Source organism: Alligator mississippiensis, chromosome 10 (assembly GCF_030867095.1).
Source record: "Alligator mississippiensis isolate rAllMis1 chromosome 10, rAllMis1, whole genome shotgun sequence".
NCBI lineage: Eukaryota > Metazoa > Chordata > Crocodylia > Alligatoridae > Alligator > Alligator mississippiensis.
Window position 1 is genome coordinate 65,832,450 of NC_081833.1, and position 288,358 is coordinate 66,120,807.

At 40.4% G+C, this 288,358-nt stretch overlaps 1 protein-coding gene across 4 annotated transcripts; it reads left to right on the top strand.

Annotated features, from left to right (window-relative positions):
* The first annotated feature begins 17,317 nt into the window (after positions 1 to 17,317).
* CDH8 (cadherin 8) lies at positions 17,318 to 239,433 on the top strand. 4 transcript variants are annotated; one of them, XM_019488191.2, is made up of 13 exons: positions 17,319 to 17,848; positions 18,484 to 18,549; positions 33,502 to 33,952; positions 103,875 to 104,169; positions 128,390 to 128,509; positions 146,349 to 146,516; positions 150,794 to 150,981; positions 154,460 to 154,713; positions 163,713 to 163,849; positions 190,574 to 190,695; positions 197,172 to 197,289; positions 235,964 to 236,215; positions 237,335 to 239,433. In XM_019488191.2, the coding sequence occupies exons 3-13, from the start codon at positions 33,677 to 33,679 to the stop codon at positions 237,826 to 237,828; spliced, it is 2,424 nt and encodes an 807-aa protein (XP_019343736.1). In that variant the 5' UTR covers positions 17,319 to 17,848; positions 18,484 to 18,549; positions 33,502 to 33,676; the 3' UTR covers positions 237,829 to 239,433. The 4 variants fall into 4 exon arrangements, with proteins under 4 accessions (XP_019343737.1, XP_019343736.1, XP_006270650.1 ...); XM_006270588.4 differs by lacking the exon at positions 18,484 to 18,549; XM_019488192.2 differs by lacking the exons at positions 18,484 to 18,549; positions 235,964 to 236,215 and having other exon boundaries at positions 17,318 to 17,848.
* The last annotated feature ends 48,925 nt before the right edge of the window (positions 239,434 to 288,358 follow it).

Genomic DNA, 288,358 nt, shown 5'->3' on the forward strand with positions numbered 1-288,358 from the left:
GGAAATAAAGCATTACGCTGTCAGTCTTCAATAATAGGTATTGTTAATGTTAGCTTTATTTTTTGCATTAAACTTTTAAATTATATATGAGACAACTCAGGGTGAGGGTGTGCAGCAATCTGTGGTTTGGAGACTAAAAGTCTGTCTGAGGGCACTTTCACAGAGAGTTTTGTGTGAAAACCATGCACTGAGCCAAATACATGTACTATAAAGGAAACAATATGGATAGCTCATATTTTACTCTTATTGACTTCAGTCTTTTGGAAACGATCCTGCAAAGTGTTAGATATCCTTAACCTTCTAATGCTGCCCACAATATGTATGTGTGGGTGGGTCTGTGTTTGTGCAGCTATTTATCGGTTAGTGGCCCAATTCCTGAAATGACTTCACAGGTTGCTGAGAAATCTTTTTACAGATTAAAGTGAAGAGGGAACTCAGTTCTTCATAGCTGGTATCCTTAGACTGAGTGGCCCTATACATCCCTGGATGATAGCTCCATGTAGTGAGGTGCTTTTGTGTGAGGTTTCTTTCTCTCACTTTCTTCAGCCAGTCTACCTTGAGAGTGGGTGGACATTTCATTCTCCGTCATCCTGACTGCCATAGGTGATAGGAGGTGGGAGAGGGTCACTAAACCATGCCTGGAAGTGGGTTTCAGTGGTAAGGTGTTACATAGTCACCTTGGGTGCAGACAGGGAGATTTCAAGATCCATTGCTTGCAAACACAGCGAAGAGGACCTGAATGTACTGTTTCACATATGCACATTACTGATCAGGACTTGGCTTTTAAATATATTTTATTCTCTGAATACCTTAAAAATAAGCATTTTAGTGATAAACTCTGGGGTCACTGCCATTTTCCTGAGTCTCTCCCATTGGAAATAAAAATTGTAATGTGTCTGCGCTGTGGCTTGAAAGAAAATATTTCTTAACACAAAATGCAAGTGAAAGTCGCTTGGTATTTCTGCTGTTGGTTGAGTCGTAGATCAATGACGTGACAGCATTTGTCATTACTGGGAAATTTAATTGGACTAGTTACAGAAAAATAACATGATAAATAAAGTCTTGAAAAAGGGGTAGAGAAAGGTAATGAAGTTAAAGCTTGATACTTTATTTCTGCCTTTGAAGTGGTAGGTTTTACTTGTACACTGAAAGGGAAAAAAGACATTTTCCAGTGTGATTGCCAGCTATAGGTAATGGAATATGTCTTTATAGCTTTCTGTCCCTTTTATATTTGCAGTATCATACATGTTAATTAGAAGATTTTTACATCACCAATGCACTTTCTGGCTTCCAGGTGAAAATGAATGTTACTTTGTTGCAGATGACAGTTGTCTGCTATGTAAACAAGCAAACCGATCTTAACTAAAAAAGAATATTCTTCGGAGTTATCAAAAGCATGCAAGATTGGACTAAGGGAGTTGATTTGCATGATTCCTTAATATTCTGCACAGTACCTGCAGTGCATAATGATGGTACTTCAGCAAGCAGCCCTTTTCATTTGTGTACCAGAAAATAAAGTTTTTCTGTGATCACAATGAAAAGATGAAAGGGTGAAAGAATATAATAGCAAAAAAGATCAGTCTACAGAAGAAAGGTCAGCTAGAGAAAAATGAGGAGAAGGATATTAAAAGATGTTTGAGAAACAAAGGAAGTAGAATAATCAAAAAGTAAAGCACACTAAGAAGATGGTAAATCTAAAAGAACTGGTCAAATGAAAGCACAGAATCTAGAGACAGGACCTTCTCCTTTGTATGGATGTTCAGTCAGAGAATTTGCAGTGGAGGAATATGTAGTGGCATTTCTGTGTGATAAGTCCATACTGCCGAGAGAGTTATGCTTTGTCTGTCAATTTCTATTGTTGATTTTAATCATTATGTATGTTCTTCAGAGAAATATATGGTAGATAGCCTTTCCAAAGAAAGCTGTAACATATGTGTGTGTGTATATATCTATATCTATATAAGTCTATATATCTATGTCTATATCTATGTATCTATATAGATATATCTATATATCAGACAGATAGATAGACAGATAGGGGATTTGTTGAGATAAGATCACCCAAGGACAACTTTTGATGCGCTGACAATTAGTGTTCTTCCCACTGGCCGCAACTTCCATTCTGATACAAACAGCCCCTTCCTTCACTGCAAGATATTTTCTTTATTGACCATTTCTTGACATTTTCTACTTGTTGGTTCTAGTTCCAGTCTTCTTCACCAGTGCTACAAGAAAAACAAAGAACCACTTATAGATTGCATGCTAGTTTGAGGTTTAAATGGTATTTAAGCATCATTGATAAAGTTGAATGATGTTGTGCTAATAATATTCCGAATGGCTGTGGTTACCTTACTTATGCTCAGGTTGTTCCTGTCTGTGGAACAGAGCTGGAACTCATGAAAGAAAGGAGAATTTCAGAAGAACTTCAGTGTAGACGAAGGTGCTCTTGGTTAGCTTATTCAGGCAGCACTCAGCCTGACAGAGGTGTATAATGCACTTTCTTGTAGATTAACCTAGATCTGAGGATGATGCAATAGCTCTCTATTTGCCAGTTATCTGTAACAGCAACATTTTTTTGGTAGCTGTGCAGAGGTCTGTTGTTCTTTGCTCATGTCTTTTAGAACATTGCTAAGGCAGTACATAAGGAAGAAATAGGTTATATAAAAGCATGTGTTAGAGGATGCAATTTTAAAAATTATATAATTATGCCTTATTAATGTAATTGCCTTTATTTCTCGGCTTAAAAATTTACAGGGTTCATTTCCTTTTCATCTTTATTTTGCAATGTTTGTCATAATGTGTGATATAGTCTTATAAATATTTAATGCATATTAATTTTAAAATGATATGAGACTTATTCACTATGGTTTTAAGCCAGAGTTAAAGTGGAACACCACAATGTTGACTTAGGCCCTATACATTATCTTTTGGTTATGAAGCAAGTTCAGATCTGATTCTTGTGAAATTTTTAGAAGCTTTGCCACAGACTTCCATGGAAATAGAATTGGGCCTGTTATGAAGATAACAAGTTCTTTATAATGTGGGCTAGACAGTCATTATTATATTTTTAATATTTAAGATCAGGGCACAGACTGGCTGTCCCAACTTATAAAGGATTCCCATTTATTTCACATTAATATGTGCATGATTGAATCCATCATTCTCTGTGTTAGACGTTATCTAAATAAAGTAAAAGAAAATCACTTTTCACATGCAATCTCCTAGGCTAAGTACAGACAGTCAAAAAGCCTGAGGCTGAATTGATTCAATCTTCACAGGTTAGTCTAAACTACATAGATTGAAACAATAAGCAAGTGAATAGGTATTCACTTTTGATTCTAGAAATGCAGCCACATGCCTGCAGTGGCCCAGACCAGAAGCCAGGGGGTGCTAGAGCACACCTCCCTGCTCGACTGGAGTAGACAGTTTGGGCCAAGGCTAGCCTGCCCAACCTTTGTGGGGGAGGTAGGGTGGGGGAGGTGCAAAGCATCCTGGGATGTGGGGGGATTGTGAGTTAACTTGAATCTGGAGGGGATCTAGGACGGAAGTTTGGTAAACCTGGATGGAAGTAGTATCAGATTTAACTGATTTATGTTAAATTGATTTATTGAGCTTCTGTTGTGTTACAGATTTGAATCGGTTTCTGATAATTTATACTTGATTTGTATGTAATCTCTGTCCCTAGCCCCAATGATTCAGTGAGTTCCCCAGCTGCCTAGGGTTTCTGCTGCCATTGTGACTGATAGTATCTCATTGTTACTTGCTGTACTACCATTGTATTCACTTCTGAACTCTTGTCCTATAAACACATCATTGAAAGCTCTTTGGGACAAGGACCAACAACATAGTAACACTGGACCATCTTATTTTCCCATTAATAAACATGTGAGCACAAGTACAGTACCACAGCATCTAAAAATATAGATATGTTACTTATTGCAGGACCAATCTTTTTTAAAATTTCAAACAATATGCAATCTACCAAAGCTCTGAAATTACCACATAACTCCCATTTCATATGAGATGTATGGCAATTTAAATCAGTTCTCTGCACCACTGGCATTTAAACTTGCTTTTTATAGTCACAGAATTGTTTTCTTAAATTGTACAAGGTTATCCATTTATTGTAAAAGGGGGAAAAAAAGTATTAGAGAAATGGTACTTCAACATACAAGTCCTGAGGATTTATACAACTGATATTCTCTGTCATCAATGCTATTTATCATACAGGTGCTAAAAATGAATTTTTAGGGAAAGCTGCTTTTTTTTTTTTTAATCACAATATCATCTCTTAATCCTTACAGAATGAGTTTGAGAACTACTGTGTTGGCAATACAAAAAGAAAATAACTTTCTGGGCAATATATTGCCTTTTATTTTATTTTTTTCAATGCTTTTTTTTTTTCAATTCAATCCACCCCTCCTCCCCCCAATAACAACAAAACAAAACAAAAAAAGCGGGGGCGGGGGTACTTACACTAGGAATGTATTCTTATTTAGTGATATGACATCCTTCAGAAAGATAAACTGAATATATAAATGTGTGGCTAAATTTGAGTTAGTCTATGTTTGTTATATGGTTTTCTTAAAATCTGTAATTCCCTTCCTCCTTATGGGAGGTTTTCCTGGTAAGAATATAGGACCTCCCTCTTCCGTTATTAAGGGATGTCTTCTATTATTAAGACCAGTCCCCTGCTGCCTCAAGCCACCTTTCCATAGAGAGGTTATAGGGGATTGTTAAATTCCCTTTTAAAAACAGTTGGTTTTTTGCCCCTGCTATTCCCACTGGAAGACTGTTCCAGAACCTGACTGCTGTAGTGGTTAGGAACTTTCTTCTAGCTTCCAGCCTAAATTTATTAATGGCTAGTTTATACTCACTTGTTCCTAGACTAACAATGTCTTTTAGGTTAAAGAGCTCTCACCCTTCCTAGTGCTCTCACCCTTCTCACTCCCTTGAGATGGGTCCAGGCAAGCGCACACGTGTAGTATGCGGCACTGCAGACCTGTCTGTGGCACTGTACATCACATGCGCTGCACATGCAGGTGCTCCCCGGGCTGCCCACTTGCAGTGGGGGCTAGGGGGTTGATACTGAGAGATCCTGGTATCAAAAAAAAAAATGCCTAAAAAAAGCAGGGCGGTGGACTTGGCAACAGTGTGCACCACCTGAAACCCTGAGAGCCATGTTTCAGCTGCTAGCTAGGCTCCCTGCTGCCAGATCAGTGCTGCTGCAGCCCCTGGAAGCCTCCAAGGCTCCAGTTAAGGTTGCTGGGGCCAGTCTAAATGCTGGCCCCAGCCTCCCCTATCCCACCTGTGGCAACATGCTGTGTGTCAGAGCACATGGGCATTCCCCAGGGACAACTAGCAGCGGCATATATTGTGACACTGCTGTTTGTCCCTGGGGAAATGCATGTTCATGTTTGTGGGGATATGCCCTCGATGTATTTATAGACAGCAATCAAATTCCCTCTCAGTCTTCACTCTGCTAGACTAAACAGCTAAGCTCTTCTAGTCTAGTCTCATAAGATAGGCCCTCCAGTCCTCTAATTTTCCTAGTAGTCTTTCTGTGAACTTGTTCCAGTTCTAAATCTTCTTGAAAGTGGGTGACCAGAATTGCATGCAGCTTTCCCAAGAGGGTCTTAGCAGGGCCTTTGTACAGTGGCATTGATACGTCCCTCTTTCTTGTAAAAATATGACTCCTGATGCATCCCAGGACCACATTTGCCTCTAACAACTACATCATCTTGGCAGCTATTAGTATTTAGCTAGTCACCTAGGTCCCTCTCTACCACAGAGTATATTCATAGCACATGTAAGCTAGGATTTCAGAGCGGCTGTAGCCAAGTGCTGACCGGTAAGTACAGGTTAGCCTTCATTTTCCCTTCCCTTCTCTCTGCTGTTCAGGCAGCAGGCAGTTTACTTAACTGCCTTTCTCGTAGTGCTTGGAATATTCCTCCTCTGCTAGGAACAAGTATAACTGCTAAGTTGTTAAAATATCCAGTTAGGTCCTTTGCTTAATGGATGGTTGCATAAACTTATAGAGATTTCCCCAAGCAGAATTAAGAGAACACAAAACACTTTCAAGAACTAAGAGAAGACTTTCCAACTTTCAGTGAGCAGGAACACATCATTCTTCTTGGACACACTCCTCTAGCTGTCTCCTAGACTTCCTGCCAAGTCTCTATGAAAAAGATAATCTCTGAATCTGAGCCAAAAGAAACATTTCATTGAGGCTATTTCTGCACTATGGCCAGGCAGCGCGGGTAAGCGTGCCTACTACTCTAGTTGGCTTCAGTATTGGCTTGTCACTCAGGTAAGTACTCAGGACTATCAGTATGTCCATGCTATTGTGTATGGACTATAATTTCCAGCTTTACACCTACCATTGAGACCTAAATCAAGAGGAAGAACCCCTCCGCTCCCCACAAAAAAAGATTTAGGTGATGAAAAATGGACTACAGCTAACTTTTCAATTCTGGAGTTTTGAATCCAAACTTGGCTTAGGTACCTGGGCTCTCAGTTAGACTTCTCAAAATGGGATCCAAAACAGCCAGCATACTGCTAGGTACACAGCTGCCTTGACATATATGGTAGGTAATGCTCAGGTCACAGCTTTCTCAGATGTTTCTGTCTACTTCACATTCACGGCTCAGAAGGTGGAGACAGGTGCAGAGGCATGCTTTTTATAAACTAGCCACATCTCTTGCCTCCCAACACATGAGGCAATAGGCTAGTTTCAGTGGAAGCACTTTTCCTTCTCTTTCTACCTATTTGAAGCTGTGAACTGCAGGGAAGAGGTTGCAAAATTGACTGGGCTTGAAAGGCCTCACGTGGGACCTTGGCTCTGTAGCTTAATGGACATGGCAAATTTGAAGGTGATCTCACCTGGCTGCTCCCAGGACTTGTTTTATATTTTGTCCAAAGGCTAGTTGCTTTTATTAAACTACAACATTTTGCTCTTACCACTTTTTGTTGTACTCCCTGGCTTTCATGGGGCTGGTTGCACCTGTAACAGAGAGCTGCTCTCGAAGCACAAACCCATAAAAAGGTAGATTTATTTAGAAGATGGAGTCTAGATATACTTCCTCTCCCCTGGCATTCCACCGTACAGAATAACTGTAGTGAGAAATTGGCACTTCAGTCAATTCATAGTGAAATGGGGGGTGGGAAGTCAGGAGACAAAGATTAATTTGATCGAGGCTTGAACCTGAATTTAATTTGTGACTGAGAATGCAGTGACTACCCCTTTGAGACCTGAAAAAAAATACCCGTCTTTGAAATGTTGTCATTGCAAAAGAAAAATGAATGCTTTGTCTCATTTGACAGTTTTGTCCTCGTGCAGATTAAATAACTCCCCCCACCCTTTTTCCCCACTGTTGTACCCTACTCACTCTTCATCTTCCCTCTCCCTGTTGCGTCCCAGTTCTCTCTTTCTCTGTCTCTTCCTTCCCCCTCTCCTCCAAACCCTCCGTTTCTTCTCCATCTCTTTTCAGGAGTCTCTCTCTTTTCTAACCTACTGATGTGGCAGCTAAACAGCTAAAGCAGGTTGGCTGTGTGCATTGCCTCCTGCAGAGAAGCAGCACCAGCAGCATTGTGTCTGTCTGCAGTACGGTACGTCCTGTCACTGACTGACACAACACAACTTGTCCGGTCCGATAACTTCAGCATTCGAACCAGCACACCCGCGGAAGGGACAGGCTGATCACTACTACACTGAGGAAGGCTGATGCTTCATGCTAGTGTTTCCTTACTGCCTATACACATCAGTGATTCTTTGGTTCTCCTATTTGTTTATATTGGTGTAACACGGAAACACACACATGGTCTACAACAATAACCTCAAACACTTTATTTATGTCACAATAGTGTTTAAACACTTCAGGAGGAAGTAGAGTTTGACAGTTGTATGCATATTGCACCAAAGAGCATTTCCTTTTTTTTACCTATCCCTTTACAAGCTTTTGTATAAAAAAAAAAAAAAAGTCATTTTTGTCTGCAATTGCTCAACAAACTTAAAACAAAAACTTCAAAAATAAAACCATCAATAAGAGCTCAAGATGCTTAAAGTGAACAGACTTAAATACCTCTCTTTTGATTCCTATTTTGGAAAAGATCATATTTTTAATTATATACTCTGCTGAGCATATTTTTTAGTGTCAGTAGAGAAATAAGGGTTTTGGTCGTCCTGGCTAACAAGAAAATGCTCCTCAATCGACAAGCCACTTTTCATATTTGGTTTAGAAGATTATTGAATTCTATTTGACTCGGACGTATGTCACAGTAAACACTTGCTAGAAACTGAGAATCAGTCACTTTTTATATGGAAGAGATGATTCATTTACGCATACACAAACAAGGAAGCCAGCAAACGCTCAGGTTCTTTGCTCTCGGTGAGAACAGAAAGCAGTGTTACAAATTACTTGGGGATTTAGCACAGTGACTGTTAGGAAAAAAAAATCCTGCTTAGTAACTGCACGCTAGAGGGCACTTTAGGTAGAGCAAAAAATTATTTCCATAGCTACAAAAACTGAACCAGGTACTTGTATAAGGAAGTTACACTGAAAGTTAAAAAGGATTAAGCTTCTCAAGTAGCAGCTAAAGCATTAATGCACAAAAAAAAATGATAGTCGATTGTTCCACTTGATATCATTTTCTTTTGTCTTGGTATCTTAGTGTTTCATATACAAAACAACGGCTGTTTTCCTAATAATCACCCTGACAGCAAGTAATCAAAATTGCAAAAGCTATGCTAGGAATAATAAAAATTGGTAATGCATTGTTATTTTTATGAACTCTGTAATACAGTTGGCACACATGGGAAACTTCTGGTGTGCAAATTAATAGTTGTGGCTTTTTCCCCCACCTACATTTAAAATCCTCAGACAGTGAAGAGCCAGTTATGTGTAAAATAACTAAATGGAGGAAATGAGGAAAAGGGAAAAGAACGTACTGAGAACACAGAGGACCCAATCCTGGAATTGGATCTAGCCTTTGCACTGGTTTGACTTTCTGTGGGTTATAAAGAGTTGCATGTGGATGTAAGAAACTGACTGTAGGATCAGGCCCAAGTAACTTAGTGTAAATTACTGAGCTTCTCACTTTCTCATATATTTAATAACAAAGGGATCCAATTTCTGTTTGATCAGATGCCTTTGATAGAAGACAAGAGGACCAATAAAAGATTTTAAGTGATTGACTTCCTTTTTTTTTTCGGTACGGATAACCATTTTTTTTGAGGCCGCTTCTCAGCCTTTTGGCAGTGTTGATTGAAGTTTAGCACTTTTCTGATACCCTATGAAGACAAAAGACACCTGACTGTTTTGAAAGCGTACTTCTGTGAAAACTTCCTGCATTTGGTACGTTTTTTGCGGAGGAGATATATAGGTTTTACTTGCTTGATTAAACTAACCCAGTAGGCTAGCAATTGTGGTTAATGACTAAAGGCATATACCCAGGCTCAAGGACCATTTACATGTTTCATCTTAGTCCCTTGAGTCGCTTGTAATAAGAGCTGATTTAATTTTAAAAGTATCAGTAACTTGTGGCAATTTTTCAAAGACAAGTGAATACTATTTCTCAAGGTATATACCACATAAAATATTTGTAAGCATATTTTAAATGTTGCAAGGAAGTGTGCAAGATTTGCAGCAATAGATATGTAATAGCAGTGAGAACCACTTAACGTGCCATTTCATTTAGAAGCATATTTAGAAACCTTGGAAATAAATCAAAGGAGGGCTTGATGCTGGGCATATTTGGGTGCGGGGGGGATATATATACACAATTTGATCCTTGAGTGGAGAAGAAGTGAGTGTTTACCCAAGACAACAAAATCATGGTGGAATTTACATTTAGTTATATAATAACCTTAATTTTAATACTTTTAATATACTTTGCTCATTTTTAGGTAGCATTGCTTGCGGTAGTTCCCGCCAGAATACTTTATTTCAATAAAGTAACTAATAGATGTATCTACTCTCAGTGCATGCAGTAGTCAGAATTAACTAATTAGGACCTGTTCAAATGCTTGCTTAAATTAAGAGAGAAATATTCCATTAACTTTAGTCAATTTTTGGATTGGGGCTATCGAGCATATCCATATCTAAATTTGGCTACCGATATTTTAAATGCGCCAATGGAAGTAATGTTTCATTGAGAGTATGTTTCACTCAAGGGTTAAACTCAGAATTTAATTTTAGCACAGTGGGTTTTCCACCTTATTTCAGGTTCTTGACTTTTGCATTTTTACATGCTGATGCTAGGGATTATATCGTCAGCTAGGCCTTGTAAGGGTCTATTGTTTGTTGAATCGGCCCCCAAGAGCTCATTTCAAGCCATTCTTATTGAATTTTTTTAAAGCAGTAAGGTCTGAGCTCTCTGCTGTCTTCACTATAGAAAACAGATTTATTGCCTGTTTTTCAGCATTGCAAGAAGTGCAAATATATGATAGATAATCAACAACTGCTTTTTTCAAAAGCTGACAAGGAAGAAAAGCTACTTGTACTCTATTATGTTCCACACAGTTTTAGAAAGAAGCCAGATATTTTCTGCCTCCATATGAATGAGAAGTTCCATTAGGTTTACCATCCTTCCTATTCATACCAGCAAAATACTACAGATAAAAAGAATCGGGTTCTTTTACCAAAAAAAGGTCATTCATTTCCTAGAGGTTTCAGTCAGTTCTTACAGTTCTGTGGGAAATTTTCTGGCATGGAGATCTAGTATTCAAACATTAAGCTGCAGTACACTATTTGCATCCAGGACACACCTACATTTCTAAACAGATTCTTTAATTATTCACCTATATTTTGCATCTGATGCTCTCCTGTTTTCTCCCTTGATTGCAGTTATTAATCTAAAAAGCACATTCCTTTTCCAGTTGCAGCCTGCACTTTTCTTTGCTTACCAAATATAACCATGCCATTTAGAAGATTTCTTTAAAAAGGAAATATATTTTAGTGAACATGCTCAGCAGCACTGCATGATATTAAACAAAATGATTTCATTTGGGTGGGATGATTAAAGTAATAATCATTCTTCCTTCCCACACCCCATAAAGTGGAGGTTTTTTGTTGGTTGTTCTTGTTTTTTTTTGTTTTTGTTTTGTTTTTATAAAAGAAATGGGGGTCCTGATCTTCTGGCATGGGAAAGCTTATCTTTTCCTCTGAAGCATCTTTGTACAAGAAGGCAATCCCCAGAAGCCACCAGCTGACTCTGACAAAGCATAGGGCCCATGCCCCAGTGATCAAAAATTGCCCTTTGGGACAAGGCCCAGAACCTCAAACGGAGGTGTGCCTAATTTATGGAAAATCGTAACCTCCTTTAAGTTGTAGAGATACCAAAAAAGCATCTGTTGGCCCCAGCACTGGTGGAACATGGAATAATTTTCAAGCCAATCTTGGCTCTCCTTCCACATACATCTGCACCAACTGCATGTAGCACAAACCTAAATATGGTCTCTCTTCGCTTAAAAGCATCACTTCTTAACTATTACCCTCTTGCCCCTTGCCTGCAGTAGACGATAAAATCTCCTTTTTAAAATATAAATAACAAATATGCCAAGATTTAGGTGCATAAGGCCTTTCACCTACGCTTCAAAACATTTTAAGAAGCTGTCATTAACTCCCAGGAGTAAGGATATAAAGACTAAACATCCTCATCCCTCACCATGACATTATCTATATTCTCATGTGGTCGTTTGGTTGGTGGAAATAAAGGAAAAAACCCCACCTTTTCTTCAATGCAGATCCAGATAAAGAAAAGCCACATTTCTGATGTTATCTATTGCACTGTAAAGTGCTTCATATTTCCCTCAAGGCTCCCTGCCTCTGCCACCAAGTAAATATCAAGTATTTTATACCCCTCTTTTCCAAGGCAATAGGAGTTAGAATCACAGTTACGTTACAAAAAATTTAGAGATTGTCAGACATATTTTAAACAAAAATGGAGTCCAGATATCCCTTCATCCCATCATGGAAAAGTTCAAAATGCCAGGTCCCTGTTCCTACATTTTAGATGATGTTAAGGCTTTTTATTTTTATTTTTTAATTTTATTTTTTTTGGCACAAAAAACAAAAGCACCTGTTATCTTGAATAATTTGCCAGGGAATACTGCATTCTGTTAAAATAACATACCATGCCACATATCAAAGTCACAGAGCCCCAAATGCAGGTGTGCATTTTCCATCACACACATGAGCATTTAAATAGTCAGCATCAGCATATAAAATATTAACCAGACTAACCAACAATAAAAGAAACCCAGCTATTTTACTTCTCTGTGTTGGAATACCAGGCTCCACTGTCCTCCTCCCATCCACAGTCACGCCTTGAAAGGCACAGACACATCTCCTGGGAGTGCCTTGAGCTTTACTGAGACTCTCATCCAAGGCCCCAGAGGAGTGCTGTCATTAAAAAACAAAAAAAGCAATAAAAGAGGAAAAAAAAGCATTAAGCCCTTCAAGCCCTGCTTGCAACAAGCCAGAATCAGCAGTGTGAAAATGCATGTAACACATCTTCCAAATTAAAAGTTGCCTTGCCAAAACAAGTTCTTCCCAGTGGGCCCATCACAAATCATTACCACTTCTCCAAGCTAAAGAACAAGTGGATCTGGAACTGAATAAGACCCTGCCAGAGGTTGCATATATTGTGCAATTAACTGGTTAAGTGCACAATGCATTTAGACTGGCCACACATAAAAAAGTAATTATCATGCCACAAAAATGTCTATCCAGCTATGAGAAGAACCAACCAACTACAAAGTTAGTGCTTGAAAATGTGTAACACCTATATAACTGGTTTGTATCCAGCTTTCATTTGAACAGTACAGCAGGACCCCAAGTCTCTATTTGAAATAGTTGCCACTGGCATTTAGAACCAGGATATCAACAGTAATTTAAAGCCATGAAACTTCTACTATTCCATAAACTGCTAAACTTAACTAGCCATACTGATGATGAAGCACTTAGTTACTAGACTTACATATACACACAAACTTCCAAGGCACTCCTTCCTTCCAGGGTGAAAACAAAAGAGACTCAGTTATTAACTGAGTTTAGACCTAGCAGGGACCATTATCACAGTTTTGCCTGACTGCTTGCATAGGACAGGCCCTTAAATTCTTTGGATCACTGGGCAGAAATGAGCTGGTGCTGAAGGCTTTCAAGACTTTCCTCTCCCATGAGCATCCATATCAAGTGAAGGTACTCAGCGGGTGCATCTACACATGCATTAAGGCATATTAATGCATGTAATGCATGTTAAATTTAGTGCCTCCGATGTGAGGTACTAAACAAATGCACGATAGGCTGCCTTAATGTACAGTAACGAATGCTCGTGGTTTTTAAGTGACAATGTGCCATAGCCTGTTTTACTGCCATAAGATGGGTTTTTACGTGTTGCATTAATGTGCAGTAAAATAGGCCACTGTGCATTAAAGCACATGTGTAGATGTGCCAAGTATCACTAAGATGAGATCTGTTGCGAGATGGGACTTCTGGGGGCAGGTAGCTGTTGCAAACCCAAGGGAGCTGCTTGCAGCAAGGCTGTCCCTCCGTGTAGTCATGCCTTTGGGCTGATCTAGTTCGTATAGGACGGGACCTAACTATGCTTCAGTCTCATGTTAGAGCTGGCTCCAATGGTAGGAACCTGAATCTGTTCATCCAATGTGTGGGGTCAGGTGTACACAAAGGGCGCTGATGCCCATTTGAATAAAAGCTGGATTGAAACCAGCTATTGCGTTCTTATGCATTTTCAAGCACCAACTTTAGACTTGATTGGCTTTTTTCATAGCTGAAGAGACATTTTTCTCCTGTGCTACTTAGGACCATTCTACACATTCAAATGAAAGCTGGATAGAAACTAGCCATCAAGTTGTTACCCATTGTCAAGCACTCATTTTAGAGCTGGCTAGCTATTTTGTAGCTGATAGATATTTTTATCGCATGGTAACTACTTTGTGCCTGTGGTTGGTCCAAGTTTATTGTGTGACTCACCACCAAATCTACATTCATAATGATGATTTTGCGGCTTGACTTTGCACGGGCAAATTGCATCATATTAGTAACATGGTGCCGGGGCTTGACTTCGCATGTGCAGCTAGTCTAAGCATACTGCAAGAGTCACCAGTTAATTGTGTGACAATGACTCTGTGCGTGTGGCTGGTCCAAGCTCATTGCACAATATATGGTGTTGCACGTGGAACATGGAGCAGCCACTTTGCTTTGCATGGGCAGCTCCCCTAACTGTATTGCACATCACCCATTCGTTGTGTGTCCATGACTTCACATGAGGCAGTTCATCGTGCCCGACATGGCATTGTGGGTGTAACGCATCGCAGCAGCTTCACTTTGCACGGGCAGTTCCCCTAACTGTATTGTGCGTCACTGGTTCATTCTGATACCATGACTTCATGCGAGAGGCAGGTCTAAGTTTATTGCGCCATACATGGAGCCATTGGTATAACACATCACAGTAGCTTGACTTTGCATGGGCAACTGCTCTACAAGTCTGGTGCGAGTCACCAGTTCGTAGTGTGATGGTGCCTTCATCCCTGTGGCCAGTTTTACTGCAGTGGACATCCACGGTGCAATAAATGTAACATGCACCAGGTCCCCAGGCACTCATTTGTAAGTGTTGCCACTTGTGGCCAGTCTTACTGTGATGGACACCCATGGCACAATAAATGTAATGTGTGCCAGGGCCATAGGCACTCATTGCTACCAAACTCTATTGTGCGTCACCAGTTCAGTCTGTGACCATGACTTCACACATGAAGCAGGTCTAAGTTTATTGCACCCATCATGGCACCATGGGCGTAACACATCACAGCGGCTTGACTTTGCACGGGCAACTGCTCCAAACGTCTGGTGCGAGTCACCAGTTCGTAGTGTGATGGTGCCTTCACCCCTGTGGCCAGTTTTACTGTGGTGGACATCCACGGTGCAATAAATGTAACATGCACCAGGGCCCCAGGTACTCATTTGTAAGTGTTGCCACTTGTGGATAGTCTTACTGCGGTGGACATGCACAGCACAATAAATGTAATGTGTGCCAGGGCCGCAGGCACTCATTGCTACCAATATCTATTGTGCATCACCGGTTCATTCTATGACCATGACTTCACACGTGAGGCAAGGCTAAGTTTATTGCACCCTACATGGCACCATGGGCGTAACACATCACAGCAGCTTGACTTTGCATGGGTAACTGCTTTAAAAGTTTGGTGCGAGTCACCAGTTCATCCACGGTGCAATAAATGCAATGTGTGCCAAGGCCCCAGGCACTCATTTGTAAGTGTTGCCTGTGGCCAGTCTTACTGTGGTGAACATGCATGATGCAATAAATGTAACACGTGCTAAGGCCCCCAGCACTCACCAGTACTGAAGGGGAAAGTGTTGCTGCCTCTGGCTGGTCTTACTGTGATGGACACCCACAGCACAACTAATGTAACGCTTGCCAGGGCCACAGCCACTCATTAGTACCAAACTGTATTGTGCGTCACTGCTTCATTCTGTGACCATAACTTCAAGCATGAGGCAGGTCTAAGTTTATTGCACTCTACATGGCACCATGGGCATAACGCATGGCAGCGGCTTGACTTTGCACAGGCAACTGTTCCAAAAGTCTGGCGTGAATCACCGGTTCATCCGGGGTGCAATAAATGTAATGCGTGCCAGGGCCCCAGGCACTCATTTGTAAGAGTTGCCAATTGTGGCCTGTCTTACTGCAGCGGACATGCATGATGCAATAAATGTAACATGTGCCACGTCCCCAGGCACTATGTGCATAAGTGTTGTCTGTGGCCAGTCTTACTGCAATGGATACGCACAGTGCAATAAATACAATGTGTGCCAGGTCTCCCAGCACTCATTTGTAAGTGTTGCCTGTGGCCACGTAGGGTGCAATAAATGTAACGTGTGGCAGGGCCGCCGACAATCATTTGTAAGTGTTGCCTGTGGCCACATGAGGTGTGATAAATGTAACGCGTGGCAAGGCCCCCAGCGCTCATTTGTAAGTGTTGCCTGTGGCCACGCAGTGTACGATAAATGTAATGTGTGCCATGGCCACTGACACTCATTTGTAAACGTTGCCTGTGGCCACACCGGGTAGGGTAAATATAACACGTGGCAGGACCACTGACACTCATTTGTAAGTGTTGCCTGTGGCCACATGGGGTGCGATAAATGTAACGCGTGGCAGGGCCCCCAGCGCTCATTTGTAAGTGTTGCCTTAGGCCACGCAGTGTACGATAAATGTAATGCGTGCCATGGCCATCGACACTCATTTGTAAACGTTGCCTGTGGCCACGCCGGGTAGGGTAAATATAACACGTGGCAGGGCCACTGACACTCATTTGTAAGTGTTGCCTGTGGCCACATGGGGTGCGATAAATGTAACGCGTGGCAGGGCCCCCAGCGCTCATTTGTAAGTGTTGCCTGTGGCCACGCAGTGTACGATAAATGTAATGCGTGCCATGGCCACCGACACTCATTTGTAAACGTTGCCTGTGGCCATGCTGGGTAGGGTAAATATAACACGTGGCAGGGCCACTGACACTCATTTGTAAGTGTTGCCTGTGGCCACATGGGGTGCGATAAATGTAACGCGTGGCAGGGCCCCCAGCGCTCATTTGTAAGTGTTGCCTGTGGCCACGTAGGGTGCAATAAATGTAACATGTGGCAGGGCCGCCGACACTCATTTGTAAGTGTTGCCTGTGGCCACATGAGGTGTGATAAATGTAACGCGTGGCAGGGCCCCCAGCGCTCATTTGTAAGTGTTGCCTGTGGCCACATGAGGTGTGATAAATGTAACGCGTGGCAGGGCCCCCAGCGCTCATTTGTAAATGTTGCTTGTGGCCACGCAGGGTGCGATAAAAGTAATGTGTGGCAGGGCCACCGACACTCATTTGTAAGTGTTGCCTGTGGCCACACAGGGTGCAATAAACATAACTCGTGCCAGGTCTCCCAGCACTCATTTGTAAGTGTTGCCCGCGGCCACGCAGGATGCAATAAATGTAACGCATGGCAGGGCCGGCGACACTTGTTTGTAGGTGTTGCCTGTGGCCACACGGGGTGCAATAAAGTAACGTGTGCCAGGTCCCCCAGCACTCGTTTGTACGTGCTGCCTGTGGCCACGCAGGGTGCGATAAATGTAACGCGTGGCCGGGCCGCCGGCACTCGCGGGTCGGTCCCGAAGGGGAGCGCGTTGCCGCCTCCCTCTAGCGGCCACGGCGGGGCCGGCCCGCGCGCTGCCCTGGCCCCGCGCCCCGCGCCCGGCGCGGCCCCACCTCCGCTGCTCGGGCGGGTGGCGGCTCCCGGCGGCGAGGGCGGGCTCGGCGTGGCGGGCACGGGGAGCCGAGCGGCTCCGCGCCGTGTAGAAAAGTTGTGCGCTCGCTGGAGCCCCCCAGAAGCCCGCTGCCACGAATTTCCAAGCGCTTGGACCTGCCTCCGAGATCAGCCCAATAAGAGCTGTCAGGGGAGGCTCCCCGCTCACTTTTCCACATCACTTCACAGTTACATTTGGCAGGCAGGCACGCTGGAGCGCTCAGCCCCTGAATGAGTGGATTTATGTGGAATATCCCCGCTTTCCCGGAGATGTGCTGCTGCTCCTGCTGCTGCTGATTTGTGCACAGGGAGAAATGACTAACTGCCCTTTACCATGCAGGCGCAGAAACCTGAGCGTCTAAGTGCCCAGCTTCTTCTCCAGCATCAGCAGCCTCGGAAAGCATGAAAAAAACCAGAAAGCCCGGAGGATCCTGTCCATTCCCAGGGACCGGCTAATATTTTCCTCGTCCTTCTCATCCGTTAGTGAAAGGGGGTGTCAGCAAGACGGCTCCTGGCTCCTGGCAAGAGTGAGTATCTATTTTATTGGTGTTTGCTTATTTATTTCTCACTGTCACTGGGGTTTCTCTCTCTAGATTTGTCTCTGACTTAGTGCACCCTCAACACCCAGCCACCAGCTATAGGAGTGATTTCTTATTAATGGATGTGTTAGGAGACTGAACCGGAGTAGCTCATTACTGCAGCTTCTTTGAAATTCCCTGCTAATGAAAATATCATGGGAAGCCAGTTATAATTTGGGGAGGTTTTTCTTCCCCCCCCCCAACCCCATCTCATACCCCCATCTTTTCCCCCCCCTTTTCTTTTTCTCTGTTGGAGGATCAGAAGGAGTTTTGTATCGCAGTGGGTTGCCCACTAGGCTAAGGAGAGTGTTTCTTCTCCTTGTTTTCTTATTTAGTACAATAAATCTCAGGGCTATTTCACTGTGTTGAATAGATGCAGGGCTGCATTCATGCATTGAAATAGATTGCAGTTTTCGTGCTGAGAATAAAAATCACCTACCAGCCAGATATGTAAATGATGGAGGAGGAGGCTGAAAGAAACATAAAGGGAGAGGGGGAATTCCCCCCCCCCCCAATTTATCACCCCAGCCCCCATATCAATAAATATATAGACATAGTGCTATCTGCTCCTTTCTCACTTTCAGAGAAGGAAAGTATCCCAGGAATGCTGTTGCCTTTCTCTAAGCTGAGGTGGCAAGGAAGCTTTAGGGGTAAGTAGCCAGGAGTCATCCCCATCCCAGAAATTGCGTTTTTTCCCTGGCCTTGTTGACTAAACGCAGAAGGCACCCAACTCAAAGTTGCAAGAGGGAGAAAGCCCCTTTGCTCCAGCTGCTTGTTAGATGCATCATTACCAATGCTCCTAGAGAAGAAATGCAGGACTCTGTCGACCCCTAAAGCCGGCTGTTCACTAAACGCTTCATCCTCTGTTTGAGGAAAGCTAGAGGAATAACATGTTCTTACAGACTGCTTGGATATAACATCTGCTTGGCAGTAACATCCCAATCGGGAGACCCGAGCTATCAAAAAGCACCCCCCGCTAGATCTACAAGTCTTGTGCTTAGCTGGGGGACGTAAGAGGCACCGGAGCAGGCTACAGTGCTGCAAAGCTTCCACACAAAAACCCCACAGCAATTTCTCTGTGGATCATATAGAAGAGATTAACTCAAATCCTTATTTAGCCACTGCCTGCTCCCATGAAGGTGACACCACTTAACATAAACAGGGATTGCTTTGTGGTTATAGCCATACTGTCATATCTAAAATCTCTTGCAATTTAAACAGATCACATTTAGTCCCAGACTAAACAGAATGGAGTCAATCCGAACTGGCACATCCAGTGCAATTTGGCTTTGGTTGCCAACAGGTAGCACACTCTCCATCCTTCTCTCCCTCCTCCTGGTGCCAGTGTGTGTACACACATACAACCCCCCTCCCCACACACACACACACAAACGCTCTGCATCTTCCTTTCCTCTGACTGTAATAACTACATATTTAACTTTCATAAAGGTTGACACCTTTAAACAGTCAACTTGATGAGCTCATAAATGACTAACCATTTGTCTCCCCCGGTTTCATTGCCAGATGTTTTCTTGGGTTGCTGAATGTAAGAAATCAAATAACATTAACTGTTTATTGTTTCAAAACTACAACATTAGTGCTTAATAGAAAGGAAGCTAACAGCTGCTCACTTCAGTTTCAATTAAAGAATATAGCTGATAACTACCAAAGCTATAGATAAAGAATCCTCTTAACTTTACTCATCCTCTTTTGTAAATTCCTGAAGAGTTTCTTTGCAGTGAGGATGAAGAGAAATATGCGATACCTCCATATGATTGCAATCTGAAGATATTCCCCTACAGCCAACTGACTGTTCTGAACAGGAGGATATTTCACAATTGGCTTCTCAGTAAATCTAGATTCACTAAAAATAATAAGCATGTAAATATAAGCCAGAATTACAAATGATCTGTAATGGTCCCTTTCAGCTCTCTCACTCAAATATAAATGATCCAAAAGGGGTACCTGCAATGATGTTACTTTGCACACACACAATAGCTTTATTGGTCAGGTGCACAAATACTCAATGTGATAACATCAAAAGCTAAAAGCTCTCTACAGTGTCACCTCCTGGCTTCATTGTATGAGCACTTCAACTGAAAAACTCCTATGTAGGAAACTGATATTTATGTAATAGCCTAGTGTAGGGTTTTGCTTCATTCAACCTCTCTGCTATACCTCGGCAAATGTAAAATGAGCCACAACTTTCACCTCTTAATACTGCTGATTCCCCCACATTACTGCTCTTTATTAAAGCACTCTCCACGTTTTCAGCAGGACTTATTTTATATGATAGAATTTAAAGGACTTCAATCTCGGTGGCTTTTTTGCAAGTTGAGGGCCTCCTAGAGCAGAGACCTTGAAGCTGTGTTTTGTGAAAGCAAGTATGTTAGGGTCTACAGGTGAATAATTTGTTAAAATAAAATGCTGGTCATGCGAATAACTTGGGAGAATTTTCACCTTTATGAAAAGTCAGTGACCGAGCACTGTTACGTTTGATTGCTTGACAAACGTTGCTTCTTTTAGTGGAGTTGGAGCATATACAGGGACTCATTTCCCATTGATATTTAGCCATCTCTCATTAAAAAAAAATCTTGATGATGCTGTTCAAGGGAAGCCTCCTTGGACAGTGTTCCTGGTGCTTTTACAGAACACGTTGGTCACGCCAGCCCATACCAAACTCTGCCTTCCAAAAAGTCTATAAAAGAGTTACCAAGGTGCTGGTGCTCCCAGACCAGGTTTAAATGCCCTTCTCTCTTCTTTTATATCCCCATAAAATATCCCAATGGTATTACTTCACTACAGAATTAATACATGGATGGATTATTCTGCATTTTACTTGCAACACTAAAAGAAGGTGCATTTAAACTACATTTTAAAAATGTGTGGTTCTGTATCGGTATGCATGTAGAAATACATGGACTACATGCAAAATGATATAGATGTAGGTGTATTACCATTGGAGGTGCTTTCTTGTTTGAGCTTTCTCTGTTTTGAACAGATCCATCTTAGATAGGTTGACTTCTGAAGATCTGAATGCCCTACATACTTTGCCTACGACCTTTCACCAAGGGTTGGAATTAGGGGCCTGGGTGTCACCCACTTGACCCTTACTATATACCAGAAATTAAAGGCATTGAGCTATGACCCAGCTAGCAGCAAAACACTTCTACTTCCCAGCATGGAAATAGACTTGGGGGTGATGGGGCGACTGAAGAAATTACTGATCTAGATATTCTTGTGCACAAGAAAGGATCTTTGACAAGAGACAGAGTCCACATAAAGTACATTTTGAAAGCTTGTGGTGCTGCAAATCTCCAGGTGTTGGAACAGGACGGACTACATCTATAAACAAGGCTTGTAAGGAAGCAAGTGCTAATGCTACATAATATAAACACCTTCATGGCTAGGACAGCATTTTGTTAAATCAGCCACCATTTCACTGTATATACAAGCTACATATTTATTATATTTTTTTCCACCTGCAAGCTGCTGCAGTATAAGACCATATAAGGTTGACCTTTTCGATAGACTATTAATAACAATTGTGGGCTGAAAGTATGCACCTTGGTTATATCTGCACTACTGAAAATTGCAGAACACTTTGTGAACCAGGAACTTAAAATAATAGAAACCAAATTTTATCAGTGAGGAAGGAATGCTCTTAAAGGTTTGTGTTGAAATGTTTTAAGCATCATTGCTACCAAAAGACTGCATCAATAGAATTAGATTAGATGATGGAAACTCAACGTTTTTCTTAGTGTTGTTGCCATAGAAAATGTGGCACACTTCACAGCTTTCTAAACATAACCATTTGAGCAAATTTACCCTCTAGAAATAGAACAGAAGAAAGTGCCACTCATTTTACATTTTCAAATATTTCCCTCTAGTCCTTGAACATATTCAGTACATTTCTGAGTTTGATCAACAAATAAATAGCATCAGTACAGTGGCATTTCAACTATTAATACAGTTTAAGTTTAAAACATTTCTCTCTCAATTTTACTAGGGGCTGATGACATCTGAAGTGGGAAGAGAAAGCTGACTTAGAAACCAGTGTGCTAATAGTTCAAAGTACTTATGGCATTTGATTACTAGCAGGGGGGTAATTCTTGGGAGCTTTACTCATCTGAGTACTATCCTTAGCTATCAGTAGCTCATTGGAGCTTCTACTGTTGGAGTAATAATTGATCCAGCAAGGTGCTGAATGAACACCAGCTACTCCCCTCCTGTCTAGTTAGAGTTGCAGGTAGATTGGGCTCTGAATTACTAAAGCAAACAGGATTTTGGCCCAAGGTATGCAAGCCTATTACAGTCTTTACTGAGGAGCCTCCACTCCATTCCCAGGGAATCTGTAAACCAATGTTTTCTGGCTAAATATTCAACATGCTACGACATAACTTGCTTGTCAATACACTGTGTGTGTTCAGGCTTCCATTCCCCAGCTGGAATAGTTTTGAATTTTAGGAAAGCAGAATATCTCAGCAATATTTAGTTCATAGGCTCTCTCAGATGTTTCAGACTTTTCAACTTAGTGGCATGTATTAAATCCAAGCAGCTTAATTCTAGGAACCACTGCACAACCTAATTTGAAGAACTCTGCTGTTAATTTAACTCCATTTTTAATCACCTTCTCTCTGCTATCACCAATGATATTAATCACATAAGCATACCTATATAAGACAAAGCTCAGTAAATTGTTTATTTTTAGCAGAGGAGTGCTAGTCATTAATTTAGCTTTGCAAGGAAATAAACATCTTTTACAGTCTTTCGTGGAGTGATTGCATCGGTTCCTTATTTCCTTTCAATTAACCAAAACTGAACCTTAATTTCTGTCCTGAGTGAAGTCTGAGACAGGCAGTACAGTGCTTGTGAGCCTGTGGTCTTTGACCTAAGGGAATGTGCCTTGAATCTAACCCAGAGGAGAAAATTAGTTCAGCCTTGCAACCATAGAAATAGTAAATTCAAAGCATGTCACTTAAAGACTTATTCTGCTCTCATTAAAGTCAGTGACAAAACTCCCATTGACTTCAGTGCTGCAAGATCAGTCCCCTAATTTCTAATTTCATATGGTGCTGCTAGAGGATTGTAAGAAAACCACTAGGGCAGCAAAGTCCAGCAGTGCTTGCTTTTCTTTTTTATGTAGACTTTAATCCTCAGGTTTTATCCGCATGTCATGAGAAACTTTGTATATATGCAGTCTTTATAATGTGAAAGACTGAGCATCATTTTATTTGATTTTGGTGAGGTGACATGTAGAAACAAGAGGAATTTACTTGATATTACCTTTCTTAATTATGCACATAGCATTCTCTAAAGAAACTCAAGGAAAATATCAGGATGATTTATCTCATATGTTAACAAATTCCTGTAAAAGAGCAAGAAAACATGATCTTTATGTCCTCCATTAATATTTAAATACATTTCAATAAGTATAGGATAAGTACATCTTTAGCTGCTGGAACTCTGATACTACACAATGCCCTAGACAGAGGATAGTTAACACCTAATTCTCAGTCACAAGCCAATCTGCCTGGCTTTTATGAGCTCTATCCATGTTATGCTCAACTTGCATTTTTCCCTTTCTCCTTTAAAAGTGATATAGGTCTTTGGAATTACTGTGTAATGTGCCTTCATAAAAATGAGCAGTGGTCTGAGAGATGAGATTGGCACCAACCAAAACTATTAAATGTATGTGTAACGTAGCATTGTATTTTAGTTTAAAAGAAAAGCATTTTAAGCCATGGACTGAAGGAAAAAAAAAATAAGAGTTCAGTTTGCTCTGCTTCTTTCTGTGCAAACTGACTAAATGCAGAGCTGACTGTATTTATCTCTCATGTATAATCTTCTAGACCACCTTAGTTGTTCAAATGGAATTTGCCGTTCTTCGTCTACCCATTCTGAGCTAGAAAAACAAGCTTCTCAGAAAAACTGTGCTGAAGTGAACTGACCCTCTGACACAGATCAGTGGGAAATCTGACTCACACGCACCAGAAGACAAATCTTTTAATTTTATTTTTTTTGGTAAATATGACACTCCAAGAGAGAAAAGCATATAACACCTTCTGAAGTAGTTATGCTTATTTGAATGCATATTTTCTTTCATAGTCATAATTTTTCAAGCAGTTAGACTTATATAAATAACCAGTCATTTTGCTAGAGACAAAATGCAATAAAACAAGTTGCATTAGTTTAGCTTTTAGACTCTTTGAAGAAGTGACTGTCTCTTTGTTCTGTATTGGTACATTGTCTGGCATGGTAGGATCTGTGCCTGGGGTCCCTAACCATCCCAGTTGGTAAAAGGGTAAACGGGAACATATGGTCAAAACACAAATAATTTTGAGGTGCTTAGAACAGCATCAAATCAATTGGTTTTTGGTGATGCATTTGGGCTCCAGTTTTAGGAGGTGGGGAACACCTTGTATACCAGTAGGGGCTTAATCTGTGGTGCCTGCATGTGTAAAGTTCACTTTTAATGACTTAATGCCTAATGCTTTAATGGCAAAAACCACAAAAATTAACTGAATTGGATCCTGGTTTGTCAGTTAGAGATGGAAAGGAACTTCTAGGTCTTATCCCCCTTTGATAGATGTGATATAGTTCCCTCCAGAAGGAGTTTTATGAATGTAAACATTAGGAAGCATATGTAAAGCAGATTTAAATAATAATCAGTATAAACTAGGCTTTGTTGGTATCGTAGGACATCACATCCTGCAGTTCAGTGAATAATAGCAGACAATTTGTGCGGTAGTTGGTGGAGGCAGGTAAGTTTTGAATGTAGCTTGTACACCTTCTCCTTTAATCCCCAAATATTATCAGGATGTAAATGACCTACTTCTATTAGCAGCCTCAACTCCCTACGTAGGTAGTTATCAACAAAGTTTCTCATTAAGGGAAACTGAGGCAGAGAAATAGCGAAACTGTTAAACCTCCCAGACTTTTTAAAAGTCCATATGCCACACTGAAAAATCTGCTGGTGTCTGTATATATCTATGTATGGCTTTGTACAGATATTGTACTATGTTTGGGGGGTTAGATTGGGTTAAAAATGGCCCCCAATCTAAATCAGTGATTAGACAGAGCCTGATCTAAGGTATGTCAGAGGTGGGGACGGGTGAGCAGGACCAGAGGTTCCAGTGGGGTTTGCAGGGAGGGGATGGAGGGATTAGGGGGCTAGTGAGATCCATAGGGAGTTTGGGGGGGATCGGAGGGAGTTGGCAGGACCCCTCAGCTGTGCCCCTGTTGAAGCCACCAAACTACTCTTAGTGCCTGGAGCCCAACTGAAGTAAGTCGGGGTTGGGGAGGGATAGGCAGATCAGCGAGGACTAGAGGCTCTGCATGGGGGATGGGGGGTTGATAGGAGTGGGGTGCTCTTTCTCCCTACCGGACTAGTGTCTGTTCTTAGCCTGTCAGCCCCCTGCCCAACCCCCAAATGAACAGCTCCCTGAGAAACAACCCTCCCCCCCCAATCCTGCTTGTCCCTCTCCCCACTGATTTATTTCTATCTGTTCCCAGCACTACTGAACTGTGGAAAACCAGCACTGGGAGTGCCTTGTGAGATCAGGGGGTTTGGCAGGCTCAGGGAGATGGCTGGCCCATGGGGGAAAGGGTGGGTTGTTTGAGGTGGGGAGAGGGACCAGGACTTAAAAACAGCCTGGTGAGGGGGAGAAAGATTGCAGCCTTGGGGCTGGTGCTAGCAAGTGGGGCTGCACTTGAAGTGTGTACAGAAGTTCATTTAGATTGGTCTAATCCTGTCCCGTCTAATTTAGTGCACTGCTGAGGTACAGTTAAATTAGACTGGGTCAGCCAATTTTGACCCATCTAACCTCCCTGGAACTTCTGTACAGTTCACACTTATATCATCCTAGTTAAGGATCTAAGTATAAGCTCTGCACGTGAGCAAGGTAACTTAGATTGGGTGACAATTTTTAATACAATCTAACCTCCCCAAATGTCTGTACCCACCCTACGTATCCATGTCTGTGTTGTATCCATGTATGATCGTATATTTTAACCATGTATTAGAAGACAGATTTGAAGAATGCTTTTTTTTCTTTAAAAGTTCCTATGTGTAAGAACTGTGAGAATTGTTCAGGTGATCCCAAGTTATAAAAAACTGCAATGCATGACTAAGCTTAAAAAGTTAAGGCAGCATATCTTTACACTGTAACATAAAGTGTTAAGAGTGTGTGTCCAGGACAGAGAAGCTGAGAAGACAGATGTAAAGACATGTCTGTTGATCCCTATGTCAAATTAGGTAAACCTTTATTTATTTATTTTTAAGTTGCTTTTCTTTGATTCGGGAAGCCAGGCTGAAAAGCAGCAAACATTCAGTCCCAATATAGAAAAGCAAACTTAGACCCATGATTTGCAATCTTTTTGGACCAGATTCTCTTCTGAATTGCAGTTTGGCACTGCTTTGCCTTCACAAAGCACACCTCAAGCTGATGTAGCTTGAAAATGACGGTTGTAGAAGGGGATCTTCTGAATAACTTCCCCTTCCTGTGGCCAAACGAAAGGAAGCCTTATTTTTCTGTGCCAAGCTGCTTCCTATTGACATAATGAGAGGATCACTGGTAGCTAATGACATGCAGAGCAGCTATATGACTGGTATAATGTGGGTTTGGGGACTGATTGGGTATACAGGTGACCGAGAATAAGAGGAATTACTCTTGAACCCCCTTCTTCCTGAGCTGCACTGTGTGATCTCAGCTGTAATCAAGCGCCAGGGCCGTAAGATCTTCCCTTAGTGATGAGGAAGTTGGTTCACAGTGTGGAAAAGAGCAGGACATAAACGCTGCTCTCCTGGGACCTAAACTTGCAAATTCTCCTCAAATGTGCAGCATTTACACAGATAAATAATTTCACTAAGGACAGTATAGCTAGTATTTATCATTATGATTTGTTTCTCTCTTAGGCAATAGTTAAAGGCACGCTTGAGCCTTTTACAGCATAAATGCAAGCAATTTAGAATCAAAGTTCAGATCAATTCAGTGGGTTGTGGACACCATTTAGCACAAAGGATATGGGATGAGTTTGTGCCTGATTTCTGGGACAAACTTGATATAATTATTCAGGTGACATTCTGAAACCACAAGTGCCTTGATAGTTCTGTGGCTTGTTTGATTTTTAATTGGCAGATTCTCCTGCAGGCCTGTTCTTGTGAGCAAAGATTATCCACACAAACAAGGACTGGAGTATCAGGCTTTTTTTACTGTTGGAAACTTCAAAGTTTACTCTGCCACCAAAAGAGGATCAATGAAGGAGAGATAATTGTACTTCCCACAGTGGGAAGGGTTTGCATCATGTTGCTACTATTGATGGAGAAGGACCGTGCCTGACTCCTGAAGAAATGGGACTAGGAAACGTAAGTGGTAGTTTTGCCAGTGCAACCAAAACCTGCAGCGACTAAAGAAAAAATTTAAAAGGATTGCACTTAAAAAGGCTGAAGAAAACAGGAGTGATAGTGTAGCTACTGTGGAAAGCAAAAGGAAGGAGAAGTGGTCAGGTGAAAAAATCAGAGCAACAGTGAGAAAGGATAAGCTCACTGATACTAACAGAAGAGGCTCTGAAAGGTATGAGGGTACCTATATCCTCCAAGAAAGGGTTGTAGATTTGCTCTGTAGACAGATCTTTAGCCAAAGGGTAGTAAGAAGAGTCATTCATTACTACTAATGAAAGCCAATCAAAAGATAATAGCTATTGTTAATCACATGGCTTTTACTCCCCCATCCCATATTCTCCTAACCCAAGTGAAATCTGTCACCTACAGCTCTACCTGTTCTGCAGGGCAGATCTTTAATTTATTCTTAGCAGTAACTCAGTGGAATTCAGGGGCAGGATATTTTACAGCCAGGTGATTCCAGGAGTATATCCCATACCAAAACCATTGTAGATCCAGTAGTAACCAGAGATCTTTAGGTGACCTGGTGAATGGACACCTCCCATAATTTTTTTCTGTGCTTTTTGTATTTTAAAGCACACTGGCACATAGAGAAGTTGAGTGCCTTGCAGAGCATGTGAATAATCATATCTAAAATAGCTGGGGCTCCTTGTGTCCCATTTACCTCATCGCATTGTTGCTATTTTACATCCTAGCTAGTCTTCCAAGTGGCTGAGTAAAGGATAATGTGTTTTCTAAACTCTGTGAATGGCCTTAGAGGTATCCGGAAAAACTTGCTTTAGACAAACATGTCAAACAAAATGTTAATTGTCTGGTGTTTCTAGTGCAATTTATTTAAATGCGGTAACATTTTTTAAAACAGAATAAGCAATGATCATCTAAGAATGGATGAGTCCCACCGTTAATGAAGGGGGGAGGTCAGAAGGCTTATCTGTAGCTTCTAATCACTGTGATCAACAAAGCAGTACTGAATGCAGGCTGAAATTAAAAGTAGAGGATGCAGCAGTTCTTAAGAGGACCCTCAACGTATTCTTATGTGAAGACACGCTAGAGTGGCTGTAAATTCTCCTCAACTGGAGATCATGGTATAAATCAATGCACTAGCATTATAATAAAGTGGATTACTTGGCCAGACAGACATTTTGTGGTTTGAAAAAATCTAAAAATAAATTGATTTTTTTTCAAGCTTTTATGGCCTGCCTTATTTCTTTCTCTGTGAGCAGTTTATGTTAAACTATTTTTACTAACTTTATTAATCTTTATTACAAATCTATCACCTTCCACAATACCTTTAGTCCATTTTTAAAGCTACAATATAATTGCAAAGTAGTCATAACAAAATTACTGCTAGTTGTTACATGTATGTAGGCTGCCAAATCATGCACAAGTGTGTTACACTGCAGGTGAATTCACTATTGTTTCTTAGTGTACTTAATATAATTTGTTATTTTCATGCTTACACAAAGTCAGTGACCCTACTTACGCGAGGAAACTGATAGTATTTGGTTCTTATACTGTATCTGTTTCTCATGGCGATAGGTCTGGGAGCGATATTACAGTGTCAGGTAATTACTATGTATGACTATAATGTAATGCCAACAAGGAAGTTAATAGAATGAATGCAAACTTTGTTTGACTAAGCTTTTGAAGATGAGACTATCTCTTTGTGACTTTCTGTAGCGCAATGATGCTTGATTCTTGATGCTACCGCTGCATAAATGGTAGAAGGTTGGTACTGCCTGTCCCAAACCATCTTGGCACATAAAGGGCTGAGCAGTTACTATAGCAGGTAACAAGCTGCTTAGCTCTACTTATGATTCTCTATAGGTGCTGGGAAAAACCAGCCATCCAACAGGAACGGTTAAACCTTATCTGAAACACAGTTATTCAAAATTCTTTTATCTCAAATAGGGTCATATTTCCCTACGTCTACTTGTTAGAGTGAAAAATCCCTTAATTAGTAAAAAAAATATATATATATTTTTAAACCATGCAACACATTTTCAATCTTGCCTGTGCATCCAGAAGCATTCAGGAAAGCAAGACTGCATTGCATGTGTGTCCATTTGTGTGTGTACAGTTTCTTAGATTAGAATCATAAACAAGTCATAGAAAATTAGGGTTGGAAGGTACCTCAGCAGGTCATCTAGTCCAACCCCTGATGAGAGTTGTAAGAAATGCCTTCAATATACTAAAGGGAGCTGTGAGATCTTACAAGATCATTGTAAATTTCTTTTTAAACATGCACTAATGTTAGGAAACCTAATTTCAGAGGATGTTCAAAATTAAGCGTATTTATTCACAAATTAGCCAAATCCTTATGAATGTGGAAGTGTATAGTGTGAGGAACACATTCTGGTCCTTCTTGTAGCTGCATGCGGCAGACAATAACAAGGCAGCCTGTGGATCTGGTGTCACGGAGGAATCTTCTGATGGCATCCAGCCATCATCCCAGCCCTACGCCACTTGCTTATAGGCTGGCGAAGTGTGAGATCCCAGGAGAAAGGGAATATGTCCTCATTTGTGAGTGATTGTCCCTGCTGAATGGCTCCTTACTTCAAACCAAATCAAAGTGGTCTGACTTGAGAACCAGCTCAGTCTTTGGCAGGTACTAGGTCAGCCTTCTTTCCTGACTGGGTGCAGCTAGCTTCCTTGTAGAGTAACCAGTAACAGTTGCAGGGGAGGAATGGTACTGTAGCTGATCCTTAAGATCCCTTCACATGCACATGCCTTCATCTCTTCCCACACATGGTCAGTTCTCTTGGGATGAACCATTCCTTGCATGTTTGTTAAAGCCTCTCCATAAAACAGGCCTGCACCCATAAGTGCCATCTAGTTTGCTTTACTAACTGGTTAAATTAGAACAGCAGAGTTCAAATGAGGCCTGAGAGCAAAAGGCTCCAACAGTTTCAGTCTTGACTGTGAAGATATTATTGAAAGCTGCATGTATTTGCATGCAATACAGCACTAGCAATAAAAACCCACTCAGTTGAGATGCACATTTATTCTTTTGCCTGAAATGCCAAAAACATGCGGAAACTTTACTTTCCCACTGCTTCTAAAGAGCATATTGCACGTGTACGTGCCTGGTGTTCAAGTTAACCGTACTTTTTGCTAGCCTGCTTCACTCAGCTAGGTTTATTGAAATGTGGGTTGTATGTGAATTTTCCTTTTTGGTTGCTGCTTTTGTTTGCTTGAAAGTATTGCTGAAGCTTCTCCCATGGAGCTACTCTAAGACTAAATTCTATCACAGTTAATAAATCTTGATGCATTAGCAATGGTTACATAGGAACTTAATTTGACTGTACTGTGTGAAGAGTAATGGCTTTAAGCTTCTTGTATAGTGCAGGATTGTTTTTATGTTTAAGTGAATTTAGTGCTTGCAAACAGGTCAGATTGGCAGCTCAGGAAACGAATGTGCTGTTCTCCCTAGTCACCCTCATTCAAACAGGGACAGCACGTACAGCGGCAGCATGAGGATTTTTCTCTTCCATTGAACTGCTTCATCCTTGCTCAGGATGAAGCAGTTCAGTGGAAGGAAAATCTTTAGGGGTGAGAGGGGACAGCAGTGCTGTCTTAATTAGATTAATTAGCTGATGTTTTTAAAAAGCCTTTTGAATATGGAAAGTGCTTTATTTTATAACTGTTCAGTACAGGGAATGACAAAAATGGTGCAAATTAGAACCGGATGAAAGTCAGCAGTGGCCTCAGCTTGTGTTCATCTGAACAATTTGTTGCACTCAGGTGCACCTCGTAGGCCATGGTGTGTGAAAAGGCCCTTTCTGTGGCCAATTTTAAGTGCAAGGGAGTGTCACTAATCCAAGCGCTAGAAACACAGGCCTCCAGCTCTAAAGTGTTAGGCCCCTAATCTGGCCCCTTATATTGGGCAAAGAGGGTGGCCATTGCACTAGTTTACAGGGCTTCATAACTTCCTGAACTTCATTTTGCTTTTGGTTCAAAGAAGGAGAAAAATTGCTTTCTGGCAGCCCTCCACCAACAATCCCCAAGGTACCATTTTACCCACTATTTCTTTTTAAGCTTGGATTTTTCTTTTCCCTTTTACTTACCACATTGTCACCCCAACACATTCTGAGCTAATTTCCCTTTTAATATCTGCCAAGAAGTGGCATCAGTAGCTGCAGACCCTTTATCTTCAATATCTTCTGAAGATAGCTCGTTTGCCTCCGTCCCAACCCAGGCTGTTTTGAGTAGCTGGCTTTTCCACTCTTGTTCATATTATTCCCAATGGGTAATCATGATGTTGTATAGGAAATGGTTTGCCTTGGCCCCAGCGGTTCATACAAACTCTCTTTGGAGAAGCAGGCTACATTATTTGCCTTCTTTCTCCCTCATTCTTCAGCACTGAGACCAAACAATGTTTCCAGGCCCCCCGAGCTATTGCTGTAATGGGCACTTAACCTCATTCCTGATGCATTGTTGATGGACCGCAATATTAGGTTATCAGTGTTCTGAGGTACTTTGCTTGGGTTTTAGGCTGATAGCAGCTCTTCTTCTTTTCTTAACAAGGCAAAGAAGAGATGTCTCCTAGTTTCCAATTTTCATACAAAAACTCCCCAGCTGTGTCAACAATTATTAATATTAAAAAAAACTAATACATCTCTGATCTTTCACTTTGTATGTTGTGTGGGTATTTTTATTTTTTAAGTCTCTAGTTTTCATGCTTTTAAGTTGTTGTGTTTTTTTTTTCCCCTCAGCCACGAAAGCTAAAATTTTTATTTAAAAAAACTGGGAAACTAGGATTCCTATATTGTCACATGACTCCGGGAACTTACCTGCTTCCTCCACCTGTAAAATACACAACACAACGGTGATCATGGGCACCTCTGCACCTAATCCCCTGTACTGTAGTTCCCTATAATATTATGTTTGGATCTAAATTAGTCAGTGGTGAAAAATCAGGACTCTTTTAACAAAACTGTAGCCATTTACTGTAGCTGTAATGAAGCCCTACTCTTTGAGTTGTGTTTAGTGTTTCTTTTTAAGTAATCTACTGTTGCATTTCAAGTTTTCCAATCCTTATGGATAGACTGTAGGAATCCCTAAGGTATTAAACATGTTTCTGCTTCATAGGGTATGCCTACAATGAGATAAGACATATAAAGACCTGATGTCTAATAAAATGGGAGGAAAGAAGTGATGGGTACAAGAAGGATGAGCTTTACAATTGCCCTCATACAAACATACTTGAAATAAAATCTGAATATTTCCCCCCCCCCTCTGGAAGTGGGAAAGGTTCATTGAAGTCTTTATTGTGGTCTCTGGTGTGACTGCACCCTTGAGGCATTCTGGAGTTCACCTAGGAAGGCATTTTCAAGCTAGTTTCTGAACTGCCTACTTTGGGTACCAGTAGGAAACTAAAAGTGGCATCCCAGAGCTAAGTACAGGCTGTAAAACATGCCAGGCAATCAGGTTAAATTAGCCCAAACTGAAAGGTGTTTTGCTAAGGAGGTGCATGCCAAGGAACATCTGCCTTTTCCTATGCACCCCCTTCATTCACCTCACTATATTAGAAAGCTACATCAAGGTTTTAGCTATCTGAATGTTAAGAATTCTTTTTTTTTAATCAAATGAGGCTTTTTACTTTATTTTGATGGTTCGATTAAGCTGCATCATGCTGCTAGTAGAAGAAAGTTAAGGTACATTACTCTTTAAAATATATACATAACTATTTTATATATTTACTAAAATAAACTTTGGTGGAGAACAGCCTTGGGCATTTGCAAATAAAATAATCATCTTGATCTAGTGCTATGGATTTTTGAAACACAGGATTTAATCCTGCAGTGGTCTAAGTGTCCTCAAATGATTCAAAGAGAGTGAGTGGAGGCCATTTAGAGTAAGAAGAAGAAACAGTGGATTTGTTGCTCTGGTTGAAAGTGAACGTTTATGCAGGTCCAGGTTTTAATGTTTAATTTTCACTCTGGCAAGTCCCTTACTTGATCATGAAGAAAATAGTATTTCAAAAAAAGTATTATCCAGGATAAAAAAGTAGGAGATTCCATCCCTTAGTTGTTGTTTTAAAAACCATTTAATAGATGTCTATATTACTTGCGACAACTCTAAAACTAGATTGTTGGCTTGTTTCTAGGATGAAAAAATCTAATCTATCTCTAAGATTTTACAAAATGCCTTCCCAAGTTCTGTACAACTAACTTGCCATTCTTTTTTCTTTTTCCAGAAATCTTTAATGACAAGAAAACCCAATGGATCATGTTTTTATAATCTAAGCAGTTTTTATTTATGTTTACTGTGCTGTAAACACATGGAGGAGCTGTAAGTAAATATTCTGTACTGCATGATGAATTGGATGGCTACAGTCTGGAGGAAAGCAAAGTAATTGTTTCATTTCTGTGATGATTTGCTTAGCTTGTGGTACAATGCCAGAAAGACTAACGGAAATGCTTATGGATACATGGACTCCATTAATAATATTATGGATTACTGTCCTTCCTTCCATTTATATGGCTCCAATGAATCAATCTCAAGTATTGCCAAGTGGATCCAGTATGGAACTAAATGGCCTCAGTGAAGAACAGAGAGTTTTGAATCGTTCAAAGAGGGGCTGGGTATGGAATCAAATGTTTGTATTGGAAGAGTTTTCTGGACCCGAACCAATATTAGTCGGCCGGGTAAGTCACCTTTTAAAAATAAGAACATAAGAAAAAGTATAGTTTTAGATGGTGTTCAATGCTTTGACTCAACTAGCAAACTCAGACATTCCCTAATGCCTGTAAATCTGTGTTTAATAGAAAGCGTCTTCTCTTAGGTACAACTAGTTTGGAATATAATCCCTCTATAGATGACAGTTTGGGCTTGGGTTTTTTGTTTTTTGTTTGTTTGTTTTTTTATACAGGATTTAGTGATTTCAGGAAACAGTCTGTTCAGACTTAATTTCTACTTTGAAAATACATCTCTTCTATTTTTTGATGATAAAGAAATGGGAACAGATGCAGGGTTCCTTTAATGCAATTAGGCAGAATACTTAGTTTCGCTGAACCGAAGACTTTTCCCCAAATCTGCTATTTGTAACATGTTTCTATTTTACATTCAGTATTCAAAAGGGTCGATACACTTTAAGATGACTTCTCACCTGGTGTCTGGCTACACAAAGCTCTGAGATTTCACATAGGTTTGAGCAAAACAAAACACAAAGGGATGAAGAAAGTGTACTACATACAACAGGCAATACACGGCTACATTACTCTCAATCAGTTATTTGGAATTGCACTTGCTTTAGGAGAGATCATGCCATCTGCATTCATCATGAAGCTTGCTTAGAAAATAAATATCTGCTTCTCAGTGAATGTTTGACCTATTTTGGAATAGTCATAAATACTGTAACATATCATTAACCTTCAGTTTCCTCTGAATAGCCAGAGACATTATTATAGCTTTGCCTTGGATGCTAAAACATGCATAAAAATGTAAGCAGACAAAGAGTTAAGATGCACCATCATTTTGTTTCATCCAAATGTGACAAAAATTGTTGCCAAATGTTTTCTTTAAACGGATTCCGTGAAGTGACCAGCTTGTGCCCTAAATCTTGGGCCAGATAACGTAATGAGACATAGCTCTATTGACGTCAATCAAAGCTATATCAGTTTACATCAACTGTATTAAAAAACCTTATAAGGATAGGGATATTCTGTTAGCTATAGGTCAGTAGCAAGTTTATTGGCACTTATCTCTAATGTTGAAAGATTTTTCCACATTAAACGCATCTAGTTGCATTTGAAACAAAGATGAGACCCTGTACGTGCAAAATGCTTACACAGACGAACAAGAATAGTTTGAGTTAAGACAGCCACTCTCATCTTCAGTTAGTTCTCCTTAAGGAACTCAGACTAAGAGCTAAGACTGCCTGAATTTTGTGGGGGTTTTGCTTTTTGGTGTAAATCAGAGCTTAGTGTTTTATAATGCACTGTGTTCTGGATTTAATTTCCCACATTGTTCAAATGCATTAGTGAATAGAAACGGGGGGGGGGGGGGAATGTAAGGTAAAACTAATAAAGACATTATACCCTCTTCTTCTGGGATTTTGAATAGAATGTATTACTCTACAATGCTGCAATAATCCATTTGCGGTGACTGTTGTGTAATTAGAAGATTGCGTGATCCCAGATGGAAGAATGTGAAAAGTGGAAGTTACTGCTAAGGCCAGGATTCTCAGGTTTAATCTAAACCAAAGTAATTGCCTCCTAGTAATCCTTGTCTGTTTGTATCACGATAGCCAGAAAATTACCCTTATTTTTATTTTCTTCGATCTCCTGCTGGATGTGAGCACCCACAGGATCCATCCAAATCAGTAAGATTTGTAGATACACTGCATCTGGGACAGGTTTTTAAGTCTTTGCCAACTTAAAATGGTATTTTAAACATTTGTTTTCTCTCTCATCCTCACTAGTTTCCTTTCCATCTCAGATTCTAATTTTAAAAAGCCACCTCCCAATAGATCTAGTCTACCTCCTACCTACAATCCCCCTAGTCCCTTTTTCACTTGTCCCATTTCTCTCTGTTTCCCAGTCTGACCATACCACAGAGTTGTGCACAGCTGGGGGTTACTCCTTCATTTATGTGGTTTCCTCCGTCAAGAGCCTTACTACCTTATCATTCACCTGAAAGTACTTTGTGATGCTTTATTTGAATGACCCTATTGAGCACCCTACAGTGAGCAAATGTAAGCCATGTCCAAATGAGCATGGCTATGTGGTAGATGGCGCCACAGACACATTTGCTGTGCCCCATACCATACATTCAGCTGTTCTCTGCACTGCAGGGTAGCAGTGTGGGGAGGTTTTTTGATCCCTGGAGATCCCAGTGTCAAGAAAACCCATGCAAAAATAATAATAATAATAATAATAAAAAGCATGTGGGGGCAGTGTGTGCCATGCAAAACTGGAGCCTGGCCAGCTGGAGCAACATTCTGGCTTCCAGCCAGGCTCTAAGCAGCAGGATCCCCATGGCTGCATCCCTGGCAGACCCCCAGACGCCAGGTAAGGCTGCTGGGGCCAGTCCAGTGCTGGCCCCATACTCCCATACCCCACCCGGGGTAACCTGCCATGCACCAGAGCACACGTGGCACAAGCGTTCCCTGGGGACAAGTAGCAACGGCACAAGGTGTGCCGCTGCTTCTTGTCCCTGGGGAAACAAACGCCCACGCTCATGTGGACGTGGCCATGAAGTCTTGACATTTGTAGTAAGAAAATGAAACATTGGCATGCTGTCCCATTTGCTGGGTTTACTATACATGTTATTTATTTTCACCTTCTTTACATATTATGAGTACCATTTATATTCCTAACGTGCCTGTGTTTTACCGAATAATCAGAAGGTGTGTGATGCTATCAGAAGGTTTAAAACCAGTCACCTCAGAGGAAAAATTCTAAAGGTGATCTTAATTATAGTTCAAATGTTATACAAAGCTTTTGTCTGTGCAGTTGCTATATAAGAATAAACCAAGAGACTGACATATGTAAAGTTCGGGTAGCTTTGTGCTCTGATCAATAAATACAAATATGAAGATTTGCCAACATATAAATTATATGAAGATAAGCAATTTCTAATGCCAATTTCAAGTCCTTTAAAAATTTAGTCCCAAGGAGCCATCACTTTTCAAGATAAGGGTTGTTCGCTTCAGTAAGTTTTAAGGAACTGATCACCTTGCAGGATGTATTTTAGGTTGCACTAATGGGACCGAAGCTTGTGTATAAAGCAAATGAAATACAATATTGAAACCAGTTTCAAAAATCAATGAAAAGATTCAAATTACTTTTAAAAATAGAATTCAATTGAAATAAAAACTGTCATGCAGGGTATATAAATTAAGATATGCAAGTTATAGATCTCTTAAATCAGGCTTCTAAAATGCTGACAGAACTACAGTTGTTGCAGCGCAGCTGCACATAAATCAAGCACTGTTGTGCATTGCCATTCTGGACCAATGTCCATAAATAACTGCACTTTTCCAATGCATTCTTCCTAGCACATGACAATGATTTTAGGGAGAAAGTAAAAGAAGGCTTTAATGCCTTTTTTCCAAATGAAATAGGCTATAGTAAAACAAGTTGCTTTTACTGAAAGATCATAGTAAAGGATGGGGGGAGAGCAAGTCTTGGTTCTAATCTTATTTCTTACTTATTTTACTGAAGCAAGGGTGCACTGCTGAAGTTAGTGAGAATGCTGACATCAGCTTTATATGGGCAAGGTCAGAAAGTTAAACAAGTCCTGCCTGCCTCAGTTTCCCCATCTGTGACAAGGGATGTGTATGCCTAGCCCTGAGGAGGGTATCGTGAGGATGAATCACTTAATGCTCATAAAATGCTGTACACATTCTCATTATTCACTGTTTTGCTGTTGCATTTAATAACAGATATTCTCACCTCAGTTCTGTGCACATGTGAATACAATTTAAAGCATTTGTAGCCACGTTCCAAAGTCCCATAAACCGTGAGCTAAATGGAGTTGCTCTTCTACACAAATTGAGCTTGTTGAAAACAATACAAATACGTCAGACCGGCACACTGTTGTTGTTCTTGTTGTTTTCCATTGGTTTTCCATCTGTTCCTTTTGATTCACATACATTGGCAGAGGTGTGATAGGGTGAGCACGGGTCCAAAGGTACTGCCTTTAGCTTTAGACGACCAGGATACAGTGCACCACTGACAGCAGTAGCAGACCTTCCAGTGGCTGACAACTTCATTCAGCTGTGGAGGGATATGTCTTGTGACACTGCATGCTATCCCCACAGACTTGATTAGTTAGAAAGAACTTTTACTTGATATACACAGCTGCATGCTCTTAGCCTCCTCTGCATGCATTTCCAATTCCATGGCAGATGTGCTACGAAATCTGTGGTGTATCAAATGTCACTGTTCTTTCATTGGAGACAATAGGCGAATTCACAATGAAGTGCACAATAAAGTTAAGAAATGTTAGGCAACTGCACACTGTAATAAAATGTGTGGGCACGTACTCCTAGCTCCTGCGTGCCAGAATAGTGTAGCCCAAGATAAACCTATAACGTCTAATTTGTGATGTGTTAAATGGGATTGGGCCCAGTTTAATAAAGAGGCATTTTCAGGCAAACTCTAGGATACTGAGTTTATGGGTTATGGTTGTGGTTTATGGATACAGTGCAGGGGATAAAAACATAAGATGTGCATAGAAGGGGGTTGAAAGTGACAAAAGCCTTTTATTTTTTATTCCTTGAGTCAATACTGAATAATTCAATAATAAACCTCAGACTCAAAGGAGCTACACTGACAAACAGTCAGATTAATGCTCTTTCTGTAGGTAGCTCCTCCTGTCTCCATGGATCCTCCCTATGCCTCTCAAATCTCTGAGAATCCTTCCCTGAATTCCTCCACTTCCTTTTCTCTCTAAAGCCATATGTTCTCATGATCCTCTCTATGATAAAAAAGGTCTTTACCTTAAGGGCCTAATCCACAACTGAAGTAAAGGGGAATTTCCCCTTGATTTCAGTGGGCATAGAGACAAAATTTAAATTTACCTGTTCGAGGGGAACAGCAGAGAGAGAGAAATGATGTCTTGGGGCTTTTCCTACAGGCGTTTGAAAAGTCAGTATTCGGAGTCTCAGACATTTTACATGAGGAAATACAGATCACAAGTAAAGTGCTATATTGGGCTGCTTTGTATGCTCTGTGAGACCACTGCATACATACAGTTTCTTTTTAACTACAGATAAAAGGTAAAAATCATGCTTGTTTTATGCATACAGTAGTTCTATTGAAGTCCATGGGATGCTTGTATGACAAAACAAATAATATTTGGTCTCAACTGTTCAATCTATCACTATAAATATTTCCATTTAAGTTTCAATCTATTTTCTCACTTCTATTTAGTTAATTTGCTTCTGTTATTTTAGTACCGCTTGATCATACTGTTATAATTAAAGTTACAAAATATATCTGCATGCAGATATAATGATCCTGATGGGCTTTAGGGTCTGAATTGTATACACTTCCATGAATTGAAGGAAATCAGTGTGAAAGTGCACAGGTTCGCAGTCCTTTGGCATAGGCTTTGCACTGAGGGATTCATTACTATGTTAATGCACTGTTAAAAGTTTTCAGCCAAAATTATTGAAAGTCGGATCTGGGCATATTACATACATGACATATTTTTATTGCTGTTTTTCTTCTTGTTCTGTTTTTATTCATACTATTATATTCTACTCTTTTTTTTTTTTTCATCCGTGTCATGAAACGCAGAAGCCTTGAAATGCTGCCAAACTAACATTGCTCCTGGAACCTTAGGTTTGGGATTTTGTCTGCAACCTTAATGATACGCTAATATAGGGTTTTTTCCTAGTTATTTTTAATAAGCTCCCAGAAGCCAAAACTACAATTTATTTTCCTACCTGATTTTATGGCAGACATTAATTCCCCCATGCTTTTTGCTTGTTTCTAATGGTGCATAGTGCATAGTGTAAATCATAGAGTGTTCCTGTTTTGGCTGTTTTCTTGTTTATGTGTCTTCTATCAGCATTATCAGCAGGAATGAACATAGCTCTGAGGACAACTTCTCTTAGTTAAATATTGTTGCAAAGCCAACAAACAAAGCACACCATATTTTATATGGATCTGTTAAAATGATGGTTTCAAAGGAATCCTCTGATATAACCTCAGGGAGCGTTTATTTATTGTTAGGCCAATATTCAAATAGATACAATCTAAAGGAGATGCCTTATTATAATATAACAGTTGTAAATAAGGGCAAGGCATTTGATTCTCTTTAGCATGGAGAGAGCGTAAAAAATCATTTTACTGATGTCTGATGGCATTTCCTAAAAGAGGACACAGGTGCAAAATGTCAAAGTTTCTTGTTTCTATATAACATTGCAAAGAATACAACTTTCCTCAGTTAAGTGACTTTTAGTTACTTTCATGCTCCTTTGTCCTCAATCCTGGGTCTGGCTAAATAAGTGGTGTTCAGGCTTTCATCCAGTTTAGAGAGCCTCAGTTGGTGCTAAAAAATGATCCAACAAGCCATTTCACCAGCTGTGGATACCCTGAGTCTAGCAGTAGTCTGCCATGCCCTTCTAGCATCCCTCCCAACACCCCCTTGCTTCCACGTCTGTTTGTGCAGCTGGAGTGGTGCAAAGCAGGGTAGAGCAGGAAGGCTGGGATATGATCCATTACATTCCTCAATACATAATGTACTTAACAGGAGGCAGAATAAGGCCCTGGGTTCCAACCATGCTTACATCAAAAGGGTGCACTTCTGCCAGGGGCTGCGCACCTTCTAAAACATGCTGTATGCCCTTTACTGATGTTACTGGTGCAGAATACGCTTCTTTGGTGTGGATAGCACCTTGCAGGGTTGCGCTATATAGTATAGTCTTAACAGATGTAGGTTTTGCTCTTGAGAAGAGCAAAGAGAAGAGTAAAGGAGGGCAAAAATGATGAAGGATTAGAGCCTGTTTTTGTTTTTGCATTCAAATGTCTGGACATCTCCTTTATAATTATTATGTAGCAATTGTTCTTGCCACATTTTTCCAGAGTCTCGCTAATTTTTTTTTAAAAGATTGGAAGATATAATTAAGCTTATTCTTTGAGGAAACATTATACGTATGTATATTTCTAGCCCATATGTTGATCCAAAAATGTCATTTTGCTTTTGATGAACTGTTTTTTGGTTTTTGTTTTTGTTTTTTTTTTTAAGTTTTCATGAAAAGGGCTAGTGTGACAGTATGAAAAATTAAGTGGAAACTTCCATGTGACTATATAACAGATATATTACAAGGGCACTAGCTTCCCAACACTGCTCGATAAATGAGTTTCAGTTCTTATCTGTAGAGACCACCTTTAGTGCTGCCAGAATGGTCCATCTTCCCTTGTCAATATGGCTAGCTCTTAGTGCCAATGATGACCTATCCAAATTGTGATTGCGTAGATTTTTGTGAAAATTGTAAAATCAGGTGAGTTCTGTGAAATCTGTGGAGAAAAAAAAAGAAAACTTACTAAAAATAAAATGCTGGTTCCCCTGTGGAAACCAGCAGTTCTTCCAGCTGTGCAGCCTGGTACGAAAGGGGCTGCCAGTGCGAACCAGAGCGGGCAAGATGTCTGCTGCCCCGGCCTCTCACCATTGATTGGCTGAGAGGGTTGCCTGTCCTGTGGCCCTTCCCCTCAACACCAGTCAGCAGCAGAAAGTGGAACTATATGATGGACAGCCCTCTTCACCAAGCAGTGATGGGAGATGGGGCTACTGTTGGCTGGAAACAACAATTAAACAGCAGATAACGAGGGGCAATAACACTCTGAGCATATATGCCTCACCGGCCAAGTAAAAGGTAGGGAGTGAAGGCTAGCAAGCACAATCCAGCCCTCCAGCATCGATACCCAGATTGCTCTGTGAGGACACTAAATCAAAATTAATGAACAACTTAATAACTCCTCACAGATGAATTATAACTGAAACGAACTATAATGGTTTATTAAACACTATAATGGCAAACAACAATAACAACTGGAAAACTACAAAATCTATTACACTATCTTTAAAACATCTTACTGTACTAAATATACACTAGATCCTATTATTTGTATTATTACAGGCAGGGGAACACACAAGACTTACAGACCTATAACAACAAAAGGAACGAAGGGTGATAATTACCTTGTGACTACAAGCAAGTACAACTGGGGGCAAGATAGGGAAACCCAGGACTATGAATGGTGCCATCCTAGGAGGTGATAGTGTAGTACCAACTGAACTCTGTCCATGTTGGATAACTCCAATCACAAAACTACCTTTCAGGCATATGCATGAGTTCAAGCACTCAGAAACACACACCAGCACACCTCAAGCCATTGACAACATGTAGGGGGTGCATGCAGGTTGATCTGGTGCCCGCCCCCCAGACTCGGGAGGCACCAGTCACCCGTGCCTCAAGCTCTCTTCCCTCAGCTGTCTCTCAAACACCAGACCCTTCCCAAGAGCTAGACAGACACACCAAGATCTCAAGTTGTGCTCAGTTCTCAAGCACACACCACACAAACTGACACACACTTTGACCCTCTCTCCAGCAGACCTTTTACATCACAACTGCACACAGCACACTGTAACTTCACACGACCCTCAGCAGCTGCTGCACACTATTGTGCACACGGCACCCTAGGTTTTCAGCATGGCACCTCAGTTAAGGACACAGCGAGATCAGTCTAAGTCATAAGTCTACACCACTAAGGCCCTTCAGCCAAAAAGAGGCATGGTGGGAGGCCCTGCCACAATAAGCCCTCAAAAATAGCAGTCGCCCTGTGATCTACCTGTGAAATCAACTGGCTGCTGCCTTGAGTTGAGAAGACCCCTAATTACGAGGGTAGCTTTTGTGATACAGGCACCTGTCTACATGAGTTGGATTAGCAACTGACATGTTTCCCGTAGGCCACAGAAGGCAACAACTTTCCAAATCTCACAATGCAGGTCACAGGAGAACCGTTAGGGTGAAAGGATGCATGCATCATGATCAAGTCTTGAAATTGTATCTCTTCCAAGGCCCAATGATAAAATGCAATATTTAATGTCAAGGCTCACCTAAGCTTAGTCTCCCACAGGGAGCATGGTGAAGGCATAACATTTTCATAGCCAATAGCACACACAGAAGTGATATGAGTAGTATCATTCTGGCTCCCCTTAACTCTCCAGCCCAGATCACTACCTACCCACTTCAGTTGGGTCAACTGGAGGCAGCCTTTGATTTCAGTCCAAAGCAGCGCATGAGTTCATGTCTGAGGAGCCATTGTCAGATGCCCTAACCATTCTGTGACTGTGCTTCACAATGATGATGAATGCCAAAATGTGAGCTATGGTAATATTAATTCTGTTAGTGTAATAAGTTACTAGGCTTACAGTTTGAGGTTTCCTTTTCTCTATGGTTAAAAGCAATCAACAGTAAAAGATGGGACAAAAGGTAATGGTTGGACCAAAAAGAGTGATAGTTCGTGAAATGAGGAACATTTGAGGGGCATGCTTGAGACACCCAGTTTTCCACTGTTAGGATGCAGCGTATGTGTATAATAAATATGAGTGGGAACTGTCATGGGAAAAAAAATAGTCTTGGTGGGAAAATAACCAGAAAGGGTATGCTCAGTTTTATTTCTTGAAGATTCTTATTTCTAAAAAATGTTATGTTCTCTCCAGCTTGGTAATACTGTATGTGCTTCATGGCAATGTTCACAGATTCTGAGACTGCTGGTTTTTGCTTTTCTGTTAATGGGCAGAAAGAGGCTGTGCAGTTTCATCTTTAGATGTGACATACTCTGCTTATCTGCAGAAATAAGCCATTTAAAGCAAGACTAGCTCTGTTAAATGCAATAATTGTGTCAGCCATTGAGGTATATTGCAAGTGAAAAATTAAGTAAAATATTTTAGTAAATTCCACATGTAGACTTTGATTCATCAAAGTACTTAAGCATGTTTCTAAGCCCCAGCGAAATACCTTGTTGAATCAAGGGCACTAATAACAAATTTAGAGCTATAGCTTTCCTCTTTCCTGGGAGAAATACTAAGCAACTCTCATGGCCTGAAGGATTTCCCTTCCATAACTTCCAACAAGGGTTTTATTTCAGAGCATCATGCCAGCAGCTAAAAAGCTGTTTCCCCTGGAGACTGTCAGTGCCATTCCTGAATTAGCCAGAGGAATCATTAAGAGCCACATAAAAAATCTCTTTCCTTGTTCCAGTTCCTCAGTTCACTAGTTCTGTAAGACACCCAGACTCTTGTGGATAGAAGTGAAGCCCTGAGCTAGCATTTCAAACTTGGTGTGCGTTGTGTTCCTGCTAGATTGCCTTAAGTGATCCTCTCTGAGTCCGTCTTTTATTTCATCATAGTCTACCTAATCGAGACAAAGAGCCCAGTTGCAGGTAAAACCAAAAAAACCCCAAACCTTTATTTGAAAAGATATTTCTTAGATGGAGAGTGTTCTCTAGTTATCCTTTGGTTTTAGTCTAGCAATTGTTTGATTTCCTTTGCCCTTACTGAGAGCTGCTTCTACAGAACAACCATGGTAGCACCAAAAAAGGAGAGGGGGACTTTTAATGTATGCCAACCTGGTTCTGAAGTCTAGAGCATGACATGTCCAGAGAGCAGCGGTGTACAGCGTTGACTTTGAGAGGCACTTTCAAAAATCAGTTTTCAGTGGACAGCTACCACTAATGGGATCTACTCTGGTTGGAAGTAAGGGCTCAGCAGGTGTGTAAGTGGGAAGTGGAACTACACAGGCAGGCATCTGCGCAGAAGCATGAAGACGCAGGATCCACAGTTTTTTGTCTTTCAAATCCTTTTTTGTTTAACAAAGTGGTTTAAAAAGTGGTTGATGATTGGGACCACGAGATTGCATTGTAGGCTGTGGGTTTTGCACCCCGGTCTTGCAGACTGGATTAAAAAAAAAGTTTTGTTGAAAAAATCAGCCCCAAACGAACTTGCTTGGCAGAATAAATATAAGCTATTTTATAAGGTCATCCTGTCATGAGCTAATATGTTATAGGCTCAACAAGAGAAATAAGAGTAGTAATGCCCATGGAAGATAAAACCCACAATTTTAGATTAACCTGGGATAATCTGAAATATAGACACTTCAGCTAATATGCTTTATGTGTTAAATTGAATTCACACAGCAGACACACACTACCCAAAGCTAATTTAAGTGGTGGGAATCCCCTTGACTTCAGTGTGCTATGGATTATGTTAGCAGCTTTTATTTTTACTTTACATCATTTCCATTATAAAAGATTATTTCAACTTCTTCTTTTCTCACAGGATTCTGTTCTTCTCTTAAAATTGCTATTTTCCTTCTCTGGCCTTTGGAAAATTATGACTTCTTGCCAAAATAATAACTACTGTATTTACTCAAATACCACGTATAACTTTTCTCAAAAAATCAGCCCTCCAAAACTGCGATGCATGTCTTAAGCAGGGGAAGCTGTTTTTCCTTTTCTGGAAGAGAAGCCTGGAAGAATAAGAGTAGGGAAATGTTGCTGCAAAATGCCTGACGTGGTCTTCCCTCGGGCAGCTTCAGGGAGGGAGAAGCAGAGTTCATGCTATAGACCAGAGCTCCAGTAAACAGTCTCACAGCCATAATAGTCAGGATCCCCGACATTCAGGATTCAGCCATAATTGGAAACATTATTATTTCTTCAGTCTACTTTCTCAAAACAAGGTGCCTGGCTTATGGAGGTGTGTTGTGGGGGTGGTGGTATGAGAAGAAATATGGTAATCATGAATATTCTGAAGTCAGGTTCTTTATTACTAAAGCACCAGCAATGGCATGCTTGGTGATAAAAACATCTGGGAGCTTCTAGTGAAGCTATAGGGATATTCTAGAGTGCAGGTAATCAGACTGGTTGCACCCTTGAATTTGCTTATGGCCCCAGTGGACTGTTCACGTTTCTGATGCATAACTGGCAGTGCAATCCCCAACCCCCCCTACACTCCCCACCCCACCCAGATCCACCATCATCACTGCCCTTTCAGTCTCCTGGTGAAGGGAAGAAAAAGAGAGAACTTTCTCTCTGTAATTGTACCTTCCAGTATAGATGGACTGGTGATTCTCCTACTCCCATAGTGGGATAAAGAATGGATCAGGGTCTCCCAAGTAGCTCTTGAAAATAAGCACATGGATCCAGTGATCCCTCTTTGGCATTGTGCTTTTCTAACTATAGCAAGTGTATTAATTCTATCACTTGGGTAGTTGCAATTTGTGCAAGTGTTGAGGTTCAGCATTTATACCCAACTGATGTTGCAAAATATATAGGCTGCCACAGATGGATATAATAGAAATTATTTTTTCTTTTTGCTTTAACAAAATCTAGGAAATTACATACATAATATGTAAATGAGCATTATTTAGATTGCACAGTTGAGCACTTGAGAGTTCGGAAATGCCAGATTTTCAATTGCCAGAGCAACCTTAATTTGGCCCCCTTTTATGTATGATTTATAATACAGTCTTTAATCACATACAATTTTTCCACAAGAGTCCTGCATGGAATGGATTCACGAGGGGGTTGGATTCAGGTTGCAGAGACAATCATAAATAAAGATTTTTTGTAACTTTCAAGACCTTGACTTTGCAAGCTAATATATTAACATAGTATTTTTAATGTAATTATTAGTATATTTGCTATTTCCTTCCTGCTCTCTCTTTTTTTTTAAACATCTGTCTTGTAGGCAACCTGCTCTCTAATTATTATGCAGTGTGAGGCATTTAATGTTAACCATTGGCATGTTTTGCAATTCCCATTGCTACTATGTCATACAGACAAGAAAAGACATTGTCCACAGGCAAAGTATTTGTGTTTCTTCCTTCATCCAAAATCATCTGAAACAAGACACAGTGCCAGTACAATATTTGTAACATTTGCAAGCTTATTTTTGTGAATTAATGGTTCTTGATGATTTTATTCAAGACGCTACATATTTGCTAGAATAACAGATGAACTGAGGGCAGGTGCTGATCTAAATATACATGGACTTAAACTTACATTTTATTGTTTTCATATGAGTAAACAGATGCTACATAAATCATTTAAAGCAGACACCAGGGTTTTACTTGGCAGGGAAGGATGCTTAGATAGATGAGGTTGAGCTTTAAGCAGTGGGGGGTTTTGGAGATGATTCTCTTAGTGGACACTGCTGCTAGTGTGTGCCATTTTACTCTGCATGCTCCCAGACCACTAGTCTTAGAAACTGGGTGCATTTGTAAAGTAAAATACAAGAAATCGCATCTGTTGTCAAATTAGAGCCAGTACATTTAGCACCAAGAGACAGTAATAGTATTGTTTGTATTACTGTAGTTCCAGCTAAGACCAAGGCCCCATTTTAGTCTCTGTTCAGCAAAGGGAAAGTCTTAGGCCCCCAAAAGTTTGCCATTTTAATAGGCTGGAGAAACAGGCAGTTGGAATTGGATATATTGGTTGGGACTATTAGTGGAATCAGAAGCGTTTGTTTTTTGGGGTGTTTATAGGAAATAAGCTTATATAAGCTATTAACAAAGTATTTAAACTTCCTATAATAAGACATATAGCTTTATAAGTAATTATAACTAAGGCTTGCTACAGCTAGGATGGCTGCGGGGAAGGGGCTGGGGTCTAGGTCCCTGCACCAGGGTTCACTGTCCCTGACAGAGCAGCTCACTCTCACTGAAGAGCAGCAGAAGTTGGGGGGGGGGGGGAACAACAAACAAGCTGTTCCCCTGTGCTATGCAGCTAATCAGGGATGGCATGCAAATCTGGTCATGCTCGGGATTCTCCGGCAGTCATGGGGCATGCTGGGAGGCATGTGACAGCACTCCCAAGCTGCTATACTTGGCCAATGCAGGCAGGCTCCAACCCCCCCTCTACCCCCCCCCCCCAACAGCGCACATGTGTTCTGTTCTGTTCAGTCCCACTCTAATTTATAGCACTTTAAGTAAAGCATGATAGATGCTCCAGACAGTGTCTCCTTCATCTTCAGCACCTGTTGGGGCCCTAAAATGCTCGCACAGAGTAAGAACAGAGGATTCTTTTTCCGGGAGGGCTGTCAGCAGTAGAAGGTACAGATGCTTTAGCTATAATTGCTTTTATGGAGGTTCCAGCCCAGCCACTGGGTTCTTCCAGTCCAGGAGTGCAAAAGTAGCAGGAACCTAACGTAAGCCTTCTCTGCCACCCTCCTATATTCATAGATTCATAGAATGTAGGCTGGAAGGGACCTTGGAAGATCATCAGGTCCAGTCCCCCTTCACCAAGCAGGAAAGACAACTGGGGTCAGATGACCCGAGCAAGGTGACCATCCAGTCTCCTCTTAAAGATTTCCAGGGTAGGTGATAGCACCGCCTCTGGAGGGAGCTTATTCCACAGTCTGGACATCCTGGTTATGAAGAAGTTTTCCCTAATGTCGGGTCTGAAATGATCTTCCAGGGGTTTGTGACCATTGCTCCTGGTTTTCCCAAAGGGTACCCTGGTGGATAGTTGTTCACTGAGTCCTTGCTGTACATCCCTGATGTAGTGGTAACCTGCTACCAAGTCCCCTCTCAGCCTTCTCTTTTTCAGGCTGAAGAGTCCCAGGTCCCTCAGCCTTACCTCACATGGCTTGCCATGCAAGTCTCTGATCATACAGGTGGTCCTTCTCTGGATTCTCTTGAGCTTTTCCACGTCCTTGTTCAAGTGCGGCGCCCAGAACTGAATGCAGTACTCCATCTGTGGTCTCACCAAAGCCGAGTAGGGCAGAAGAATCACTTCCTTGGTTTTGCTGGAGATGCATTGACTGATGCACACCAGAGTATTATTTGCCCTGCTGGCTACAGCATCGCACTGCTGGCTCATGTTCATACTGCCGTCAATTATTATCCCCAGGTTGCTTTCATTCGCAGTGCTGGTCAGATCCGAATTGCCAAGCTTGTAGGTGTGCAGGGGATTGTTTGTCCCCAGGTGCAGCACTTTACATTTCACAGATTTTATAGATTTCATAGACAATAGGGCTGAAAGGGACCTCGTAAGATCATCGGGTCCAGCCCTCTGCCCGAGGGGCAGGAAGTCAGCTATGGTCAAAGGATCCCAGCAAGATAATCACCCAAATGTTTCTTAAAAGATCCCAGAGCAGGTGCTTGTACCACTTCTGGAGGGAGTCTATTCCAGGCCTTGGGGGCTCAGACGGTAAAGAAGTTTTTCCTAATGTCCTGCCTAAAAGGGTCTTGCAGGAGTTTGAAACCGTTGGACCTCATTATTCCTTGGGGTGCTGTGGTGACCAGGTGTTCTCCCAGATAGTGATGCACACCCTGTATGTACTTATAGGCTGCCACCAAGTCACCATCTGTGATTTCTTGATGTTAAACCTCATCTGGTTCCAATCCGCCCAACTTGCCAGCCTGTCTAGGTCTGCCTGTATCTGCAGCCTATCTTCAAGTGTGATCACACTTCCCGATAACTTGATTTCATCCATGAATGTGGCCAGTGAGCTCTTTGCCCCCACATCATTGATGAAGATGTTAAAAAGCACTGTACCAAGCGCTGACCCCTGAGGGACACCACTGGCCACTTCTTGGCAAGATGACACAGATCAGTTCAGTAGAACTCTCTGGGCCCTACCCTGTAGCCAGCTTCCTACCCACCTCACTGTCTCATAGTTAAGCCCACAATCTTCCAATTTTCTCATGAAAACATCATGGGATACCAGATCAAAAACTCCTTGGAAGTCAGTGTATACAATGCCAACATCCTCTCTCTCATCCAGGTGGCGAGTTACCTGATCATTAAAGGAGATGAGGTTGGTAAGACAAGACCTGTCCGCAACAAAGCCATCCTGGCTGTAGTTCAAAATCCTACCTTCTGCAAGTCTATTGCATATAAACTCCTTGATGAATTGTTCCAGGATTTTCCCTGGGACAGAAGTTAGACTAACTGGCTAAGTTAAGCTGATCCTCCCTCCTCCCCTTCTTGAAGATAGGCACAACATTGGCCCTCTTCCAGTTCTCAGAGACCTTTCCGGAGCACCACAAGTTTTGGAAGAGATTCGACCTCAAGTCTTGTGCATCGTTTTCCCAAATGACCATGTATCTCCCCTGCCAACAATAAGCTGTGTTTCTGCCCAGCTGTCAGGCCTTCCAGCCCTATCTTCCTACATTGCTTGTTATCCAGCCTTTTCCCTGAAGACTGCTTCTAAGCTACTGTCTCTGACTTGTTGCCCCTGATCATATACAGCCTCTTTCTCCCTGCTATGCCAGCCACCAGGGTCCTCTGATTCTCCTTGCTTTTCCTGTACTCTGTACTCTAGTAGATCAGTAATTTTCTGTCAGTGATGTTTCGAAGGTAAAATTTAAATTTTGATGAAAAATTTGGGTTTTCCAATGGGGACGCAACCAAAAACAAGTTTGTTTTGCTTGGGTTTTAATGGAATTGTAATATTTTATTTTTTGTTGAATAGATAGAAAACATTTCATTTGGACTCAGGTTGGCATTAAACAACATTCCCATATAAAAAAAAAACATAGTAATTGGATGGGTTGGTTTAGACAGGCATGACTGTGCCTTGAACAGGGAATTGAACAAGATGATGACTTCTGAATTCCCTTCAAACTGTATTTTCTATGACTACAGGAACTGTAGTACAGGCCTCATCCTAGTGCCAGTTTTTGTCTCCTGGCTTTTGGTCAAGATCAATTCTAGTCCTGATCCTTAACCCTTGGGCTGAATTGCCCATGGTCTAGTTCATTATATTTGGTTTGCAAATGAAAATTTCAATAATAAAATGTCCTGAATGGAGTTCTCTTCTGCGTGGAGGTTAAAATATCACTAAACATAATGGCTAGTACTCCCATATTTTCCAAAAGGGAGGCTGAAACAGACACATGCATGCACACACACACTATCTGAATAGATAAGAACATTCCAAACTTTTAGTCTATATATATTCTAAACGCAGAATCTGAGAAGACAGCTAATTATGTTCCATTTGCAAATATTATAAAAATGTGAAAATACAAGAATTACCTCTCCCACTCTAAAATAGTCAAACTGGAGATGTATCACTGTAATCGTAGGGCATTTATACATGTGCTCTGGGAGTGGGGGGGAGGGGCACTTTAATTAATGCAGCTCTGAGAGCCACTCTAATTAAAACACCCAGAGTGTCTCATGTATCAGGATCCCTGTGCTAAAAAATGGTGTCAGGGATGCTTTAACTAAAGCTCATTGAATGAACTTTATTTAAAGCACCCCAGCTGCCATTTTTCAGTGTACGGACACTGATACAGGAGATGCTGGAGTCTGCTGGAGCATGGTAATTACCGTGCGTGCTCCGGCATACTCAGTTAATTGAGTCTGCTTTGCCACGCTGTAATTGCAGTGCATCGGAGTAGCCTCGCTGCACGTGCATAAGCACCCCTAAGGCTCTAAGTTTATTTGTGAATGCAAAGATCTAATCCCATCTCAACTAAGTAGGTTTGTATTCTCAAAGAAGATTTATTAAAGAAGATAAATGTTGATTCCCTTGAACTTTGATTTCACTCGTAGAAACTTTCAGAATTTCAGTAATCCACCAGTATCCAAGCTGGTACATGCCAATGTATCTGTAGAAGGATTCTGCCGTCTTGGCAACCTTCCTGCAGGACACAGTCTGTAGATAGTTCACGTGACTCTGTGTCCCCATGAGTCACTTATTGGAGAAATCGCTCAGGGTCATTTGTATCAGAATCCTCAGGGACACCAATAATCCTGTAGCATTTAATCCTTGATTTATTCGTCTCTCAGACACCCAACTAATGAGTCTCTTGTCCTTATAAAGCCCTCCTAATATCTTTGAACCTCAATTTCTCTTTTATAAAACTTCATGCTGTAGAATATATCTCCTCTCCAAAAATCTTTGGAATACATTTTAAAATATATTTATTTATATATAGCAGTTCAGAAGCAATCCTTGCTGCAAGGCCGCTTTGCTTTTTCCTCCCTCAGCTCAAATTAATGGAAAAGTCCAAGATTTGTCTATATTTAGTGTACGACATTCTTTAGTACTGCCTGCCCCAAACTACTTTTCCGTACTTGCTGGTGTATGAGGGAGGATGAGGAGATAAAAGACAGAATGAAAGAACAAATGAATGAGCAAGTGAATGAACAAAGACAATGAATGAAATGATAAAAGTTGCTGGGGGGGTAATGTGTTTTATGGAAGAGATTATTTGTCCCCTGGTCCCTCCTGCTTTACAACTGATTGAGAGGCCATTCGGTTTCATTGGCGAGGCCATACTTACTATGGCAAGGAATTGTATGTAAGAGCACAACCAATTGATATCACCCTTACCAGCAGTGTCACCTGTCCAAAATGAATCTGAATGTCCTGTGGCATTTTTGTTGAGAAATATTAATTAACCTCTTTTGTACCTAGTGCTTTTTTTTTTGTAACCTGTGTGTCAGTGGTATGTGCTGGATCCCCAAAGAAATCACCAGTTTTGAGATAATATTGCATCACATCCAAGTTCGGTCATACAGCAGAAAAGTAGTTAAGACACCACTCAGGTCCCCAAGGGGACATCGTTTAATAGCTTCTCTATTGCTTGCACGTGCACTTAAGCCCCTGACACAATTCCTAAAAAAAATATCCTATGAGAGATGATAAGAAATTAGTCATCTAAATGTTTCAAATAGTTACAAAGTGTTGCTTTTATTTAAATGTATTTAAATAACCTAATTAAACCTATTAATTTATCTCATGCTGACTTTTTCCCCATATTACTACATTTTTTTTAAAAAGGACTCTGAAGTGAATGTTATATTACATTTTTGAAACTTTAGCATAGTACCTGCCAGCTTTGTCCCGGCATTAATATGATACCTTCCATTTGATGATTTCAAAGCACTTTATAAAAGTTAGTGGATAAGTGACATGAAGGTAGATGCCACCATATTGGAAATGGCAATATAGAAGCACAGAGAGAGAAAATTAATTTTACAATGGTATACACTAAAAGCCCAATCCTGTAATTGGATCCATGGAAAATAATGTCACAGCCACCAAAACCTTTTTGACTATATTGAGGAATTAGCCAGTTATATTTCCCATATAAAATCCTGTGGAAGGAGCTGAGCTCTACACCTGAAGAAGTTAAATGTCCATTCTTATTCCTTTGCTTTACCAAGAAAGCCATTCTTCCTCCCACACAGAGTAGGTTATATAACATTTTAAGGGCATCACCACACTAACTTCCTAATAACTATTGGGAAGAATGGCATATTAACTTTTCGGCAATTTATATTGTTGTTTTATTCCATATGGTTTCAGTATCAACCAGTTGAATAAAGGTATTTTCTTTGTGTCTTTGTAATTTTAATTTCAATGTTTAAGATAAGATATAGATAACCATGCTAGTTGGAAGTCAGGCAGAAAGCAGAGCAGGGTGGCACCTTAGAGCTGAACAAGTCTGGCTGTTTAGGATAATAATTATGCAATGTTTGCATAACTGGGTTATATACTTGACAGAAGTACTGCAGTAGGTTAATGAGACATGCTTTATTTCCTGGGATCAAAATCTACCATGATTCTCTGCTCACCTTATTTTAACATGGATTCCTTTGGCCAGGCAGCTTTGCTTGGCAGAAATGCATTGCATTTACTGAGGTTACAGAAGAGAAATGAAAGAATTATAAGGAGGGAACATTTAGCCTATATATTTCTAACTCTATTCCTTCCAATTGACTCTTAATAGGAAACATCACCTATTAAGCTTGTTTGGAGAGACATAAAGTACACCGGCTGTCAAATAAAAGCTGATATAGTTTCATTTATCTGAATTAGTGATGGGCCGTGCAAGTGATAAAGGTATCATTGTATATAATGCATTACACAAAAATTGCATCTCACTTTGTCCTTGGTACTATTCTGGCCTTTTGTTACAATGAGCAGGAGCAACAGTCAATAATCACTTGATTAGGTTTTTCTCTCTCCTTTATTGTAGCTTCAGATACATTAGGCTCTCAGTAATTGTCTCATTCATAATCCTCTATCACAAGTAATATTTTCTGCATCTTATGAAGTATAACAGGAAAATATTTTCTATTTGTGTTCAGTATATTTCCTCTTTAATGTAAATTTATCCAGGAGTGTCTTGCCTTGGAACAGTGAGTGAGTATAATTTTATACAGGTAATCAAATCTCGCAATCATTGGCATATTGTGCTTAATCTCAGTAGATCTAAAAGTTAACCTTCAAATAGATCCAGGCCTTAAAAGAGACACTTTCAGGACACAATTAGAACTTCAATAAGCTTGTAGGAGAAAACTTGAACAAATGTTGTTATTTTTATAACTAGTACTTTATTTCCCCTTTCTTTACAGGCCACCCTGTTTGATTAATCCAGAACTGCAGGGGAATATATATGTATATTTGTCTAAAGTATGTATTGTTTAAACAATGGCTCAAAGCACAGGCTTGCAGCCTTTTTTTGTAATTCTTCATTTTTTGTATTTTTTTTGTTAACTTGACAGTGAAAAACTTGAAAACACATTTCATGTTTCAGGTTCTTTTTCTTACCTGGGTGAGCAAGAGGAACACAAAGGGAAGGAAAGAAACAGGCGAGTGTTTAGCATTTCCTGGGTTGCAATGCAATACAGAGCAGTTAATTTATTTCATGCCTTCAGACATAAATCATAGGGATTGAAGGGAGAGAGGACGAAAGCCACTGCTGAATTGCAGATGAAAAGCTAAAGGAATAGTTTTAGGCAAACCAGATCTGATAAAGGAGACTTTCAGGGCTATTTTGGTAAAAATGAAGCCTTTTATTTCTATTTTGGTTTTGGGGGTTGACTATTTACATCTCCATTTTCCAGTGATCTGCTTGCTTTCATATTCCTCATAACTTCCAACAGCAAGTATACTTGTGACAATAGAGCAGAAAGCATGGAAACAAATCCAACCCCTTCTGGGTTTGCTGGTGGTAAGTCAACCAGCAGAGTAACTGTCATTTTAACAGTGCTGTTAGCTCAGAGGTCGGCAATGTTTTTGGGCAGAGTGCCAAAAACACTTGCAACCTCGATTTGTAAGATGATGGTGTGCCAGGGGTGCGTGGTGGAGCAGCCGCAAGTTGCTTGATCCTTTGTTGTGCCAGCGCAGCCCTTGTCTCCTCCCTGCTCTCTGCCCCTAGGTGTGCATGCCAAGCAAACTGTCTTCATGTGCCATTCTCTGGCACGTGCGCTGGGGGTTGCCTAGCCCTGCTGTAGCTCTAGTTATAAATCTGTTAGATTTATCAGAGTAAGGAAGAATGTTACTCTATGATAGATTAAGATTTTGATTTACTGTTTTTTGCATCTTTATGTCATTCTTTAATGCAGGTCATTTGGGTATTTTAAGTAGTGGTTACTAATTGCCAAAACTCATTATTTATAAATCCTATTCTCAGTTGGTCAGCTTTGTTTTATGAAACTACAGGGCTTCTCTGGTATTCTTCAGGATTGACTGGAATTAACTAAGGGCACAATTTGGCTATATATTTGCTCGGGTCTCAAGGTCTAGTTTTGCAAGTCCCATCTCACCTAATTCCAAGTTTATCTGATTATTTAGGTATTTATCTGTGAATGTTCTCTTTGATTTGTTGTGAAAACACTGAAAAAATCATCGTTCAGCAAACCGCCTTTTCAGATTTACTGGAGAAAAAGGATGTATTATTAAGATAAATTATAGTTCAACTATGAAGCAACGTTGGGCTTTGTCACACCGTACACTGTAAGGTGAACAAATGCTAATCAGCTTAGTGTTGTTCAGCTTAGTGGAGCAGTCGCACCTTATGGTGAAAAACCATTTCTGATTATCCTTCACCTGCACAACTGAACTGTCAGTAGAGGCTTGGTGAGCATGGGCAGGACTAGGAGCAGAACTGGCTTGCTGCTCCTGCTGGGCAGAGTAAGCATCACAGCCCTGGAGCACCCAGCAGCCACAGTATTTCCAACCCTGCCTGGACCAGCTTGCTGCTTGAGGTTCATGGGTTCCAGGCATGTTCCTGGACTGGGACTAGGAACTAGGGGCAGGACTGGCTCAGTGCTCCCTCCAGCCAGAGCCAGTGCTGCAGCCCTGGAGTTTGCTTGCTCTACTTGGGCCCAGCGGTGCGGGAACGCTTCTTGGGGTTGGGGTACAAGGAGGGAACTTTCTTTCTCCACTGGGCTTGGGAGGTGGCTGTGAGTGGCACAGCCTCCCCTCCTGCTTTGCGCAGCCCCAGCCCAAATGGGCAGCACCAAGTCCTGCGCTCCATGCCCAGAGATGCCCAGCTGCTATGGAGGGTTCAGAGGCTTCAGGCGCCTGCCAGCCACAGCCATTGCTGGGCAAGCCAGGCAGGGGGAGGCAGCATCTGGACCCTGCAAAGCCTGGCATAGCACAGGGTCAGCGGGAACCATCCTTGGGTTGCCGTGCTGCAGCCACCAAGCTCCACCCTGGTCCAGCCATCAGGCCATGCCAGGGCATTTGTCCAGGTCCTGGGGGCACAGGTACTGAGCTGGGCTCAGGTTCAGTCATGGGTCAGGAGGAGGGCGAGCATCAACCTACTGCTCCCTGCATGGCTCAAGCCCAGCCCAGGCATTTGGATTAGCAAACTGGACTGGAAACCGGGCACTCCAGGGCTGTAGTGCTGGCTCAATTTTGGTGGTATAGTTGTGGAGAATGCATGGAACAGGAGCAAAATTAGGCAATTAGAGATACACCTACCTGGGGTGTCATAAACTTAAAGTGAATAATGAGTGCTTTTCACCACTTAAAAAGGTGTTAATGTGCAACTAATGCAGGGGTTAAGAGCTCCAGGAGCAGCCTAAAATTACCTTGTAACAAGTCCCTTTGGTTATTAAATCAGATAAGCAGGTGGAGTTCAGTATCTGGATTCTTGAATTCTATCACACCTATCTCTGTTGCCTATTGGTATAAACTATTCAGGAAGAACAGGCAGGGGAGAAGAGGAAGAGGAGTTGCGCTTTATGTAAAAGAGCCATATGATGAGCTCCAGTATGAAACTGGAGACAGGCCTGTTGAAAGTCTCTGGGTTAGGGTCCGAGGGGAGAGCAGCAAGGGTGATGTTGTGGTGGGGGCCTGCTATAGACCATGAGACCAGGAGGAAGTGGTGGATGAGGCTTTCTTCAAATGGCTAGCAGAAGTTTCCTGATCACAGGCCCCGGTTTTCACAGGGGACTTCAATCACCCTGACATCTTCTGGGAAGGCAATACAGCAGTGCACAGACAAGGCAAGAAGTTTTTGCAGAGTTCTGGGGACAACTTCCTGGTGTGAGTGCTGGAGCCGCCAATGAGAAGCCATGCTGTCCTGACCTGCTTCTCACAAACATGGAAAGATTGGTGGGGAATGTAGTAGATGGCAACTTGGGCAGCAGTGACCAGGAGATGATTGAGTTCAGGATCCTGAGGAAAGGAAGGAAGGAGAGCAGCAGAGTAAGGACCCTGGACTTCAGAAATCAGACTTGGACTCCCTCAGGGAACTCATGAGCAGGATCCCCTGGGGAGCCAGACTGAAGGGAGAGGAGTCCAGGAGAGCTGGCTGTACTTTAAAGAAGCCTTACTGAGAGTCCAGGAACAAACCATCCTGATGTGCAAGAAGACTAGCAAGTATGACAGAAGACCAGCTTGGCTTAGCAGGAAACTCTTCAATAAACTAAATCACAAAAAGGAAGCTTATAAGAAGTGGCAATTTGGACATACAACTAGGGAGGAGAATATAAGAATACAGGTTTCCCTTACTTTATGCAGGTTGTGTATGTGCTAATTCACTCTTATGTGATGACCCTTTTTATACAAAAATTTAGTTTTATGTGAGGTAAATTCACTCTTGTGCAATCAGTGTGGTGGAAGCCCACAATCAGCTGCTTTGTGCAGTGCATTGTGGGAGTGACACACACCAAAATATCATCTCCTGTGTGGATCTGTGCTTCTCACTCATTGTCTGTGACATGTATTTCTGTAGTTGCCATCCCCATTATGATAGTGCCCTGTGCTTGTGTGTACTGTCTGATGTTGGTAAATACCAAATTTGTCTTGTAAAAGTGGTAGAAATGGGTCTACAGGTCAGTACAGTTGAGGTCTTGGAACATATCCCTATTTGTAACATGGTAAAATGGGATCCCTTTACGTGAATTTGAGTTCGGTGCCAATTTCTAGGAAAGCAAGTGCAGCATAAAGTGAGGGAAACCTGTATTCCTTGGGCATGCAGGCGTGAAGTCAGGAAGGCTAAAGCATAATTGGAGTTACAACTAGCAAGGGATGTAAAGGGTAACAAGAAGAGTTTCTTGAAGCATTTCAGTAACAAGAGGAGGATCAGGGAAAGTGCAGGTCCCTTACTGAATGGGGGAGCAACCTAGTGACAGAGGATGCAGAAAAGACTGAGGTGCTCAATGCCTTCTTCGCCTCTGTCTTCACAGGCAAGGTCAGTTCCCAGACTAATGCACCTGGCAGTACATTTTCAGGAGGAGGTGAGCAGCCAACTGTGGTGAAAGAGCAGGTTAGGGAATACTTAGAAAATCTAGATGTGTACAAGTCCATGGGTCAGACAGGATGTACTTGAGGGTGTTGAGGGAGTTTGCTAATGTCATTGCAGAGCCGTTGGCCATAGTCCTTGAAAACTCATGGTGATCAGGCGAGGTCTCCTATGATTGGAAAAGAGCAAACATAGTGCCCATCTTTAAGAAAGTGAAAAAGGAGGATCCAGGGAACCACAGACCAGTCTGCCTCACCTCATTGCCTGGAAAAATCACGGAGCGGATCCTTAAGGAATCCATTCTAAGCACCTTGAGGAGAAAAGGGTGATTAGGAACAGTCAGCATGGATTCACCAAGGGCAAGTCATGCCTGAGCAACCTGATTGCCTTCTATAATGAGATGACTGCTCTGTGGATTTAGGGAGACGAGTGGATGTGGCATACCTTGATTTTAGCAAGGTTTTTGATGTGGTCTCCCACAACATTCTAACAGGCAAGCTAAGGAAGTACAGGTTGGATGAATGGACTGTGAGGTGGATAGAAAACTGGCTGGATCACCAGACTCAGCGGGTTGTAGTCAATGGCTCGATGTCTAGATGGCAGCTGGTACCAAGTGGAGAGCCCCAGGGTTCAATATCTTCAGTAATGACCAGGAATATGACATACAGTTCACTCTCAGCAAGTTTGCAGATGACACAGAGCTGGGGGCGAATAGTAGATAAAATGGATGGTAGAGCTAGGATTCAGAGTGACTGAGACAAATTGAAGGATTGGGCCAAAAGGAATCTCATGGGGTTCAAGAAGGACAAGGGCCAAAAGGAATCTCATGGGGTTCAAGAAGGACAAGTGCAAAGTCCTGCACTTAGGACGGAATAACCTCATGCACTGGTACGGGCTGGGGGTGACTGGCTGGGCAGCAGCTCTGTAGGAAAGGACCTGGGGATTACAGTGGACAGTAAGGTGAATCTGAGCCAGCAGTGTGCCCTTGTTGCCAAGAAGGCTAATGGCATGCTGGTCTACATAGTAGGAGTGTTGCCAGCAGATCAAAGGAAGTGATTATTCCCCTTTATTCAGCACTGGTGAGGCCACACCTGGAGTACTGTGTCCAGTTCTGGGCCCCACACTACAGAAAGGATGTGAACAAATTGGAGAGTCCAGCAGAGAGCAAGGAAAATGGGGTGGGGGCTGGGGGACATGGCTTCTGAGAAAAGGCTGAGGAAAATGGGTTTATTTAGTCTAGAGAAGAGAAGACCAAGAGGAGATTTAATAGCAGCTTTCAACTACCTGAAGAGTGGTTCAAAAGAGGCTGGAGCTGGACTGTTCTCAGTGGTGGCAGATGACAGAACATGGAGCAATGGTTTCAAATTACAGCAAGGGACGTTTAGGTTGGATATTACGAAAAAGTCACTACGAGGGAAGTAAAGCACTGGAACGGGTTACCTGTAGAGGTTGTGGAATCTCCATTCTTGGGGGTTTTTAATACCAAACTAGACAAAACCTTGGCTGGGATGATGTAGTTGGTGATGGTCCTGCTTTGAGCAGGGGGTTGGATTACATGACTTCCTCAGGTCCCTTCTAATCTTATTTTTCTCTGATTCTGTGGTTCACAGCCAAGAAAGAGTGCATTGCATCCATCTTGTACAAACACATAAGTAGCATGATCCCTGCGCTGGAATTTTACACTTCGGGCACCTGTACATGTGCTCCAATATGTTCTGATTAGAACAGACTTGATTAATTAGTAATCATTCTAATCAGAATGCTCTAGTGTCCTGCAGTGTCTCCTGTACTCAGCATCCTGCATTTCAAAATGGCAGTGGGGATGATTGATCCACAGCTCATTTGACAATTTTAGTTAAAGTGTCCCCACCACCATTTTGAAATATGGGATGCTGAGTACATGAGAGATTGCAGGCATTTTAATTAGAGTGTCTCCCAAGAGCCGATCTAGTTAAAACATCCCCCTCCCCAACCTGGAGCATGTGTAAAAATGTCCCTTTACAGCAGTGTGATTGACATCTACATCAATATTGAAAAGAGCTTCCTTCAAAATACACACCTACCAATGATTTACTTGAATCTGGTACAGATGTGACCCCAGAAAAATGGTGCAGAATTTTTTACTGTGTACGTTGAGTGTTGTTTTTCTGCAGCTTATCTCCAGCTAGTCATTTTCTCAAGGGAAGGAAGCAACTATTTGCTCCTCTGCTTCCTCAGGGGCAGAGGCACAACAAGCTCGTTGAGTGCCAAGGTGGTGAGAGGGAACCATGAGACTGCTCTCACTGGGGGAGAGGGTAAAGAGTCCTGGGGGGCAATTCTGGTGACCCAGCATAGTCTGTGTCCAAGGCTGGTGCTCCAGTCTGCCTTTTTTATGCTAGAGAGGGCACGACTACACGTGTGCCCCACTGCTCAGTTGGTACTGTACAGTCATTTAATATTTGTTTTAGCAAGTACTAAATGACTATACAGTACCTGCCAGTACTGTGCGGTCTCAGAAGTGCACAGGTCATTTCCAACCCTACTGCGCAGTAGTGGTGGCATCACAGTTAGTGCCTGCTGATGCTACATCACTGTACCTCGTCTTGTGGAGACGCACCCAGGGAGCATCAGATTGTAATAACAGCCTACAGCACTAAGCTACCCCAAGAGAGCTGCATGTTTTTCTGTTCTGTAGCTCAGTGCAATCTACATTGGTATAAATTATGGTGTCATTTAACCATCATAAATACAAGTATAAACATGTCATCTTTCCAGCCTTATGCCAGATCAGTCTTTTCTCTCTCTCTCTCTCTTTCTCTCTCTCTCTGACTCTCTTCAATAGGAGAGAATGTTTTAAACTTTGGGTTATTGGATGTTCTGGTGCGGGTCTCCTCTATCCTGCTGACGTTGTTTCACTTTGCAATGATCATTAAATATCTGAGCAACAGAAAGAGAGAGAGGGGAGAGACATGTGATGTCCCTGTGTTTATGGCACTGTCTTGAGAAGTGGGAGACCTGTGTTCAAGTCCCTGTTCCTAATTAGGCAGAGGAGGGAACTGATTCCCCCATTCCAGGTGAATGCCCTAACAAGTAAGCTCTTGGCTAGAAGCAGTGAGGGCACTACCATCTCTGTACCTTAATCATGCACTGAGTATTTCTATTCTACCAGGCTGTACAGGCAGGAGAAGTAGGGAAACACCTAATTTGTAAATCTCCTGGGGATTAGCGGCTGTAATATGAGCAGCAAATAGCTTGGGGCTCTCAAAATATAGAATGTTCTTCACATCCAAATGAATGCTAGGCAAAGAAAACCAAAATCCTTTTAAAGAAATATGATGTTCTTCTGAAATGTTCTAATCCTCCAGTGTAGCTTTTGACTGTGGTTAGAAAAGAGGACAATTGTTACAATGCTCTTGCTCTCTCCCATATGCCTTAAGCCATATTCTTTCTCTTAACTTTCTATATATTCCCTTTCAACAATTCATAATTCTTTCACTCTCTCTACAAAACCTCCCATTACTAAATGCCACTGTAGCATTAAAGTCAGAGGTCTGTAAAGTTCTCACTTACATGTGTGACAGCATATGCCACATCATCTTTCAAAGAAAAAAGCATTCTGCACAAGCCCATACAGACACAAGTAACATTGACTCTTCCCCTTGATGATCTAAATAAAGAAAATGTTATGTATTGTAAATCTTTTCCAGGTTATTCCCTTGCTACACTCCCAGTAAAATGAACTTCTTTGTACTTGACTTAAATATACTTGACATCTTTTATTGTGCTCTGGTCATGCATGTCTGTCTTCCTATGAGAGGAGTAGCCTTATGAACATTGTACATGTGCTCCAATATGTTCTGATTAGAACAGACTTGATTAATTAGTAATCATTCTAATCAGAATGCTCTAGTGTCCTGCAGTGTCCTGCAGTGTCTCCTGTACTCAGCATCCTGCATTTCAAAATGGCAGTGGGGATGGTTGATCCACAGCTCATTTGACAATTTTAGTTAAAGTGTCCCCACCGCCATTTTGAAATATGGGATGCTGAGTACATGAGAGATTGCAGGCATTTTAATTAGAGTGGCTCCCAAGAGCCGATCTAGTTAAAACATCCCCCTCCCCAACCTGGAGCATGTGTAAAAATGTCCCTTTACAGCAGTGTGATTGACATCTACATCAATATTGAAAAGAGCTTCCTTCAAAATACACACCTACCAATGATTTACTTGAATCTGGTATAGATGTGACCCCAGAAAAATGGTGCAGAATTTTTTACTGTGTACGTTGAGTGTTGTTTTTCTGCAGCTTATCTCCAGCTAGTAATTTTCTCAAGGGAAGGAAGCAACTATTTGCTCCTCTGCTTCCTCAGGGCCAGAGGCACAACAAGCTCGTTGAGTGCCAAGGTGGTGAGAGGGAACCATGAGACTGCTCTCACTGGGGGAGAGGGTAAAGATCCTGGGGGGCAATTCTGGTGACCCAGCATAGTCTGTGTCCAAGGCTGGTGCTCCAGTCTGCCTTTTTTATGCTAGAGAGGGCACGACTACACGTGTGCCCCACTGCTCAGTTGGTACTGTACAGTCATTTAATACTTGTGTTTTTTTCTGATTTGAATGGAAGAACATTCAAGCGAGGCGACTACTCTCTGCTCTTCTGTTTGGTCTTCTTTCCAAGAAGGTGGTCAGTTGCTTGCAAGAGCATTTTCACAAGAAAATTTACATCATATATAATGAAGCAGTTGCGTTAAAACAGAGATTTTAAAAATACCACTCACTAGGAATGTACCTCCCATATGCACAGTCAACTACATCTGTGGGAGAGTTTGACGTTTCTTCACTTCTGTTATTATTCATCTCAATTCATTATGTTGAACCCATCTAGCATAAAAATATGATACGCTTAGCTGAAAAATTGGGACTATACACTCCGAAATTCACATTTGTGTGTACTTTGTTTGAGATGAGAGTCACTCTCAGTATCTGCATTGGCTTCTCAAGCAGCACTAAAGGAAATTCTCTAATGATAACGGAACGCTTGTGATGGGCAAACTCCCTCCTGCTGTTCAGAACTGGAATGTGAACGAACACCATGGGAGGTTGGCCCATCTCTGATGAAAACAGTTTAACAGCATGAATTTATGAATCTACTCAGTGCAAATGAGAGTTTATTATGCTGAGAGTCTAAAAACGATGCTTCATTTATTAAATTAAACCACAGAAATAGTATTCAGATAATGTTGGAAGTTTGTTTAGACCTTCAGGAGAGGAATTTTGCTCAACCCATTGACTTCAGCCCTGGCAGGCAGTTCTTACAGGAGAAGACTAAGTTTTCCCCTTCCCACCTATGCGATTGATTTTCCAGAAGACATTGGATTTAGTATCCAGACTACTGCTTCCCAGTCCCTAAACTGGAGATAATATATACCCATCTTTGAGATCATGAGTATGAGAACATTTTTAATTATAAGTAATGTTTCTGATTATATCACATTATTAGACTCTTTAAGAATGTATGCTCTTACACAGCAGGAGTCAATTACATCCATGTAAAGCAGGAGTAATTCCATTAACGTAAGTAGAACTGTTTAGATTTACACTTGTAAAACAGAGTAAAATTTGCCTGAAAATGTGTCGCAGTGCATAGGCACAAATAGTTCTAAGGCTTATTGCCAGATTTTGATATCTAGTCTGCCAGCTGTACCGTACACTGCCCAACTCATTCAAACCATATGTCTTGAGCAAACAATCAACAAAGTGTGTTAAAAGCTTTGAAAAGTACCACATTAACAGTAAGTCAACCAGCTGTATGAATTGCAGCATTAATTTGGACTAAAGCTTACCCCTCTGAGACTTTGAATTTTGGAATCATTGTTTAGAACTGTTTGTGCCTTTGCATTGCAAAATACCTAGTATACAGTCTGTGTAAGAAAACTGGTGCTTATACCAAGAATGTCATACAGTCCAAAAATATGTTTGAAATTCTGTCCATTCATTGATTCATTTTTTAGAACTGGAAAAGTCTCTTTCCCACATTTTTTACCTACAAAGAAAGGAAATGGTAAATTCAGAATAAACTTCGAACTCCATTGAAGCACATATCCTAAATATTCTTGAGTGATTCAAAGTTAAAACTGCTTCTGTGTGCAGTGTTCAACAGAACAAAATGAAAAATATAAATAAATAGTTTGGTCAGGGAGGAAGAGATAGGAAAATACAACTCCAGGGCTGGGGAGAGCAACTGGATCTTTCCAGCCTCAATGCTGTACTCTGAACATGTAAAGACGTTTTGTTAGATTGGGTTTACCCAGTCTTGATCTAATTTAGTTCACTTCCTTAAATGAACTAATATCAAGCCAGTCATTTTTTGCCCATTCTAACTTCCCTGAATGTCTACAGATTGCCACTTAGGTCAACCTAACCCTAACTAGGTTGATCTAAGTGTAATACTTGTATGTACACTTAGTTTACATCTTTTGACTGTTTGAAATGGCCAGGTCAGAAATTCAGTGGCAATAATATAGGTCTAAGCTTGAGGATGTCATTTCCTGCATAGCAATTCTGAATTTTATGAAGTGCTGGCTTGTGGACATGTGTATATCTGCTTGGGGTAGGTCCATCATATCCACGTTCATTCTTAATGAAATAGAACTTCAGAGGTTATGACATTTATATACATGCAGCCATGGATCATTAAAGTCTGCAGATTAAAAATGCAAAGTGAATGTAAAATTAAGGAGATGGCTGGTTTATAAAAAAAAGCATCTTTTAAACTGTATTAATAGTCCAAAATCTGGATTTTTATATACTCTTGGCAGTTTGAAATGAAAGAGCAATGTATAGTGATAGCGTTACTTTATTTTGTACCTCTATATTAGAATTATCTGTTTTTACTCTGTGAAGTCCTAGCTGAATAGCAGAGCTGGCCTTAGAGGTGGGCAGCATGGGTGACTGCCATACTCAGGGGCGTGCCACGTGTACGTACACACACACACACACACACACACACACACACACACGGGCATTGTGAGCAGCAGGTAGCAACGCAGGCCTGAGGTGTTGCTTGGGGTCTTTGCAATGCTGGGGAGGGGGAAAGGGATGTCGGTAGTATGGGGTGGGGCAGGGCAGCCTGCCCGAGATGCTTTGTGCAGGGGTGGCAGTAGCAATGGCATCTGCTTCTGCCTAGGTGGGGCAGGGCAGAGCAGGGTTGTGCATGCAGGGAGCCCCAGGATGGGGCTTGTGGCCTGAAGAGGGGATCAGGGGAGGGCTCTGGCCAAGTCTCACCTGCATGTGGCGGGTTGCATGTCAGGCACTGGAGGAGCCCTCTAGCAGCCACCAGGTCACCTGGGCCCCCATGTCGGCACTCACCAGCCAGTCATTGCAGGCTGTTGCTCCCTCCAGTTCGGCTCCACGGGACGGCAGCTGGCAGTCCCTGCCACAGGAATTCACCCTGCTCAGCTCCCCAGCCCATCAAAAAGAGCCCCTGTGCAGCAGGCAGTGGTGCCAATGACTTGGGGAGGGTGGGGCGCAGTAGTAGATGGGGGCATCAGGGGTTGGGGGAGGTGACAAAATACAAGTTCATCCAGGGAACCATTTTCCCTAAGGCCAGCTCTGCTGAATAGTTAAAGGTTGCCTTGTATATTGTTGGTGAGGCTGTTCCAGTTCAGCTTCCTTTTTCCAGAAGACTCTTAATGTACATCTTTTGAAATATTGGAGAACAAACTATAATAAATGTCAGAACTACAAACTGAAAATGACTAGTGCTCCTCATTTGGACAGCTGTACATACTCTAAACTCTTTAGCACTAACACAGTCCGAGGCAGGTTTAGGCACGTAAAGCCAATCTACTTTCATATTAATAAAACTATATTCTCGTGATCATCTTGAAACCACTGTTAAAGCAGATTTTGGAGGACAGAAATCCTGACAGAACAGGCTCGACCTCCTCAGCAGCAGTGGTAGTCTGTACGGAGCCACTCTTGGCCTCCCAGCCTTGGTCTACCCGCTCCATTGTTGTGAGTAGTCACTGTGCAAATAAATTAACAAAGCATTCCTTCTCTGAAGAGCTTAGTCTAAATAACACTCATAATATATCAGTTGCTTCTTTGTGGCAGGGGAGACTAAAGGGCATCTCTTTAAATAGCTAAGATTCAATTCCAGTTCCTTAGATAACCTGCTCATCCTTGAACTTCCATGCATGAGCCATGGTGGGATCTGACAAAACTTCAGGGGGTAATTTAGATGCTAGTACAGACCTTGTGCTTTACAGTTCCACCTGCTGTGCAGGGACAGAGTAACCTCTATCAGAGTCTCAGTGGAATTTGGTGAAATGTTTTTGCAGGGCAGGAAGCCCCCTAGGGCGAGATGGTATGTTAGATCCTCAGATTTGTACTTACAAACTAGCTAGGATAAAAAGTTTGGGTCTGTTTTTTTCTATGGTTTGGAGACAGTGCATGAGGAAAGGACACTTCAGATATTTTAAGCTGGCACTATGCTGGATCAGAGCCAACAGGCTCTTGTCTCATTTTTCTAAAGGTTGAATCTGGAAAGCTTTTTCAGAGCATACATCTGTATTTCTAATTTGCACCTTGAAGGATGAAATTGACTGGAGAGATGGTGAGAATGAATAAATTGATTCACAGTGGGTTGACAACTCCCTGTGTCTCACTTTCTGTGAAACATCTGTGGGTGATGCCACCACAAAATTTGACTGCTGGCTTGCAAGCTGGTATGCTAGCAGTACACGATTAAAAACCTGTTACTCAGATATGCACAACTGTATTCCTGATGCTGTTTATCCTTTGCAGGATAGTTTGTGTGACATTGGATAGGTGAGAAGGGGATTGAGGATGGGAGAGCGAGAAAAGGCCTGATTCTCCAGTAAACTGCCGCACTTTTACCCTGGAAATCCCACTGACAATGCAGTCCTACAGAAATAGAACTGGTAGACTGCAGCAGAGAATTTAGTGCAACATCCTGTAGTAAATAGAAAATATTTGTCTCTTAAGGGGTATAGGTTGTAGCCATGTTGATCTAAGTACATAGGCAGACAAAGTTATTTGAGTAAATCTGATATCTTTTATTAGACCAATGCAAGTAGTTGGAAAAATTCTTCTTTGCAAGCTTTTGAGTTCCCAAAAGCTTGCAGAGAAGATTTTTTCCAACTGTTTGAGTTCGTCTAATAAAAGATATTGGATTTACCCAAAGAACCTTATCTGCCTTTGTCTCTTAAGAAAATCCTTTAAGCTTATTGTATAAAGTATTTATGTTTTTCTTTCCTTTAATGTTATAGAAAAAAGGATAAGACAAAACATTAGCAGCTAGTATGGTAGAAAAATTGCAGTTGCCCAACCTCACATCCACTTATTTATAATATCAAAGGGAGGGGTAACAACTAGCTCAGAGCTTGATTCTGCCTTTCTCATGCATGGTGATTACACTCATACATGTTAATTATTCAAGTCATCACATGCACAGGTACGGGACTTGAGTTGCTCTGGAAAGTGGTCCATGATATTTAAAGATTTGCTTGGGTGTAACCAGTTAACAGGGATAAACTCAATTAGTTGAAGACCTTAATTTCTGAAATGTCGTTTGTTTGCCATGCAGACATCTATGATCTGAATAGACTTGCGAATAAAATGTTCTTGAACACAATATGTCATCTCAAGATTTTCCAAATGTATTTCCACTGAGCACCTTCATGCTGCTTTCTTGTACACTGAGGATACACGATGTACTCATCTGAAACACTTCCTTACGTTAAGAACACTTAATAAGTAGAATGTGCTCTCCCCTTCTTTTCATCCAAAGAATTGTCTTATTTCATGCAAAGATTAAATGAGACAAGAGACTTGATGTCCTAGAGATCTGCATTTCTGCGTGAAAACTAAATAATTAAGTATATCAAGTTGGTAAGAACCAACTTTTCGGAAAAGAAAACATAACATTATAGAATATATAGACTTTTTTTTTTTACCCAGAAATGTTTTTATTGTTAGCAGAATCTCTCCTTCTGTTTTTTAACACACATTATCTATCTGGCTTTATTGTAAGAAACAATTGGCTGTATCACAGCTGGCCTTCAATTAGACATTGTAGGCTTAATTCCATAGTTGGCCTTCAATTAGGCATTGTAGGCTTCATTCTTAGAGAAATATTATCAGGATGTGTACTTGCCCACTAAAACAACGAGAGGCATTCTGTGTGTTTGCACATGTTTGTGTGAGAGTGCATATGGTATATTTGTATTTCAGGGTGAAGGGAAAGGGCTATTAACCACAAACTCTCGAGTCTCTGATTTTGTAATTAGAAATCAATTGGGCAAAGCCTAGTTTTGCATATATGACCTCTTCCCATAAATGCATCCCATAACGGCTTGCTGCTGAAATGATTCACTTAGCAATTTTACATTAACAGCTTATCTGTTTTCAAAATCAGTGTGAAATACCAAATTACCTATGTGCTCCCAGTTGCAATATAGGAAAAAAAATTAAATGACATGAAAATTCAATGACATGAAATTACCTTATATCTTATTTGTGATCTACAGTTTACATCCCTCTGTCTGTCTGTCTCTCTCACTCAGTTAAAACTTTGTATGTCCCACTGATGTCGCTAGGACTAAGCACAGACATTGATAAAGCCTGAGGTGGAATGGATCAATCTTATATGGGTTTCTGTAAGTGGCATAGGTTAGTTTGGGTGTGAACAGAACACATGTTCACTCTTTGGTGGGCGGGAAATGCAGGCTGCCTGCAGTGACCAAGACCAGCAGCTTGGGGGTGCTCCTGCATACCTCCCAGCAAGCACCCCAGGCTGCTGGAGACTGCCAGGCACAGGTGAGTGGCTGGGCCACCCCTGATGGGCTGCTGGGTATGAGGGAGCACACCTGTCATCCAGCCATAGACATCTTTTGTGGACACGGGAGTCCCTGGGTGAGCTCCCACACACCCACCCAGAGACTACCCCCCCATTCCTTCCACAAGTGGGCACAAACCCAGGGAGCCCAACTGAGCTGCAGGGCACAGCTCAGCACCCTTTCCTTCCCCTCTTCCCCCTTCATGGTCAGCCACTGTGCTGACAGCTCAGAGAGCCTGGGGGCCTCCCTGCAAGTGGGAGCTAGCAGGGGGTTGCAAAGGCACTTAGGATGCAGGTGGACAGCAACCTAACATGAACTGATAGGGAATCTGCAACAGAAGTTTGATTCCCCAGTGTAACATAAATCATTCAAGTTTGAGTGCACATTCATCCAGGTCTATTTTAGACTGTGTTTCATCATTTTTAAACTAGTCTGTACACTGAACTTCTGTACTGTTACAGGTTTAGACTAGTTTCTGAGCAATTGTACTAGTAAAAGTGTAATGTTTGTACCTGGCCTGGGAGGTTTGCAGCCATTACGATGGGTATATGTGGGACCAGTTGTGTGTGGAATTTATTTCATTCATGTGAACAAGGAGGGCAAAAAAGCTGGTTATTTTAGGGTCAGTATGTCTAGTTAGCTGAATATTTTATGTTAAGGAGATTGTTAAAGACTTTTACTGAATTGTTAATCTGTATGTCTGTATATGGTAGATAAATCAAATCCCATTCTACTTTGTTTGATCCACTCTGGTGACACAAAGCAAACACAGAGCCAATGGATTTATTTCTCAGTCCTCTATTTAGAAGTACTCAGGTAACATGGAGAGCTGTAGCATTTTGTATGCCACTTGTTTCTTGGTGTCATGCTCAAAAGGCAGTTCCAAAAGTGACACGTGACCAGTGACCCAAAAGAACCTCAACTTCTGGAGTGGGACCTCAAGCCTATGAGAAACAGGATGTAATTTAGAGCAGCCCAGATGTCTTATCACTATCTGGTTCCATGTATAGGGAGGAATTAATGGTGCATTAAAGCTGTTTCTGTCCATCCAGTGTTGCCTATATCTCAGCTTAGCCTAGCTAAGGGATTTGGGCCAAATAAGTATAACAGTGGATTGAGAAATGTATAAAATAACTTGTGGTGCTCTATTTCGTTTTCTCCATTTCAGCTTCCTTTATTTAGTTTAATATTGGAAATAGGAGGCCTCTTTCCTGGGAGAGGGAGAAAATTGTAATAACTCAGTAAATTGTTCAGGGTTTTCTAGCTTCGTAAAATAGCTATGTTGCTAATTTTATCCAGATGGAAACTGAGTTGTGTGTCTGTGTGTGTGTGTATTTTATATATATATATATATAAAATTTTGTTAAAAATAAATAATTCTTTTCTTAAAAAGTGGAAATGGAATTATCCATGCACAGAGAATTTTATTTACATGCTCTCCTCCCTGTTCCCCAATAGAAACATTATTTTAAAATGTGCAATAGCATTGAGCTTTGAGTGTCATAGAGATGTATTGAATTAAATCTAAGCAACTGCAGACGTTGCTGGTTTCATCTTTATCAGCTTATCTAAGCTTTTGCACTTAAAGGCTTCTACCAGTTCAAAGCACAGGCATTGCTTGGTTGAACAGAGTCAAACTATGGTTACACTTTCTTGGCCTTTCAAGAAATAATGCTGGCTTAATTCAAGCTCAGGTGTTTTAGAACTAGCAGGGGTCTAGATATACATTGAGACCATTTTTATAAGACGAGGAAATGCCAAAAGTAAGCAAGGCACATTGAAGCTCTACACCTATAACTTTGTTTTGTGAAAAATATGTTTTCTTTTTGTATGAATAAATATATTTAATTTTCTCCTCAAGAGAAAAAAGAAATAAATAAGAAATTTGCTAAAAGTTCACTGAATTATAGCCTATTTCTGCACAATTCTTTCACTTTACATTGCTCAGATTGATAACTGAAACTCAGTTCAAGGTAAAAATGTATGTTTTTTATCCAGTATGTGCACCAATAAGGAATTCTTTGCCCTTCATTCTAATGAGGTATCTGAGGGAATTTCATACATCACACATCTGAAATTATGGTACGGCCTAGTAATGTTGGACACCTCGACTTTGAAGAGAATTTAAAATAGGGCTGGCAAAATATTGTAACTGCACTTTTGGGGGTGAAAAATACAGGATGAGCAACACTGCGTCACAGATTCCCATTAATCTAATTTCAGCAAAATACTCAAAATAGTCATTTGTTTCCATATTTTTTTTCTTTTGTCTTCTTTTTTAAAGCAAGTGAAAATATTGTTTAAAATATAAATGAAATATTTATTTTCAGGTTGAATCTGGTTCACATTTCTTTTAGTAAAGTTCAGACAAAACATTTCAACTCTAGTAAAACAGAGGATTTTATCGGAGCCTAAGCACATTTGCTTATTTATTTTCCAACAAAAGATGGTTTTGGTATGTTCCCCCACATTTTTCCTCCACTTTTCAGTGTTGTTAGGGAAAAGAAATCCATGATTTGCCCAAGCATACTTCAAAGGAAAATGTGTTATAATATTGATCTTACCTTTCTATGGTATCTCATAATGATCCCTCTCCTTATTTTACTTTTCAGCAGCCTTCACTGTGCAAATTAACCTTTTGAAATCACATTAGGATACAACTTTTATTTCATCGGCAGCCATTGATGCTGGACACTAACCATGTTTCTGTCACTTCTGTACTCTGGTCTTTCTCTTAGTCCTTTGCCCTGTTCATCTCCTTGTTTTTCCTAGGGAGATGCTGGAAGGATTCTGTTACTATAATAGGACTATGCTAATGAGAAGATTTAGTATTAGTATGGAAGTGACTTGCTGTTGCCTGAAGCTTGTTGGCATTGCTAATATGGATTGGATGTTTTTAAAAGCCTGAGCAGACTCACCCTGAATCAAGTGTTAGTGTAGTAAATTAAAGCACTTTCCTCACCATCCTGACACTGAGCGCTTACTAAATATTTCAGATGGGTACTGGACAGAGGAGAGTAAATTCTCTCCCCCCTTTGTGGTATCCAGTGTATGAAGAAGAAAACCATATTTTTCCAGCAAGAGAGGGCCGCATAATATATATATTTTTTTAATATAGTTTAATGTATATATATTTCTTTCTGATGCAGTGCTCATCTATAAGCACTCAATATTATTTTCAGAACCTAGAAGATAAGACTTCTCTGCATTGTAAAGTTAGGTTAATTTGTTTTTTAAATTATTGGGAGAGCTGGGAGAGGCATTGGTTGGCAGGGAATAACAGGAAAACCTTTTTAAGTGAACAGAATATGTAGAGATTTATGATCCTCTGATATTGTTCAATATCTTCTATTACTAACTACCATAAAAAGCAAATAATTTAAAGGGCCTTTATATATTCTACACATGCTTTTGGGGGGTGGGGGGGTGTTATAAATGTAGTTTTGACTCCAATCTTAACTTATACTACACTGATTGCTTATTCATTCAGCTTCTGAGTTGTAGATGTGATAACCTTTATCACTGAAGCACAATACTTATTTTTCATGGAGGATCTGTACTAATCAGAGATAAATTAAACAATTCTGAAATGGAGTCTGAGATCAGATTTTATAGATATAAATATATGCTAGATGAATGCCAAGAAAAGCCTCTCAGCTTCTTAATTTCAAGTCTTTAAAAGATTCAATAAAGTGGGTGTTTTGCTGTATACCTATGAGTGGAATGTCAATTCTTATTTATATCATTACAAACTTAGGAGCAAAGCCCAATAATCATCTCCAGCAGACAAGTCAAATGAAAAAAATCCATCTGCATTGTTTCTTAACAGCAATTATATGAACAATATTATGTGAATTTCTACCTAAAAACAACATGCATCTCAATATGTTGTTGCTAAAATATAAGGCTAGAAAACATGGTTAGAAGTAGATTTGCGATTACAGTGAATTTCAAGGTACAACTAAAAGCTGTCTTGCCATCTACAGAATGAGTCAGAGCATAACATTAAAGAATTCAAATAAGCCTGATTCTAATAAGTGAAATTCTGAAGCTACATTTTATTCGCACTGCAGTAAACAAAGGGAAATAAATTACTTTAGTTTTGTTGGAAGCAGTAGCTTAGCTGAAGGAATTGTTTAGGTAGCAGGAATGGCCTTGCTGTTAAGGTATTTGAATGAGAATGAGAAGATCTGGATTCTCATAAAGTTTAAGGGCCCATTGGATTATCTAGTCAGGTCATGGCTCTTTTGCAGACTTTGTGTCACTGGCACTGGGCAGAAACCAATTTTTTGGTTCACTGGTAATTCTTTATAAAAAAACCAAAAAATCCTATAAGGTCATTCAGAAAAATAAAACATGTAAAATTAGGGCTGTGCGAAGCTTTGGTTCCTGATTTGATTTGGTGGAGATTTGGCCTGATTCAGTGGCTGAATCTTCAAATCCAGATTGAACCAGAGGACCCTTTAATCTCTCCGAACTGAATTGGAACCCTCCAAATCAATTCGGAGAGATTTGGAAAAATTCGGTGATTTGTACATGGACACTGCTTAAAATGTTTTTTCTACATACCTCTAGGTAGCAGGGGCTCGTGAGTGCTGCAATGCTGGGGTGCATGGAGTGTCCCACAGGAGTGCAGGGGGTGGGGTCCCCACCAGACCCAGAAGTGGACCAGAAGCACTTCTGGTTCACTTCTGGGTCCATTGGAGAGTGCACCCCCTCCCAGCGTACTCCCCCAGCTCAGCTCCCCAGCAGACCCAGAAGTGGACTGGAAGTATTTCCGGTTCACTTCCAGGTTCACCACCGAGCACACAGGGGGGCCCCCTATGCTCCCGTGGGATGCTCCATCTGCCCCAGCATTGCAGCACGCAGAGGCCACACAGGTACCTTGAGGTATGTAGAAAAAACATTTAAAGCTGTGTCTATGTCCAAATCGCTGATTCTCCGAATCAGCATCGAATCTTCAGATTCGGATTCAGCCGAATTGAATTGAGGACAGTGATCCAAATCAACAAATTGAATCACTGTCCCCAATTCTGGCCAAATCCGAATTGAATAGGACCTGTTTCACACATCCATATGTAAAATGTTTGAGAAATCAAAAAGTAACACAAACAAATTTGTAGGAGTTGGAGAAAATGTCTCATTCTCTGCAAAATGAAAAGTTTGTTTCAATTATGTCTAAAAGAAATATCTCATCTGACCTGAAATTACATATTTCTTCTGTTGAGCAATTGTCAATGTTTTATATTTATCATAAAGAGAAAGGCTATTTTGAATCACAGTCGGACTGCTAAAGAAAAATGGAAGTTTTGTTTAGAAAATGTTGAAATGAAATGCTTTAAATGTTGGAAAGCCTCAAATGTGTTTCCCCCTTAATGTGGAGTTCTTTCTCTGAAGAACCAAACAGCTTGGTGAAATCTAAATGTAGTTGTGTAATGTCTCAGTCTCATCAAACCTATATTTTTGAAAAAGTCAAAAGATTTTGTTGTGCAGTTCTGTGTATGACCATGGGGAAGTAAAGCATGGCTTGCACGCTCAAATTTGGAGAAGTGCTGTGTTGTTGCCACACTTAATAAGGTCAGTGGCATCTGTGGATGTTCTGAATCTCTGGAAATCAGACCTCATGCCTTTCCGTGCCTCAGTTTCCCCATCTGAAAGCTGGCAGTAGAGCTATTTTTTTTAACCTTGCAAGGCTGGTGTGGAGCTACATGAACCCAGATTTGTGTGGTCCATAGATATTACAGCAGTGCACACCACATACATTTGTTAATATAGCAAGGATTGTAGTAAGAATCCCTCACTTGTGGAAAGACAAATAAAGGGTTAGCAGGGTTTGCTCTGAGGTTCCAAGTAAATGCCTGTATTTGGGCATGTGCAACCACTTTCAGCATTTCAGCCTGAGGCTGAGTGACATGGCCAGTTTGATGATGACTGTCTCTTCCTGGGCTATCAATATGAAGTGTCAGTTCTGGAAAAAGAATCTGGCCAGAAGGAAACTGTAGCCATGGGGAGTGAGAAGCACTGAGCTTGGCAGTGAGATACCAGGCACAATAAATATGGCTTGGGAGTATTTCTAGCAAAGAAATGCAGTCGCTATGGATGTCATGAAATCCAAGTCGTGCATTACTTGTTAGACTAAATAAAGTTGCAGGCTCCCTTCCAGCTAGCATGGTTCCCTTTCCTACCCCACATCCATTTATTTAGCTTATGTTTGCAGCCAGAGAGGTATCTGAGATGTTGTCTGTAAGCAACTTGTTGCCCACCTTTCAGTGACATATTTCCTTTGATTCTGTCCAGCTTCTAGCTTCTAATTTTTGCTCATGCGACTTGCTAGGAAGAGCTGTTTCCCTTCAAGCTACTCCGTCATCCTTTTGATTGTGTCCACACACTGCTTCCCTACAGTTGACTTAAGCAGTGCAGTTCCTGTCAAATCAAGTCTATTCTGTTTTGTCCTTTCTTTTTAACCAAAAAAAGCCTTAAGCAAATGTAAAGGTCCCTGGGTAACCCTCAAGGTTAACACTATCTCAGGCTTACGTGGCCTGTTTCTTTCTTTCTTTAGCTATTTGGTGTGGGTCTGTGGGCATGTGCAGACATTATGCTTAGATTGACCTAACTAGGGTTATCTAAGTGCTAATCTGTACAGGCATTCAGAGAGGTTAGATTGGGCAAAAAATAGCCAGTCTGAACTAACTTAGTTCACCTGAAGAGTTGAACAAGGTTAGATTGGGAATGGGTTGCTCAATCTAATGAATCTGTACACACTTGGCACACAGCCCTGGGATGGGAAAGCCCAGCTGCTTGTCATAGCCCTGGAGCTGCAGTCTTCCTAGTCCCACAACCCTGGCTGGACTGTTTTTAACCCCTGATCTCCTCACCCCCAAACAGATGATTCCTTCCCCCACCCCCCACAAACCTACCAATGCTTTTCCCCCACAGAGCTGCTAGATCCCCCAGCTCCCCCAATCCTGTCATCTCTTCCCACAACCCTGACTTACTTAGATTGGGTTCCTGGCATGGCTCCCATAACTGGCGAATGTCTGCATCTGCAGAAGCCATGTGATTGTAGTTGGTTTCCTTGAAAACGTGCACTTACCTAGAGTGTTTTTTTCAGATAACTAGCTGACTTCTTGTAATCAGTAAACTGGCATCTAGATGTTATATAGTTCTTAGCTTTAATTTTTGTGCAAGATTTAAAATTGCCCACCGTCTTGGGCACTTTCTTCTGTTTGGCTTTTTCCCTTCCTGTTGTTTCCATGCCGCTGTTCAGTTCCTTGCCATAATTTGACTGCACTTGCTGCTCTGTCTTGTTTCATTTTAGTCTCTAGATTTTTTTTTTTTTTGGTTTATTTGTTCATTTTTTTTCCCCCTCAGTGTTTCCATTGCACTTGGAGTCAGATTGAAGACTCTTGGTTACTGGTGACAATACTCTATCTTTTTTCGACTGATACTTTTATCTAGGCTTTTACTATTTCTCTTCCTATTATCTACCACTTAGTCTGCACAACCTCACTCCCTTCTCCTGGAAAAGGGCAGCAATAGGACCCCTTTTATATTGCAGTTCTCTTTTTATTTACACGCCAGCCTATGATTCAGTTTCCTCTACTCTGTTCAACTCTGCCTGATGAATAAGTACAGCCCTAGTCCAGAGGGGGTGAGAAGTAATTTGGTATTCATGTTAGCAGCTAGGTTTTGACTGAGCAGAAACGGACCATATTGTCAGACTGTGTGCAGAGATTTTGAGGTGCAGGTTGAGCTGAGACGATCAAACCTGAATCATGGACTCTGCTGTGAAAGGGCAGAGTTAGTCACCTACTCCTGGGAGGTGAGGGGAAAGGATTACCTGTTTTCTAAGACTGACTAGATGATAGAAATACATCTGTACAAATTGATTTCTGTTCGTATTTGTGCACAGTCCTGCCATCATGGTCATAATCACGATAAATTTTATTGCTCTTCTTTAAAGGACCATTTCTGAGCTATTGATGAGTAACATGAGGGTGTTCAGTCTTTCTAGGATAGCCATATGAAAATGTCATAATAAACCTGAAACTGTTGGTTAAGCCAGTATATCAATGATGTGTGAAACAAAAGAAGAATCTATAGCTCTCACAGGGACTCTGCATTTTAGCAGATTTCTATCTAATTATATGAAATAGTGTTGCATTCCCAGGAACTTGCTGAAAATTTTCCTTTTGTGGTGTCAAGATCCATTGGGTTTTTTGCTTGTTAAAGCAAGAGATTGTTATAGTCTTTCTAATTATTTTTCTCTTGAAATATTACTTAAGCCTGGGTCTCCCAGTGTCATCCTGTCTCACAGCACACTGAAAAGGAAGGAGAAAAGGGAGAACCCAGGGGGTTTCCCTGTTGAGCCTTCTTGCTAACATGTTGCTCTATAATCAGCAGCAGTTATGCACTACAGCGAAGATTATGGCTTCCAGCATTTTCTTTCTATGAGCTTCTGTGTTTCTGAGAGAGAAGCTACCCAGTACCTAAACTGACAGAGCCAAGGCAAAGTACTATGGTACAGCTGATGAACACATACAAAAGCAGAAACCAATTGTGGTCAATAATGAGATATTTAATATGGCAATAAATTTTGAATATGGGGGAAAAAGAAGAGATTTGGTTTAATCAGACTGTGATTTATATTTCAATTGCCTCTCTGGTTGCAATTTGAATCAGGAGAGACTAGCTTGTTTTTATAAACCAAGACATGTTTGTTGTCTAAATGCAGTTTTTGCTTTTGTCAGAACATCTGTAAAATAACTGAGAAATTGTGCTTTAAAATTAGAATATTTTTCTAGGGAGCTTCATAATGCAGATTATCTTTCCATTTAACTTTGCCATCAATGTCCATTTACATACTGATGATCATGTACTAATCTCCCTAGCTAGGCAAAATGGTCTATATTTTATACACTAAGTAAATGTTGAAAGGAAGCTTTTCTGATTTGATAAATCATCTCAAATATTTCACTTTACTTCAATTTGTTGCTATATTCAAGATTTTAATCTCTCATAGCCAGATAACTGTTAATTTGGTTTAGTTATTGTGTTTATATGAAAGTCAATTACACAGTATTTATTAGTTATTAGAAAGGTATACATAATAAACTTGTAGGGTAGCAGTAAATTATTATTTTAATTGGACTTCCAATAAACTATGAAGTCATAGTAAGAATGCATAATTAGGTACCAGAAATAACATGCCATTATAAAACTCATCTGCTGAACATAAAGCAATTTTTTTTTTTTAAGAGCCGATGAGAAAAATACTTATAAAATATCAGTTCACCACGATTTGGTAGGTTTGCAGTATCCGGACGTTCTCTGGCATGCCCTCATTTTGACTAAGTTCTGGCAGAAGCGTTTCTGCTAGTCCAGTGTCAGAAACCTGCCAGCTCATCAGATCAGCTTCTCAGCAGCATGCCTTAGGCAGGTATAGGCATCCAGAGTCTGATGTACTGGCACAGCCAGCCAGCCAGATTGTCCCAAGCTGTAAGGCTTCCCATGTCTGTGATTTCAGGGCAGGTCACTAAACAAACTTCCCTTTCTTAGAGAATTTAGGTATTCTTTGCAGGGTGACTAAGACTAGGACTTGCTTGGAAAGTCTAAAGCAATGAGATCAGAACTTGCTAGACTAGATGACTGGGATTGGATGAGAAACCTGCAGTGTAGAAACCAGGATTACCTAAGGAGAACAGAACTGGGACTAGAAGCCAGGGTTGGCCAAAAGGCTTGGGTGGAGATGTAACAGAAGAGATCACACTAGATAGGAGTGAACAGAATAGTCTGTGTTCCTGGAGCACACTCATCTGCAGGGCCTTCAATGGAAATCAGTATAGCTGAGCTTCATTCATCCTTTATCAGCAAATAGCTATGAAACCCATTGTCAAAGTGTCCGATCTAGCTTCATGCTGGTCCCCAGACAATCTACGAACTACTCAGATCACCTAAGCTGAAATTTTCACAGGTGGTTATTAACTATGCACTCCTCATTTTCTGGTTCACGGTGTAAAAACCTAGCAACACACAGAAGTGCTGAAGGATCACAGCAATAACTGAAGTCAGTGGGAATTGTCCTTGGAGCATATGAAGTTATACAATGGTATATTCTCTGAAAAAACCCCCAGTTCCTAAATGCCTGATATTAATAAATAATAATTTAATATTAGTTTTAAAGGGAATTTAATGTTAATGCAATACTACCATCACTCTGTGACTGTGTTCCCTGTATATAAATGAGGATATTGTGTACAGATCAACCTATCAATATTTTTGAAGCTCTTAGATACTGTGGTGGTAAGTGCCAGAGAAGCCTCCAAGAAATTTAGTAGTTCTATCTTGAAACAAGATTTGACTCATATGCAGCAAAGACATAGAGCATTGAACAATGAGGGACAAATACATATTGAATAGTCGCTCATTAAGCAAGTGTTATCAGTTCTGCATGTAATCATGTAGGTGAGCCAGTATCATAATACACATGCACAAGGTGGCCAAATTAAGGTTGCACAGCAACATTGCAATTTTTGAGTGCTTTAATTTGCAGTCATAATTTTTTTAAATTTCCTGAAATGTACCCTTATAGATCCTTTTCTGTCTATAATAAATAAAGAGTTTGGGCCTAGTCCAGTATCCCTGATATCTGAGAGAGACTGTACTGAATAATTAGTTTTCGGATCTTGTCCAATCCTCTGCTCAAAGCAGAACCATCCTCAACTACATCATTTCAGTCACACCTTTGTCTAGGTGGGTTTTAAATCCCTCCAAGGATGGAGATTCCACCACCTCTCTGAGTAACCTGCTCCAGTGTTTTATTACCCTCCTTGTGAGAGAGTCTTTCCTAATATCTAAACTTCCCTTGCTGCAACTTGAGACCACTGCTCCTTGTTCTGTCATCTGCTACCACTGAGACCAGTCCACCTCCATCCTCTTTGGAACCACCCTTCAGGTAGTTGAAAGTTGCTGTTAAACACCCCCTCAGTCTTCTCTTCTCCAGACTAAATAAGCCCAGTTCCCTCAGCCTCTGTTCATAAGGCATGTGTCATAGATTCCATAGATGTCATAGATATTAGGGCTGGAAGGGACCTCAGGAGATCATTGAGTCCAGCTCCCTGCCCCAAGGCCAGGAAGCCAGCTGTGGTCAAAGGATCCCAGCAAGATAAGCGTCCAAATGCTTCTTAAAGGAGTCCAGAGTAGGTGCTTGCACCACCTCTGGAGGGAGCCTATTCCAGGCCTTGGGGGCTAGAACAGTAAAGAAGTTTTTCCTTATGTCCAACCTAAAATGGTCTTGGAGGAGTTTGTGACGGTTGGTACTTGCTATCCGTAGGGGTGCTCTGGTGAACAGACGTTCTCCCAGATCCTGATGCACACCCCTGATGTACTTATAGGCAGCCACCAGGTCTCCACTGAGCCTGTGCTTTTCCAGGCTGAAGAATCCCATGGCTCTCAGCCTCTCTCCATAAGGCCTGTTCTCCTGCCCTCTGATCATGTGCATGGCTCTTCTCTGGACTCTCTCAAGCTTCTCCACATCCTCCTGAATTATGGAGCCCAGAATTGGATGCAGTACTCCAGCTCCGGCCTCACCAAGGCCAAGTACAGCGGGAGGATGACATCCTGAGATTTACTTGAGAAGCATCTATGGATGCAAGCCAGAGTTTGGTTTGCTTTACTAGCTGTGACATTGTATTGGTGACTCATGTTCATCTTGTCATCGATCATGACCCTCAACTCCCTTTCATCTTTGGTGCTAGTGCGCGTAGCACTGCCGAGCCTATAAGCATGCTCTGGGGTTTTTTTCCCCAAGGTGGAGTACCTTACATTTGTTGGTATTGAAAGTCATCAGGGGTGTATCTGCCCACTTTTTCAGCCTATTCAAGTTAGCCTAGATCACCAGCCTATCCTCCAGTGTGGATGCTCTACCTCAAAGTTTAGTGTCATTGGCAAACTTGGCCAGTCCACTTCTGACACCTGTATCCATGTCATTGATAAAGATGTTGAAGAGAACAAGTCCAAGGACAGAGCATTGGGAGACACCACTGGTCATGGAGTTCCATGATGATTCACTTCCATTGACCATCACTCTCCGAGTCTGGCCTCAGAGCCAATTCTCCAGCCATCGGACTCTGATGTAGCCAAGACCACAGTGTCCCAGCCTCCTAAATGTTTCTGTTGTCCTCCATTGGATTCTCTCCAATTTGTCTACATCCTTTCTGTAGTGGGGAGCCCACAACCGGACACAGTACTCCAGATGTGGCCTCACCAGTGCTGAATAGAGCAATAAGCACTTCCCTCGATCTGCAGGTAATGCTCCAAATAATGCAGCTCAGTACGCCATTAGCCTTTGCAACAAGGGCATGCTGTTGGCTTATTTTCAGCTTATTGTCCACTGTAACCACCAGGTCCTTTTCTGCAGAGGTGCTGGTTAGCCAATTGGGATGCTTGTACACAAGCACGGAGGCTGTTCTGACATGCTGTAATTGCAGCACATCGGAGCAGGTTCGATTAATTGAGTCTGCTGGAGTGTGGTAATTACCGCACTCCAGCCAGCCTCTGTGTCTTATGTATCACTGTCTCTATGCTTCAAAATGGTGACAGGGACACTTGAACTAAAGCTCGTCAAATGAGCTTTAGTTCAAGTGCCCTCACCGCCATTTTGAAGCATGAGGATGCTGATACATAAGACACTGCAGTGCTTTAATTAGAGGGGCTCTCAGAGCCCCTCTAATTAAAGCATTGCCCTCTCTACCTTTGGAGCATGTGTAAAAGTGCCCTTGGCACCCAGCCTGCAACAGTGCTTGGGATTGTTCCATCCTAAGTGCAGGACTTTAAGACTTTGCACTTCTCCATACTAAAGCTCCTTATAGAACCATTCAAATGCAAAGGAGATACCTTTTACTAATATAAATTTATTTCAGAAAAAAACTATTGTCTATGAGTTTAAGCCACACTAACTCTGGAGGGGGGAGAGGGTGCATGTGTGTGCATGTGTATAAACATAGATATATAGATATTTATAGATATAGCTATCTATCTATCTATCTATGCACACACACATACACATGCATACACACACACATTTATATTTAGAAACTAACCATTTTATGAGAAGGTGGTAGTAAAACTGTCTTTCCAAATTTACTCTTCTTGGGTATATTCCATATTTATAAAAAACAGTTTAAGGCAATGAAAAATTTGGCTTCACTCTAAGTAGAAACTCACCGGAACAGTGACTGTTTTTACATGACTATACAGCACCCAGCTCTGATGTCAGCTGTGATCTCTCTGTGCTATTGTAATACAAATAATTAATAACTATACATGATAGGTGACCAGTGAGCTTTTAGTCCAAACCGTTTGGATATTGTCCTAATTTTTGTAGTGCTTTTTCAAGTGAATATTAGGAATGCAGAAATATATGTATGCATATGTATATTATCATATAAATTGAGAAATACTCAGTGTGGCCGGGTGGGGGTGAATAATGAAATCTCTCTCCCTGGGGCTCGCCTCCCACGCTTTGGAATGATGGAAGAATAAGAAGTTCATTCCCCAATGAGAGGGGGTGTAGTAAATCACCCCAGAAGCAGGATAAAAGAAAATTGGTTTATTAGTAACTTTCCCTCTGGCTGCTCTCACAGCTCACAGTGTTCCTTTTGCCGTTCACCACTATGCAGCCCACTCCCCCAAGCCAGTCAGCTCCACTCCAGTCCCACTCTGTTTTCTATTTCCTGCTGGTACCAGCAGATCCTTTTTCTATGGGACCTTCTCTCAGCCAGTAAGTTTCTCCTCTCTTCCTCACCTCCTTGCTTTGCCGGTCGATGTGGTTACCTACACCCAGTTGACCGGTCTTATCAGCAAGCTGCTCCAGCGCTTGGTCTGCTGCTCCTGGCATCCCCACTGAATCTCTCCATGCTGTGTCCCAGGGGCAAAGGAAAACCCTTTACTGTGGACTTAAGTAGCTGCTGGCTTCAAATCAGTTAACATTCACCCCGGGTGCAATCTCCTTCCCAACTGTGTTTACTAAGTAATGAACTTTGCCCTGTCCCTGACCTGACTCTCTCCCCTACTTGCAGCTTTGTAACATCAAAGGAACAGGGCTGTCTATGCACTGGTACACTCAGGTTGGGTATTCTGTCATCTGGATTATATCATACATATATTCCTTCTCCTCTTCCTAAGATTATTCCGTCTATGCTCCCTTCTGACCTCTTCTTCTGGACAAGCCTTTGATATCTTCTGGAAGAAGGGACTGCAACTCTCTCATTTCTTTTGTGTAGCTGTTTCTTTACTTCCACTACTCCTTTTGTGCACAATCAGAAGCATTACAAGATTCACTAGCAGGTGTGGCCAAATAAAGCATGGCCAAGGGGCCCTTGTTTTAACCAGCTCTGAGAAACCAAATTCATTCAAAATAATTTGGACAAGAGGCTCCTCATACTTCATAATTCTGCCAAGTACCGTCCTGACTCCTCTGTGATTCTCTCAGGCATTCTGCAGACCATGAGGATATCTAGTCACTTTTTCTTTCTTAAGTAAATACACTCCTATGTAAGCTTGAAAGGGAACTATGTCAGGGAGAAGCCCATATAGCACAGTAGTTATTACAGTTCTGAGGTGAGGTGTATTTTTAACCTCTCACATCTCTCCAGGGTCCCCTCTTTCACATGAGTGTGATGCTCTGCTCAGGCCTGCACTTTTATCAGGGGAAATCTCATAAATCTGCCCTAGATCACGAACTGGATTTAGCAACTATATTGTAGCAGCAGGCCCAGCTGGATTTACACTATGCTATATAGAGTTCTCTGTAGAAACTTGTGACCATTATGAAATCCCAGAGTCTTAAGGCAGTTTATTAAAAGCCAAGCCCTATTTATTGATCCACAGGAATCCAACCAACAGTGAGAATGGGGTTAAAATAACAAGTCTGTCTCTGTATATAAAAACTTTACACCTTAGTTGGCAGTTTATAAAGGTCCCTCTGTCTCCAGGCATGCCTCAGTTTTGAAGCCAGGCAATATAATCTGTACCTTTAGATATGCTGCCCCTCTCTCAAGTTAATAACCAACTAAGTTCACATGATTGGCTGATTCCCCTTTATGTATGAACAGCTCCATCAGAAATTAACTTTAAGGAGAGGTCTTCAGTACCTCTTAAATGTGATGTGATGCCTCCAGTGCCTCCCACTTCCTGGAGACAGCTCATTGCCGTGCTCACTACCACGGTCAGTAAGCACTTGCTCCACCTCTGATGGTAAGGTAGCCATGCTTAGAGTGGTTCTGGGTACATACCACATGCTCCCTCTCTCAGGTGTAGAGTATGCCCAAAACTACTTTAAGATGTATACAGAAAACTTACTGTTGCTGCTGGTGACACCCTCAACCACTCTGTGTTGCTCTGGGTAGGTGGCTTCCAAAACTGGAAGCAGTAGAGTTGCTTTCATGCAGTGCTGAGTAATGATGCACCCAGGGTGGCTGCAATTACACTGCTTTCAGTTTAGCAGGTGATTGACCTGGAGCTCCACCTCATGCTGAGGTTGCCAGCCCCAGCCACAATAGCTAGAGACAGACATTCAAAAAACTTGAGCCTAAATTGATTCAATCCTTGCAGGTTAATTTAAGCTGCCTAGGTTGAATTGATTTACAAGTGCATAGACAGTCCCTCTGGACTGAGGAAATGCAGGCATATGCCTGCAGTGGTTCAGGCTAGAAGCTGGGGGCACTAGAGCAGCCCTCTCTTTCCTTCCATAGTGCTGAACTGAGGGGGAGGGTGGATAGGCACCAGCAGGATGCTCTGATTAGGGAGGGGTTTAAACCCCTACCTTACCTGCATGGTCCCAGGCTTTTCCCTGCCTGCTGCTCAAGGGGCAGGAGTGTTGCCAGACCCCATCTGCTGTCTAGGAAAAGGGCTGGGGGTGTGGAGTGCATGCATCTGTTGATGATCCTGAGCTTTTCAATCTCCCTCTCCCTGCTTCTTCATACTGTCTGCAGCAAACCTGACAGGCGAGGGAGCCAGAAGGGAGCTGATAACACAGCATTTATCAAGAAACCAAAAGCCTCTCTCATTAGTTCAACCTCTTCTTAAACAGCTTTTTCCAAGGAAGGAATGGAGAGACATTACCAGCTGACCTGTTAGATTAAAAAAGCCCTAAGCAGACACTGTCCTGTCTGCCTTTGTGCTGTCCCAGTGAAATTGGAGACACACACACACACACACTCACACACACAGATGCCTCTCAGTATTAGCTAGGATATCACATGCCTAGTGTCCCTGTGACTGGGGTCCATGCTGTGGGAGATGGGAGGGGGGATTCTGGCTTGAGCAGCAAGCGGGGGCGGGAGGGGGGTTGAGCAGGGGGAAGCCAGGCAAGCCCTGCTATGCCTGCAGTCCCTGCCACAGCTCTGGATAGGGAGCAGAGGGGCAGGGCCAGCCCTTGTTCTCTAGAGCAGACGGCACAGCCCAGCTCAGGGCTGCAAAGCATCTAGGATGCTGGGGGACTCTGACTTTACTTAAACCAGGAAGGGGTCTGGGACAGACATTGCATAAGCCAGTTTGACCCAAATCAGTTAAGTCTAATACTACATTCAACCAGGTTTATCTTAAACCAGTTTCAGCCATTTTGAAACTGGTTTATGTGCACTTAACTTAGGTACTGTTACAGGCTTAAACCAGTTTCTGATCACTTAAATCAGTTTATGTGTAATGTCTGTCCCTAGCCAGTAAGTTTTCTCCATGTCAACATAGCTTAAGAGCAGCTACAGAACATTATTTTGAGGTTGGATTATCTACAGAGTGCTGTATCTCAGTGTAATGCTGGCTGGCATGGTCCAGTGATCATACAGACCTGTCTTTAGTATCCCATAGTGAGTGACACACTGATTTTAAATCCCCATCTATACTGGAGACTAGAAATAACAGCCATTAGATTAACATAGTTATCTCCCACGTTCTTTACAGTATTAATCTGCATGGGTTCAGACAGTTGAATAAGCATCCAGACTACGTTTTACCAGGTAATCCACATTTCTAGAGCCAGGTAGAACCTGTCTCTTTTAAGACTGATTTGTATTGTGGTTTTATGAGCTGGCTAATATGATACTAGTTTGTAACTTATCATTATATATCATTTGTATTCATGCTGGGGTTTTATTGGGGTTTTCTCAGCATTATTTCCCTTCTCATCATTGGCCCTGGGTCTAATTTACATGACATTCCTTTATGCTGCCAAAGTACATGAGTGTAAATGAGAATTAGGTCCATAGGGTGTCCATCTTCAAAATCAGCAATACTTTGGGTACACCACTCAGAAACAGACTGGTTTATCTGCTGTCAGGAATGATAATAATAACAATTCTGTTTTCAGCCTGCAGGATCCTATACTAGTTGCCCTGGAACCAAAGTATGTACATTCGCGAACTCTTCAATCCCTGCCTGACCTGGTGGGCTCATGTATGTCTATTAATATTTGTGAATGTGCATTTATGTTATAAATATGTGTGTGGATGTTTGCTTATTTCTATTCTACCCTGTTAACTCTTCCAAGTCAATGTTGTCCAAGGAAGCAGCTGTGATATTATGAAATGCATGCTTAGAATCATGCCATTATGATACATTAGATATCACAAGTAAATCTGGAAGACATTTTCTGAAACCTGTGAGTCTGTGGAAATTCATGGAAAAATAAACTTTTGAGCTTTGGGCACAAATTAGCCAACATTTTCATGTGAAATTGCACAAAATCATATTAATTGATTTCAGCAAACTCTTTTCCTCATAAGAAAGAGTTATAGCTATTTATCCTGGAATATTTCTAAATGTAAGAGAATTCAAGTTATCCTCATCTGTTTCTCTTTAATTCTGAAATGTAATGGTCTTGTTAGTATATAATTATATAAAAAGTGAAGTATTGAACTATAGCAGCATTTCTACTGCTTTGTTACCTACTAAGGAGTTTACTGTATACCATTTCTGTGTTTGGCCTTATATGTTTCTCTTTGTAATCCAAATAACTTGAAAAGTCAATACTTCATTTTTTTTTGAAAATTTCCCTTTTCTTTATCCAGGCATGCAGGTCACAGATTAAAATAAGTCTGCTAAAAAACCACTTGTACTCATGTATGCCAGTATAGTTATGTTATAATCAATATCTAAATCCTTCTCACAATGTATATTTCAGTTCTCTGCCTCTCACTGATACAGCAGTTACCTTCCCAATGGTTTTTATGTTTAGCTCAAAAGCTGCCTGCATAGCTGATGTTTATAGTTGTTACATTCAAGATGTGTTTGACAGCCAGTTGCTGGAAGAGAGCTTTCTATTTAGAATGCCAGCTTTGCATGTATGTGGTCTTCAGTGCACTCACTTCACATGCATTCAGACACTCAAACATGTATAGTGGTGATCTCGACTCCAAAAGTATTTACCTTTACAAAGTTGCATTTTTTTTTTCCTTTTGGGTTAAATTTTTAATATTGTGAAGTATAAGAACACACTTTATGTGTATTGAAATTCTAGCATTAAGAAGGAAGACATGCTAAATATATTCTCTCCGGCAGCCTACCAGTCATTATGTACATGGCATATTCAGAAACTAATGTTATGAAAGCAGCTAAAAGCCTAACGTTTTGGTAATATTCTCAGCAGGGTAATGCAGAATTGTAAAATGATGACAACTTAAATATGCTTAAGTAAATAGAAACATTATTTCACCTTTGACCCAACTGGCCTATTGTGATTTTCTGTCTTTGTTAATCTCGGCTACAACTTGTCTTGCTTGACAGATTTAGTAAGCAGCCTTCAAATTAATGCTGTGGGTACATAGCTATTAACTTTTTATTCCTATTCTGCTATCCTAGGAGTGTGTATTATTAGATACTGCTATGACATTTACTTGAGAAAATCATTTGAAAAAATACAAAAAGGTCTTGGTGTTCAGTTGTAACGTACTCTGCCTGAGTATGTCTGCTAGTAAGTTACAATAAGCTTTTAGAAGAGGAAAGTGGAAATGCAGCCCAAACTACGTGGAAGAAAAGATCAGGACGGTGTGAATAAACAAAAGGATAAGGGAAGCCCTGTACACAGGGATCTTTTCTCCGCCTGAATGGAGAGGATTAGCTGTTTCTCCAATACTCCCCAATCCTAGTCTCTAGTCCCCAATGGGGGGGAGTCTGGGGCTTAAGTTTGGATCCATGCTGGGGAAAAAGAAACACCGATCACATCAGAATGGGAATAGGTAAGCCAGTATTTGACTATACATGCTTCCAGCCTCAAACTTGTACAATGTAGGCTTGTGAAATAACTAAATACAACCAATTTGATCTGGTTTATCTGGATTTTCTTTTCTGCCGTGCTTGGGTTTTGGGAACAGCTGTTGCACCTGTAAGTTTTGCTGAAATGGAGATTGTAATGAGCTGCCTGAAACCTGGAGGGAGGGTACAAGCACAGGTCATAGAAGAGAGGATTTGGGAGGAAGACCTAAGACAGATTGTTGTATTGTGGGTTCAGTTCATTGAATCAAGAGCCACTTTAACAAAATGGTTTCTTTATTAATACCAACAGCATTCAGACAGCCATGAAACTCTTCTCTCTCAGCTCTGTTCAGCTCTGCCTAATTCTGAAAGACATGCAGTCTTCACATCTCCCCCCTTCAAGTAGAAGCACAAACCATTTTAATCAATAATTGTGCATATAAATATATAGTTGACTTGTGTGTGTCTATTATATATATATATATAATCACATACATAGAAGTCAACTCTTTAATAAACTAACAATTTTCAATCAGTCTTTGTGGTACCCTTCATGGTCTTGCAGATCTGCAAGGCATCACATTAGTCCCTGCATTATCTTTGTAAGGACTCTGCACTGCAGCCAAGTAACTAGGTCAGCAGCACTCAACCCCCTAAGCAGGGCCAGCTGAGCCTTAGCCTGCTGATTGGTTCTAGGGCAGCTTTTAAGGAGATCCTGAATCACCTGGCTCCTGCCACACAATAAACTGGCTTCAGTCTGCAAGTAGCTTTCCCTGGTGCCTGATCCATTTTCCCTGCTTGCGTACTCAGTCCCTGGACTTCGGAAGCCCAGTTTGACCACAGCTTGCTTCCTGACATCTGCTTCTGGTAACCCCCTCTTGCTCAAACCCAGAATTGGAAGAGGTAATAGGTACTTATAACACAGAACTGAAAATTCAGAGCTCCACATCCAAGTTTGGAGACATAGAAGATTCACTTTTGAGAGACAGACTCATTGTGGTAGGCATGATTTCAGCCAAGAAGAGCGTTTGTTGAGAGAAATAGATCTAAACCTAGAAAAATGCCTCCAAATAGAACAGAGCTGGATTGTCCAAAAAAAAGATCAAGGTAATGATTTCTGCTAGTGCAGAACAAGTACACAGACAAAAGAAAAAAAGAACTTAGAAAGCAGGACAAGAAAAGATCAACCAACAATGGAGACATCTTGCTACAGCTGAAAGAAAAATGCAAGGAAGAAAGAAAAATGCCCAGCTTCTGGGAATGGGGGTGAAGGACACATAAGCATTTAAGCTATTCATGAAAAAACAAGAATAGTACTACATGCAGTGATTGTGGGTGGAAGGACTTCCAGTGAAGAGCAATTCTGGGGACTTTAACAGATACAAAGACCCTAAGTCCTTGCACTGGGGAAGATTATTAGCCGATCTGTGATGCTTGCAGCTGTGCTCTTTGACCAATGATTAATACAATGCCAGATGAACTGTAGAGCCAGAGGCAATAGAACAGCATTTCTCAAACTTTTGAGGGACCACTTTTGTGAACCATTTAAAAAATGAATTAAGTATTTTAGTGCTTGCATCCTTGCAGAGGGGCTAGACAGAAACAATCTTGAGACTGCGCTTATCTGTTCACACAAGATTATCTCTTCACACAAGCACCCTTCAAAAGATCTTGCAGCACCCCAGGATGCTCTGGCACCCTGATTGTAATTGGTGCAATAGAATCCCAGCAAATACTGGTAAGTAGCCATAACATACTGGAGATGTGTGACCTAGTGCTTGTCATCTACAGTAAAACCGTTTGGAGGCCAGTGGAAAAATACAATCTGTCGATATGAAATCCATGAAGTGGATGTTATGAATTGGAGTTTCTAGAAGTTGACAGACATCGATGCAAAAGAGTGCCACCCACTGTGGGCACCAGGGCACATTCACAGTGGGCCCTGTATTGCATTCTAACAGAAGAGAAGAATACATTTCAAGCAGATGGATCGCTAGAGGGCAGGTTGAATTTAAATAGCCCTCTCCCTCTCTCTGCTGCACACAGCCTTTGTAGAGCCACTGCAGAAGGAACTGATGAGCCTCTGAAGATGAGGTAAAACTATTGTCACAAAAGCAACAGAGAGTGGATCAGCAACTTGGTGGCAGTGGCAAAATTCACTGGTAAATTGGTTTAAAAAACAAGTGAACAGAGCTGTAGCACACCTTGGCCCCAGATGTGGCCAGGTGAGACTTTGAGGTATCTCACACATTCAGACCACTGAGAACCAGCTGAGGTATGCCAAGAGCCAACTCCTTGGTTATCACGTCAGCCTAACCAGTCTCACCTAGGTCTTTTCAGTTCTTAGCAGAGGGGATTTTGCCAGCTAAAAGAATCATGCCTTTGCCCAGTCATGCAATCAGAAATGATAATTCTTCCTTCCAGGGAAGAGGGCCTGCCTGGCTGGTTAAATGCTTTGAGATCACAGTTATCACTGACAATAAGTATATTATAAAAGATAACAAAAAGATTTATTATAAAAACAAGTCAGTCATAAGAAATCAGTAACCATATATTGAGATACAAGCAGAGTTACAAGAGTAAGCAAGCAAAAGGAAATATCAGAACAATAATCTTCATCTGAAACCCAAGGCTATTGCTTCTACCCAGCTCCATGAGTTTGAGAGAAGCTCCTGCCTCCCTCTGCACTTTCTGTTAGAGCAGCCTACCCCTTCTCCTGTTGGCCAGAATATTCAACCCCTGGCTGAGGAACTCTAGGGTTTCCCTATGTCCAGGAAAACTAAAGACAAACCCTTGATATCCTGGCAAGATTTAAATACTTGTCATTATCTGGCCAATTCCATTCTTCTATAGAATTCTTGGAGATCAAATATGTGTATAACCTCCTGCCTCTCTAATGTACGTCCATTTGATCAATCAGACATCTTTACTGACCCGTGCATGACTGGGGAAACATTTACATCTTTTCAGACATAAAGATGACCAGTCCAGTCTTCTCTTCGAATCAAATACTATTTGGGTAGAAGATTATTTCCCTTAAAAAGCAATTCCGCTGTCTGCTTCAGGTCTTGACACCTAATATTGGCACCCAATGTGCATAACTGTGCAAGTCAGTCTTTACTTCTCCTAACTATTTTGGCTCTTGGTGTGAATAGGCTTTGTCCCCAGTCTTGTCTGTCCTCTTTGATGGGCTGTCATACAAAGGTAATGAATTACATTGATGAATACCTTAAAATATAGCAGGTTCATGACAAAAGCATTAACATAAAGTCAATATCTGTTACCAACAACTGAGGACATACCACCTGATTTATTCAGGACAAAAAATGTTCACTGTGTGTGAATAAGTTCTGCTATACTAAGCTAGATGAGACAGCTTTAACCACTGGACAAGTTGTACCTCCCCTTCTGGCAGGTGCTACCGGGGATGGATGCCTATGGCAACGTTTCCCAACTTTTCCTTCCAATGGCACACTTACCCAGCCTTTTCTGTCTCACAGCACACCAGCCAAATACAGAGTGGGGCAGGAGGATGTGGCAAGCAGCTGAACATGGAGTGGGTGGGGTGTATCGGTACGGGACCAGCCTGGGCCCGGGAGCCACGCCCCTCAAGATTCCAGGGCACACCTGGACATGGCCGACGGCACACCAGTGTGCCACGGCACACCAGCTGGGAGATGCTGGCCTCTGGTGTAACCTGAGCTGGGTACTAGAGGGTTTCTCTAACTGAATCTGGTGACACTCTTTTTGATGGAGAAGGAGATGCAAAGGAAAAAATATCCAGGACCATGATACCAAGACACAGAAATTCCTGAGCAGAACTTCTGAATATTAGGCTAAATGCAGACTAACCAAAGCTGGAAGGAACTACGGTCTCTACCTTGGACTTCTGAGGGACTCCAAACAGACATCGAGAAACTTATGAAGGGGATGTGAAGGGAGTCCATTGATCTATAACAAGGGTCAACTCTTTTTCAAGATTTTTTTACCTGTCTTGTAGTTGCCTGAACACCTTTTAAATAGTGAATATTCAAGCATGTATTATGAGAATTGTCAGGGAGCCATGAACAGACAGAAATTTGCACAAGACAACCATAAATGATGCCCTGGAATACTGCAGCCTTAAAGATCAGCAAGAGATACAGTAAGTGAACTACAGAAGGTGGCATTTGAAAGTGTGTTGATGGAAATATAATCAATGAAGACAACCAAGAGACTATTGGCAAAGGAAAAACAGGCAGGAATGGATCCCTACCTGGCAGTATTAGACCATCAAGCAAGACAACAGCCTAGCACAGGGATGCTGGGGTAGACTAGAGAGTCAAGTTTGCTTTCTAGGAGGATAGTTTCTCCAGCCTAGTGGAGAAATAGTGGACAAGACCCAGAAGCAATCAAGTGAACTCCGTGCTTAGCAGGTAAATTACTACAACAAAGAAGCCAAAGACCTTGGTTGCTATGCACAGAACATGTAGAGGAGTGGAACAGGACACTCCCTTACAAAATGAAGGATACTGGCAAATTCCCACCAGCCTCCATCTCAGTAAATGAGGCAGGGATTTGGAGAGATGAAGAGTTTTGTTTTTTTTTTAATGGCCAGAAGTGGCATGGAAATCTAACCCTCCACTAAGAAGCATTCCTGCCAGAGAGTGTCTTCCCTTCTAGGTGCATGGCCAATGAAGCCAAATCAGCAGCCCTCATGCACAAGATCCCCACATCAAAGTATGGTGAGGCACATTGGTGTAAGTGGGTATATGGAGCAGGTGGGTAGTTTGGAATGGCAGGGACATGTCTGGTGGTGTTATGACTTGACTATATCCTTATGCATGGTAACCAGGAGAAGAATAGTGGTTCAGCATTTGAGGCACTAGCCTAGAAAGTAGGAAACCTTGTATGATCCCTTGCACCACCACAGACTTTTGTGTCTTTGGGTAAGTCACTTAGCATGTACCTCAGTTTCCCATATGCAAAATGGGGACAACTGTATTTCTTTTCCTCATGATGTTGTGAGAATAAATATATTAAACATTTAAAAAATATTTTAAAAATTGTGGGGTGTTCAGGCAGTATGGTGGTGGGGGAGCATAAGTAAAACAAATGGCTAGACAACAGCAAATTGTGGAAATTCTCACTGTTGTCCTAATCAGCTGTGGGGGGCCATGGCAACCTCTGACAGGTCTACAATTGGGATGTGGTTATTTTGGGTGGGGGCCGGTTTTCAAGCCTGTCACAGGAGACGCTCTCTATGGCTTGCCTGAAGAAATCAGTGTTACAGTCAAGAGCACACGAAGAGCTCTTACAGAAGTTATTAATCACACTATAACTTAAAGCACTTTACAGTCAGGGCTTAAAGTTACAGCATTATGTAAAGTAAACAGACAGCTGGTGTTTGATGGGAGCTCTGAGCCTCCATGCACTGACTGAGGCCTGGAGGCAGGGAGCACTGTAACCTGCTCTGGCAGCCAAGCCAGCTGGTCTCTCCAGGCTTGCTCCGGTGCCCACCTGGAGATGCCAGCAGCTGGCTGGGCTGACAGTATTCCCCTGTGTGGAGGAGCTCTCTTGGGGGTAGAGCCCCCGAGCAGTGCCATCAGGCACTGGGGAGCTTCTCCCTGGGGGTAGAGGTGCTGGCTAGCCCTCCACTCCCCACTTCCTTCCCTGGCTGCACAAGGAAGAGAGACTCTGCCTCCTCCCTGTGGCAGACCAGAGGCATGAGAGGTAACTCTCACAGGGAACTGTATACAAGCTCCCTAAGGCACTCTTATTTAGAGCACATTCATGTGTTACCTAATTGAATGAGGGTTACTTTACCATGTGATCAGCCATTTTCAAAACACTGCAGCCATCCACATACGTTATGACATGGCTGTAGAGTGTTTTTAGAGGCCACATTACATGCACAGTATCACTTCTGTCTACACCAAAAAACGGGTTCTTGGTTTCCAATATTATTTCCAGCTTTCTCAGCTTATTCTGGTACATCATAAGGAGATTATGAAAGGTAAGCAATAAAAAGAGTTTTGTGCACAGTGGTAGGTTGACTTAAAACAGAGACAGAATTAGCAAATCAAATGGAATAAAAAAGCAGTGGCAACACAAACACTGAAACAAAAGAGAAGGCATCAAGAACCAAAGTTTCTGAAAATGCCAATGTACGAAATGGAGGCAGATAAAAACATAACGTTATTGGACATAGTATGGTTTCACTTCTCCTTGAATATTGGTGTGAAGCTGCATTTGAAAAGTTTGAATGTTAAGGTCTGATGCTTATTATAAAGGCTTCAAGTTACATGATCCATATATATTAACTATAACTCGTACTAACACATCGCTATCATTCAGCTCCACCTGACATCATTCAAGGTACTAACATTAATTTAATTAATGACAAGGCTGTGCCACAAATCTGTCATTTTTCTCGATGGCAATGCCAATTATTTGGTTCTCCTCTCCCACACTGTGCTGGTATAATTCCCATTATTAATAATGGGACCAACATATCCATGAAGAAAAGAATAGACTCTATCAAACTTCACTTTAAAAATGCCACAGTGGCTATGTCTACATGAGCAGTGGACTGCACAGTTGTCACTGTGCATAAGCAAGTACTAAATGACTACACAATAATCGGAGTTACTGTACAGTACCATTGTCACACAGTTTTTTTACTGATGCTGATGCACAGTAGCAATGAGCTACTGCGCAGTAGCTTGTTACTACTGCATAGTATCATTGCTGCATAGTCAGTGCCTGGCAATGCTATGGCATGGTAGCGACAAACTCATGTAGATGCACCCACTGGGCACATTCAGACGAGCCCACACATACCTTTTGCCACATCTCAAAGCAGTTTGAGACATGGCAAGCGGCACACTGGGAAAAAAAAATATTCCCCGCACTGCATATTTGCAACATGGGCTTAAAATTTGATACCTGGATATCCAGATATCAAAATAAAATACAGTGGGAAAAAGCTGGGCAGGGCACGTTCCCCACCCATGCCGTGAGGTAACCCATGAGCTGGTCCTCCAGAGAGAGACTCTGGTTTCTGGCCAGAGTGTCTCTGTGGTGCTCCTCCTGCCCCAATGTGCTGGAGCAAGCAGAAGAATGGGGCAAGGATCCCGCGTGACAGGGACCAAAGTGCTCTCAGGGATAAGTTAGGGACATGGGGGTGGGAGGGTTTATGGGTGTGGGTGGGTGTGAGGAGTGGCTGAGGAATGGGGGGTGTGAGGAGTGGCAGGGGGATGTTGGGGGTGGTGAGGAGTGTGGCGGGGGGGGTGTGCAGTCTGTGGATGGGCTTGTGGAGGGGCTTGAGCAGGGGCTGCCACACACCTGCCTCCCCTCCCATCCCCCGTGGTGCCAGCAGCAGCAGCCAGTGAAGCGGTGGCCTGGTTGTAGGAACAGCTGGCGGTGACATGGCACTGTGTGACCTGGGCATTGTACATGCTGAATGGACCCAGCCCAGCCTGGCCCAGCTCGCTAGCACATCTTTGGACAGCACCGGGAAAACTGTGTGCTAGTGGGCCTGCAGCCAAGCCACAGCCATATTGGCTGCTGCCGCCGGTGCTGCAGTGGGTAGGTGGGGGGGCAAGTGTGCAGCAGCCCCCGCTCAAGCCCCTCTACAAAGTACGTGGCAGGACCTGACCTGGCCCAGCCCAGTGCAGCCTGCTAGCACGCCTTTGCACAGGACCGGGAGGCGTGGCTCCGGGACCTGCAGGTCCTGTGCAGAGGCACAGTCTGAGCTGGGTTTAGTCAGGTTGGGCTAGCTGGGTGTGTCTTCCATAAGGCTAGACCGTGATGCATGGCTGTGGCACTGTGCCTACAATGGGTCATGGCGCATCACTGCCTGAGCCTCATGGAAGACGTGCTTAGCTGGCCCAGAGGGCAAAGCTAGCATGCCTTTGCACAGGAGCCACGCATCCCAGAACAGTGCCTCCTGGTCCTGGTCAAATGTACACTAGTGGGTTGTGCCAAGCCAGGTCCCACCACGCAATTTCTTCCGGCACACACTGCAGGTCCGGCAGTGTGACACCTGGTCCCTGCGAGTGACAGCCCAGGACTGCCTGAAGGTGCATGGTCCTGTGCTGCACCACACCGTGTTGGACCCACCATCAGTGACAGAGGCGATGTCAGGTCTGAGGTGGCCACTGGGGGCTCCACAAGGCCCACAGTTCACCCCCACAGCAGGCCCTAAACACCTAACAGCCACTGCTGCTCCAGGGGCAAGCTGTGGGCTCCGCGAAGGTCTGCAGCCCTGCAGGGAGGAGGTTGGGCCCAGCGGGGAGCAAAAGCAAACATCAGAACATTTAGATATTTAGAATTTATTTTATTATGATGGTGGAGACATTGGTAGGCTTCCAAATTGCTTTAGAATTGTAAATATATCAATAAAACATTGTCCAACTGATTGTTCTCTCTCTCTCTCTCTCTCTCTCTCTCTCTCTCTCTGTCATATATATAGTGGTATTTTGTTTTAATTGTGGAAGGACATGGATTTTGGGGTATTTTAAAATAGTGAATTTGGGATTTTTTTATCAGAGATATTGGAGTTTTTAAATAGGGAATACCAGAATTCCTGCTAATGAGGTAAGTGGCAGGACCCAGGCAGAGGTGCCTGCTCAGGGTTGGCACCTGGGACAATTCCTGGCCACTTTGGGCCAGGAGGACATGGTTTGACAGTTTAAATCAGGCCACCACATTGAGAACATCTTCTGAGTGACAGCTACCTGGATGGCAGGGCAGTGAGACACATGGCAGTAGTGCCATACAAAGGCCAACTGTGCAGCCACAACCCACTGGCAGCTGGCCCAGAGGTGCAGATGCCTCTGCTGCCACCGTGCAGGGTTTGGCAGGTGCACAGCCTTAAGGCCACGTGCTGTTGCAGGTGGCAGCAGGTCATAGCCAGGCAACAGCCCTCACTGCCAGATAGCTGTAGTGGATAGAGGGTGCAGGGAACTCTCGGTGAGAGCTGCTGCAGCAGTCCAGCTGGCACAAAGGATAGTGTCCCCAGATACCAATTGGTCAGGCCCGAGAAGCTCCTGTCTATTAGCATCATTCAAGTATCATGGGCCCTAAGGCTCACCTGGCTAACTAATGGCCACTAATGTGTGGGGCAAATGGGTGAATGATGCAACAAAATTCACGGAACAACAAAGCCAAAAAACAGGACAGGAGTAACATGAGGGACAAAGGGTCAAAATGTGAAAATGAGTGCTCCCAAGGGGGATACCAAGCAGAGCCCCCTGGGCCACAATCACTGGTCCTCAAAGTCATCTAGGGAGCTGGTGGATGCTTCCCAGTGGTGCTCCATCCAAAAATGTGTGCAATCCAGTGCTTGGAATGCAGCCCCACAGTCCTTGGGCACCTTCCCGGCCACAGCCTCCTTCCTGGTCATGTACAGGGTGCACTTGGCCAAAGCCAGGAGGAGGTTGACCAGAGTGTCCTGGGACTTGGTGGGGCTGCAGATGGAGTGTCCAAAAATTAAAAGGTCGGGGGTGAAGTTCATCCAGAACCTCAGGAAGGGGTTCTGGAGGTGTAGGTGGAGGGGCTGCAGCCTGACACACTCGAGTATCGTGTGCACCAGGGTCTCCCTCTGCCCGCAGATGGGGCAGGAGACAGGGGTGTCTGTAAAGCTCACCACATGCATGTCCATGGCGATGGCTCCATGGAGGAACCACCAGCTGAGGTCCTCAGTTGCTTGTGGGATGAGGGTGGAGTACAGGCTCAGTCACTGGGGCGCCCCAAAAGCTCCTGTCTATTTGTATCTTCCGGTGGTTCCTGAGAAGCTCCTGAGAGCAAGTAGCCCTGAGCTGCTTGCCAGGGCTGGTTTTTATACTGCTGGGGCAGGCACAGTTACTGCCCCTAGGCTTTAGCTGCTTCTGGCTGCAGATCTGGGAGGAGCAGGGCAGGGTTATTTTGCCCCAAGTGGCACAACTTGCCCCACACCAAAGTGCATGTCTGGGCACATGTGCTGAGGCAAAAATTTGTGCTGCTCCTATTTGAGCATTTGCCCGCATGTGTGGATGTGTCCATTGTGTACAAATGAATTGCAGCCTATCTTAAGCAGTGTTATAGTGAACAATCACTGAAACCTTGAGTCACTGATGAATTTATGCATCATCTGTCAGGGGTCTCAACTCATTGTCAACACAGAGAAAATTCCTTCTTTAGCTCCTCATAATTTTTATATATCTAGCAAAACCAGAAGTCATATGGGAAGAATAGAAAAATAACTAGGAACACAGTATGAGAAAGATATTACAATTATTGGGAGCAGTGATGTATATAAATGAATGCAGGAGCCATGAAAATCTTTTAGCATTTTTACAGAATGAGGTAGAGCTCCTCAGAACCCACAGAGTCTTGTTTAAATGTCCAGAAAGCTAAAGACTGTATCTGGGTTCATTAAATGAGATCTGCTTCTGAAATAAGAGATTTCCCTTGAGGATTTCCTTACAAGGCACAGAAAAAAGGAGGAAGGAAAAGTGCATTAGAATAATATTTATATATTATCTTACATATTAGGATATACACTATATAATGAGTCTCAGAAAAGTGAAAGGAATCCATGATTCAGTAGTTGGGCCCTTTAAAATATATATATATACATATTGGGAACAGCCCTTGATGCTTTCACAAGGTTTGAAATGCAGATTATGTAATTTCCTTTGAAAGAAGCAAAGGGTAATGCCTTTGTAATTATACATAGATGAATTAATTATTATGTAATGAACTCAAATAAAAACTTCATTTCATGAGGCATTCTTTTCTTTTCTTAATTAAAACTATCCAAGAGCATATTTTAATGGCCTTGTTTTTTCTCTTTGTATTATTGCTGCATTTATAGATTTTTCATCCCCAAAATGTGGAAGCCCGGGCTATAGCTTCTGTAGTTTGTTCTCTGACGAACAGTTCAGCCCATTATGACTTTCCTTATTTCTGAGCTCATGCGTAAGCAGAAAGGTCACAGAAGGGCAGTATAGTGTCTTCCCTTGACGAGTTAAGGCAAGTTAAGAGAAAGCCAATACCACATCCACCCATGAGCTGGCTAAGTTAGCTGTCTGGGAACACAAGAAAGTACATTGCACCCTCACACGTTTAATACAGCCTCAAGAACAATTCCGGTCAAACTCTTTCTGCGGCTTGTGCAGCAGTATGATTACCACACACATGATTCCTAACTATATAATCATTTTGTTCTGGATATTTGTTAGTGGCTGAAAAATTGTTTTGAATATCTATAAGGTAGAAGAGGTTGATATGGGTTGAACAGTACCACTATTCCACCAGATTACCTTTTTTATTGCACAGTAGTACTTTTAAATCTCCAAGAGAGCAAGGTCTGTTTTTGTCTCTGCAATTTCTCTCTTGCATTGATTGTAATTATGCATGTTTGTAATATATGTAGGTACAAGACTATAAATATATGCTGTATATCTGAATAAGCATGTTGGCGACACTTTTAGATATGCACTCGCTATTACTGAATAATAATGTTAGTACTGTGGCTGTACAATGCGTGTGCTGTTATTAATAATAATATTGAATCCATTGATCATCAGTTGCATTCTAACAATGAATAATAGAGGAATTGATAATCATTAGAAATTATAGTGTTCAGAAAGATCTTTGTGAATTAATTCCACCTTTCTGTATAGAGGTGATACAGCATGTAAGGCCTGAGCTGGGGGTACATGGAGGACATCAGTAAAACATTACACAGGACATGTGTATCACTAGTAAGATTAGGCTGTGAGGATGATGAGAGTTAGACCATGGATCTCAAGGCAACTCATTGGCAACGGGAGGGATTATAGTTGGTCTTTTACAGGTGGAGGCTGTGACAAACTTTCAGCCTGGCTATGGATAGAGGGGGAGTAGATTTCCATTCCCAGGGACTTTTTCAGAAAGCCTGATTGACTGGGTGTCATTCAGGAGACGTGAATGTCACTGTCTCTGAATAGGATTAAATTTTCCTGTAAGCGTGTCTTCCATTTCCTCAATCCTGATTTAGTACTGGGATATGGGGGCCATATATTGGTTTCTCCTCATTTGTGTTACATTTTTCAAAATTGTTCTGAAAAATAGGAGGTCAGTTTTCAGGCTCAAATGTAATGAATAAAGCTACAGCTGTGGAAAGCAGTTTCACATCTCCAACACTTGTGGGGCTTTTTCAGCAGAAACTCATATTCATTTATCCTCTTGATTATGTCTCTCTATCATTCACCTAGACCCTATATAATTATGTGTTTAATGATCTTTAACCTTCACATGAACACAGCTTGCTGAAGCTTGACAATTGCCTTATATTATCATTCATGTCTCGTAGAATAGAGGAAATGTTACTTGAAAAAAAAACCTGTGCTCTCTGACTTAGAACATCACTTTAGTTTTGTGATTTGACACTGTAACTTGATGATGCTAGTTTAATCCTAAATCAAAATAATGAAATGCTTTTGAAATGTTAGCTCCTTGCTAGGTCATTCATTGTTGTGTTTCAGTATTAAAGTCTAAGCACTTTAGTGTCTTAAAAAGCTTTTTTGATCTTTCACCTTCGATACTCACTGTAAAGAGTGCATACAATGATTACAATGAATGTCACATTTGCTCTATATATTAAAGGACTAGAAAAAATATAACTATCATTTTTTGGCCCACATTAATTTTGGGAAGAAAAAGTTTAGTAGATTAGCAGATAACTGACTGTAATCAATTTCAGCTTAAACGTTATAAAATGCTTTTGTGAACTCCTACCTCTTTTTAAATGTATTGTCTTTCATCTTATTATGCCTCAGACTCATCTTGATGTGTTCTTTTCTGAAAGCAAGGGGTTTAAATATTTTTTTCTGCAATACACTAGTAGTAGTACAATCCAAACCAGTGTTTCACTAGTTCATGGCTACCAAACATCAAGAAAGCTTACTAGGTCTATATTAATTTAGCCAAATTCTGGTTCAGGGATCAAAGTTTTCCTCGTATTATTCAGGAACTCTTTTATTTATGTTTGTCCTCTCCTCCTCATTATCAAAGACGAAAGAGCAGTCTTTGCTTACCCGCACATATCAGGTACTGCAGGTGCATTTGGAAAGAATTTTGGCCAATAATTAATTGGAAATTCAGAATATAGGTTCTCATAATACAGCTGTGATTCAGCACGGTTTTTAAGCACATTTAAGTCAATTGGACAAAAGTCAATATCTAAGTGCTTTGTTGCATTGGAGTATGAATGCCCAAAGCTATCTGCATTAAGAAATCAGTCATACCCAAGTGAGCATGCTTAGAGAAAACTCAGGTTTTTAATGTAATCTTTTTTTAGGGGCTCATGTACTAAGGTATAAAGTCACCACTACATGGTTGATTGCCCTTCAGAGCACAGAGGGTGAAATGTGAACTGTTTTGAAATCAAAAGAGAGTTTTGTTGTAGACTTGGTGCTGGTGGTGATTTACTGTGTGTTTTATGTTAGTGCCCAGGGAGTAGCTAACAACAGAACTTCCCTGTGTTGGGAGCTTGTAGAGCCTGAATAGTAGACAGGCCTTGGTCTGAAGAGCCTATGATCGAAATCAGTGTTTTCCAACTAGCGTGCCATGGCACAAAAGCGTGTCGTCAGAAGTGAGCAGGTGTGCCGTGGAATTTTCCCTTGGCAATGCGTTACAATCGGTATGAGGATGGGGAATGCTGTAACAGGTGTGCCACGGAAAAATGTTATTGATGTAACGTAAGTGTGCCTTGGGCTGGAGAAGTTTGGGAAACACTGATCTAAGTAAGTTTGGCAAACAAAGACAGGAAAGAAGACATATGGGAGTTATCGTGGCTTATAAATATCATTTTAGTTGCATGATTTTTAGGTTGCTTAGGGTTTGGTTTAGCTAGGAAGATGTAAGCTAAATAGAAAGGCAAATTGAAGGGAGGTGGGTGAGGAGGACAGGAGAATGGGGAAAAAGGAATTGGTTATATAGGCTGCACAGCATGCAATTGAGTTGAAGTTCCAAGATGCAACACAGAATGTCTTTGTGAGAGAAATAAATTACTTGTATCTATAGGTTGGGATGCTATTTCCTCTTTATAATCCCTGATTGCCCAACGTTCAAACTACAGTATAAATGCTAGAGTCAGCTCCAGAAGACTAGAACTGATTACAGCTGTGCCCACCACATTTATTCTGACATTAAAAGATTTTTTTGGATAAGGTGCTCTTACCCTGTTGTGTAAACTGTCTTGTTGTCATGAGAGATGCAATGTAAACCGATATCTCTGAACAAATAGGTTTGATATCATTTATGTATATCAGCTGCAGGACAGGGTGGCAGCCAATACTATGATAAGGCTTTTTCCATTTCATTGTATCTTTCTGTGAAGACCACTACGTGATTGTTGCTGGTTGCCAGGTTATACAAACATGAGAGCATTTTTCATGAAGACATGCATAATATTAAATGCAAATTACATTTTTTAATTGCATCTTATTCAATTTCAATTCTTAATCAAGGTGTTAGAGAAAAAAATAAGCATGTACATAAACTAATATACTTTTACAATAGGCTTAGTATCACTTAAATAAATTATACATCTATATTATATTAATTACAGCAAGTGTTGACAGTTCTGCATTTGGTACAGTAAATGGCATACTTTTCACTTGAAAATTAATTAATTGATGTATCTTGATAATTTAGGGCTCGATCCTGAGCCCACTGAAATCAATGGAAGTCTTTCCATTAACTCCAGGGTTCAACCCCTTAGATAACAAAGGCTAAAACGTAAAGATATTCTTTTCTATTTTGTTTTTTCTTCTATATTATTTCAGAGTTTTATAATGCTATCTTCTCATTTGTTGAAGCCCAAAATATAAGCTAAAAATTATTTTTTTTCTGGGGAAGAAATTGTGAAGAAAAGTGTGCCCAAAGAAAATAATTGTTCTCTGTTTTTCTGGTAGGTTGTTTTCATAAAACATTCTTTCATGAAAACCCTTTGGGAACAAGGATTTAAGACTTTTTTTTTTTTTAGTTCAGTAAAACAGCTGGGATGAAATGCAGTTGTAAGATTTTTGGTGATGCTGTCAATTAAAAACATTTACTGAAAGGAAATTTGTCAAATGTGCTCAAGTAATTTTTTAACACCCATCACTTTCTGAAATAAGCTGAAATAAATGCATAGAAGTAAGTAGCTAGATTAAAAAATATATTGTTACTAATACTTAATTTGCTCTTTGATCTAATTGGTTAAGGACATTTAGTGCATGTTCATTTTGGCTGATAATAGATCTTGAAGACATTTACATTTAAGAACAGGAATTTTAAATATATATAACATCTGCTTTTTAAATAGAAAGTCTAATTATGACTATGATTATGCTCAATTTTGATTAGTATGCATACAAATCCCTGTTCTCCTTGTGTATTCAAGCTGTGATATGGATCACTGGAGCTAAGATTAAAGTACAAAAGAATCACTTGAGAAATGCATGGATGGACCAATGTGGAAGTAAATGCTCGGTGTAATTTTTATCACAAAAATGCTTATTTGTCATTTTAGCTACACACAGACTTGGATCCTGGAAGCAGCAAAATCAAATACATCCTGTCAGGAGATGGAGCTGGGACAATCTTTGTGATCAATGACAAGACTGGAGATATTCATGCTATGAAACGACTTGACCGGGAGGAAAAGGCTGAGTACACACTAACAGCTCAGGCAGTCGATAGGGATACAAACAAACCTCTGGAACCACCTTCAGAATTCATTATTAAGGTTCAAGACATCAATGACAATGCACCCGAATTTGTTGATGGCCCATATCATGCCACTGTTCCAGAAATGTCTGTTGTGGGTATGTATGCCTAGCTATTCTAAGAGCTTTGAAAAGTCATCTTTCAAAATAGACCAGCGTGCAGATGGCGATTTGTTGATGAAAAAAAAAGAAATATTTTTGTCATTTCTCTTTCTAATTTGCATTTTTTAAATCCCATCTTGGCCAAAGCTCTGAACTGTAGTACAATAGTGTGAGTCCCCCATTAATAAGAAAATGACTAACAGTTGTAATAAAATGTTTTTTCTTTGCACAACAATACTTCAGTGAGCTATATTTATATTCTACTTATGATACTGTAGTTAGAGTATTGTTATTGAGGGGGATTTATCAAGATTTGTTCCAACATGCCATTCTAATCCTATTGATATTTTGTTGATGCTTAATTATCTCTTTCTGTATTTCATGCACAGATGTAGCACTTGCAGTATGTGGATACATACTCATTTATTTTCCTCCAAGTGCAAGTGTAATCAGCCAAAAACATTACTATGAAAGATACTGTGTTTGGGAACTGATGGTAGGACTCTATAGAGTGGACTTAACTAATTAACTATATGATATAAAAGAAGCATAGAATGGACATGTAGAGAAAGCTGAGGGAAAGGGAGGGAATGAAGAAAAGTATGTGAAGGAAAGGAAAAATAGGAAAAGACTTGAAAAATGTTTTTATTATTCATTTTGTATTTACCTTATGTTTAGTCATATCTTTAGATCATTGTTTGTTTTTTCTGATAGATTAATATGTTTGGTTCATTTTGCATGGCTGATATGTGTTTTTATGTGTTTACAACTGTAACTATTATCATGATGTACTCATATAGCTACCTGGGTACTTATAACTATACAAGGCATTTCATTTCTAGATAGCTGCAGAAAATAATATGCAAGATGTAGCTATATAAGTACATCATGATATAGTTACAAGTACCCATATAGCTATACAAGTACATCAGCTATTTAAGTACTTATAAGGCAAACCTTGTCCTAGCTTAGAATTCAGTGAATAGTAGCTGGAAGCAGGTCTACCAAACCGGTTGGATTCATTGTACAGTAATGTATAATTCGGTGTGAATGAAGGTGCCAGAATCTAGTCCCCAGATGTTCCCCAATATTAAGCTGAAAATAATGTGTTTTTCAGCTATTGTTCCTCTGCTATAAGGCTGTTAAAGCAAGATGCACATAAATGCCTATTTGAAGGAGTGCCAAGCCACTGTACAAACACAGTAGCGCCCTGTCAAAAATGTTTCAAAACAGTATTCTGTCCTATTACTGTTGAAAAAATTTAAACAAACAGAGGAGTGAGTTGTTCCAAATCTAGCAGTAGCAGACCCACAAGCTCTAGCATAGTTCAGGTTGTATTTGCTTGTCAATTATAATTCTTCACAAGAGTTGAAGTCTTGGTTGTTTTGAATCACTTCTGCTAAAACTGTATGCGAGTTTTCAGCCTGAATGTCAGTTCCTTTACCAAAACACAGGTTTAATATGTTAAGCTGTTTTTAATTATACAGCAGCACTAACATAATGTGGACCTGGTTTCAGATGATATTTTTTTTGCCAAGCTCTAGGCAAAGAAAAAAAATGGCTTAATTAAATTGAAAAAAAAAAGAATAGAGGAAGGAAATTCAGGCAGTTAATCCTTATATGAACAGAGTTAGTTTAGTAATGCTACAAGGAAAACCACAGAGAAATTCAGAAGGAAAAAAAAATGGTTCTTGAGCAAGGATACTACCGTAAAAAAATTGTACAATATACATAAACACGTGCAGCACTGTATAAAGTGATTAAAACATAATTTCAACCTAAGAAGCTTCCACTCTAAATAAGAGAAGACAAATAATAGACAAAGCCCTAGTCAACAGATCAGGTGAGGGACAATGTGGAGATTTTTTATGGCAGTCACTGAAAAGAGGTAATTATGGGGAAAAGAGTGAACTCAAGAGAAAGAGAGATGAGATCGGAAAAGGCAATAAAAGTGAAACGATTGGGAAAAGTGCTAGGGGAGAAAGAAGGCAGGGCTGTGGTGGCCTACTGGAAAGAGAAGGGAAATTTGGTAGGACTGGAAAATGAAATTAGCAGCAGGGTTTCAGACAGACCAGAAGGGGAAGATCAGAGATAGGAAGACAGTGAAAAGCTTCAGTAATCTAAGCAAGATACAACCTATATAGGCGGTAGATGGGCAAGAGCATTAACAGGTTCTTTTTGGTGACTATTCAAGAAGTAACAGAAGTTGGCAAAAACTTCTGATTTGTGGAATTCCCCTCTCCGCTTGTCAAGTGATACATCTTTACATCTGACCTTCCAGGCCTCTGCCTGCATCTGTGCTGCTTTTTACAGTTTGGCTCATGAGCATTTTATTTTCAAATACCACAGTCAATGTTCAGTCCTATAACAGCAGGAAAACCTTCATGGAAATTGGTCTTAAGTCATCTCAAGTGAAGGCCTGGGTGTAGAATTATTGCATAATTTGTGCATTTGTGTTTCATTTCCATTTCATTAAAGGGTATATTTGTAGAGACCTCTACTCCATTCTGTTTTCTTTAGGCAGCCTCCCCTGGGTATGTTTTCAACCTATGACTCCAAAGAAGCACCACTGCATGCCACCATTCTTTCCTTGCAATACAAAACTTAATTATTACTGCCACTCTTAAACCTAAAGCCTCTGTCCCATTGCATTAGTTGAGTCATAAACAACTGTTAAATCAGAGCAGCATACACAGTCATTCATGCCTCTTCACCTCTGCAATGACTAAAATTCAAAGCTGACAGCTTGAAAATGAGATTGTTTACTGTTTTACCAATGTTGTTGTTACTGCTTCTGCTGCTCTCCTTCATCTTTTAAACTGGAAGCTATATCAAGACCTGTAGTAAATATAAATTCATTTAACTTTCTCTAGACATCATTATGTCTTATTTTAAATCAGTCCCACTCATTTTTGGGCTTCATGCTTCTAGAAAGATGTGGACAGGTGGGAGTCCAGCAGAAAGCTACAAAAATGAATAGAGGCCTGGGAAGCATGACCTGTAAGGAAAGGCTGAAAGAATTAGGATTATTTAGTTTGGTGGAGAGGCAACTGAGGTGGGATTTGATGACAGTCTTCAAATACCTGAAGGGTGATTATATAGAGGCTGGAGACAGACTGTGCTCTGTGGTCACAGAGCACAAGACTAGAGGCAATGGACTCAAGATGCAGGAGAAGACATTTAGGTTGGAGCCTGGGAGGAGGTTTCTGATTGAGAAGGCGGTGAAGCATTGGAACAGCATACTTTTAGAAGTTGTGAAATCTTCATTCCTGGACATTTTCAAGGGCAGGTTAGACAGATACTTGGCTGGGATGGTTTTTGTCAGGGATGATCCTACCTTGATTAGGGAACTGGACTAGATGACTTCCCAAGGTCCCTTCCAACTTGACTATCCTGTAATCCTATAAACTACTAAGAGTTAGGAGAGAAAGAGACTTCCCACAATTAGATGAACCACTGTACTGGGCTATCAGTATTTCACTTCCATTATCTACTTCCCTATAAGAGATCTCCAGCCTCATTTTAGTCTTGACACTTTCCACTAAGACCATTCTTATTAGACTTTGCTTTGTTCAGGACAGGTCAAAACTTAATTGAAAACATTATTTCCTTAAACTGCTATAACAAATCAAAATGTTCTGGGACCGGAGAGCCTCATGATATGTGTTCTTATGCAATGAAGATGCTGTACAAGGCATTTCATTTCTGGATAGCTGCAGAAAGTAATATGCAAGATGCAGGTGAATACATTAATCTCTCAGAATTGCACAACTAAAATGTCATTCTTCATTGAGATCCCAGCATAGTGTAGCTTCTCTGACATATAATATATGCAGCTGATATATCTTATACTGGTGCTAATACATTTCTTGTTTGCCAGCATTGTACAAAACATACAGGAAAACAAAATCGCAGTCTCAAGGTACTTACCATATACATTATACAAGGATACAGTCAGTATATACTCTTGTACATGCCTGTCTAACTCATAGATAATACACAGTGCATGTGGGGAAGCTGGAGTTTTATAGATGCAAATATGCCAGTGCTCATAATAACAATATATAAACATGCAGTTTTAAATATAATCTAATATGTATAAGTGTTGTATGGATGAAAGCTAGAAAATCCTGTTTCCCTACAAAGACTAGAGAGAGAGATTTGCAAAGTTTTCCTCCTGCTACATAGATTCAAGACAATGTATATTATAGTGTGTTATCTCCTGCAGGAATAATGTTCACTTTTCAGCAGTCTTCACTGAACACACACCCACATACACGCTGGATGGTGTGTACAGTCACTGTATTCAGAGATATTTTGAAATCATTTATGTCTCTTTATGAGAGAACACTATGTTCCAAGAAAAATAAGTCTTGAGAAATGCATAACATTTCCCCCCTTATTTCAGTCTCCCATCTCCTCCTCATGACACAATAATCTCCCATGTCGTACACTCCAATATTATCCCCACAAAAGCACAAAACTGCTTGCGAAGACTAGTAAAGTCACTCAGACAGAATGACGAACTCCCTCTTTGCTGAGGCAGAACATTCTGTACTGCTTTAACACAGCTACAATTTCTTGATGGACCAGAGTCTGATAAGCAGTGTGTACATCAAATTTGTGACACCGTATGGTGGTGGAGCTGCTAAAAGCAGTGCACTTGAAAGTCAGAAATAACCAGCTTTCAAAAGCTTTTAAAATGCATTCTGTAGAAATGCATTTAAGTTCTTTTAGACATAAGGGAGCCAATCTTGAAAGAAGCTGCCCATAAAGATCCCATAAAAGAGATCCAGATAAGCATGGTAGCAGGAGGAAAGAGCAGTACCCATGTTTTTTTTAAATGCATCCCTGAACAAGAATCATAGACTGCTAGGGTTGGAAGGGACCTCAGGAGAGCTAGGCAGGATCATCCTTGACTAAACCATCCCAGCCAAACCTGTTTTAAAAGCATCCAAGGATGGAGATTCCACAACCTCCGGGGTAGCCTGTTCACATTCTTTACTACCCTCATGTTGGCACTGGATTTATGACCCAGATACTAAGGCTGTGCGAAATGGCACCATTTCATTTTGACTTCCATTTTGACTTTTCAATGGAACAGTGTTTCATTTCAAATTTCGTTAGTTTTGAAGCGCTGTTCCGTTTCATTTCGTTGAAACTTGTTTCAAAGTTTCGCCCATAGGTTATAATGGGGAAGCACAAAACTGCCTATAGCTTTGTAATTTCTTGGCAGATTTAGATGAAAAGAGCAGAGATAGTAACCCCTTCCAAGGGCATGAATCCTGCCAAGTTTCAAGAAGATAGGTGCAGGGGTTTCTGGGAAAAATGCACCTCAAGCTGTTGACAAGCAAAACTCATGTCATGTGTGTTTATTAAGGTGCAGCAGGGTAAAAACTGCAGGGATTGTAGCCCATTATGAGGCCATGAAGCCTGCCATATCTTAAGGAGATAGGTTCAGGGCTTTCTGGGAAACTGCACCTCAAGCTGATGACCAGCAAAACTCGTGACACACGTGACTAAATGTGTGTGTTAAGGCACAGCTGTTTTTCCATCCCTCCCCCAGAGCATTGGGATTGGAAAGGACCTCAGGAAAGGATCACAGTCACTGGCTAGCTACACATGTCAAAATTACAGCAGTCCTTCCCCTCTCTTCCCCCTCCCTCTCCTTAGTTTCTGTTTCCTTGCAAGCAAGCCCAGCTTCGAAACTCGAAATGTTTAGAAACTTTTGAAATGTTTCAGCTGCCTTTGTTTTGTTCCGAGGCTGCTTCAAAGCCTTTCGTTTCATTTTGCTGGTTCGCGCTTGAAATGAGTTGAAACAGCATCAAAATGAAACACCTAGCAAAATTTCGCAGAGCCCTACCAGATACCTTGTTTCAGGCAGACCCAAACCCTCAGACTGACCATGACCTCTTCATTTGATAATAGGTGAATTTTATTAAACAGTGATAACAGATAAGATTAATGCAGTCCTCAAGCTATGATCAGGGTGAAAGTCGATCTGGCCAGTACACAAGCTTCACCCTGAGGTTCTCTCTTGAGTGTCAGATGTCAGCAGCCTGGAGGTCGAAGGCCGAGGTTCACCCCCTGTAATGGAATGGGTGAGATGGGCTGGTGGTGTGCCCGCTGTCCATAGTGGCTTGGGGTTCCCCTCTCACAGACCCTTTGCGGATCCCAAATCCCTCCTTTTGTATTCTTTTTTCCCTCTGATGAATCTTCATGTTTGGGTACCATTGATTGGTTTCCCTGTGGTTATCAGACTATCCACATTCTGTCCTGTCAAATCACATGCACACATCCTAATTTGGGCTTCTACCAGTCTCCTCCTAATTTGGTCCATCTACCAAAACTGGAAATCCCAAGGGCTGTGCAGCTAGTCACTGTGACCTGCAGAGTCCCTTATCTCTGTTATGGAACTGTACGTGTCTTCAATATCCCAGCCTGTGTGTCTGCTGCTGCTTGTCTGTGTTGGACGCAGCGGGCCTTGAAGAAAACTTTGTCACAAACAGGCTTTTAGAAATCAGTTAACCCTTGCCATTGCCCTTGACCATTGCTCTAATACAATATCTCCTTTACCTACAAGCCAGTTCCCAAAAGCAAACCTCTAAATACCATTTTCTAGCCATCACCTCATAGCAAGAAATGTCTTCTTAATATCCAACCAAAGTTTCATTGCTGCAATTTAAGACCAGTGTTCCTTGTCTTGTTCCCTGCAGCCACAGAAAATAGTCTCCATCTTCCTCATAACTACCTTTCAGGTGTTTGAAGATTGCTATATCCCCCTCTGTTTTCTCTTTTCCTATCAATTAATCCTAGTTTTTTCAGCCTTTCCTCATAAGTCATGTTTCCCAACCCTCTAATCATTTTGTTACAGTCTGCCAGACTCTTCCATTTTTTTCCACTTCTTTCTTAAAGTGAGGGTCCCAAAACTGGACTCAGTATTCCAGGTGAAACTTCACAAGTGAAAAGAAGAGCCAGGAGTATGACTTCCCTTGATTTGAAAGTGATGCTTCTATTAATACAGTCCACTAAACTATTTGCCTTTTTGCAAGAAAACTGTTGGTACAAGGTCCATTGTGACCTCCAAATCCCCCCTCCCCTTTTTTGGAATATTGCAGCCTAGATGATCATTCCCCAGTCTGTATTGCCCAGTCTCCCAAATAACTAGTATTCCTTGCATAACAGCAGATGAGATTACCATACTGAATGGGAGAGTGAGTGACTTAGCTTAAAAACTTAAGAATGACCATAATAAACTGAACTAATACCATATGTTTCCTGGAATCTATTGAAGGGATGCTGCAAGTGTGGTTACCAACACTGAACTGGATGCTTTCAAATATTGTATTTTCAGGAACACCATTCAGGCTTGGAGTTATCAACTAAATTTAATAGAACTTTTTTGCAGGACCTCAACAACGCTAAGAGTTTAGTGGTTATTTTAGGGGGAAATATTTTAGAATAATTTAATTTGTCTTCATTAAAAATAGGTTTACCTGAAAATAGTTCAGAATTTTAGTTTAATGTGAGTTTACATTAAACTAAAACGGGCACAAAGCAAGACGATCCCCAAGCGAGGCAAAAGAGGGAAAGGGGCCAGGAGGCTTCCATGGCTGACCAGAGAAATCCAGGGAAGCCTAAGGGCCAAAAGGGAGCACATAAAAAGTGGAAACAAGGTGAGATCACTAAAGATGAATATACCTCCTCTGCTCGTGCTTGTAGGGAGGCAGTTAGACGGGCCAAAGCTACCATGGAGCTGAGGATGGCAACCCAAGTAAAAGACAACAAGAAATTGTTTTTTAGATATATAGGGAGTAAAAGGAAGGCCCAGGGAGGAATAGGACCCCTGCTAAATGGGCAGAAACAATTGGTGACAGACAGGGGGGACAAGGCTGAACTCCTCAATGAGTTCTTTGCCTCAGTGTTCCTAAGTGAGGGACATGACAAGTCTCTCACTGGGGTTGTAGAGAGGCAGCAGCAAGGCGCCAGACTTCCATACGTAGATCCTGAGATGGTGCAGAGTCACTTGGAAGAACTGGATGCCTTTAAGTCGGCAGGCCTGGATGAGCTCCATCCAAGGGTGCTGAAGGCACTGGCCGACATCATTGCAGAGCCACTGGCGGGAATATTCGAACGCTCGTGGCGCACGGGCCAAGTCCCGGAGGACTGGAAAAGGGCTAATGTGGTCCCCATTTTCAAAAAGGGGAGGAAGGAGGACCCGGGCAACTATAGGCCAGTCAGTCTTACCTCCATCCTTGGTAAAGTCTTTGAAAAAAATTATCAAGGCTCACATTTGTGAGAGCCCAGCAGGGCAAATTATGCTGAGGGGAAACCAGCACGGGTTTGTGGTGGGCAGATCATGCCTGACCAATCTAGTCTCTTTCTATGACCAGGTTGCGAAACGCCTGGACACAGGAGGAGGGGTGGATGTCGTATACTTAGACTTCAGGAAGGCCTTCGATACGGTATCCCACCCCATACTGGTGAACAAGTTAAGAGGCTGTGACTTGGATGACTACACAGTCCGGTGGGTGGAGAATTGGCTGGAGGGTCGCACCCAGAGATTCGTGGTGGATGGGTCGGTTTCGACCTGGAAGGGTGTGGGCAGTGGGGTCCCGCAGGGCTCGGTCCTTGGACCGATACTCTTTAATGTCTTCATCAGTGACTTGGACGAGGGAGTGAAATGTACTCTGTCCAAGTTTGCAGGTGACACAAAGTTATGGGGAGAAGTGGACATGCCGGAGGGCAGGGAACAGCTTCAGGCAGACCTGGATAGGTTGGACAAGTGGGCAGAAAACAACAGGATGCAGTTCAACAAGGAGAAATGCAAAGTGCTGCACGTAGGGAGGAAAAATGTCCAGCACACCTACAGCCTAGGGAATGACCTGCTGGGTGGCACAGAGGTGGAAAGGGATCTTGGAGTCCTAGTGGACTCCAAGATGAACATGACACGGCAGTGTGACGAAGCCATCAAAAAAGCCAATGGCACTTTATCGTGCATCAGCAGATGCATGACGAATAGGTCCAAGGAGGTAATACTTCCCCTCTATCGGGCGCTGGTCAGACCGCAGTTGGAGTACTGCGTGCAATTCTGGGCGCCACACTTCAAGAAGGATGCGGATAACCTGGAGAGGGTCCAGAGAAGGGCAACTCATATGGTTAAGGGCCTGCAGACCAAGCCCTACGAGGAGAGACTAGAGAAACTGGACCTTTTCAGCCTCCGCAAGAGAAGGTTGAGAGGCGACCTTGTGGCTGCCTATAAGTTCATCACGGGGGCACAGAAGGGAATTGGTGAGGATTTATTCACCAAGGCGCCCCCGGGGGTTACAAGAAACAATGGCCACAAGCTAGCAGAGAGCAGATTTAGATTGGACATTAGGAAGAGCTTCTTCACAGTTAGAGTGGCCAAGGTCTGGAACGGGCTCTCAAGGGAGGTGGTGCTCTCCCCTACCCTGGGGGTCTTCAAGAGGAGGTTAGATGAGTATCTAGCTGGGGTCATTTAGACCCAGCACTCTTTCCTGCTTATGCAGGGGGTCGGACTCGATGATCTATTGAGGTCCCTTCTGACCCTAACATCTATGTATCTATGTAATTTCATAAAGCTATACTTTTTCATCAAAATAAGTCCTTGGTTGCTTTGTAAAGCAGGAGTCACTGCAATAATTTCAATGACTCTATTATTAACATATACAAAACAGACATGTTTCATGTAGGTACTCATTCATACAAAGAGCACACAGTACCCATTGTGTGTGCTTTTTCCCTTTCTCCCATAGATATAAATTCTATTCTAGTTAAAGGGCTTGAAAAGGGAACATAATCACTGAATATGTCACGAACATGCCAATTCTGCAATAAACAGTGATAGAGTAACCTGGCAAATTGGTAAATCGTGATAAAACCCCCAAGATGTAACACTATCAAGTTCTACCACACTCTTGTGCCCCCCCCCCCCGCCCTTGATTTTTAAGGCACTATGCATGATTGTCAAATCAATGATAGTCCGTTACAAAAAATGTTGACTAAAAGGACTATATTACTAGGGTCAACTACAAATTAACCCAAAGGGTAAACTCAAAGGTAGTGCAGGAGCTCAGAAAAAAAATAGCAGATGTTGTAAAATATGGTTACAAAGTAACAGCTGTTAGAACATGTGTATCATCATTTTCTCTTGTTCCACTACTTGTTCATCTTCATGAATTCTGTGACTGAGGAGCATTTTACATATGAGATATATTTGAGATATGGATGTTATAGATAGGTATAGAAATATAGATATGTATCTATATTTAATATTGATATGAAGGGATGAAAGTAAGATAGGCAATAAGGATGAAAAGGTTGTGGGGTGATAGCATGATGGGATGTGAGAATCAGATGGGATAGAATAATTAAATACACCATTTGAATTTTGTTTGAGGTTTAGAGTAGTATACTAGCATGTGTCTTACATTTTTAAAATTTCTGCCCTCTTACATTTCACAGTTTCTGTAAGCTCCAGAAAGGAAAATGTCAAAGTATTTTTTATGGTTTATTGAATTACTAATACACATTCAAGGAATTCAGATGTAGTTATGACACTATTTCTAAGAAGTATTTAATCTGAGGGCCTAGTTTTACCAATTTTTATATCACTGAGTTAACTGGCCTCTCACAGTAGCAAGCAAAACATTCAGTGATATAAAAGTTGGCTTACTTGTGTGAGTAGTCACTTTGACTTCATGGGAGCTGCAAAAAGCAGTGGGGCTATTCACAGAAGTTATAACTGCTGGGTAGCAAGTGTTTACAGGATCAAGCCCTTAAGTATCAGCTTTGATCTCAATATCAGTGTGAACATTTCTGTTTATATCAGTAGATATAGAATCAAGCCCTACATTCATTATACCAGGATTTGGGTGAATAATTTGTAATGATTCATTAGGTAAAAAATGCTTCTTTCGCTGGTTGTGAATTGTCTGCAATCCCTTGGATGTATTGGTTCTTCTTGGAGGATATCAACAGTGGTGGCAGTCGCTTGGTTCTTGGTTGATCCCTACCATGTCTCATTGATGGATCTTGCAGTGACTTAAGAATCCAATCCTTGACCAACAGATCTGTCCCCAGAAGTTGCAGGTCTTTCCACAGGCTGTAGGCCAGGATTTCTCTCTTGCTCTTTCCTCTGCTCTCTCTCATCTACTATAAGGGTAAGACACTTCACTTCAAAGTGGGCTATCACTTGGTTGAGATTGTGATGCCATTGAGGTCAGTTAGCAGTCAGACTCCTCCCAGCTCTTGATGTTGCTCCTGTTTCATCAAGGTATGCCTTCAGATCATCGGAGGATATATTGTTCTACTTGCATGCAGCCCAGAGTAAAAGGTAGAACAGAGCTAAACCATGCTTGGGAGGAGTTTTAGGAGACATGCTTTCTGGAGCTCTTTCAAATACAGGGAAACAGCTAAAGCTACACCCTTGGATCGTGTCTTGTTTCCCTTTCATACTGATCATGTTTCATAGACTACAGCAGGGGTTTTCAACCTTTTTAAAGGAGTGTACCCCTTCTGGTGGGTACCTCTTCTAGACAGTATCCCCTTCCAGATGGTGGGGGAGGCTGACGGCTAGCTGGATGTGAAGTTGGTGGCATGTGCAGCTCAGAGTAGTGGTGTTAAGTGGCACGGAGTGGTGAATGGCGGCGGTGGGGGGCAGAAAGCTCAGCTGCCGCCACTGCTGCAAGTCACCACTCAGCACCACCATCATGCGCTGCTTCCCTGTGCCACAGTGCATACCCCTGGTTGACAACCCCTGGACTAGAGAGAAGATCATGGCTACACAGCCCTTGAGTCCTGCCACAACACATCAACTTGATTTCTTGATCCTGTGTCCCCATGTAAGGGTCTGTCAGAATCTATCCCAGAAGCATTTTACAGATGATTCTTGTCTCCAGATCAATCTCGAAGAACTTTGTTTCCAGTATTCTGCTTTGGAAATTCAACTTCTGATAATTAGTTTTACTTGTAGACATCGGTCACACTATATTATTTCTGTTATTTGATTATGTGAACTTAACTTTCATTTACTCAAAAAAGGGTTTTTCTAAACTTCTCTAACATTCCAAATTTTGAAAAAAAACCCAAAGGGGTACAAAATAGGCTTATTCTTTTTTCAAACAGCCCATTCTGTTTTTTGTATAACTCTGCTTGTGAGTCCCTATCATTTGGCCAAAGTTTATATGAAAAGATAGGTGGGGGGTAGTAAGACATGACTCATTACTATGTAACTGATGTGCTGCTAAGACCCATAAAGCAACAGATCTGACTCTGCTCTTTGTTTCCAAATTCTGAAAAATTTTAACAATCAATAGACACAAGTTACTTCATCTGAAATTTATCATAAATCAGAAAAAATAAATTGACCACAGTGATATTCTCCTTTGAATTTATATTAGCATAATCTGCATCTATTGTATCTTCAGCAATCCCTCACAATCAAGGATGATTGTTTTCCCTGATTGTCTTAGTTGTGGGTCTGAAGATGTCTGATGAGGCCAATCTGGGATTGACAGACACTGTTGGAACTTGGCCATGTATTTTCTTGTGGGTTGGGGGGGCTCTGGATTCTTGCTGTTTCTCCTGCTCCCAATTTTTTGTCTCCTGTTGTAAGGTTTCAAAGTAGTGAGATCCTTCCTCAGTACAGCAGACTCTTCCTCCATTTATGGTGGTCCTTGGTGGTAGTCCCCCGTGAGTTGATATTGATGTTAAATTTTTCAAGTTGGCCTTGAGGACATTCTTGAAGCATTTTCTCTGCCTTCCTCTTGAGCATATGCCTTGACTGAGCTGGGAAAATAAAGCTTGCTTCAGGAGCCTGGAGTTGGACATCTGGATGATATGGCTGGCTCAGCAAAATTGATGTCTGATGACCATTGCCTTGTTGCTAGTGGTGTTCCCTTGTGGGAAAACACTAATGTTGGTGCATCTAATTTGAAGGATCTTCGGCAGGGAACACTGATGGTACTTCTCCAGCAATTTGAGGTGTCTCCTGTATATTTGCCACATCTCAGCTCCATACAGTAAGGTGGGGATCACAACTGCTTGATAAACCATGAGCTTGGTTTCAGTGATGTAGCCATCTTCAAACACCCATTTCCTCAGGTGGCCAAAGGCTGCACTTGCACTTTTAAGGTGATGTTGGATTTCTTCGTTGTTGCGAGCCTTCTGTGAGAGACAGTTTCGAAGGTACAGGAAATACTCAGCATTCTCCAGAGTCTTACTGTAAATCTGAATTACCAGAGCTGAGGACTGCTCATTAAGAGGTTGTTGATGGAGGACCTTAGTCTTCTGAATGTTAAGCGTCAGTCTGTACAGTTTCCATAACTTTCTCCCATCTCAAAAGAGGTGGACCTTTGGGGCAATTACTTTCTCAACAGACTCCAGAGGTCATAATTAAGAATTGGATCCTTATTTTTCAGGTCAGGTCTGTCTGTGATCCACACACTTGAAATTTTGGAAAAACAGATTTGTACCCAAATCAAAATCCTATTTTATGACTCTGGTCCATATTTATTGTCTTTTCTTTAGAATCAGTATTTCTTTCTTTCTTTGGCTGCTGAATCTGCAACACTTAATGCTTCCCCCTGAATACAGATCTGCTGTTGCCTGTGGAGCTGTTGTCAATAGCACTTTCCATGAATCAGCCTGTACAGGATGGCTCGCTGGATGATTTGAATGTACCCTTTCCCTGGAGCCCAAATGGTCTTTGCTGCCATATGCTTACTTTGCTGGCCTGAGGGAGCAAGAGTTCTAAATCTGCATCTACAACCTGGCTTATACTTGCTGGCATTACTAGCCTTTGTTAAAGATGCACACTTCAAACAAAGAAACCACAGCACTGAAGCTGTAAGGTTGTGCCAGCTATCTTATCTTTTTATAAATTAATGAATTACTGATGCACTAATTTATTGCACATATTGCACTGTATTGCACTTATTGCACTTATTTATTTTGAGGCACACTCCCTGAAACTTCCTTGGTTACTCACTAAACATTTTTGTTCCTCTTCTTGGAAATATAACTCCACAGTGATCATCCAATTTTACTTTCTTTGCCTGGGGACCTTCGAGGTCCATAGCTTAATAGTCCTATATAAAATAGGCAATTCACCTTGCTTTGAGTGAACGCAAAAGAAATAGTCAATTGATTAGACAAATGCCATCTTTCAGACAGTCCTGAACAAAAGAATAAGTATGTCCCCATTCACCCACAAATACTATTAGTGTTGCACAGGAGCAGTGATATCTAAAGAGAGAATAGAAGTAACATCTAAAAGAAAAGAAAAGAGAATTCTTTTAAGGCAAATATAAAATATGCTGAACCCCCTGTACTGCTGCCTGTGATGTTACAGGCTGTATTCTAATCCTAACAAACAGTCACCCTTGGGAGTTTATAAAGCAGTACCTGCAGGCTCACTAAAGGCACCATCTTATAAGTTGTAGTCAGAAAGAACCGCCATCCTCAAAACTAAAAAGACAGTGTCCCTTCGTATTACGTTCATATGAGCTATACAGTAGGTAACATCAGCAAGGACAATTGCCAGAGAGACATCTATATGTATAGATATAAATATCTATTTCTGTATAGAATATTTTACTTTTGGTAAGATCACACTGAAGAAAAGAAGCCCCACAGTTTTAAAACAATTAGTTTATGTGCCTAAAACTGTAAAATATGCAGCTTATTAGATTTCACAACCATGCTTCCTATAGCCCTCATTATACAGTTGTAAAATGCTGAAGGCTGCCAGCTTGTTCTATTGTCTATGTGCTGTGCAGAAGACAGTTTTCTCCTATGCATAGCAAGCACCTTCCAGACTTTTAGAGTTCCAAATTTACATACAATATATTTTTTCCATTTGCTTCACATTACAGAGGCTCATTAGAATGACACATGAGCAATCTGAAAACATTGTCATGTCCCAGTGCATGTTCTGGGTATTCAATTTTTCAAAAAAAGTTTTTGACTTGTGCCTGTTTTTTTTTTTTTTTATTCATTATATTATTTCATTTTTATTTTCATTATATTTTTTGGCAACATTTCATTAGCTATCTAAACTGTTTACACAACAGGGTACTAAAATGCAATATATTTTCAAGTTTTGAAACAGCAACCTAAATTCTACTTACATTTGTATGAAACTATCATAACCCCTTTGCGATAAATTCCTGCTAGTAGCCAAATTCTGCCTGTGGAGATGTGAAAATATTCTGGCCCAAAACATATTTAAAAAAAAAAACTAGGAAAGTAAGGCATATGTCTAAAATGCTGAGTTGTTGAGATTTTCTCCTTAAACCAGGGCAAAGTATGGCCTGCGGGCCAGATGCGGCCCACCAAGCCATTCTATCGAGTCCATGGGGCCCCTAAAACATTTAGAAATTAATATTTATCTGCCCCTAGCTGCCTGTCATGCAGCCCTTGATGGCTTGCCAAAACTCAGTAAGCAGCCCTCCACCCGAAGTAATTGCCCATCCCTGCCTTACACCTATGTTCAGGGCCTAGAACTAAGCAGTGAGAATTTACTTTCAGATCGTAAATTCTTTCGGGCAATCAGTTGTGCTATGATACTTTCAGCATGAAATTTCTGTCAAAATCCCAGAGTAATCTTTTGTCTCATGTATATTTTAAATTAGTTTAGAAATGAAAGAATATGACACACGTCAGTTGTAGAATGTCTGCACTTTATGGAAAATATATACCGCTTGTTCAGGTGTATGTGTACACATAACAAATACAGTCGCAGCAAGCATCTCTTTTAAAATCATAATAGCACCACATACAGATAGATTACTCAGAGAGTCATATAAATTGCAACTGGAAGTACTACCTCATTAGTTCATCTCTCCCTCTTTATGGGATTTTCCTTTAGAATATATTATCCAGTACTATGTTCAGTAGTGTGAACTCTTTCAAGTGATGAGGATTCTGCTATTTCCCTTGGGGAACCATTCCTCATTCCATTATGTCTCATTGTGAAGAAGTTCTTTTTCTGCCAGTTAGGCTAAATTTTCCTAATTTCAGCACATTGATCCTAGTTTTATCCCTTCTAAGAGACTGAATAATAGCTCTTCTCCAGCTGTCTAGCTGTGTACTTATATGGCCCTGACCATATCTATATAATTCCCAGTTGTAAAGTATGCGCAATTGTAAAGTATATTCTTTCACTTCTCCACCTGTAGAGCTAATGCAGTGCCAAATTCTGCACATGGGTTTGGCATACCCTCTTCAGTTTAAATCCCTTTTCTGGCTCCCTCCTCTCAGTTAAACCAACATAAGCTCCCTATCTTCATTTCCAAGGCCCAACATGATATATCCATACTGCATCCATCATCTGCCATTCACTACTGAGATGTTACCTCTTACTCAGAAATGATGCCAGCCTCCACTGGACACCTGCTTCATTTTCAAACAAGTATCTTCGTACTTTTTCAGTGCTCTCCATAAACTATGTAGGAAGGTGATTTGTGATCCTCTCTCAAAAACACCTAAGTATTCCTGTTTTTCATGATGTTAACAAAAGACCTAGGCCACTGGTTTGCACGGATGCTGCCCAGTGCTGTGCTGTTTCTTATCTGCCCTGTTAGACTGCATCTATCTGCTGTCTTTTATCTTAGATTGTAAGCTAGGGTGGAGGGGTGGGGGCAAGAGCTGATTATTTCTGTCCTATGTTTGTACCGCACCTAGCACAATAAGATCTGGTCCAACAATAAAAATGATCAGGAACTGATTTAGGAGGAAAAATGTTAATAACTATAGGGTGGATCATGTAGACATTTATATGTACCAAGATATATTATTTAAAATTCCAAATCATAATTATATTTCAAATAATAGGAAATTGAGGTTGAAAGGGGCCTCAGGAGGTCATCTAGTCCAACACCCTGCTCAAAGCAGAACCATTCCCACTATATTATTGCAGCCAAGGCTTTGTCTAGCCAGGTCTTAAACACCTCCAAGGATGGAGATTTCACAAACTCTTTGGGTAATCTGTTCCAGTTCTTTACTACCTTCCTCATGAGAGTGTTTCCTAATATCTAGATTAAATTCCTTTGGTGCAACTTGAGACCATTGCTTCTTGTTCTGTCATCTGCCACTGCTGAAAACAGTCTAGTTCCATCCCCTTTCAAACCCCACTTCAGGTAGTTGAAGGCGGCTATCAAATACCCTCTCAGTGTACTCTTCTCCAGACTAAATAAGCCCAGTTCCCTCAGCCTCTCCTCATAAATCATGTCCTCCAGCCCCCTCACCATTTTGTCACCTTCCGCTGGACTGTCTCCAATTTGTCCTTTCTGTAGTGGGGCCCCCAAAACTGGACATAGTACTCCAGATGTGGCCCTACAAGTGCTGAATAGAGAGGAATAATCATTTCCCTCGATCTTCTGGCAGCGCTTTTACTAATGCAGCTCAAAATGCCATTAGCTTTCTTCGCAACAGGCTTTTGCATTTGTCCTTATTGAACCTCATGAGGTTTCTTCTGGTCCTCTAAACTGTTGAGGTCTCTCTGAATCCTTGCCCTACCTTCCAGCATATCTACTACTCCCCCCAGCTTGGTGTCATCTGCAGACTTGCTGAGGGCACACTCTATCTCATCTTCCAGGGTGTTGATAAAGATATTAAATGAGGCAGGTCCCAGGGTTGACCCCTGGGGCACTTCACTTGATGCTGGCTGCCAACTAGACACGAGCCAATGATTACTACCCTTTGAGCCTGACAATCCAGCCAGTTTTCTATCCACTTTATGATCCATTCAACCAACCCATACTTCCTAAGCTCGCTTGCAAGAATGTTGTGGGAGACTGTATCAAAATCATTGCTAAAGTCAAGGTATATAATGTCCACTGCTCTTCCTGCATTCACAAAGCCTGTCATCTCATCAAAGGCGGCAATCAGGTTGGTCAGGCATGACTTTCCCTTGATGAATCCATGCTGACTGTTCCTAATCACCTTCTTCAGGTGCTTAGAAATGGATTCCTTGAGGACCTATTCCATGATTTTTGCAGGGACTGAGGTGAGGCTGACCAGACAGTAGTTTTCCAGATCTTCTTTCTTCCCTTGCTTAATGGTGGGCACTATATTTGCCCATTTCCAATCATCTGGGACCTCTCCTGATCACTTTGAGTTTTCAAAATAAGGGCCAGTGTCTCTGCAATCACATCGGCCAAATCCTTTAGCAGCTTCTGCTGCATCACATGCAGCCCCATGAACTTGTGCACATCCAGCTTTTCTAAATAGTCCCTAACTTGTTCTTTCAGCACTGTCGGCTGCTCACCTCTTCCCCAAACTGTGCTGCCAGGTGCAGTAGTCTGGGCACTGACCTTGACTATGAAGACTGAGATAAAAAGGGCATTGAGCACTTCAGCCTTTTCCACATCACATGTTACTAGGCTGCCTCCCCTGTTCAGTAAGGGACCTGCACTTTCCCTGATCTTCCTGTTGTGGTAGAGATGCTTGTAGAAACCCTTCTTGTTATCCTTCATGCCCCTTGCTAACTGCAGCTCCAGTTGCACTTTGGCCTTCCTGATTTCATCCCTGCATGCCAAAGCAATGCTTTTATACTCTTCCTTAGTTGTTTGTCCAAGTTTCCACTTATAAGCTTCTTTTTTGTGTTTTAGCTCACTGAAGATTTCCCTGCTAAGCCAATCTGGTTTTCTGCCCTACTTGCTAGTCTTCCTGTGCATTGGGATGATTTGTTCCTGCTCTGCCAGTAAGCTTTCTTTAAAATACAACCAGCTCTCCCGGACTGCTTTCCCCCTCAGACTGGCCTCCCAACGGATCCTGCCCATCAGTTCCCTGAGTGAATTGAAGTCTGATTTTCTGAAGTCCAGAGTCCTTACTCTGTTGCTCTCCATCCTTCCTTTCCTTAGGATCCTGCTGCCTAAGTTGCCATCCACTTCTACATTTCTCACCAATCCTTTCCTGTTTGTGAGCAGCAGATGATGAGCATGGCCCCTAGTTAGCTTCTCTAATACTTGTACTAGGAAGTTGTTATTCTGGGAATACCTGGATACACGATTCCATGCATCGTGAATTTAATATAACCCCCCCCCCATTTTCTTTGTATGAATTAAATATACTGCATTCATCTTGACACATTTAAAACTTTAAAAAAATGAAAAAGAAAAGAGTAAGTTCCTTCAGCTTCAAGGCAGCGATAATTTACATGTCAAGAAGTTATACAGGTTTTTATGAGATTATTGCAGTGTTATTCAATAAAAAATAGTTACCATGACAACAACTGTCATGCTACCTGTGAGATTATAGAAAAGAAGGATAGTCAGGCAAAGGCTTCATTTTGGGAAGAACACTTCTCTGACCTAGTGAATGCAAACAACATGTTGTTTTGACCATCAGTGACTGTACAGCTATCATCAGCCAGACTAAAATTCTAGTTGCAGATTTTTAGTGTTTTTTTTTTTTTTAAGTGCATTAAATCTCATAAGAAAACTTAACAGTTGGTAAATAATAGCAAGTTTTTTTAATGCAAAAATATTGTTAGTGCTCTGCCAAATCAGTGATTGGTTCTCCAAAAGCAACTGGAGATTTCAGCATGCCAGGGTTTGGGGATGGGCAAGAGTAAAGAGTATGTAAGGAAAGGAAAAAAGAAAAAAAAGCAACCTCTCCTCCCCATCCCCCAAACTCCCAGAGAAACTAAGAAAGCATAGTCCCACCAGACTAAAATACAGTCACATTTCTTTACTTTCACCAGCCATTACAATATTTCAACAAAATGGTTGCTTCATTGAATATGGATTCATGTAAATTTAAGATGCTGACTATGTCTTCTGTCCTCCAGGACATACAAGTTTTATTTTTTTCCAATACACACATTTCACTGCCACACCAGAATCTTTGTTTTTCTACTCCCCGTGGCAGCATGTGCATTTTTCTTTCTGACTAATGTGAAGAATCTGTATCCTGACTTGCACATAAAAAGCATAGCCAAAACAGCAGAATGACATTACCCGAGCGCACACATCTTATTTTTATGAAGGCTTTTAATCTTAGTTTGTCAGCAAACACAGGCTTTCTTACCTACCCATAGAAAAAATACTTTTATTGTTAATTATGTCTCTAGTTGTTAGCATGTTGCAAGGGGAAACTATGAAACCTGACATTAACAGAGTGAAACAATCAGCGATGGTTAATAGTTAAATCACATTAGAAGTGTTCATTAATTAAAATCTGTTGAACCTCTTTGCAGTCCATATTTAATCATGGTGTCATTAGCATTGCAGAAATGTGTCTTGGGAAAGATGCAGAAAGTTTTAAAATGAACATGCTTAAATTTGCCCGCAGATCTATCTAGAAGTGTATTTGTGTTATAAGGCAGCACCAGGTACATACACACAAAAAGAAGGGAAACAACCATTATGTTGTTGAACTGGATTATATCAAACTTCTATATTATTGTAATTAGGACAACAGTGAGTTGGACTACAATACTGGCTTTCTTGTAAAAATGGCATCATTTCAAATTTATATTCTCTGGCTAAATGAGTTTGTTGTAACACTGACAAAGAAACAAACACATGCCAAAGGCCGTCAAAATTACAGACAAACAGACAGCCTTGGTTGCTTATTTTCTGGATAGAATTTGGGACACTTTCAAAAGACAAGCAGGTAATGATTGCTTTTCTATGCAACCTTGGGGTTTTCGTAATGTAGAATGTTCTTTTTTTAAATGAAAAAAAAAATTGACAGGCATGCATCTGTGGTATATGAAGACAGATTTACTTAGTTATATTTAGTGTAAAATTGCAATAAGGAACTGCTGTTTCAAAGTTCAGAGCCCAAGGTCATGATCTGAGACCTAAGGAGTCTGAAAGATCACATATCAGAGCAGCACTAGCCTCAGGGGCTGCTACAGCCCCCTGTCCGCAAGGATTTACTAGTCCTCCAGGAAGTTCCTTTATGCCCAAACACGGATTAATACATGAGAGTGAAGCAGGTTGCAGGCTCTGTCAGCATCCTGCTTTCCCCTGTGCAGTGGAACTGTCCTGGCTCTGATGTAGGCAGAATACTCTGCAGCCGTAGCAGAACAAGGGATTTTTTTTTCCTTTAAGCACGTACATTCCCAGTTAGTGTCAATTTGAGCTACATATGTGCATGTGGCATAGTTCGCAGCTGCCACAGCCTGAATGTAGGCAGAGTTTGGAAGAAAGATTAAGGAAAACACGACTATTATTTGTACAGAAAATTTAAACTGCTGTGACATTCATTTCATTAGTGGAAATAACTCTTTGTGCCCTGATTGTTTACATCTGCTGTAAATAATTTTCCACACTAAAAGTGGACGGGAGTGGGATGTTAAATATGCCTAAAACAGAGGTAATCTTGAAATTCAGAGAATGGCAAACTGTTAATCGAGGAGGCTGTAACATGGAGAATGGAATTGGGGACTTTGAACTTATTTTATCTTTCCCATTAGTACAATCTCTCTCTCCCTCTATCATGGTCCTTTTCCCCTTCTATAGACTGTGTAAATAAGGCCTGGCACAAAATGGGTGCTTTTGATGGATTGATTGATTGATTTTAACCCAAGAAATTTAGGGCTCTCTGTTAACAGGGGAAGTGGTGACATTACTGTATCACAAGAAAAAGGAGTCAGAATTCTCTGCTGCAGAATAGTGAAGCAAATTTTAAAACCTGATTGATTTTTGTTATGGCATATTCAGCTTTAATGCCTAGCGAACACTTGGGATAAAGGATGCCTTTATCAAAAATTCAACATCCCCATCATCTAGTTAAGCTGTGTGAGCTCAGAATAGATATTTCTGGAGTCCTTGAGAAGTCCTAAGGTGAAACAAGGACAGAGTCGACTTGACGTCCCAAATATTTCGAACTGCCCAACAACAACAAAAAAAAACTTTTTTAAACAAAGAAAAAGCCTTTCAGTCCAGATCAAAATGAGCATAATGCATTCTCAAATATGTCCACAGTTTTTGTTGTTAGAGCTATAGGTGCAGAGGAATATCGTGAGCCTAGAAAGGAACCATCACTAGGTTAGAAGCCCGGCGAGAGTTTCAGCTGTTCTGTGAATGAGCTGTATCTTCTCCCTTCCCGTGTGCACCTTCTGCTGTGCTGAGCACACCCCTGCTGTTTGAGCAGGTTACAAAACACACATTTCACAGCTACTGCCACTCCCCAAAGTGACTGAAAACATCTCTGCTGCTATTTTAACTAGAAACAAATTGAGGTACGCACTAATCTCTGTCTCTTTCCACATTGTCACACAGCAGCTGGGAAATGTGTGGCATGCAACCTGTTGGGAGGGTGGCGCCCTGCGAGAGGGGAGGACCAGATTGTTTGACAGCTTGCATCCTGCACGATGGCAAGGCTGACAGGTTCTTGCTAGCATTTGAATGATAAAAAGCAAGCCAATTCCAGATTTAGATATGTGCTAAATGCAAATAGTGAGAGGGTGGCAGGCTCTTGCTTCTGTGGGTTCAGCATATTGCAGACATACCAGAAGCCTGTTGCATTCCTCCATCACATCCTCCCTGTGTGCCATCCTCCTATCGTCTGCCATTTTAGAGAGTCCCTCTCCATCCTCTTGCAAGGTTCTCTGTGTGTCCTCAGCTCCTTCCCATCAGTGTTATTTCTTTCCCCTGGCACCCATGTCATTTGAGATTTAAATCATATTGTCATTAGGGAGTTTTTGGCTCTCTAGGAAGTTACAGAGATTGAAGAAGCTGCTGGGTTCCCAGTTACCAAGGACTCCCATTCCCCCTTTTCTTGTTTTTCCAATTTTCACCAAAATCAATTTTCTTTAGCTTTCAACTCCCATCTCCACAACCCTTCCCACAGCCTTCACTGCCCAGGACTCTCAAGCATCCTAAAACCCATCTAGCTGTTTCTCTCCCCTTCCTTCCTCATACCATCCCCATATCTAAATATCCCCAGACAGGCCTCACCTTTCTCCCAGGCCCCCCTACCATCCATACAGAGAGGCAGTGAATGGTAGCCTCCTTCTACCTATGCTAGCATTACCCCTGCTATATTACAACCCCAACTCTCACCCCAGCTATTACATGAGACAAAGTGTGCAGGCCAGAAGCCTACGTGTTATAGGTGATGTAAAATCATCACAAAGATGCAAACATACACAGAGCTGCACAAAACTTGGCAGCTACATGCCTCCCTCACATGTGGCAAGGACAGGAAGTGAAGGATGGGGAAAAGGTGAAAGGAGTCCCTCTACTCTTACACTCCTATTTAACAGACAGGTATAATTTGGGTTTAACAGCACAATGAGGTAAGGAGGCAATAGTAATAGACTTGGAGCAGGGTTCATGTTTGATGGGTGCTGTAATTCTTTCCCCTTCCATACATGTTCCAGCTCACTGGAAACATAATTCAGGGTTAAACCTTGCCCCAGCTCCATTTCTCTCCTTTACTAGATATTGTTTTTATCGTGTATGCATTAGCTTAATTAGCATCATCAGCATATTTTTAAGTTTTCCAAAAGTCTATGCCAAAAGTAATGGAGCCTGCTTAAATTTCATTTGGTGCGCCTTGCTCACAATCAGAAGCCACAGTGTAATCTAAAAAATGCAATGAATAATTTCTTAGCCTTTTGCTTGCTTTCTTGGACAAGCTACCGAAAAAATATATACCAGCGACTGGACAGTAAACCCCCCTCAGTGATAGAGACTCATTTCAGAGACAGTAGTCAGTGCTCTGTCCACATCAAGCCATCACTGTTGCTGGAAGCCAAGGAAAGGAAGAAAATCCCTTTTTATTATTCCTTTTCTATGCAGCCACTGTAACTTAGGTTCTTTCAAATGTGCTTTTTTTCAAAACTTAAATGCAACATATTATATTGTATTATTAACCTTGTATTTTATATCCCTTTGATATGATTCCTTTGCAAATGCTTGAAGTCTACATGGATCTAACAAGAAGCTTTAAAATGCATTCTACAAAGGAACCTTAAATAATACAGCTACTTAAAAGGTTTTTCTTTACATAGGACTTTGGTGTGGTGGCATATTTCTTTTTGAAGGAGAATGTTTTGACTGTGTTCACTAAATATTATAAGGCATGATTGATGACTTTTTCCCCTTTTATTAATATCTCCTACCTCAAATATTTCTGCATAACTTCAAGCAAATAGATTTTTTAAATAAAGAAATGCACATATCTGTGGGAAAACCTGAAATGTTAATTAAATATGTATGTATTTTTTAACTAGGTACCTTTGTTACTAAAGTAACAGCTACAGATGCAGATGATCCAGTTTATGGAAACAGTGCAAAGCTGGTTTATAGCATTTTGGAAGGACAGCCTTATTTTTCAATTGAACCACACACAGGTGGGTGACCTGAATTATGAATCTCTAGGTTATATTTACATAAGCAAAAGTGGTGCTTGCATATGTCACTCAAGCAAAGTTAAAGATGGTGCATAAGTAGGTGTTTGCTGGCATTAGTCTGTTTGTAATTCACAAGTATCTGACTCATTTCCCATCATGGTTTGATGTTGCAAAAGTAAAAAAAAACAACCCTATGATAGTGAGTGACACTGACAGTAAAACGAAGGCCAGTGCTGCAAGTTACTGAAGTAAAATTCAAGGTTATGTGAGTGCTGTATGGCTAACAACTACCTAGAGGCTGCAGAATTTGTCCTGAAGATTTGACTGAATACTGTGTAATTTTCAGTAACAGAGAATTGTACCATTGCTGGGTAAAGACTGTGGAGTTAGCTTTGTTTTAATTAGTCTACTTTGTGTTTCATGTTAAGAAATATTTTGACTTTTGTTTTATCTGAGGGATCCAGAAAGGGAAAGAATATTCTACTGAGTTGTGATATAATGTTTTATTAGCATGAATATTCAGTCACTCGAGAAAGCACCATGAATGTGTGTTTGATATGCAGGTCGTCTCAAACAATTGCTAATAAAGCCAAATTCTCATTGTTTATTTTGCATTTCTCACATTTACAGCAGAGCTATTTAGATCTGTTCTAGATACATTTTTTTTTGGCAATTTGATATTATTTTTCATATAGTTATTTGCTAATGCAGGCTGATTTTAGTTAATTCAATTGTGCTAGTCTCAGAAGAAGAAAAATATATCTAATTTTAGAAGACCCTCAAATGACCTGAATAACTTTGCTGCTTAAGGGTAGACCATACGTATCACACCTTGTGCATAATAAGAAATCTTCCAAGCACACCACAGAAGGTCTGGACAGGAAAAAAAAAAAAAATTAAATTATGCTCAATTAAAATGAATCAGAGTTCATCTCAACTAACAGTTTTGCTTGGCTTCAGATAGTTTGCCTTAGGAAAAATCATTTTTATTTCATCAACTATGTCAAAATGTAAAGGCATCTGTGGATCCATACTATTCTATATGCAATTGCTGTATATTAAGAATACCCTAATAATGTTGGTTTTTTTTGGGGGGGGGGGGGGGGGGGGGGTTGAAAAAGAGATCAAAAGCAGCCATGGTTCTAGAAATCGCCTCATGTGAATCTCAACTCTATGAAAAAAAATCTGAGCATAATGTAATAAAATAACAGCTGCGAGAATGCTATGAGTGACATAGGGGAGAGTCTGTCTTCTCAGGAAAAAGTTTTCTTATCCAAGCTAAAGATCACACCTGTAACATCAAGCAACAGCATATACAGGAGCAAATTCCTAACTGTGCTGAATCCCGTTCAGGATCTTAGGATATATGGCTTGGTTTTTTATTATACCTTTCAAACTTCAGATATTACAAATTATTGTATATAGTAAGACTTGAGTTAGATACATTGGTAACGCGTTGAATTTGACATTTGGTCTAAGGTCTGCCTCAGACATCAGAATCTTTTTAGGAAGACAAATAAGTTTACAGGACTCCAAGAAGGAATATATCAGGAATAAGAGAATGAAATGAAGAAAAAAGAAAACTTAATCTGAATATCATGGAAAAAAACAATGAGATCTATAAGGCAGTGAAATCATTACCCAAGGGAAACAGTGGAATTCCCAAGGCTGGAAATATTTGACATCAAACTGAACAAAGTACTAAACGTCACACAACAAAACTGCATAAGTGAGAAGATGGATATCACTAGGTGATTTAAGTGAAAAGATGGAAATCATTAGATGATTTAACTTCATACAACAGTACTGCATAAGTGAGAGGATGGATATCATTAGATGATTTAATGGGCCTTTCCCATCACCAATGTCTTATTTTCCAAGGAACAGCTCACAGCACACATTCCTATCCTTTAGCATTTCTCAACAGCTTTCACACACAAGCTTTATCCTGGGAAAAGACAGCCCATTACTTTTATTCAAGATGATCTTCATGGCACATATCCCAAACCGGAAAATTTGTGAATTTGCCTTAGGTTTATTTCCTTTAAAATTTTGCTTAACGTAGTAAAATGAGAATTTATCAGCCAAGAAACCAGGGTTTTATGGTCATAAAAGCTAGTGAAAATTCTGAGACTCTTTTTGTGAATCTGCAAATGATGATTTCTCTCCTGTTCCACTACCATTAAGTTTTCATCTTAATTTTCCGTTATCAAAAATTCAGTGAGCAGCAGCATTAAAAAAAATGGTAAATTATTTTTTTTCTAAAATGCAATTGAAAACCCTGCCACAAACCCTTAGAAGCAGTGTTTAGTTCTTCAATTTACTGCGGACCCAAGGAGTGTAGCTTCTCTTCTATCCCCAGTCTGGTTCCTGGTTCTCTCCTCTCTCCAGAGCTGTGTGTGGTATATGTGGTACAGCTTACATGACCCTTTATATGAGCACAGCTATGTTGGCTGGTATGTTAGGGGTAGAGTCATAATCCCATCCTTTCCGTTCCTACTTTCTGCCTACCACTGTGATAAGTGGAGCCCCACAGACTCTATTCTACCCTCCATACTTCTACCTATGAAGGGATTGCCAGGACATGGGAGTTGAGAGGCCCATTTTTAAATGGGGCTTGAGATTTCAGATAATCCCGCGTATTATTTTCATTGCTTTATATTTGTAATATTGCAGGATTTACTATAGATAGGGTTATTAAGGTAGATCCTCACTCCCATAGGGAAACCATGAATGCTAAATCATACAAACACCACCAGTGTACTCCTATAAAAGAGAGAAATGCTCTGTTTATTTGCAAATCAAAATGGTGTGGGTCTATACAAACTACAGAGTTCCCATTACACAAGAACTGTAAAGGTTAAATCAGCAGTCTGCCGGCTGGACCTGAAGTTGTTCTAAGGAGCAGAATTGCCTTTAGAAATTGGTGAAGAAATATGCTGCAGATTTTCTTGTAATCTGAGTATTTGGGAGCAATAGGTATGATAATATCATTTACATACCATGGGCAATTTTATGGGCTGTTACATGAAGTCTTAGAAAGCCAATAGTAATATATCAACTATAGCTACAATTCTGAGCCGTTTGTGGCATTGTAAATTTCACCTTCCTGAGGTAGTGATGCATAAAACATGCAAATGACCGAATCTCTGGAGTTCAGTAGCTTTACAATTTGAATAGTATTGCTGTTAACAAGAACAGGTGGAGTGGGGGGCGCATATTAACAAAGATAAGATTCCTGTGTCTTTAAAGGAGAAAGCAGAATAAAAGTAGACAGTCAGGTTATTTCTCCAACCCTAGCAATGCGAGCAATCATAACTAGTCATTTCCCCATAAAACAAATTACCAAACAGGTTTGGCAAAGGTACTGTTAATCCTGTGCATGAGAATCTGTATGGTAGTTTCTTTCTTTCTTTCTTTTTTTTTTTAACTCCTGGGACGTGCTTGAATATCATAATGGGCAACCATATTGACTTAGCTGAGTGGGTTAGACTAGGGTTTTGTCTAAAAAAGAAGCAAATTTGAAGGTAATCCTGCAAAAGGAGACAATGCTTCAAGCAGAGTAATGCTTTTCTACATTTTCTCCATGATTATATTTAAACTCATCCATGTTAAACGCAAAATCTTTCAAGTATGTTTGAAGTAGTGCAGACACGAAACGGATATCATTTCTCCTATGCTGTTTTCCAGATAAAAAAACATTCTTTTACTGATGAACAAACATATATGCAAGTGCAGGTGCTGTAAAAGTGTGTGTGTGTGTGTGTGTGTGTGTGTGTGTGTGTATCTACATATGTATGCACACACATATTTTGTACACACGTGTGTATACAAAAATATATGTGTGTGTGTATATATATGTACACATACACAAAAATGTGTGTATGTGTGTGCGCATATGTATATGTATGTGCATATATATGTGTGTGTGTGTGTGTATACACACACACACACACACACACACACACACATATGGCCAGATTCATGCCTGTGTAAATAACAGTTATAGTAATGTAGTTGTTCCTCTTCTGTTCAGGTTTAATTCTGGATAAGCATTACCTTGATTTGTACTTCTTTTACAATGGTCCTTACAGCCTATGGCTGTGGCAGAAGAACAGAATTGCCAGAAACGTCCCTAGTCACATCTCCTCCTACCACTTCACTGGCCAGCCCACTCCCTGGAATTCATTCTGCACTGGCTGGACCTTGGTATAAAAATGATATGGCGCTACAAGACCTGGCTCTGTGTATGTGAAGCCTGTTGTACCACAAGGTTCCCCTAAGCGGAGTCTTACCCCTGTTAGTTACACCCACCTATCTGTCACAAACAAATTTCAGGATCTCAGACCATTGGTTGAGACTTTGATATCCCTTTTTATTTTGTCTGTTGGAGCACTTCCATACTGATGGATGTGCAGGCATAACTAGTGGCAGATGACCCATGTCATTTTCCATTACCTTGCATTAAAAAAATGCAGACACGTGCAGTATTTTGTTCAGTTACAAATTTGCAAATGTTGCTATATAGGTGTATGCCCATGATAGAAAGCAATCTAGGGATTCTTTTTCCATTAAATGTCATTTTTATGGTTTGGGGAGAGCACCTTTTTTCAGTTATGGATGTAATTCTTCCCTCTTTTTCCACCATCTTCTAGAGATGTGTTTTAACACAGCTGCTAGTTCATTAGTTTGGGAAAAAATATTAAAACAAAGATGGAAATTATGTTTGACAGGTCAGACTTACACAGTTATGAAACCAAATTAATGATGTAACTCATATTGGACTAAATAAAAGTTACCTCCAAAAATCATGACTGTTATGTGTCAAACCAATATGGAGATACAGCTTAATTTTTCCAGATTAGTTGCTTGTAAATTGGAGTTCTAAAATTATTTGTAAAGGTGTGCAAATTGCATCTATTCTTCAATAATTTACAGGCTCTTGGTTGCACTGATTTTTTCCTCTAGGGTTCCAAGTTGTAGCTCAAAAACAGTATTCATTTTTTCAGTTTTACCAATGATATTAAATCCTATCAGTCAGTTTTACAATATGATTATCATAATGGAGTATAATCTGAAGTGACACCATGTTCCACAATATTGAGATGGCAGAAGAAATATATTTTCAACTCTGACTTATTTACATTTCATATGAACTTACTGAAATAAGGTCACTCCTACACCATCTTTGAAACATAGTTACATGAATGAGGCAAAGTAAGTCATCCCCTTCATATAGCAGAAGACACTGTGTTGTTCAAACAAAACCCTTAAATTATGTTTATAAAGCAATAAAAGTTTTAAAAGAATATTAAAAGCTGCTGCCATGGAAATGGTCACAGAATGTCATGGTCAGAGCTTGATTGAATAAAACATTTTCAAAATACAACTCAGGAGATTTAGAGAGTTGAGAATGCTTCCTGTGGGGGCATGCATGTATAGGTCAGTAGCTTGAATTTAGCTCTGATTATTAGTGAGTGAATGTCATTTCCACTCTGGAGCTGGTCGGTATGAAACTAATGTAGTTTGTATTAGAGGGGGGCTCATATGAAAACACAGTTTTGGCAATTAACACTCATGCTGGAAGTCTCAGCAGAGGACCTAAGATATGAAGGCTATGTTATATTCCCAGTATATGTGCTGAAAAATACCTTGCTGAATGAAAAATGCCTTTGATTTCAGTAAGCAAATGAAGGACTGAATTCAAGTCAGCTGATATGAATGGGAGTGCCTGCTGGGTTAGCATAAATTGACCTCATCAGGATAAATTTCCTGGTTGGATTTAAGGCTATAGGCTAGGCACTGCATAGACCCTTCTCTAGTCCTCCTCTTCTCTTGAAGCTAGCTCACTGGATGGCTGAAAAGGGGAGATGTATGGGGCCGGAAGGAAGGGTAGAAACCAACAAGTGTGCATTTCTGTGAGAAGGATGTTGCCCTGGAAGAATGGTCCCTCCTCAATGCAGAGAGCTAGAAGCCTAGACCTCTGTTCCTAATGAGAAACTCACCCAGTGTAGTGAGAAAGGTATAGCCTGGTAGCTAGAGCTGATGACTGACAGCCCAGAGATCCAGGCTCGGGTCCCGTCTAGGCAAAAGGAGTTTAGATCCTGACTCTCCTATTTCCCTAGCAAGTGCCCTAACTACTAAGCTAAAAGCTGCGCATCTCCTCTTCTGTTTTACTTCTTGCAGGTGTGCACACTGGGCAATCCTAGTTCACCATAGAAGGAATAGTATCCAGAACTCCATGTAAGTGTCAAAAACTGCAGTTATAGGGACATACAGATGTTACAATTGGATTGACCTAACGGCCCCCTGATCCCAGCAAGCCCCCTCCATGGAACTGCCAGCCCCCGCATGATCCTGCCCACCCCTCTCCCACCCTGAGTTATTTGCATCAGGCTCCCTGCACAGCTCCTGGCACCAGCCAGTGGCTACACACTGCTTCCAGTCTACCATTACACGGTTTAAAGTAAGCCACACAATTTTTGTGGAAACACACACAGAGTATTTTTGGGTCAGGTCAGAAGAAGCTTTTATTTAAAAGAAACTATAGCTGTAGGGGGAGTTTCAAAGTGACATGGATTTTTTAAGCACTTGGAAGGGGTCCCCCCCCAAGAGCAAAATCAGGAGGCTTATATATTTTTTAACAGTCGCTTATAACTCACATGATCATATAGTGAAATTAGCATGAAAAGCGGCTATAATATTACTTCATTATTTCTTTGCTGTAATCAGGATGGGAATTATGGGGGAGGTGGGGTTAGTTCACAAACCTCCTTCTTGCACCTAGAAATCTACTTTGTACATACTTTTTTTTTTTTACCTTCAAGGCCGTGGTGAGTGAAGCAGTTGCAGAAGAGTTACAAAGAACAAACACTTGTCTTTATCTGTTCTACTGTACAGAGCCAGCAATTTTATACAAAGCGGTTATGTCATCTTATAACTAAAATAATCAAAGTTTAAGGCATATATTTTTTTTGATTCCACACAATCATAGGCCAGATGCAGCAAATGTTTGTACACACCCTATGTGGCTACCTCTGTTTAACTGAGGCGTGTGAAGGCTAAGATTTGACCCCATATCCCTCCCTCCCTGAGATACTTGGTGGTTTTCAAGCTGGGGCATGTAAATAAGTATGCAAATTTAATGTGTGAAAACTGCCTACAGATAATCAGGCCTGACTTGTATTTCAGCACCTTATGATTCTTTGCTCTTTTACTTCCCTCCTCCCATTCTGCCTTGCTGCTTGGAATCTAGTACAACCAAAAACAAATAAACTATAATCACAAACAGCATAAATTATAGCTCTCCGAAACTGCAGATGTTTCTGACAATTTATTTCTCCTGTCAAGCTTGAAAATCACCCAATTTATTAATAATGTTACATTATATAGTCATACTTAAATGCCCTGAGAATCCTGCATGCAGATATAAGTTCCTTCATTATAAAAAGGCTATTGAAAGCCTAGAAAAAGTTCAAAGCAGGGCAGCTGAGGTGAGACCCACTAAAGAATGCAACATGTCATGTGAGTTTGATTGAACTTAATTTGTATAAAGTGTATAAAAGGTGATTAAGGAAGGATATGAAATCACAGTACAAATATTTGAGAGGTGTTAATAAGAGAGAGGGGAAGGGACGGTTTCTGTAATTATGCCTGATAAAATGGCAAGGTAACACTCTCAGAATAGACAGAGAGATGGAAAAATTGAGGTTTGATACAAGAAACAATCTGCAACAAAGAGGGAAGTGCAATGAACTGTCTGGGAGGGGAGATGAGAAATGTTCAATATAGGCTTTCTGAATACTTCAAATTAACCAGCGGGATTTGTGTAGAGCAGGGGCGGGCAATTATTTTGGGCAGAGAGCCGCGTACTGAGTTTTGGCAAGCCATCAAGGGCTGCATGACAGGCAGTCCAGGGCAGATAAATATTAATTTTCTAAAATTTTTAGGGGCCCCGCGGGCCGGATAGAATGGCCTGGTGGGCTGCATCCAGCCCCCGGGCCACATTTTGCCCAGCCCTGGTGTAGAGAGAGGACTTGTTCACAGCATGGATTGAGCTACCAGCTGTGTAGTACTGCTACCGAATACCACAGGTTTAAATTTTGCCTTTAAACAAATTATTAGAATAGCTCTTGTGGTGGGGCATTCTGGACCAAATCTGTTCCCACCACAAAATACAAGCACAGCTCAATCACATGCTCATTGATCTGTGTTACCACAAGTGACAGTAATAATGAAGGTCCAGTAGGACAGGCTACAAGGGAACGTACTCAAGATCTCTGGGGAGCTTACACTTGTGGCTGGCATGCTCTATAGTGACACCTTAATTTTGCTGCATGGAAATACATTCAGCAGTTGCACAGGGTTAACAGCTGCTGAAAACATGGGATTTCCACCTATGCAACTGAGAGCAGAATTTGACCTCTTAGTTTTCAGAAAAGTAGAAACTGACCCACTCCTTTCAATAAGGCATGTAAAGCGTGAAGCCCATTGCCAACAATTTCAGTATTACTACACATACAGTGGTACAAACTGGTCATTTTAGAAGATTGCAGAAGACTGTAACCTAAACGTAGGGCCATTGAGTAGTGGAGAAGAGTATAACACAATTTTTCACCTCTCAGTATCAGTGTTCCTGGAATAAATGTCTTACAAGATTTATTTTTTTTTAGTCTTTGAATCAGCCATGGGGAGAGAGCTAGTAGAGATGTCTGTTATGAGTCTAACACTGATTATTTTCCACATCGTCTTTCCAGTTCTTGTTCATTGAAGGGAAAAATCACAGTTGCACTGATCATAATTATATTGTTGTCAGTACAGAGTACCTTTGTTGAAATCTATAGGGTATTAGATTAAAATGGGGCAGCTAAAGTTTGGCTGTGGCTACACGTACCATAGGTTTTTCGGTCTGACAATGCTAGATTCAGTGCTGAAGATGCACTTGCACTCCTACATTTTCAAAGCTACCATGCCATTTTTCCTACATTGTATACTAAGCTCTCTTTATCCTTAGGAGATGTGCTAGGGTATTTATAAGGCTAACTGTCCTCCTTAGCAGATCCTGGAAGTTGTCTTGGTGATGACCCAGTAGGGAGAGAATTTTGTAGAGAGATTTCTAGTGCAAAAGACCTGAGGCTCCATCCTGCAGTCCTTGCTTTTGTTCAGGACTCTAAAGGACAACTCTTCTGCTTAAGGGCTGAAAGACTGAAGCCATCAGCAGCAGTAAAAGAGCTGTCTTTTCATATTAATAAGAGCAGGATTTAACCTCTTTGGAGATGTTTGAAAACATATTAGATGATTTGTAGTTGGAAAAGCAGAATGACTTATGATCAAGAGGGACTTGAATATGAAGGTTTCTGCCTCTCAAATATGTGTTATAATACTGCTACTAATAATAACTATTATTGTTGTTGTTGTTGTGTTGGTATTTAGATTATTATTAGTACCATAAGTCATACTACTCAAATTTCGGGTTGATATCTCAGTGCTACTAGGTTTGTTTGGTCCACGGTATTTTCCAGACTTGAAGGAAGAAGCTCTGTGTTGTTTTTTTTTAATTTACCTTGGTGTCCTACTTAATTTTGTTTGGTAGATTTGCTTTGATAAATAGAATTGGGGATAAACCAGAAATGTAAAGCAGGGTCTGGAAAGCCTGGTCACATCCAGAAAACTTGATTCAGATCCCTCTTTCAGGAACTAGGAAAGGCCAATTCCAGCCTCTGGTGCTGAGAAACAAAACTTAGGAATGGGTCCTCTTTGCCTGCATTAAAGGCCCTCCAATTTGTAGTTCCAGCAGAAAGAACTATTAGCAGGGACTAGATGTTCTTTAATTAGCAGTACCTACAGAAATGCACTGCAGAAGAAGTACCTGTTACACCCATGAAACCTTGGCTCATGTGAGGCTTCTCTCCCAGGAAAGAGCAGTGGACTGATATAGAGTATTACAAGAATGAGAGATTTATATGATTTGCATTTAGATATAGATGGGTGTAAGGATTTGGATAGGTCAGCTGAGGTCTGCCTGAGCCTAGAAGAGCCATCCATCTGGGTTTGGTTGGTTAAAATTCATCCTCTTCCACAGCCAATAGTACATATGGGACTGATATAACCAGCTTTTATATCTATGCCTCTGTGACCTCCCCAGCTCAAACAATAAGGTATCCATTGACAGCTAGCTTGATGGCAGCCTCCTTTGGAATAATTCCTTAGTAAAGCCAGAATTTACATCTCTGAACCAGTGGCAAGATGCTATCTACTCTGCTACCATTCTCCAGACACATGATAAAAATACAAATTTTAAGTTGGCAGCTTTCAGATCCCAACCTTGACTGTCTGTAGTTTCTATAATTACAGAGAAAGCCCTATGTTAAGAAAATACTAAGTTTTCCAAGTCAATCACTGCAAAGTTAGAAAATGTCAGAATTACGGTCACTTATACAAATGTGTTCCCACTCCTCCCTATCAAGTGTATGTATGCATTATAATACAGTTTTTAATTACATGAGCACATACTATATTTTTCAACAGGAGGTCTGCTTTATTCAAAGCACAGATGGTGCCTTGTCTTTCTTCTTGTGATATCCAGGACAATTACAATTATGCTAAGCAGTATTAGAAATAAAATGTAATCCTGAGGAATCAGGGTTTAGAATCACAGAAATGAAATTTGGTCCCAGCCCCACACTGAGGCAGGATGATGTATACCTAGACCATCCCAAACAACTGCTCATCTCACTTGTTCTTAATATTCTGTGGTAAAGGAGATTTCACAGCCTCCCTAGGCCACCTTTTCCAGTATCTCACTATATTAACAGCTAGACAGTTTCCTTCCAATATCCAACCTAAATCTTCTTTGCTTCAAATTAAACTGATTTCTTCGTGTCCTTTCCTCATTGGCCATAGAGAACAACTGTTCCCATATGCAGTGCAAAATGTTAATTGCCTTACTGTACTCTTAAAACCTTCACATTTATTCTCACCTTTAGTTAGGGTAACCGCCACTGGGTACCTTTAAGTATTTGCCCCTGAATGACTTAATTGCATAGTGGAGAAGTAAAAAGAGAAACAACTTATTTCCTTACAACTATGAATCCCAAATAGAGGCCAATCCTATGTATGAATATTATATATTGCATTCTATATACTATACTCCTACTATGAGAGATTTTTATCACATAACAAAAAGTAGAATATATTATTTCATATGCAAGGGAAGACCTGAATGGCCCATTTAAGCGAAATCTGGTACAGAAAGCAGCCACACCAATGAAGAAAAAATATACTGGAATTAAAAAATAAATATTCTGTTCTCATATAGAGATGCCAGTACATAAGAGACATAATAAAACAGCATTTGTCCTCTATCTTTTGTTTAACAAACAAGCAGGCTGTGCCCTCTTTCTTCTAAAGCTCAAAAAAAAAAAAAAAAAAAAGTGAACAGGGAAGTAGAGCATGCACAATCCTAGCTTCCCAATTAAAAAGTACAAATTATTCCAAGCATAATTAGACAACTAGGCTTGCAAGCTCCTAACCCAAAGGAACTGTGTAATACATGTAATGACTTTTTATTAAAAATGTATGTACACCTGAGTGTAATACAGACAGTACAGTAATTGACCACTTTATATAGAGGAAGTCAGAATTAGCAGATCTTGATAAAGTCAACATAAAAAATGCAATCTTTTGTGCTTAAAAAAAAAACCCGGAGCATTTAAAAGTAGGTAATTCTCCCACAGGGAAGATTTAATGGCTAGCTGTTATTAAAACTATTATGACCCACATGGAAGTTTAGTCTTAATAAAAAACTTAGGGAAAGAGTGTGGTCAAGTGACATCTTAACAGATCTATAAAATCTTTGCTACTCCCATTTGCTTGTAGCACTGATTCCTGAAATCACTTAAAATGTGAATGGAAAATATCTATGACACGATCTCAGTACTGGGATTAAGAGCAAAAGAACCACAGTTCTACAGACAGATGGGAAAGGTCTTTCAAAGTAATGAATGTAAGTACCTTTCCAAGTACCAGTCTTTCATGGTCCTTTCAAAAGATGGGCATGTTGACATGGCAGGAATCCTCCAGAGAAACATGCAAGCACATGAGATTGCTTGGGATGAAATCTCGTAGGGACGAAAGCATGAACTATTCTTCCAAGACAGGTTTTGTAAAGCTTTTTCTTGTGTTTTATTGTTTATGTTCATCCTATATTGTTGGTATGTGGAGTTTTATGAACCAATTATAAAATAGACATTAAAATAGAACAGAGGGAGTGGAGAATGGACAACAGAAAGTAAAAATTCAAGTTTCTCTGTGCTGCTTGCTTTCCCTTGCTAGCTGTAGCCTCTGACATCTTGGTTCTTTTCCCCTGGTCTTTTCCAGTGTGAGACAGTGTATGTTCTTCCAAATAGGTTTTTGAAAGTAGTCCACAGGGGTGCATTTTAACTGATTCAAGTTGTGAGGCAGATTGTGCAAATTGCTCAGTGTATGCATTTAGGACCACTGTAAAAGTAAATCCCATTCTGCAGCTGTTTTATTTGCTATTGAGCAGTATGACACCAATAGCTGTTTGGGGAAAGCAACACAGCCTAAAAATGTGACTTTCAATATAGAGGACATTTTTGTACGCTTTTGAATCATAGGTTCTCTCTCATTTTTTACCTGTCAGTATATTTTCTTTCTTGTCGCTGTTTTCAAATGGAGGCCCCGTAGATGGGCAATATATTAGATACCTATTCATCGATTATAATGAAAGTGCATAGAAATATTTTCTAATTGTCTCACTGACACAGCTTTTATTGTGTTTCTCCCTAGCCTTGAACCACTCTCAGACTTTTCTTGCTCCCCATTTAACTCAATATGGCATAAGTCCTTGACTCCCCACTTTCATCCATTAGAATCTGAATGTTGAGGTTTTATTTTATTTATTTTTTAAATGAATGAAATAATGGTAGAGTAGTTCCACTAGCTTCATGTTTTGAGCTCTAGAGTCTGTATTAATATTAATCTTTGATTTGGTGCAATGGTTTGTGAAGGCAAGTTTGAAAATTTCAGTAGTTCCTGGGTTTGAGGATTTGAGGATTGGCAAATATACTGAAAGAAAAAAAAGTTTTGTAAGTCACTATTGAAATCTATGCAAAACTTTTGATCATCTCCTTTTATCATCCTATGACATATGTCGGTGAGGATGCACAGAAAAGAGCAGCATTTAATGTTTATTAATCTGGTTGAAAGAAGAAACGGAGACTCTTGTCTTTTGTTGGATATTGTATATAGAAATACTGGTGCTGATAGTAAACTCTTGTAATTCAGGCTTGTTACACTTCAGAGACCACAACACTAACTGAGGCAATCATTTTTGGTTTTGTTGGGAGGGGGGGGTTCTTGCTTTGTACCTTTTTTGCTTTGTTTGAAATTGGTATTTACCTTTGTCTGTGACTTGTGGCCCATGGCAAAGGGTTTATGAACTGAAGCTTCATGAAAGGAGATGTGTAAAAACAGTGAATTGACAAGGTTGTGTGGGGATCTGTAATGCAGCACTTCTGTTCTTTGAAAATCAAATCTGGAGCCTTTATTCTGATTTAGAAGGGTTTTTGATTGTTTGTTCTGAGGTTATTTTACTCTCACTGACTCCCTTCTCTCCAAGCCATAGATGCAGTGTTGCCTGTGTCACATTTTGGAGACAAGTTAAACTATATGCCATGGAAAACAATCTTTGAGAGTCTGGAGTTCATCAAACTGTCTCAAGCATAATATCCACCAAATATTTGTTGTCCTTTCCAAGTCATTTGGAGGCCTAAATTAACTACATGAGTTAGCGAGAAAACAGATTTTAGAGAAAACTCTCTCTCGAGAAAACTCAATAATCCATAAACTTTTATGTGGTCCTGATTTAAGACTCATTGAAGAGTGCCTTAATGATCTTTGACTCAGGCCCAATAAGAGGAAAATTCATAATGGACTATGTTATGCTAGCATTGCTCATCATTAATAGCATCTGACACAAGTGGTCCCACTAATTTAAGTAGGGCTGTTTTTTTTAATTAATTACTAGTAAACATGAGTAAAGTCCCTTTCATCAAGTCATAACTTGCTGGCTTCTTTTAGAGAAAGCTACTGTGATTGACTTCAGAGACAGTTCCACACACACAAGCTGATATAACAGGAAGCAACCCTATTCTTTTCATCTCTGGCATGATTTTATATAATTAGGACCAGATCCTCTTTTACCTATTAAGATGATAAGGGTGATTCTATCTGACCCAGCCCAAGACCCTGAAAAACTCTGGTAATATACCAAGAACTTAGCCTTAACACTAAGTCATCCAAACCAGTGAGGAGGAGGAGAACCCAGTCTACCGTATATGCACGAGGGGAAATTATTAAGGGCTGATGCAAACAGGTGAAATCTTCTGACATTAATAGAGTTGCAGCTGCATATTCTGCTTCTGAAATTGGTCTATATAATTTACTGTAACTGTCAGGATTTATACAATCCTGGAGATTCAGTCTTTTTGCTGCCGTATAAAGCATCTTTTTTTCTGAAGTTCAATGCTATTTAGTGGAAATCAACTCATATGGAAGAATAAGAGGTATCTGAAGGCACCACTAATGTAATATTAATGATTCAGTGATTTTATTTTAAAGAAATCCTGATTATAAGCTAACATGAAAACCCAGGATTTTTTTGCTTGGCATGTAAGGATATTTGTATTTTTTTCTTAAACGCTAATGAAAACAAGGGTGTATGATTTGTCAACCGGTACGTATGCCCATTGTATACAATTCTTTCTAATGTGTCATATGATAAAATTCTTCCCTTTCTTTAAAAAATGTATCTTAAGATCTTACAGAGTGCCTGTAAATGTTTGCACACAAGCAGTGCCATCCATCTCACACTTCTGTGACTATGGGCCCCTGGAAAGAGACAGTCTTCCCCAGGCCTGATAAGAAGCCTCCAGCATTGAGGTTTAAAAAAGACCACTGCACTGGTGGATTAGATTTCCCTTGGCACTCTTACGCTTCACTTACTACTAAGATGATTCAGTAACTTGAACTCTTTGCTCTCTTTTCACAGACAGATGATTTCATTAAAAATATGATTCAAAAACAGGATTAAAGGGGAAAAAAGAGAAAATCCTTCCCAGAGAAAGTACCATATATCATGTTTTGATTTAATATGTATAGTAGATGCCCCGTAATTATCAGGCCATTTATTTTTTTGTTCCTTTTTTTTTCTTTAATTAGAGTGGTCACTACTGAATCACAATATTTTCCACTGGCTGTCATTTAGTTTACCAGTATATATATTTTTTAATTGGGAACTTCGTAGCTCTGTTGGATGTCTATATACTGGAAAGGCCTGGGTTTGATCCCAGGTAAGTGGTGGGTTTCCACTTCTAGCATGGCCCTGAGGCCTAACCAGTCTCCTGTCCAATGTGCGCCAGGAACACCTCAGGGAAACGGCAGCTGGTGCATAGTTGTGACCGCATCCCCTCCTTCTCATGCCATGATTAAAGAAACAGTGGAGCCCTGCCTCCACTGCCCCAGCAGGCCTCCGTAGTCTGTAAATAGGGCATACTGCATCTACCTTTACCTTTCTATTTTTTTGATTGTTCATCCAGTTCTAATTGCAGTAAAAGCCCTGCTCTATGGCATTTTACTAACCAGAATACTCTATTAACTGGAATTTCCATCCATCTGGCTGGATGCAGGGGGTGGGTGGGAAGCTCACATGTGGCAGCTGCCACCACCACCCTGCGCTGCCTCTGCATTGCATCTAGCCAGTGCCTCCCCCTCCCCACCCCCCGCTCCACATGCAGCCCAAAACTGCCAGCCTCAGGTAACCAGAATTTTTAGATACCTGGCACCCCCCATTCCCCAGTCATACCAGATAACAGGGCTTTTATGGTAGAATGAGTAGAGCTGTGCAAAATGTTGGCAGCTGTTTTGTTTCGGAGGTGTTTCAGTGCCCAAAACACCGAATCTAAAATGAAATGGAAGGCTTCGAAATATCTCCGAAATGAAACGAAACCATCCAAAATTTTTGAGATATTTTGAAACCAGGCATGCAGGGAAACAGAAACTAAGAAGAAGGAGGGGGAAGAGGGGTGGAAGGACTGCTCTGATATTGACACCTGTAGTTGGCCAGTGTCTGAGACCTGTCCCTGAGGTCCCTTCCAATCCCAGTGCTCTGGGGGAGGGACGGCAGGCTGATGTCATCCCACGCACAGATCTGGGTGCCCACACTCCCTGGGAGGAGTATGGCACAGTGCGGGGTAGTGGGGGGCAGCAGGCATCACCCCCCCTGTTTGGCACCCACGTGGCAGCTGCCCCATGGCATGGGTGCAGCATGGCTTGGCAGGGTGCTGCGTGCTGTTTGGGAGCCTGGCAGTGCTCAGCCCCAGCAGCCCCAGCTCCCAGAGAGTGCACAGCACCCTGCCGAGCCACACTGCACCCGCGCTGTCATGAGCCCTGATCGCCGCTGCTACAGCCAGTGAGTGCTGGGCTTTTTTTTGTTCATTTTTTGTTTTTTAAAGTGCTGGGAGGCTGGGGCCGGATGGGGGATGTGGCCAGGCAGGGCAGCCATAGGGGCTTCTCCTGCAGCTCCCGGGGAGAGGCAGGCACAGCCAGAGGAACTGTGGGAGAGCCTGTAGCCACCGGGCTGTGCCTGCCTCTCCCTGGCCGATCCGAATCAGTGCCGAAACAGCATCAAAACTCCAAAACAGAGTCAGCTGAATTGAAATGGAACAGTGATCTGACACACCAAGATGAATCACTTTCCTTCCAAAACGGCCGAATCTGAAACTGAAATGAAACATAGCCATTTTGCACAGCCCTAATAATCAGCTGCTGTGATCATCACAGTAAGTTAGGATTGTGATTCGGTATTTTTTTTAACGATACCTATTCCACGTGAATCTTAATTTTAAGTTCTGATACTATATTGTTGACACTGGAAGAAAACCAACTTGTTCTTCAATTTGTAAAGATTTTAATCATATTTCCCCTTTAGGCTTCAGTCCTTCAATGAGGTTTAAATGAGACTGTCCTTGGGCATTGGAGCAGACTGACATGGTTCTCATTTCCAAAATGGGTACCTCAGACCCTCTACTACAGAGGATACCCTCGGGTGCTATATGTTTTCCTTTAACTAAACTTAGATAGTGAGATCAATGGTATCCACTCTTGTAATGGGAGTTCTGCCTCAGTGAAGACTATGAAGTGACTGCATTTTTATCCTTCACAGAGATTTCTTATATTAAAAATATCTAAATGCTATTTCATCACCCAAACAGAAGTTATGTACTTGATTCCAGACTTAGTGGGAAGTTTCTGTATATCGAACTTATATGCAGGACAGGCAAGATAACAGTCTCTGTTAGGCCTTCAAATCTATGAATTTATAAAACTGAGGCCATTGCAATCTGGAAGCAATGTCTTCACCATATGGCAGACTATGGCTTCTGCAGTTATTGGGAAAACTTCTATAGTCCTCAATGGGGGAAGGATGTGGACCAAAATGAATCTCATTAATTCAATTGTAGAAATATAAAAAAATTAATAAAAAAAATTAAAGGTTTATTGATTCTGTTCCGATGGTTTATAATTGCATTGTACCCTTAATTGGATAAAAGCCTGGAGACCTTTAATAGACTTTTCTGGCAATCTTTTAATTCTCTTTACCTTGGTACTGACAGGAGCCAACTTTAACTGGATATTTGGCAGACATACTGGTATTGGCCTAAATACAATTACACATGAAAGTAGTTCTCTGCTTTTGTAAATTAGCTATAAATTTTTTTCTTTGTCATGATTATTTTTCTCCCTCTTTTTATTGTAGCTATAATTAAAACAGCTCTTCCTAATATGGACCGAGAAGCCAAAGAAGAATACTTTGTGGTCATCCAAGCAAAAGATATGGGTGGGCACATGGGCGGACTGTCTGGCACAACAACTGTGACAATTACACTCACTGATGTTAACGACAATCCTCCAAAGTTTGCACAGAGTAAGTGACATTATGCATACAGGTTCTTTGAACTGAAGATGTGAAATACTTTTTGGTGCTTTATTATTCTGTTGCATTTGTTCGTGGCAGAGAACGTTTTTCTTTTCCAAACATGTAGCAATAATCATATAAAGAGCCTTAGACCACCAACTGATTTGGAACTGCTAGGGGAAAAAAAGAGAAAAGCTTACACATACATGGACACACGTACATATACGCCTGCACAGACACTAGACAATAATGCTGGTCCTTTGGGCCCCAGTTGTCTTTAACTGTGCTCATGTCTGAGAGGCAGATGGATAACACTACCTCAGAAAGAAAGACATAGTTGATGAAAGAAATAAAGGTTTGACTAATTAAGGATGAGATGGGAAAATAATAGAAAATAAGTCTGAGTCTAGTTAATTGTTGATCTTTAATTTAAAATCCATGCTTACTGCTATGGTTCCACTGCATGTCTTGCTGGGTTAGGTTAAAATGATTTGGCATCCTGCTGAGCTGCTCTGCAATGCTTTGTAGTCTATTTCAAAGTAAAAAGATAAATAAATAAATAAAGTATAGGAACATAATGCCTGGATTGATTGTATTTGGAGTAGCTGAATTCAAATGGGATGTTTAAATGTATCCCTCTACTGTGTAAATGTATCAATTTCTCCCAGGCTTCTTCTGATGGTTTAAATGGCTGAGATAGTGAGACTCTCAATTTTGGAGTTGGGAAATATTTTACTGTCAACAATGCATCTTGTATATTTTTTTTCTACAGGCATCCACATAGAAATGCCTGTGTATCACATAAGCTCTACTTATGCCATATTTTGAGGATTTAAATAGTGTATAAGTCTTATGGTAGTCCTCTGCACAGAGGCAAATTCCACTCCAGTAGCTTAAGATAAGCACTATAAACAGTGAAAAAGGAATTGAGAATGATAAAAGAAATAAGGAAAAGTAATGGTTTACACATGAAAAAGTTGTTTTAAAAGCTAATCTTGCTGAGGTTTGTAACATATAAGTACTGTAGGCACAATCAAAAGATTTTACTTCTTTCTTATTATGTTGCATGAGGAAATGCCTGTCTTTCTTACTTCTCATTGCATTATGTTACATGGGTCGGTGCATGAATGTTTTACAATGTAAGGTGACAAGTCCCTTAATGGTGCCAACATTTATAGATGAAGCTTTTAGATGAACCTTATCACCATAATGTTGAGAGACATCTCTTTTGGATATGTGCAATGTACAGTAAATCTAGATCGGTAACTATAGAGCTACTTTTGCCAGCTACCTGGCTTTTGTACTTGCATCAGAAGTACCCTTTTGTCAAAGGGCTTCTGCATGATGATATGAAATAAGTTGAAGTGTGTTTCCAGGTCCTGCTAGGTAACTGGATCAGAAAATCAGCAGTGCAACTGGTACTAATTGGCACCCTTATTGGGACTCTCAGCCAGGGCTCCAAGGACTAAATGCGTACAGAGACTTCACAGCACTTTTACCCTATACACTCCTAAAATGTACCACCATATGATCTCTTCAGGATTTTGAGAGACAATGATTGGGCAGCATGGGCAAGCCTATGCTATCAGTCCCTGGGACATACTTGCTAAGTAGATAATAAATGTAGAAAACAGTCTTTCAAACCTTGTGATAACTCCAGGACTCTAATTTCCAGTGCCTTCCATCAGCAAAAAATTCACAAATATATAGTGCCCAGTTACAAAACATAATAACTTGGTAAAATGTAGAAAGGAGGGGTTGTTGTTTTTTTTCCCCTTTGTGTTTATTTTTTTTATTGCAAATATATAGACCCCTCTCTTAAGAACAATACATGTTACTAAATATTGTAATTGGATGTTATTATCAATCTGCCCTTTTCAAATTGGCTATTCATAAATCATGCTGCCTAATAGTACAGATTAATCATGGCTTTAGCCTTATATAATAGTTGCTCAATTCTTTGACACTCGTTATATGGATACCATTGTTAAAGCACAGTTTGCAGTTTGCCTGGAAAGAAAAATAAGAAAGGATCAAACTTACAATGGAGCCTCACCAGAATGAAATAGAAATTCATAAGATGTAATACATGCTGCTTTCACAATAAAATTGTAATGAACCCAGAAAGCAGCGTGTTTTATCGTTTTATTGTTTCCAGGCAGGACAGAAATGTGTATTTATGGCTAGATTTGAAAGAGTGTTAGCCTCCTGGGTTTTAGAAATGAAAAAGATGAACTTTCACTACGTCGGTGCTCTCTTTGAAATCATTTGAGAAGAATTTTAGAAGTTATTGAAGTTTTTAACCTAACAGTTTACCATTAGATTATATTCAGAAGAACAGCTGACTGTTGGGAAAAGTTAGGGGATTTAAAATAAGCTTTGAGTGGATGGCTGGTCTCAGTCTGAACATTGATGTCATAACAGACACCTGTATAATTCTACTTTTAACGATTACTAAACAGCATGAAAAGTAAATGTCTATTCTTTACAATGTCTAGTAAACTATTTTTGTAAATAGTTCCTCCTCCTCCTTCAACCCCCTTCAAAAAAAAAAAACAAAGAAAAAGGAAAAAGAAAAACCAAACCTGCTTAAAAAATTCTAGTCACCCAGGACTAGGGGAATTGACCACAGTGTGGGCCAACAAAATAAATGATGAGCCCATGTGATGGAGGAGATGGACTGCAGTGACTACACATTGTTCCAAGCTATTTATAAATAGTTTCTCAGTAATCTTCAGCCTGGAAAACAGTAAAGAAAAAACAAAATTATAGGTTAAATAGATGTTACTTTTCCTGCCCTATATAAGTGTAAGTTTTATATATAATAAAGCAGCCCAAAAGTTAATGACTTCAAAAAAGAGAATGATACCTTTACAGAAATCTGACTGTTAAGGTTAAGAGGAAATGTTTACAAAGGAACCCACTTGATTTTAGGGCAATCTGTGTCCATGTGCTTTATGGTTTCAAATGCATTTGTCCATGTTTGTTTCTTCCTCAGTTTCATATGTTGCCTTTGAAGTTAATGCACTAATAATTTATTCAAGCAGCTTCAGAAAATTATGGTTTCAATAAACTAATAGCAGCATATTAGGCCTCTAATCACACACTGTGCTGCAACAAACTGTCACTGAGAGAGAAAGGAAAGAAGAGGTCCCCATCCTCCTTTCAAAGGATGTTTGTAGCCAGCTCATCTGCTAAGCTGTATTTTCTGACTAGTATAACTAATAAACCATCCTGCAATGAAACATTTTACCCCTTACCTGTAGTTACAGCAAGTGCAAATTACCACAAAGCTAAAATAATTAGGCCATCTGTAAAGGATTTCAGCAGGCGGAGGCCACACATACTTTGTATGCACCTGCTAGCTTCCAGATCATTGCTAAAGCCAGGAAGGTATTTCATCAGAATGGGTTCTCTGATTTGCTTCTTAACAAACTAGTAATCTCAGGTATAAAGCATGTCATTTAAATAGAAAATAGACTTTCCCCCATATATTTTAAAGAAATCCCATTTGAATATAAAGTTATCTGAAGTGATGAAGTAACTGATTAAAATAAGAAATCAAGAACTGCAGCGGCTGAGTTTCATGATAACACATGACAGGTAGTACTTTCCAATGAGATTAAGTTATCCCTTAACATAACGGTAAATACAGTAATGCTGGCTACGGTGTAGTTATTGCTTCCCTTGAAACGTGAGTTGTGGGGGGGAGGAGCTCCCTAGATCTCTCCTAATTAGAGAGTTTTCTACTTCAAAGAAGAAAATATATAGACCAATTAGATTGTGCCCAGAGAATATTAGAAGGCAAGGGTTATGGTCAACAGAGCAGTGAAGATTTTGAGTCACAAGAGGCATCTTTAATGTATCTGATCAGGTTGCTGCAGGCTGAAGATTAGTAATTGGATTTTATCAAACATGGGCTCCAAGTCTGTAAATACAAGGTAAGTTTAAAAGTGCCTCGCAGTGAATTGCATATTGCATCTTTCTGTGCTGAAATAGCTTAATATTTTATGTTTGGCAATCCTGAACATTCCTGCAGGCAGAGACAGGATAATATAGTCGGAGAAAAGAAGGACTTTTGCATTCAGTCATCTGAGCAGGCAGAGCATACGTATTGAGCACATTATGCGGCTTGAAGTAAATAACTTGTTAAAATATGGTTTGCATGGGTTGTGTCTTCCAAACGTTCACTTTCGAGGAAATGAACAGAAATGAACAAAAATGAAGAACATGTAAAGGGGACTGGTATCAGATTTAACGTTTAGCCTTTTGTTCTTATTTGTAAGGTCTGTATCACTTCTCAGTAATGGAAGACGTTGCTCTTGGTGAACCTGTGGGAAGGGTCAAAGCAAATGACCTGGATATTGGAGAAAATGCCAAGTCCTCTTATGACATTATTGAAGGGGATGGAATGGATATATTTGAAATCACTTCAGATTCCCAGTCTCAGGATGGCATTATTAGAGTGAGAAAGGTAAATGGCATCTACATAAAATGTATTTGTTTATTATACAGATGACTTCCTGACTGGTCTGTGTACTGGAAAAGCACACTGGAGATTCTGGTTCAAAATATTCTTTTATCTAGCATGCAGGAGTCAAAGCAGTAGATAGATCTCTGAGTTTCCTAGTCATGGACATACTATCAAAATTTCCATCCAGGAGATATCTGTGAAGGCAGCTGTGGATCTGTTTTCCAAAGCTGCATAATGCATTGCATTCCCTTGTCTGGGTTTCTCATATCCAGCCTTTACTTCACACACTAACCTATAAAGGTTCTGTTATCTCACATACTCAAGGAGGGTTGGGATTTACGCTTCTGAAGATGTTCAATACATAAAGTTTCTTAGATGGCTTAGCAGGCTATTGATGGTAACCTGCCATTATCCAATAATGAATTCACCGGTATATCCAATAATGAATTCCCTGATATCTAGCTAATGTTTCCACCCTTATTCATGTTGATCACTACTTCAGTCCATGAATAAAGATATCACTGGACCTGCTCATACATCTGCTACTACTTCGCATGAATAAGAGTCCCAAACTCAAGACAAAAGAGAAGTTGCAGTTGTATTACACTTTTCTGTATAGATTTGATACCTGTCTGTAGGAAATGTACTGTTTTTGCACATGCATATCTTAAGAGGCAATTGTGTGCGTGCAGAAAAGTGGACATCTGGGGTGAAATCTTGCTCCCACAAGAGCCAACAAAAAACCTCTTGTAGTTTCAGTGGGGACAGCATATCACCAGCAGCTGGAGAAAAATCTGGCTCCAAATATGATAATAAATTATAATATTCTTAAACTGTCTTGAGCATTTTAGATTTTGTGGCTGCTAACATGTACCCTAAACAATTACTTTTAAATCATTACAAGTATTATGGATTCCCTTGTAACATTCTGACAGGAAAGTAAGAATCAGAAATGCACAGACAGATATTCAACTTTATGGCAGCTATTGTTAGACTAAAGAGGTCAGAAGATAGACCCATATAAAGGCTATTTTTTTTATATTCTTTATGAATGGGTTGGCACAGTAAAAGTATAATAAAACAAAGTATGCATCTGTATTAGAGATATACTTCTCCACTGGAGAAAAAATATGGTTACATTTACCTGGTATCACTTATGGTTATGGATTATATACTATAGGCCTATTTTGTAGACTAAGGATACATACAGACATTATATTTAGATTGACCTAACTAGGTCACCTACCTGAGTAGGTGAACTAATTTAGCACAGGAACAGGATAACCTGGTCAATCAAACATCTGCATAGATTTGGAGTGCAGCCCTGGGACTGGGAATCTCAGCCACTCATCCCAGCCTCCGGGTTGTGCTTTTTTCTGCTCCCCTTCCCCTGGCCCCGCAACACTGACCAGGCTATTTTAAACACCGTGATATACTCCGCCTTGGACAGACAACCCCCACTTCAGATTCACTGTCCTCCCTCTGCTCCTGCCAACCCCCACATGAACCCATTATCCTCCGTGGCTTAAGCCTGCCCACTTCAAGGAACCTACATCATGTTGCTTGTGCGACTCCCGCCACTGGCAAATGGCTGCCTATACTACTCCCAGGCTATGATCACATGGTTTAATAACCCACATAATTGTAGCCTGGGTGCGGCAAATGTTTTATAGATTCATAGATGCTAGGGTTGGAAGGGACCTCAACAGAACATGGGATCCGACCCCCTGCCTAGGCAGGAAAGAGTGCTGGGGTCAGATGACCCCAGCCAGGTGCCTATCCAAATGCATCATCCTAAAGCAATTAGACTTTTACCCTACTCCCCATACCATTTAGATGTTCACTGTAACAAAGCATTTAATATAGTGTTTTTTTCACAGCTTCATCTTTTCAGCAATAAGCATCTTGGTTCTCTTGTAGTAGAAAGTGTTTTAGGGTACCATTTGCCAAAGGTTTTTAGACAATCCAGAGTAAATTTTGCCTGGGTATTAATCATGACTAATTCTTTGGGGTGCTCCTTTACTGTGAAGCCTTTGAAAGTGCTAAAAGCCTGATGAAGGGTTTTTAAACCTGATTGCTCGCTAAGAATTTATTTAAGATAAAAGATATCAGATTCACTCAGAACCTTGTTTGCCTATGTCCTGAGACCAACACAGCTACAACCTACACCCCTGCAAAAATATTACCAGACATGTGATTGGCAATTCGTGTTTATGCTCATTTACAATCATCGGTGTTATATTCCAATAATCTATTCATACATACAAATGTTTAGTAATATCTGAGTAGATGCAGAAACAAAAATGTCTTATGTTCACTAAAGATTGTCAAGGAAACAACAAAGTCCTATAAGAGCTGGTTTCATAGCTAAAAAATCAACAACAAAAAAATCAAAGTAAGAATATATATTGAAATCTTTCATTGACTTCCTGGAAGAGTTTTCTAGTTCCTATTTTGTGTTCTTGTTTGTATTTGCATTGCAGATTCAGGGTTTTTCTGTCCTTTTCTTTTTCCCATCGAACATTGTAATGCAAATCTAAATATCTTTCCAAAGCTTGACAATTTGCATCTTTGAAATTTGAATCATTGTGAGACACAAGTGAATTATATTGTGAATATGCTGAGGCAGATGTGTTTGAAGTCACAAATATGTAGTCATAAATTCTGATATTTGAAGGCATCATAGGCTTACTTTTTTTACTATATGGTTCATTCTTTTACATCCACAGCATACTTTTTCATTTTAATGTGCAGCCCGTAAAAATTTAAAACAATGGTGATTCTGCTGCAGCTGCTGTATTGATTTGTGGAATAAAGTAATCAGCTCCATGTTTCTTTGTATGAAAACAGAAGAAGATAGAGAAATATAAAATGCTGGAGTTGTATGAAATTCCTGAGAGATCTCTGCCTCATTTATTCCTATAAATACTGATGCAAAGAGTTATTTAAGGTGCAGTAATATTAAAATATGTTTTTCAAATGATTAGCTGTAAATTGCTTCTTCCTAAAGAACAATCATTGCTAGTTTTTTTAAATTTCTCACACTGTTCTGGAAATAATAAAATAGTAACTCCACCTGGAGCCCGTACAAGATTTTTCCTTATCTCTACCCCACAGAACACTGATTAAGTGCATGATTAACATGCAGGCCAAGTTAGAACGAATAACCCTTTACTATTTATCTAAGGTAAAATTGTGACAGTAGAATTTGTGCAAATTTGTTTTTGGTGAATTCTTAATGAAATGCAAAGAAAAAATAAAACAAAGGGGTCTAGTTTCACTGAGCCTGGATAATAAAAAGATATCAATAAATGCCTAGAAAATTTACAGGTTGAGTCTCAGGGAAAGAAAAGTGATTGCATTAAAACTCACTGAATGTGCTTAAATGCACATAACTTTCATCCATCAGCATTATATTCATTTGTTCTTGCTTCTGTGGTCATTAGTGAAAGGCATTTATCTTTGTCATTCTTAACAGCCTCTGGACTTTGAGACCAAAAAATCCTATACGCTGAAGGTAGAAGCAGCCAACATTTATATTGATCCTCGCTTCATCAGTGGGGGACCATTCAAAGATACAGCAACAGTAAAAATTGTAGTAGAGGATGCTGATGAGCCACCAGTCTTTTCATCACCTACTTATCTTCTGGAAGTGCATGAAAATGCTGCTATTAACTCCGTGATTGGTCAGGTGACTGCTCATGACCCTGATGTGTCTTCTAGTCCTATAAGGTAGTGCTGCTTCAAAGTTATCATTGAAGAAGCTACTGTCAGAATACTAAGTATGTTATCAGTACAATAGATGATAGAGTTCAGAGCAGTTTGCTCTCACTCTCTGTCTCTGTTTTGTTTGTGTGAAAGCATTACATTGTCTTTCAGCGCTTTATTGTGTTAGATGTAATGCTCCAAATCATTTTCATAAGTAAAAAATGTTATCCCAGAGCTGTTTTCTGAATACAGTACTTGACACACAACTGTGTTTTGTATTGACTGCATTTATATTTAAATTGTATTCTATCTTTGTCATTTACAATCCCGACTAGTTGGCAATTCTGTGTAATTAGTAAGATAGAAACATTTCTTTTATGTTTCTTTGGCCAAATGCTTTCTTGGGCAGTGCCAGTGAAAGCACTGAAAATTATACCAAAAATGAATTTGGCCTCCTTATTTTATTTTATTTTATTTTATTTTTGACCTGATTTAACCTGGACCAAATTTATTGTGCAAATGTCATAAAATGAAATGGTTTCCTGTCTGTTTTTCATCTATACAAAATTTCTACCTTCCTTCACTTCTTATGATATCATCACATTGGTGCCAAGGACTGCTTTGTTTATATATGAAGGGGATCTTATCTAAATGCACAAATCTTTGTCTATGCAAAGTTGTTTTTAATGACAATAAATGTGTTACTAGATTAAAGATTGCAGTGTGATGCCCTACAGTGAGGGCATATTTATCAAGAATCTGTCTGCTCATACTAAATAGGACTCAACCATTCTATCCTCATAGTAATTATACTAATATTCCCTTTTATCAGTAGTCAGTTGATAATGACTAGATTACTTTAGTATGTACACATACTTTTTTACTATATTTTACACCATTAAAGAAACTAACTTAGAGACAGTGTTCTACCCATTCACCTAATAGACACTATGTTGCATCCCTGGTTTAACAAGATTACAGTAACTCATGCTACCACCAGGAAATAGTTATTACCTGAGCAAGTCAGAAATGATATTTCCTATAAGGCTGGCTGGTTTGAAAGATTTACCCTAGTACATAAAGTCTTTCACCTTTAGTTTACCAGTTCAAATCTGGTTCAGTTAAGTAGTAACCAAAAGTTAATATTTAATAATTGTTCAGATTCCTACTTAATAAACAATTACTTAATAATAGGCCACATCCAAATTGGTGTTAATTGGTACCAATTTTGACAGAGTCATAGAAAATTAGGGTTGGAAGGGACCTCACGGCTAAGTACAGACAGTCAAAAAACCCGAGGCTGAATTGATTCAGTCTTTGCAGGTTAGTCTAAGGTGCACAGATTAAATTGAAACAGAAGTGAACAGACATATACTTTGATTCAGAACATGCAGCCAGGTGCCTGCAGTGGCTCAGGCTACAAGCTGGGGGGCACTAGAGCAGGGCTTTCTGTCTGTGCGTTCACTTCCTCTTCCTGCTGCCCCCAACATTTCTGGGATTTGCAGTCCAAAATCAGAGCAGTAGGACTCTGCAAGGTTGCTCATCACTTCCTTCTGCTGCTTCCAGGTGCCTCTGGGATTTGTAGTCCACAGTTGTAGCCAGAAGTAAATTTGAGCAGGGGAAGGGGTGTTTAACCCCCTTCCCTGGCTAGGGACAGACATTCAAAAAGCCTGATCCTGAATTGATTAGGTATTTGCAGATTAGTCTAACCTCCAAAGCTTGAACTGATTTGGAGGTGGATAGGTATTCCCTTTTCATTCCAAAAATGCAGACACATGCCTGCAGTGGCTTAGGATAGAGCCACTAGGCTTAGAGCCCTCCCTTCCCATCCAGAGAACTCAGCTGAGGAGGGGTGTGGCCAGGCCCCAGCAGGATGCTTCGATTAGCCCAGCAGGGAATTAATAACAGTGTTTTATCACCCCTAACTCAGTGTTTATCACCCTACTAAGAAAACAACAGAGGAACATTACCAGTTACCTGTAGATTCTGCTTTTGTCACAGCATGGGCTGTAGCCAGCATGTGGTCTGCTAGTTAATACATAGATACCTCTAAGCAAAGCAGAGGGGAGTGGGGAATTCCTGCTTAGCACAGAGTGGTGAGGGGCAGGGGAGGGAGCAGCCTGCAAGTCACTGCCAGAGCTGCAGCCAGGGAGCAGGGCAGTGGGGCCAGCCCTGCTGTGGAGCAGAGAGCCCCGCCAAGCCCAGGGAGCATGCCAGGATTTTGGCTGTGTCTGGTTTAACTTATACCAGCAAGGGGTCTGGGACAGCCATTGCATAAACTGGTTTGACACAAATCAGTTGCGTCTGATACTACACTCAACCAGGTTTATCTCAAATTGGTTCCAGCCATTTTCAGACTGGTTTATGTGCACTGAACATCTGTTCTGTTACAGGCTTAAACCAGTTTCTGATCACTTAAACCAGTTTATCTGTCTGTCCCTATCTCCTGGCTCCAGACCCCAGACCCAGTCCTCCCTCCCCCCCCCCCCCCCCCGCAGGAGACTGGGCTGCATCCTCAGCCAGGCTTGCATGCTCACCTCCTTATCAGCCAGCCCTTACTGCTCCAGTTAGGGAGCAGAGTGGCAGTGCCAACCCTGCTCTCTGGAGCAGACAGCACAGCTTAGTACAGGGCTGGAAAGCATGCTGGCATGTTGGGTGTGTGTGATTTAACTTGAACCAGGAAGGGATCTGGGACAGAAATTTCATAAACTGGTTTGACCGAAATCAGCAAAGTCTGATACTACATTCAACCAGGTTTATCTTAAACCAATTTCAGCCATTTTTTAAACAGGTTTATGCGCACTGAGCTTCTGTTCTATTACAGGCTTAAAGCAGTTTCTGATCACTTAAACCAGTTTATGTGTATCTTCTGTCCCTAGTCCAGGAGGTCATCTAGTTCAACCCGCTGCTCAAAGCAGGACTGGTCTCAATGAGATCATTCCAGCTAGGGCTTTGTCAAGCCAGGCCTTAAAAACCTCCAGGGATGAAGATTTCACTACCTCTGTAGGTAACCTGTTCCAGTGATACACCATGCTCCTAGTTAGAGAGTTTTTCCTAATATCTAACCTAAACTTCCCTTGCTGCAACTTCAGACCATTGCTCCTTGTTTTGTCATCTGTCACCACTGAGAACAGTCCAGCTCCATCCTCTTTGGAGCCCCCTTCAGGTAGTTAAAGGCTTCTATCAAATCTCCTCTGAGTCTTCACTTCTCTAGACCCAATTCCCTCAGCCTCTGCTCATAAATCATGTGCCCCAGCCCTGAACCATTTTCATTGTTCTCTGCTGGACTATCTCCAACTTGTCCACGTCTTTTCTGTAGTGTGGGGCCCAAAACTGGACATAGTACTTCAGATGTGGCCTCACCAGCACAGAACAGAGAGGAATAATTGCCTTGATCTGTTGGCAACACTCATACTAATGCAGCGCAGCATGCCATTAGCCTTCTTGGCAACAAGGGCACACTGCTGACTCATATCCATCTTATTGTCCACTGTAACCCCCAGGTCCTTTTCTGCAGAGCTGCTGCTTAGCCACTCGGTCCATAGGCTGTACCAGTGCATGGGATTCTTCTGCCCTAAGTGCAGGACATTGTACTTTTCCCTGTTGAACCTCATGAGATTTCTTTTGGCCCAATCCTCCAATTTGTCTAGGTCACTCTGAATCCTAGCCCTACCCTCTAGTGTATCTACTACTCCCCCCAGCTTGGTGTCATCTGCAGACTTGCTGAGGGTGCACTCCATCCCATCTTCCATATTTTTTATCATTACCCGCAAAGATATTGTGAGAAAATACCAGTCTAATCAATTAAAGGTTAGGGGGTGCCCCTTGATTTGGAATGACAAAATTTTACAGAATAAAAAAAAAAAAACACCAAAGAAAAGAGAAGGCAGCAAAAGAGTACATAAACTGTGATCTATTTTAAACAGTTTTTTTTTCCCCCTCTGCATGTATGAAACCTATAACTCCACCCGTTTTTATTCATCCTGTATTCATGGTACAGCTTTTCACTAGATTCCTTGAAGTGAAAATGTTGTTTGTGCAAAGTGAATGGAAGAACTGTGCTATGTTATTTTTTAATCAAAGTATAGAGGCTTCAGATGCACAGGAAATAGGAAAGGGCAAAACTGAATGTATTAGAATGAGAAATGCCGTATTCATTAGTATAATTTAACTTATTTCTTCTTTAAAAATATCTTGTATACACTACATGATCAGACTAATTAATAATAGACTTTGACTTCTTTTCATAGTATTGGCTTATTAGCTCAATGAGAAAAGTACAGAATATAATTTTCTGGGGGGAAAAAAGATTTTTCTTGCAGTGCAACCAGCTAATCTTGTGTAAAACAAGTTATGCAGGCCATCAGACTTCCTGACCCAGCTGAAATCCCCTGACCGGGGATTTTAGCTGTTAATTGAAGCAAGACAAGAAAAAAAAAAGACCTCTGCTCAGAGTTCTCAATATTAGGACCACCCTGTAAGGAGATGAGCTTTTGTCTACAAATTTTTACTCTCTATAACATTCAACTTGGCTCTCACCCTGTAGAGTGCTGCCTTTTCCATTAGTAACTTCTTGAGCAATATTGGAAAGCACCCTGATCTGTCCAGTCCCTCCAGCAGAAATGCACGTTCATCATCACAGCTATTTGGACAGGCAGAGAGGACTTCCTCACTTTTGCACATACTTGGTTTGAATCCAGTCTGGTTCTGAGCAATTGTGTCTTAGAAAGGAGAGCAAAATGTTAGTGCACAAAAATTAGTGGTCCAAAACTACAGCCTTCATAACAGCAATATTCCTATCAAATTTGAAAGGCGTTTTGTCAAGAAAGGAACAAAGTTCAGCTGTAGCTCTAGAAATCAGGGATACTAGTAATAAGTAGGTAAGTAGTCATGTAAAGCCCAAGTGTTGAAGCCTTTATGTTTTTTTCCTTGCATGTTTTATTTTTGTCAATTTTAACATACATCTAGATGTGTTCTTAATGCATCTCATACCCTGGTATTACCTTACATAGGTAGCAAATCTGCTCTTTTCTCCGTGTTTGCCATTCTTCTCTTCCTGAAGATTAAAAGCAACAGTTCATTTGTTAACTCTGCTGATGTAAAGTATCTCCAGATTTGGCAGACTGTTTTAAACATGCTCTAATCTGCAGTTTACCTAATTCTAGCAGTGTTCTTAAATTCATAGTTTACTGTTGCAGGCTTATTTCTAAAACATTTTATTCACACTGGCTATGTTTACACATGCAGTTGAGTAGACTAATTAGCTGCAGAGTAAAGTGTCATTGTCTACATGTGCAATGCCGTTAGGCCACAGTAAACTAATTAATGCTGGGACAGTACTATCTTATGGCAGGGTAATTAACTGTGATTAAATGCACCTGTAGACGCTGACTGTGGACATAAATTGTGCCTGGTCAGCCCAGCCAGCCAGGGGGCCAGACTTCTGCCAGCTGCCTAGACACATGGCTCTGCACTTTTAGTGCCCTTATGCCCCAGCCAGCCCCAACACCACCACCCAGGAGCAGAATCTGGCTTATCACAGTTAAACATTTCCAATCAGTGTCATTAGCATTTTATGATCCTCCACAAACCTGCTCTGATTTATTCCAGGCTGTTCATTTTGTATTGCTGTTGTTACTTTACATCTACTTTCTGTTTCTTTTCTGTTTCTTTGGTGTAATAATTTATGTTGGCCAAAGCTTGCTCCAAATGCATAGGAAAAAGCATGGGTAATAATTTTCAGTTTTTATACTATCCCTGCCCTCCTATAAATTCAGAAATTATCATTGCCCTTCAGTGTCTCTCTGTGGGCGAAGTAAGCTCCATTGTGGCACGTTTCCCCCAATTCATATCTGGAGAGATTTCTTCTTTGGCAGCAGTGGATCATTTTATTAATTCACAGCAGGCCCTAAAAACCTAGATACAATATTTTCTGTCTTCCTAAGGTGCAGCTGTTTATCTCAGTCACCAAGTAACATGCCCTGTCTGCCTGGCATTGCTGAGATATGGTGATTTACAGCAATGGTATTGTGATTTAGATCTCAGTAGGAGCAGCAAAGGAAGGGTTTCAACACAGAAGGACATATTCTCTTCTCATTTACTCTGGTGCAAATCAGGAACAGTTCAAGTTAATTTGGGGATATATACCCAGGTAAAAATATGAGAACAATGAGAGTCGGACAAAGAATCTTCAGCTAAAGAAATTTAAGATCACGCTATTTTCTTTAGAACGCCGTGACATAAACTAACTAAAAAGTCCAAATAACCTGCATTGTTACTACAAGAATTTCAAAGGATAATATTTCCCTAGATATTCTTCTCCATTTTTATAGAAACGTACATTTTATGCTTTGCTTATATATTCGACAATTCTTTCCCATTAAAAAGAGCTATAATATCATTATTATGATAAGGAAGCTGCAAATATGCTATTAGTTTCCCCAAGTTTATGATACTACAGATTTTATTTTTTTACTTGGTACAAGATATTTATCAGTTTATAGTCAGGAGAAGGTTTTACCTCTTTGCAGCCTTGTAAACCCATGTACTATGTGTTAAAGAATGCTTTATTTTTAATGCATTTTTGCTTTGTGAATAAATATCAGTAGGCTGAAAGTCAATACAATAAAGTTTCTGATGTTAAATTTTCAGTTTTATAGCATTAAAAAATATACTGAGAGTAGAAGAACATGAATGAAACCATACAAAGGAACCTGATCCAAATGGAAAAAAGTGCATTTTTCTCAATGAGCTTTATATTAAGCCTGCACATATTAAAGATATAATAATATATAAATATTATGGAGGGGTAACGCTTGTTAGTTTGTGGGCATGAGTATTTAATTGCTGAAGAGTTTGAAGTTAAAATTTGTAGCGTAACAGTTTCTATGGATAGACTACAAACAAGTCTAAGACACTGGAAGATAAATTCATAATTGTCAAGATTTTACTAAAACCAAACCTGACATCCACTTCTGATATCTGGAGTGAAATGCTAGCCTACATTGAAGGCAATAGGACCCCTGGTATTTTGACTGGGAACAATACAGACATAAATAAAAGAGAAGGATAGGTTTTCAAATGTAGTTGCCTAAAGACAGATACCTGCAACTGTGTTTAGACAGTGACCAGTAGCTCTGATTTTGAACAATGCTGAATACTGTTAAAATCAATGAGACCAGAGCTCATCTCACCTTGGAAGCCCAAATATAAATGTCTATGCCTAGCTTTAAGTATCTCAATTTGAAACTTTGGCCTTGGATCCTTTTATGCACCTCTTTAATTACTCCAATTCTACTGATAGATAAAACATCATATACATGTGGCAAATCAAGTATCATATATCCTTCTGGTCAAACATTATTGTGCTCTTCCCTAACTTTGATCTTCATAAAGATGTGTTTGCATTACTAACCTTTATTTTTAAGACCAAGAACACAGTTGATCTAAATGAAAATTTTGAAAGAACTCACATTTTTCCAAACCTGGCAGCTTTGCAGTAATATCGTGGCATTTCTCTAGTTCCAGTTATTAATAAAATATCCAAATACAGGGAAAAAAAGATTGTTAAAATAACTGAGATTTAAGAATCATCTCCCAGGGCTTGGGTGGAGGTAGGTCAAATTTCTTCTTGGTGCATGTCCATTGAAATTAATGGAATCACACCAGGAAGGAGTTTGAGTTATATTTAATCAGTTGCTTACAGGCCATCATCACAACATATGAAGGCCCTGAAATTGGACTTTTATTTGAAGTTGATGATGATACATGAAGCACAATAGAATTTCTGATTTTCTACTAAGTATACTATGGTGACTACAGTAAAATACATTTGGGCTTTTGTCACTGACCTAAGCAGATCTGGTGCAGAGTGCTGGCAAGAAACAAATATGTATTGAGAAACCATCTTTTTTAGTCATATATTTGACTATAACCACATAATAGAATCCATTCAGGCACTCTCTCCTCACTTATGCCATTATATCTAGGTATAATGCAGAACAGATGCAGAACAGTCAGTGCATGCTGTTCTGCGTTTTAATACTTAGGCACAAAAGTCATTTTGGTCGCTTATATAAATCCATGGTTAGGATTCAGTAAAACCCCTTGAAGCCAATGGCTGTTGTACCGTATCAGTAGTTTGTGATAAATTCTCTTTTTTGTACCTTATCCATCAAAAATTGGAAGGCTTAATTTTCCAGTTTAGTTTCTTTTAACAAGTAATACATTAATAAAACAGTTGTATGAAAATGGACCGACATAAAAGCTTTCCTGGAGATCTTGTGCTGAGCCCTAAATCATCATTCTGCTTAATGCACTGTTGGAGCAATTTACTTCAGCTCTTTCTTGTTAGTCAAGCTGGCTGTATTTAGGCTGCATAATTTACCTGTTCTCATTTGGAAGCTCTGACTACTTGTTAGATCAAAGTTGTTTTGTTAGAAACCAATGCTGTCAATCCATAAAATGGTCAATCCCCATGTTTTTGAAGTGTTTTACTGGTAACCATTGATTCATTAACTACCTCTTGTCCATAGAATTGCTTGAAACCTAAGTGAGTGATATGCTTGGTTAATATTTCATGCTTCATTAAAAGTGAAATTTATTAGTAATAGAATGTTACTTCATACTTTTTAAAATAACCGAGAAGCCCAGCTTTTTTTTTTTGGCTGAATGTATTGGTCCTAAAATTATCTGCAGTTGCTCTGAAGTAGTACATAAGCTGTCTGATAAATGTGATGGATTGTCTAATTAACTCTTCATCAGCAGTGGATTTTAAAGATGCTACCTATTGAACCTGATGGCAGTTTATGACCTTCATGTGGAGTATACAGCTAATTACTCCTTGGACAATAATTATGAAGTTTCTTGAGTTTCAGTTAGTCATTTTGTCTTATAAATTATTATGCTCCTCAATCCATTTGGCTATCAAACTGCAGTTCTCAAAGGATTACTTAAATTCTCGTACAGTGTGTATAGCTCATATCAATGTATTTGAATAGATTACAGGGATGTCCATTTTGTAGGTTTTCCATTGATCGACACACTGACCTTGAGAGACAATTCAACATTAATGCAGAAGATGGAAAAATAACTTTGGCAACCCCACTCGACAGAGAAACAAACATGTGGCACAACATAACTATCATAGCTACAGAAACTAGTAAGTGTCTGTGCATGCTTCTTTTTTTTTCTGTTTGGCTTGTAATTCTTTTCTGTTGTCTTTGAAAATTTAGTAGAGATTGCTACAGATTAAGGAAGTTGTTCTACAGTGTTGGGTTTAGAATAATAAGGTTTTAGAAAAAATGTAATCTCTTGGGTGGTTCTTTTTACATCCTCTCTAATTTTCAAAATTGTATTTTGTTGGTGTGGAAAGTAATATGTAGTTTTAAAGGGAAAAGTAAATATATTTGTGCAGAGAAGAAAAAAACCTTTTTAGATGTTAAAAAAAAAAAGTCATATGGGTGAGAGAAATGTCATGCAATGAGAGGGGGAAAGCTAGCACCAGAAGTCGAATCTGAGCCAACCCTGAAGATTTTTACTCTGACCATTTTTTTAATAATATTTTGAATGGTTACACATATGAGCAGCCCCATTTGACATACATGAATTACAAATGTGTAACTAAATCCATCTGCTGAAGTATCTGCCAAGGTAGGTTGTTGCGTATGAGAACTCAGGCTTTTCTGAACCTGTTAGTTTCTAAGGTGACACTGAGTGCGTCTACATGAGATGTTTACTGCGGAATAGACTTGTGCAGTAAATGTCTCATGTCTACATGCGCAGGGCTATAAGGCTAGAGCAAATTAATTAACTCTGCAGCAGGGTGGTACTTGTAAATACAAGTACTATCCCACTGCAGAGTTTTTTAGTCCACAGCAGCACACATTTACACACCGAACCAGCTGGCTGGGGCATGAGGGTGCTTCATTGTGGCAGCTGCCTGCCGGCTAGCCCTGCACTGGAGCACCCTCATGCCCCAGCCAGCCCCTCCATGGCACGTTGAACTGGGTTGGAGGAGCCTTGGGCTGGCAGTGACCCCCGGGATCTGCTGCCAGCTGGACCTGCTCTGAACCAGCTCTCTGCTCTGCTCTGACCCAGCAGTCCCGGGCACACACAAGCACAGTGCCCGGGAGCAATAAACTCTGGCATGATAAGCACTTGGGTTTATTGCTTCACCTTAATAATGTGTAGATGCGCCCACTGCATCCTACCTTCTCCCTGACTTCAAATTTACACAGCTAACCACATCTCTGCACGGAAGATTTGTCAGCAGGATTAGGGCTAAAACCTTAACTGAACCAGGAAAAAGTCTCAATAACATAGCCAGAGTTGTGCCTGAATACAGACTGATAATGTGTTTCAGGGTTTGGGGTCTGTATGAAGAACACACTGAATCTATTTTTACTAGGCTTTAGAATAGAGACTTGAAATAGAGAATGTGCATTGGATAAGAAAGCTTAGGAAAGTTGGTCTGTTTAATGATAATGCTGTGGTTTTCCCATTGTTTTATAGGTTCAGCTGCAATAAAAACTAAGAAATTGTTCCTGATAAAATGTATATTCTGCTATCAACAGTGTGCATAATTTCCATTAATACATGCCTTGTTCTAAGAGTGTTGTCTTTTGCTATTAATGAACTATGTTGACTTTTCTAACCCCACGGAATATAGTAGCAATGTTAACACTTAACAACCTCTACAGCAGTGGTCCTCATTTTTTTTATGCTCAAGGCACCCCTCAGAGAAAGGCCAACTCTAAGTTTTCACTTGTTTGACTACAGAAAAATAATAGAGCAGTTCTTTTGTTGAAAAGAACTCAGAAAGACCACAACAGGTCAGAATATTTTTACCACTATGAATTCTTATTTGAAATCTCTGGGTTTATGTTATGAATCATGTTTGCACACCTAACAGTGCCAATATTGTGTGGCACCTCAGAGCGCCCTTGAAAGGGTCTCAAAGCACACAAGGGTGCCATGGCGCCCTGGTTGAAAATCACTGTTCTACAGTTTTTCATCTGTCTTTTCCCCAAAGTAGGTTATTCAAGTAGATATAACTGATCCTTTTAATGTTTAAGCACATTTAACAGAAGAACAAATGGTTCTTACTTGGACTATATGGTATCATTTGTAGTCTAATTTTGATCCAAAGTACCTATATTTGAAAGTGAACACACCAGCAAGCCGTGAGTAGTAAACAGGATTCAAGCATAAACCAGAAAGATATAGTGGAATACAAAATAAACGCTGGGATTACATGCACAGTAAACTGCATTACTATAACCTACCTCTAATTTGTGAGAAGTATTGCAAATACTACTTACTCTTGTTACTTGCTACTGAATCTTGTAGGCAAACACCAGTCTGAAAGCACGGCAGGAATACTTTCTATTGTAATGAACTCCACTCTCACACAGGAGAGCACAGTGTATAAGGAAAGAAGGATGGTTCTGTAGCATGAGGTATCTTCCCCCCCCCCGAATAATCCCAGCCAGTCAGTAATACCACCACGTTTGGCTGAAATGTCTGTTAGATACGTGTTGATGTGCAGGTATTAGTTCTAAGGAAATTCTTTAAGCTAATGTCCTCAAACCATCCTTGCTTCCACAACTCTATTATATGATTCACTAGGAAAATTAAAATATATGCTATTAACATAATCACCCAATACTTTAATGACATTGAATCAGTCAAGCCATAAGAGAAATACACCAGGTCTTGACTGCCTAGCTTATCTGAAACAAAATAGCAGCTTTACATTAGTTCCTTTCACCTGTCACTGGCTCTTAAAAGTCCCAAAAGGCTGGTCTGTTGTATAGGGCCCAAAATACAATATAACGGATGCTTGCATGAAGGAGAACATCTCTACCTGTCCGCAACGGGCCTGTTTCAGCACTAGCATAGAGACTCACTGATATTCTAGAGCTGTAGTATGAATTTTGTTTTTCTTTTACTGTTCAAAAATAGTATACAACCTCTATGATCATAAGCCGATAACTTGTGTGGGTTTTTGGTATGCATTTATATAATTCTTATACCTGCCAAAAAGGAGTGTGGGTTTTATGGCTCCTATAACTGTTTTCCATGGAATGCATCCTGATACTAATTATTTTGTTGGTATTGCCAGAAGAAACAAATCATTATGTGTATTAACCCTTTTTGGCTAATGTAATGTAAGCTGTTGGCCAATTCTTAGATCTTTCCCCTGCTTCAAAATTCTTGTGTGACCAGCCTTACGTTAGTTAGCTAAGAAAGGATTCTCACCTACATCATTCGAGCCTAACTTTGTCTTAGGAAGAAGCAGTGAGACTCAGAAGGAAGTAATCTCTCAGATTGAGGGAGGCATAGGTGATTTATTAGGTATGAAAGCCATCAGAGTTGCCATGGGTTTAAAGCTAGATAATCTATTTTCTTTTGAATATGTTGTGAGACATCCAGATTCTATGGTAGTCAGAGCTTGTCAGAAAGGTTTGGAAAAAACTGGGGTTAAAAAAAATAAAAAAACCTTATCTATGCCTTTTTCTCACTGTACTTTAGCCTACACTAGCAATAAATATATTGTAAACTAGTGGGGGTCAATGTGACCTATTGCAAAAAGTGTAAAAGTAGGACTCGGGTAAGAGAATGCAATTTCTTTAACTGACTGTCCCATTTACTAACTAATTGTGCCATTTAAATTATTTCCATGACATGCTGTAATTCAAAAAGAGATATTTTGCATTTCTTTAAAAAAAATTAGAAAGAAAATAAGTATTTTTTAAAGAAATTGCTTGCATTAATACTGTTCTGATCGCACTCGTTTCAGGATGAACTGCACCAGAGACCATGGAATTACACTACTATAAGTGGCATAAGGATCAACTCCCCCCAAGCTTTTAAATCCCACCCCAGCTTTTAAAACATAATTGCACTTGAGTATTTTTTTTTATAATGAGCCTCGTCATTAAGCTTCATGTGAAGCACAGCATCGATCACTATTGTGAATTGCTGCTTACCAGGCTAGCTATGAAAATAATAATACCCATCTTGTAACAAGCATTTGATTTCCCACTGATGGCTTTTTCACATTTCCAATATAATTATGTGGCATTTATAATGAAACAAAGGCTGAATTTTGCAGAGTACCATAGAAACCTACATTTGTTTATTTAACAGGGAATATTTTTTTTAAGGCTCCTAAGAAATAAATGTGTTCAGTGAATTGTCAGCGGGGAGGGAAAAAATGTGGACATCTTTTTATTTTGCTCTACATTTGTGATAAGCATTAAGCAAGGTCTTCATTATGAGATAATTTGTTTCCCACTAACCTATGAGAGGCTGTCCTGTCCACAACATAAGGCCAAAAATGGTGAACAAAAATGCAAAGAACATCTACAATTTGACTGATTGATAACACTATAAATAAATTATGTCTTACATATAAAATATAGATGTTAACATATTGCATACATTTAGAGCGTTCTAAATTAGGTTTAGCTTGAATATTTAGTTGGTCATTCTTGCCATAGTTGACACTTAATTTCCCAGGCACAGGTTAGGGCTCACATTTGTTCTCATTTGGGTTAGGGTAAGAAATTGTCCATTGTTCCATCTTCAAAGCATAGATTTGGTGGGGCTCCAGAGACCTCGAAGGTAGAATGCTGCGCTGTCGCTGGCTGCCTGCAGGTTACGATACTTGGCTGTGTGTGTCTTTAGCAATGATATCGCTATAAAATATCCCCATCTTTAGCAACATCCTTAAAGGTAACCCAGGAATGTAGATAGCTTGCGAAAGAGTGGTTACGGTATCATGCTGGTTGTGGAAACTGTGGTCTAAGTCCCTATGGTTAAGTTGACATACATATTTTCTGGAGATTTTCTGCTTCACTTCTGCAGTCCTTTGCTACATTGCTCAGCCACAGATTTAACTGACAGTACTCTTCCATGTAGAAGATTTTCCAGTGGATCTGGGTTACTTTCACTTTTATTCAGAGTTGAGGATTTCTCTTTGCGTATTTTCTATTTACCTTGTAGATTCGATTTAGACCAATAAAATTTCAGTGTTAGGAGATGCTAGTTGGAAACGGGAAGCAAAGTTTTTTGGTTTGCTGCCAGTTTCAGATAAAATTGAAGAATAATTTAAAAGATGGATGCATCTCTTCCAGAGCTCGTAACATTAGCAGCTGAGAAACACAGTGATTTTTCTTGACAGAGTAGGGAGCTGTCCAATGAGCAGCAGTTAAAGCATACTTAAGAAATTAGGTCCCATCCATGAAATGTCTATCAGCCATCAACCTGTCACTAACCTTTAAACATACTGTTATGGAGACTGTATTGCAAATCAGTGCGTGCATAACATGAAGATCTTGACTTTGTTCACACTTTTCAGTCAGGCTTTAAGCCTGGGTATGTTATGGATATTGAGACTTTTGAGATTTAGCTATAGAGAGGAGTTCATGCTGATTCTCTTAAATCAGTCAACAGATAGAAGCAGCTGATATGATACATGATATGATATGATATAGATAACTAACAGTATTATCACTAACTTTTCTTTAAACTTGTGCAATTTCTGTGCTTACTTGCATGACTTGTACCATTATTATAAAAATGTGACTAAATTACATAGTGACTAAATGGCCTAAACTGCGGAGGTCTCTTGATTCTGAACTTAAAACATGGTTCAATGTTGATACAGAAAAACCTCAGTGGAAAAGATGGTCCTGACAGTGATTGTTTAACCATGCACAACACTGAAGAACAAGCGGTAGTCTGTGCAAGATGTAGTCACAACAGTATTTATGGTGTAAACCTACCATCTCTTTTTCCTTTCTACATCATTTTTTTTCTACCTGGGGTTGTGCTGCTAATCTATCAGATGATGTAACATCCCATTCAACAGTCAAGTTTAGAGTGGCACCTGTAATTTAAACTTTCCGTTTGAACAAAATATTTGTTTCTTTTAATCATATTTCTGTGCTATAAATATCACTATCATCTACCAAAAAAACCATACACCAGTATAAAAAGGTGGCTTTGTTTTCCCTCATCCCTGCAACTGCTCACTTAGTAGTGTAAGGAGTGGTAGCTCACTGTCTTGCACTACAAATGGAGAATTTAGAATGGCATGACAGGAACTCAGGTATGGTCTGGAATAATGGGACTTGAAACATACTGCTTTACAATGTGTAAGCAATGAGAAAAGTACATTTAACAGCAACTCAGGTAGGCTGTGGCTATAAGGAAGTTGTGTTGACAATCACTGAGCAGCAATTCTGGTGTATGGTACTGCAGTCTGTCCCAGTCTGCTGATGACATGTAAATGGCTCAAGGAAAACTCTTTGTCTTATCTGTCAATAGAAAATTAAAGTATCGCTTTAATTACTGTGCTTCCCCCCTCTGCCACCAAAAGAAAATCAGCTGCGCAGTTTACTATTTATAGCACCATTCTCACTAATTTGATCCATGCATTATAAACTGAGCGGAAATTCATGATTCAAACAATTAAATCATGTATGAAGCAATGAGATTTTTAGGAATATTCTACACACAAAATGAAAACCTATCTTGCATCAGCTTTTATATTCCTACTCTGTGATTTTTCACTTCCATCATTTAATGGTAATTACCACCGCAGCCCAGGGTATTTCCTCAGCTGTTCTTCATGCCTGTCATTAAAAGCTAAGGAAATGCTCTACACTTCAATCATTACTGCTTAATTGATGTTACAAGAGTAAAAATAGGTGGAGGATTCATGTGGTTTTGAACCAAAGTAAAAACCTATTAGAGACAGTGTTATAACATAGGCAAAAAGAGGGAGTTTTGCTCATGTCATTTCACCATGGACCATTCCATTAATCTAAGTCTGATATTTTTATGCTTATATATCCAGAAACAAACCTGAGGTCCACTTGAACTAAAAGACTCTGATGTATCCAATCCAGAAAAGAAAAAAAAAAAGCCAAGCTTATTATAACCCACAGACTCTGCTAACAGTACATGTCTGGAATTTCCTAACAATAATGCTGCAATTTCTTTATTCAAAAAGAGGTGAACAACAATATGAAAATTAATAAAATTATACCCTAAACTACCATAGTGAAAACCTCTAAAAATTCCATTTTCCAGTCTGTAACCTTTGTTAAAGAATCACACCAGCAAGAGTCAGAAACCATGGCAAGCTTTAAATGTGATTAAGTGATGATCCCTTTAAAGTACCCAAGCTTTCTCTTACCTGGCATAGAACTACCACGCTCATTAAGAATTGCCACTAAAGATTAGCATTTTCTTCATATCTCTTTCTTATGGCACTTTATTTATTTATTTATCATTCCTCAGACCATATAATTCAAGTGGGACATTAGATATGGTTTATGAGAGTTTCTAATATGAGGATCCTCAGATATAGGTGACGGATTAGCAGAACATCCTTCTTGTCTAATAGCCCAGCAACAGACAACACAAAACAGCCTCTTGCTCCCTTCTCTGGATACCTATATACCAATATAGAGCAGCTTCCCATGGCAGCTACTACCTTTCTGGTATGTGTGGCATATCCTGAGTGCTGGATGAACCAATGTGGAGGGAGAAGTGAATTGGAGGCCGGAGGGATGGCCTTCATGAAACAGGGGTCACGATTTGGTCACTGCTCTAATTCTGGGATAGTTCCCAGCAGGCTATCCCTTACTTGGGATTACTTGGGAAGGTGCCAGGGCAGACTTTTTTGAATAATGCTGTCTTGCCTGGTATGCTTGCTATATTTAGGAGCACAGTAAGACTTACAAGGAATTAATTATTTTGTGGTATGTAAGCAGTTGCAGTGTTTGATATGTATTGCATCGTGTGTCCTTAGTTGAGAGGACATTCTGTCTTACTGTAATCTACAACTCTCTCCAATTTTGCAGCTTTCGTGTATATCTTTGAGGAAACTCACGTATATCCAATTGCTGACGTGATTTATACCCTGTCTTTATTATAATTTCTTCTAGTAATTAAGGGTATCATTCAGGAGAAGGCCTTTGTTATGTTATGTGTTTTTAGACACAGGCCATTGGAAAAGCCTCTACTGCAGTAGTAAGCTTGTGGACTATGGTAGGATACTAAGTATAATGATACCAAAAAGAAAAAAGAGGAAAAGAGTAATGAAGGACCAGGTCTTTGCAAAGCAAGATTGTTTAAACTCACTCAATTAGAATACATTCTTGAAATCCCTACTAGCCAATTCCATAGCCATTTTTAGGCTGCCTGCCAGAATTTCATTCTGTCCATGAGTATTTCCATCTACATTTTTTACTGGTATTGTAAAAATATTCAATGGTTTGGCATACTGTGGGTAGTGTTTTTCTTTCCTTTTTGACTGGACAGTTGCTATACCAATTAAAATTAAGAGATTTTTTCCCAACTTTTCTCCTGGACTCCTTGTCTTCTAGCAATTTTCTCTCTCTTTCTCCAGGCTCCATTCTGCTACAAAAAAATGCCACCCTATCTCTGGCTTCTCCCCCCATTTTCTCTTATTTATGCATGAACAAACTGGGGAGAAAGGATTAACATTCTCTAATGCATGACATATTGACACAGAGAAATAAAAGACAGCTTTCCAGTCCTGGTCTAGCAATGGGCATGGCAGTACTTTTAGTGACAATCTAATGTTCCCACCTCTATTAGTTCTGATGAAGTTGAGCTTGGACTAGTGCAAGTCTTGGAGAATTTTACCAAACCCCAAAATCAGAGTACTATCAAGACTGTAGTATTTGACAGCCATGGGTAGGATGATGTGCATTATCATTGTAATTACAGAGCCAGTGGGGGACTGTATGGCTGCATCCACATGAGCGTCGACATTTCTTTCTCCAGGGACAAGAAGCAGTGGCACAACTTGTGCCATCACTCCTTGTCCCCAAGAAATGCCTCTGCCACACACACTCTGGCATATGGCAGGTTACCCTAGGTCAAATAGGGAAGGCTGTGGGCTGACCCCAGCAGCCTTACCTGTGGCACTGGGGGCTTCTTAGGGCTGCAGCAGTGACAACCCTACTGCTCCGAGCCTGGCCGGCAGCTGGAGTATGGCTCTAGCTAGCCAGGATCTGATTCTGGGCAGTGTATACTGTCCTCACGTATGCCGTCCCCCTTTTTTTTTTTCCCACATGTTTTTTTGACCCAAGATCTCCTGGGGTCAAACACTCACACCCCCCTAATGCTACCTTGCAGTGTGGAGAACACCTGAATGTACAGTATGTGACAATGCAGACGTGTCTGCGGTGCCACATACTACATGGCTGCACTTATCTGGATACATCCTATGGGGCAATGTTCAGTTTATAGCCCACAGCAGATTTTTACAAGCAATTTATAGACCTATGAAAAAAGGGTTTTCAATGGAAGTGCCAATGAGTTTCATTTCTACTCTTTGTAACCACAGAGCTGTAATTTACATTTTGACTGGATCCCTTTCCCAGTCATCATACAAATGCAGCTTCATTAGCCCCAAATTCTAATATAATAAGGGACTTAATTAATCTGTCCATCTGTCCCTAACGCTCTTGGAGCACTCTGGTTGGTTACTACAACAACGAATCAGAGTGCTCCAAGAGCATTACAGCTAGGAGGTGGCTAGGAGGTGGCGGTGGTGGCACGCTGCCATGACAGTGGGGATGGAGGGGACAGAGCAGGATGGTGGGGAAAGCTTCCCTGCCACCGGCCCTGTGATGTGGGGTGATAGCAGGGCAACAGAGGGAATGGCAGGGCAAGCTTCCCTGCTCCTGGGAGAAGGTCTTCAAGAGGAGGTTAGACGAGTATCTAGCTGGGGTCATCTAGACCCAGCACTGTTTCCTGCTTATGCAGGGGGTCGGACTCGATGATCTATTGAGGTCCCTTCCGACCCTAACATCTATGAATCTAGGAATCTATAAGGTGCGGCGGCGGGGGAGAGGTGTTTGGGGTTCAGGTTAGCAAGCTCCCCCCTCTGTTCCTCATCCAACCCCCTTCCTCTCATTTTTGATGGGCAATTTACTAGTACATAACTATTTCAAGGGGTAGTTAAGGCAAAACATACAGTGTATAAATACCTTTTAAAAAGAGGTAGTTATTTAAAATGTCATTATAACAGTTTTCCTTCAGAAGGTACAATTCAAAAAATCAAAATGTCTTATGAAAGCATAGAAGAGGAAATTTTTGTGGGTACTTACAACTCAGGACCGAGGAAGGGTACTTGGTACTTGAAAGCTTCTTTATATAACTCACCACTATAGTTTGTCTAATAAAAGATATCACCCATAAAACTCATTGCATCTTGCTTTTTTCCTGGACCACCAAGGCTTCAACATCACCACAACACTGCCATTTATGAAATATAATTTCACCAAACTTTTGTTTGAAATAAAAGTAGGAAATAAAGAACTTTTAAAACAGTGGAAATGCTTTAATTTTGCTTCTTAAAATTACCTTCAGATTTGAATTATTTAAATTTTCTATTACGTGTTGTAAAACAAACATTGAGAAAGTTAAAGTATAAGTGGAACATTTTTTTATCAATCGGAAATGCTTTAAACAATTTCCCTTGCGCAGAATTTCAGTTTTGTTGGACTTCACTCTCAACTAAAAACAAATTTTGAAATCTCAACATTCTCCATGAAATAGAATTTTCATTCTCTGCTCAGATCTATTTTTAAATTAAGACGCTAACATACTGATTGGATTCGCTTATAAAGGATTGACAATGAGATTGGTTAGTTCACTTAAGACATTAGCTAATTTTTCAGGTAACAGTGACATGAATAGATTTGAACTGAACTTATTAGAAAAAAAGGTATCTCTTTCTGTCACAGCATAATAGAAGTCATTATCATTCATATCCATGTAAAATTAAGTAATATTTTTTTTGCATTATAGTACAATTATCCTAACAATCATTTTAATATTCCTAATGACGTCTGGCAAAGTACCGCATCTAGTACAAATTCTGGTGGATCATTAGTCAAAGCACTGGATGGGAAAATAGAAGAGCTCTTGAATGAAAATGGTGTTATGATCACAAAAATGTTTTCCAGACATATATTGCAGGAATCTCAAGGACAGAGGTATGGGATACATCTAACAAAGTCAATTGCCCATACCTACTGCATCTGTTAAAAATGAAGAAGTATGGGGCAATTTTGTGCTTTCTGTCACTTAATAGGAAAAGGCATAAAGCCAAAAAGGCTCTTTATGGTTTACTAAGACTATAAACACAATAATTGAATCATCATGCAGCACATTATCTACTAAGTCATGTATATTGTATGCACTTGCACGCATGCGCTCGCAATCCCTGCCTCTCTCTCTCTCCTGCCCACCTCCCTGTATTTATATTTAAGAATGCAAGGGTGCCAGTTAGAAGAAAAAAGACAAAATTGCTCTCCACATAAATGGTTGATGTATTTAGCTACTATGTACATTTAATGCCATGAAGCTTTTGTTCACACTTATTATTACTTTAATTTTATTTAATCTTTTATTATAAAATTCCTACCATTATTAATAATTATAATGGCTTAGAGAATTACTTTTGCACATTATATAATTACCTTTCATTTAATGCTGAGTAAATTTCAATACAATTTAAAACAGGAAAGAAGAAAGCATCAATGAAGGTTTAAATAGAAGAGGCTCCAAACTATTTAACCTTTTTCCTTGACCCCCTTTTCTACTGGAATCAAAACTACAGCATCCATAATATTTTCTTGAGCAGAAAAGTCAGGTTTCTTGTTCATTTGCTTATAAATACAGGCCAGAAGTTCTCATACGATATTCTGTGGCCCCTGATGAACCTCAAAGCAATTGTTGATGGTTCATAGAGAAATACTTGGAATATGATGCTGGCTTTTCTTGCTTCTGAATCTGTTCTAAAATACATTGCATTCTTTTCAGATTTGGCTTTCTATGTGGGCTATTGATGTAGGAAACAGTGGAGAAGCTTAATCAAGTACCTAGGTTAATTTGTGAGGTCTTGGTAGCTTTTTTAGGTCTAAATCTTGCAAAAAAAGAAAAAAAAACCCTCACAAAAAGACTGAGACTTTAACAGCATTGATCAAGATGTATCAACCTGTAAAATGGTTATGAAAGTAGGGAGTATTAAAGAGAAAGGGAGAATGTATGTAAGGTGTTACAGGACATGGGATTGATAGGGACTAAAATAAGAATAAATGTTAATAGTGCAGTTGGCTAAGGAACAGATAGTGCTTGCCTAATTTGTGGGAGGCATATTTGTTAATTGTTAATTATTATAAAAGAAGTGAAGGAAAGGGTGAAGTGACAATATGTCATTATTGCATTAGCAAAATGAATGAGACTGAAGTGCAAATGAGTTCCTAAGTAGAGTGACTATCAAATGGGCATTTGCACCTTGAACTAAATACTTTTTGAAGGCAAAAATGTCATTTCTTAGAAAAATAGTGTACATAATTCAGCTCTTTTGACATGAATTCACATATTATTGCTAGGCAATGCATGGCTCCAATAAAATAAGCATTTCAGATGGTTGATTTATAAGGATCTGGCTTGAGAATGGTACAAGGTGGACATAAGTCTATAATTGAACATCATGCTAGGCAGCCTCCCTGAAGCACTTAAGTAGATGGAATTTCCATCTTGAATAATTAAGTCCTTCAACGATGAGCACTCTTGGAGTTTTAACAAGGATTTAGGGAGGGAGGCACAGTAATTTCAGGGTTAGATGTAAAGGGCCATATTTTTCAAAGTGCTCAGCATACACAATGGGAACTGCTGGGTGTTGAGTGCTTCATATATATATGTATGTAGGCATCTAAGTAAGAGGACAAATCTCATATAGGCATCTAAGTAAGAGGCCATATATATGTCCTCTTACTTAGATGCCTATATGAGATTTGTTTGTTGAGATCTGGGCACTCTTGATTCAAACCCAGCATGTCCTAAATGCTGAGTTCTACAAAAAAGTGGCACCTGAACAAATCAGTCCCTAAGAGAAATCCAAGCTACCCAAAATAATAAATAAATCAAATATATACACAGACAACAATATTTTATAATATATTTATATCTAATACAAATCTTTATTACAAAGTTTTCAGTCATTTTGCCCAGCAGTAAGGAGAGGGAGAAAGTTTTCTGCAGAGTTATTTATAGTTTCATTTTATTCATGAAATCAGTTGAATCAAAAATCTAAAGTATTCCAGACATCTAGTCCTCAGTCATATCTACTTGTTGTTATTGCTGCTAGTCATTATAAAATTCCAAAGCTAATTATAATTGACAATACAATGTTGTATATCTGCATCAATACTTTATAGCCTTTTTTAATATGCATGATACATTACCATATTAACAATGTAATTGCTCTAAACTGTGGGCCTGATTCCTGACTGTGGTACTCCAGTTTTCAGGTGGTGTAGTGAGACTGATTAAAACAGAATTACTCCAACCTAAAACTCAAACAATATAGTAGTGAATCAAACCCCATGAATTTACATAGTAGATGTGTTGTGTTTGAGAGTTTCTGCTTAATGTTGCCTTCCTTTAAACTTGATTCTAGAAATATCTCATGGTAATGTGTAGAAATGAGTATTCATTATTTCTTGATAATGGCTATGATTGCGCATATTACCTCAGACAATATCAGACATGCAAAAAAGTTCTCATACCCCAGTTTTTAGTTCTGGGGTTTGGCTTTATTGGTAACTCGCATAATAAAAATCAAACCTCAGCCTGGTTGCTTCTAAGATTGCCTGAAAGACTGCTCAGGTCAGAAGGATCAGAGAGAGCAAGGGGGAAAAGAAACAGGGAGGTGTATTATTCACATCATGGTAGAGTTAACAAACAGTGGCCACAACAAATTGGTAACAGAAGTTACTTAGTTATAGTCGCTTGTGGATTTGCAATTGTTTATCCTATTAAGTTTGCAACACAACTTTTAACTTACATTATTTGGGCCTGATTCTCCCCTCCCTCGGTTTGCATGTTGATGGAATTCAATGGAGATTAACAGTTACTCCTGATTTAAACCTGAGAGAAAAAATAAGGCTCTGCTTCATATTACTATATGTTAAAATACATATTTAATTACACTTCCAGTATTTGTAACCAGTGCCATGTCTGGCTTGATGTGTGGATGGGAGAATATTGTACCATAGTGGGGCTTTTTTAAAAACTATTTATATTATCATCCATTTATTGGAAGGAGCCTGCTGCTAAGGTAGCAGGTTGAAGCATAATCAGTCCAAGCAGCTATACTAGTAATTTATTTGAATTATGTATTTGATTACTTATATTGATGTGTCACATATATCTTGGTTATGTGTCATAGTGAATATAGTGCTCACCCCAGCCAAAATTAGATGTGCAGAATAGTCTTCAAGGACATTAGTATCTAAAATCAGAGCATTTGGCAAGAAGCAAGTATCTATAATTATTATTCAACAGATCTGGAGTGTGTCACAGTCTCTGCTGAAACTGTCCCTTCTGAGATCCTTATCTAGTCCCCATGTGGCCACCCCATATGTCTACCTCACTTATGGGTGAGATCCTGTAATCCAGCTGCACTCTGACTAGGTCTCGGTGGTTGCATCCCAAGGTTGCTCAGTGAACCTGGCATCTGCTAGACTTCTCCTTCAGGATATTGTGCTGCCTCAAAACAAATAATGATTTACATTGCCAAAAAGGCACACAGCACTCAGATCAGTGAATTCAGAATAACCAGACTTATGAGTATATTGTTTTGCTTATACTTGGCAGACCCCCTCAAGCCACTAGATAGCTCTGAGTTGGTTGCAATGTCTCCTGTTCTCTTGTGGACCCCATCACTGCTCTTTTGCTGCCTCTAAATCTGTGTCGCATGGAAGCAGCTACTAACTGCATCCCTCTTTTCCTGTGCAGCCAGTCCTTGAACAGATCTCTTCTTTGACCACACTCTTCTCACCAGGATTGGGGAAGGAAGTTGTTTTTTACAGCTATAAATTCTGCCCACTTTTATTTAGAGGATGCTCCTTTTATAGGGCTTTATCTTCTCTTTCTTGTCTGGCTGCAACCCCTTTTAATATACCTCTATGCACTCAGTTGCTGCATCCAGACGAATGAGCATGTACCTGTTGCGGCATCTCAAAGCAGTTTGAGACACCACAGGTGGCACGCTGCAAATGAAAAAATGTTCCCCATGCTGCATATTTGCAGTGCAGAATCTCAAGTTGATACCAGGATTTCCTGGTAAGAAAAGAAAACACCCGGGAAAAAAGAAGTGGAGGGCGCACTCCTGGAACATACCCGGAGGCAACCAGAGGCTGGGTCCTCCAAGAAGCCACTGCAGAACCTGGCCAGAGTGTCTCTATGTTTGCCATGTGCCCCTGCTCCTCCTGCATGCTGCTTCAATGTATTGGAGCAAATACAAGCGGGGCAGCAGCCACCTGGGCCGTTGGGGCGCTCATGACCCACTGCAGGCACAGCCCCGTGGTGGTGTGGCACTGTCTGAGACCTGGGGGCTGCACATGGCAAACAGAGTTGACCCAGCCTGCCTTCAGACAGGACTGGGATGGCTCCTGCTACCACCTGGGGCTCCTGGCACTGCATGGAGGAGCCACATGCCATGGGGCCGGGTACTGAGGAAGGATTCGGGAGCAGCAGGGGCACACGGCAGGTATAGAGATGCTCTGGCTGGGTGCTAAAGCATCTCCTTGGAGGACCTAATCCCCAGGCATGGTCCAGGAGTGTGCCCTGTGCCACATTTTTCCAGGGTGTTTTCATCCCGGTATCAAATTTAGAGTCTGTGCTGCAAATATGCAGCACAAGGAACATTTTTTCATTCATGATGTGCCTCCTGTGGTGTCTCAAACTGCTTTGAGATGCCACAACAGGCACATGCTTGCTTGTCTGGACGTGGCCAGAGAGAGCAATATCAGATTTATTTAAGGACATGTGATAATTATAAAAGATATAACTAGTATTTCCCAGTTATTCAAAAGGATCTCTCAAGTCACAAAGGACTAGAAGTAATTACAACGTAACTATATGTTACACTATTGAATAACTGCAAAGCAAAGCAATGCACAATTTAATTACAGGAGAAGAAACAAAGCAGGTGCATATAAATGTTAAGTCATAGTTTGCCCTCCATTGTGAAAACTCAGATCCCATTGATTCAAACAGGAGTGTGCAAGAGCACGGGTTTAGTTTTCTTGATATATTTTGGGTCTGATTGTCATGTAGTGTGAATTAGTGAAGATCTGTTGACATCAATGTAGCTGATTTATGCCAGATGAGGTTGATTTATGCCAGATGGGCAGACTATGACTTAACATTTACATGAACCTGCTTTGTTTATTCTCCTCTTTATTCTATCTTACTAAAAGGACTATATACTACTGGAAAGGATTCCATCAACTTCAGTTGAAGATGGATCAGGATGTAAAGCAAAAGTCTATATGACTGTGTTTATTTACAGTACCAGCAAGGAATACACAAAAGATGGGTGGGCTAGGTGAAAGATCTGTATAATTGCAATATCAGAACAGACCCAGAAGTAATAACTCAACTAAAGCAAGGAGGATCTGGAGCAGTGGAAGAAGATAAAAGTTTAGACATCACAAGAGAGAAGTAGAAGAAGTTATCAGAAGCACGAAAAGTGGAAAAGCAACTGGCCTAGACAATGTACATCCAAAAATATTAAAAACAGGGAACAAGACAAGTGACATACTGCACAAAATTTGAAATACGTTATGGAAAAGGAAAACCTGTCCAATGCAGTGGACAACATCAATAATAACCTCTATCACAAAGAAGGGCACCAGTGTACCAACAACTACACCATTAACTTTATCAGTCATCCAAGTAAGGTGCTGCTTAGAATAATTTTACACAGGCTCAAGCCGCAAATAGAGACTGTATTGCAGAAAAACAAGCTGGATTCAGGTTGAGAAGAAGCAGCACAGAACAGATCTACTAGCGAATCATGTGCAAAAAGTACCACAACAACCAAAAAGAACTTCATAATTTCATAGACTTTAAAAAAGCTTTTGAAAGGGTGTGGTGAAAAGCACTTTGACTAATGACAAAGAAGCATAACATCAGTCCCACCTGTGAAAGATCAAATCAGACAAGAAGCCAGCAAATATAAACCATACTTGAAATCATAAGAAATAAGATGCAGTGGTTTGGATATGTAACAAGAAAGCGTGGCACCCTTACCAACACCATCTTGCAGGGTGCTGTGGACGGACAAAGAAGAAAAGGAAGACCTAGGGCAAGTTGGACCGCCAACATCCAAAACTGGATGGGATTAAAACTGATAGATTGTACAAGGATTGCAAAAGACCAGGAAGACTGGAGCAAAGTTATTGCTACATCAAAGGTGCCCCAACAGTTGGTGAGGCCTTGGGACTGACTGACTGGCTGGCCGGCAAGGAAATTTATAATAGGGTTAGGCAAATATCACTAATACAATTAATCTTCTTGGTCTTTATTGCTAAATTGCCCTAGGGAGTGTGTGTGGGGGGGGGGGGGAATTTTCTGTAAATTGTATATAATCCACATTTCTGGGTCATGTGCAGCCATTCTTAATCCTTTTATGGGCAAAATACAAACAACCGAAGCTGTTGAGCGTGTTGCCTGAACAAGGATACGGGTATGGCCAGACCTTCTGGTGTGGGTTGCCTTTAAGACCACTAAAAAGCCCCAAATGCTTTTTATATTAGTAGTGAAACAAAAGAACAATATAGCCCTACGGCCATATCCACGGATCTTATATGTTTGTCTGCTGCAGGAAACTTGTTTAGTTACTTTTCTTTTAACAGTGAACCACTGATCTTTGGAAGCTGTGAATTGAAATCCATCTTTTAAGTAAGTTACGTAAAACATGATCTCAAATAGTTTCTTCCCACCCCTCTGGAACTGCTCACACCAAAATATTGATCCACTTCCCTAGCAGAACTCCATCCCTCTCTCGGGAAAATATTGCTTTTCAGTAATAACAGAAGAAGAAGCCATGGATTTAGGATGGAGTATCGTGGGAGAGTTTAAAAAATAGGAGGGAGAGTATTTTACCTGGAAAATGTCATGTAAGTCACCAAATAAGAAAATGTATGAGCAAGTCACTGATTAGAATACATCAATGCATGAATCTAAATACAGCATGTAAAGTAATTGTGTTTTGGAACTGTTTATTGTTCACCTGGAGTCCATAATTACACTAAAAGAATTGCTTGGAGCAGACAATCCTTTTGCTCTCCCTCAGATATTTTTTTTTAAAGAGCATTTCCAGATTCTGGGTACAAGATACCTTTTTTCCTTCAATCTGTTCTCCTATAATACATCTTCTGGCTATGCTGGAGGTAACTACTATTGCAACATTAATTTGGAACCAGTGATTTTTTTTTTTTGCACTTGCAGCATGTTCTAAGAGGGTTTTTTGCAGGGTAATGCTGTGTTTACATTGTTTCATGGTAATTCCTCAGCTCGTTCATACATTCCTGTGCTTTTAGGAAATCTTTTCCTGGAGTAGTTATGCTTCAGAAATGATCATGACTTGAATGCCAGACTTGAATGAGCAGATCCTTTTAGAATCACTCATCACAATGCATGCAGGACAGACACAGAGTATTACAGCATTATGGGAATTCCATATTTAAAATTTGCAATATGATTTTTTTTTAAATCAGCTTGAATTGCATCTTTTTTGAATCTTTAAGATTAAATTTAGCGGTTTCACGTGGCAAAGTGCCATGCAGCGCTCTATTATATAGATAAAAGATTCCATAGAGTAAAAACAATGTGAAATTGGACAGGCTAAGGAAAGTTATCCTATGTGTAGGCTATCTGACAAAAGCCATCAGATAAAACAGATAGAGGCACAGAGAATAGATCTCTTAAAACATTACTTATTGAGCTTGCAACATGAGACAAGTGAGAGGAGCGTTCTTGTTTCTTTGTAAGTGGCAGTTTAGGTTTTTCTGCTTTACTTCCTTTGTTAGAACTGGAATTTCTCTGTGATCTGCTTCTAATTTAAAATCTTATATTAGAAATTTCAATGAGCTAAAGATGCATGAGATAGCCATTTATAAGCAGCGTGATGATAGGGAAAAAATTGTCATTTTGTGGGGCTCTACCTTTTATTCAGACATTGTTTACTTTTAGTTAAGGGAAAATACAATTTGCAACTATTTAAGCAGAACACATGTAATTTCTGATGATTTAATTACCTAAAGAGGAGGGAAAAAACCCAAACAGGGAAACCTGATCTGGATAAAGGAGATATTCAAATGTACATATTTTTGCAGCTACTTGTATTTTCAGTGAAGACATATGTTTCAACAGTGGATGAATCTTTAGCTACCTTTTGCAGCTCCTATGCACTATGCCTACTGTAGTAGAGTGTTTCTAATTTCTTGCGGTATCATTGTTACATTCTTCATCAAGTGTTTGTGACAGATTCCTTTTTAGATTTTGTTTTGTTTTATTAGATTCAGCACGCTCACTGTCTACTATTCTGTAAGTGCATTTATATATGAAATGAATCTGAAGCAATAAACTCCGGTGCTTATCACACCAGGGTTCATTGCTCCAGGGTGTTGCATCTTCATAAGTGTCTAGCATCACTGCACATTGAGCCAGGTTGGAGGTTGGAGCTCCCAAGGGTTAGCCTGCCAACCTGGAGCTGCTCCAACCTGGCTCACTGTGTTGTACAGGGGCTGGCTGGGGCACGAGGGTGTTCCAGTGCAGGGCAAGACAGCAGACAGACCCGCACTGAAGCACCCTCATGCCCAGACATCCCCATCATCCTCTACATAAGAACTCCGCTGCAGGAATTTGAATTTACAAGTAATATCCTGCAGCAGAGTTAATTAGTTTCCTGCAGCCTAATAGGGGTGCACGTGTAGATGTTGAGACTTTACTGCAGAGCTAATTAGGCAGCTCTGCAGTAAATGTCTTGTGAAGATGTGCCATATAGGTAGGTATACTGTATTTCATAGGGAGGATTGGGGCCCTTTGATGCTACCATCATGCAAGTACTAATAATTAACACCAAATCATATCTAGACTAATACATAATACTTGAGCCATAATGTTTTCAACTTAACTGTAATTTCTATTTTTCAAATGATGAGCAAACTGTTTTGAATATAATAAGAACTAACACAGATATTCATATAGCCCTCAACTGGCATTTGGACAAAATCCAAAAAGATAATGTTTGGAGATTTTGAAAGATTTGATTAGGTTTGGTCCGCTTGTTTGTTTGTTTGCTCATTTTACTTTTTATCTCTTTGCACCTTTTGTGTCAAGTCCTATAATTCTTTTTCATCCTTCCTTGAGTAAATTTGCCATCAAGACTAATGGATCATTATTTTCTAAACAACAGGTACTGAATTTGGCCTATATTTTTTCAAGCAAAAGTCTGAAAAATGTTGAAGTCTGGGCAGGAAAAATTAGGAAAAAGTGAAAAAAAAGCCCCCAAAACATGTTTGCATGAGATTTCTAGAGCAGCACGTTTCAGAATCTTCTGGTTCAGACAAATCTTAAACTTGCGCATCTGAACTCAATTGAACCTTATAATATTTTCAAGTTCACCGATTACTAATTGGTTCCACTCATTCCTTTCCATTGAGTCATCCTTTCCCAATGTCTGTCTTGTCAGAGTGAGGAATCAGGCTGTTTTAATCAGTGACCAAACTTAGAAGCATATTGGGCCTACAGATCACAAGTAGTAGTGGCAACTACTAATTACATGGAAAGAGCTAAAATCTGCAGAAAGAATAGACGTGTCTGGGCACTTAATTTGCATGTAGAGTCACTGTGATTGCATGTTTACTTGTGACAACTCTGCCTACAGCTGACCAACTAGATGTAATCCTATGGAAAATCAGGCCCTTAAATGCAGCTCTTCCATTTCAATTATACTTAATTTACAGACAAAGCCATTACTTTTCTAAGTGACAGCTCTGGTAACTCACTTGGGTTGTAAGAATCAAGCTGAGCCTTTCCTTGTTGTGCATCATCATCATCGATGATAAACTTTTACAAGCCAAATTAGGTCCTTAGTGAAAACTGCTCTATCTCATTATCTTCCAGTGATATTCTGTGACACTTGTGCAATCTCACACCTTTTAATGGTTTTGCATAGGAGGAACTGATTGGAGCTTAAGTGAACAATTCTGTAGCTATAACTGAAGGAACAGACTATCTCCCTTAGCCGTATTGACTTTGCATGTTCAGTGGCAGGAAAAGCAATACAAGCTTTATTTTTGTCACTAAACGCAACAGAAATTATGCTTCATACATATAAAGGAAATATTTTACACATTATCGTTTCACATTGAAACAACTTTAGTCTTTTTTAACAGGAAATGGGGAGCCTACGAATATGATGAAATTGCCGACAAGGGCAGGTTTGAACTTGAACATCAAATAAATTGCATATAAGAGCTTTGCCAGTGAGAAAAGTACATGTTGTATGTGCTTAGGGTAGTCACCAGCACATCCCCAGAATACAGAATATCTCCTTGGGGAGGAGTGGGACCAATCAGCTGTGAGGGGCAGAGCCACCACCTCCTCAGCCAGTCAGCAGTGAGGGGTGGGGCCACCAGACCCCTTGGCCAATCAGCAGCAATGGGTAGGGACACCAGAAAAGGCCACCTCCCTCCTTCCCTGGCTGGCTCGGAACCTGCTGCTCCTGGCAGTGTACCACCCTACCTCTCGGCACAGGCAATAGAAGCACGAGGGCAAATGGTTGATATTTAATTCCACCAGTTAAGTGAAAAAATGACTTTTTGCAGTTTGTTCCTCATTCAGAAATGGACAGGGGACACAGGATTTTAAAACGTGACAGACTGGTATGAAACAGGACCAGTGGCCACCCTTTATGTGCCACAATGGAAACTTGAAAGCAGTGTTCCTTATTCTGTATCCCTAATGATTTGCACCATTTTTTATACTGTGTTAGTTTATTTTGACTATTGTAATAGAGATATTTTTTGCTAATTTATGCTTACGTGAAAGGCACAGATTATAAATAAAAACTCAATGAAGGGTGTTACAATCAGATAGTATGGTACATTCACCATGACCATAATTGGTTAGCTACTTTCAACAATATTTTAAGCCCTCAGATCTCTCTTCCTCAACTGACAGTATATTTCATTGTAGTCTGAAGAAGAACCCAAATAAGAGGTGAATATCCCCTTGTTTGGAGATTTCCTAGCCAGTTGGGTCTCTCTCTAGTGTTTAGCAAATTAATTTTTTTAATGAATTCTCATCAAGTTTCTAATTATAATATCTTTAAATGTAATGTTTGTATTTCAGATGAAAGACAAACATTTTGGGGGCAGTCATAAGGGACATGAATAATTTCTTTAGAAGCTTATCTAATTAATTACATTCCTCTGTAATGTCTTTAAAATTTGAACTGCCATCAGTCCATTAATTTAGATAAAAGTAAATCTTTAGTGTTTAAATATGACACTAGTGCTGAGAATTCTGATAAGCCAGTGCATTCATTGTTTATGTATTTATCAAGTTAAGATAAAAAGAATGTGCTTAAAATGTTTGAGGTTTACAATTTGCATAGTAATATTTTTAAATACAAATATATTATTAATTCACTGCATAAATATGCACAGTGCATGAGTGGTAAACTAGAGTCATCTGATTATATGTGAAATCATATGATGTATTGCTTTTTATGCACTTCTGATAGGCAACTCTTTTTGACCCATAACTTATTTCTACCAGAATACTTTCTAAACTACCAACTGCAAGGGGCTTCAAATAGTACTCATTTAAGGTCAGATGTCTTGTAAGCCCACATACAGTAGAGAACTGGAAATATTGTATTTCAAGTGGACACACAGCATTTGCTTCTTACCCTAATAGGTTTGGTTATATCATATTTTTAAAACTTCAAACAGATATTTTATACTGTTTCAGATATATTTTAGTCATTTTCTGAATGTGTCTAAATTAATTTGCCTTTTTTCCCTGAGGAATGTGCATTGAAAGTTCTGGCATTTAGGGGCAGAAATTACACACAAACCAGTGTAAGTGATTGGAATCTAGTTTAAACCTGTAACAGAACAGAAGTTCAGTGCATGGAAACTGGTTCCAAAATGGCCAAACCTGGTTTAAGATACACCTGGATGGATGCAGGACCAGACTTAACTGATACTTAGGTTAAACCAATCTTTCTAACTTCTGTCCTATATCTCCTTCTTACTCAAGCTACCTCAGCATCCCAGGATGATTTGTGGCCCCCAGCAAGCCCCGCTCATGGGGCGTCCCACTGGAACATGGCTCACACTCTGCTGCTCCAACCCAGAGCCTAGCTAGGCCTGTCACCGAAATGACGCAGCAAAGTCTCATCCCTCCCTCCCCTGCTTGCACCTGTCAGCCCTATGGGGCACTGGGGAGGAGGACAGTGGGGGAACAGAACCCCCCACCCCAGACCCACCCAAAGGGAACCCTTCCTCCCCCATGTGGCAAGGTGGATGCTCAGCTCAGCTCAGCTGCTGCCACAGGAGGCATGAGGAAAAGAGTCCCCTGAGCCAGTGTCACACCTGCGTACCCAGGCATAGGGAGTATGGGGGGAGCCCTGCACTTCAAGAGACTTCCCCTGGCCTGGCCCAGGGCCCCCCAGCCCAGGACTGATCTGCTTTGAGGAGCCAGGGGGAATCCCCTTTCCCCCTCCCCCACTTAGCTGGAGCCAAGGGGAACTCTCCCTCCCTCCCCTTCCCAACATGACCGGCCTGTTCAAGGGAAGGGGTGGGGGGAGTCCCCACAACTCCCCAGGGCAGGACAGCCTGGGGTTGGGGAAGGCCAGGGGTAGGCCCCTGAGGCATGGAGCTCCCCTTCCATGGGCAGACACCCAACTTGGGGGCTGGCACCAGGACGGGAGCTCCTTTCCCTGCTGCAGGGGGACAGCAGGGGGTTGGGGGCATGTGCTGAGCATCCAATCAGGGATGGCCCTCACTTGACTAGACTGGGAAATGGATGTCAGGCTGGGATGTGTGCTTGAGCACTGCCCCCTCCCCCCCGTTTCTGGCCTGGGCCAGTGCAGGCCTCTGCCTGCCTTTCCCAAGGGAAAATTGAGCATGAGTTCAGTTTGTTATTGGCTCAATCTACACACTTAGTAAAACCTGTGAAGATTGTATCAATTCCACCTTGGGCTCTTTGACTGTATGTACCTAGCCTGAAAGTCCTGGAACTGCTGCTGCTTGCTTTACAGGTGGAGGGACACAAAATACTGTTGTTCCAAACACACAAGATGGAAAACAAAATTCAAAGGATGTGGTTTAATTAGGTCACTAATGTATTAATATAACTCATCTGGGAATTACCAGTAACTCCTTGCTGAGGATTAATCATGGTTACTTTTTAAATAATTTCCACTATGTCTAGGGTTGCTATTAGGCCTCTGCTTTTTCACAGCTGGTCACCAGACCACTTATGGAGCAACCAGTTCTCCTCACACGAGGGTAAAGATGTTAGGGAAGAGTTGTCTCAACTTTATTCATCAATTTCTTTAGTGCATAACTTTCCTGAAGATCATTTACAACTCTACTTTAGTGGAGAACAGGTCTCCTGTAGAATGATTACCTTCATTCTGTTAAATTGCAAAAAAGTGAACCTTACCTCCTGTATATCACTAAGTCCTTCAAACCTGCCATAAGGGGGAAAAAACAAAACACATGTCTATGTCAGTCTGTTCATAAAGGGAAAATTGCCTCCTAATTCCAAAAGATAACTACCATGATTCCTACAGTAGGCCACAAAAGCTGGTCTTACACTAATCCCATTGGTAATTTTTTAATATATAATTCGAGAGGAGTCATTTGATTTCTTTGCCATTTAATGTCCATGCTGTTTAAAGAATATTACTTATTTAGAGGACAAAAAGTTCTTAGGCCAAATTCTACCTTTAAATCTACTTTTGCAACCCTATTGACATCAATGGGTTACAGGACAGGATAAAATATGACTATTGGATACTACTATATTTATTAAGAAGGGAATATGAATTAGTGGTTAGAGGAAGAAGTTTCTTGGTAACTTCTATATACTTTTTCCTTATATTTACATCAGTTTCTATTGATAGCTGGTACTTGCCCCATAAGTGCAAAGTGCTCTGCTTCCACTATCATTAGAAATCAGTGGAAATTTCAGTACCTTTTTGGATTGATCCCATATCCTCTCCGTGGCTCATTTGACCTATTCTGTAATTATATGTTTTACAGCGATATTCTGAGAATCAAAGACCATTTGAAAAGTGGTTAGAAATTCTGGGATGACAGGTGCTTTAAAAAAGAAAAATATGATTTCTAACACCAGTGTTCCTATTATGACTAAAACCCAGAGGTGCCTGGCCAGAGGGTCTTGCCCCTCCACTCAGGGTCATACCAATAAACACATTTGGGGTCAGGAAGGTATTTTGCCCCCTGAACAAATTCAAATTGGTAGAGACTATAAGGGTTTTTGTCATCCTCTATAGCAGAGGCTGTGGCCCTCTTCCTTGGATCTCTTAAGTGTATTTTAACAACCCTTGCAGTAGCAGGACACTGACCACCATTGTCTCTGTGCTTTACCTGGACCAGGTTAGGGTACTATGCCCTTTTGGCTGAGTGACAGGATAGACTGTGTCATTTTAGTCATATGTTAGACAAGAATTTGTATGGGATTCTTTAGATAGGTATGATTCTACTTCAGGTAAGGGGTTGGACAATTGGACTAGATGACTTGCAGAATTTCTTTCTAGCCCTTTTTTCTAGGAATGTATGGCATCTCATATACTTATTAGTGAAGTTTCCATCATTTTCATGGAAGTCTGCCTGTTCTTTACCTACTGTTGTCTGAAAAGAACTGATCCCAGAGTACTTATTTGGACCAAACTTTTACTTAGGTCAGTTGGTACTTTGCAAGTCAGGCCTGGAGTTGGACATGCGGTTCTCCAAAGCCCTGGCGTGATTGAAACTAATATGGATGTAAATTATGTTAAATGCCATTACTTAATAAACAGATTTTGGATAGGGTTACTGATACAGGAATATCTAGGTTACAGTAAGTTTTTTCTAGCCATTATAATAGCTCTATAGTCTGTTTCCATTTCAGTGTCATGTGTACATGGTTTAGGAAACAATGTCATAAAAAGATTCTTCCAAATTTTTTTTAATAGTATTTAAAATAAAATAAATTGACCATAGATTTGGATAAAAGCAGAACCCTGGTTGTTGCTCTAGCTTGTCTTTCCATTCAGCTTACCAAGGTTATTTCACAATGGCATGATGAACTCCTTTATGCAACATAGCTTAATGTTAGAAATTATGGGCTTTTATTTCAGCAAGATAACTTCATAAGCCACTTCTCTGGTCAACTGTAAATGAATCAGACTGCCTTAAGAGTCCAAAGTAATCTCCAGTTCTACCTATGTCAATCCTGCAATCCATCTTTCTCACAATTTGGGGTCTCAGCATTAATTGTATTTGCAATGAAGAAATAATAGATGTGCAGTCAGAACAACTAATAGAGTAAAATGCTCTGTGCTCTGCCAAAGATAAACAAAGAAATAAATCTATGTTGTTTACAGCCTTCTTTTTCCATGTATAATGGACTTTATCAATAAAACAATACAAACTTCATCAAAGAAAAATCTACCAATTTAGTCTGAGAAGGTCTTCATTGAGCTAATCTCCAACAATTGCTGTTTGCAATAGGGATTTATTCGCTTTTTTTCCTCCATGAAATACTGGCCATCCTTCGTTATCTTCTGCTCCGATTGTACAATTCATTGAGGACAAAGCAGCCCAATTAAGTTAAGATTGAGAATGGGGATACTACACATTGCTGTGTATATATAGTGGGCCCTTTGTGCCATCAGTCCCAAATGAAATATGCTTACTTTTTATGCTATGTTTTCTTCTCTTAGGGAACCACAGTCAAGTATCCCGAGTGCCTGTTGCTATCAAAGTTCTGGATGTTAATGACAACGCTCCTGAATTTGCATCAGAGCATGAAGCCTTTTTATGTGAGAATGGGAAGCCTGGACAAGTAAATATCTCCATGTTGTTGATGTTTTGCAATTGTTTGTAAATTCTCCCTATTATCTGTCAAAAATGAGAATTGTATCATATCTCCAAATCACTTTTATTTTTTGTAAGGGATGACTTGTTGATATGATATCCCTATATCTCAACACACTTCCCTATGAGCTGCTATTAATATTCACTTAGGATATTCATTATGTTTATGGATAATAAGATTAATGAGGTACGAAGTAGAGGTGGGTAGTTTGGGTCCTGACACTGTAAGGTGTTGAGGGCTTTGAAATCTCATTGATTTCAGGAGCAATTAAGGGAGCTTAGTACTTCATCAGATGGTGTCCATGAGTAGGAGAAAATTATGATTCACTGTGAAGCTCAAGTTCAGATCTCTCAATTATGGTGAACTTTACCCCAACTTTGTTAGGTAACAACAGTTCCTGTGTCCCACCTGTGATTAATGTCTGTCTCAAGAGTTTAGCTAGTGTGATAATCCATTCTTCTAATCTTTACAGTTCCTGGATTTCTGTTGCTTAAAAATATGATACGCTATGGGATACAAGAGAAAACCTTACATGAAAAGATAGAAACCTATAGTTGGGATCATGAAGTGAAGTTGGGAGTTGATGAATTTGGGGTTTGTGACATCACTTAATGTTGTACAGTGAAAATTGGTGGGCCACATGATGTGCTGATATGTTAATTTTGGTGAAATAAGAGAGTCTTTACAATGGTCACATAAATTTAGTTAGGTTTCAGAAGCAATGCTTAAACTGCAGGTTCTTCCAACTAACTCCAGCCTCCAAAGGTTTTACATTGTGTCTCTATTTAAGTACAAGTATGCAGATTCATGTGCAATATGAACTATATGATAAAACATGACAGTTTTTACAAAATGATACAGCATAATTGAAATGTAATAATTTCTGTCCGGTTTGTGAAGCACTGTATTTTACAGAACTCCACTGTTTTTCAACTACCTAATTTATTTCTAGATAGTGACATTTTAATTTAAATAAACAGCAGCTGACAGCATGACACTAGAGTTGTTAATCCAACTATTCTTGTGCCTCATGTGGGTGTTAGGCATTAAATTCACTATTTGCCAAAGCAGCTTACCTGACAATAGAGTCAAAAATTGTTTTCTTTGGTAGTATCAGTACTACATGACAACCTTTTTCTGCCAAGATTTGATTGTTGCAAAAGATCAGTGTTTTGACCTTCCAGCACCATTTTTAACATAGATGTTACAAATGCCTCATTTGCATTGTAAACACTGTTCATAACCACTGAAGAGAAGATAATTGACAAACATCTTGTTATATAGGGACTTTTCTTTCCATTGAGTCAATTTTATTATTGGCACTTAAGCTTCATACTTTCAGAGTGTATTTTATATTTCCATTAGTTTTGTGTTCTATGTTATACTAGGCTCAATGATTACTCTCCGCGTGAGAGTATGGATGGCAGCAAGAGGTAGGGGATGAGAAAGGTATTGCATGGAAATGTCAGTGTTTATCCATGTAAGCATTCATACTACACTGGAGCTGGCTGGAAATCAGTGAAAATTTGTCATATCCTTCCCTCCCTTTCTCCTCCTTCTCTCTACCAGACCCCTCCCCATTTAGATTTTTCAAAGGGAATTTCAGTTAGCTAGTCAAAAGCCAGTCATAAAAATATGCCTGAAATTTTTGGAAGTATGATAGAGAAAAATCACCAACATGTTGTTCATCAAGCTGCATACTGCCTGATCAGCACTGTGCCAGTGACATCTACCCAGATGAGAGCCTGAGAAACCATCGACACACTAAATGTTGCTAATTGTTGCTGAGTATAAAACTCTCACCAGGAACTATATACCATATGGCCTTGTTCCGCCCTTTTAGGTGCCCGGTTTAATCGGCACTTAGGGCCCATGTAGATATCCAGTGAACAGTGTGCCGTTCAAACAAGTGTATGCTTTGCAAGCCCCACTTCATACTGAGATCTCAGAATCTACATTGGTTGGCTTCTAACATCATACTTAGCTCAGAATCTGCATTCAAATTTTAGAATTAAATAGATTGATAAATCAAAGTTCACCATTAAAAATATAGCTGAAGTAGGGTTAATAATACATCTCCCAGACATAAATAGATTAGCATGGGAAAATGATCACCCTTATAGGTAAAAGCTAAGCCCTAAATTGGCTGGTCCTTTCAAATTCTAAAGCTGAACGTTGCATGTAAAGAAAGGGTGCAATTGCTTTATACTATTTCAGTATATTTACATTTGCAGTTTAACTTAAATGTAAGTTCAAATTGAATTTGAATCACCTTAAGGGAGAAGATTACATCTGAACCTTTTATAAACCTTATTTGCAGTCCCTAAATATATTGACTGAACCATCTATTACAGTTCAGTGTTCCAAGTGTTCTATTTTGGGTCCTGATATAATTGAGAGTGGCAACCGCGGCTGCTGGTGACGCGACAGAATGTATTAAAAACTGTTGATGTATAACATTGCCAGATGTATTTTCTTTGCTACTATTCTGACTATAACATCAGAATACAAAACTTAAAGCTGGGAGGAAAAGTGTGCACATGTATGTGCATCTTTGTGTATGTGTGTTCATTTTTAAGAACTCTGCATATTTTTACGTACAACATGAATTGCCAACAAAAAGTATTTTAGCTAGTTTTACAAAGGGAAAAAAGTAACTTATTGTTAAGCTAAAGCATATACACTCCTGTTAGTATTAACTTATGCTGCATAATTGGAATTTGCTAACCCTAGCAAGCTCAGTCATTGTTTGTGTGGGCTAGTTTAAAATAGAATACAACTTTCTACTAAGCCCTGTGACTATTTATCTCCACCATACTACTTTCAGTTTTTGTAAAAGAGTGCAACGTCCATAAAAGCAGATGGATCACGTCCACATGGGAAGTCCATCCAACTGGACTTCCTATGTCTCACTGCCCAGACCTGATTGGGTCTTGCTGCCCAGGCCTGAATTAATTATACTGAGCATAATCCAGTTGCGCACCACTGTGAATTTTCAGGGTAACTCAGCTGACCCACAAAATGTGATTGAACAGCATACTTTCTGTTAAAGTTTTGGAGTTTGGGGTATTATACTCATGAAAGTGTAGTTGTACTTTGTGAAATCTCATTGCCTCCCATTTTCACTTCTGTTCTACTGATGTAAAGTTTTCTAATCACAAAGAGCTGTATTCAGTAATGCTGCAGACTCTAGTGTGTTTAGAGTATAATTAAGTTTATATTTAAATCATGGCAGAAATAGGTACAATGTATAAGAACTTATAGTTGATACTTACTTTTCTGTATAATTCACTGCTATTACATTGATAGTAGTTTGGAAATGCTAGGTATTTTAGGAAATGGTAGCAAATTTTAGGCATTTGTGGTTCTGCAGAATTGTACTATAAGGATGCAGAATATAATGTTGAAAGGTCCTTTGGGATATTCTAATTATTATTTTCAGTCCAGATATACCTGTTAAGACATGCTGATTTAGTGCTCTCATCCTAAGTATAGATACATATTCAATGATATGAATGAGCTTTGTTAATAGAACATCAAGGTAAAAATTTTACATGGGAAAATATCAGAAAATTCAGGATTGAGCAAAGTAAAGGGTACTAACCTTAATACTGCTGCTGACATACATGCATTGCAGTAAGTCAGTTCTCAAACTATAATTTATGGAGATCCTATTTGTGCTTTGTATTACCAATGGAAAAGGAAGAAATTTATCTGAGGGGTAGAGAGGATAGTTCACCAACAAAAGTCTCTAGTATGTTATGAACCACAAAATGAGAGCCAGAGAACTGCTGCCAGTGTCTTTTATTACATGATCACACAACACTGAGCAATATGACATGCTCATCAGCACAGTAATAAAGAGAAGGTACTAAAAGTTTTTGGGCTTTTTTCCTACCACAGAGACAAACATATGCAGTAGTTTCATATTAGTGCATATATGTTATGTGCTTATAAAAGCCTTATTGTAATGCATGCACACAAAGGAGGAGAGAGGTTGCTATGGGAACACCAACTTAATTTTTTGTCTTCTGCATGTAAACAACCGTAATATTTCACTAGCTGTAATATTGTATTTGCATATATGTTTTAGGCATTTTGAAGAAAAATAATAATTTGATAACCTGGAGGGTTGTAAGAAAGGATGAGGAGGAAGAATTGCAATGTAAGGCATAGGTGTCAGTGGAGAGTAAGATGCATCCATGCTGTTTGAAAACTCACATAAACATGCAGACGTGCATGTGCCCACTCATTCCACTTCTCTAAGATTTCCAATCTAAATAATAAACTATCCTAATCTTGCAGAGTTTCCAGGAGCTGAAAAGCCCTTGGCTGTATGGTTGCTCACTTGTGACTTATCTGTTATATAAATTGAAACCCTAGAGACAGTTCAAGCAATAATTAGAACTAATTCTCTCACATAAAATTGGTGAGAATTACCACTTAAACAATCAGCAAATATTTAAATGGCACAGTCATGTCATAAATTGCACTCATGCATACTTGACCACCTAAATTTCCCTATGCTCAATAATCCATACCTTCAGGACTACTTCCTATCACGCTGTAAATCTTTACCTTTGAAAAAGACATGATTCAAAACAAAAACTCAATTGTTTTAATCTTTACATGAAAATTTGGATTTCTGCTGTAATTTCAATGGCTTAAAAAGTAGAATGAAAATATTTGGCCATGGTCAAAATATAGGTTTAAGGTCTTGATATCTTACAACCCTCAATTGGAACTTAAAACCTTTGGAAAGAAAAAAAATCACCGTTTTGTGCCAGGAGGTCCCATGATCTGATTGGCAAACTATTTTATAGAAGAAAATATTATTTTAGGCTATTTTCAAGTACTTTTTGCTTCCTTTTCAAATCCATCCATTTGAAATCATAACAAGTTGGCAACCTATCATTGCCAACATAGAGATGTAAAAGTTAATACATATACTAATATATAAACCCTCCACATTATTTTTCATAATGTTTCTGGACTGTACAGGATACAGAATGGCATGGGTAATGAAGGCATCACAGGTTTTTTGCTTATAAACTTTAACATCTGGATGAAGTGTTATTGATGGGCCTTAATCCAAATCTACATAAATAAGTGCCTTTTATTTAATATCTTGCTATTTGTCCTATTTGGTTATCTATTTTAAGAGAGCTTTTAATTCCTGCTTTCAACTTTGGTAGAAAAAAAAAGGGGGAGAGTGATAATGAATATTATAATGTATGTGATATGTAGTGTTAGATGCTAACATTTGTAATAATGTACTTTCCCTCACTGAGACATTCTTGTTTTCCTAAAAATGATGATTTAAAAACTATATCCTTCTCCAATATGGATTACAGGATGATTCATATACACTTCTGTGTATTATACATAAAAAGTGCTGCCCATGCAGATCATTTTAAAATGTTTGGAACATATTGTGATTTTTAAAAAATCCCTTCCAAATTTGTCTAAGATCACATGCTATATTCTGGAGCACATGCAAAACCTGTGAAGTTTGTTGTGTTAAAATGCACCTGGTTTTCCATTTTTTATCGTGCAAGAATTGTCAAGCTTTATATAAAAAGCATAAACATTGTCTGCTTTCTGAAAAAGGAATTTCCTCCACAACTCCATGAACTCTAATTATGTGCTCAGATTTCCATCTAACTTAAAAGAAAAAAAAACGACCAGTAACCTGATATTAGACATACAGAATTTTAAATCAAAAGGTAATCTTCATGTTTATTCAACAGAAAAAAACAAAACCACTTGGTAAGATGGTTTGGAGGAGAAGGGAGATGAAGGTGTTGTCCATATCTCTCGGCATGACTCTGAGCCAAGAATATTCCAAAACAAGAAAAACTCATATATGCAACTCACACACGGTTCTTTTATTAGACCAACTTAAATACTTAATAAAAAAATAATACTTAAATAATAAGAGATATCCGATTCACCCAAAGAACTTTGTCCGCCTATGTCCTTAGACCAACACGGCTACAACCTACACCCCTATATGCAAGTCATACCTTCAAGTCAAAATCCCTCCCCATTTTTTCTTTTGCAGAATAATACATTATTATGCTCTCACACTTGGAGTTACTGTGTCTGACAAGTTATTTGGAGGCAGCCAAGACTTTGCTCATTTTCTGCTTGCCATTTTCTGGGACAGGTTAAATAGGAAATAGCCCTCATATTTTTGTATGCATTGGCCTAAGTTCTGTGTAGTTCATACAGGAGTGTAAATGATGGTCCTTTTTAGTCTTGTGAAATCACAGCACTAGCCAGATAATGTCTGTAGCACTAGAATGAAATGCCTTTTACAATGCCCAACAGAAATGTGCAGTATATTTATATTTAGCAGGTTAGTTTTTCAAACTAGATGCTGCTGCTCAATACAACCTGTAAAGAGCCTATAAATTTTATGTAACCTTTTTCTATTGCAGATAATTCAGATTGTTAGTGCTGTTGATAAAGATGACCCTAAAAATGGACATTTTTTCCTATATAGTCTTCTTCCTGAAATGGTCAACAATCCAAATTTCACTATCAAGAAAAATGAAGGTAAATATAAAATGTATGTAATGGTATGCTGCATAACTTACTTTATTTCTGTTTTGCATTGCTTTGTTGACTTCCATTTGCTTTGCCAATTTGTCCCTTGAGCAATTAGAATGTGGCTTATCTGTCTAATGGTACCATAATTACATCTCTCCAGCTATTTCCAGTATCTGTGCAGTAGATAAGAAAAGTAAAATGAACACTGAATTTAGATCCACAGAACAATTCACTCTCTTACAGAAAACTTGAAAGGATGGATTTAATTCCTGTTCTAGTTCTGTTCATTTTAAGATCTCAAAGATATATTGTAAAACGAGAGTTTTGAAACCACATTGATAAATAAATATTGAACCTACATTGGCTCACATCTCCTTGGGAGCATCTAATTAAATGTTTACTAAATCCCCAAATGGAGACAAATTTTAAGTCAGCTTGGTGTCTGTATAGAGATTCTGAAGTATTACAGTTAAGCATGTTTAACTAGGATGAAAAAAATGTTAGGTCAGCATAGTCTTGAAGGGCACTTTGTATTTATATTACTGTTTCAGAGGAAGGGCATAGTTTCAGCTTGTAATACTATAGAAGTGGAATTTCATTCATGGTGGAAGAAATGTAGAAAATAAATTTGATCCATTTTACTATTGCTGAAAAATAAATTTAGACTGATCCTTTTTCTTGGCTTGCAGCCATACTTGAAGGTCATAAGGAAATCATGGGAAATGATCAGAGTTATTCTATAAATAGTGCCAATGTATTTGTATTTGCAATTATTTATACGTTGAGGAAACATTTCTTTTTTATAATATTGCATACTATTTGGGAATCTGGGTAAAGTACAGTCTCATATTTCATATACGTGCAAGAACAATGAAGGAAATCATAACATGCAAGTCAGCCTTGCTAGTATTAATATGAAACTTGACTTCTGTGTGTAAACATAATATATAACCTCTTAAATAAGAATATGCTTTTTTTCATAATGATTTTGTTATTCTATCTGTAGCAGCCAGTGGAGGATGATGGTTCTGCTTTGATAAATATATTATAAAAAAGCTATATTCCTGTACCTATCTAAATATATGATGGTCTTTTCTTTTAGGTATGTAGCATCATTCATTGCAAGTGTATTTATTATTATGTATGCATCTTTATAAAAAAATGAAGGAGTCTTTGTGAAGCTATATTATTTTAGTTAGCACTTTTATTGGCATAAAAATAAAGTGACTAAAAATCCTTTTTCATAGTCCTCAGTATTAGAATACAAATTGATTTAAGTACCTTAAATATGAAGCTCCCATAGACAGTGGTTTCCCTTCACAGCCTGACAAAATAAGCAAAGGTTTTAACATTCCTTTTTGAACAGAGATGATCAGAGATAATCATACCACTAATTAACCTTCCCTTTCCAATCTGTTCCCCTTTTAAGACTCCCTTTAGCTCCCAATTGAAGTCAGTGGCAAAATACTTAATGGCTTAAGTAGGAGGAGTAGGGCCCTTTTTATAGCATCACTGGGAGGGGAAAAAAGGCATTTTAGGTACAATGTAGATGTTATGTTTTATAATTGAAATGTTATGGTACTTTAATCAACAAAACATCTTTTGTTGACTGAAACCCTCCTCTTGTATTTTTTTTTAAGAGAAAGTGATTCATATCCCATTAAGAAATCAATATATTGTTATCAAATTCCACTTGAAGAGACACAATGGGTTTAATATATCTCTATCATTGAATGTTATTCCAACTGCACGTACCTGTAAAGCTTTTTTTTTTTTTTTTATCAAGACTATAGCCTACATAAAATATTCCATGTGTGGTTAGTTTTATCTGCTGAATAAATATTCGCTTGTGCAAGGAAGGATTCCTGACAAATGCAAAGATGTAGACTAATACAAGATGAAGTCTCACCCCACATAAACTCAATAACTCTTTGCTTTGTAGCAGCAAGTTAAGTATAACTGGCTATTTCTGCTGAATATTTCTATAAAAGTTAAATCATTAGGCCAAATTCTGCTCTTAGTGATATAAGTGCAAGTCAGGAATACATTTTTTCTGTTACAGAATGACTTCTGTGAACTGCAAATGGAATTAATCCCGATATCTCTTTAAAGTTTTAACTTATAAATCTAATTTAAATATATCTAATTAAATCAAATTAATGAAACTAAGTATATATACTATTGTGTGTGTAAGTGTATATATTACTGATTTTACTGATTTTGTTCTTTATGCCTATTTAAACATTCCCCTGTCAATTCTTTTCCCTGCCTTTACCCCCATTTCTCCTCTTTCTCCATACTTTGGGAAGCACAATGGTGAACAAAAGTCTCTCTTTTCTAGGGTCTTTCTGAAACTGTTTTCCTGCATCCTACATCATCCTTTGTGTAGTATTAGCATTACTGGGAATATCTGACATTTGTCACACTTGAGGAAGTAGTGGTGTCATTTGACCTCTTCTTTTGGCACTAGCACTTGATAATTGCTTTTGAAATCATAGGTTCTTTCTACATAATTACAAAATCAAAAGCACCGATGCCTATTAACTCACACAGTTTACCCCTATTAGTTGATGTAGCTTTTGAACCTTCCAGATTGCCAGTAGGCAATCTAAAAATGGCAGCGATGCCTTATCTGTGTTGCACAGATGACTACAGATATTATAATAGGCTAAAACATGACTTTGCCAAATGTTTTTATTGACCACTTGACATAATGTTTGTGTCTTCCTTAACATTCGACAAAACACTTTTCCTAATGTTACATTATGTGTTGCGGAAATTGGCCAGTGATCATAGCTACATTCTGTTCTTGCAAAATGATTTACAGGCACCATGACAAGGTTTTTCTCTGCTCAGACTGGTACATCTGCATATTTACAACGTCTTCTGTAGACGAGACATCCTGAAATAACCCGTAGGGGCCTCTGCTGCTTTTTTGATAACTTGGCTAAAACAGTTATCATGAATGTCATCATGTAACTCACCTAAAGTCCCATGATCAGCTCTCAGAAAACAATATTCATTGAGTTTCTTTCTATTTTTCCTTATATTTCTTCCTGTTCTGATACCAGCACAAAACTTCTGTTACTGAACCTTTTTTCTTAACCTTGTGTCACTGCCTGGGGTTGGTCAAACTTTTTTTTTTAAACTTAAACCAAATGAGTGGCTTTTTCCCACTGAAAAAGCTATTGAAATTGGCTTGGTATCTAGAACTGTATTGCAAGCAGAGGCATTTTTTTACTGGTCAGAAGTCAGATATCTCTCTATTTCTCCATCACAAACTGCAATCATAAAGTTTCACAGTAAACATTAATCTATTGGGTTACCAATCATGTAAATACATAATCCAATGCTGACAGAAAGTTAGGAAACTGATAAATGTTGTTACTTCATGGCACCAGTATACTGAACTGAAATGAGTCCTCTGAAAATGGGATGTGATTATAGTCTTTTAACAGAAGTATGGTCTTCACAAAAATGTTATTGGATATCTGGTGCTAGTACATTTAATTTTCTCCTGTTTTGACATATTTCTCCTGTATATTTCAAGTGTATGAAACATTAAAGAATCCGAGCTCCTTATTATTCCTATTGCTAAGACAATTAAGATCAGAACCTTTTGATAAAAAGCTGTTTTCAGAGTTTTGCTTTGAAACTTTTGTTTTATTGCAAATAGAACTGTCAGTGAAAATTACATCATGTGTGGCCACCATACATTGGAAAAGCTTCCAGATTTGTCCCAAAGACAGAATTGTGCTGATTCCTCTTATTCCTTCAAAACTGTGTTTCCTAACAAAAACATGCCATGAATTAAATAGTCTGCAGTACCCATAGCTGCAGATGCTTGCCGCACAGAGATTATGGCAAGTTTCAGCTGCATAAGCATGAGGTCTGTGAGCACTAGCAGAGCCTGGGCATGTGCCGGTGTGATTAAAAGCTCACATCAGTTTCATGCAGGTTTACTCCCAAAGTTGTTCCTTCTTTCTCCCTGCCCAAAGTCCAGCCTGCCTACTCAAGCTTTGAGTTTGGACAAAATATCTTTATTTATTAGATTTCTATCCTGAGCAATCCAAAAGGCTCAGAGGGGCTTACAATGAACAAACAACTCAGACAGTATTCCCCAAACAATATCCCAACACCCACAAACTCCAGCTCCTCCCCTCTTCCCAAATACCCCTCCGTCACCTGAATTCCCACGCAAGCTAATCTTTCTGCCAATCCCAGCCACACCTCTCAACTGCCACTGACATCCAGATATAACAAACTTTTTTGCACACAGCCCAGCTTCCTGTCCACCCACTCCCACCATCCCCGTTGAGCCCCACCTTTCTTCCCCAATGTCCCCCACAAGCCTCCACCCCTTCTCCTACAGAGAGGCTTTAGCTGTCACCATCTCTCCAAGAAATGCACACAGCTCTTCTCCCCCAGCAAGCACAATACTAAATTCCTAATACTAAAATAATTATTGGGTGATACATAAGAAAGACAATGAAGAGGGTTATTATAATCTGTTATTAGCAAGTTGCCATTTAATAGAAGTGTCATATATAGTGTAATGCTAAATTTTTCTGTAGTTTCTGTAACTTCTCACTCCTGTTCCCTCCCTGTGGCAAATTGTAGGGTTTTCTTTTGTACTTACAACCCTAAGTTTGTTATCAGATGCTTTGCAACGGTGGTGTGTAGGAGGGATGCTTGTGTGTATCCTGTTAGACAAATGTTTATTCTATGGTTGTCAAGGATCACGGGTGATTGACTATACTTGGGGCCTAGTAATCTCTTCCATTCTTTAGTTCTATGTTCCTACAAAATCAAATGTTACCATGCCATTCTTGATGTGTGGGTAGCTTTGGTATTCTAGTCATACATATATATAATATTTTGCGGTGTATCCATGCTAAAAAGTCTAGTTCCCTTGCATTGGGAAGGGATCCATAGTTTACTCTGCTAGTTATTTCCTTAGTAGGCTAGCTTGAAAGGAACAGACAATATGTCATGTGGTGAAAGCAAGATAGCCTGTTATAATCATGTTTTATGTACCCCAATTGCTAGCTAAATTATTTATCAACCTGTACTAGAATCTTACTTAAAACTTGCTGCCTCGTAGCATCTCCTTCACAAGTATAAGCCATCATTTCCAAATGATTTTGAACAATCTAAAAAAATACTCCCATAGAATACCTCATTTTGCTTTCTAAAGTAAAAATAATAAAGTCACTGTCTGAAATATGTTTGATATCAGGAAACATTAAAAATGTTTCTCTGTCAATCTTGCTTGGAGTGTAATAAAATGAGAAAAAGAGCTCAATTCTTTTCCTACCAAACATTTGCTTAAGCACAATTGTCAAACACCTACTCAGAGGGCACATCTACACAGGCATTTACTCCAGTCTAGATTTACTGTGAGGTAAGCTACTCAAGAGTGAGGGTTTTTGGGTAGGTGTCTATACATGTGAGGATTAGGAAGAAAATTTGCTCCTAATTTCCTGCAGCCCTGCAGTGTGCCCCTGCTGCCACTGAAGGGAGCTCCAGGCTCCCCCTGGGTGCTAGCCCAGGGGCTGGCAGGGAGCACAAGGCCAAGAGACAGTTTGCTGCTGGGGTGGGGCAATGTCCCTCTGCCCTGGCAGCAGGGAGCTCGTGGCCCTGACTCCCTGATTGTGGGACTTAGAAAGAGCTGCAGCGGAGGGGCAGGTCCCAGGCCCCTGTCCCAATCTGCTGGTGGGCCAGCTAGCAGCTACTTCGCTGCTAGCTGCCCCACCAGCAGATCAGGGCAGGGGAGTTGAATGTACCCTACCCCTGCAGCTTTTCCCAAGCCCTATGCCTCAATCACCTCATTGGGACACAGGGCTAGGACCTGCCCTGACTAAGACAGTTAGTGGCCAGCCCCAGGCTGCATGGGGAAGTCTGCATGTGCAGCCCAGAGCTGTCTGGGGACTGCCTGGAACAGGACAGTCCCTAGCCACCTCCAGGTTGCACATGCTTCCCCACACAGCCTGGGGCTGATTGGGAACTCTCCTAGTCAAGGGCAGGTCCCAGCCAGCTCCAGGCTGGGCAGGGCACTGTTCCCATGCAGGGCACTCCTACAGCCTGCTCCATGATTGCAATTGCAGTCATGAAGTGGGGGGCTGGGAACAAGCTTCCTGCCCCTGCTCCACGATCATGATCAGGGAGTGGGGGCTGCAAAATCCCTGCCGCCAGAGCAAGAAGACATGGTCTCCAACCAGGCATGCAGGCCAGGGACTAGGGAACTTGTCCCCTGCCCCCCACCAGCTCCATGCTTATGGAGCTAGGAGTGGAACAAGTTTGCAGCACTGGCTTCGCGACTGTGGGGCTGCTGCTGGAGACATTTATCTCCCAGCCTGAGCTCCACAGTTGTGGGGCTCGGGCTGGGAGATCCTTATCTCCCAGCCTGACCCCCACAACTGTGGAGCTCAGGCTAAGAGATAAGGGTCTCCCAGCCTCCTGCTCCCCAATCACAATGGATCTCCCAGCTCCCACTCCCTGATTGCAATCTGAGAGCAGGGGACTTGAACCTCCCTGCTTCCAGTGCAGGGGGACATAGTCCCCACCCAGGCTCCTGTGACAGAGCTTGCCCCAGCAGTGGGCAGCTCCCAGAGGCAGGGAAGCAGATTTTGCTCCCAGTCAGGCATCTACATGAGCACTATGGTGCCATTACTAATGCTGAGTAAATTTGCTACTTGCATTTGCAGGTAGCAAATTTACTCGGTATTAGGGAGGTTTACTGTGAAGTAAGCATGTGTGTATGTACATGCTTACTTCACAGTATACTATGTTAATGTGAAGTTAAACATCTCATGTAGACATGCCCAGGGAGTAGTATTTTTGCTCCCTCTATGGTAACCCTTTGGTGTTAAGAGTTTTTTCTCAATAAAATAAGAGGTTTCTCTTACTTCATTTCTTAGTCTGCTTATTCATCATTTTCTTAGCATCTGATTTAGCACCAGACTTTGCTTTCCCAAACCTGTATCTCAAAGACTTAAGAGATGTTACTGCCACCTGAATGTCTTGGCTTTTCTCTTCCCAGCTAGCCTACTGATCTCAGATATAAATGGCTTCATCAGGGACATCACTAAACCCATTTTTGTCTTATGGATGTACTGTGCTCCTCCAGAATAACAGCACCCATATGGCCCTTTGTGTGTGTGCTGTAAATCCTCTAATTCCTTTGTGGACTCATGCAGCTTTTACAGGTGCCTCGGGGAAAGTTTGTGGCCCAGCTGCCATCTACCCCAGGGATAGTTTCACAATGGGGAAGCTCATGCCTGTGTGCTTTTAATGTATTTAACTATCATCCTCATTTTTATACATAAGTAATTAAGGCAGTTGCACATTTTTCCAAAGTGCAGTTCTAACTTATCAAATCACATCCTCATTAGTGCTTAAAAAAAATCAAGGGAGCAGGTACTACGCTCCTGAATATACACGAATATTTTGTCACTCCTTCTGAAACACCAGTAATATGTGTGTGCTTTTAGAATATTGAATACCTATGTTTAATAATATGTAAAGGAATAAATTGCTAAGCCTAGGAAAGACCAGTGGTTACAATTTATTTAATTATTATGGGCATAACTCTGCAGCTTGAAATCAGTGGGGCTGCTTGCCTGGTAAGGTACTGTTGAATATGAAGGAGACAGAATTGGGTCCAAAGTAGTCTGCATAATTATATATCAAAAGATCTAAACTGAAAAAAAAATGCAAGTTTACCACATTTTCTATAGATACCATATTATTAATTTTGTTATAGAGTTCTATCTTAAAAAGCAGAGCTGTGCAAATTTTTAAATCTTAAATTTTGATTTAGTACTGAATTGGAATGAAAAGTCTTGGAATTTTTTATACAGTATTTCATTTGCAGTTTATTGAAAAAGGATTGCAAATTCTAATACACTTAAGATATTATGCTTCAGTTGTTCTGACTTCTAAAATCTAAAATATAATTTAAAAATTCAGAATAATGAAGTCAAAATGAAATGTTTTGACCTCATCAGAATGAAATGTTTGATTTACTGTGAACATTTCAATGAAATTATGTTGCCAGGAAACATTTGTGGAATCATGTTTTCTGATTGAAAACTGCTCTATTGAAATTTTTTTACAGGATGTAGTTAAAAGCCATATGCTTAAGAGACAAAAAATGTTTAATTTTGAGCCCTAAGAATTAAATTATGCAAAGATTAAGGGCATTTAGATCTGAGATGATGTCTTTGGGCCATCACTAACCAGAATAAGGCCCAGTTTCTGACTAGTATTATATGCAGACCCAAGAGAGCTAAGAGGAAGTAAAAACCTAGTTTCTGGATGTTTAGTGGTAAGTCAATGTTGCTGCCATAGGCAGAAAAGGTTCTTTGGGTAAATCTGATATCTTTTATTAGACTTAGTTGGAAAATGTCTTCTTTGCAGGCTTTCAGGTACAATTACCCTTCATCAGGCAGAGAAAGCATCTGCACATGGTTTGTGCTCTTCCTGGATGGAGTAGTAAAGCAGCCAGAGGCCAGTACATATGCAGGAAAGCCAGTCAGTTAAAATGTAAATTGGGTTGGTCAATAAGTGAGAAACAGGTGTGGGGGGCGGGCTGGGGAGGGGGGAAGGGGAATGAATATAGCTGTAATCAAAGGATGAGAGACAGGAGGTGGGGTGGGGAAAGGGAATGAATATAGCTGGCAAAAAGTGGAGGGTTTACCTGGGGAGTCAGATGTCAGGCATGTTATAACGTGTCATAAATCCAATGTCTATATGTAGTCCATGATTGTTCATATCCAGTAGATTGATGAAGTTAAGTTCATAGGCTTGTCTGCCAAAGGTGTTTTGTGAATTCCCTTTGAGGATTATTACTGAGTGATTGGAGAGAGAGCGGTGTTCTTGTGGGAAATGTGCCCTGACAGGTAATTGGGTATCGTTGTCTTTGATAGATTTTTGATGTACGTTCATTCTGGTGCACAGTTGTTTGGTTTCTCCTACGTATTTTCCATCAGGGCATTTGGTGCACTGGATGAGATATGTTGCAACAACTTTACTTTCAACCAAATCATGGAGCAGGCAAGCTCTGAGTAGGGCTAAGTATGCCAAAATGTCAGTAAGTTCTATTCAGTCAGCAGAAAGGCCATTGTAATTTGCTGCTGCAGTTCTGTCCCTGAAGGAAATACAAAGCTGGAAGGAATTGTGTTTTATGCTACATTTTTGTGGAATGCCATTGCTGCCACTTTGCAAGGTTTACTTGTAGAAATGGACATGGTAGATGGAAGCACAGGGGTCTCTGCTTGTTGTGTTCTGGTCCCCCAGTCTTAGCCAAGCTGAATGGAACTGCTAGGGATCTGTAAGTGCGATGGGCTTTAATTCATCATACCTAGTAAGCAAGCAAACATTGGGCTTTTCATTCAACATTGTAAAATGTGAGGCCATCCTATGACAGGGCAGAATGTAACGAAGCCTCTAAAGGATGAATAACAGCGTCTTAGCACTTTGACATTTGTTTGCACTAATAAGAAAAATGAGGAATTGGCAACATCAGGTGACATATGTTACTACAGTGTGGTGACGCTCTTCATAAACATTCTCGGAACGATAAGCAGGCCAGCAGGCTCTCAATGATTTTATAAAGGATATCCTCATACATTGCAATAATGTGCAGAGCTTCCATGTTGCTAGGTGTTTCATAAATACATACAACACATGCTTTTCATTCAGATTTCATTGTTGGTTCATCATTCTAATCTGAATAATATAGCAAGCCTTTTTAGACTATATGATTTCAAAGCAATGATAAGGCCCTTTGTTTTCCTACATTGTTCAGAAGTAGGTCAGAAACCCTCCTTAATCTGAGACCCTCATTAAACATTTACTCGACCTCTACTCTTCATGTGTGGTAGCTTTCTGATTCCCTTCACAGTTCTTCCTTTACTCCCCAGTTGTGTATTATTTTTTATGATACACCCGTGCTTAAGTAAGATTTTAAATGAACTCTCCATTTCCTGTGGTGATGACTAGAGGAGGGACAAGCCTTTTCTCATTATTATCTGTCTACATAATATGTTGGATCCTCAATATTTTTCTTCTTTCACCACTACCTGGCTCTGTCACCTACCGTATCTTTTTTCTTGTGTATAGGCAGCTACTCTTCCCAGGCTCATTTCTAATTCGAGTCACAGAGCAAATGAGCATGGAGTACAGTTTCCATTGCAGATCTACCATTTAATCCTACCAGGCTGTTCTCAACTCTTTCTTGCAATTCTCACCACTTCTGTAGGAAGAAGAGATTGCCGCCTCTTGGCAGCCTGACACAGAACAACTTGGCCCTAGCTGACACCTAGTACCAGAGAACAGAACCAGACCCACAACTTCTAATCCAGCTGCCCACCTCTTTCACACTTCTACCATGCTGGCTACTTTGTATAGCTGAACCTTACTCCCTCCTCTCCTGTATTCAGGATGCAGGGTTCCAGCCAGACAGATACCCTCTCTCCTACGCCCTAAGTCAGATGTGACACATCAAGCCTTCATTGGACCCAACAGGCCAACCTGATGATCCAGACAGCAAGGAAGGGGTCGCCTGGTAAGCTTGTTGTCCTGTTTTAGGCATCCTTAGGTTCTTCTTCAGCTCTGCTGTGTTTCCTGAAGGCCCTTCTCTTTTTTAACTGGCTGTAGTTGGCAGCATGCTTCTCCTGGAGCATTTATGTTCCAGATGTTCTTTTAAACCATACAGTCCTGTCTTCATCCCATCCCTTTTGTGTCGGCTTCTTCCCAACTCCCATAAATAATGGTCTCCAGCTAACCATTCAAGAACTGTATGCTCAAACAGGGAAAGAAGGGCACACACTCATAGTATTATGTAGTTCCAGAGAAAGGCATTTTCCCATTGGAAATATCTGTCCTAATTATGCAGTTTATTTCAGAAAACTTACGTGAACACATCACAGCACAAACATGAAAGAATAATGATAAAAAATTAGACTGATACAGGAATAATACGGTATATGTACAGCATACCATTATTATGCATACGTGATCAAAAGAAGCTTTTTACTTTTCTTATTCATAATTTATTGGGGCTGCTAGCAACATAATGTTGACAAGGAGTCAATTATGTTTCATTTTATAAATCAAACTAATTAAGAACCAGATGCAATCTAAGTGAAAAAGATCTGAGGTCAATGTTGAGTGCCATATGTACTGCAATGCTTTCTTATGACAGGGAGATGCATTGGAATGCTGGGTAAATTTCTTTGCTGCAGTGGGTTTGTCATGCCTGGATAGAATAATATAGCTTTAATTTTCCATGTCAATTATTCCATCACCTTACTCATCTTACTGTACTTTTTTTAAGAACACAAGCTTTATTTTAAAACAATAAGACGGAAGGAAAAAAAAAGATAAAGAAAACAAAACAGAAAAGGGAAAAATGGGTCAGGTAATTACCGTGCAAGAAGAAATCTGTTTTAAAAATGAAAATCTGGAGCATGGATAAAAGAGGAGCTCAATATCCAGAGATAAAAACAAATTAAAGCTTCAGTATAACTTAATTTCAGCTAAATGGTAGGGGAAAATAATAATGAAATTGGCACATCAAAATTGTATTGCTCAGCAGGCAGGAGAGCTTTCTTGGCCTTGATGTTAGTGAGTGCTGTACTTTTTCACCAGGGAATATAATAGCAACAGGGGCAACAGAATTTGGATCCTTTAGAACTTTTAGAAGTTTCTTCAAATGTACAGAAATATTTTTGTTTTTTGCTATATCTTCAACTCTTGGATCCCAAAGTGTTTTACAAACACTAGTTGAAACCTCAGAGCAACCGTGATCATTAGGTTAGAGCACTTTACATGATTTCTTTGTAGTGCTTATTTTCTCCATCATGTCAGTCTGCACTTGTCTTTGGTGGACACAAACATAGCCAAATATGGCATCAGTACTGTGACTGTTCATCATACAGCCTCACTATAGACAGTTATCTATTTATCTATTCCCCCTCCTATTACTTCCCATACCCAATTTCAATAGTGTAATGCCGTCATGAACCATGATTCAAATGCAGAGAAGACCCAAGGCAAATAAACATATCTAAGACTTTCAGAGAAGCCCCCATTACCTACCTGGTTATATCTTCTTGGGCACTTGTAGGCTTTTCATTCATTTCAGAACTTTGCGTGCTCTGACAGTCTATTCCTGATGTCTGAACCTGTGTATTTATCTGTAAATAAGCAAACTTGACTGGTAGACACTCTTCTTGGCCTTCTGCTCATTCCCTTTTACAAATTATGTCAGTATTCTGTAACATTTGAGGTTTGGCTGTGCATACAGATTAGTGACCTGATTGTTTATGCAAGTATCTAAGAACTGTAAAATACATTTTCTTTCAGTAAGAAAAACTGCTTCCAACACTGGTCTTAGACCGCATAGGGCAGCCTTACTAAATTCACCGAGGGTTACAATCAGTAGAAATGCAAGGAAAATTTGCATAATTTATTCATCATTATTGGTTACACAGTTTGCCACAGTCATTTGTCTCTTGAGAGAGAGATACTATTTCTTTCTCTACCACTGAATAGTTTGCACCGGAAGTATAAAATGACTGAAAAATAGAAATGTTCTTTCTCATAGAAAGATAACTGGGTCTGTCAAATTGTTGATTTAAAATTTCCAAAATGCATTGGATCATCTGTCACATTTGTAACTCAAGCTATGTGGGAGTAGAAGAATGAAACTGTTTCTCCACAGCCTTTTCATACCATATGTTGCTTCCTGCTTGGAAACATATATGAGCAGAGTGGCTCTCTATGACTTGGTTTGTTTTACCAAGTATACACTAGAACCTGTAAACATTTTTCAAGACAATATCTTCTGAAAACGTATTGTTTAGAGGCCTCTGCTGGGATGCAAGACCCTTCTAGTTTCACGTTTGAAACTTAATCCCTCCAGGTTTTCTGCAAACAAGAGACAATTCCCTTGATGTAAGTACTCGTAAGCAATATGCTTTCTATCTGTGTTGATTTTCTTGTAAAATTAAGTTAATTCACTATGTAGAAGGAATAATATGTCAGAGCTAGAGGCATTTGTACCAGGGATATTTCCATGGATCTCCCTCTCCTTTTCCCTGGTCTGATCATGTGTCAGACTTATTACTTTAACTCACAGCTATGGCATTGCAACAGCCTCCTCTACTTCCACTTTCTACTTACTGTTAGGTTTTGATCTCAGTTTGATTTGGTTTTGCACAGGTTTGATTTTGTATTTTTGAACAGGTAATTGGTGCTTATGGCATGAGGCCATTTTATTCCCTGTGTTTGCATTTTGGACAGTTACTGGATCCTTGCTCTGATGATGGAGTGTTTCCCTCTTTTATCAGCCTCCAACTGCAGGCTGTCAGTGAGAATAACAATTAATTCCTCCATCCCAGCTGTACTTTTTCATCTTCTAACCACTGGGTCTCAATAGATGAGGAATTAGTTGATATTTCCACTGACAGCCTGCAGTTGGAGCATAGTTGCACAGATAGCCACATGCCTTTGCTAGAGTAAGAATCCAGTTTGGGTACAAAATGCAATGTAAAGCACTGATTTGTAATGGTCTCTTGACACCAGCACCTATTAACAGGCAAAAATTCCTGCTCCTCAGTAAAATTCTCCTTCTATCAATATAACTGATGCCTGGGGCATTATAAGAAACACACTAAAAAAAGGAGACAGAGTACAGAAATATCTTGTGTATTACATTCCTCTATCCAGCGTTCTCTCTAAGCTGCGCAGCCGCACAGGCGCGTCTGGCAGCACAGCATGAGCGTACCTGTGCGGCCACGCACACAACGCAGCTTCGAGGGAATGCTGCCTTCATCTGATTCCTTCTTTAACTTGGGAGTTAGTTAATGTTTTCTACTTAACCCAAGGACTTTTCTACATAGGGGAGCTATTGTACAGTCATCTGGATATAAATTTACAGTGCAGCAGCTGTCCTATACTAAATCTCATCTGCCCCCCATGGTAGACGCTCTTAGTTTGCACTAAGAATGTCTTTATGTAGTTTTGCATAATCCACTTTCAAAGCGGTCTGAAAAAGGAAGTCTTGGTGCATAATAAGAGTGTCAACACAGGGAGCAATTATACCATTACTTTCCTAAGCTATTTACCCATGTACAGAAGTCTTAAAGTGTTTTCCTTTCAAATATATTGTCTAATCCAGTGGATCATTCCACTGACTTTGATACAACAGGAACATTTTCAATATATATATATATTTTAAGAGAGCACTGAGCACCCATAGAAAGAATGGCAAGGTCATATGCAAGACTATAGGAAGGTTTTGCATAGACATTAACCTTTTCAGGGCAGAGACCACATGCCAATCTGTCCTGTTTAGCACCAAGTACACTAGTGTTGCTCAGGATGTAACACATTATCTTAGAACTCTTCCAGCTAGGTAGTCATTGTATTCCCCATTATGCAAATTATTTCTGTCAAACTGAGGATGGGGGTGGGGGGTCAAATATATTTTTAAATACTTGAAGCCCACTTCACCAGCCTTCATTCAACAGTGATGTAACTAGGGCAGGGCAAGCGGGGCACAAGCCCCAGGCACCAAATATGAAGGAGCGCTAGAATTGCTGACCAGATGTCTTTGCCACAGCAGGGACAGCCCTGCACTAACCCTGCCTGACGATAGGAGCCAGGCATGGCTGCCCTGCACCAAGCAGTGCATCTGGAGGGGGGGGGGGGGGGGTGATGTTCAATGACACTATTACAGCTCTCAGAGACTAAGACACGGTTATTAAATCCTACCAGTTACAAGTCTAAGTTAAAAGCAAAATAATCTCAACAGTTACAATTCTATTACTGTAGTTAGTAAAAATAATACAACATGCTCACCACCCCAAGGCAGTACAAACATAACGTCACTGGGTGAGTAGGCCAGCGGTCTTGCCCAGGGCTCCCAGCTCCTACGTCTGAGTTCTGCACATGATACAATCTTGGATCCATGATCGGATCGCTTCTGATTTTCAGGAGTGTGTGTTCCAAAGTGGGGTTCTTTATCTTCATCTTCTTTACCCTATAGCCACCACAGTTCTTATCACACAGTTAGCTTAAGCTTATCTTATAATGCATATTAATAAGCTTGCTTCTGCTATATATGCTATATATGGTTAACCTTCACTGGAGTTTTCCATTCTTAGGGAATCTGTCCATTTTAGGTAGGGGTAGGTTTTGTAATCGATTGTTCCTCTTTTCCCGAGCCAAAGTTCCTTATTTTAGTTGTCCAACTTCTTGCTTTGATTATGGTCACTCGGAAAGGGCATTTTTCCATTCTGCTCCTTTCCACCAGAGGCAGGTCACTTACACGACTTAAGCTAAGCATGAAGGCCCAGGCTCTGAGGCTCTCCTGGGGCCTACAGGTGGGGAGGTGAGTAAAATGGTGCCTCCTCCATCCCTGATGAGCCTGTGTCACAGCAGGTGCAGCTCTGGGTCCAATGTATGGGGTGGGGGAGCAAACAAGGCACCAGGGTTGGCTCTCAGGAAGTCCAGCTATGGGGTTGTTACTGCCTGAGCGGAGCTGATGCTATTACAGCAGCAATAGCAACAGTAGCCCATGAAGATAAGCCTTCCCTTCCTCCTACCCACCTCCCCCCATTTCCCCTCTCCATCCCAGTTGTCTACAGGAATTGGCATACCCTCATGTTACCTCTGCCCATTCTGGGCACTCAGTGAGCTTGTTATTCCTCTGTCATTCAGAGCTGAAATGGATTCCTCTGGCATTAATTGAATATGTAACATGCATGGGCAAAACTATGTTAGCCCTTGTGTGACTAAGTGGCAGTTTTCTAGCCATTTAAGGCGCATTTTTGGCACTTATACACAGTTTGTGATCCACATACATGTGTAACCTTTCATGTGGTTACTTCACATGCTTTATAGGCTTCACACTGGCTGGGAAGCCTACCTGTCCCAGGAAGTGGGGATGTGGAGGGAGAACAGGAACAGGAGGAGAAAGAAGACCACTTGTTTAAGGCACTTGCCTAGGAACAGGGGACTTGGATGCTAGACTTCCCATTACCTAGAGGAGTGTCTGCCTCTGACAGCTGAAAAAATATGATTTTTGTGCAGAAAGAGTAATATATTTCTGCCTTGTGAGCATAAAATACAGTGTGGCGTGTGGGGTCTCCAACCTCTAATTCAGACCCAAGGAAATGAGGGTCAGCATTTCTAATATAAAATATATAAGTGAGGGGGACAAACCCCCCCCCTTCGCCAGCATTTATGCCATTTCAGATGTTTTCTATTAACTTATGACCACTTTTCTATGAATAGCATGGTCAGCCTGTATCTGATTGTTCTCGATAGGTAGAGCAGAGAGCAGATAGTAGTGGTGTTCCTCAGGGATCTATGCTGAGACTTATCCTGCTTAACATTTTCATTAGAGACCTCGGTTCAGGAACTAAATGCATGCTTATGAAAACTGCAGATAAAAAGTGAGATGAGGAGGGGAAAGGATATTGCCAGTGTAGGGAGAGACTAGATATGTTCTGCATTAGTGCAGGGGGTTGGACTAAATGACTCTTGAGGTCCCTTCTAACCCTATGATTCTATGATATACTCTATCAATTATTATACAGATTCAGTTAACCTTGTAGAGTGGAGAATTAGAAATGATATCAAATATAGCAGTATGAAATGCAAAGTCATACACTGAAAGGCCAGTAATAAAACCTTTTCCTATAAGATGAAGGCTCATATACTAGAAGCAGCAAAGGAAGGGAACACACAGGTGTGCGGGTCAATCATCCGAGGACCATGGGCTGCCAGTGTGATGCAGCCATGAAAAAAAGCTAGCGTAATTCTGTGATGTAATTCTATATTGCAGAATGTATTCAGCAGCGGTAAGGAATTACTGCAAGACTGCGCAAGGCATTGGAAAGAATCCATTTGGTACAGTTTGGGTCACCATTGTTCAAACAACCGGAATTTAAACTGGAACAGATACAGTACTCTCACTAAATGATTAAGGGAATGGAGAAGCTGTCTTACAAAAGATTAAAAGAGCTTGGCTTGTTTAGCTCAGCAAGTGAAGGTTGTGAGGGGATATACTTACATTTTATAAATATATACACAAGGTGATGATCAGGGAGAGACAAAAGCTATTTAAGTTGAGACTGGATTTTCCAATTTACTTTGCTTGGTAGGCCATACCAGAAGCTTTTCATATTCCCTACTCATCTGGACAAAATCTTTGGGCATTTATAGACATGCTTTGGGAGGCGGGGATGGGGAGGAAGTGCTTAAATTAGTGCAGCTCCAAGAGCTGAGCTTATTAAAAGGGCCAGATATCACATGCATTAGTGTCCTCACACTGAAAAATGGTGGTGGGGCACTTTGAACTAAAGCTCATTGAATGCCATTTTTTTCAGTACAAGGATGCTGATATACATGACACTGGAGTCTGCTGGAGTGTGGCAATTACCACACTTCAGCAGACTCCAGTGTCATCAATTAATCAAGTCTGCTTTGACATGCTGTAATTGTGGCACATCGGGGCAGCCTCCCTGCACGTGTATAGGAGCCCTTTGACTTGATCTAGACTGTTAAACAGAGTTTTCAGCCAAAGATATCTTTATCTGAGAACTGTGCTACTTCCATTTCTCTAGCAATATCTTCAACAGAAGTTGTTAAATCCCATTCATGAGATGGGATGAAGAACCACTGGAAAGAGAGGTGTCCATATTTGATTTGTGCTTCACACTTTTTTTTGCCTTGGTACAAAGATCAGGTTTGAACTAGTTATGCTGCTTACAAGTAGAAATTTCAGAAGTTGACTGTTTCCTATCTTGGTATCATTCATCCCATGATAAACTGTGAATTGTGTAAGTCACACAATAGGAACTTTGTGTGCACTCTGTGTACATCAAATACTTCAGTATATGCAAAGAGAAAGGAGTACAAAGGCACCTGTAGACATGCTTTCACACACAGTACCCAAATTTTACATGAAACCTAGGTGTTTCTGGTAGTCTTCAGTTATCAGGGTTGTAATGATTGCAGACAGTGGGTACACATGCACTTTTCCTTTGAAAGTCAGATCCAAAATATCGCACTACTTTTTATATATAAATAAAGATTTTCGTTGGCCGAAATTTTCCCTCCCAGACTCCCTTTGCTATGTGCTATGTCTGAGTTGGCTGCTCAACCACAGAGGTAGATGTTTTCTGTGAAGTTGTATATATAGAGTGAAGCACTTTCATATACACTTTGGCTATAAAACACGCTTGTAAATTTTTAATTAATATTAATCTAATAATAACAATGACGTTGTTATCTGCATCCTAAAATGCCTTATAAAAATCATTATCGGACAGCCTGAATCTGTTCAGGGGCCATATTGCACTTCATTATTTCAGTCTTTTAAAATTTAAAGGAAATATAACACTTGGTGACATTTACATAAATATATCAAGGCACTTTTTTGCAGTCTTTCGTAGACATTATTCTCACTGAAGTCAAAGGGATATTTTGTGTATATGACGACTGCAGGACCAGGCACTTTTTAAATCAAAGCCACAATTTTTGAGTTGCAGCAGCTCAAGAAAATGTCAAGCCACAAAATTTCATTTTCCTCCTTATTTTGTGGCTTAAAATGCCTTAGCCAATTTAGGTCACATTTAGCTTTGAATGCTCTTTGGTAGAGATATGCATGCTAAATTTTTTCTCATAGCAAGTTATTATGGCTGAGTTATAAACTCCCTGAAAATAGGGGCTTGTAATGGAAATACTGACAGAACCTTTATTACAAAAGTACAAATAGGCAGTGCTCCAATAAATTCTGGTCAGTTTTTTATCATCAGGTGGTTACACTGCCACTATGTTTCAAAGAGAACATTATAAGAATTAATGTCATCACTCTACTAGAATATCATGCTGTGTGTGTGGCCTGTTAAATGTTCCAGTATAACTTTGATATGTTGATATGGTGTATTCTCTGTCCAGTCTAGTGGCATGTTATATTATCTACTGCTACCTCATTTAAAATGTAGCTCATGTACATATACTGTTGGTGCGTCTACATGTGCATTAATGTGCTTTAGTTAATGCACATTAAATCTAGTATCTCCGGGCATTTATACACATGTTCTAGGAGACAGTGGGGGAAGGGTGCTTTAATTAGACAGGCTTTGAAAGTCTAATGTGGTTTGACTTTTAGAGGGCAGGACTCATTTTAAATGTGAATGGTTTCCATTCATTTAATTTAAACAATTAAACTTTTCCCAGTGCTTTTGAGGTTATAGCTAGGTGGGAGAAGGAACTGGGATTCTTCATATGTTAGAAGTTTCACATGCTAAAACCTGCCGAAGATTTAAATTTACTGTATGTACCCGAGTCCAAGATGACAGCAGCAGCAGTGCACAGATTCCTTCTTTCAGCACATGCTCCCTGCCTAGTCCCACAATTCCACTGTCCCCTCGCTGTCGGGGAGCCTGGCAGGAAAAAAGGAAAGTACTTGCCACTGCTGCTGGCCCTAACTGAGTGAAGCAGCCTGACTCCCAGCTGATATAGGTATAGGGGGAGCTCCAAAACCACTCCTGCCCTGCTTCTACTCAGGGATGAAAGGAGCAGCTGCGGCAGCATGCAGATTCCTCCTTCTAGCCTGCTCCTGGCCAGAGGGAAATTTTGCAGAGGAGGAGGTGGGCAGGAAAGAAGGAACCTGTGCACCACTGCCACTCCCGCCCTGCATGCTGGCTCCCAAGAGCTCTAGCTGAAGCAGTCTTATATTTGATTCCAAGGAAAAGCTTAATTTTCCTGGTGCTGAATGGAAGGAGAAAAAAATCTGCATTTTGGAATCAATAAATACAGTAAATGTATTTGAAGACTAAATCAAAGGACTTTGCTTCTCTAATTTAGGAGCAATTAAAGCTTCTGTCACCTAAAATGTTCAAGATTAGATAATCTCTTCCATTAATTTCAATGTCTAAAATGCTACAAGTAAGTTCTTGTAGCCCAGTCATCAAAACTAGTTGATTTAATTTTGTTTAAAAACACATTCAGAGGTAGGATGTTGGCTATTTATTTACCTTAAAGTTTCTTCCTAGGCCTGGGCAAAGGTTCAGTCCCTCATTCGATTCAACCAAGATTCGGCCTGATTCGGTGGCTGAATCTCCGAATCTGAATTGAATCAGGAAACTGCTTAATCTCTCCAAATCAAATTAGAACCCTCTGAATCGATTCAGAGAGACTTAGAAAGATTTGGTGACATCGACACAGCTTTAAATGTTTTTTCTACATACCTCAAGGTACCAGGTGCCTTGTCAATGCTGTGATGCAGGGGCAGATGAGGTGTCCCTCAGGAGCATGGGGAGCTCCGCAGTGCACTCAGCAGCAGACCCGCACTCCTGTGGGATGCTTCTTCCGCCCCAGCATCTCAGCATTCACGAGCCATGCTGGTACCTCGAGGTACATACAAAAAACATTTAAAGCTGTGTCTATGGCTGAATCACTGATTCTCTGAATGAGCACCGAATCTTCAGATTTGGATTTGGCCAAATCAGATCAGGCACAGTGATCCAAATCAATGAATCAAATTACTGTCCCCGATTCGGGACGAATCTGAATCCGAATCAAATACGGTCCGCTTCACACACCCTTACTTCTTTCCCAGTTTTGGTAACATATTAATGAGACAGTCTTTGCTTCAAGCTAGAATAAGGTCACTGGTTTTATTTCAGAAGTAGGGTCAATTAAAAATTTATTATTAGTTTTCTGAAACTTATGGTTAAATTACCAAGATAATAGAATTAAATATAATATGTAGATTTAAAAAATGATCTATCAGCCTATGCAGATGACTGTGTTAATAGCCTGTATTGAATGCTAAGCACATTTGACAACCATATCATCTCTTTTCCAAACTTGAGCTTGGCATCTTGCATTAATTCTCATACTTTACTGATGTAGCATTCACTCTACATGACATGTAGGGATGTGATCCGAATAAAGCAAATCATGTCAAAATGATATGATTATTAGTAAACAAAGTTGAGACCGACTTGCTGAGCACATTAGACGAAGTTGAGGGGCCAAATTCTGTGCTGACCTATTTCTGGCAACTACATCAGACTAACTCTACTTTCAGTGATGAGGGTGTAAAGGCAAATTAGGTCCATTAAATTCAGTGGAGGGAAACAGGCGTAAAATTGGTGAGAGTTAGATCAACATCAGAATGACTGATTTTAATGAGGTTGTACAGGATGTAATCCAGTGAAAATCATGGTGATTATGTAGAATTAATACATACAAAATATTGTGGTATGGGACATTTTGCATGAAGGAATAGTTCCCACCCTAGAGGCTAGGACACCTGGAATGCATGCCATATTTGTTCCTTAAGGAAAAGACATAAGCATCAATTAATGAAGAGAATAACAGAACATTGAATTAAAATCTAGGGGTTGTTGAGATTAGTGGATTTAGTGTACATTTTCAAGGAGAACAGAAATTGTCCCTAAATCTGCAAGTCTCCCAGGTGAATGTTCAGTCATTTCTGCAAAAGGCCCAAGTGTGCTAATGAAGGCAGTAAAGATTCTTATCTATACCAGTAATTGGGCACAGCTACATGTTCATTAATACGCTTTTCCCAATGCACATTAAATTTAGTACCTCTGGGTGCCCATACATGAGTGCAGAGGCTGCTCCAGCACACTGTAGTTATAAATTAATTGAGTCTGCTAGAGTGTGGCAATTACAGTGCTCCAGCAGCCTCCCACATTTCACATATCAACGTTTCCATGCTTAAAAATGGTGGTGGGGAAGTTTGAACTAAAGCTTGTCAAACAAGCTATAATTAATGTGCCCCCGCCACCACTTTTAAGTGCACACTGATACGTGAGACACATGATATGCTGCCCCCCGCATCCCTGGAGCATGTGTAAAAGTGCCTTCTAATGTGAGGTACTAAAGAAATGCACATTAGGGTGTCCTACTGTGCAGTAGTGAAAGCGCATGCTTTTTTAGTCACACTTATTGCGCAGTTACCTATTTTTAACGTGCATTTGCATATTAGCATGGGTTTCGAGGTGATGCTTTAATGCACAGTAAAATAAGCTACTGCACATTAAAATGCACATGTAGATGCACCCACTGACAATCAAGTAGGGAATAAATATATAATATCACAAAAACAAGGTTAGAATACAATAAAACCCTCTTTAATCCTAGATTTTATGATTGTTTAAATCCTTTTCTAGATCTGGCCCCAATATTTCTGTGCCTTATCCATAACAGGGATGATCATAAGGATTGCAAGGCCCTCAAATATAATGCTAGAGATAAATATTTTAGATAGGCTTGGAAACAAAAATCTCCCTTTCCACACGTGGATAAAAAAAAGTAGAGAGACTTTACATTGCAATAATTGGCTTGTTGCCTCACCTTCCCATTAGAAATAAAACAAATACAGCTTTATACATTCAAAATAGTAGTAGTGTTTCTGTAGGATGGCCTCATAAACAGAGGAGCTTTTAGCTTTTAAAGGATTAGCAAACCAAAGTCTCAAATATAATAGTTGCTGCTGACTGAGAGTGACCATATAGATATGTTTGATTACAGCTCTGCTGGACTAAAGGTCAAGGGGAAGTTTTAGAATACTTAAGAGACAATTATCTAAAGTTCAGTCTTTTCCAAAGGAAAGAACTAGAAATTACACAGACAGTTATCTAAAGTTCACATTTTTCAAAGGGAAAAGATAGGGGAAATGCCCATTCTTTCACCTTGGCATTATTTGCCTATATTTTTTTATTACCTAAGAAATATCTTTTCTACAAGTCCTGCATTCCAGCAGAATAAACATTATTATTGCCCATTTCTAAAGAATTTTAACATACCCACAGCGCATCATAAAATATTTTATTTATAACTTTATATTTTCAGAAGCACCCTTTATCTCAGCAGGGATAGAAATGTGTTGGGATGATTATACACCTGTTGATCCAGCCGTTAATTTCTGGTGTATACAAGTATTATTTTTTAAGCAGCTGGCATGGGACCATCAAATACAGGGATGTGAAAAAGACCAATGAAATTATCCAGTACATCTCATTGCAGGTGCACTATTCTTCTCTGTGATCTGCTCTCTCCTGTTTTATTCAATATTTTAAATGATTCAGAAAATCTAGGCCTTCCTATTGAAAGCTGTTCTTCAGACTAATAGATTTCAAAATTAGGAAGTCAGACTATGTCTTTCAGTCATCTATTATGTGACTTACATTATAATATACATGTGACAGCATGACATGTGACATAATACAATGTAAATGACATAATTTGATCAGCCAACTAAAATTTTACAGCACAAAAACTTTTTTCTTCATATCTGGGGTCTGCCATCAAATCTGATAGCACCCATCAATCTGCTTTTTCAGAAGATACATCACAAATTGTGATGTTCATGAAAAACAGGTCAGTCTGAAATATCCATGAATGCTTCAGTGCCCGCATGGCTTGGTTATCAAAAATCAGGCAAAAATACTATAAAAGCTACATCATTTTGTATCAGATTACTTTTGGTTGAGTGGGACATTTCTTTTTTTACTCTACAGATTATTCAAAGGCCCATGCTCATAAAATATTCCTGTGCATGATCAGGATGATTTGATTTGTTTATTCTGAAATACTCGGTTTCCAAACAGATCTTGTGTGTGTATATAACTATTGCATATATTTGCATGGGTGCATACATTGAGATATACCAAAGTACTCAATTTGTTTCAGAAACAACATTTTCTACCTGGTCATGATCAGATACATTTTATGTCATTTGCACATGTGCTGTCCAGCTCTAACAAGGAGGTTCAAAACTTTGATCTCCTTTTGAAACAGTTTATACCTTTGTGAACATGCTGCGGCTTAATGCAAACAAAGAGACATTCGGTCCCCTTCCAAGGCAGTATTCATAGATTCATAGATGTTAGGGTCGGAAGGGACCTCAATAGATCATCGAGTCCGACCCCCTGCATAGTCAGGAAAGAGTGCTGGGTCTAGATGACCCCAGCTAGATGCCTATCCAACCTCCTCTTGAAGACCCCCAGGGTAGGGGAGAGCACCACCTCCCTTGGGAGCCCATTCCAGACCTTGGCCACTCGAACTGTGAAGAAGTTCTTCCTAATGTCCAGTCTAAATCTGCTCTCTGCTAGCTTGTGGCCATTATTTCTTGTAACCCCCGGGGGCGCCTTGGTGAATAAAACCTCACCAATTCCCTTCTGTGCCCCCATGATGAACTTATAGGCAGCTACAAGGTCGCCTCTCAACCTTCTCTTGCGGAGGCTGAAAAGGTCCAGGTTCTCTAGTTTCTCCTCGTAGGGCTTGGTCTGCAAGCCCTTAACCGTACGAGTGACCCTTCTCTGGACCCTCTCCAGGTTATCCGCATCCTTCTTGAAGTGCGGTGCCCAGAATTGCACGCAGTACTGCAACTGCGATCTGACCAGTGCCCGATAGAGGGGAAGTATCACCTCTTTTGATCTATTCATCATGCATCTGCTGATGCACGATAAAGTGCCATTGGCTTTTCTGATGGCTTCGTCACACTGCCGACTCATGTTCATTTTGGAGTGCACTAAGACTCCAAGATCCCTTTCCACTTCCGTGCCACCCAGCAGGTCATTCCCTGGGCTGTAGGTGTGCTAGACATTTTTCCTCCCTAGGTGCAGCACTTTGCATTTCTCCTTGTTGAATTGCGTTCTCTTGTTTTCTGCCCATTTGTCCAACCTGTCCAGGTCTGCCTGCAGCTGTTCCCTGCCCTCCGGCGTGTCCACTTCTCCCCACAATTTTGTGTCATCTGCAAATTTGGACAGAGTACACTTCACTCCCTCGTCCAAGTCGCTGATGAAGACATTAAAGAGTATCAGTCCAAGGATCAAGCCCTACGGGACCCCACTGCCCACACCCTTCCTGGTCGAAACCGACCCATCCACAACTCTCTGGGTGCGACCCTCTAGCCAATTCGCCACCCACCGGACTGTGTAGTCATCCAAGTCACAGCCTCTTAACTTGTTCACCAGTATGGGGTGGGATACCGTATCGAAGGCCTTCCTGAAGTCTAAGTATATGACATCCACCCCTCCTCCTGTGTCCAGGCGTTTCGTAACCCGGTCATAAAAAGAGACTAGATTAGTCAGGCATGATCTGCCTGCTACGAACCCGTGCTGGTTTCCCCTCAGCATAATTTGTCCTGCCGGGCTCTCACAAATGTGAGCCTTGATAATTTTTTCAAAGACTTTGCCAAGGATGGAGGTGAGACTGACTGGCCATTCGTTGCCCGGGTCCTCCTTCCTCCCCTTCTTGAAAATGGGGACCACATTGGCCCTTTTCCAGTCCTCTGGGACTTGGCCCATGCGCCACGAGCATTCGAATATTCCTGCCAGTGGCTCTGCAGTGATGTCAGCCAGTGCCTTCAGTACCCTCGGATGGAGCTCATCCGGGCCTGCCGACTTAAAGGCATCCAGTTCTTCCAAGTGACTCTGCACCGTCTCAGGGTCTACGCATGGTAGTCTGGTGCCTTGCTGCTGCCTCTCTACAACCCCAGTGAGAGACTTGTCGTGCCCCTCGCTTAGGAACACTGAGGCAAAGAACTCGTTGAGGAGTTCAGCCTTGTCCCCCCTGTCCATCACCAATTGCTTCTGCCCATTTAGCAGCGGTCCTATTCCAACCTGGGCCTTCCTTTTACTCCCAATATATCTAAAAAACAATTTCTTGTTATCCTTTACTTGGGATGCCATCCTCAGCTCCATGGTAGCTTTGGCCCATCTAACTGCCTCCCTACAAGCGCGAACAGAGGAGGTATACTCCTCTTTGGTGATCTCTCCCTGTTTCCACTTTTTATGTGCTCCCCTTTTGGCCTGTAGGCTGCCCTGGATTTCTCTGGCCAGCCAAGGAAGCCTCCTGGCCCCTTTCCCTCTTTTTCCTCACATCGGGATTGTCTCGCTTTGTGCCCGAAGGATCATTTCCTTAAGGCACAGCCACCCTTCTTGGGCTCCCATCACTTCAAAACTCCTACTCTGCAGTGCATCCTTGACTAATCGCCTGAGTTCATTGAAATCAGCTTTCCTAAAGTCTAGCACTTTCGCCCTACTGGTTACCTTACCCACTCGATGTCTTATGGTGAATTCTATTATTAGGTGATCACTGTCCCGCAGATGGCCACCGATCTGTAGGTTCCCTACCATGTCATCCCCCGTTGCCAATACTAGATCCAGTATGGCATTCCCCCTAGTGGTACCGTGTACCTCCTGTGTCAGGTGGAGGTCCTGTACACAGGTTAGAAACGTGCGTGAACGATGGGACTTTGCTGTCTGCGTCTCCCAGCAGATGTCTGGGTAGTTTAGGTCCCCCATGACTACCGCCTCCTTAGCTTTTATGGTCTCCGAGAGCTGCCTCAGGAGCCCCGAATCTAGTTCTTCCCCTTGGTGTGGGGGTCTGTAGCAGACCCCTACCACCAAATCCCTTTTTCCTTGCCCCGCATGTAACCTAACCCACAATCCTTCTACTTCCTCATCCTTTGATTCCGTCTTGATGAGGGTTGATGTATATTGCTCATTGACATAGAGCGCAACCCCTCCCCCTTTCTTCCCTACCCTGTCCTTTCTGTACATCCTATAACCCTCAATATGTACCACCCAGTCGTGGGATGAATCCCACCATATATATTGATGAATTACTTTCCGAATCCCACCATAATATTGATGAATTACTTTCCAAAGCCACAAACTAATGTTAGCATAGTCTGGGGCTTGTGATAGTCTTATGATTCTGTGTCCTCTCCCATGGTGGACAGTGAGAGGCCTTAGACTGCCTCCTCTATTCCTTATGTGGGGAAGGAGATCAGATCACAATTTTTTTTCTGGTTCTGTTGGAAGCAGGAAAGCAAGAGTTGAGCGCCTGAGTTCATAGAGGCATATGAGCAGTGCCTTGTTTGCTGGAAGTTTTATATTGGCAGTCTCTCTGAAGATGCATATTTAACTGGGAATTTGTTGGGTTTTTTGCTCACTGGCCACATTTTCATGGAGAGGATTCTGTTACAAGACAAGAATGGATGGCTGAATTCATACTTAAAGCACTGAACTGGGCCTCAGGAAATGGAGTTTCACTCCCTGACTCTCTTCCTCAGGCTTCTCACGTAACCTTAGAGAAGCCTCTTATTTTTTTTTTTTTTTTTTGTGGTTCACTTCCTAATCTATTAGGAGAGGGGTGATCTTTCCTTCTCCCAAAATTTTATCTGTCTTGGCTATTTAGGGTGAAATTTTCAAAGACAACTTAGCAAGGTAGACACTCATTTCACTAAGGCTCCTTTCCAAAATCCCAGCCTAGCATTATAAGAACTACAGAGCACAGACAATTTCTTACTATGCAGGTACAGTACACAGAACATAGGGACACCAATTGCTTGACAAAAAATGCATATAAACAGTAAGATTAAATTAAAGCATTTCAATATCCTACAAATGTATGCATCCAGGTCTCTGGTACAACTAATCTAGCACAGGGGAAATCAAACATACAGCTATCAGAATTTGAGGAGTGTGGTCTGCAACAGAATTTGGGGTCCCTGCACCCCAAGGGACATGGCTATCAGCTGCTGGACCCCAGACCCATGATGCCACCTGAATGCAGCCCCATTCTCTCACCTAGCCCTGGACCCATGCCGCTGTCTGAACACTGCCCACCACAATTGCTACTGGACCCATAGATCTGGCCTAGGAGGAGCCCAAACTGGATCTGGCTTGGAGCCCGGGTTAACTTTGACATTCCTGATCTAGCACTACTCTATTGGGCTGTAAAGCAGCCAGCAAGAGATTGGAATAAGTTGTTTGAAAAGCTGACATACCTTTCCCCCAAAAAATCAGGCCTCAAGAATGGAGGTGCATGTCTTAAGCAGGGAAACTTATATCGGCACAGGGATCGAAGATTGAAGATGATGTAATGGAGGCATATGGAGCTGCAATGGGTGTTAGGCTCCATTTCTCTCCCTGGCTTCTGAGAGTTGCTATTAACCCTCTCATAGCCACTGCTGCTGAATTGGCTGCAACTTTTGGTGGAGCAGCCAAAAGCTAATTTGGCAATGGCCATGATCTGATTGAAGCTTGAGTTTTTGCCTGAAGCAGGAAGTTTGCTGACTGAGGGTGACTGCACTTCTCCATGAGGGTAGTAATGGCCATGACTCTAGGGGAAAAAAAAAACAGTTTTTCTTCATTGTTCCTTCCCAAAACAAATTGTGTGCCTTTGTGGGGGAGGGGGAGCATGTGATATGTGAGAAAATACAGTGCATTGTTTGATTTCATATTTCTAGTGCCAAAATGGTACCAGATCATCTCTGAGGCCTTATTGCATTTTTTCTCATTTATTCATTTACGATTATAAAGAGTAGTCACAATTAATACTCCATTCGACAGTTTACAAGACTTTTCTCTGCCTGCAGATTACCTGCAAACAGAATATATTTTTTTCAGCTATACTCATTCACATTCATTTGCAGTATTACTTTTACAGCTAATCCTTGAACTGGAGCCTGGTCAAGGTCATGGCAAGTTCCTGATTAGCTCTTTGGGCAATCTAACCCCATTCTCTGGTTGAAAGAGTCCAAGTCATGATGATGCTTCATTGTGTGCTAGTGTTATTCGCATAAATGTGTTGCCCTCGCCTAGGATCTGAACCTGTTTTTCTAAGTACTTCACAAACACAAAGACAGTCTCTGCCCTGAAGAGCTTACACGTTAAGATATAACTCTATTAATATCCATTTACTGGGTGTTGTTCTGGGTCTCTGCCTTTGAAAAATCTGGCCTTAACCTTGAAGATTTAATGTCTGAGATATTAACACATTAGTATCATTGTTCAATAGAGTCAAAATGCTCGGTCACCATAAATAATAGTATTAAGCATTGCAGGAGGCATGTGAATTAATAGCTATTTAAAGAGGTGAAATGTTCTCAGCAGCCATCTGATAGGATTTCCCTCTCCTCCCACTTTTTTTTTTTTTTTACCTAGAGATGTATATTTGGCTACCAGATTTATGTTGCATACTTTTGAATTAACTCAGTAGTGTTTGCTTTGTGGCAGTTCCCACCCAAACTCTATTATTGACAGCTTTACTACTCCTTCCTTTAAAGCTTTCTGTGAGGACATCCACCACTTGTAGAATGAAAGAGGAAAGGAATAAAGTTACCTTCCATTTTCATATATAAGATGAACAGAATATTTTAATAAGAGCATTCTTACTGCTTTGCCAGTTCTCCCAAAGGACTCTTTCCATTACGGAGAAACTGCTTTTTTTTTATTTATTTATTTTTTAGGACTCAGAAGTGTGTACAAAAAGCCCCTTAAGATAATAGCTTTCATTTCAAAACATGTACAACACACTTTAGCTCCAATAAACATAAAGAAATACACATCTCTGCAGTGCTGCGGTTTCCAGCTGTAAATTTTCCAATTAAAACTCTTTCTTTCTTCATGTAAGTAACATATCCAGCATGGAGAACAATTTCAAGCACAAAGTCTTTAATGCCATTAATGATTTGATCTTTCTGAGAGCATTATAAAAGAGAGAGAAAGTAGGAGACAGTAAAAAAGCTAGGCAGGTGTAAGGTTACACAGCAGGAAAATCCAGTGATCTCAAAATATTAAAGAAAGCGTTGGGGAATTAAAGAAACAAAATGACGTGCGCACAAAAAGTGACACTTGAATGTAAACTGGCTGCTGGTGTTTCATTCTTTAGGACATTTAAAAACCGTAAATATCATTTTCAGTGTGCGTCTTACAACCTTGTTGAGCGACTCCCATCCATCTGCTTTTTACACCTCAAGAAATTTAGATTGACCTCTGTACCATGAAGATTGACCTCGCTCCCAATATTCTTTCTTTATACACGTACAGCAAATATTTCAGGGCCCACATATTCCTTAGTAAAATCAATCATAAACATGGCCTTTTATTTTGAAGCTTGTATCAGTTTTGTAATATTGCATTGTGATCATAACACTTTCCACTTGCCCTTTCAACCTTTTATCCCGGGTTTCTCAAAGGCAAGGTAGGAATTCAGGGGAGTTGGGAGCTAACAAGAAACATCTGGCCATGTGCAAGTCAGGTTCTTCGTTGTGCTTATTCAGACCGTTTTGGTCTACAAATCACACTGGACATCTTGCAAGTTCATGCTCCATTGTCACTTTTTGATTCCAGCTGTGCTGAAAATATTTCCATAGCAGCCTATTTCATGGTAGTTTGGCAAATCTGCTTGTAGACAAAACTAGTAAGAACAGAGGCAGCTGCAAAACTAATTTAAAAAATATGTTCACTGAACTGTTTTTGAATCAGGCTTTGGACATGCTGTGAGTTATGGTTGGTTCTTATTTTATCATAGCAGGAGCAGAAGCTGCTAGCATGAATAAGATTGTACAATAATTTCTATTCTTCTCTCATGACTTTTGTCTTTTTTTTAATTGTTGAAATTTCTGCCTTTTTTTTGGCGGGTGAGTTGCAGGCTGGGGCTCCTTTTAATGTTCCAGAGGTTTTTGAAAATCTCCGAAAAGTACCAGAAAAGTGGTGGTTGGGGGGGGGGGGGGGTTTGTTGTTTTCTGAGGTTGGTTTTTTTGCCATTTTGTGTCGCATCCATTTAAGGTTCTACCATGACTTCCTTCTTTCCTCTGTTGATATAGCAATACGTTCTTCTGGAGCAATAGTTTCTTCAGGAAATGGGTTTGCTTTGTGCAGCCTGTTGTATTTTGTGTATGTAACAGTGTTGGTTTTGGTGTTAGGCCTGATGCGTAGCTCCTTCTGCAGCATCTTGCGTTGGTCTTTTTTAGATGCTCTAGCATTTTACAAACTGCTTATAGTTTTCTGGTATTAGGTAAAAAGTGTTGTTAGGTGAGTAATAGCATCCAACCACAAAGAAAAAGTTAAGGATCTCATGAAGACTATCAAATCAATGTGATTTAGTTGGATGTCAGAGTTAGTGACACCATTCAAGCTGTTTGAGCAGAATGAAACTTTCACTGGATTGTGTTACAACCCAGTCAGTCGGTGTGTTGTAATGTAGTGCCCCAGTCACCCATTTTTGTGTATCCATTTAATTACCTTGCATTGGAATTATAACACTGAAACTAGTATTATACTCTTAATTTCAGGTGTTGTTAAAAGAAATGGTGAACATGACAAATTATGCTCAAAGTTACACTCCCATAATCATTGGGAACTATGAAGTTTCCCTGGATTTATTTTGGCACAAAAAAACCCAGCAGAATTTGGCTTTGAATGAAGGCTATATCTTAACTACTACATTGTCTGAACCACCAGAAGCCAGATGACCAATTTACACTCTCATCCTCTACCACCTGTTTTGCAGAATAAGAAACATCTCCTTTCCCATCTTTTCTATCTGGTACATTGCCAGAGAATTGCTTGCATCTGATGAAACTCTGGCAAAATGGGCTCCTTCCATTTCCCCTAGCTCATAGCAAGGGTCTATGTTGTCATTGTGGGTTAAATGTTGTTATCGTGACCACTATGGAAGTGAGAGAGCTCTCTGAACAATGTATCTGAATCCCACATACCCCATCAGCCTGGATTATAGGCAGGGCTGAAGCCTAAATTTTGAATTTCTTTCCTGGAGCAAGCTTAATTTAGAGCCTTATTAGTACAGAAAGAAATTTTTGTGTATGCAAGTTCCTCTGTTTTGCTAGAAGTAGCATGAATAAATAACTAACACGAACAGCGCTATAATGAAGGATCAGTGGGTTAATTAGAGAGATGAGTGGAGAGTGATCGTCCTCCATCTTGCTGAGCACCTGCTGCCAAGTTAATTCATGCAGCAGCATCGGTGTCTGCTCCTGGAGGAGCTGCCTGCTGCTTTCTCAGCTAAAAGTGCTATAAAGGAAGTGTCCACAGAGAGTGGAAAGCAAATCAGATGAATTGAATTTATTACTAATCTGTTGGTGTCATTTTCAAGTTTTAGAAACTAAATAGAAAGGCAAGCTGGGGGTTGAGGCAAGGCACTTAGAGGCCTAATTTCCAGCAGCACCTGGTGACATTTTCTTTTCAGATGGGGCACAAAAATAAATAAATAAATAAAAAAGGAACAACAGTCCCTGCAGCAAAATTGAGCAGTTTGCATCCATTAGCAAAATGATTCCCTTGATTCATTCTCTGTTTTTGTTGTGGTGATGAGAGTTAAGATTGCCACACATTTCCCAGGCAGCTGGAGTAAGCCCCACCCTTGTTTTCCCTCATCATGCCACCCACAAATTGAGAGATCCTTTTCATTTAGCTTATTAGTATTCTTCAATACCTGTTTCTCCTTCTTCTTGTTATCTGGCTCTTAAATTGCATTTCCATCTGCAGCCTAGCCATATCGGGCTTGTATTCTACTAAGCACCCTAGAATGATAGAAAAATAGGCCTAGAAGTAACCTCCAGAGGTCATTTTGTTCAAGCCCTTCCTAAAGGCAGGAGCACGCCTGTCCAAACATCCTAGACAAATGTTTATCTAACGTACCTTTAAAAATAGACTCCACAGTCTCCTTGGGTAATCTGTTCCAGTATTTCTCCACTTTCAGAGGTAGGAAGTTCTTCCTGATATCCATCCTAAATGTCTGCAGAAACTTAAAGGACTGCAGATCCAGCTTAAATGTCCCTTGTTGTAATTTAAGCCATCACTTCTTTTCCTGTCCTTTGTGAACAGAGGGACCAGTGAATCACCATCTTCTTTGTAACAACCCTTTTTGCATTTAAAATCTGTTATCAAATCTACCTTCAGTCTTCTCTTCTCCAAACAAAATAGTCCCAGTTCTTCCCACCTTTCCTCTCATGTCCTGTTTTCTAGCACTGTGATCATTTTTGTCACTCTTCTTTATTCTTTCTAGCTTGTTTATGTCTCCCTTGAGGTGTGGTACCCAAAACTGACACACTACTCCAGGTGAAGCCTCACCAGCGCTGAACAGAGTGGAAGAATACATTCCCATGGCTTACATACAATCCTCCTGTTAATCCACTGCAATGTTCTAGTAGCTTTTTAAAAAATTATTCATGTTGCACTTCCTCCATACTAAATATGTGGAATGCTAAGTGGTGTTGAAGTTGCAATGTTCTGTAGGCCTTTTCACATTAAGGTTACTGCCATTTCTTGTCTGCACAGCTCTGACTTGCCACAAGAGGGCTACTAGGCAAGGGTGTTGCTAAGAGCTCACCCGGGCTCTACTCCTGTTCTGGGTAGGGTGGGGGAGCTGAGAGCAGTGCATCTTGGGATGCTGGAGGACTGTAAATTGCTCATTTTACCTCCATTGATCAGGCTGAAATTAACCTGACATGAGCTAGGTAGCACAGCCCAGAATTAACCCTTGCATGAAGTGGAATAACTTTGAGATGCTCAGAAGGCAAGCTTTATTGTGGGGACACTTGTGTTTTACATTCCCTTAGTATGGTACATGGAGGAGAGGGGGTCCTAACATGTAATGTCACTCTAGAGTATTGGCTCATATTTAATTAACAGTCCATTAAATGACCTGGGGGTCATTTCTATAGTACTGCAGCCGAGCCAATCACAAAAGCTTCCTCTTCCAATTGTAAGAAGAAAACGATTTTAATAAAATCGTTGTGGTTTGTATTTTCTGAAGTTATGTATATATTTCTACTTAGATTTTATTTCTGCATTTGATTGTTCCATCCTGAGCATAGTACTTTGCACTTACCTTTATTGAAGTTACTCAACTGCAACTCCTTTATCATGGTCATTCTAAATCCTAATCTCTTCCTCCAAAGCATCTGCTATTCCACACTGCTTCGTGACATCAGCAGTTATACATATAGCTGCATACTGAATAACATTCCCTGTCTCACAGAGCTTGGTTACACCTGTCTTTTCCCTTCCCGGTTGCCAAATGTTGGTCATTATTAACTGTGAGCAGTATCTTATTAACTTTGCATATGCTTTCATTTGTTGAGGCACAGGGGTAACCATGCCAGTCTGTCTTTGCTCTCCTCTGTCTTATTTCCCCCAGTCCCTTTTTTCCATCTACTTTATTCAGTTCAGCCACCCTCATGCTTTGCTTTTCTATAGTCCGTATATCCCAACAATGTCCACCTCCTGCCTTCTACATCTTTATCTATTTCTTTTTCTGTTCTGGTCCCTCTTTCTGCCCCTGTCTGCAGACTTTATTCTCCTCCTACCCACGTTATGCTACCTACAGCTATGTACATCTTGAAACAAGAGGAGTCCCTGCAGGCTTCAGTGTCAAAAGGCTTTTTTGTGTCCACCAAGTGAGTCCATCAAGCAGGGTGGGATGGCAGATGCTTTGGTGGACAATATTAGCATTTAGAATAGCCTTGATAAATGTGTTTCAGCTGATTTATTTCAATAAGGACAAGTGCAAAGTAGCATACTTAAGATGAAACAATCAAATGCAGAAATATATTTAAGTAGAAATATAGATACGTAACTTCAGAAAAGACAAACCACGACATAATGAACTGGAAGAGGAAGCTTTATGAAAGGCTAAGGGACATCATTGTGAAAGAAGCATGCCCTTACGGAGGCATTAGGCAGTCAGCAGCAGCAGCTCTAATCTATTGCTCTGTGGCAGAAGCTACAGCCATCAAGGCACTGGATGTCTGGACTCAGTCTGGCCTTTGGACTCTGTTTCAGTAGTCTAAAGCGGGGATGGTAGGTCTAGGCAAACCTCCAGTCTTTCACACTCTTGCCTAGATGTACACACTGAAGGTCTTGGTGTGCTGATCACATAGACCTCTTGCGTGTACCCCATGATCCAAAGGATTGACAGTTGCCAAGTGACTTACTGGATTCTCTCTGTTATGGAAATTTTGAATAGGGTCCCTTAGTGGCTGTAGCTTCTACATTCATATTTTTGTTTGAAGTAGGTTATAGGGAAAGTGCAAAGCAAGAGCAACAGCCATTAATGAAGCTTGTTGTGGGTATTGGGCAGAGTAAAGAGACCTTTTTTTGACCTTTTTTGTTCATGATTCATCTGTGCCTGCACACTCTGCACAATCTTCTCATTAGATCAGGGTGGAAAAAATGTGGCCCGCGAGCTGGATGTGGCCCACCAGGCCATTCTATCTGAACCATGGGGCCCCTAAAAAATTTAGAAAATTAATATTTATTTGCCCTGGCTGCTTGCCATGCGGCCATCGATGGCTTGCCAAAACTCAGTAAGCAGCCCTCCACCCAAAATAATACTGGCCCATGCATTAGATAGAAGAGAACAGCCACAAGTGCTGTGTCAGAAATGGAAAGAAACAGCCTACTCACAAAAACAGCAGTTTCATTTCAGTCACAAACAGCCTGCGGATGGGAAAGTGGAGGCCAGAGCTGAGGTGCATGGGGCTGGGAAGGCGTATTGCATAATAAGGAAAAGGGCAGTGCTAGGATAAGTGTGGAAGGGGCACTTATAGTGACACCTGTGAGGGTGGAACACTGCAATGCAAGAAGTCATTGTACGTTTCCAAGATATGGATCCATTATCACAAGGACAGTAAAGGAGCTCAGAAAGTACCATGGCTGGAGTCCCACCGTTCTACTAAATTTTATTAGTATTTTTTAATCATAAAGAATGACAGAAGGAAAAAAGAAGAAGTAATAGGAAAGCAGTGAATAAGACAAAACAGCATGAATCCCTGAGGCTGCATTGAGAACCTTGAAGGGTTCCTTTGACTTCAGGCAGTATGGGCTTTACCCAAGAGTTTTCTTATTGTGCAATTAGAGCTTTTTTTTTTTTCCTTTGGGGGCCTGAAAGACAAGGACAGTGATTGGAGCTTCTCAGATAATTTTTAAATGGCAGTCATTTAGAAACAACAGGAATATATTGAAAAACCTGACTAAAAGTACCTAAATAATTAAAAAAAAAAAGGTTTGATGAATGCACCCTTATGGTACAGGGCAAGATTATTTCTGGCAAAAATTTAAGTAGAAATATACACGTAACTTGAGAAAAGCCAAAGCAATATATAATTTTATCACTGCACTTTTCTTTTTAAAGTTGGAAGAGGAAACTTTCTGATGAGCAAATCAACAAAAGAGTGTATAATATGACCCTGAGGAAGGGCACTAGATACCTGAAAATTTGTCCAGCAGCTCTCCCAGCTATACAGCTGGCCCAATAAGAGAGATCACAAAAAACCTTTGCCTTTTGTTCACATCCTAGACCATGACAGCTGCAGCAACACTCAAACCCTAAGACAAATAATTCCCCATTACACTATGGCTGTAAGATATTTTGGGTTGTCTATGCCTATGTATATTTTGTAGCGACCCTTGCCCAATTGTATTTATCTGTTTCTCTATTTGATGAATATATATAATACATAAGCATACGTAATGAAGAAAACCAGAACAAAGTACTGTTGTTAAAAATGGTCAGAAATTAACTAATCACTTTATTGGTTTTTTCTTCCTTTTCCCCCTATCCACTGTGTCTTTATGCCTGCTTGTTTAGTATTTTATAGATTGAATTCTCTTTGGGGTGCGCTTTCTTGAATGCTTATACCAGAAGTGATTGTTACCCCTATAATGATGACTGCCATGGGGGCAATAACCAGTCAATCCAAAAAGAATAGTCTTAAGATATTTCTAAAGTGCAGCAGGGATTTGACTGACAACAGGATCATAGGAACATATATACACCCCTCAAATATCTCCTGAGCTGCACTGAATGATTTTTGAGTTTCCTTTCAGGATTTGAGATTTAATTCCATCTATTGTATGAACATCCCCTATCTTTTCGGGGGGGGGGGGGGGGGTTTCTCTCCATGTGAACCACATGACCCTCCCTCTTCAATTTCATTTCTTTCATAAAAAGGCATTTAGTAATTGTGTCAGTTTCATTTCATAACACAGAATACCAGGAGACCGATTTTTCTTGGTATTTGAAGAACATTTACTTTGGAAATGCAGGAGAAAAGAGACTAATGAAAAGAGCTACAATCTACCTCTCAGACCCAAATGTGATGCACAAGTCTAGCTTTCCATTGTCCATCACTTTTATTAGGTTTCTCAGGAAGATATATAAACACCCCTATGCTGGAGGCCTAAGAAATCTGAGGATATCAGTTTATTAATCTGTCATATTATTTTTATGAAAGAACATACAAAGCAGGGTAATATCAACAAACTCTACTGGGATATAACTCATAACAATGAATTCATTTTTTCTTCCTCTGAATAAAACAGTTTAAAATAAGAAAAATAATTAAGTCTTACATAAATCAAAGTGTCTTGCATATTTTAAGTGATTTCACACCATAGCTGGAACTTGAACATTGTGGAATATTCAGAATCATTTATATCTGAAAGGGATAGGCTGTTCAGTGTCTGGAATGTATGGTTACCTAATAGCAATAGAAAATCTCATACGTTTTGTGAGGATTCAATCATTTTCTCTGAGAATCTGAATCATTTTTGATGTACAACTACAAAGAGTACTATTAAATAAAATCAGCATTCATCACATTCTAGTTTTTACAGCATCGTCTATACTTAAAATATAATATATGCAACAGTAAATGTAAGTACTGCAGGAGTTCTATCTTGATAATTTTTATGGGGTTCATTTGCTGAAATCTGAGAGAGAGTGAGTTTTGACTGTGTGAGAAAGGGAGAGACAGCAGCAAGTCTGATTCTGGTTCAGAGGTTGTCCCAGAAATAGCTTCCCATTGAGCTAGTGTGGTTAAGACAGGCCAGTATTTATATCCAACATGGAAATGATGTGGTTAGCATCATGTTTGATGGCCTACGTCCCCTCAGCCCCAGTGACCATACACGATTCCTTAACGGTTTGGCCTTTGTAGCCATTTCATTGCTATGTAGCTCAGAAAGGAAGAAATAGCCTACTGTTAGTCAAAACTGATCTCTGATAGTAGTCTGTAGGAAGTCTGTCAAAGCAATCAACCAAAACCAAGTTTGAAGTAGAGCGTTAAGAGTATTTTTGTGGTAAATCCATCCTTTCCTTCTCTCGGCTTTTCCACTGACACTCTTTTTCTAGCTACTTCCATGAGTTCTTTTGCAAAACATGAGATGTGCTATCAGTGACCGAAATCATGTGCTGGTATGGGTAACTTTATATATGAAATCCCATTGAAGTTAATGGGATTACTCGTATATGTAAAATTAAACATGCGCACAAGACTGCAAAAGTTAGAGCAATTATGTTCTGAGATCACTTTTGTCCTGCTGTTTTCATAAGAAACAAGGTCTGACTTCTTCCAATGTAACGAGCATGAATACATGTTCATTACTTCTGAATCGAGGCCCGCAGCTTCCAACCCACTCTTCTGTTTGTTTTCTTCTGTTCGCTAACTGCTACATTAACAGAAAAAAAAAGCTTCTTTTATTGCAGGTACAAAATACTATGTCGTATTTATGATCCAGGGAACATTTTGTTTTAATGGATGGTTGTACTTTATTAAGTAAGACAATAACAGGTGGGATTGTGTTAAATAGAACTTTTCCATCCACTGTCTTCATTAACTTAGTTCTTATGACTGTGTGCAAGAGGTTTGCTGCCTGGTTATATACTTGGTGGAGGGGTCGGGTAAGGGTATGACAAAAGAGGTATGTTTTTACAGAGGGGATTTATGAACTAGAAAAAAAGTTTTGTTTTCAGCAGCTCTTTTCAAATGATGCAATTATTTAAATTTTCATTTTTCCAGATAATACTCTCAGCATTTTGGCAAAGCATAGCGGATTCAGCCGTCAGAAGCAAGAAGTATATCTTTTACCAATCATTATAAGTGATAGTGGAAATCCTCCCATGAGCAGCACCAGCACCCTCACCATTCGGGTCTGTGGTTGCAGCAGTGATGGTGTTGTCCAATCCTGTAATGTTGAAGCTTATGTACTTCCAATTGGACTCAGTATGGGAGCCTTAATTGCCATATTAGCATGCATCATTTTGCTGCTAGGTACGTATTCATTTTATAGTCTGCTGTTCAAAATTTTTCTGGTTCATAAATGAATAAAAATAAGGAAGTCAAATGGTAAAGGTACTGTTATGTGGAAAAGATATTAATATACACATTGTATATAAAATCATGCCCAATGATCCCAGTCAGAACCAGAGCTCTGCGGTGCTAGGCGCAGAACAAAAAGAAATATAAAGCAAAGTCCCTACCCCCCAAAGAACCTTACATAGCAACTGCATAATAAAAAGGTTGGATTATGAAACCAAATTCACTAAATCCCATCAGGCTTTAGGGGTTCTGAGCAGTAAGGGGAACTGAGAAATGTACTGTGGATGCTGGAAAATGGATTATTTATTATATGTTCTTTCTTCTGAGACTTGCATGAGTTTATTCCGGATTGCAGTGGCTTAAGGGATATTGCAGTTTTACAAGATAAGCAGTGCTGTATATTTGAATAAAGCATATAAAATTAGTATACAACATCAGGAAAGCAAGAGAGAGAACAGTGAATGAAGAATCCCTCTTCTCTGTCTTATAGCTCTGCTTTGTAATACCTCAATAAACTGAAATTTTAGCAGTAGGCTGCAAAAACAACAAAGAGTCACCAATTTACACTCCTTAGTGCACCTCCCCATAATTCTGAAATGAATGTGATCTAGGCCCTTTGCCTCTCTCTTTTCATAGAGTTTTAGTCTCCTACTGCATGAGTCTGTAGCAACCGCCAGCAAAAGATAACCATTTCTGCCCGTGGCTAAGGTCAAGGCTGTATTTCCTAAGTTCTGTGTAAGTTTGGATGCCTCTGGTTTTGGGTACTTAACTACAGACTTCAGCTTAGAAATGGGTTCACAATTATGCACATTCATTTTGAAAATTAGAGCCAACATTTTCTAAATGTGCGGACATAAATATAAGAAGGGCATGTTCCTTGCTTCAGCTTCTGATCACATTTTTTATGACTGAAGCAGAGTGTAGTTGCAGTCCTAGGTTTTTTCGCTCTTCTCATGGCTTCATTACTCAGGTAGAAAAAAAAATCTCCAGCACTCTACAAAAGTGTTTGGTTTGAAGTTGCTTTGATTAGATGCTTTCTTAGTTAATCAACTTATGATGCTTTCTTTGCAGTCATTGTGGTGCTGTTTGTAACATTAAGAAGACATAAAAATGAGCCTCTAATTATCAAAGATGATGAAGATGTGAGGGAAAACATAATCCGTTATGATGATGAAGGAGGTGGCGAAGAGGATACAGAAGCGTTTGACATTGCAACTTTGCAAAATCCAGATGGAATTAATGGATTTTTGCCCCGTAAGGATATTAAGCCTGATCTTCAATTTATGCCCAGGCAGGGGCTTGCACCTGTTCCTAATGGTGTTGATGTTGATGAATTTATTAATGTAAGGCTTCACGAAGCTGATAATGATCCCACAGCTCCACCATATGACTCTATCCAGATTTATGGCTATGAAGGCAGAGGCTCAGTGGCTGGTTCCCTTAGCTCCTTGGAGTCCTCTACATCAGACTCAGACCAGAATTTTGACTACCTCAGTGAATGGGGTCCCCGCTTTAAAAGACTCGGAGAACTTTACTCAGTTGGAGAAAGTGACAAAGAAACTTGACAGTGGATTACAAACTTTTTCACTCTTGACTTAACGATCATGTAATATTCTAGAGTCACAGCTGTTAGTTACAACTAATGTGGCTTTTTGTTTTAGAGGCAAGTTTAGCGCCAGTCATCTATAAAATCAACTACATTGTAATGTTGAACCAAAAAAACAAAAAAAAAAGTATATGTTAGGAGGTATAAGTCTTGTGGAGTGTAAAGTAAAGTATGTGGAGTGTCTAGAAGTCTTTGGATATTTGATATTCACTTGACCACTCTGAAGATGGAGATTTGGATCTTTGATAATCTTCAGTGAAATGAAAGGAATAAAAAGGAAAAGGTGCTTTTCTAGATAATGGACCCGCGGGGATTTTGCTGTTGAACAGTATCTCCTGCCAGTATGTGTAAAACTAATGGTTTGTTTCGCATTGCCAACAAAGATCCCACCACAAAAATGTTAAAAGCAATAGTTGGTCTTCTTAGCAATGCTGAATAGTAATAGCATTGTAAATCCCTGCTGGTTTCTACTGTCAGTGACCATACATTGTACATACAGTAATTGTTGGCCACATAACCACAGACTGAATATCATCTTTAAATATTGTGTCAAGCCTTAAAATATTCACATGTTCTTAATCCATTCCAGTGCTGCGGTAATAAATCCTACTAATGTGCAGAGATTCAAGGATTGGGAAACAAAGCCCACCTTAAAAAAAGGATTGTTTTTTAGAAGAAGGATCACTCCTGTTCTCCGCTTCATCTTCTAAAAAGAAAAAAAGAAAAAGGAAAAGAAAACTGTGAAAGGGGATGGACTGACTTATAGGAAATGGTTGCTGATTTTATTGCTAAAGATTGAATTTATTTGTTTAATCCTTGAAATAAATATTTTATTGATGTCCATTACTGCTTTTATTTATTAAGGTTGATAATCTATAGAGTAAGATTATAAAGAAAACTAAATTATATCCATTAATAAATCTTTAGAGTTTTTTTCTATATATAATGAATGTTTAATAAATGTACGTTTTGAAAAGAAAATTGCAATTTGTTGCAGGTTAAAGCCGTAACCTATCCATTTGCAGTAGTTGGGTTTTAAGTGAATGCTGGCAGGAATAAAACTTTCCCAGAGAGAACTTTTGACAGTTTTATATTTTCTTCATAAATATAGTACCTGGTGTTTTTAATACAAGCACAAACAGCTGGAAGTAAACTGGTTCATGTGAATATTTAAACTATAGACTTTTAGAAATTCACACATTACACAGTACAGTAAAAACATGCTTATAGTTCTCCACTGTATTAGAGCAGGAACCAGTGTGTACATAATTTTACTGCTTACGTTATTAGCATTTCTTTTATATACTATTCATGGTGATGCACCAGGGCTCTTGCACACAGAGAAAGAACAGCACTAGAAGCTGCAAGCATATTCAATTTGTAATGCAAACTTGCCATTTAGAAGTAGCAATTGTATAATAAAACTAAGTATTACATGCAAATCATTTTAATTTTCTACTTTGTTTTGATGCTATATTATTGTTTGTTTATTTACTCCATGTATTGTATTCAGAGAAACTCCTGTATTGTTTCCTACTTTGTGAAATATATTTTTATAAATACCTTTCTTGTTACCACTGTTTCTTTCAGCTTTACCTGCACCCCATTGAGAGGAATAGCTGTGAATATCTGAAAGGCTCCTTATAAACTGCTGACAGCTGCAGGTTATGCAAAGTCATATATTAATCAATTAACTAGCTTGCTATTGGTTGGTACATACCCAGTTTAACAGTAGTGGATGCAGTCCAAACACCAAAGGAGAGGTTTTGGAGGCAATTTTTAACAGTGCATGGAGAATTAGACATGCAGTTGCTTGTAACCACAAGAGAACTTATAGATACGCCTAATTCTCTGTGTGTCATGCTGCAAATTAACCTCTCAACCTTTTTAAAAGATTTCTAATAAATAAAAATGATTGTCTCAGGCTTTCCCATTAAGTTTATTTTAAAACAAAAAAGAGCTAAACGCATCACCCTCAACTTTGTCTGCCTTTCAAAATGGAAATATTGACATTAGCTTTAGCTATGCTACAGCTGGCTTTAATAACTGCAGTTTGCAGATAACTAATATGCTCACACTGCTTCTACATCCATTGTAAAGGTTTAAATGAAATTAATGAAGTCTCCAGTTTATTTAAATTAGGCTGCATTCACAAGTTCCATCTCTGAATAACTTTACACAGCCCTCTCAGTAATAATATAAGCTAAACAGTGAAGTCATCTAAAGATAGAAAAGCTGCATTCACCAGGGTTTCAAATGAAACTGAACACATTTTGTAACAGATTTCAATAACAGTCAGATGTGTTCGTGTGAAGGCTCTATTAATCACTTTCCCAAAGTGAAAGGGCATTCTGCATTGCAATGGGAAACAGTACAGTGGCAGAAGAGCAAAGGCCTGATTGCCAACAGATTGAACCAAGCTCCAGTCTAGACCACACTCTGCGGAGCAAGGCAGGGTGCTGTAAGATATGGATCAGATTATTGTTTACAGCCGCATACAGATTTAAGGCAAGTATCTCCTGACTATGAGTTATATTATTCACCACACAGCTTTGCAAGGCTCCTTTGTAGGAAAAAGCACGATTGTATAACCTTCTGATTGCCTTTTTGATTGAAAGTTCCATCTGAGACCACGACAGTGCATCCAGTAATAAGATTTAAAAAAAAAAATCCATCATGGGCACTGTAGGAGAGGCAAAGCATGACAGAAATCTCATCGTTGTCAGCCAAAAAGATAAGGTAACCACTACGGGTAGGTATAGCTTTAAACTGTGCATTCATATAGCCTTTCAGCACTAATATCCACAGTGGGAAGAGAAAAAAAGCAATGAAACTGTTGGGTCTACCCATGATAGCATGCGTTTTTCTGTTTATATCTGACCGTATCTGTGGCAAAAAGAAGTCTGCACACATCCATTTGGAATAATTTGAATGGATAATTTATAGAACCATGGGTTTGGGGTTTTTTTTTTTTGTGGTTTAGGATCTTCTATGTCAATCACTCCATTTTCAATATTTGCTCCTTACGCAGAGATGAAACTGGTTCAGTGTGAAATTGTTTTGGATAACAACGGTATTGTATGATGTATGCGCGATGCTGATAGTTATAATCCTCGGGATTAAAATCGTTGCATCCCACAATATGCAGCTGGATTTAGACATTTTATCCAAATGTTCTTTCTAATCACAGGAAGTAGTAATTGTCCTTCTTTACAAGGTTTATTTGGCCATGGCTCAATTTAAGCAAAAAAGTAAAATGGGTTGCATTAGAATTAATAACATTTGCAAATTACAAAGGTAAATTCTCCAAATCCCTTAAAAGCCCTTAATGACCTAAAGCCCGGCTACTGCAGACTCAGCCTTTCCTTCTCTAACCCGCTGAGCAGCTTACATTCAGCTGAGATTTTTGCATAAAGCATCCCAAACATGAAAGAACAAGGGAGGCGAGATGTTGTCAACTGTATGCCTAGGCCAGAAACTGTATCTCAGGTTGAACCTATTCAGTATGGAAGTGTCATAAAGTGAACCTTTGTGCAGCTTGCTTACTAACTATAGCCCCTAGCACTTCTTAGCTGACTGTAAAGGTCTTAATCATCTCTGTCCTTTAAAGTCAGTGCAAGTTGGGAGATGCTTATGTTAGATAAATGCTTTAGCCTTTAATCAAAGTCAAGGGAAGTGCACTTGGAGATAATACAAATAATAATAAATTCTTCACCTGGAATCATGCATGTCTTTATTTCATGAATACATTTGGAAATGCTGTGGGACCTGCAGGGGTAAAAATAAAAAGCTTTAATATCTATCTTTTAAGTCAACAGTCTCTGTTCACCAGAGAAAGGCGCATAACATCAGGACAGCATTTTAAACTCCAAGTGAGTCGCATAATACAGCAAACAGCACTGTCTCTATAGGCACTGAGAAGAGATGGAAGAAAAAATGCAGTTGAAATCTGTTCTTACTGAAAATGTAATTCACTGTAGACATATGTGTTCATTTTCCTGAATTCTCTGTAATGGGAGGGGGGTAGAGGATGACCCATACATTTGTATTTCATTTTGTAATTCTCAAAATGCATATTTGATTAAATTCAAAGTTAATTTTCATTAAAATTAGCTTCAATTTTTTAAAAAGATGAAGGGAAATCGTAATTAAAGGACAATGGGTAATTTGGGGTCAACTGAAACATTTAGTTTAAACTTTGTTTTTCATTTCACTAAACATTTTGAAACATTTTTTGTTTTAGTTTCAATAAATCTTTTTTTCCCCAGATGTGCTAGTGAATTAGAAAATCAGTTATTTGCACAGCTTTTAGATGTCAAAAAGAAAAACCCCTTGCTTCTCACATGGATGGATGGATGGATACATTACAAAACATACAGACGATTTAGGCTGCTTTTCATATGTATGAAAGTAACAGTGTTTACTATGATCTAATTCTTGGTTTGTTGGACGCATAGGAAGAACACCTCAGATTTGTCCAACTGCAAGCTGCATTAACAGAAGCCATAAAGATACCTTTAATTTCCATAACAAGTAGCAGATGCTGCCATCCATCAAACATCTTAATGGAAGTTTGGGTTGGCTTTTATTTTCCCTAGCAGATTCATACCTTTCAAGTTGTCGTGTGCAAGGTTAAAGAAGCAGGTTCATTAAGAAGCATCCTCTAGTTCTCAGCCTGCAGAGCATGATGACCCTAACAAGTCACTTGCAGCCATCTCTGGTCACCCACACATAGTCATCCCCTTCAGGAAGCTCCTTCAAAACCTACCTATTCTCGTTTGTTCAATCCACAGTCTTGTTCTTTTCCCCGAAAGCTGTTAACAACCAGACTTCTCAACTAGGGTTGCCAACGATGACTGAAGCTATTCTGGGAGAATTTTTTTCCCCTAACATGACATAATGTCATTAATTGTACTGTAGCGTTCAACCCGTTCACAATATCCATCTCCCAGATTGCTTTCAATAGTCATAGGGAGATTGATGCTGATTCTGGTAGACTCACGGCCAATCCAGGAGGGTTGGCAACCCTCTCAACTGACCTAGTTTACACCAATTCTCAACTGACATAGCTTATATCTCTATTACCTGTCTCCTATAGCCAGTCCCTCTAGCCTTCTCCCAAGAGCAGCTATACTGTTGCTGGCCAAAGAGATGGGTCAGCATAGCTCAGCTCATCAAGATCTCTTTCTCCATACTATTTTATTTATACATTTACATAAAAACTCCCGCACTCAGCTTGGCCAGTTGCAATGTAGGCATAAACAGATTAAACGCCGCATGGAAATTAGAATGCATAAATTGAAAAGACCACAAAAATATACAGAGGGAAGCCTGCCTACTGTGAACAATCTGGGTTAATAATTGCTCAATAAAATACTGGCCATGTATGTAAAAATGATCCAGAAAATATATCAAAAGCATTAATGGGCATCTTCAATTTATGGAAAGTATGTACAGCAGAAGCAGATGTGTTCACAAGTGGTTTTGATCCTGAAAAATGAAGAGAGGTTACTCAAGGAAATTAATTAATTTTCAGATTTGAAGAGTTTTTCAGCAGTGGGCAGAATGTCCTGGTAAATTGAAGCTTTGTAGAAGGAAAAAAGCAAAAGTATTCACCATTATTAGAGTTTGCTTTCAGAATGTAGAAGGTGTCATTAGCAGCAGACACAGCATTGATGGAGAGAACAGTGGAAGCTTTCTGTAGTCTATCGTTCAGATAAGTTGGACTCATATTATTTCTACATTTGTACACTATTTGTGCAAGATAAGATTCTGGCTTTGCAGAAGGTGGAAACCAATTTAGCTTGCTGTATAATTCACAGTGATGGGTTTTGTAATCACACTGCGAAATGAGTCTAGCTGCTCTATTATACAATACTGATATAGGCTTGTGTGCTGCAGAACTAGTCCTTCTCCAAATAATGTCATAGTATTCTAAATGAGAAATTATAAAAGCACTGACAATTGCTTTTGTGCAATTGCAACTAAGACATCTTCCAAAATGGCTAATAAAGGCAAGCCGAAGCATTCAGTTTCTGGCAGGGACTTGTAAATGTGCTCATTAGCATTGCAACACACCTACTCCTTCCTCCCCACATTACCAAAATTATCCCAGTGAAGTGAACCACATGAAAAAAGGCTGCAGCTTTTCGTCTTTGCATTTGGAAGGGAAATGTAATAACCTTCAAAAGTCTAATTTCTCCTCCCATTCTTGTGGACCTTGCCTGAAGTCTGTCTGCTCAGTGTGACAATGGCATCCAAGTGTAATAGATGGTAAGTACCTTGCCTAATTAGATACCTGGAAAAAGAAGCCTGCAAAAATCCAGGCTTTGGCACAGACACAGTCTCTTTGACGAGAGTTTCCTCACCCCTGGCAGTGCTGTGCAACTAAGGATTTTTTAGATCAGATCCTCATTATGCCACATATAACATTCCTAAATTGAGAATCATGAAAGATCCTCTTTAATATGTCCAAGACGGGCGCTCAATAGCTCTGTTCTCCGTGAGTTGCAAAGCAGCACAAAAACAACCAGTCATTTTTTTTTAATAAGGGTGCAATTCTCCTCCCTGATATCAAAGCAGATCTCTTATTCGCAATGTATAATGCTTTCTGTTGTATATTTTACTATTGTTTCGTGAATGAAAGTCCTGTTGATTGCAACAGTGACACAGTGAGTGGGTGGCATTAAAACATACCCACACTTACAGTTTGTGTCATTGCATTTCAAAGGCAGATAGCTTTATGCAAAGCCAATGAATGTACATGAATTTTCTTTGCCTCTCACATAATTTGTTACCATATATTGTTGGAAGCGATGCAGAGACAGTCAAATCCCCTTTTGTAAAAAAAAATAAAGTAAAATAAAATAAATGAAACCATTCCAGGAGCTTTTGGTCTAGTTCCTACTCAGCAAGACATGCACCCATGCACGTGTGGTTACTGTGACTATACAAAGAAATCAGGGCTCTGCATAACTGGCTAACTTTATACCTGAATGCCCATTTGGGAATTTGTTGATCATGTGCATGACGTTTAGCTTACTGCTGTGCAACTCCCATCCCCAAACAAATGAAACCAAAATCTGTGTTGATTTATATGCCAACACTGTACAGCGAGTCTGAGGGAGCAAATCACTGAAATGAGATTCCTTGTACCCTGGTGCGGCACCTTGGTCATGAGACAATCCTTTCTTCAAAGAGCAGCCTCCGTCCGCTGGAAGTGAGAGACAGATCCTTCAACACTGCAATTTTCTGCTGTGCCTAATATCATAGATAATATGCTGCAATATTTCCTTTCAATAATTTAATTCCTTGCTCCACTATCTGATCCTGCGTTGTCACATAGCGGAAGACATGTAGAAAAACAGAAGCTGCGTGCGTACGAGGAGACTTTTCATAACCTCATAGACTTCAACAAACTTTAAATCTTTTTTTTATGCAAGTCTTGCATTCGCGCGTCTTTTCCAAACTTCTAACCAACGCTACCTTCCTGTCAACCACTGCAGCTGCAGGCCTTGCAAGACATAGCAACCTAAATACAACCTGTTACATCAAACAAATGCAGGCCATTGAGAGGGGAACAATGCTTCTTTGGGAGGACAGGGCAAGAGAGTGACTCATAACACTCTTCGTGTTTTAAAACCGTTATTTTCCATACACCGTGTTTACCAAACACCAGCCATCACCTTTCTCGTATAACAAATCTTTCCTTTAAAAGTAATTGAGGTTAAAGGGGACTTTGTTTAAATTGTCCAGAGTCTGTTTATTGTTTCTTACATCTCAGGTTGCCAAATCAGGAGGACATGGCTAATTTTCATTACACGACCCTGTCTAGAAGGTGGCCAGAGGAAGAAACTCTATTAGTTGGTTTGCGCTATCCCATCCTTGTGAATGCTTTTTGTCTGTTTAACCATTCATTATAGTTAGCATTGTGTTCGCCCTTGTCCACGTAAGAGCTCATTTGAGAGCTGTTTGACTCAGACGCTATTAAGAATCATTCCCCTTCTCTCAGAATGCTAATAACAGATATGGGGGGAAAGTAATACCTTAAGAACCAGTGATTGCTTTAATAACTGCTTTTCAGTCTTTTTTTTTGCAGTTGCCTTTTCTCTCTCTCTTGCCTCAGCTAAGAGCACAACACAGAATTAGCTGACTTCTTTTGGCATCTTCTTAATGTCAATGCAAAACTAAACCTTTTAAATTAGTCTTTTTCTTCCTGCATGGCCAAACCAGCCCAGACTGAGATTAAAAGATTATTTGCCACTGATTCCCCTACTGCTTCAGACCAGAAAGCAGAGGTGCATGAAACACACACTATGTAAAACAACAAGGAAAAGTGCAACATATACTTTTTCTTGCTTCAGAAATGATCCATGTCCCATTTCAATCTCTATTTTCTGCTTCTTGGCTCCATCAGTGCCTATGGGCCAGCTCGTGGCCACCCCTGCCATGCAAGTGTCCATCCATACTCTGGTTGGTGACTAACACCCAGTTTTGTGCTTGGGAGGCTGCAAAGAGTTAGGGGAGCAGGCTTAACCCCAAGGAATGCTAACTAAAGTGTTTGTGTTTTGATAGAGAGGACACAGAGAAAATCCTTTCTTTGCTCTCAAGGGAAGCATGAGTCCTTAGGCAGTCTGATGGGCAGAAATAATTATTTAAGATGCAACACAGATGCATCTCCCTTGCCCCCTCCTTGCCACTGCCAGATATTCTTGGCTTCCCTTTACTTTTCAAGCAGGGTTTTCATAGCGTCTTAACTTCTAAAAATTAGTACATGCATTTTTTTTAAAGGAAAATGGGAGTTGAAAAAAGAGTTTCATTCAAGTAAATCCCCTTATTTCTGTTTAATTTGGTCTCTGACTTAATTTGAGTAGGCCTGCAGGATTTTCCTAGAGGCAATGTTTACCAGCACAAATTCTTTTTTTGTAACGGAGTTTGATACAGAAAAAAGTGGATATCTGGGAGTGAGCAGAGTAGTTTAGGGAGATAAATTTAACAAGAGTATGTCACACACATTTAAATAAATTTAAGCTATGCAAACACATCACCAAAAGTGTTTTAAAATTACTATTATTCAACTTGCAGAATATTGATAGCAAGGGATTTTCTTGCAAAGGAAATGCACGGTCCTATTACTAGAACTGGCCCCTTCATTCAGGGTCCCTTAAAACATGCCTGGCCCCAGAACAGTTTAGCACACGGGGATTCTGGGAGATGTAGTCCCCAGGGGAATGCTGGGAAATGCTGGCTGTTGCAAGTCATGCTGGGAAGGGATATCAGGGGATATAAAAAGGAGCTTCCATGTTGGGATGTGTTATAATGGTTTAGTGTGGGATGTTTTGGCTTAAGAGAGGTAGGAGCAGGCATTCCTCTTCTTTATGAGCAGTCAGTAGAGAGGAGCTAAATCACAAAACCTTTGGGAAGAATTAAACTGAGAAACTCAAACCGTAATTTCCCAAACATTTGAAAGCCAGGAAGTGAGACAACCACACCTCCTCTTTGCTCTTCAGTGCTATGTTGTTAAATGCCTACTTGTCTTAATCCTCTATAACCACTTCACCCCTTGGCTAATCCTTTGGCCTCCTACCAGCTCTAGGAAAAGCCGGACTACAAGTGCATGGTAGAAAAATAGTTTGGGGAACAGCATTGTGGGCATGTTGAGTGAAAATAAAAGAAGTCCCTCATGATGAAAGGAGCTGTGGAGGAAGAGGTACTCACTCAGTGCATGTGCAAGCGTATTGCAGGAAACTTCTGTGGATGAGACATGAAGACTTTCAGAGTTTGGTACTGAGGGTTCAAGGAACTGCTCTCTCCAAGGAGAGTGAAGTTTGACTGTAGGCACCCTGCACCAACTGTGAAGGGCTAAAAACATAGGTGGCTTTCTTGACTTGGGAAATGGAAAGTTTCCTTGAACCAAGAGGTGAAACCCAAAGATCATCAATGGGAGCGACCGAGGCACTAAGGAGCAACATCCTGACACCGCACCAACAGGTAAAGCACTTGAAATGCATCCTAGTCTTTGTCTTAGAAATGCTCTTCTAAGTGTGGTCCGACCCGTTGAAATTGAAATGATGAATGTCAAATGCTCTACAACCACATGCAGCACATGGTTCATAAGCAATTCATAGCCTTTAATATATTCGCATAAAACATTCAAACAAACAAATTACTAGGAGTCATGAACTGTTCACAGTGAATTTATGAAGAGAAAAAAAAGGTAGAGGTCCAATGGAAGAATTAATTGATTGCTATGAATAGTTCACCTAGCTCAAAGGGTGAAATCTTCCCCTGTGCAGAGAACCAGAATAAGACCTATGCACCACTTAATTACCACTTAGACCTGCAAAATACAGATCTCTGCTCAGGAGTAATTTCCTTCCAGGGTACCGGTGTAGAGAATCAGCTCCACACTCACGGGCTATTGCTGTCACCTCAGCAGTTTCATGCATCACTGTAACTTTCAGGCAGCCTTGTGGTGAAGAGTAAGCTAAAAATGTTTAAATCCATACCAGTCAGCCAGTGGAAATACAAATAATATACAGGATTTGAAGCTGAATGAACCAGTAAAGCATAAGATGTCATTTATAACCAAATCACTGGGCTCCAATCCGTGTCCAAGTACAATTGTTTTTTTTTTTAGTAGGAAGTGAGTCCCAGATTGGATTGGCAATGTGGTGACTTCTGAGATGAATGATGAATCAGGGGAGCAATATGGAAATTTGACAAGAAACCAGCCTTTCTTTCTCCATTATGTATTATTGATAAGAGACCAGTCGTATAATTAGGCAGGGGCGAGTGGGGCACTGATAATGAGAAGGCACCACAACCCCCCACCAGCAGTCCTTGCTATGGCAGGGGCCAAAGGACTTGAGCAGTACAGCCCCACACCAGCTGTGTATTTGGGGGGCAGTGGGGTGAGCAGAAAGGTGCCCCTCCACCATCTGGGGAGTTTGTCACAGCAAGCACAGCCCCTGGGCCCAGTAGCATATCTGGGGTGGCAGGGAGCAAATGGGGCACCAAGCATGGAGCCTGTGCAGCAGCAGTGACAGCAGTAACATGTCAGGGTGGGGAGAGCTCTTCCCCTCAACCCCTGGTCTGCAGTGGTCAGCATCGCCGACCCCGGGCACCTGCACCTCTGCAGGAGACAGGGAGAGAGACAAGAGAACCAAATGTTCAGCCTTCCAAGGACACAAAAATGAGTGTTTGAGAGTGTTTGTGATTTAAGTCTTTTCCTGTGTGTCTGTTGAGTAATTCTTGCAACCCTTCTCAATTCTTAGCTAGAATAGAGCTGTTTTCTGGTGGGTAACTATTCTAGTTTGGTTATTTTTTTACCATCTTTATTCCCACAGTACACAACTCCCCCCCAGCGTATAAAAGTATTTGTCATTTGAGTCGCATGTTCTGGGCAATAAAAATGTCATCTGATCTCACTATGCTTACAACGTAATTCTTTGGCTCAAATTGCCTTTCACCTTAAGGTGAGAGACAATCAAACATCTTACAGTATTTTTGTGTGATGTTTTGGTATTTCATCTCTTTGATTTGACAGTATTTATATAGCTCTTTTTATCCTATTACAAAATGAAGGGAGGGAAGGCTACGTAGGGAAGGGTAGAAAGACAGAGAGAGAAAGAAAAAAAAGAAACAGCCATTAGTGCTGGCTACTTTCAAAGGGAAATATGATTGTGCGGGAAAGTCATTTGCTTCTACAGATGCAATATGCTGTCAGAATTACAGAGGTGTAAGTATAGTAAGATAGCATTTTCTCTTAAAAACCATTCTACAAAAAAGATGTATTTTCCCTTAATATGGAACATGAGGAATAGGAAAAGAGAAAAATATTCCACAATTATCTTGAGCATATTGAATTAATGCTGGTACTGAAAGAGGACTTTGCGTCTTGCTAAATGTCATTTGTAACTCACCATTTGGAATTCAAACCAGGCTGGCAATGAATCAGACTTATTATGGTCTTAGTGGCTATATTGATTGTGTGTATGACAGACAATGAACCACCGCAAATGTCCAGCCACAAAACCACCAAGTAGACAATGAACATCAGAGCATCATGACAGTTTACATTGTTTATTACTTTCTTTTGAGTTTAACATAATTTTTATTGATGTCATTCATATATTGTCAAGGCTCAGGATGCTAGACTGGATAGAAAAAAAAAAATCTCAGGCTTAAGTACAGAAATCTACATTCACAGGATGCATTAAAAAATACAAAACAAATCCACCCTCCCATATCCAGCATATGTTTGATTGTGTGGTTTAGGCCACTTGGATTCTACAAATAAGCATCGCCATTTCTCATCCAGCCAAAAGGCATGCACGAGGGGGAGCAGGGTGACTGTGTGCGTGCCCTTCAAAGAAAGCTACCTAAAGTAACAACCGATCTGTGATTCTGCACTGGTATTTTAGAGAAATTATTAGCATGGCATAGTTAACTGCTTGCTTAGGGAATGAAAGAAACTGGGAAGTTATTCATGGCTTAGATCATCAATTAACATATCTATTCAGTCTGCTGTTGGAACTGCACTCCTTTTCCCTAGCATCCAGCTCGCTGGACTATTCGACCTTTTGGAATAGAAACCTTCAGACATTTAGACTCTCTTTTACACAAAAAGGAAGGTTTCTTCTACTTGTGTAGAGATGCATTGCTTCTAAATTGAATGTTTGTCACAGTATAAATGTAATTGTCAGCTGGGTTTCAACAAAGGTGGATCAAAGTAACTTCGATATTTCTTTAGGTATGTTTTAAGTATGTATATGCTAGTCCGTTACCATTATCCAAATATTCTAAAAGGAAAGAATCAATTCCCCAGCAAGGCAGCCCAGATGAGTTTAACTTTACTCACAAAATCATTTCATATTCGTATTAGATGATTTATCATAATGTCAGCTTCTAATGTCCTTACTCACTTTGGGTAGGATTGGGGCTAAATGATCTCAAAAGGGAGCAACAGTATCAACCTCTGGACCATAAAAAAAGAAAAAAATTGGAAATAACCTGCTGATTTAAATACTTCTTTGTCGGATTGGCCCCTTTTGAGACCTCTCAAATGCTGAGTTACAGTTTAACTCAGAGTTTTTTAGTTTTCTTTAGGGTAGTTGTATCCTATTAGTCTTGTTGGGTAGGAACCAAAAAACTAGGGAAAAGGATTCCTAGCTGTTTTCTATTGTTTCTTTTATAAACTTGTGCAAGAAATTTCAAGCAATTCTGATATTGTAAATAGTTTGACATTTTGCGGGGGGGTCAGGAGGATTATCATCCTAATGCAGGACTCTACAAACGAGTGTTATTGGGTTCCCAAAGAGATACCTTAGATTATGATGGTCATTAGCCTTTATTCTATCCCTGTTTTATTTATGTGGTAGTCTCTCATTGATGACTCTAGGTTTATATCTACACGTGCCACTGATGATGTTTCTGTGGAGCATGCTTCCGGCCAATTGTTTGACTTAGTGATGGTTGAGAAGTGGCTGTACTAAGAATGGTGCTTCTCCTGTAAATATGCTGCATTTTCATCTAAAAGAGACGTCAAGGACAATTGTCAGTGGCAGATACTCAAAGCAGACGCACCATAGTCCATTGTTCCTTCTTAATGGACTCAATAAGTGCAGTATAGGTAAACTGTTTCCATCTTTTTTAAGCATTAAGGTGAGGTTTGGAGGGAGGTGATGAGTAAAAATAAGCCTAAAACATTTAAATAAGAATTCCATCAGCCCCAAATTGTATCCTGTTAGGAACTGGTGCCATATGTATGATACCTTTATTAACTTGACTGAAGACAATTACATTTTAAATTATGAAGTCTCTGAAAATAAATTAAAATGGACTGGTCAAGTCAAATGAGGTCTGGAGTCTGTCTCTTCAGTATAGAAAAATGCAAACACTGTGCCCTCACATTGTCTGAGGTTAGTGCAAAGGTACTGCCTCCGAAATACAAAAGAAGGCCACAGGATCGGACTGGTGAAAGACAAACTTAAAATGAAGATCAAAGATACTTTGTGGGATGGGGGCAGGGTTGTTCACTTTGGGGGCCTGCTCCATTAGAGTAGCTCTTTACTTCCATAATGTTTCATTAACAGTTGGACTCGGGAGACTTCAGGATTTCAAAATGCTCTAAGATTTTTTTTTTCTCTTTGGAGTCTGTGATGCAATTACAAGTTTTCCTATTAAGAAAAATGAGGGGCAGTTAGCTATATACGTGTCTAATTATTTCTCTCTCTCATATCATCCTTGTATTGAGGAACTGCCAAATCCGGATTTCTCTCTCCTGGATGTGTATGATCCCCATTACTGTAGCATCGAAGTGCCTCAATCTCTAACCTCACAGGAGCCCTGTGAAGTAAGGAAGTGCTATCATCCACATTTTGCAGAGAGGCTAAATAGCTTGCTTTTGCTTGCAGTCACAGAGGGAGTTGAGGGTGAGGAAGCTCTCCTAAGACCTCGGCTGGTGGCATAAGCAAGAAACAGGTGAAGGGATTAGGGTAGGATTTCACTTTTTGTCGTATGCTAAATAGCCTTTTGAGAACATGCTTAGCTCATCTCCATTAGGGGGAATGGAAATCTTTCTAATAGCAGTAGGGCTGCCTGCTTAATGCTTCCTCTCCTTCAGATGATATAAACTTAGATGAGTGATTCCCTCAGACTCCTCCATGAATAGCTGCACTAAAGTCAAACATTAATATTGTCTGAAACTCTTGGTTTTTTGTTCTGTGTTTGTTCATTTATATGTGTCTTTGGACTTCCTATATGGACTCAGAAGTGGAATGGGAAGCAGTGACATCCAAACAGCAGCAAAGTCTCTGGAGAATTAAAAATGACTTCCAGACTGATTTCTAAAACAAGGGGCTTGCCTAAGTTTTGAATAATCATTCAAAAAGCTTTTGAAATGAGCCTTTAGATATTTTGAGGATCTTCTCTGTCTCATCAGAAGGACTGTTCTGTAGCATATCAGTAAGATGAAACGTAGATGAAGGTTTGCTCTGTACAGAATTCTTTCTTTCTCACATTAGTTCACGTTCGGCTTTTAAACACTCTAAAGCAATCTTGATAGGTTTGTGGCATGGGCTCCTATTCCCATGTTCAGGAATTTTGCATTTCAATTATATATTCATATCTCTATGCAGATATAGAGGCAAATTGTGCTTGGATTTGGCCATGGATTCACAATGCAGTCCCACAACTTGAAGAATAAATATTTTCATTGTGGGCCAAAAAATCCTCCTTACTGTATAGCAGCTGAGAATGGAAGAAAAGAGGATCTTAAATAGAAATGCATATTCTGTGCAGACTCTCCTGAAGTTTATTAACAGATATACTGGTTTCTGAGGGAAAGTAAGCTTCTTGAGTGAGACTAAATCTCATAGACAATTGAATGTTTGCAGGTTTCTGGTATAAAAATAGCTGTTTTATCAGAACTTCAGATACAGAAAAAAATGAGAGGGCTGGATTATGCTAAAGGAAACACTAACTTATTCCTTGTAAAACTGGTGGAAAGTTTGTGGATTTTGCAGAGTCCTCATTTAAATCTGTGTAATAGTGTGTGCTTGACAACCTTGTTACTTTTCATTTTATTAGAACATAATGAGGGTGTCAGGCTGTCAGCTAAGTAAATAGAGTGGCTGCAACAACCTCTCTCTAGACAGGCAAGAGATTTTGCAACAGGCATGATCCAGGAGGCTTTTAGTAATAATATTATGCTCTAAGCTGCAAGTCCAAATTCCATTTAAGACCAGTAGAAATCTCCAGTAACTCCAGTGCAGTTAGGAGCGAATCCAGAGCCGATTAAAAATCCATGGAAAGACTCCCATTGACTTCAATGAGCTTTGAACCAGACTCGTACTAAGGATTTCTATTGGTGTAACTAAGTGCAGATTTGGCCCCTTTGATCTCTATTAACCATTTGGCTCTGAGGCTATTTTTCAGCCTGCCACGTATTGGGCTGGCTTCAGATATGCAGGGATTCTTTGCTCAGAGACTTAAAGAAATGTGGTGGGCTTTGCACAAGATTGCTGTTTTCTTTAAATATATTTTGTGATGATTATGGATAAAAGGAAGGGATAATGTATGCTACACTGATAAGCACAGCAGTCTCTTAAAACAGCAGTGTTCCTTAGTAATATGACAATATTTCCCCCCACACTTATTCATTCTTCGTTTACCTAAATACTTCCTCCTCCTCATTCTCTGTTTTGGAAGATAACAAAGGCTATCAATCAACTGGAACTGTGCTGATGTTTCCATGGCAGTTTAGTAATTAGATTTGTTCACCAGGGGTTGAGATTAGTCCAATAAACTCCTTTGTACAATTCTTTTAGACAGAATATTACCCTACGTTGCCAGGCTATGAATAAAATAAAACTCTTCAAACCTGGGATACTCGTTCTGTCTTGGATAAACAATACATAATTCGTAAATGCTTTTATTCTGTTCTGCTAAATTTCTAAGGATTCAACTCTGCTCTGTAAAGGTCAGCTCTGAACTGCGACTAATAGTCATACTTATAACCCCCCGGCCTGGAGAAAAACTATATGGTTTCTGCTCTAAACAGTAGCCGCAGCGGAACCATCTTACGGTCCCAACATTTTTCAGTGGCCTCGGTTTGTAAAATAAACCTCTATTATATAGTTAACTAAAACACGGCGGTAGACCAACACAGCTCTAATATTTGGGGTATGACATTTTACAAGCACCAGGTATATGAGGAGGGTTGTAGCCATGAACCATTCTCAGCAACCTCTCCAAATGCATGATGTATAAGGAACGTTCAACCTAATGTCATTCAGTGCATTTCTCAGCTAACTGGAAGTCCTACATGTTATATCCACCACTCCAGGATTTGATTCCTGGAACTCTCTGGAGAACTGAAAGGTCAAATATGTTATGTATCCCATGTTCTTCCTTTCATCTAAGCTGCTCAGTGCATCCAGTCTTCTCTGTATCTTTTATTAATCTAATCCTCCTCACTAGATGGTAAATTCTTTGGGGCTCACAAAGGACGTTAAATAATGAATACTTGTGACTTTCTGATCTTGAACAGTAAAAAGTGCTGTGTGATAACCCAAAGAGGAGTTTGTAATCTTCTAGATCAGGGGTCAGCAACCTACAGCTTGTGAGTGGTATCTGACCCACAAAGAAATCCAGTTTGTGATCTGGCATGGGGGATCGGTGTTGCAGAGCTGCGCCTCCTGCTCCATAGTGTCTGAACTTATGCTCACGGCAAAGGGGTTGGGAAGCTGGCAGTGGGCATCGCTCGTGGTGGAGGAAAGGGAGAGGCAGAGACTTCCGGCCTACAGCAATAACTAAGTAGCAAGCTCTGGCCTATGCTGGCAAGAAGCTGCTGACCCTTGTTCTAGATATATATCAGATAAAGTTCAGTTCTGCATGCTTATTGTCTTAATCATTTTATCAAATATCTGCAAAGCTACAAGAATGTCAAAAGGTATGTAAATACCATGTGCATAAGTACATAGCAGAAAATTGGTGCATTAAGGTCATGGACTGTCATTCTACGAAAATGTTATTTATTCTGTAATATATAGCACATCATTATAACATAATATATTACAGAATATTTGCATTAATATAGGCTCCTGGAGATTTTCCACAGAATAAGTTATGAAGGACCAGAATCACTCCAAACTTTTATTAAATTAATAGGCCAAAGCTCAAAAAAATTGTTCCGAGTTTGTTTTTTCACAGAGATGGTAGAAAGAGAAGCTAGTGAATGGAGCCCATAGTCTAGCAGCTAAGTTTTTACTGTTGAAAGCTGTAGATGCAAAAGAAAATAAGTGATAATTGAGAAAATTTGGAAATATGTATTCAGAAGAAAAAAAGCACAAAAAAAAATTCAGTTTCACATTTTTACAGCAGTGCAGGTTTACAGGGAAAAACTCAAATGGGAAAAAATGAAGTTTCTTGCTCATTTTTATGTCTTTAATCATGTTTGGAGTCTCCTCTGTTTAGCTTGCCCTCCTCCCCTCCCCACCAAAAGTAGATTAAAAGAGCTCCCCCTCCCCTGAAAAAACAAACAAAAATGGTTGTACCTACCTATATGAATTCTGGGTGCCTCCAAGTGGTGAAGTGTTGCTTTGACAACCAGTGCCACCAGTTACCTTGAGTGTTGTTGTGTGGATGACATCTCATCTGTCTTGCAATTTGGTTGGTTATTAACAAAACAGCAATGAAGCTTACTGGATCTTTGTTTATACAAAGGATTTAGCGGGAGGAAATGTCAGGAAAAAGTATATTTTAGGAAGATGGCAAGGACTGTTCCTCAGTGGTACATATGTAAGCAAAACCAACAATGCTTACAATGGAAATCATCATTCCCTTCACGCTGGCATTGGCTGTGCATGTCACCAACATGCTGGGTGCATCTACACGAGATACTACTGCACAGTAGCATCAGAAAAAAATCTGCGGGGATGGTACTGAGCAGTAACGACTGTGCAGCCTGCTGCTCATGTAGACATAGCAACTAAGGAGTAAATTGCTAAGAAGGCCTGAACATTGTTTTTAATATAATATCCTTACGATTATCCAAGGCACTACTGTACAGATTTCAAAAGATGCCAGTGTGGGAGTAGCACCAATGGAAATCAACAACCTGACAGAGAGGGGTCAGCAGAGAAAGAAATAGAGGGAATAAGTGAAAATTACTCTCCTGACATTGCTAAAGCAATGATAGATGGTTAATCTCCATACACCGTATTTGTATGAAGGCATCTGACAAATCCCTGAAGTATTCATACTGAAATTGTCATTGTCAAGCTTTGTCACTTTTATCTTTTCACTGCTTAATGCACAGTGTTTAGTTTTATTTTTTTCTTTTCAGGCTTGCTTACCACATAGATCTATTTTTCTTGCATTTGTTTGAAAATGTTCTCTCTTCATTTGGAGCCAGTTAGGTGAAGTGGAAACTGTGTGTGGGTGATCCCAAGATTCATTATCTTTTGACCGTTTCTTTGCATTAGAAATTTACATTGTGTTTGAGCCTAAGTTCAGTAACACATGGTATATCTACACATGTATTTATATTGCATTAAATTTACTGCGCAGTAAGTGGAACTGGCTGGTGTCTACATGTGCAGGCATCAAAGAGCATTAACACTGTGTGTGGTTTGACTTGGGACTAAAGTTAGTCCTAAGTCAGTCCACACACACACTGTTACTGCTCAGTAAGGCATCTACATGTGTGTTACTGTGTAGTAACTGAGTGATCATAAGTATGATAACTGCATGATGCAGGTATCAATTTATGTCCAAGTCAGCATAAGTCACTGTAGTTACTGCACAGTGCATGTGTAGAGCGCACCCATACTATGCAGTAATTTCCAATTATTGCTCAGTCATTTAGGTTACTGTGCAGTAAAAGTGCACGGTAGACGCGCCCACAATGTTAAAGACTCAATGAATTAAACTGTTCTGGACCTTAGAGTTAACTACAATGAACTTTATACTCTGTTAAACATGACAACCCCTTTATAATATTGAAGTCTAGGTTGTGTTTAGCATCATGTTAATATGAACAACCTAATATAGTTACCCAGTGGAAGCCAGGACTGCAATTATTTAAGAATTGGTCTCATGATAGTGGTAACTATTAATGGTTGGACTTTGCAGCAGGTTTGTTCTCTGCCCTTCTAACCAATGATTAAACGTAGAGCAAGGGGATAGCAAAGTAATAAGAGAATGAAGAAGGTTGGAAATGTGTTTCTTCTCAGTTAAAATCTGAAAGATCAGCTGCTGCTTTAACTGAACTTCCCAGACCATAGTGATTCCTACCACCTCTTCTGTTTGCTAAGCCCAAACAATCCTCCCACTTTTAACATAATGACCTTTCCTCTCTCTTCTAGACCCTAGAGCAGAATGTAACTATTGAAATTTATGACAAAGAGTAGAAGAGAAGCCAGGGCCATCAAAAGTGGAATGAAAATATGGAAATCACTTTTGATTCACTGGAAGCAGATACACAGATGTTCAACCCACAGCATTGCCATGGAGACCTTGAATTCCTGGTATCGTGCTGTTGAACCTTTAGAGATGTAAATGGGGCAGCTATTTTAACCATACAAAGAGCACAGCTCTTCTTAGGATTTTGAATATGCATGGATATAAAAATGAGGTATTATCCACCTACCTACAGCCTATAATTTTCCTGATCCATGAGCACTATGCCAACCCTGCAGCCCCTGAAACTGGCATAAGAAGCAAGGGGGAGTTTCCTCTTTTATAGTGGTTAGGGTCATAAGACAGTGTGCCAAAGGGTGTTTCTACAGGTGTATTTAATGCATATTAAAGTTACTGTGCAGTAAGCTGGAATAGGACCGGCATCTACACATGCAGCACTCAGTTGTGGCCAGGCAGCAGCTCTGGAGTGGGACAGACCTGGTAAACACAGTCTTTGGGCTGTCCAAGGGGGTACATGGGGCCTGCAGGGATGCTGCAGCCAGAAGCAGCTCCTGCCGGCTCCCTGGAGTGTGTGCCTTGAGGCACAAAATGGCTGCAGGCTTTTATACCCCAGCAGCAGGAGAAGGGGGCTAGGTAGGAGCCCTGGGGCTGGGCTCTTGCTGGCTCCTTAGTGGCTGAGCAGGCCCAGCCAGGAAGTTCCCGCATTACTGCGCCATAAGGCATCTATGGCCATGTGTAAATGAGAGGTGTATGTGCATGACACTTTAAAGCAGGTTAAAAGCTTTTGCACCGCTTTAATGGTGTCAATATTTGCACACCTCACTGGTGTATTGCACCTTAATTCCAGTCGCTCTAGGAAATTCGGTAGCATAATGTACCTTAAATGACTTGGGGTGAAGCAAACTAAAACTCCTTTGAGGAGTTTTAGTTAGCTGCCCTATAGCCACGGAGCGAAGCACCAGGCTCCGTGCAGCTCCATGGCTCTGCAGGCAGCCTGGCAGCAGCCTGGGAAAGCAGGCTTCACCCAAGAAAAGAGGTGAGCCTGATCTTTCCCCCTCCCTGCCCCCCCCCTTCCCCAAGAGCCTGCCTGCCTGAGCTGTGGCGGGGCCTGGTGCTTCCCTCCACAGCTGCGGTGCCTCCTGGGACTGCCCAAGCTAGGTGCCTGGGGGAAGGTGCTGCCTGGGCCGGGGGGGCACTGCTACCATGGAGGGAAGCAACAGCCCTCCCCCCCAGCCGTCCCCACTCTGCCCGCCGGCAGCTCATCTCCCCTCACTGCTGGATAGGCAGGTAAGGTTTGTGCAGAACACAGGGATTTAATCAGCCCTAAATTGAAGAGGTGTTTTTTAAAACCCACCGCTTCAATTTAGGGCCCCCGTTTCATCTACATATGCCCCTACACATGTGTTATGGCACAGTAACTAATTGGGTGTAGATTTGCTACCAAGTTGACGTAAGTCGCCATAGTTTCTGTGCATGTACACATACACCCATACCGTATAGTAATTTAGGTTACTGCGCAGTAAATGTGCACATGTAGATGCATCCAGTAAAAGGTAAAGAAACATTAACATTGTAATAACATACACTCAGCATCTTTATTTCCCCCCCAGCTCCGGAAATGTCCCTAAGCAAGCCTTTAGTAGTCTGCAGCTGCCCTCAAATCTGAGTCCAGCCCCTTCAGTCCACAGTCCTGGCCGATTGAGAGCCACAGTGAGATCTCCAGCTTCACTGTGCACTCCTCTGTATAGGGCGGGCCAGGTTTCAGGTGCATACTGCTCACTCCTCACTCCAGCCTCAAGCTTCCTCTTCCTTTTTCCCGTGCACCCCCCAGCCCCTGATGGTTTCTAGGAGTTGCAGTCCAAATTAAGAGTAAGCACAGCTCTGCAGAATGTCCTCTGGTTCTTCCTGCTGTTATATACATTACATTTACATTACAGCACTAATGCTAATTTAGCCATTCTTTTGCTGTATGGTTGTGATAAGCCAAATGCCAAGGATTGCCTATTTAATAGAAACTTGGGCTTCGAAAGAGACACTTCATAGATGTCCAGTAAGCTATATTAGAACTGGTGTTGGGTGTGGACACTGAAGTTTAGATCATGAACCTGATTTAGTTTAAGATTTTTTTCCCAAGATGTTAGGGATCACATTTCCAATGATTTCTTATCACTAGTGTACAGTCATGAAATGCTCAAAATGTTTAGGACCCAGGGCTGTTCCTTTTGAAGTAGTGGTGGGTTTGCTGCTGATTTCTGTGTGAGATCAAGACCTTGATAGTCATTTACTAATTTATAACTTAAATGATCAAATCCTGTGGAATATTCCTCAGCACAGAACTGATCTCACTAATGATATAAGGGCATGCAAGTTAAAATCCCTTATACTAATTTAAGCTAATTATATCTAATATGCAGTACAAGAAAACAGTCCACATTACTAGAAAGTAGACTACATTGCTAGTCAATTTATATAGGTATACTCCTGTGTATACCTTTAGGTTCTTGGAAATGGAAATTAGATCACCTTAGACTTTCTTTGCCAAGCCGTGGTTTGAGTTTAAGTATATCTAAGAAAATTTTACTAAGTAAATTAATATAAAGTAATCTGATTTTTATCCCTGTACACATTTGAATTTGGCTCAAGAACTTTTCTGGCCCAATAAATGTGTAATAAAAATTAAACAAGAATTCTTTAAAATAAAGGGAACCCCCTCACCTCCCCACCCTGCAAATCCAAAATACATGCACGTGTATACCTCAGACCCTCCCCTATATATACGTGTTTGTACATGCACATGCAGATACACACACGTGCACACTTCTTGGCCACATCTCAATGCAGATGTATTTTTCAACCTACCACTTTGGAAAATAAAACTTGCTATTTGAGGTCTCCTTAGTTCATTGACTATTGACAGTCCATGCCTTTTATCTGCTAGAGCTTCTTAACAGGCACATGATTGGTTACCTGGCTAACTATGGGTTACCTGGTAGTTAGTTCCCTAGTTTCTTAAGGAAAAATCAATAGCATAGGAGCGTTCTCCTGATCATGCACATTTCTATATAGTTTGGTCTAATTCCTCATCACAGTATGCCTGAATGTCAATTTTTAGTTAGATGAAATGAAAATTATATCCTTAAGCAAACAATGGGGGATTCTGCCAGTCTGACCTTTAAGGTCAATCATCTCATTAGCAGTCAGCTTTTACAATTGCATGTTATTTATAGGAAAGGGACTTACAAGCTGTTAAACTAAACAGCAAATTAAATTGTCCATGAGCCATCGTCATCTGATAGAAATTCCCCTCGGGTGACAAGCTGCTGCTTTTCCACTGGAAAGTTTCTCAAAATTTAATACATTTTCTTTTTTTGCCAGAATAACCTTTATAGGAAATGGTCCTTTTTTTTTATTATGACAGAAAAATGTGCCATCAGTGTAAACAACTCCAGATGCACAGTGAAAATTCAACAGTCACAATCCGCCAGCCTCATTTTAATGAATGCTCACAGACATCTCCCTCTTTATGCTAATTGTTTTCAATCAAATTTTAAAAAGCTGCAAATAGAGAAGTAGACCAATAATCCATTCCCGTTTTACATTAACTAGCATTTTATTTTTCTTAAATAAATACAAAGAAATAATCTGGGAATATAGCTAAGTTTTCCACATGTGTATTCTACTCTGAAAACAAATGCATCACTTTGTACGGTACTCTCAGCACAACTGTCATATGATACAGCCTCTTGTTGCATTGAATCTCAAATGCCATCTTGTAAACAAATACGACCAGTGTATTAACATTGCTAATGTTATGCCTAATTATGCATGAAAAATATGGGCCCTGATTCAGCAAACTGTTAAGCATGAAACCAAGCATGCAAGAAGTCTTATTGATATTGCTGGGTCTGCTCACCTGCCTGAATTCTTTGCTGATTCTTACTGTTAGGCCTTACTTACTCTTCGTAGCTATTGCAAGTCATTCTTAATCATAATGGTCTTCCATTAAAAGTTAAATTAAAAATGGGTGCTGTACTGATAAAAGACAAGGTATTTCAAATAATTGTTGCATTGTATTACCTTATTGAACTTTGCCATATATTTTTTCATCATATATTGTTCTCAAGAAAGCCATAGGGTCTGGTTTCTAGGTTCTAAAATTTTGTCTTTTCAAATAGAAAAATGACATGATGGCTCCACGTTACAAATGCTAAGCTCTACAGAGGACTAAAGATAGTTTCTTCTCTGACTTGTTCTTTCATCATCTCAACTCCATGTACTTCAATAAAGTAAAAATAGGCAGAAGGCTGGGAAGCTACTTTCTAGCACTCTGAATTAATTAACAATTCAAGAGTTTCTAGAGAAACTTTAGAAAAGATGGAGATTACCTCTACCTGTACTGTGTTTTCAGCAGTGTACATATATATGCTTGGCATGACACCCAATATACAAGCATTTGGTTCTATTAGTTTTTAAAGAGCTCATTGTGAATATGATGTGGGAAGGAAATTTCACAGAAAACAAGTGGTATTTATAAAGCTTGTGCTAAAGAGATGTCTGTGCGGTCGTTCGATAAAGGTAGCAAGGCTTATGCAATGTATTTACTTTGCAACTTTGTAGAAAGTCAGGTTAACTTCACAACAGCTTAATCAAGGAGTCAATAGTTTCTGAGAAGTGAAGTCACTCTAAAACTAATTAGCTGCATTAGCACTAGTTTAAACATGATCGTGGCATACAGGCTTGACATGAATTTAAAAAAAAAAAAAGAAACACTTGTTATTCTGAAAGGTGTATGAGACACATAAGCTTTATGTGAATGTAGAATGGTTTTATATCATTTCCACAGCCTCAACCTGGGGAACTTGGTCTAGTCGGGTAGGGTAGGGCAGGGCAGGGAAGGGAAGGCGGGGGTGGATGCCTTTCTCCAGAGTTCCCCCGTCAATGTTGGGACAGCAGAGGAGACAACCCCTTGTCCTTTCCCTTTAAACTTCATGTGAGCGGGAAATTTTGTTCAGTCTTAAGGGTTGCGGGCCAGCTGTGAGGGTGAAGTCTTTATGGCATCCCCACACCAGTTGGAAACATTGCTCCTTTCCCGTTCTTAGCATTGTATGACTTGCGTAATTTAGAATAATTTCCAAATGAATTAACAAAGTTACAGCAAAATAAAGCAACAACTCTTTTTCTTCAGTTTGTTCCCACCTGTCCTGGACAATGCTGCCTAATCCTGTAATGAGAGATCAGGTTAGAGAAAGTAATATATGAAACAACTGTTCAGTCTTGATGGTAAATCGTTTACCACTACAACTTAAAAATGAAAGATATTAGTGAACACAATTAATCAGTTAAACAGATATTATTTTCTGTGCTACAGAATGAGAATGTAATAAATGCAACATTAAGCTCAGAACAAACATTAATCCACCAAAGTAAGGATTTCTACGTGTTGTCAGCAGATTATGCCCAACATCCCATCTCTGCCCCAAGTGGTTAATTCCGGTGACTTTAGGTACATCTGCTGTGCACTACAATGCAGTGGTGTAGAGAGAGAGCAGAAGGAGATTATTCATGGGTCAGAAGCACTATAGCAATGTTAGCGCAGCTCTCTGCCTGGGCTAATATCTCTGCTTTTCAGAAGACGTATTTAGCATGGGAAGCTATACAGCTTCTGATCTATGAGCAAGCTCAGGTATCTCTTCATAGTAATAAATCATGGCCCCTTTGTACTTACTTGAGTGACAATCGATTTTCACTGCTGTTATGGCTGCAGAGCCAGTGGAACTGGGAGATGGTGTATATTTAGCCTCAGACATCATCAGCAGAATTGCAGCTAAGTCCCACTGCAGAAATTTATTTGGACTGATGATGTATGAAGCAGAAGGTATATAGCCTGACTCTTGGATCCCAGACTGAATTGCATGCCCTCGCAGTTGGAAGAAGAGAAAACTTTTGAGATTCAAACTGTCCCTTTTTAGTATAAAAACCAGTGATGGTGGATAAATGTCGTGTCCCATTTGGTCAACTTTCTGCTTTCCAGAAAGGACTGCATTTTGATATGCACAATCAGGAGGAAAAAAGTGTCAAAGGGGAATATGATAGGGACATAACTGTCTACAAATAATTGAGCAGCAAGAATCCCTGTTGTGTTATTGACAGTGGCTGAGAATGGCATAATAAGGAGCAACAGCGTGAAATTACTGCATAAAAGGAAACATTTAAGTCAGACATTAGGAAAAAAATCCTTAACAATAAGGAAAATTAGGCAATGGAAATACATAGCTGCAGAGATATGCAAGACTCTGCTATTAGGTATGATTCTACCTGACAAGTGATTATAAAAATGGCATTTCTTACTCATTTGATCTGCTCCTGTTTATTTAGTCACATTTGCTGATTTTTAGTGACAACAATTTGGGGTTTTTTTACATCACATTGCTCAGTAGTGCCAATAAGAGAACAAATACGGCAAGGGGAAAATGAGCTGAATTCTACTGGGCCTCCAATGTAATCAACAGAATTGTTTACTAAGATCAGTTGAGCTGTATCTTTAGCGTCAATGAAGTATGCGGTTGAAGTTCTGATTTAAAGCTAGGTTTGGAAGGTTAGCACTTAGAAAATGCATCATTTTACTTGAAACATAAACTGAGCAGCTGTCTTCCTGCAGTCAGTTCTCTGGGTAGAAGCACCCTATAAAAAATAAAATTCCAAGAGGAAAATGAGCATGATTACAGCTGGAATCTGTCCCAAAGCTTGGATCTCGTCTTTGGGGTATTCAGAATTAGGTTTTTGGTTTTGCTGTCTTTACAGATCGTTAAATATGTGAAGGGGCTAATGTGGTGGAAAATTCTTCATTGTACATTAAGTTCTTGCATCGTATGTTAAGTCTATGTCAAACGTGATATCAAAATGATGCCTCTGTATTAAAAGGACAATTCTGCATATTTTAGATGTTGGTCAAGTGAGTTAAACCTCTGCTGATATTGGTTCACCCTTTCTATATAATTCCCTCTGAGGGTTAGGGGGGGAACAGGGTGGACAGAGGGTCTGGAAAATAAATCACAGTGAAGATTTCCTTTGTGGAATTAGTCCCTGGTTGATTTATCAGGGGCTGGTGGGGGTTTTCCCTCCCAAATAAGTTGCAGGATCATTCTCCCCTCCTGCTGAAAAAATGTCATTCGCCCCTGGAAGTATGGTAAGGCTTTCAGTGGATGCTCTTCATCGCTTCCCCATTTAACCAGCAGCAAACTTCTTAGCCAGGTCACTGCTGCACCCAGACAGTGTGTCTTCATCTAACACTCACTATGGATGATTTGCAGGGTACTGAAAAAGGTTGGCTGATGACTTTGTCAGCTAATACTTCCTTCTTGTCTGCTGCCTCTTTGGGAATGTTGTGCAGCCCAGGAGCAGCTCTGGATTTCATGGGCAGGGGGTGGGGGGATGCTGTTTTTATCCGTCTCCCTCTCCCCTCTCTTTTTGGTTTCTGTAGTAACACTTATTTCATTTTGAAGGTGATGCTCATAGGAGACACCGTCTGATGAAACCTTATTCTGGGAAATGTCCATTTCAAGTGGAAAACATAACCTATATAAACCCTTATACTAGATCTGCAGCAAGGAACTGTGAGAGGCTTGCATCGTCTGTAGCAGGACGTACAATGGGTGGTGGTGGTAAGAGGGAGCATCACCATAGCTTGTTCTTGTTTCCTAGAGAAACGGAAGGAAGAATATTATTGCATACACTAAAAAGAGACCTTCGAGTTGTACGTGTCACTCGGTTCTTCTAGTTAACCGTTCCTGAGTGCTCGTCAGTACATCAAATTACCTCTAAAGCATTATTTGAATGCCCTCTTTATTTCCATTTCTATTTGTTGCTTACACCTTTTAAAATGGGTTTCTTATTTTCTTAGAATTTTTTTGGCAAAGTTTTGCAATAGTTTAAAAGGTGGGGGTCTGTCGAGGTTCCTCTCTCTTCCTAATTTGCACTAGATCCTATTATGTCCAGTCAATACTTGAGGCTTACTTATGAACCACAAGAAATCCATTACGTGCAGTATGCTGCAACCTTTAATGTTGTAGTATATTGTACATGTTTAGCTTAGTTTATTTTAAGATAAATCAATATCACCTGCTGGCTTTGGTACTTTTTCCCAGACGTTCACTAGAGTTACCCAGTTGCAGCTCAGATTTTAGCTTTAGGCAATTCCAGTGAAATCTGCTTATGTACACGTTAAGATGCGGCATGTATATTTATTTTAAGAGCCTGCCAGAGCAGAATGACCCAAGTAATAACACTTTAAGGACCAATTAAAAATATTAAAGACCTATTTTGTGTCCTGTATTTTAAATCTTTCAAAATTTCTTCACATTCTTTTTAGACCTTCATTTTTTTTTTTTGCATCTCGCTCGTTCATTAGCAGGCTGGCGCATACCTCTTTCAGATCATTAACAAGCATGCTAAGTGTGTTCCCTATGAAAAGTGACTCTGTAAACATGGCATTGTGGGGCTCCATGCTTATTGTGTCTTGATGAGTCTGTATCGAACGTGCTTAGCTTACAAGTAAAAAGATCTCTGTCTGCCAGCACTGTCAACGCAGCCTGTGCTTTGCGAATCAAGCAGGGTTGCTTCCATCTCTGGCATTTTCACCAGTAATAAAGCCTCTACATACAAAATGAGGCCCGCGGTGGCACCTGCGTCACCCCCGTTGTTTCCCGTGGACTTGCATAGTAGTAACTGATTGGAGCTAAGCAAACAATTTTGGTAATGTACTCCAAGCAATGCACTTAACTGTTTTGACTCTGGGAGGATGCTAGGAGTAAACTTTTTGTCAGTAATCAGATACGACTGGGTACATATAGGGAACAGATCTGTTGAGAAAGAAGGTGCCATTTTACCTAGTCGCTTTCCTGAGCACAGCTCCACGTTAAATAAGACCTGACAGAGCACTGAACCTTCTGGTGCCTGAGCGGATAACTCGATACATCACTGTTTAATATTACCATTTGTTTGCAGTTCTTCAGCCAGCTTTCTGTCCAGCTGGCCTACATCCAAGCATTTTGAATTGCTTTTGGAAGATTGTGTAAGACATTGTGTCCAATAGTTTACTACTATAGAGATCTGGGGCCAGATCGCACTCTGTGAGCGGCTGTTTTTGCCGTTGTGCGCGTGCAAAGCAGCCCTGAAATGAATCCCCAGTGGAAGATTTGCCCTAAATGTGGGGATGCTCCACGGCACAAAGGCACTTTAACAGCTCCCATGGTACCTCTTTCTGGTGATTGGCATATGGGATTTGGCTGAGATGTCCCAGCAATCATAGTTTTCCCTTGAGTCTGTGGGCAGCCAATATAAATATATAAAATAACCTGGAGGCTTGCACTGTGGGTGAGGCTGGCACACAGTGGTCTCAGGAACTGCCGTGCACTTCTCAACTGTACCTGGTGCTTTTCAGGGAGGTCTGTAACTCCTGCATTTACTACATTGTTCAGTTTAGAAATCTCTCCAAAAAGAGCAAAAAAAAAAAAAAAAGATCACTGGGTCAGATTTGTTCTTTACAAGCTCATGCTGTTTGTGGGGAAGCAGGGTTGCCCAGTACACAGTGAACTGGGACTCAGGAGACCAGTTTTGCAGGAGACAGGCAACAGCTCCTGGTTTTGCTTGATGCTTTGCTGGCTAACATTGGGCAAGTTATTTCCCTTTTTGTGTCTTAGCTTCCTGTTCTGTAAGTGGAGATAATAATTCAAGCCTTCTCTGTAAAAAGTAGAAATCTGAAGGGAAAAGGTGTCATGTAAAAGCTTGGTATTACTATTATCATCATCATCATCCCAATTCTACTTCCTCTGTTTTGGAGGATCCCTGATCCTACTCTTGAGCTCTTGCTTTTTTCCCATTGACTTGACTGGGAACAGGATTGAAGTTCAGTGTTGATGTATTTGATTTTAACCCATCTGAACTAAATTAACTGAAAGACAACTGCTAGGAATGCTCTTATCAGTCTTACTATAGGCCAAGTAATGCTTATAAAAAATATAAAATCTAAATGTGCATATATAGGTACATATATATTAATGTATTAATCTAGTGTGTATGTATTAGCAAGGAGATCTACCTTTGGATTTAAAGTGGTTTAATGCATGCATGAGCGTGTGTGTGTGTGTGTGCATATATGTATGTGTAAGTATATGTATATAGTTTCATAATATAGTTATAACTATCATAATTGTGTGTGTATGTATATATACATATATATATGTATATGTGTGTGTGTGTGTAGATATAGATATATATATAAATATGTATGTATGTGTGTGTATCCCCTCTAAATCCAAAGGCAGACCTTTTTGCTAATAAATACGTAGTAGCAGCAAAAAAATCTACTGTTTAACACATGACTGCATATAACTGCATATTGGATAACACATTTCCTTTATTACTAACAAAAAAAATGTCAGATCATTTTCAACACACACCTGAAAATTAAATAGCATCACACCTCTATTTTCTATGCCTTCTCCTTATTTGTAAAAGAATGAGTCAGAAAGATAGAAACATGCCTGCTGTGAATAATTTTCAAATGGACTAAGTATGCAGAACTCCTGCTTGTGGTGGTTACACAATGGCACACACAGGCTTACAGAAGAATCACAGAATTGCAGAAGAGACAGAAAATGTTTGAGGTCATGCCATCAGCCAGGCTTCTGCACAATTTTTCCATAGGTCCTTTTTTCCCTCCCTAATGCTTTGTATAGTCTAATTTTAAGTTACCCAATGGGGCTTCCGCGAGTTTCTAATATGGCTGAAATACTCTCATCCCTTATTTAAATGTTTTGCTCTTCACAATTTTGTCCCACTGCCTTTAGCCCTGTAGGTCCAAAAACACACCCCCTTCTTCTTTATAGCCTTCAGATAAATAGAAACTTTACCTTCATCTAGGTGTTAATTTAGCAAGCTTTGTACTTGTCCCAAATTGTCTTACATGATGCCAAGATGCATCGATGTCCCACGTTTTGTTTTTTTTAACGTATCCATTCAATAAATTTCTTATCTCGCTCTGCTCTCCCATCTATTTTCTCTCTTTCTTCTGCTGCAACAGGCATTTATAGGATGTACAGACTGCAAGGCAGGGCAGTAATCCAATCAAATATTTCAACTCTATGCTGAAAAATAAGGAAAATGTCATTGTCTGTCTGTCATCACTGACCTTCATCTAAATAACATCCCAGAGTATTGTAAAAGCCTTGGAAGATGATTTAGACTTTCCCAGCCTGCGGTTGAATCCCCCGTTGTGAACCATGCAGCTGTTCAAAGGTAACCAGCTAGAATGCAGTAAACAACGGCCTTTGATGCACAAGAAAGCAGAGAACCTGGTATATTCCTGTGTACCTGCTTTGGTCTGGATGGCTGCCAGTATTGCAAAAAAAACCAATAAACAAACCCAGCAAACTTGCTCCAGTTTGTTTTCTGTTGTTGTTATGTTGCATCCCGTGGTGAAGAGAAACTTTGGCTTTGTCAGGAGCTAAAACAGAACTGCAGAGAAAAGGAGATGAAATCTGAGAAGGGAGGCAAAAGCTGCCATGTTTCCCCAGTCGGGTCTCAGAACAAAACTGCACTCAGAAAATATACATCAACTTTTCTTTTTTGCTCGTCCTCTGTTAACAACCTCGCTCGTAAGCAGTCATAATCCTTAATTCAGATAGGGGGAATCTGGAATTACTGAGAGACATGAGTGGCTCAGGTTACATACCAGAAGTGGATAATTTTTCTCTATTCTTTGCCAGAACTGAGCAGTGGATATTTCCCATTTGGCACCACTTTAATTAGCTGATCCCATTGTAACTACACAATTGCCTATTTATTAGTATTGCTTAAGCCCTGTTAATTTAACAGGAAAATCTACCTGTGATGGAACTGAGCCCTTTCCTAAGAGGAACAGCTCTAAAATAAGCAAGTGTGAGGATGGGAATATAAAAGGCACAGACAAGCCCACCGCATATGCTGGTTCATTCTTGTGTCATGCAGGCAGAAGTGAGACAGCTCACACTTTCACTGTTTTAGGGCAACTTAGTCCCGGCTGTTAGAGCATTTTTGCGGGTTGTCCTAACTAGCCTCTACCCGCCTGTGGCAACCAGAGTGGAAAATATCCTGGTTGCACCTCCTCCCTCCTTTGGATCACACTTGATTCCTTGTGATGCACCCTGAATCACCTTCTGCTTCATCTTGTGATATGCCACGCATACCATGTGATGGTCACACCTGCAGATCACAACCCCAACACTTCTTATGTACTCGTATTCAGTAAAGCCATTATATTAGACACAGGAGGTTTTGAATTGTACTTGATATTGCCAGGGTGACTCTGCTTTTGTCTCTCTCTGCTGTCTGCTCCCTTGCTGGAGCACTGGAGAGGGAAAGCAGTAGCACAGATGCCAATGTACTTCTATCCTGAATATCCTGGCTATGGCAGGTGGGTGGCATATTTGTGGGTACTTAATCTCAAGGCTGGGCCACAGAGCACTGAGTCGCATCTTGTGTGCCCAACTCAATATACCTTTTAATTTTAATTCTCCACTTTTGAATATTAAAAAAACCCCACAAGTTGTGGCAGACTCTTCCCACCTAGGAATTTGGATTTAAAATATTGTGTGCACCATTTTTACAACTGGCTCAACTCAGGAAGTGGCCTTTGCTCTTTATTTTAAATTAAAGAAGTCAGACTTGGACTACTTTCAGTCACACATTTTCTACGCTGCGCTTCCAGTTTAAATTAAAGCAGGTCAACTTGCTAAAAAATCATAGCTCTAAGGGCCATAGCAGAAAAAAAGAGAAAAGTAAATCAACAGCTTGAAACTAAGTTGTTTTTCAGATACTTCTGCATGTTTTCTGCTTGCTTTTTCCTCTAATGAGCAGTGCATACACAATAGTTTTATTTTTATTATATCTTCTTTTATTGTAAATGATGTGCATGAGATGAATTCAGAGCAACACTGATTCAGCAACAATTAATAATCCTGGGGTGATGTGAATAAAAGGGTTCACAGCTACTTGCACAAGTAGTTTCTCTCACTTTGGCAGAGCTATTCATGTAAGTAACCACTCAACACTGTGACTATGAAGTTCACAGTTTTGTCTGATGTTAGCAAAAACTTCTGAGTAATTGAATTGTTCATTAATATATAAACTGCAGCAAAAGTAAACACATCTGGCATTTCCTTTGAAACATTAGAGATAAGCTAGTCTAAAATACATACCAGAGGTAGCCAGAAAAGCACATACAAGCCTTTTTCAATTTTATATTCGGGGTATTTTTTTTGTTTACCACTTCCTTTTAAAACAGTAGAATTGATTACTGCTACTCTTTAACCTCTTAAAAAAACAATCATTGTATGCTAGACTCCAGTTTACTTTAAAATATATCACCTATTTTTTCTTATTAAAACATGAAAGTGGGTTTTTTTTTTCCTTTTAAAAAGCCAGAGAAAAAGAAAAAATGATGTTGAAGGTGGAAACACTTTACAGCAATATCTCACTTTTTTCAATCATACAGCTTGCTTTCTTCAATATTTATTTCTGCACTCCTATAAAACTCCCAGCTATTTTTTTATTTCTATGGTAGCAAGCCATTACAAACTTCATTTCTATAGAAATAAAAGGTTTCTTTTGCTGTCTTTTTAAGAATCAAAGACTTTTCCTTGCATCAAGCTTCCTTGCATCTAGTATTTGGGGGCTAATTCTGCTTTCCTTTACTTATATGAATATTCCCATTGAAGTGAATGATTCTAAATTGTGTTCTGCATATGGGAAACCCATTGAGTTCAATAGATAAGCTATATAGGGTAAGTCTTAAAGGGGCACCCACCTACCCTGACAAGTGTCATTGGCTAGGTATAGACATTACACTTAATGTGCAGAAAGGAAGACTTTTGATACGGCCTTCCACATACTTCCAAGCTAAGGAAATATGGGTTGGATGCATGGACTGTAAGGAGGATCATGGGTCTCCAAGGATAGTAATCAATGGTTTGATGTTTAGTTGGTAGCCAGTAGCAACTAGAGTGCCACAGGGCATCATTTCAGGGCTGGTTTTGTTTAATATCTTCATCAACTATGGGGAAGACAGGATGGCTTGCACCCTCAGCAAATTTGCAGATGACACCAAGCTCTGGGGAATAGTAGATATTCTGGAGGGGAGAGTTGGGATTCAGAGAGACTGTGACAAATTGGAGGATTGGAGCAAAAGAAATCTCATGAGGTTCAATGGGGACAAGTGCAAAGTCCTGCACTTAGGACAGAACAATCCCATGCACTGGTACAGGCTGGGGCTGACTGGCTAAGCAGCAGCTCTGCAGAAAAGCGGAGGGGTTACAGTAAGCTGAATATGGGCCAACAGTGTGCCCTTGCTGTGAGGAAGGCTAATGGCATACTAGGCTGCATTAATAGAAGCATTGCCAGCAGATTGAGGGAAGTGATGCTTCCCCTCTATTTGGCACTGGTGAGGCCACATCTGGAGTATTGTGTCCCATTTTGGGCCTCCCATTACAGAAAGGATGTAGACATATTGTCTACTCTGCCTGCGTCGGGCCAGTCCTGTTCTCCTCAGCTGTCACACACCTGACAGTCTCTGATCCTGGCCAGCTGTAAGCCACAGCCTGGCTAGTAGGGGTGGGTGGGAAGGGTGGAAAGGGGGTTTCTGCCCCCTTAGTCACTCAGACCCCACAGCTCAATGCAACCCAGGCAGGGGGGCTCCTTTCCCCCCACTGCAGTCAGCAGCAGCAGGACGAGTTCCCTGTGATGTTTTCTACTGTGCCAGAAACTCCAGTGGGAGGGTGGAAAAGGAGCTCCCTGTCTGGGCAGGACCCTCCACCCCACTCAGTTTCCTATCTTAATTCTTGTTAGGGGCCGGGCCAGGCCACCTGCAGCAGGGTGGATCTGTTTTCACACCCCCACCTCCCATCAGTTTGCAGCAGTGCAGGGAACATGTGCTGCTGCTTCTGGCTGCAGCTGGAGGAAAGGAGCCCCCCTGCCAGGTGCTGGCTGGGGTCTCAGTGGGGGGGGGGGCAGGGCTGGGACCCCCCATGACAGTGGGACTCTTTTGCCCCAGCTGCAGCTGAACTGGGAACTCTGGCAGCAGGGGTGGAAACAAAGTCCCCCCACTTCATCTCAGGCCTGGCTCTGCCCCCACCAAGACCCAAGAAAGGAAGATGGAGGCCCCTGCCCTGACCCAGGGGATCTTTTTCCTGGCACAGTGAAAAGCAGCACAGGGAACTTGTACTGCTGTTTTTGGCTGCAGCTGGGGTAAGGGAGCCCTCCCACCCCATGGTGAAGGTCCCTCTATAGATTGCTGGTTGGGATCTTGGGTGGGGGTGGGGGGGCAGGCCAGGTTCGTGTGTCAGGGAGGCTCCCTGTCCCCCTTCCTCCCCCCCACTACTGTTAACAGTCACCAGTTGGCACTGGGTTGGGGCCTGGGGGACTGCTGGGAGCAGCCTTGTGGGAGACATATGGGAGCAGCCCCCACCTGCTGGCCTTGGCCCGTGTAGGCAAGCACTGACCCCCCCCCCCCCCCAATGAACAGCACACACACCGAACAGCACATGTCTGGTCAGCTGAGGCATGCTCTTACTTACAGCACTTTAAATAAAGTGCAATAGTTAGAGTGTTTTCCATCAGAGGCTTTTTGACCATCTGCATTTAGCCATTGTCATGGATCCTTTTGCTGGGCAACCATGTTATGTAAGACAATTAAGAAATCAAAATCTCTGTTTTATACTGACTCCAAAACACACTGCTTTGATGAAGATGATCACATGAAAATGTGATTTTTTTTTTCACACGCCAGGCAGGCAGATTGCACATTTCCATTATACTTAGGGATGAAAGTTTACGGCCAAAAATGGGGGATAGGCTGGAATGAATAATAATAGTTTTGTTTACATTACTTTTAGGAATCGTTCCCAGTGAAATGCACACAAGTTGGAAATACCTACAGCTACCTCAAGCTGTTCATTTCAGCAGTGTCCTCAGGCAAACAAAGCTCCTTTAAGCTTGCCAGCTTTAACTTGTGAGCTTTCTTCTGTTTGGCCTCAAAGCTTTGCTTTTCATCATGAACCTGAATCCATTTATAAGGCTTGCCACAAAGGGGAAGTCTACAGGGAAAAAATAGAATGCCTACGTTTTCACGACCGAGTCTGAAGAAAAATGCTAATTTCACAAGCTCCCGACCTGCTAAAACAAATGGTCCTAGTCGAAGGAATGAACTCCCTTGTACCACTGCACAATTTTCTTTTGAGAGTGACTCAGGAAGGAAAAGGGGTAAGCTGGAGGCCAAATGGATGACATGTATGATAGAGCATGTGAGAGGAGCAAAAGGAAGAAAAAGCAAGTAGGGAATATAATAGCTTTCCCTCTTTTGTCAAAAACCTCTTTTTTCAAAAAAGGTCTGGGTGAGGGAAGCATAAGAATGGGTTTGGATGAGGGTAGAAGAATATCCTGATTTATCCCTGCCAAAGGTATGCAAGGGTCCTAATTTAGTAGGGAGGCTTCATTTCCCTCTTCCCCCCCTACATGCCAGTGACTCATGCTGGCTTGGCTGTGTTGGAGGGTGTGGGGGGAATCACCCCTGCAGCTGGGCAGATCAGTGCTGGGGGGATCTCAAGTTGTGCAAGGGAAACCTTTTAGAGGCTGGGACTCCCCCCATGAGGGCAGACACCAGGCTTGATGGGCAACTAGAAGGGGCAACTCATGCTGACCTGTCCTGCAGGGGGGGGGGGGGCAGTCCTTGCAGATGTGGGCTGTGGGCTCTGTTCCTCTGCCTCCCCCCTCCCTGCTCGCTCACAGGCAGGACCAGGTTGGGGAGCAGAGTCATTGCTACGTCAGATCTGGGACAGCCCTAGGGTGGGGACAGCCCGGGCTCAGCCAGAACAGATTGCACAGCTGGAGCTAACCCATCTGACCTCTGAGAGGCTTAGCAGGGGGCCCTAATGAATCCTGGGATACTGGGGGGCTAGGACATAGCTTGGGTTGGAAGAGGATCTGAGACAGAAGTTCCAGAGACCGGCTTCACCTAAATCAGTTAAATCTGATACTTCATCTGTCTAGGTTCATCTTAAACAGGGTTTGGCCAGTTTGAACCTGGCTAATGTGCACTAAGTTTCTGTTCTGTTACTGTTTTAAACTAGATTTCTGATCACTTATACTGGTCTGTGTAATGTCAGCCCCTAGCCTTTGGAGTTTAAAGAAGTGGAACAACTTACATGGCAGACAAACTACCTGAGAAGTGAGTGTCAGTATTACTGTTATATTTTAATGTTTTTCTTCTGTACCATGAGAGTTCTTCCTCACAATAGGGGTACGAGTCCTCTCTGTGGGGCTAGAATCCCAAATGTACCAAGGTTAGGAAATACAGTAGTGTTTTACTGTGCTAATTAGGTCTCAAGTAATCTTCTGGAAGAGTTAGGATATCCAGGATTCCCAATGGCAAATGTGGGGTATCCCCAGGCAGTAGGATGCATGGAACGGCAGACCTTTGAATGGCCTGGGATTTGGTTGAAGTGAGTGCTCGGTAGATAGTGAGATTGTTGTAATGCTGAGCACTGAGAGTGGGTTGGCAAAGCTTCTGAACAGCTGTCCTGTCCTGCTAAGTGAGATTGCTTTCAGGTGTTATCTTCTTGTTTAAGTTAAAATACAACTGCAAGCTTAGGGCAAAATTTAATACTCATTTCTCTTTCCTCCTCCCCCCACCCCTTTCATTTCTTAGCCTGTATTTTTATCTTCTTTCATGTCACTAAACTTTCTTCATTTTTCTTTCCACATCCATTCCTCAGTCCCTTCTCTGAGGCATTCCCCACTCTGTTCTTTCCTTTTCCCCCCTGTTCACTTGCCAGGGTCATATATGAATCCTAGACCATCTTATCATACATCCTGGGATGCGTTCTCTCTATCACGCTCTCTCTTTCTCTCTCTTTCTCTCTCTTTGTACTTCTCAGCTGAAGAGTTATCAGCTGGGAGGGAGCATCCTTCTATGTTCTGGCCAAGAGCAGGTGATAGACAGCAGAGAGACCCTGTTCTTCTCCCCCCAGCTAGCTGCTGAAGGAAGTGCAGTATATGCTGGTTAAAAACAGACAGCAGAGTTCAAAAAGTGTGGAGTACAATATAAAAAGCTGGATATTATTTTCCACTGAATATAGGGACCTTTACTGCTGGTTGCAGGGGAAGAAATGAAAAAAAAAAATGTTTGTATAACAGGCCTGTCACTTAAAAAAATACCAATTCCTGCTTATGAAAAATCACAGCAAGACCTCTGGAAACAATACTGATTAATGGGAACCGGCATTTTTTAAAATAACAGTAATTAACTCTAATTAAACTCCCTCTACATTCACAAACTGAAAGACTCTTTTTAATATTCAAGAGATCAGGACAGACAAAATCCCTTTTTATCTTGGAGCATTCATATCTTTAGGTAGCTTTAATTTGGTTCCCATGCATATATGAATACGTGTGTGTGTGTGTGTGTGTGCATGTGTGAGGTGTGTGTGTGTGCGCACAAGTTATTGCACTTCCCCTCCCTCCCTCCCCACCCCACACACACACTCATGCATAATAATTTTTTGAAGAAGGCTCCTAATGTTTGGCTTGCTCCAGGCAGCATAGAGCACTTATTGAAATACACATTTTATAAACAGGCGTTGCTATATGGCCCCTCCTCCCCACCTGAAACAGTAATTTATCGTCGTTTCTTTTATCTTTGAAATGTGCGGCACGTGTGTGATCAGTCTGGAGGTCATGCCTAACAAACATTTCACTTTTGTGATGTGAATTGGAAGAAGGTAAAAAATGCATGACTGAGAGCTGTGCAAACCTATCACTATCTCTGGAGTTGATGTAAAATTATACAAGAGCAAGATACATTAAGACCCAAGATAACATTTTCAAAATCATCTAAGCGACTTAGTAATGGGGCTAATTGGTTAAAAGCAATTGAACACTACCACAAGTCTAGTAGTTTTCTGAGTCTAGCCTTGGACCTTTTTTTCCCCCTCAGTTGAAACATGCCTCTAAGTTTAAGTTTAAAATGCCTTTGTTTTTTATTAGATCTTGCCCTAGGCATCTTAAGGCCTGATTTAAGTGACTCTAGAGAAGTGGCAAGTCAAGTCTACAATGTTGCCCAAGAGTTCTGAGTTTACTTTAAACCAGCCTGTAAAATATTTAAGTATGTTGTCATTTTATATAGTTTTGAACATGTGCAGAAGTCTCTGGAAATCCCTGAACTATAGGCCTGCTGCCCTATAAAGAGATCTTGGGCATCCACACTTGGGTCTATGCGAGTGGCAGAAAAAGTATGAGTGATTCTGAGTTGAAGGTGAGCAACAGTTGTTGAGTGACAGGAAAGTATATCAAATGTGTCTGTAAGTGATTGGTTATGGTATGATTGACATTGATTGACAAGAACTGTGCCTCAGATGATTGGTTAGTGATAGTGGTCTGATCTGAGTTCTTAAATACCCACATTTGGCGCTCTAAGCACTTGCACATGTGGAGCGTTTGAGGAGTTCGGTTGTATTTGCTTCATGATGGTCTGATCCATCTTTGGAGTGTGTGTCTGTGGTGGTTGTTGGACGTGTTGTTGTTTTAGGGTTGTCAACTCTGAATTTATTCTGGGAGGTTTTTGGAACACCAGTGTGCCCGCGATGCAGAACACGAATATGCCCTCGTGCTTGTGTCTATCAGTTATACATTATGGTGCACAGACTTCGTCAGGGAGGCAAATACACATGCCTATAACATTTTAAAAACCTACTGGCTACTGTATATGTCGGATTCAACATTTAATGAATGCCCTATCGTTTATCTCCCGGGTGACTCTGAGCGGTCTCGTGGAGTTTTGTATCCAATTCCTGGAGACTCCAGGGCAATCCAGGACAGGTGGGAACCCTAGTGGTTTGTGAGTCTCTCTGAAGTATTATGGTATGGATTGTTGAGTGTGTCTTGATGCTTGCTTTTGTGTAGCTCATGTGATTTTGTGTGATCTGTACTTTGTGATTAGAACTGTGGTGAGTGGAGAGTGTGCTCCCCTCGTGGAGGAGGAGGAGCTGCCTCGCAAGAAGATCCAGCCTTTTTATTATTGGATACTTTTGACTTCTGGACAGCTGCCTACTGGACCTGCTCACTTGGAGTTTGCTCTTGGTTTGCTGAACTGTTCTGCTGTTCTTCTCTTTGTTTGTTAAAATCTTATCCAACCGTTACACTGACTGTTCATCTGCACCAACTGTGTTCGGTCATGTATTTTGTGTATTGCTTTTATGAGTTCACCTTGCTGTTGCTATTCTTTCCCTTATTTTACTCCCCATTCAATAAATTCTCCTTGTTTTATGCCTTAATTTCTGTTTCCCTTGAATGTGTTCCAACAACTAGCAGCCACCCAGGGGTTGGAAGGGATGCCACCATCTCTGGTTAGCCTGGTATTAACTATGACTCGTGCCACCAGAATACAAGTTTATTTGTAAACCACAAAGACTAAGCCAAGTTCCCAAAAATTTGTTCTGCTACAACAAAACCTCCTAAATGAGTGAGGTGCCTAAATCCCACTAATTTTCAAAATTCTCTTGGTTCAGGCTACCTCACCTCTGGAGTTTTCTCTCCTTCACTGTTCACTGGATTCACAAACTGGTGATCTTCCAACTATGGTAAAGACATTTTATTAGATTTGGCCTTGGTGAATTCCTCACTCCTGTCTCCTTTGAGGTAATGTTCTAAATCTCTGTAAGCAAACAGCTGGTATGACATGAAGCCCTATACAAATCAATAAAACAAATAGCTGTTTAGGATTAAACTCTACTATAAGCATAGTGCTTTCATAATGCTTGAAATGTTCAGTAGATAAAAACATTTGACTTGGCAGAAGCCTTGTACATTTTCATGCAGGGTATGCCTTTTTCTGCACCCATGGAAACCATGGGAGCAGGACTGGGTCATGTTTTGAAGCCATTCCAAAAGGAAATGCCATTGACCACTAAGTTAGCACAGAGTCTGTTGGAAATTTTGAAATTTGGGGGGGGACCAGGCAAGTCAGTCAGTCATTCTGCATTCTCAACCTGCATGGCTTTGCCTCATTAGGTGAGCTAGATAATCTTGCTTTGTGCATCAGGTATGAATGAGGATTACCACAGATCCAAGTTTTCCATGGTAAAAACCAAACTTCTCTGATAAAAAGCATAAAAATCTTCATTTTTCCACAGCCCCCCCCCCCCATGCTGATTGGTTCAGAAGCCTCGGTGGCAGCCCTTCCCCTCGAACATAATTGGCCAAGAGGGCTGCCATTCATGCAGCCCCACCTCTCACTGCTGATTGGCAGAGAGGGCCGGGGTTGGGCAACAGTCAGCTTTCTTGGCAATTGAGTAGCAGTGGGAGGAGGGAGACGGCCACCGTCTTGGCTGTTTCCCTGTGTGCTGGTGGCTTTTTCCCCTCAGTGGGCTGCCACAGAGCCTAAAGCCAGCATTTTATTTTCAGAGGGGGTTTGGGTTTTCTTGGCAATTCTAAAGATGCTCTGTAAAAACACAAATTCCATGTTTTTCCATGGTAAATGGATTTCTAGGATCCCTGATGCTGACCTTTAGTTTTTCTTAGTAATTGTGCAATGGATCTAGCCTACAAAAATGGTGATATGCTGGCAAAGTGATATTTTATGCTTATGGAAAGAGTATCTGACACACCAGATCTTGTTTCCAAATTAGTTCCATTATCAGTTCATTTAATAATTTTGTTTTTAGAAGACATGTTTTAGAACGCTTATTTTTAATATCAAGAACGATACAATGCTTATTTAATCCTAAAATGTTCTCAACTGCATTCCAAGTTATTTCTCTGATAGCCCTCTCGTTACTACTTTTGTAACAGAATAAGCTTAGATCACGGGGCACAACACTATTTTAAGACCTAGGCAGGACAAGTAGAAAATTAGAATATAATGTAGAGTTGGTCAGAATAACCCTTGCAGCAACAGGACTTGGATCACGGTTGTCTCCCTGTATTCCCTGTGGCAAGTTAGGTAGCTTTGGGTGACTGTAGTTGTGCAACAGGGTTAATTGTGGAGTTTTAGGAATTTGTTACCCAGGGACTTATATGCGATGGTTTGGATAGGGATGATCCTGCCTCATGCAGGGTGTTGGACTAAATGACATCTGAAGGTCTCTTTTCTCCTGATTTTTCTACGATCTATGCTTCTATGAAAAGTACATGTGCATTTCTAAGATTTTCTATGGATTATTTTCTCCATGGTTCTGCAACATATCATACTGCTTATGGTTTGCTAACAATCAAATTTTCCGTGGTTGTAACACTCTAAAATGATATAAGGAGGCAAAAGACATATTAACAATACAGCAGCTATTGACTTTCATAACAACAAGTAGGTTACGAAATATGTTTTACCACCTTGTTTTTCTACTCAATTCGCAGGATATTGGTAATAGAATGTGTTTTTTGTTTATCTAAGAATAAAGTACAGATCTGGCTTGACACAAGCTCTTGGCTAGGTCAAATATGTCTAGCTTTTTGGTGCCGACAAGAGTAATTGCCTACTCTCTGTTGGAATAACTACTGAAGAGCAGAGACTGACAGAGAATATCAAGCATTGGCAATTTATGAACAGGTCAAGGAAACTCAAATCTTTCTAACATACGCAGTGTGGTGGGGTAGGTGTAAGGGAGGAGAAATGCCAAATCTGAACCAAATCTCCAAACTTTCAGGAGGTTTGCAATCCAGACCCAGAAATGTGTCATGCTAATGGCTTCATCTCTATGTGTTGGAAATTTGGACTCTATGAATCCCGATTAAAGTCTGGATTCATATTTTGAATCAGAATTTTATTTTACAGGAAATTCAACTTTGATAAATAAACAAAGAGAATGGGTACACAACCCGGTTACTATGAGGTAAAAGGCAAGGAGTTTATGGTACTTCATCTATTCTGTATCCATGCTTTTATCTGTAGAAAGCAGGGCAGAATGGCAGATGAGACTAACAGATTCAAAGAGGCATAAACTTTTACTCCACTTTTATGGTGTAGTAGTTTATCCCTCTATGACAGATAGTAAGGTATGATGTATTAGCTTTTCGTTATCATGGGGTAAAAGCATGGGCATGATGTAAAATATGGTGGCTGGGAGGGTGATGTAAGATGTTTACTACTAATGAATAGTAAGTGAGATGAAGTGGATGTGTGGTGAGAAGAGGTGAAACCAGTGTTATTAATAATAAAAAAAACCCCAAAACCCTTCAGGTCCTTGCTCTGTACTTTTGTTCTCTTTATCTGAAGACATCTCCAGTTTCCTCTTGTGTGCGAGACGAGGCTCTTCAGTATTTGGATTAATGAAACCCATTGGTGAAACAGGAGTATGTAAAAACATTGAGGGGCATAACAAATGCCAAACATACTTGGTTTTCTTCAAATATACTCAGCACATGGAAGGAACTAACATATTTTTAAATGTATTTTGGCAGATGTGCATGCATATACTGTCACTTAGAATAAATTAGATAACTTACTTAAAAGTACCCACTATTTATAATGAATTCTTGTGTGTGTGGCATGTATACAATCAATACACAGTGCATGTCTTACAGTAGTGGGCAACTTGCTTAAAGAAACAGAGAAACCTGTCAAATAAAATGCCTTTCCAACAGTTATTTCCAGCTCAATTTTAATATTCATTTATTGGGTCAAATTCAGTAGAGATGAATGTGGTTCATTTAAAGGACATCAAGCGAAAATGTAGAAGTGTGCAACAAAAAGAAAGACAGACAGAAGAAAACTGAGGAAAGACGCACCATATGACAACTTTAAAAAAAAATCTGTTTTTATCAACATTATGAACAGCAACCCCTTTTTTTTTTAGCTGTAAATATAATTTAGGTTTTCAGACTCGCATTGGGTTTCCAAGTGAAAGCATAGACTGAGTGGGAAGGTGGCTATGACTGTGAAGTCAGATTGAATAAGCATTTACATATATGCTTAATTATAAGCATATAATTCTATTGACTTCAGTGAGGCTAGTCACATAAGTGCTGGCATGATTGGAGACACTAATTATTAAAGTATACAGTTTGCATGAAGCCCAATCATGGCGTCAGTTCTCGGGCAAAATGCCAAGTGATATAATTGAGAATGAGAGATTTGCCTGAATAAAGAAGTTTTAGGGAAATGGGATCAGAGAGTCCAGAGCTGTATCTATTGTTCACCCATAACTCCCAGCTGGAATTCAATAGGCCTGTAATTCATGTGAGAGCAGAACCACTGGAATGCATTGGAGCACAACAGGGGTCTACATTTTAAAGTTAAATTCAAGCCCTGGTTCTCCTCTTCTTGAAGTCAAAGGCAAAATACCAGCTGAGACGCACAGATTATATGGAAGGATTAGGCAGTATGTTTACCAGAAAAAAGATTTAAGATCTATACTGGGGAAAAAAAAATCTTTAAAAGTATCAAGGTAGTTTATGGGTATAGTAAGCAGATAAAGATGGTAATGGGATGAATAAACAGAGAGAATATGAATCAAAACGTTTTGAGAAAGTTTACAAATCATTGGTTGGACTCCCCTCTCCCCACACCCTCCCCCCGTCCCAATAAAATACTGCACGTTCCAACTCTACACCCGTTATTTGAATTTTCTAAACAAAGTGCTCCATGTTCTACATTCTTTGTGTATATCTCATGTTTTCCCAGCTGAACTCTTGGATAGATCACACAAAGGGTTATGAATCAGTCTTTGAATTAATGGCCCTATGTCTTTTAGTTTTGGTGCATAATTTAGATCCAAAGCCCCTGGGTTCAGTTCCTGGGACCTAGTCACAGGGGTTGCATTACACATTTAGGTACATCATGACCATATGGACCCACCGATGGAAACGTGGAAGAGGGGAATACAAGGACCTCTTAACCCACTATTAAGCAGATACAGCTTCCAGGAAGGCTCCCGTTTCCTACCTATTTGAATGGGAGTGTTTGCTACTTCAGAGTGAAAGAGCAGTTGTTTACTTCATGGCCAGGCAGTGATATCTAGCAAGCTGAGTTTGAAACTATTAGTTGAATCTTAATTATTCAGTCAGTGTGAGATTTATAATGCCCTGCACTATTTGTTCCCTTGCCTCTAAACTCTTGGGCTTGTGTAGGGTGATAGGTTTTGCTGTCAGAATAAATCTGGCAAACATCCTTCTTTAGGGTTTGAGAGAGAGCCTGCCGGGGACTTGAGACATGAGTACAGGCTTGTGCAGTTTTCCTGATAGAGGGACAACAGACTTTCTGCCTTCCCCCATCCTCACCCCATATGAACTTTTGCCTGGTTATAAAAGTGACAGACCTCCTACCCCAAGTGGGATCCAGGAGGAATTGTCACTCTCAGGACTCTTACCTCATCTGCTCTGCATTTCCTTTTCCCTTTTGTAACCAGTGGTTTCAATAATCCACTGCTTGGCCCCATATCGTTAATTAAGCTCATGAGCAGATATTCATGAGTAGACTAGATTTTGCACAAATTTGACATTTTTAAATTCAATTTCCAAGTCAATCTGTCCTTCTGGGATTTTGTTTACATGTCATGTAAACAAAGAATGAGTAATACACATTTTACATCTTTAATTGCTTATATGATACAATCAAATTATTATGGCCAAAGGGACCAATTTTAGATATTCTCTGGTTCCCAGAATACCTTTTTTACAAAACCTCTGAAGTCTTTTGAATTGCAAGATATTTCTTTATTTAGGTCAATTGATTATTGACATTGAATATTCCCATTTCTCAGACAGTGAACTGAAATAAGTACTGCCTGGTGAGAACAAAGGCAGTTATTACATTGGATGATTACACTTGCAGATCTAATTACCCCCACTGGGACTCGATGCAAACCTAATACGGCTCAGATTTTGGAGGCTAGATCTTACTTTCAACTTTCTTCAATAGATTGCCATTTCCTGACAAGTCTAGTCTTATGGGTGATTAGCTCTCAGCAAAACCATTGGAGATTCCTCCCCCCCCCCCCCCCTCCACCCATACAGTTGTCATATTTTCTGCCGTTGAAATAGAACAGCCCTTCTACCTCAGCATTACGTTTTCCCTGGTTTTATTCAGGAAAAATAGACATGAGGGTTACAGTTTTGGAGTTGTGCTTAAAACTTTTTTTGTGGCAACAACTACTACTCAAATCTGAACTATGAGCAAATGATAGATGCTCTTGGTGCCTATATTCATCTTTCATTTTTGTTTCCTGCTTTATTTACAAAGTAAAATGCAAATCGTAAGCCAGTGCTAACCACACGAAATGTTCACTGGACCTAGCTTTGCTATTTTAACAAACTTTTACCACCGCTTTATGCTTTTGGTATAGAAAAAGGAAGGACCAGTTTAGGATCAGAGTAAATTGTTTACCTACAGGAGGTAATAATGCCTCTTTGCTTACATATTTTAGTTTGTAAAGTTACTTTCGAAACAAGGGCTTATTTTAAACCAACAGAGTGAAATCAGTGAAGACTTAACACAACATGCCTATTTAAATGTTCATCATAAAGTGCTTCATAAAATTATGCATCAGAGGACACATTTTACAAGAAAAACGCTTCTTAAGTTACCTTTTGTTGGCTAACTAACTCGACTAACTACTTCTGGGGACATGCAGAAGTTACACTTTGATTGACTTAATTAAGGTTAGGGAACAGATGTTTAGGGAACTTAGATCAGGCAAAATATGGCCAGTTTGGTCTTAGTTCACTTGAGGAGATGAATTAAGTTAGCTTGGGAACAGGTTAGCCCAATCTAATAAATGTCTATACATGCTTGGAGCACAGCCCTAGGCTTGGGAAAGCTCAATTGTTCAGCCTAGCTCCAGGGCTGTGTTATTCCTAACTCCCCACCCTGAGTAGGCTATTTTAGACCCCTGATTTTGCCCCTTTCCTCCAGATGGACACCCCCCCCCCACAGTTCCAGCAACCCCCGCAACATGCCAGCCCCCCAATCTTGTCAAACCTCCCACAAACCTGCTAACCTCCCCCCCACCCTACCCCAAATCCCAAATACCCTTCATCCCACCCCGATTTACTTAGATTGGGTTTTGGGTGTGGCTCCTGGTACTGGTGAATGTACGCACAAGCCAGACTCAATCTATAGATCTTCAACTAAGCTGCATGGTCATAAATCAGATGCCACAAATATGTGCATGTCCTCTCTCTGTTGACACGAGGACAGCAATGAACTTCGAAGTGCCAAGTATCTATCTGTCTTCAGATAGAAAGAAGATCATCAGAGTGAGAGAGGGGGCCAGGAAATTAACTATATAGTCTATTTTATTTGGTGGATTTAGGGTCAGCTTGGTGAACTGGGATGGAGGGAGCAAGGTATGCTCTCAAGGATTTTGGGGCCATTCACCAGCTTTTTTCTGCCCCAGAATTGGACGTAGGTGTTGGTAGACTACACTCTGGGGATCTGTTGACCAGTACAGCTACTCCAGCATGATGTGGATGTATTATTAAACATCCACATCATGAAGGCCAACCGCATATTAAATTATCCAGAGCAAGGGGAAGTATGAGAAGAGATTTCATTTAAACGATTCCATGTGCCTCCAAATTCGAAAATCAGGATAGCATAATTTATACATCAGCCTTTTTTCGAAAGAGGGCCTAAAAATCACATTTGAACTTGAAATGTCTCCATTGCTTAAAATGCAGTTGTTAACACACAATGTTATTACACAGATCCATCTTTTAAGATGGGGTGCCATTTTCCTGATCCCAATTCACTGAAAAGTAACAACTTTGAAAAACACCTCAAACATACGAGTCTATTGTCACTTCTTCAAAACAACTGGACAGAAGTGATAATGTATTAGACATTAAGATGAATGCACTAAACCTTAGAAATAAACAGCTGAAAATATCAAATGCCTTCCTTGGTAATGCTGCTGCTGTTTTGTTAAGGTGACTTGAACTGTAGTGCAGCTCAGCCCATGATACAAATGAATAGTACAGTAATCCTGAATGTTATAAACAAATTATTTGGACAAAATATTGGCAAAACAAATGAAAAATGCATGCCCTTCAGCAGTGCTGTTTGCTGGCCAATAGACCTACCTAAGGAATCAGAGAAGATGTCACATGACCTGTTACTTTGACTTATGTATCTATATTAGGCTTGTCAATTGAAGTCCTTGTTGATTTTTTACGTTTTTCTTCTCATTGCTTTTAAAGCCAACAGTAAACAACAAATGCTAAGGAAGAAAAATAGCTGCTACAATTTCACTCACTATAATCATCATCATTGCTTACTTTAAAGATCCATAAGAATTAAATTGTTGCTATTTTTTCACACTTAATACGCATCTGCAAAAAACCCTTTGAGGGATCAGTGAAAAGAAATTATTCAATGTGGATTTCAACAAAATGTGTGTTGTTGACATAAGAAATAAAAGATCTCTCTCTTCATGTAGTGGATATACTTTTATTTAAGCATTATTTCACACACCGATATTTCGAATCACTTTGGGCTGAACAGTTTTGATTTTAATCCCTGGCAATTCTATTAAGGGTCGGCAAATTGAAGTGAGAAAAATAAAAAGCTCTGTGTGGAGTCCTGTCAAGAAAACTCAGTACAGTTTTGGTACTTTGTTGTTTTTTATGCATTGATCCTAATAGCTGGCAGAAAAGAAAAAAAAAAAATGCTTGTACATGTAGATTATGATTAAAGATTTTTTTTTATTCTAAAAAGTAAATGACTATAACAGGGGTCAGCAAAGTATAGTCCACAAGCCACTGAGCTATGGGATCTGCCCAGTGGAACTGGAGGGGTTTGGGACATAACTCCCAGCTGCCACTGCTTCTCCCAGTGCCCCCCACTCCCTGGCTGCATGCAGGCTCATCTTCCAGCTGGTGAGGACTGTGCCAGGGCCATGGAGCTGCAACTACACCTATGCTTCCTCTGATTATCTCTTTCTCTCTGCTCCATAACCTCTCTGCCTCCCACAGCATTATTGTGGGTATCCCTGCTGCATCTCCCCATGAGCTGGAAGCTGCATCCCATGCTACAAGCAAGGGGACAGGGTGCCTGGAGAATTGGCAGCAGCAAGGGCGCAGCTGGAAGCTGTTTGAGGCCAAAATGGTTCCTTCCTTGGCCAGCCAGCAAGGAGCTGTGCCAAGGCTAAGCAGCTTCCAGCTGTGCCTGCACCCACTAGCCCCCCACAGCCTCCCATAATCCCCTGCACTACTGTTTCTCTCCACCCTCCCCTCACAGCTTCTTGCTGCCCAACCCTGTCTCATTCTAGGAGGAGGAGCTGTGCCATGGCAGTGCAGCTTCTGTGCCCATGCTGCAGCTGGGAGGTGGGGGAGAGGGAGCAGTGGAGACTAGCACTGGCAGCATGGGCTGCATACATGCAATCAAACCACTCAGGACTACTGGAAGTATGGGCTGGATGAACGGACTGTAAGGTGGATAGAAAACTGGCTCAAGCATCGGGCTCAGAGAGTAGTAATCAATGGCTTGATGTCTAGTTGGCAGCCAGTATCAAGTGGAGTGCCCCAGGGGTTGATTCTGGGGCTGGTTTTGCTCAATGTCTTCATCAATGACTTGGAAGATGGCATGGAGTGCACACTCAGCAAGTCTGCAGATGACACCAAATTGGGGGGAGTAGTTGATTCAGGGTGACCTAGAAAAATTGGAGGATTGGGCCAAAAGGAATCTCATGGGGTTCAATAAGGTCAAATGCGAAGTCCTGCACTTAGGATGGACAATCCCATGCACCAGTACAGGCTGGGGGTGACTGGGTGGGCAGCAGCTCTGAAGAAAAGGACCTGGGGGTTACAGTGGACAATAAGCTGAATATGAGTCAGTAGTGTGCCCTTGTTGCCAAGAAGGCTAATGGTATGCTAGGCTGCATTGGTAGATGTGTTGCCAGTAGGTCAAGGGAAGTGATTATTCCCCTCTATTCAGCACTGGTGAAGCCACATCTGGAGTCCTGTGGTCAGTTTTGGGCCCCCCACTACAGAAAGGATTTGGAGATATCAGAGAGAGTACAGCAGAGAGCAGCAAAAATGGTGAGGGGGCTGGGGGACATGACTTATGAGGAAAGAATGAGGGAACTGGGCTTATTTAGTCTAGAGAAGACTGAGAGGGGATTTAATAGCAGCCTTCAAGTACCTGAAAGAGTCTGGAGCTGGATGGTTCTCAGTGGTGGCAGATGACAGAACAAGGGGCAACAGTCTCAAGCTGCAGCAATGGAGGTTTAGGTTAAATATTAGGAAGACTTTTCTCAATAGGAGCGTAGTAAAACACGGGAACACGTTACCCAGAGAGGTGATAGAAGGTCCATCCTTGGAGATTTTCAAGACCTGGCTAGACAAAGCTTCAGCTGGGATGATCTAGTAGGGGATGATCCTGCTTTGAGCAGGGGCCTGAACTAGATGTGACCTCCTGAGGTCCTTTCCAACCCTAACTTTCTATGATTCTACTCTCTCAGGTGTGTTTTCCACAGAAAAAAAACTGACCTGTACAAAAGCTCAAACAAAGTAGCAAAGAGCCTACAATGTGGGCAGCTAGGATG

What these genes read in the sequence shown, in the direction of transcription:
- CDH8 (XM_019488191.2), top strand. Translation starts at nt 33,677, where the DNA reads ATGATTTGCTTAGCTTGTGGTACAATGCCAGAAAGACTAACGGAAATG. An exon ending in TTCAATTGAACCACACACAG is followed by an intron (nt 128,510 to 146,348) that starts GTGGGTGACCTG and finishes TTTTTATTGTAG; the next exon opens with CTATAATTAAAACAGCTCTT. An exon ending in TATCATAGCTACAGAAACTA is followed by an intron (nt 163,850 to 190,573) that starts GTAAGTGTCTGT and finishes TTCTTCTCTTAG; the next exon opens with GGAACCACAGTCAAGTATCC.